The sequence below is a fragment of the Eubalaena glacialis genome, chromosome 8 (genome assembly GCF_028564815.1).
Source record: "Eubalaena glacialis isolate mEubGla1 chromosome 8, mEubGla1.1.hap2.+ XY, whole genome shotgun sequence".
Lineage (NCBI taxonomy): Eukaryota > Metazoa > Chordata > Mammalia > Artiodactyla > Balaenidae > Eubalaena > Eubalaena glacialis.
In genome coordinates, this window is record NC_083723.1 from 34,481,349 (window position 1) to 34,769,706 (window position 288,358).

A 288,358-nucleotide genomic window follows, 5' to 3' on the forward strand; every position below is an offset into this window, starting at 1 on the left:
GTATGGCTTAGGGTTAGGGTTAGGGTTAAGGGTAGGTTTAGGGTACGGTTTAGGATTAGGGTACGTGTTAGGGGTAGGTTATGGGTTAGGGTTAGGGTACGTGTTAGGGTTAAGTTATTTATTAAACCTATCCCACTCGCTACATACCACTTAGCACGTAAAGTAGTATTATTTGGAGTCTAGCCATGGAGAAGCTTTTAGACAGTAGGATAAGATTAAGAACTCCCACATTATAAAGAAATCACATTAGGATTTTCTTTTTAACCTGTTCCTTAAAACACTAGTGCTTAGGAAACTTACTGGAGGCAGAAGCAGTCAAGGGTTAGGCTTAGGGTTAGTGTTAGGGTTAGGGTTAGTGTTAGATTTAGGGTTAGGGTACGGCTGAGGTTACGGGTTAGGGTTAGTGTTAGGGTTGGGGTTAGGGTTAGGGTACGGCTTAGGGTACGGGCGAGGGTACGGTGTAGAGTATGGGTAGGTTTAGGGTTAGTTTTAGGTTTAGGGCTAGGGTTAGGGTACGTGTTAGGGTTAGGTTATGGGTTAGGGTTAGGGTACGTGTTAGGGTTAGGGTACTTATTAAACCTATCCCACTCGCTAGATACCACTTAGCACATAAAGGAATATTATTTGGGGTCCAGCCATGGAGAAGCTTTTAGACAGTAGGATAAGATTAAGAACTCACACATTATAAAGAAATCACATTAGGATTTTCTTTTTAACCTGTTCCTTAAAACACTAGTGCTTAGGAAATCTACTGGACGCAGAAGCAGTCAAGGGTAGTTTAGGGTTAGGGTTAAGGTTAGGGTTAGAGTATGGCTTAGCATACGGGTTAGGGTACAGTGTAGGGTATGGGTTAGGGTTAGTGTTAGGGTTAGGGTTAGTTTTAGAGTTAGGGATAGGTTTAGGGTACGGGTTAGGATTCAGTTACTGGTTACGGTTAGGGTACACGTTAGGGTTAGGGTATTTATTAAACCTATCCCACTCTCTAGATACCACCTAGAACGTAAAGGAATATTATTTGGGGTCCAGCGATGGAGAAGCTTTTAGACACTAGGATAAGATTAAGAACACAAACAGTATGAAGAAATCACATTAGGATTTTCTTTTTAACCTGTTCCTTAAAACACTAGTGCTTAGGAAATGTACTGGAGGCAGAAGCAGTCAAGAGTAGTTTAGGGTTAGGCTAGGGTTAGGTTTAGGGTGAGGGCACAGCGTAGGGTATGGGTTAGGGTTAGGGTTAGGGTTAGTTTTAGGGTTAGGGCTAGGTTCAGGGTACGAGTTAGGATTAGGGTGCATGTTAAGTTTAGGGTATGGGTTAGGGTTAGTGTTAGGGTTAGGGTTAGTGTTAGGTTTAGGGTTAGAGTACGGCTTAGGTTACGGGTTAGGGTTAGTGTTAGGGTTGGGGTTAGGGTTAGGGTACGGGTTAGGGTACGGCTTACGGTACGGGCGAGGTTACGGTGTAGAGTATGGGTAGGTTTAGGGTTAGTTTTAGGTTTAGGGCTAGGTTTGGGTTACGGTTTAGGGTTAGGGTACGTGTTAGGGTTAGGTTATGGGTTAGGGTTAGGGTACGTGTTAGGGTTAGGGTATTTATTAAACCTATCCCACTCGCTAGATACCACTTAGCACTTAAAGGAATATTATTTGGGGTCCAGCCATGGAGAAGCTTTTAGACACTAGGATAAGATTAAGAACTCACACATTATAAAGAAATCACATTAGGATTTTCTTTTTAACCTGTTCCTTAAAACACTAGTGCTTAGGAAATCTACTGGAGGCAGAAGCAGTCAAGGGTAGTTTAGGGTTAGTGTTAAGGTTAGGGTTAGAGTATGGCTTAGAGTACGGGTTGGGGTACGGGTGAGAGTACGGCATAGCGTATGCGTTAGGGTTAGGTTTACGTTTATGGTTAGGGCTAGGTGTATTGTACGGGTTAGTTTTAGGGTACATGTTAGGGTTAGGATATGGGTTAGGGTTAGGGTACGTGTTAGGGTTAGGGTATTTATTAAACGTATTTCACTCTCTAGATACCACTTAGCACGTAAAGGAATATTATTTGTGGTCCAGCCATGGAGAAGCATTTAGACTCTAGGATCAGATTAAGAACACACACATTATAAAGAAATCACATTAGGATTTTCTTTTTAACCTGTTCCTTAAAACACTAGTGCTTAGGAAACCTACTGGATGCAGAGGCAGTCAAGGGTTAGGGTTAGGGTTAGGGTTAGGTTTAGGGTTAGGTTACGGCCTAGGTTACGGGTTAGGCTTAGTGTTAGGTTTAGTGTTAGGGTTAGGGTACGGCTTAGGCTACGGCGAGGGTATGGTGTAGAATATGGGTTAGGGTTAGTTTTAGGGTTAGGGCTAGGTTTAGGGTATGGTTTAGGATTAGGGTACGTGTTAGGGTTAGGTTATGGGTTAAGGTTAGGGTACGTGTTAGGGTTAGGGTATTTATTAAACCTATCCCACTCGCTAGATACCACTTAGCATGTTAAGGAATATTATTTGGGGTCCAGCCATGGAGAAGCTTTTAGACACTAGGATAAGATTAAGAACACACACATTATAAAGAAATCACATTAGGATTTTCTTTTTAACCTGTTCCTTAAAACACTAGTGCTTAGGAAATCTACTGGAGGCAGAAGCAGTCAAGGGTTAGGGTTAGGGTTAGTGTTAGGGTTAGGGTTAGTGTTAGGTTTAGGGTTAGGGTACGGCTTAGGTTACGGGTTAGGGTTAGTGTTAAGGTTGGGGTTAGGGTTAGGGTACGGCTTAGGGTACGGGCGAGGGTACGGTGTAGAGTATGGGTAGGTTTAGGGTTAGTTTTAGGTTTAGGGCTAGGGTTAGGGTACGTGTTAGGGTTAGGTTATGGGTTAGGGTTAGGGTACGTGTTAGGGTTAGGGTACTTATTAAACCTATCCCACTCGCTAGATACCACTTAGCACTTAAAGGAATATTATTTGGGGTCCCGCCATGGAGAAGCTTTTAGACACTAGGATAAGATAAACAACACACACATTATAAAGAAATCACATTAGGATTTTCTTTTTAACCTGTTCCTTAAAACACTAGTGCTTAGGAAATGTACTGGAGGCAGAAACAGTCAAGGGTAGTTTAGGGTTAGGGTTAGGGTTAGGGTACGGCTTAGGGTACACGTGAGGGTATGGTGTAGGGTATGGGTTAGGGTTAGGTTTAGGGTTAGTTTTAGGGTTAGGGCTAGGTTTAGGGTACGGGTTAGGATTAGGGTACGTGTTAGGGTTAGGTGATGGGTTAGGGTTAGGGTACGCGTTAGGGTTAGGTTATTTATTATACCTATCCCACGCTCTAGATACCACTTAGCACGTAAAGGAATATTATTTGGGGTCCAGCCATGGAGAAGCTTTTAGACACTAGGATAAGATTAAGAACTCACACATTATAAAGAAATCACATTAGGATTTTCTTTTTAACATGTTCCTTAAAACACTAGTGCTTAGGAAACCTACTGGAGGCAGAAGCAGTCAAGGGTTAGGGTTAGGGTTAGGGTTAGGTTTAGGGTTAGGGTACGGCTTAGGTTACGGGTTAGGGTTAGTGTTAGGTTTAGTGTTAGGCTTAGGGTACGGCTTAGGCTACGGCGAGGGTATGGTGTAGAGTATGGGTTAGGGTTAGTTTTAGGGTTAGGGCTAGGTTTAGGGTATGGTTTAGGATTAGGGTACGTGTTAGGGTTAGGTTATTGGTTAAGGTTAGGGTACGTGTTAGGGTTAGGGTATTTATTAAACCTATCCCACTCGCTAGATACCACTTAGCATGTTAAGGAATATTATTTGGGGTCCAGCTATGGAGAAGCTTTTAGACACTAGGATAAGATTAAGAACACACACATTATAAAGAAATCACATTAGGATTTTCTTTTTAACCTGTTCCTTAAAACACTAGTGCTTAGGAAATCTACTGGAGGCAGAAGCAGTCAAGGGTTAGGCTTAGGGTTAGTGTTAGGTTTAGGGTTAGTGTTAGGTTTAGGGTTAGGGTACGGCTTAGGTTACGGGTTAGGGTTAGTGTTAGGGTTGGGGTTAGGGTTAGGGTACGGCTTAGGGTACGGGCGAGGGTACGGTGTAGAGTATGGGTAGGTTTAGGGTTAGTTTTAGGTTTAGGGCTAGGGTTAGGGTACGTGTTAGGGTTAGGTTATGGGTTAGGGTTAGGGTACGTGTTAGGGTTAGGGTACTTATTAAACCTATCCCACTCGCTAGATACCACTTAGCACATAAAGGAATATTATTTGGGGTCCAGCCATGGAGAAGCTTTTAGACAGTAGGATAAGATTAAGAACTCACACATTATAAAGAAATCACATTAGGATTTTCTTTTTAACCTGTTCCTTAAAACACTAGTGCTTAGGAAATCTACTGGAGGCAGAAGCAGTCAAGGGTAGTTTAGGGTTAGGGTTAGGGTAAGGGTTAGGTTTAGGTTACGGCTGAGGGTACGCGTGAGGGTATGGCGTAGGGTATGGGTTAGGGTTAGGGTTAGTTTTAGGGTTAGGGCTAGGTTTAGGGTACGGGTTAGGATTAGGGTACGTGTTAGGGTTAGGTGATGTGTTAGGGTTAGGGTACGCGTTAGGGTTAGGTTATTTATTAAACCTATCCCACTCTCTAGATACCACTTAGCACGTAAAGGAATATTATTTGGGGTCCAGCCATGGAGAAGCTTTTAGACACTAGGATAAGATTAAGAACACACACATTATAAAGAAATCACCTTACGATTTTCTTTTTAACCTGTTCCTTAAAACACTAGTGCTTAGGAAATCTACTGGAGGCAGAAGCAGTCAAGGGTAGTTTAGGGTTAGGGTTAGGGTTAGGGTTAGGGTTAGGTTACGGCTTAGGGTATGCGTGAGGGTATGGCGTAGGGTATGGGTTAGGATTAGGGTTAGTTTTAGGGTTAGGGCTAGGTTTAGGGTACGGGTTAGGATTAGGCTACGTGTTAGGGTTAGGTGATGGGTTAGGGTTAGGGTACGCGTTAGGGTTAGGGTACACGTTAGGGTTAGGGTATTTATTAAACCTATCCCACTCTCTAGATACCACTTAGTACGTAAAGGAATATTATTTGAGGTCCAGCCATGGAGAAGCTTTTAGACACTAGGATAAGATAAAGAACACACACATTATAAAGAAATCACATTAGGATTTTCTTTTTAACCTGTTCCTTAAAACACTAGTGCTTAGAAAATCTACTTGAGGCAGAAGCAGTCAAGGGTAGTTTAGGGTTAGGGTTAGGGTTAGGGTACGGCTTAGGGTAAGGGTTAGGGTACAGGTGAGGCTATGGCATAGGGTATGGCTTAGGGTTAGGGCTAGGGTTAAGGGTAGGTTTAGGTTACGGTTTAGGATTAGGGTACGTGTTAGGGGTAGGTTATGGGTTAGGGTTAGGGTACGTGTTAGGGTTAAGTTATTTATTAAACCTATCCCACTCGCTAGATACCACTTAGCACGTAAAGTAGTATTATTTGGAGTCTAGCCATGGAGAAGCTTTTAGACACTAGGATAAGATTAAGAACACACACATTATAAAGAAATCACATTAGGATTTTCTTTTTAACCTGTTCCTTAAAACACTAGTGCTTAGGATATCTACTGGAGGCAGAAGCAGTCAAGGGTTAGGGTTAGGGTTAGGGTTAGGGTTAGGGTTAGTGTTAGGTTTAGGGTTAGAGTACGGCTTAGGTTACGGGTTAGGGTTAGTGTTAAGGTTGGGGTTAGGGTTAGGGTACGGGTTAGGGTACGGCTTACGGTACGGGCGAGGTTACGGTGTAGAATATGGGTAGGTTTAGGGTTAGTTTTAGGTTTAGGGCTAGGTTTGGGTTACGGTTTAGGGTTAGGGTACGTGTTAGGGTTAGGTTATGGGTTAGGGTTAGGGTACGTGTTAGGGTTAGGGTATTTATTAAACCTATCCCACTCGCTAGATACCACTTAGCACTTAAAGGAATATTATTTGGGGTCCAGCCATGGAGAAGCTTTTAGACACTAGGATAAGATTAAGAACTCACACATTATAAAGAAATCACATTAGGATTTTCTTTTTAACCTGTTCCTTAAAACACTAGTGCTTAGGAAATCTACTGGAGGCAGAAGCAGTCAAGGGTAGTTTAGGGTTAGTGTTAAGGTTAGGGTTAGAGTATGGCTTGGAGTACGGGTTGGGGTACGGGTGAGAGTACGGCATAGCGTATGCGTTAGGGTTAGGTTTAAGTTTATGGTTAGGGCTAGGTTTATTGTACGGGTTAGTTTTAGGGTACATGTTAGGGTTAGGATATGGGTTAGGGTTAGGGTACGTGTTAGGGTTAGGGTATTTATTAAACGTATTTCACTCTCTAGATACCACTTAGCACGTAAAGGAATATTATTTGTGGTCCAGCCATGGAGAAGCATTTAGACTCTAGGATCAGATTAAGAACACACACATTATAAAGAAATCACATTAGGATTTTCTTTTTAACCTGTTCCTTAAAACACTAGTGCTTAGGAAACCTACTGGAGGCAGAAGCAGTCAAGGGTTAGGGTTAGGGTTAGGGTTAGGTTTAGGGTTAGGGTACGGCTTAGGTTACTGGTTAGGGTTAGTGTTAGGTTTAGTGTTAGGCTTAGGGTACGGCTTAGGCTACGGCGAGGGTATGGTGCAGAGTATGGGTTAGGGTTAGTTTTAGGGTTAGGGCTAGGTTTAGGGTATGGTTTAGGATTAGGGTACGTGTTAGGGTTAGGTTATTGGTTAAGGTTAGGGTACGTGTTAGGGTTAGGGTATTTATTAAACCTATCCCACTCGCTAGATACCACTTAGCATGTTAAGGAATATTATTTGGGGTCCAGCCATGGAGATGCTTTTAGACACTAGGATAAGATTAAGAACACACACATTATAAAGAAATCACATTAGGATTTTCTTTTTAACCTGTTCCTTAAAACACTAGTGCTTAGGAAACCTACTGGAGGCAGAAGCAGTCAAGGGTTAGGGTTAGGGTTAGTGTTAGGGTTAGGGTTAGTGTTAGGTTTAGGGTTAGGGTATGGCTTAGGTTACGGGTTAGGGTTAGTGTTAGGGTTGGGGTTAGGGTTAGGGTACGGCTTAGGGTACGGGCGAGGGTACGGTGTAGAGTATGGGTAGGTTTAGGGTTAGTTTTAGGTTTAGGGCTAGGGTTAGGGTACGTGTTAGGGTTAGGTTATGGGTTAGGGTTAGGGTACGTGTTAGGGTTAGGGTACTTATTAAACCTATCCCACTCGCTAGATACCACTTAGCACATAAAGGAATATTATTTGGGGTCCAGCCATGGAGAAGCTTTTAGACAGTAGGATAAGATTAAGAACTCACACATTATAAAGAAATCACATTAGGATTTTCTTTTTAACCTGTTCCTTAAAACACTAGTGCTTAGGAAATCTACTGGACGCAGAAGCAGTCAAGGGTAGTTTAGGGTTAGGGTTAAGGTTAGGGTTAGAGTATGGCTTAGCATACGGGTTAGGGTACAGTGTAGGGTATGGGTTAGGGTTAGTGTTAGGGTTAAGGTTAGTTTTAGGGTTAGGGATAGGTTTAGGGTACGGGTTAGGATTCAGTTACTGGTTACGGTTAGGGTACACGTTAGGGTTAGGGTATTTATTAAACCTATCCCACTCTCTAGATACCACCTAGAACGTAAAGGAATATTATTTGGGGTCCAGCGATGGAGAAGGTTTTAGACACTAGGATAAGATTAAGAACACAAACATTATGAAGAAATCACATTAGGATTTTCTTTTTAACCTATTCCTTAAAACACTAGTGCTTAGGAAATGTACTGGAGGCAGAAGCAGTCAAGAGTAGTTTAGGGTTAGGCTAGGGTTAGGTTTAGGGTGAGGGCACAGCGTAGGGTATGGGTTAGGGTTAGGGTTAGGGTTAGTTTTAGGGTTAGGGCTAGGTTCAGGGTACGAGTTAGGATTAGGGTGCGTGTTAAGTTTAGGGTATGGGTTAGGGTTAGGTAAGCGTTAGTGTTAGGGTATTTATTAAACCTATCCCACACTCTAGATACCACTTAGCACGTAAAGGAATATTATTTGGGGTCCAGCCATGGAGAAGCTTTTATACAGTAGGATAAGATTAAGAACTCACACATTATAAAGAAATCACATTAGGATTTTCTTTTTAACCTGTTCCTTAAAACACTAGTGCTTAGGAAATGTACTGGAGGCAGAAGCACTCAAGGGTAGTTTAGGGTTAGGGTTAGGGTTAGGGTACGGCTTAGGGTACGCGTGAGGGTATGGCGTAGGGTATGGGTTAGGGTTAGGGTTAGGGTTAGTTTTAGGGTTAGGGCTAGGTTTAGGGTACGGGTTAGGATTAGGGTACGTGTTAGGGTTAGGTGATGTGTTAGGGTTAGGGTACGCGTTAGGGTTAGGTTATTTATTAAACCTATCCCACTCTCTAGATACCACGTAGCACGTAAAGGAATATTATTTGGGGTCCAGCCATGGAGAAGCTTTTAGACACTAGGATAAGATTAAGAACACACACATTATAAAGAAATCACCTTACGATTTTCTTTTTAACCTGTTCCTTAAAACACTAGTGCTTAGGAAATCTACTGGAGGCAGAAGCAGTCAAGGGTAGTTTAGGTTTAGGGTTAGGGTTAGGGTTAGGGTTAGGTTACGGCTTAGGGTATGCGTGAGGGTATGGCGTAGGGTATGGGTTAGGATTAGGGTTAGTTTTAGGGTTAGGGCTAGGTTTAGGGTACGGGTTAGGATTAGGCTACGTGTTAGGGTTAGGTGATGGGTTAGGGTTAGGGTACGCGTTAGGGTTAGGGTACACGTTAGGGTTAGGGTATTTATTAAACCTATCCCACTCTCTAGATACCACTTAGTACGTAAAGGAATATTATTTGAGGTCCAGCCATGGAGAAGCTTTTAGACACTAGGATAAGATAAAGAACACACACATTATAAAGAAATCACATTAGGATTTTCTTTTTAACCTGTTCCTTAAAACACTAGTGCTTAGAAAATCTACTGGAGGCAGAAGCAGTCAAGGGTAGTTTAGGGTTAGGGTTAGGGTACAGGTTAGGGTACGGGTTAGGGTAGGGTACACTTTTAGGTAACTCCTAAAAGTGATATGATAGGATATGTGTGTTTTGCTTTCTCACTTACTACAAGTGGCGTGATTACGTCTAGACTCATCTATGGTGCTGCAAATGGCATTGTTTCATTGTTTCACCAGCTAATAATCCATCTGTACATGGAGGAGTTCTTCTTTGTCCACCCGTCTGTTGGTGGACTTTTTGGTTACTTCCATATCTTGGTTATTGTAATACTGTGCAATGCAGATTTGCCTGCCTGTGTCTTTCCAATTCTGTCTTCTTAGATTGTAGGTCCAGGAGTGGGCCTGCTGGATCATATGGTAGCTCAATGTTTACCTTTTAAAGGCACCTCCATTCTGTTCTCTTTAGTGGCTCTTTCCAGGTTACGTCCCACATAAAGGTGAGGGTATGCATTTCTCCACAGCACCTTCAGCATTTATTCTTTGTAGTTTTTTGCTGATGGTTATTCTGACTGGTGTGAGCTGATACCTCTTTGTGGATGAATTTGCATGTGTCTCATAATGCGTTGAAATTGAGCTTTAAGACATGTGCTTTTTATTTTTCCAGCTGTGATTAGAGCTTAGTTCTTCAAAGTGTTTACTTGAAGTATGTGTCACCTTTTGAAATATTTTGGCCATTACCTCCCTCAAGACATTTTGAGGGCAGGTTTCATTTACAGCCCTGCAGTACTAGTTCATATGAAGTGACCATTAGCTCAAGCTTTAAACCTGCTTTTGCAGGTAACGGCCAGGGGGCGGCAGCCTTTCTACGTTCCCCACGCTGGTACTAGGGAAACAGACCTACCAGCCAGTGGTGCTCTTCGGTTATAAATTAGAGTGGAATGTGCCCGGAGAAACCCACAGTTGCTGATGTCTCCTTACATTTGTTTGTTTTTTAAATTTAATTTATAATTTTTACTGGAGTACTATTCCGTTGTATACATGGACCACTTCTTCTTGGTGCATTCCTCTGTTGATGGACATTTTTGTTGCTTCCATGTGTTGACTATGGTCAGTATTGCTGGCGTACAGGTTTGCCAGCCTGTGACTTTTTGATTCTCATTTTCTCAGGTGATAGGCTCAGCAGATGGTATGCTTGATTCACTGGTAGCTCAATGTTTACCTTTTCAAAGCACCTCCATTGTGTTTACAGGAATGGTTCTTACCACGTCCCCCTTAGAGCTCAGGGTACACATTTCTCCACAATCCCTTCAGCATGTATTGTTTGCAGCATTTTTGCTGATGGCCATTCTGACTGCTGTGAGCTGATAGGTATTTGTAATTTCGGTTTGCGTATCTTTCAAAATTCCTAAATTTTATCATTTTCCCACGCCTTTTTCTTTTCACTTAAAAGAAAAAACCGTGTGTACAATATACCTCTTGAAATTGTCTTCTTCGAAGGTTGCCCTCTTTTGAATTTTTTGGTCGATTTTTGACCCCAGAAATTTTTTGGAGGGCAGGTGTCATTTACAGAACTGCACGTTGGTGAATACTTAGTGACCTTTCCCAGTGGGTTTAAAGCTGCTGTTGTGGGAAACGGCCACAAGGAGGCAGCATTTCTCCATTCCCCAATCTGGGTACTAGGGCAGCAGAGCCTTTCTGGAAGTCGTTGTCCTAGGTTGTAAATGAGAATGGAATTTGCCAGGAGAAATCCCCATAAGTTTATGTCTCATTACTTCTTCTTGGGTTTTTACATTTTTTTAATCAGAGTAAAGATTAGAATATTGTTTGTCCTAGGTGTACACAATCTGGTTCATTTGCACATTATGTATGTCTATTAATGTACAGATCCTCTTCCCATGTAAAATATTACAGTGTTCCATAGACCTCCCTTGCTATATGTTCGGTCTTTTTGATACATGTATATAATATGTATTTGTATACGTATAGTAACACTATTCTTTATTTATCAATTCCCCCCTCCTTTCCTTTTAGATGAGCATAGTTTGTTTTCTAAGCCCGTGAGTGTCTTTCTCTTTGGAAATATGTTCATTTGTGTCAGTTATTAGATAATGCCATAAGTGATATTATAGGATATAGGTCTTTTGCTTTCCGTCCTACTTCATGTTTTGTAATTATCTCCAGGCTCATGTATGGTGCCTCAAAGAGCAGTGCTTCAATGTTTTCCATGGTTAATATTCCATTGTGTACATGGACCACTTCTTCTTGGTGCATTCCTCTGTTGATGGACGTTTTCGTTGCTTCCAAGTGTTGCCTATGGTAACTATTGCTGGAGTGCAGGATTGCCAGCCTGTGAGTTTTGGATTTTCATTTTCTCAGGTGATACACCCAGCAGTGGGTATGATTGATTGACTGGTATGGTAGCTCAATGTTACCTTTTCAAGGCACCTCAATTGTGCTTTCATTAGTGGCTCTTACCACGTCCCCCTTAGAATCGAGGGTACTCATTTCTCCACAATCACGTCAGCATTTATTGTTTGCAGCATTTTTGTCGAGGGCCATTCTGACTGCTGTGAGCTGATAGGTTTTTGTAATTTGGGTTGACATGTCTTTAAAAATTCCTAAAATTCATCATTTTTCCACGCCTTTTTCTGTTGTGTTAAAAGAAAAAAAAAAAAAAAGTGTGAGTACAATCTACCTCTTCAAATTGTCTTTTTGGAAGGTTGCACTCTTGAATTTTTTGGTCGATTTTCGACCTCAGTATTTTTTGGAGGGCAGGTGACATTTACAGAACTGAATTGGTGAATATTTAGTGACCTTTTGCAGTGGGTTTAAAGCTGCTGTTGTGGGAAACGGCCACAAGGAGGCAGCATTTCTCCATTCCCCAATCTGGGTACTAGGGCAGCAGAGCCGTTCTGGAAGTCGTTTACCTGGGTTGTAAATTTGAATGGAATGTGCCAGGAAAACCACCCACAAGTTTATGTCTCATTACTTCTAGTTCGTTGTTTTAATTTTTTACATTGGGGTAATGGTTCGGATGTTGTTTGTCCAAGGTGTACACACTCTGGTTCATTTACACATTATATATATCTATTTATGTAGAGATCCTCTTCCCATGTAAATTATTACAGAGTGTTCCATCAACCTCCCTTGCTATATGGTCGGTCTTTTTGATATATGTATATAATATGAATTTGTATACAGATGGTAACGCTAATCTTCATTTATCCATTCCCCCCACCTTTCCTTTTAGGTAAGCATAGTTTTTTTTTATAAGTCTGTGATTGCCTTTCCCTGTGGAAATATGTTCATTTGTGTCAGTTATTAGATAACGCCTATAAGTGATTTCATAGGATATAGGACTTTTGCTTTCCGACTTCCCTCATGTTCTGTGATTATCTCCAAGATCATCTATGGTGCCTCAAAGAGCAGTGTTTCATGGTTTTCCATGGCTAGTATTCATTGTGTACATGGACCACTTCTTCTTTATCCCTTCATCTGTTGATGGACATTTTGGTTGCTTCACTGTCTTGTCTATTGTGAATAAGGCTGCAGTGCAGCTTTTGCAGCCCGGGTCTTCTTGATTCTGGTCTTCTCAGGTGAGAGGCCCATTGGTGCGCCTGCTGGATTGAATGGTACCTCACTTTTTCCTTTTAAACGCAGCTCCTTTCTGTTCTCATTATTGGCTGTTAACCACTTTACATCTCACCAGCAGCTAGAGGGTACACAGTTCTCTAAAACCTCTTCAGCATTGATTGTTTGTAGGCTTTTTGCTGATGGTCAGTCGACTGGTGTGAGTTGAAAACTTTTTGTAGATTAGATTGCATGAGTCTAATACTTCCTGAGGTTGAGCTTTTATCCATTTTCCTTTTTTTAAAAAGAGAGTGAGTAAAACTTACCTCTTCATACTATCTTCTTGAAAATGTTGCCTGTTTTGAATTGTTTTATCCATTCCCTACCTCAGCACAATTTTGAGGGCAGGTGTCCTTTACAAGCCTGAGTCCTTGTGAATATTAAGTGACCATGAGCTGTGGGTTAAAAGCTGCTCTTGCGGGAATGGGCCACAAGGCGGCAGCATTTCTCCTTTACCAAATATGGTTACTAGGGCAACAGAGCCTTACTGGAAGTGGTGTTCTAGGTTGTAAATTAGAATGGAATGTGCCAGGAAAAAGCCCTTTAAGTTTATGTCTCATTACTTCTTGTTCGTAGTTTTAAGTTAATTTTTATTTTTTATCACAGCAAACTTGATTACAATGTTTTGTTTGTTCTAGGTGTGCAAGACGTGCTTCTTTCACACATATACATATATCTATTCTTCTTCAGATCCTTTTCCCATGTAGGTTATGACACAATGTTGAGTAGTCTTCCCTTGGTATTCCGTAGATCTTTGGTGATTATATATTTCACATGTGTTTGTATCTCTCCGTTAACCTCAATATGGTAGTGTTTCCAATCCTCACACCTTTCCATTTGGCGAAGCATAAGTTTTTGTTCTGAATCTGTGATTGCCTTTCTCTGTGGAAATATCATCATTTGTTTCAATTTTTAGGTAACACCTGTATGTGATATGATAGGATATGTGTCTTTCGCTGTCTCACTTACTACAAGTTGCGTGATTACTTGTAGACTCATCTATGGTGCTGCAAATGGCATTGTTTCATTTTTTCGCTAGCTCATATTCCATGTGTACATGTAGCAGTTCTTCTTTGTCCACCCATCTGTCGGTGGACTTTTTGGTTACTTCCATATCTTGGCTATTGTAATACTATGCAATGCAGATTTGCCTGCCTGTGTCTTTCCAATTCTGTCTTCTTAGGTTATAGTTCCAGGAATGGGTCTGTTGGATCATATGGTAGCTCAATGTTTACCTTTCAAAGGCACCTCCATTCTGTTCTCTTTAGTGGCTCTTTCCAGGTTACGTCCCACGAAAAGTTGAGGGTATGCACTTCTCCACAGCACCTTCAGCATTTATTCTTTGTAGTTTTTTGCTGATGGTTATTCTGACTGGTGTGAGCTGATACCTCTTTGTGGTTGAATTTGCATGTGTCTCATAATGTGTTGAAATTGAGCTTTAAGACATGTGCTTTTTATTTTTCCAGCTGTGATTAGAGCTTAGTTCTTCAAAGTGTTTACTTGAAGTATGTGTCACCTTTTGAAATATTTTGGCCATTACCTCCCTCAAGACATTTTGAGGGCAGGTTTCATTTACAGCCCTGCAGTACTAGTTCATATGAAGTGACCATTAGCTCAAGCTTTAAACCTGCTTTTGCAGGTAACGGCCAGAGGGCGGCAGCCTTTCTACGTTCCCCACGCTGGTACTAGGTAAACAGACCTACCAGCCAGTGGTGATAGGGTACGGGTGAGTGTATGGCGTAGGGTATGTGTTAGGGTTAGCTTTAGGGTTAATGGTAGGTTTACGGTACGGTTTAGGATTAGGATACGTGTTAGGGTTAGGTTATGGGTTAGGGTTAAGGTACGCGTTAGGGTTAAGTTATTTATTAAACCTTTCCCACTCGCTATATACCAGTTAGCACGTAAAGGAATATTATTTGCGGTCCAGCCATGGAGAAGCATTTAGACACTAGGATAAGATAAAGAACACACACATTATAAAGAAATCACATTAGGATTTTCTTTTAAACCTGTTCCTTAAAACACTAGTGCTTAGAAAATCTACTGGAGGCAGAAGCAGTCAAGGGTAGTTTAGGGTTAGGGTTAGGGTTAGGGTACGGCTTAGGGTACGGGTTAGGGTGCAGGTGAGGCTATGGCGTAGGGTATGGCTTAGGGTTAGGGTTAGGGTTAAGGGTAGGTTTAGGGTACGGTTTAGGATTAGGGTACGTGTTAGGGGTAGGTTATGGGTTAGGGTTAGGGTACGTGTTAGGGTTAAGTTATTTATTAAACCTATCCCACTCGCTACATACCACTTAGCACGTAAAGTAGTAGTATTTGGAGTCTAGCCATGGAGAAGCTTTTAGACAGTAGGATAAGATTAAGAACTCCCACATTATAAAGAAATCACATTAGGATTTTCTTTTTAACCTGTTCCTTAAAACACTAGTGCTTAGGAAACCTACTGGAGGCAGAAGCAGTCAAGGGTTAGGGTTAGGGTTAGGGTTAGGTTTAGGGTTAGGGTACGGCTTAGGTTACGGGTTAGGGTTAGTGTTAGGTTTAGTGTTAGGCTTAGGGTACGGCTTAGGCTACGGCGAGGGTATGGTGTAGAGTATGGGTTAGGGTTAGTTTTAGGGTTAGGGCTAGGTTTAGGGTATGGTTTAGGATTAGGGTACGTGTTAGGGTTAGGTTATGGGTTAAGGTTAGGGTACGTGTTAGGGTTAGGGTATTTATTAAACCTATCCCACTCGCTAGATACCACTTAGCATGTTAAGGAATATTATTTGGGGTCCAGCCATGGAGAAGCTTTTAGACACTAGGATAAGATTAAGAACACACACATTATAAAGAAATCACATTAGGATTTTCTTTTTAACCTGTTCCTTAAAACACTAGTGCTTAGGAAATCTACTGGAGGCAGAAGCAGTCAAGGGTTAGGCTTAGGGTTAGTGTTAGGTTTAGGGTTAGGGTACGGCTTAGGTTACGGGTTAGGGTTAGTGTTAGGGTTGGGGTTAGGGGTAGGGTACGGCTTAGGGTACGGGCGAGGGTACGGTGTAGAGTATGGGTAGGTTTAGGGTTAGTTTTAGGTTTAGGGCTAGGGTTAGGGTACGTGTTAGGGTTAGGTTATGGGTTAGGGTTAGGGTACGTGTTAGGGTTAGGGTACTTATTAAACCTATCCCACTCGCTAGATACCACTTAGCACATAAAGGAATATTATTTGGGGTCCAGCCATGGAGAAGCTTTTAGACAGTAGGATAAGATTAAGAACTCACACATTATAAAGAAATCACATTAGGATTTTCTTTTTAACCTGTTCCTTAAAACACTAGTGCTTAGGAAATCTACTGGAGGCAGAAGCAGTCAAGGGTAGTTTAGGGTTAGGGTTAGGGTAAGGGTTAGGGTTAGGTTACGGCTTAGGGTACGCGTGAGGGTATGGCGTAGGGTATGGGTTAGGGTTAGGGTTAGTTTTAGGGTTAGGGCTAGGTTTAGGGTATGGGTTAGGATTAGGCTACGTGTTAGGGTTAGGTGATGGGTTAGGGTTAGGGTACGCGTTAGGGTTAGGGTACACGTTAGGGTTAGGGTATTTATTAAACCTATCCCACTCTCTAGATACCACTTAGTACGTAAAGGAATATTATTTGAGGTCCAGCCATGGAGAAGCTTTTAGACACTAGGATAAGATAAAGAACACACACATTATAAAGAAATCACATTAGGATTTTCTTTTTAACCTGTTCCTTAAAACACTAGTGCTTAGGAAATGTGCTGGAGAGAGAAGCAGTCAAGGGTAGTTTAGGGTTAGGGTTAGGGTTCGGGTTAGGGTACAGGTTAGGGTACGGGTTAGGGTAGGGTACACTTTTAGGTAACTCCTAAAAGTGATATGATAGGATATGTGTGTTTTGCTTTCTCACTTACTACAAGTGGCGTGATTACGTCTAGACTCATCTATGGTGCTGCAAATGGCATTGTTTCATTGTTTCACCAGCTAATAATCCATCTGTACATGGAGGAGTTCTTCTTTGTCCACCCATCTGTTGGTGGACTTTTTGGTTACTTCCATATCTTGGCTATTGTAATACTGTGCAATGCAGATTTGCCTGCCTGTGTCTTTCCAATTCTGTCTTCTTAGATTGTAGGTCCAGGAGTGGGCCTGCTGGATCATATGGTAGCTCAATGTTTACCTTTTAAAGGCACCTCCATTCTGTTCTCTTTAGTGTCTCTTTCCAGGTTACGTCCCACATAAAGGTGAGGGTATGCATTTCTCCACAGCACCTGCAGCATTTATTCTTTGTAGTTTTTTGCTGATGGTTATTCTGACTGGTGTGAGCTGATACCTCTTTGTGGTTGAATTTGCATGTGTCTCATAATGCGTTGAAATTGAGCTTTAAGACATGTGCTTTTTATTTTTCCAGCTGTGATTAGAGCTTAGTTCTTCAAAGTGTTTACTTGAAGTATGTGTCACCTTTTGAAATATTTTGGCCATTACCTCCCTCAAGACATTTTGAGGGCAGGTTTCATTTACAGCCCTGCAGTACTAGTTCATATGAAGTGACCATTAGCTCAAGCTTTAAACCTGCTTTTGCAGGTAACGGCCAGAGGGCGGCAGCCTTTCTACGTTCCCCACGCTGGTACTAGGGAAACAGACCTACCAGCCAGTGGTGCTCTTCGGTTATAAATTAGAGTGGAATGTGCCCGGAGAAACCCACAGATGCTGATGTCTCCTTACATTTGTTTGTTTTTTAAATTTAATTTATAATTTTTACTGGAGTACTATTCCGTTGTATACATGGACCACTTCTTCTTGGTGCATTCCTCTGTTGATGGACATTTTTGTTGCTTCCATGTGTTGACTATGGTAAGTAATGCTGGCGTACAGGTTTGCCAGCCTGTGACTTTTTGATTCTCATTTTCTCAGGTGATAGGCTCAGCAGATGGTATGCTTGATTCACTGGTAGCTCAATGTTTACCTTTTCAAAGCACCTCCATTGTGTTTACAGTAATGGTTCTTACCACGTCCCCCTTAGAGCTCAGGGTACACATTTCTCCACAATCCCTTCAGCATGTATTGTTTGCAGCATTTTTGCTGATGGCCATTCTGACTGCTGTGAGCTGATAGGTATTTGTAATTTCGGTTTGCGTATCTTTCAAAATTCCTAAATTTTATCATTTTCCCACGCCTTTTTCTTTTCACTTAAAAGAAAAAACCGTGTGTACAATATACCTCTTGAAATTGTCTTCTTCGAAGGTTGCCCTCTTTTGAATTTTTTGGTCGATTTTTGACCCCAGAAATTTTTTGGAGGGCAGGTGTCATTTACAGAACTGCACGTTGGTGAATACTTAGTGACCTTTCCCAGTGGGTTTAAAGCTGCTGTTGTGGGAAACGGCCACAAGGAGGCAGCATTTCTCCATTCCCCAATCTGGGTACTAGGGCAGCAGAGCCTTTCTGGAAGTCGTTGTCCTAGGTTGTAAATGAGAATGGAATTTGCCAGGAGAAAGCCGCATAAGTTTATGTCTCATTACTTCTTCTTGGTTTTTTAAATTTTTTTAATCAGAGTAAAGATTAGAATATTGTTTGTCCTAGGTGTACACAATCTGGTTCATTTGCACATTATGTATGTCTATTAATGTACAGATCCTCTTCCCATGTAAAATATTACAGTGTTCCATAGACCTCCCTTGCTATATGTTCGGTCTTTTTGATACATGTATATAATATGTATTTGTATACGTATAGTAACACTATTCTTTATTTATCAATTCCCCCCTCCTTTCCTTTTAAATGAGCATAGTTTGTTTTCTAAGCCCGTGAGTGTCTTTCTCTTTGGAAATATGTTCATTTGTGTCAGTTATTAGATAATGCCATAAGTGATATTATAGGATATAGGTCTTTTGCTTTCCGTCCTACTTCATGTTTTGTAATTATCTCCAGGCTCATGTATGGTGCCTCAAAGAGCAGTGCTTCAATGTTTTCCATGGCTAATATTCCATTGTGTGCATGGACCACTTCTTCTTGGTGCATTCCTCTGTTGATGGACGTTTTCGTTGCTTCCAAGTGTTGCCTATGGTAACTATTGCTGGAGTGCAGGATTGCCAGCCTGTGACTTTTGGATTTTCATTTTCTCAGGTGATACACCCAGCAGTGGGTATGATTGATTGACTGGTATGGTAGCTCAATGTGACCTTTTCAAGGCACCTCAATTGTGCTTTCATTAGTGGCTCTTACCACGTCCCCCTTAGAATCGAGGGTACTCATTTCTCCACAATCACGTCAGCATTTATTGTTTGCAGCATTTTTGTCGAGGGCCATTCTGACTGCTGTGAGCTGATAGGTTTTTGTAATTTGGGTTGACATGTCTTTAAAAATTCCTAAAATTCATCATTTTTCCACGCCTTTTTCTTTTGTATTAAAAGAAAAAAGAAAAAAAAAGTGTGAGTACAATCTACCTCTTCAAATTGTCTTTTTGGAAGGTTGCACTCTTGAATTTTTTGGTCGATTTTCGACCTCAGTATTTTCTGGAGGGCAGGTGTCATTTACAGAACTGAATTGGTGAATATTTAGTGACCTTTTGCAGTGGGTTTAAAGCTGCTGTTGTGGGAAACGGCCACAAGGAGGCAGCATTTCTCCATTCCCAAATCTGGGTACTAGGGCAGCAGAGCCGTTCTGGAAGTCGTTTACCTAGGTTGTAAATTTGAATGGAATGTGCCAGGAAAACCACCCATAAGTTTATGTCTCATTACTTCTAGTTCGTTGTTTTAATTTTTTACATTGGGGTAATGGTTCGGATGTTGTTTGTCCAAGGTGTACACACTCTGGTTCATTTACACATTATATATATCTATTTATGTAGAGATCCTCTTCCCATGTAAATTATTACAGAGTGTTCCGTCAACCTCCCTTGCTATATGGTCGGTCTTTTTGATATATGTATATAATATGAATTTGTATACAGATGGTAACGCTAATCTTCATTTATCCATTCCCCCCACCTTTCCTTTTAGGTAAGCATAGTTTTTTTTTTATAAGTCTGTGATTGCCTTTCCCTGTGGAAATATGTTCATTTGTGTCAGTTATTAGATAACGCCTATAAGTGATTTCATAGGATATAGGACTTTTGCTTTCCGACTTCCCTCATGTTCTGTGATTATCTCCAAGATCATCTATGGTGCCTCAAAGAGCAGTGTTTCATGGTTTTCCATGGCTAGTATTCATTGTGTACATGGACCACTTCTTCTTTATCCCTTCATCTGTTGATGGACATTTTGGTTGCTTCACTGTCTTGTCTATTGTGAATAAGGCTGCAGTGCAGCTTTTGCAGCCCGGGTCTTCTTGATTCTGGTCTTCTCAGGTGAGAGGCCCATTGGTGCGCCTGCTGGATTGAATGGTACCTCACTTTTTCCTTTTAAACGCAGCTCCTTTCTGTTCTCATTATTGGCTGTTAACCACTTTACATCTCACCAGCAGCTAGAGGGTACACAGTTCTCTAAAACCTCTTCAGCATTGATTGTTTGTAGGCTTTTTGCTGATGGTCAGTCGACTGGTGTGAGTTGAAAACTTTTTGTAGATTAGATTGCATGAGTCTAATACTTCCTGAGGTTGAGCTTTTATCCATTTTCCTTTTTTTAAAAAGAGAGTGAGTAAAACTTACCTCTTCATACTATCTTCTTGAAAATGTTGCCTGTTTTGAATTGTTTTATCCATTCCCTACCTCAGCACAATTTTGAGGGCAGGTGTCCTTTACAAGCCTGAGTCCTTGTGAATATTAAGTGACCATGAGCTGTGGGTTAAAAGCTGCTCTTGCGGGAATGGGCCACAAGGCGGCAGCATTTCTCCTTTACCAAATCTGGTTACTAGGGCAACAGAGCCTTACTGGAATTGGTGTTCTAGGTTGTAAATTAGAATGGAATGTGCCAGGAAAAAGCCCTTTAAGTTTATGTCTCATTACTTCTTGTTCGTAGTTTTAAGTTAATTTTTATTTTTTATCACAGCAAACTTGATTACAATGTTTTGTTTGTTCTAGGTGTGCAAGACGTGCTTCTTTCACACATATACATATATCTATTCTTCTTCAGATCCTTTTCCCATGTAGGTTATGACACAATGTTTAGTAGTCTTCCCTTGGTATTCCGTATATCTTTGGTGATTATATATTTCACATGTGTTTGTATCTCTCCGTTAACCTCAATATGGTAGTGTTTCCAATCCTCACACCTTTCCATTTGGCGAAGCATAAGTTTTTGTTCTGAATCTGTGATTGCCTTTCTGTGTGGAAATATCATCATTTGTTTCAATTTTTAGGTAACACCTGTATGTGATATGATAGGATATGTGTCTTTCGCTGTCTCACTTACTACAAGTTGCGTGATTACTTGTAGACTCATCTATGGTGCTGCAAATGGCATTGTTTCATTTTTTCGCTAGCTCATATTCCATGTGTACATGTAGCAGTTCTTCTTTGTCCACCCATCTGTCGGTGGACTTTTTGGTTACTTCCATATCTTGGCTATTGTAATACTATGCAATGCAGATTTGCCTGCCTGTGTCTTTCCAATTCTGTCTTCTTAGGTTATAGTTCCAGGAATGGGTCTGTTGGATCATATGGTAGCTCAATGTTTACCTTTCAAAGGCACCTCCATTCTGTTCTCTTTAGTGGCTCTTTCCAGGTTACGTCCCACGAAAAGTTGAGGGTATGCACTTCTCCACAGCACCTTCAGCATTTATTCTTTGTAGTTTTTGCTGATGGTTATTCTGACTGGTGTGAGCTGATACCTCTTTGTGGTTGAATTTGCATGTGTCTCATAATGTGTTGAAATTGAGCTTTAAGACATGTGCTTTTTATTTTTCCAGCTGTGATTAGAGCTTAGTTCTTCAAAGTGTTTACTTAAAGTATGTGTCACCTTTTGAAATATTTTGGCCATTACCTCCCTCAAGACATTTTGAGGGCAGGTTTCATTTACAGCCCTGCAGTACTAGTTCATATGAAGTGACCATTAGCTCAAGCTTTAAACCTGCTTTTGCAGGTAACGGCCAGAGGGCGGCAGCCTTTCTACGTTCCCCACGCTGGTACTAGGTAAACAGACCTACCAGCCAGTGGTGATAGGGTACGGGTGAGTGTATGGCGTAGGGTATGTGTTAGGGTTAGCTTTAGGGTTAATGGTAGGTTTACGGTACGGTTTAGGATTAGGATACGTGTTAGGGTTAGGTTATGGGTTAGGGTTAAGGTACGCGTTAGGGTTAAGTTATTTATTAAAACTTTCCCACTCGCTATATACCAGTTAGCACGTAAAGGAATATTATTTGCGGTCCAGCCATGGAGAAGCATTTAGACACTAGGATAAGATAAAGAACACACACATTATAAAGAAATCACATTAGGATTTTCTTTTAAACCTGTTCCTTAAAACACTAGTGCTTAGAAAATCTACTGGAGGCAGAAGCAGTCAAGGGTAGTTTAAGGTTAGGGTTAGGGTTAGGGTACGGCTTAGGGTACGGGTTAGGGTGCAGGTGAGGCTATGGCGTAGGGTATGGCTTAGGGTTAGGGTTAGGGTTAAGGGTAGGTTTAGGGTACGGTTTAGGATTAGGGTACGTGTTAGGGGTAGGTTATGGGTTAGGGTTAGGGTACGTGTTAGGGTTAAGTTATTTATTAAACCTATCCCACTCGCTACATACCACTTAGCACGTAAAGTAGTATTATTTGGAGTCTAGCCATGGAGAAGCTTTTAGACAGTAGGATAAGATTAAGAACTCCCACATTATAAAGAAATCACATTAGGATTTTCTTTTTAACCTGTTCCTTAAAACACTAGTGCTTAGGAAACCTACTGGAGGCAGAAGCAGTCAAGGGTTAGGGTTAGGGTTAGGGTTAGGTTTAGGGTTAGGGTACGGCTTAGGTTACGGGTTAGGGTTAGTGTTAGGTTTAGTGTTAGGCTTAGGGTACGGCTTAGGCTACGGCGAGGGTATGGTGTAGAGTATGGGTTAGGGTTAGTTTTAGGGTTAGGGCTAGGTTTAGGGTATGGTTTAGGATTAGGGTACGTGTTAGGGTTAGGTTATTGGTTAAGGTTAGGGTACGTGTTAGGGTTAGGGTATTTATTAAACCTATCCCACTCGCTAGATACCACTTAGCATGTTAAGGAATATTATTTGGGGTCCAGCCATGGAGAAGCTTTTAGACACTAGGATAAGATTAAGAACACACACATTATAAAGAAATCACATTAGGATTTTCTTTTTAACCTGTTCCTTAAAACACTAGTGCTTAGGAAATCTACTGGAGGCAGAAGCAGTCAAGGGTTAGGCTTAGGGTTAGTGTTAGGTTTAGGGTTAGGGTACGGCTTAGGTTACGGGTTAGGGTTAGTGTTAGGGTTGGGGTTAGGGGTAGGGTACGGCTTAGGGTACGGGCGAGGGTACGGTGTAGAGTATGGGTAGGTTTAGGGTTAGTTTTAGGTTTAGGGCTAGGGTTAGGGTACGTGTTAGGGTTAGGTTATGGGTTAGGGTTAGGGTACGTGTTAGGGTTAGGGTACTTATTAAACCTATCCCACTCGCTAGATACCACTTAGCACATAAAGGAATATTATTTGGGGTCCAGCCATGGAGAAGCTTTTAGACAGTAGGATAAGATTAAGAACTCACACATTATAAAGAAATCACATTAGGATTTTCTTTTTAACCTGTTCCTTAAAACACTAGTGCTTAGGAAATCTACTGGAGGCAGAAGCAGTCAAGGGTAGTTTAGGGTTAGGGTTAGGGTAAGGGTTAGGGTTAGGTTACGGCTTAGGGTACGCGTGAGGGTATGGCGTAGGGTATGGGTTAGGGTTAGGGTTAGTTTTAGGGTTAGGGCTAGGTTTAGGGTATGGGTTAGGATTAGGCTACGTGTTAGGGTTAGGTGATGGGTTAGGGTTAGGGTACGCGTTAGGGTTAGGGTACACGTTAGGGTTAGGGTATTTATTAAACCTATCCCACTCTCTAGATACCACTTAGTACGTAAAGGAATATTATTTGAGGTCCAGCCATGGAGAAGCTTTTAGACACTAGGATAAGATAAAGAACACACACATTATAAAGAAATCACATTAGGATTTTCTTTTTAACCTGTTCCTTAAAACACTAGTGCTTAGGAAATGTGCTGGAGAGAGAAGCAGTCAAGGGTAGTTTAGGGTTAGGGTTAGGGTTCGGGTTAGGGTACAGGTTAGGGTACGGGTTAGGGTAGGGTACACTTTTAGGTAACTCCTAAATGTGATATGATAGGATATGTGTGTTTTGCTTTCTCACTTACTACAAGTGGCGTGATTACGTCTAGACTCATCTATGGTGCTGCAAATGGCATTGTTTCATTGTTTCACCAGCTAATAATCCATCTGTACATGGAGGAGTTCTTCTTTGTCCACCCATCTGTTGGTGGACTTTTTGGTTACTTCCATATCTTGGCTATTGTAATACTGTGCAATGCAGATTTGCCTGCCTGTGTCTTTCCAATTCTGTCTTCTTAGATTGTAGGTCCAGGAGTGGGCCTGCTGGATCATATGGTAGCTCAATGTTTACCTTTTAAAGGCACCTCCATTCTGTTCTCTTTAGTGGCTCTTTCCAGGTTACGTCCCACATAAAGGTGAGGGTATGCATTTCTCCACAGCACCTACAGCATTTATTCTTTGTAGTTTTTTGCTGATGGTTATTCTGACTGGTGTGAGCTGATACCTCTTTGTGGTTGAATTTGCATGTGTCTCATAATGCGTTGAAATTGAGCTTTAAGACATGTGCTTTTTATTTTTTCAGCTGTGATTAGAGCTTAGTTCTTCAAAGTGTTTACTTGAAGTATGTGTCACCTTTTGAAATATTTTGGCCATTACCTCCCTCAAGACATTTTGAGGGCAGGTTTCATTTACAGCCCTGCAGTACTAGTTCATATGAAGTGACCATTAGCTCAAGCTTTCAACCTGCTTTTGCAGGTAACGGCCAGAGGGCGGCAGCCTTTCTACGTTCCCCACGCTGGTACTAGGGAAACAGACCTACCAGCCAGTGGTGCTCTTCGGTTATAAATTAGAGTGGAATGTGCCCGGAGAAACCCACAGATGCTGATGTCTCCTTACATTTGTTTGTTTTTTAAATTTAATTTATATTTTTTACTGGAGTACTATTCCGTTGTATACATGGACCACTTCTTCTTGGTGCATTCCTCTGTTGATGGACATTTTTGTTGCTTCCATGTGTTGACTATGGTAAGTAATGCTGGCGTACAGGTTTGCCAGCCTGTGACTTTTTGATTCTCATTTTCTCAGGTGATAGGCTCAGCAGATGGTATGCTTGATTCACTGGTAGCTCAATGTTTACCTTTTCAAAGCACCTCCATTGTGTTTACAGTAATGGTTCTTACCACGTCCCCCTTAGAGCTCAGGGTACACATTTCTCCACAATCCCTTCAGCATGTATTGTTTGCAGCATTTTTGCTGATGGCCATTCTGACTGCTGTGAGCTGATAGGTATTTGTAATTTCGGTTTGCGTATCTTTCAAAATTCCTAAATTTTATCATTTTCCCACGCCTTTTTCTTTTCACTTAAAAGAAAAAACCGTGTGTACAATATACCTCTTGAAATTGTCTTCTTCGAAGGTTGCCCTCTTTTGAATTTTTTGGTCGATTTTTGACCCCAGAAATTTTTTGGAGGGCAGGTGTCATTTACAGAACTGCACGTTGGTGAATACTTAGTGACCTTTCCCAGTGGGTTTAAAGCTGCTGTTGTGGGAAACGGCCACAAGGAGGTAGCATTTCTCCACTCCCCAATCTGGGTACTAGGGCAGCAGAGCCTTTCTGGAAGTCGTTGTCCTAGGTTGTAAATGAGAATGGAATTTTCCAGGAGAAAGCCGCATAAGTTTATGTCTCATTACTTCTTCTTGGTTTTTTAAATTTCTTTAATCAGAGTAAAGATTAGAATATTGTTTGTCCTAGGTGTACACAATCTGGTTCATTTGCACATTATGCATGTCTATTAATGTACAGATCCTCTTCCCATGTAAAATATTACAGTGTTCCATAGACCTCCCTTGCTATATGTTCGGTCTTTTTGATACATGTATATAATATGTATTTGTATACGTATAGTAACACTATTCTTCATTTATCAATTCCCCCCTCCTTTCCTTTTAGATGAGCATAGTTTGTTTTCTAAGCCCGTGAGTGTCTTTCTCTTTGGAAATATGTTCATTTGTGTCAGTTATTAGATAATGCCATAAGTGATATTATAGGATATAGGTCTTTTGCTTTCCGTCCTACTTCATGTTTTGTAATTATCTCCAGGCTCATGTATGGTGCCTCAAAGAGCAGTGCTTCAATGTTTTCCATGGCTAATATTCCATTGTGTGCATGGACCACTTCTTCTTGGTGCATTCCTCTGTTGATGGACGTTTTCGTTGCTTCCAAGTGTTGCCTATGGTAACTATTGCTGGAGTGCAGGATTGCCAGCCTGTGACTTTTGGATTTTCATTTTCTCAGGTGATACACCCAGCAGTGGGTATGATTGATTGACTGGTATGGTAGCTCAATGTTACCTTTTCAAGGCACCTCAATTGTGCTTTCATTAGTGGCTCTTACCACGTCCCCCTTAGAATCGAGGGTACTCATTTCTCCACAATCACGTCAGCATTTATTGTTTGCAGCATTTTTGTCGAGGGCCATTCTGACTGCTGTGAGCTGATAGGTTTTTGTAATTTGGGTTGACATGTCTTTAAAAATTCCTAAAATTCATCATTTTTCCACGCCTTTTTCTGTTGTGTTAAAAGAAAAAAGAAAAAAAAAGTGTGAGTACAATCTACCTCTTCAAATTGTCTTTTTGGAAGGTTGCACTCTTGAATTTTTTGGTCGATTTTCGACCTCAGTATTTTTTGGAGGGCAGGTGTCATTTACAGAACTGAATTGGTGAATATTTAGTGACCTTTTGCAGTGGGTTTAAAGCTGCTGTTGTGGGAAACGGCCACAAGGAGGCAGCATTTCTCCATTCCCGAATCTGGGTACTAGGGCAGCAGAGCCGTTCTGGAAGTCGTTTACCTGGGTTGTAAATTTGAATGGAATGTGCCAGGAAAACCACCCATAAGTTTATGTCTCATTACTTCTAGTTCGTTGTTTTAATTTTTTACATTGGGGTAATGGTTCGAATGTTGTTTGTCCAAGGTGTACACACTCTGGTTCATTTACACATTATATATATCTATTTATGTAGAGATCCTCTTCCCATATAAATTATTACAGAGTGTTCCGTCAACCTCCCTTGCTATATGGTCGGTCTTTTTGATATATGTATATAATATGAATTTGTATACAGATGGTAACGCTAATCTTCATTTATCCATTCCCCCCACCTTTCCTTTTAGGTAAGCATAGTTTTTTTTTATAAGTCTGTGATTGCCTTTCCCTGTGGAAATATGTTCATTTGTGTCAGTTATTAGATAACGCCTATAAGTGATTTCATAGGATATAGGACTTTTGCTTTCCGACTTCCCTCATGTTCTGTGATTATCTCCAAGATCATCTATGGTGCCTCAAAGAGCAGTGTTTCATGGTTTTCCATGGCTAGTATTCATTGTGTACATGGACCACTTCTTCTTTATCCCTTCATCTGTTGATGGACATTTTGGTTGCTTCACTGTCTTGTCTATTGTGAATAAGGCTGCAGTGCAGCTTTTGCAGCCCGGGTCTTCTTGATTCTGGTCTTCTCAGGTGAGAGGCCCATTGGTGCGCCTGCTGGACTGAATGGTACCTCACATTTTCCTTTTAAACGCAGCTCCTTTCTGTTCTCATTATTGGCTGTTAACCACTTTACATCTCACCAGCAGCTAGAGGGTACACAGTTCTCTAAAACCTCTTCAGCATTGATTGTTTGTAGGCTTTTTGCTGATGGTCAGTCGACTGGTGTGAGTTGAAAACTTTTTGTAGATTAGATTGCATGAGTCTAATACTTCCTGAGGTTGAGCTTTTATCCATTTTCCTTTTTTTAAAAAGAGAGTGAGTAAAACTTACCTCTTCATACTATGTTCTTGAAAATGTTGCCTGTTTTGAATTGTTTTATCCATTCCCTACCTCAGCACAATTTTGAGGGCAGGTGTCCTTTACAGGCCTGAGTCCTTGTGAATATTAAGTGACCATGAGCTGTGGGTTAAAAGCTGCTCTTGCGGGAATGGACCACAAGGCGGCAGCATTTCTCCTTTACCAAATCTGGTTACTAGGGCAACAGAGCCTTACTGGAAGTGGTGTTCTAGGTTGTAAATTAGAATGGAATGTGCCAGGAAAAAGCCCTTTAAGTTTATGTCTCATTACTTCTTGTTCGTATTTTTAAGTTAATTTTTATTTTTTATCACAGCAAACTTGATTACAATGTTTTGTTTGTTCTAGGTGTGCAAGATGTGCTTCTTTCACACATATACATATATCTATTCTTCTTCAGATCCTTTTCCCATGTAGGTTATGACACAATGTTGAGTAGTCTTCCCTTGGTATTCCGTAGATCTTTGGTGATTATATATTTCACATGTGTTTGTATCTCTCCGTTAACCTCAATATGGTAGTGTATCCAATCCTCACACCTTTCCATTTGGCGAAGCATAAGTTTTTGTACTGAATCTGTGATTGCCTTTCTCTGTGGAAATATCTTCGTTTGTTTCAATTTTTAGGTAACACCTGTATGTGATATGATAGGATATGTGTCTTTCGCTGTCTCACTTACTACAAGTTGCTTGATTACTTCTAGACTCATCTATGGTGCTGCAAATGGCATTGTTTCATTTTTTCGCTAGCTCATATTCCATGTGTACATGTAGCAGTTCTTCTTTGTCCACCCATCTGTCGGTGGACTTTTTGGTTACTTCCATATCTTGGCTATTGTAATACTATGCAATGCAGATTTGCCTGCCTGTGTCTTTCCAATTCTGTCTTCTTAGGTTATAGTTCCAGGAATGGGTCTGTTGGATCATATGGTAGCTCAATGTTTACCTTTCAAAGGCACCTTCATTCTGTTCTCTTTAGTGGCTCTTTCCAGGTTACGTCCCACGTAAAGTTGAGGGTATGCACTTCTCCACAGCACCTTCAGCATTTATTCTTTGTAGTTTTTTGCTGATGGTTATTCTGACTGGTGTGAGCTGATACCTCTTTGTGGTTGAATTTGCATGTGTCTCATAATGTGTTGAAATTGAGCTTTAAGACATGTGCTTTTTATTTTTCCAGCTGTGATTAGAGCTTAGTTCTTCAAAGTGTTTATTTGAAGTATGTGTCACCTTTTGAAATATTTTGGCCATTACCTCCCTCAAGACATTTTGAGGTCAGTTTTCATTTACAGCCCTGCTGTACTAGTTCATATGAAGTGACCATTAGCTCAAGCTTTAAACCTGCTTTTGCAGGTAACGGCCAGAGGGCGGCAGCCTTTGTACATTCCCCACGCTGGTACTAGGGAAACAGAGCTACCAGCCAGTGGTGATAGGGTACGGGTGAGTGTATGGCGTAGGGTATGTGTTAGGGTTAGCTTTAGGGTTAAGGGTAGGTTTAGGGTACGGTTTAGGATTAGGATACGTGTTAGGGTTAGGTTATGGGTTAGGGTTAATGTACGCGTTAGGGTTAAGTTATTTATTAAACCTTTCCCACTCGCTATATACCAGTTAGCACGTAAAGGAATATTATTTGCGGTCCAGCCATGGAGAAGCATTTAGACACTAGGATAAGATAAAGAACACACACATTATAAAGAAATCACATTAGGATTTTCTTTTTAACCTGTTCCTTAAAACACTAGTGCTTAGAAAATCTACTGGAGGCAGAAGCAGTCAAGGGTAGTTTAGGGTTAGGGTTAGGGTTAGGGTACGGCTTAAGGTACGGGTTAGGGTACAGGTGAGGCTATGGCGTAGGGTATGGCTTAGGGTTAGAGTTAGGGTTAAGGGTAGGTTTAGGGTACGGTTTAGGATTAGGGTACGTGTTAGGGGTAGGTTATGGGTTAGGGTTAGGGTACGTGTTAGGGTTAAGTTACTTATTAAACGTATCCCACTCGCTACATACCACTTAGCACGTAAAGTAGTATTATTTGGAGTCTAGCCATGGAGAAGCTTTTAGACAGTAGGATAAGATTAAGAACTCACACATTATAAAGAAATCACATTAGGATTTTCTTTTTAACATGTTCCTTAAAACACTAGTGCTTAGGAAACCTACTGGAGGCAGAAGCAGTCAAGGGTTAGGGTTAGGGTTAGGGTTAGGTTTAGGGTTAGGGTACGGCTTAGGTTACGGGTTAGGGTTAGTGTTAGGTTTAGTGTTAGGCTTAGGGTACGGCTTAGGCTACGGCGAGGGTATGGTGTAGAGTATGGGTTAGGGTTAGTTTTAGGGTTAGGGCTAGGTTTAGGGTATGGTTTAGGATTAGGGTACGTGTTAGGGTTAGGTTATTGGTTAAGGTTAGGGTACGTGTTAGGGTTAGGGTATTTATTAAACCTATCCCACTCGCTAGATACCACTTAGCATGTTAAGGAATATTATTTGGGGTCCAGCTATGGAGAAGCTTTTAGACACTAGGATAAGATTAAGAACACACACATTATAAAGAAATCACATTAGGATTTTCTTTTTAACCTGTTCCTTAAAACACTAGTGCTTAGGAAATCTACTGGAGGCAGAAGCAGTCAAGGGTTAGGCTTAGGGTTAGTGTTAGGGTTAGGGTTAGTGTTAGGTTTAGGGTTAGGGTACGGCTTAGGTTACGGGTTAGGGTTAGTGTTAGGGTTGGGGTTAGGGTTAGGGTACGGCTTAGGGTACGGGCGAGGGTACGGTGTAGAGTATGGGTAGGTTTAGGGTTAGTTTTAGGTTTAGGGCTAGGGTTAGGGTACGTGTTAGGGTTAGGTTATGGGTTAGGGTTAGGGTACGTGTTAGGGTTAGGGTACTTATTAAACCTATCCCACTCGCTAGATACCACTTAGCACATAAAGGAATATTATTTGGGGTCCAGCCATGGAGAAGCTTTTAGACAGTAGGATAAGATTAAGAACTCACACATTATAAAGAAATCACATTAGGATTTTCTTTTTAACCTGTTCCTTAAAACACTAGTGCTTAGGAAATCTACTGGAGGCAGAAGCAGTCAAGGGTAGTTTAGGGTTAGGGTTAGGGTAAGGGTTAGGTTTAGGTTACGGCTGAGGGTACGCGTGAGGGTATGGCGTAGGGTATGGGTTAGGGTTAGGGTTAGTTTTAGGGTTAGGGCTAGGTTTAGGGTACGGGTTAGGATTAGGGTACGTGTTAGGGTTAGGTGATGTGTTAGGGTTAGGGTACGCGTTAGGGTTAGGTTATTTATTAAACCTATCCCACTCTCTAGATACCACTTAGCACGTAAAGGAATATTATTTGGGGTCCAGCCATGGAGAAGCTTTTAGACACTAGGATAAGATTAAGAACACACACATTATAAAGAAATCACCTTACGATTTTCTTTTTAACCTGTTCCTTAAAACACTAGTGCTTAGGAAATCTACTGGAGGCAGAAGCAGTCAAGGGTAGTTTAGGGTTAGGGTTAGGGTTAGGGTTAGGGTTAGGTTACGGCTTAGGGTATGCGTGAGGGTATGGCGTAGGGTATGGGTTAGGATTAGGGTTAGTTTTAGGGTTAGGGCTAGGTTTAGGGTACGGGTTAGGATTAGGCTACGTGTTAGGGTTAGGTGATGGGTTAGGGTTAGGGTACGCGTTAGGGTTAGGGTACACGTTAGGGTTAGGGTATTTATTAAACCTATCCCACTCTCTAGATACCACTTAGTACGTAAAGGAATATTATTTGAGGTCCAGCCATGGAGAAGCTTTTAGACACTAGGATAAGATAAAGAACACACACATTATAAAGAAATCACATTAGGATTTTCTTTTTAACCTGTTCCTTAAAACACTAGTGCTTAGAAAATCTACTTGAGGCAGAAGCAGTCAAGGGTAGTTTAGGGTTAGGGTTAGGGTTAGGGTACGGCTTAGGGTAAGGGTTAGGGTACAGGTGAGGCTATGGCATAGGGTATGGCTTAGGGTTAGGGCTAGGGTTAAGGGTAGGTTTAGGTTACGGTTTAGGATTAGGGTACGTGTTAGGGGTAGGTTATGGGTTAGGGTTAGGGTACGTGTTAGGGTTAAGTTATTTATTAAACCTATCCCACTCGCTAGATACCACTTAGCACGTAAAGTAGTATTATTTGGAGTCTAGCCATGGAGAAGCTTTTAGACACTAGGATAAGATTAAGAACACACACATTATAAAGAAATCACATTAGGATTTTCTTTTTAACCTGTTCCTTAAAACACTAGTGCTTAGGATATCTACTGGAGGCAGAAGCAGTCAAGGGTTAGGGTTAGGGTTAGGGTTAGGGTTAGGGTTAGTGTTAGGTTTAGGGTTAGAGTACGGCTTAGGTTACGGGTTAGGGTTAGTGTTAAGGTTGGGGTTAGGGTTAGGGTACGGGTTAGGGTACGGCTTACGGTACGGGCGAGGTTACGGTGTAGAATATGGGTAGGTTTAGGGTTAGTTTTAGGTTTAGGGCTAGGTTTGGGTTACGGTTTAGGGTTAGGGTACGTGTTAGGGTTAGGTTATGGGTTAGGGTTAGGGTACGTGTTAGGGTTAGGGTATTTATTAAACCTATCCCACTCGCTAGATACCACTTAGCACTTAAAGGAATATTATTTGGGGTCCAGCCATGGAGAAGCTTTTAGACACTAGGATAAGATTAAGAACTCACACATTATAAAGAAATCACATTAGGATTTTCTTTTTAACCTGTTCCTTAAAACACTAGTGCTTAGGAAATCTACTGGAGGCAGAAGCAGTCAAGGGTAGTTTAGGGTTAGTGTTAAGGTTAGGGTTAGAGTATGGCTTGGAGTACGGGTTGGGGTACGGGTGAGAGTACGGCATAGCGTATGCGTTAGGGTTAGGTTTAAGTTTATGGTTAGGGCTAGGTTTATTGTACGGGTTAGTTTTAGGGTACATGTTAGGGTTAGGATATGGGTTAGGGTTAGGGTACGTGTTAGGGTTAGGGTATTTATTAAACGTATTTCACTCTCTAGATACCACTTAGCACGTAAAGGAATATTATTTGTGGTCCAGCCATGGAGAAGCATTTAGACTCTAGGATCAGATTAAGAACACACACATTATAAAGAAATCACATTAGGATTTTCTTTTTAACCTGTTCCTTAAAACACTAGTGCTTAGGAAACCTACTGGAGGCAGAAGCAGTCAAGGGTTAGGGTTAGGGTTAGGGTTAGGTTTAGGGTTAGGGTACGGCTTAGGTTACTGGTTAGGGTTAGTGTTAGGTTTAGTGTTAGGCTTAGGGTACGGCTTAGGCTACGGCGAGGGTATGGTGCAGAGTATGGGTTAGGGTTAGTTTTAGGGTTAGGGCTAGGTTTAGGGTATGGTTTAGGATTAGGGTACGTGTTAGGGTTAGGTTATTGGTTAAGGTTAGGGTACGTGTTAGGGTTAGGGTATTTATTAAACCTATCCCACTCGCTAGATACCACTTAGCATGTTAAGGAATATTATTTGGGGTCCAGCCATGGAGATGCTTTTAGACACTAGGATAAGATTAAGAACACACACATTATAAAGAAATCACATTAGGATTTTCTTTTTAACCTGTTCCTTAAAACACTAGTGCTTAGGAAACCTACTGGAGGCAGAAGCAGTCAAGGGTTAGGGTTAGGGTTAGTGTTAGGGTTAGGGTTAGTGTTAGGTTTAGGGTTAGGGTATGGCTTAGGTTACGGGTTAGGGTTAGTGTTAGGGTTGGGGTTAGGGTTAGGGTACGGCTTAGGGTACGGGCGAGGGTACGGTGTAGAGTATGGGTAGGTTTAGGGTTAGTTTTAGGTTTAGGGCTAGGGTTAGGGTACGTGTTAGGGTTAGGTTATGGGTTAGGGTTAGGGTACGTGTTAGGGTTAGGTTACTTATTAAACCTATCCCACTCGCTAGATACCACTTAGCACATAAAGGAATATTATTTGGGGTCCAGCCATGGAGAAGCTTTTAGACAGTAGGATAAGATTAAGAACTCACACATTATAAAGAAATCACATTAGGATTTTCTTTTTAACCTGTTCCTTAAAACACTAGTGCTTAGGAAATCTACTGGACGCAGAAGCAGTCAAGGGTAGTTTAGGGTTAGGGTTAAGGTTAGGGTTAGAGTATGGCTTAGCATACGGGTTAGGGTACAGTGTAGGGTATGGGTTAGGGTTAGTGTTAGGGTTAAGGTTAGTTTTAGGGTTAGGGATAGGTTTAGGGTACGGGTTAGGATTCAGTTACTGGTTACGGTTAGGGTACACGTTAGGGTTAGGGTATTTATTAAACCTATCCCACTCTCTAGATACCACCTAGAACGTAAAGGAATATTATTTGGGGTCCAGCGATGGAGAAGGTTTTAGACACTAGGATAAGATTAAGAACACAAACATTATGAAGAAATCACATTAGGATTTTCTTTTTAACCTATTCCTTAAAACACTAGTGCTTAGGAAATGTACTGGAGGCAGAAGCAGTCAAGAGTAGTTTAGGGTTAGGCTAGGGTTAGGTTTAGGGTGAGGGCACAGCGTAGGGTATGGGTTAGGGTTAGGGTTAGGGTTAGTTTTAGGGTTAGGGCTAGGTTCAGGGTACGAGTTAGGATTAGGGTGCGTGTTAAGTTTAGGGTATGGGTTAGGGTTAGGTAAGCGTTAGTGTTAGGGTATTTATTAAACCTATCCCACACTCTAGATACCACTTAGCACGTAAAGGAATATTATTTGGGGTCCAGCCATGGAGAAGCTTTTATACAGTAGGATAAGATTAAGAACTCACACATTATAAAGAAATCACATTAGGATTTTCTTTTTAACCTGTTCCTTAAAACACTAGTGCTTAGGAAATGTACTGGAGGCAGAAGCACTCAAGGGTAGTTTAGGGTTAGGGTTAGGGTTAGGGTACGGCTTAGGGTACGCGTGAGGGTATGGCGTAGGGTATGGGTTAGGGTTAGGGTTAGGGTTAGTTTTAGGGTTAGGGCTAGGTTTAGGGTACGGGTTAGGATTAGGGTACGTGTTAGGGTTAGGTGATGTGTTAGGGTTAGGGTACGCGTTAGGGTTAGGTTATTTATTAAACCTATCCCACTCTCTAGATACCACGTAGCACGTAAAGGAATATTATTTGGGGTCCAGCCATGGAGAAGCTTTTAGACACCAGGATAAGATTAAGAACACACACATTATAAAGAAATCACCTTACGATTTTCTTTTTAACCTGTTCCTTAAAACACTAGTGCTTAGGAAATCTACTGGAGGCAGAAGCAGTCAAGGGTAGTTTAGGTTTAGGGTTAGGGTTAGGGTTAGGGTTAGGTTACGGCTTAGGGTATGCGTGAGGGTATGGCGTAGGGTATGGGTTAGGATTAGGGTTAGTTTTAGGGTTAGGGCTAGGTTTAGGGTACGGGTTAGGATTAGGCTACGTGTTAGGGTTAGGTGATGGGTTAGGGTTAGGGTACGCGTTAGGGTTAGGGTACACGTTAGGGTTAGGGTATTTATTAAACCTATCCCACTCTCTAGATACCACTTAGTACGTAAAGGAATATTATTTGAGGTCCAGCCATGGAGAAGCTTTTAGACACTAGGATAAGATAAAGAACACACACATTATAAAGAAATCACATTAGGATTTTCTTTTTAACCTGTTCCTTAAAACACTAGTGCTTAGAAAATCTACTGGAGGCAGAAGCAGTCAAGGGTAGTTTAGGGTTAGGGTTAGGGTACAGGTTAGGGTACGGGTTAGGGTAGGGTACACTTTTAGGTAACTCCTAAAAGTGATATGATAGGATATGTGTGTTTTGCTTTCTCACTTACTACAAGTGGCGTGATTACGTCTAGACTCATCTATGGTGCTGCAAATGGCATTGTTTCATTGTTTCACCAGCTAATAATCCATCTGTACATGGAGGAGTTCTTCTTTGTCCACCCGTCTGTTGGTGGACTTTTTGGTTACTTCCATATCTTGGTTATTGTAATACTGTGCAATGCAGATTTGCCTGCCTGTGTCTTTCCAATTCTGTCTTCTTAGATTGTAGGTCCAGGAGTGGGCCTGCTGGATCATATGGTAGCTCAATGTTTACCTTTTAAAGGCACCTCCATTCTGTTCTCTTTAGTGGCTCTTTCCAGGTTACGTCCCACATAAAGGTGAGGGTATGCATTTCTCCACAGCACCTTCAGCATTTATTCTTTGTAGTTTTTTGCTGATGGTTATTCTGACTGGTGTGAGCTGATACCTCTTTGTGGATGAATTTGCATGTGTCTCATAATGCGTTGAAATTGAGCTTTAAGACATGTGCTTTTTATTTTTCCAGCTGTGATTAGAGCTTAGTTCTTCAAAGTGTTTACTTGAAGTATGTGTCACCTTTTGAAATATTTTGGCCATTACCTCCCTCAAGACATTTTGAGGGCAGGTTTCATTTACAGCCCTGCAGTACTAGTTCATATGAAGTGACCATTAGCTCAAGCTTTAAACCTGCTTTTGCAGGTAACGGCCAGGGGGCGGCAGCCTTTCTACGTTCCCCACGCTGGTACTAGGGAAACAGACCTACCAGCCAGTGGTGCTCTTCGGTTATAAATTAGAGTGGAATGTGCCCGGAGAAACCCACAGTTGCTGATGTCTCCTTACATTTGTTTGTTTTTTAAATTTAATTTATAATTTTTACTGGAGTACTATTCCGTTGTATACATGGACCACTTCTTCTTGGTGCATTCCTCTGTTGATGGACATTTTTGTTGCTTCCATGTGTTGACTATGGTCAGTATTGCTGGCGTACAGGTTTGCCAGCCTGTGACTTTTTGATTCTCATTTTCTCAGGTGATAGGCTCAGCAGATGGTATGCTTGATTCACTGGTAGCTCAATGTTTACCTTTTCAAAGCACCTCCATTGTGTTTACAGGAATGGTTCTTACCACGTCCCCCTTAGAGCTCAGGGTACACATTTCTCCACAATCCCTTCAGCATGTATTGTTTGCAGCATTTTTGCTGATGGCCATTCTGACTGCTGTGAGCTGATAGGTATTTGTAATTTCGGTTTGCGTATCTTTCAAAATTCCTAAATTTTATCATTTTCCCACGCCTTTTTCTTTTCACTTAAAAGAAAAAACCGTGTGTACAATATACCTCTTGAAATTGTCTTCTTCGAAGGTTGCCCTCTTTTGAATTTTTTGGTCGATTTTTGACCCCAGAAATTTTTTGGAGGGCAGGTGTCATTTACAGAACTGCACGTTGGTGAATACTTAGTGACCTTTCCCAGTGGGTTTAAAGCTGCTGTTGTGGGAAACGGCCACAAGGAGGCAGCATTTCTCCATTCCCCAATCTGGGTACTAGGGCAGCAGAGCCTTTCTGGAAGTCGTTGTCCTAGGTTGTAAATGAGAATGGAATTTGCCAGGAGAAATCCCCATAAGTTTATGTCTCATTACTTCTTCTTGGGTTTTTACATTTTTTTAATCAGAGTAAAGATTAGAATATTGTTTGTCCTAGGTGTACACAATCTGGTTCATTTGCACATTATGTATGTCTATTAATGTACAGATCCTCTTCCCATGTAAAATATTACAGTGTTCCATAGACCTCCCTTGCTATATGTTCGGTCTTTTTGATACATGTATATAATATGTATTTGTATACGTATAGTAACACTATTCTTTATTTATCAATTCCCCCCTCCTTTCCTTTTAGATGAGCATAGTTTGTTTTCTAAGCCCGTGAGTGTCTTTCTCTTTGGAAATATGTTCATTTGTGTCAGTTATTAGATAATGCCATAAGTGATATTATAGGATATAGGTCTTTTGCTTTCCGTCCTACTTCATGTTTTGTAATTATCTCCAGGCTCATGTATGGTGCCTCAAAGAGCAGTGCTTCAATGTTTTCCATGGTTAATATTCCATTGTGTACATGGACCACTTCTTCTTGGTGCATTCCTCTGTTGATGGACGTTTTCGTTGCTTCCAAGTGTTGCCTATGGTAACTATTGCTGGAGTGCAGGATTGCCAGCCTGTGAGTTTTGGATTTTCATTTTCTCAGGTGATACACCCAGCAGTGGGTATGATTGATTGACTGGTATGGTAGCTCAATGTTACCTTTTCAAGGCACCTCAATTGTGCTTTCATTAGTGGCTCTTACCACGTCCCCCTTAGAATCGAGGGTACTCATTTCTCCACAATCACGTCAGCATTTATTGTTTGCAGCATTTTTGTCGAGGGCCATTCTGACTGCTGTGAGCTGATAGGTTTTTGTAATTTGGGTTGACATGTCTTTAAAAATTCCTAAAATTCATCATTTTTCCACGCCTTTTTCTGTTGTGTTAAAAGAAAAAAAAAAAAAGTGTGAGTACAATCTACCTCTTCAAATTGTCTTTTTGGAAGGTTGCACTCTTGAATTTTTTGGTCGATTTTCGACCTCAGTATTTTTTGGAGGGCAGGTGACATTTACAGAACTGAATTGGTGAATATTTAGTGACCTTTTGCAGTGGGTTTAAAGCTGCTGTTGTGGGAAACGGCCACAAGGAGGCAGCATTTCTCCATTCCCCAATCTGGGTACTAGGGCAGCAGAGCCGTTCTGGAAGTCGTTTACCTGGGTTGTAAATTTGAATGGAATGTGCCAGGAAAACCACCCACAAGTTTATGTCTCATTACTTCTAGTTCGTTGTTTTAATTTTTTACATTGGGGTAATGGTTCGGATGTTGTTTGTCCAAGGTGTACACACTCTGGTTCATTTACACATTATATATATCTATTTATGTAGAGATCCTCTTCCCATGTAAATTATTACAGAGTGTTCCATCAACCTCCCTTGCTATATGGTCGGTCTTTTTGATATATGTATATAATATGAATTTGTATACAGATGGTAACGCTAATCTTCATTTATCCATTCCCCCCACCTTTCCTTTTAGGTAAGCATAGTTTTTTTTTATAAGTCTGTGATTGCCTTTCCCTGTGGAAATATGTTCATTTGTGTCAGTTATTAGATAACGCCTATAAGTGATTTCATAGGATATAGGACTTTTGCTTTCCGACTTCCCTCATGTTCTGTGATTATCTCCAAGATCATCTATGGTGCCTCAAAGAGCAGTGTTTCATGGTTTTCCATGGCTAGTATTCATTGTGTACATGGACCACTTCTTCTTTATCCCTTCATCTGTTGATGGACATTTTGGTTGCTTCACTGTCTTGTCTATTGTGAATAAGGCTGCAGTGCAGCTTTTGCAGCCCGGGTCTTCTTGATTCTGGTCTTCTCAGGTGAGAGGCCCATTGGTGCGCCTGCTGGATTGAATGGTACCTCACTTTTTCCTTTTAAACGCAGCTCCTTTCTGTTCTCATTATTGGCTGTTAACCACTTTACATCTCACCAGCAGCTAGAGGGTACACAGTTCTCTAAAACCTCTTCAGCATTGATTGTTTGTAGGCTTTTTGCTGATGGTCAGTCGACTGGTGTGAGTTGAAAACTTTTTGTAGATTAGATTGCATGAGTCTAATACTTCCTGAGGTTGAGCTTTTATCCATTTTCCTTTTTTTAAAAAGAGAGTGAGTAAAACTTACCTCTTCATACTATCTTCTTGAAAATGTTGCCTGTTTTGAATTGTTTTATCCATTCCCTACCTCAGCACAATTTTGAGGGCAGGTGTCCTTTACAAGCCTGAGTCCTTGTGAATATTAAGTGACCATGAGCTGTGGGTTAAAAGCTGCTCTTGCGGGAATGGGCCACAAGGCGGCAGCATTTCTCCTTTACCAAATATGGTTACTAGGGCAACAGAGCCTTACTGGAAGTGGTGTTCTAGGTTGTAAATTAGAATGGAATGTGCCAGGAAAAAGCCCTTTAAGTTTATGTCTCATTACTTCTTGTTCGTAGTTTTAAGTTAATTTTTATTTTTTATCACAGCAAACTTGATTACAATGTTTTGTTTGTTCTAGGTGTGCAAGACGTGCTTCTTTCACACATATACATATATCTATTCTTCTTCAGATCCTTTTCCCATGTAGGTTATGACACAATGTTGAGTAGTCTTCCCTTGGTATTCCGTAGATCTTTGGTGATTATATATTTCACATGTGTTTGTATCTCTCCGTTAACCTCAATATGGTAGTGTTTCCAATCCTCACACCTTTCCATTTGGCGAAGCATAAGTTTTTGTTCTGAATCTGTGATTGCCTTTCTCTGTGGAAATATCATCATTTGTTTCAATTTTTAGGTAACACCTGTATGTGATATGATAGGATATGTGTCTTTCGCTGTCTCACTTACTACAAGTTGCGTGATTACTTGTAGACTCATCTATGGTGCTGCAAATGGCATTGTTTCATTTTTTCGCTAGCTCATATTCCATGTGTACATGTAGCAGTTCTTCTTTGTCCACCCATCTGTCGGTGGACTTTTTGGTTACTTCCATATCTTGGCTATTGTAATACTATGCAATGCAGATTTGCCTGCCTGTGTCTTTCCAATTCTGTCTTCTTAGGTTATAGTTCCAGGAATGGGTCTGTTGGATCATATGGTAGCTCAATGTTTACCTTTCAAAGGCACCTCCATTCTGTTCTCTTTAGTGGCTCTTTCCAGGTTACGTCCCACGAAAAGTTGAGGGTATGCACTTCTCCACAGCACCTTCAGCATTTATTCTTTGTAGTTTTTTGCTGATGGTTATTCTGACTGGTGTGAGCTGATACCTCTTTGTGGTTGAATTTGCATGTGTCTCATAATGTGTTGAAATTGAGCTTTAAGACATGTGCTTTTTATTTTTCCAGCTGTGATTAGAGCTTAGTTCTTCAAAGTGTTTACTTGAAGTATGTGTCACCTTTTGAAATATTTTGGCCATTACCTCCCTCAAGACATTTTGAGGGCAGGTTTCATTTACAGCCCTGCAGTACTAGTTCATATGAAGTGACCATTAGCTCAAGCTTTAAACCTGCTTTTGCAGGTAACGGCCAGAGGGCGGCAGCCTTTCTACGTTCCCCACGCTGGTACTAGGTAAACAGACCTACCAGCCAGTGGTGATAGGGTACGGGTGAGTGTATGGCGTAGGGTATGTGTTAGGGTTAGCTTTAGGGTTAATGGTAGGTTTACGGTACGGTTTAGGATTAGGATACGTGTTAGGGTTAGGTTATGGGTTAGGGTTAAGGTACGCGTTAGGGTTAAGTTATTTATTAAACCTTTCCCACTCGCTATATACCAGTTAGCACGTAAAGGAATATTATTTGCGGTCCAGCCATGGAGAAGCATTTAGACACTAGGATAAGATAAAGAACACACACATTATAAAGAAATCACATTAGGATTTTCTTTTAAACCTGTTCCTTAAAACACTAGTGCTTAGAAAATCTACTGGAGGCAGAAGCAGTCAAGGGTAGTTTAGGGTTAGGGTTAGGGTTAGGGTACGGCTTAGGGTACGGGTTAGGGTGCAGGTGAGGCTATGGCGTAGGGTATGGCTTAGGGTTAGGGTTAGGGTTAAGGGTAGGTTTAGGGTACGGTTTAGGATTAGGGTACGTGTTAGGGGTAGGTTATGGGTTAGGGTTAGGGTACGTGTTAGGGTTAAGTTATTTATTAAACCTATCCCACTCGCTACATACCACTTAGCACGTAAAGTAGTAGTATTTGGAGTCTAGCCATGGAGAAGCTTTTAGACAGTAGGATAAGATTAAGAACTCCCACATTATAAAGAAATCACATTAGGATTTTCTTTTTAACCTGTTCCTTAAAACACTAGTGCTTAGGAAACCTACTGGAGGCAGAAGCAGTCAAGGGTTAGGGTTAGGGTTAGGGTTAGGTTTAGGGTTAGGGTACGGCTTAGGTTACGGGTTAGGGTTAGTGTTAGGTTTAGTGTTAGGCTTAGGGTACGGCTTAGGCTACGGCGAGGGTATGGTGTAGAGTATGGGTTAGGGTTAGTTTTAGGGTTAGGGCTAGGTTTAGGGTATGGTTTAGGATTAGGGTACGTGTTAGGGTTAGGTTATGGGTTAAGGTTAGGGTACGTGTTAGGGTTAGGGTATTTATTAAACCTATCCCACTCGCTAGATACCACTTAGCATGTTAAGGAATATTATTTGGGGTCCAGCCATGGAGAAGCTTTTAGACACTAGGATAAGATTAAGAACACACACATTATAAAGAAATCACATTAGGATTTTCTTTTTAACCTGTTCCTTAAAACACTAGTGCTTAGGAAATCTACTGGAGGCAGAAGCAGTCAAGGGTTAGGCTTAGGGTTAGTGTTAGGTTTAGGGTTAGGGTACGGCTTAGGTTACGGGTTAGGGTTAGTGTTAGGGTTGGGGTTAGGGGTAGGGTACGGCTTAGGGTACGGGCGAGGGTACGGTGTAGAGTATGGGTAGGTTTAGGGTTAGTTTTAGGTTTAGGGCTAGGGTTAGGGTACGTGTTAGGGTTAGGTTATGGGTTAGGGTTAGGGTACGTGTTAGGGTTAGGGTACTTATTAAACCTATCCCACTCGCTAGATACCACTTAGCACATAAAGGAATATTATTTGGGGTCCAGCCATGGAGAAGCTTTTAGACAGTAGGATAAGATTAAGAACTCACACATTATAAAGAAATCACATTAGGATTTTCTTTTTAACCTGTTCCTTAAAACACTAGTGCTTAGGAAATCTACTGGAGGCAGAAGCAGTCAAGGGTAGTTTAGGGTTAGGGTTAGGGTAAGGGTTAGGGTTAGGTTACGGCTTAGGGTACGCGTGAGGGTATGGCGTAGGGTATGGGTTAGGGTTAGGGTTAGTTTTAGGGTTAGGGCTAGGTTTAGGGTATGGGTTAGGATTAGGCTACGTGTTAGGGTTAGGTGATGGGTTAGGGTTAGGGTACGCGTTAGGGTTAGGGTACACGTTAGGGTTAGGGTATTTATTAAACCTATCCCACTCTCTAGATACCACTTAGTACGTAAAGGAATATTATTTGAGGTCCAGCCATGGAGAAGCTTTTAGACACTAGGATAAGATAAAGAACACACACATTATAAAGAAATCACATTAGGATTTTCTTTTTAACCTGTTCCTTAAAACACTAGTGCTTAGGAAATGTGCTGGAGAGAGAAGCAGTCAAGGGTAGTTTAGGGTTAGGGTTAGGGTTCGGGTTAGGGTACAGGTTAGGGTACGGGTTAGGGTAGGGTACACTTTTAGGTAACTCCTAAAAGTGATATGATAGGATATGTGTGTTTTGCTTTCTCACTTACTACAAGTGGCGTGATTACGTCTAGACTCATCTATGGTGCTGCAAATGGCATTGTTTCATTGTTTCACCAGCTAATAATCCATCTGTACATGGAGGAGTTCTTCTTTGTCCACCCATCTGTTGGTGGACTTTTTGGTTACTTCCATATCTTGGCTATTGTAATACTGTGCAATGCAGATTTGCCTGCCTGTGTCTTTCCAATTCTGTCTTCTTAGATTGTAGGTCCAGGAGTGGGCCTGCTGGATCATATGGTAGCTCAATGTTTACCTTTTAAAGGCACCTCCATTCTGTTCTCTTTAGTGTCTCTTTCCAGGTTACGTCCCACATAAAGGTGAGGGTATGCATTTCTCCACAGCACCTGCAGCATTTATTCTTTGTAGTTTTTTGCTGATGGTTATTCTGACTGGTGTGAGCTGATACCTCTTTGTGGTTGAATTTGCATGTGTCTCATAATGCGTTGAAATTGAGCTTTAAGACATGTGCTTTTTATTTTTCCAGCTGTGATTAGAGCTTAGTTCTTCAAAGTGTTTACTTGAAGTATGTGTCACCTTTTGAAATATTTTGGCCATTACCTCCCTCAAGACATTTTGAGGGCAGGTTTCATTTACAGCCCTGCAGTACTAGTTCATATGAAGTGACCATTAGCTCAAGCTTTAAACCTGCTTTTGCAGGTAACGGCCAGAGGGCGGCAGCCTTTCTACGTTCCCCACGCTGGTACTAGGGAAACAGACCTACCAGCCAGTGGTGCTCTTCGGTTATAAATTAGAGTGGAATGTGCCCGGAGAAACCCACAGATGCTGATGTCTCCTTACATTTGTTTGTTTTTTAAATTTAATTTATAATTTTTACTGGAGTACTATTCCGTTGTATACATGGACCACTTCTTCTTGGTGCATTCCTCTGTTGATGGACATTTTTGTTGCTTCCATGTGTTGACTATGGTAAGTAATGCTGGCGTACAGGTTTGCCAGCCTGTGACTTTTTGATTCTCATTTTCTCAGGTGATAGGCTCAGCAGATGGTATGCTTGATTCACTGGTAGCTCAATGTTTACCTTTTCAAAGCACCTCCATTGTGTTTACAGTAATGGTTCTTACCACGTCCCCCTTAGAGCTCAGGGTACACATTTCTCCACAATCCCTTCAGCATGTATTGTTTGCAGCATTTTTGCTGATGGCCATTCTGACTGCTGTGAGCTGATAGGTATTTGTAATTTCGGTTTGCGTATCTTTCAAAATTCCTAAATTTTATCATTTTCCCACGCCTTTTTCTTTTCACTTAAAAGAAAAAACCGTGTGTACAATATACCTCTTGAAATTGTCTTCTTCGAAGGTTGCCCTCTTTTGAATTTTTTGGTCGATTTTTGACCCCAGAAATTTTTTGGAGGGCAGGTGTCATTTACAGAACTGCACGTTGGTGAATACTTAGTGACCTTTCCCAGTGGGTTTAAAGCTGCTGTTGTGGGAAACGGCCACAAGGAGGCAGCATTTCTCCATTCCCCAATCTGGGTACTAGGGCAGCAGAGCCTTTCTGGAAGTCGTTGTCCTAGGTTGTAAATGAGAATGGAATTTGCCAGGAGAAAGCCGCATAAGTTTATGTCTCATTACTTCTTCTTGGTTTTTTAAATTTTTTTAATCAGAGTAAAGATTAGAATATTGTTTGTCCTAGGTGTACACAATCTGGTTCATTTGCACATTATGTATGTCTATTAATGTACAGATCCTCTTCCCATGTAAAATATTACAGTGTTCCATAGACCTCCCTTGCTATATGTTCGGTCTTTTTGATACATGTATATAATATGTATTTGTATACGTATAGTAACACTATTCTTTATTTATCAATTCCCCCCTCCTTTCCTTTTAAATGAGCATAGTTTGTTTTCTAAGCCCGTGAGTGTCTTTCTCTTTGGAAATATGTTCATTTGTGTCAGTTATTAGATAATGCCATAAGTGATATTATAGGATATAGGTCTTTTGCTTTCCGTCCTACTTCATGTTTTGTAATTATCTCCAGGCTCATGTATGGTGCCTCAAAGAGCAGTGCTTCAATGTTTTCCATGGCTAATATTCCATTGTGTGCATGGACCACTTCTTCTTGGTGCATTCCTCTGTTGATGGACGTTTTCGTTGCTTCCAAGTGTTGCCTATGGTAACTATTGCTGGAGTGCAGGATTGCCAGCCTGTGACTTTTGGATTTTCATTTTCTCAGGTGATACACCCAGCAGTGGGTATGATTGATTGACTGGTATGGTAGCTCAATGTGACCTTTTCAAGGCACCTCAATTGTGCTTTCATTAGTGGCTCTTACCACGTCCCCCTTAGAATCGAGGGTACTCATTTCTCCACAATCACGTCAGCATTTATTGTTTGCAGCATTTTTGTCGAGGGCCATTCTGACTGCTGTGAGCTGATAGGTTTTTGTAATTTGGGTTGACATGTCTTTAAAAATTCCTAAAATTCATCATTTTTCCACGCCTTTTTCTTTTGTATTAAAAGAAAAAAGAAAAAAAAAGTGTGAGTACAATCTACCTCTTCAAATTGTCTTTTTGGAAGGTTGCACTCTTGAATTTTTTGGTCGATTTTCGACCTCAGTATTTTCTGGAGGGCAGGTGTCATTTACAGAACTGAATTGGTGAATATTTAGTGACCTTTTGCAGTGGGTTTAAAGCTGCTGTTGTGGGAAACGGCCACAAGGAGGCAGCATTTCTCCATTCCCAAATCTGGGTACTAGGGCAGCAGAGCCGTTCTGGAAGTCGTTTACCTAGGTTGTAAATTTGAATGGAATGTGCCAGGAAAACCACCCATAAGTTTATGTCTCATTACTTCTAGTTCGTTGTTTTAATTTTTTACATTGGGGTAATGGTTCGGATGTTGTTTGTCCAAGGTGTACACACTCTGGTTCATTTACACATTATATATATCTATTTATGTAGAGATCCTCTTCCCATGTAAATTATTACAGAGTGTTCCGTCAACCTCCCTTGCTATATGGTCGGTCTTTTTGATATATGTATATAATATGAATTTGTATACAGATGGTAACGCTAATCTTCATTTATCCATTCCCCCCACCTTTCCTTTTAGGTAAGCATAGTTTTTTTTTTATAAGTCTGTGATTGCCTTTCCCTGTGGAAATATGTTCATTTGTGTCAGTTATTAGATAACGCCTATAAGTGATTTCATAGGATATAGGACTTTTGCTTTCCGACTTCCCTCATGTTCTGTGATTATCTCCAAGATCATCTATGGTGCCTCAAAGAGCAGTGTTTCATGGTTTTCCATGGCTAGTATTCATTGTGTACATGGACCACTTCTTCTTTATCCCTTCATCTGTTGATGGACATTTTGGTTGCTTCACTGTCTTGTCTATTGTGAATAAGGCTGCAGTGCAGCTTTTGCAGCCCGGGTCTTCTTGATTCTGGTCTTCTCAGGTGAGAGGCCCATTGGTGCGCCTGCTGGATTGAATGGTACCTCACTTTTTCCTTTTAAACGCAGCTCCTTTCTGTTCTCATTATTGGCTGTTAACCACTTTACATCTCACCAGCAGCTAGAGGGTACACAGTTCTCTAAAACCTCTTCAGCATTGATTGTTTGTAGGCTTTTTGCTGATGGTCAGTCGACTGGTGTGAGTTGAAAACTTTTTGTAGATTAGATTGCATGAGTCTAATACTTCCTGAGGTTGAGCTTTTATCCATTTTCCTTTTTCTAAAAAGAGAGTGAGTAAAACTTACCTCTTCATACTATCTTCTTGAAAATGTTGCCTGTTTTGAATTGTTTTATCCATTCCCTACCTCAGCACAATTTTGAGGGCAGGTGTCCTTTACAGGCCTGAGTCCTTGTGAATATTAAGTGACCATGAGCTGTGGGTTAAAAGCTGCTCTTGCGGGAATGGGCCACAAGGCGGCAGCATTTCTCCTTTACCAAATCTGGTTACTAGGGCAACAGAGCCTTACTGGAAGTGGTGTTCTAGGTTGTAAATTAGAATGGAATGTGCCAGGAAAAAGCCCTTTAAGTTTATGTCTCATTACTTCTTGTTCGTAGTTTTAAGTTAATTTTTATTTTTTATCACAGCAAACTTGATTACAATGTTTTGTTTGTTCTAGGTGTGCAAGATGTGCTTCTTTCACACATATACATATATCTATTCTTCTTCAGATCCTTTTCCCATGTAGGTTATGACACAATGTTGAGTAGTCTTCCCTTGGTATTCCGTAGATCTTTGGTGATTATATATTTCACACGTGTTTGTATCTCTCCGTTAACCTCAATATGGTAGTGTATCCAATCCTCACACCTTTCCATTTGGCGAAGCATAAGTTTTTGTACTGAATCTGTGATTGCCTTTCTCTGTGGAAATATCTTCGTTTGTTTCAATTTTTAGGTAACACCTGTATGTGATATGATAGGATATGTGTCTTTCGCTGTCTCACTTACTACAAGTTGCGTGATTACTTCTAGACTCATCTATGGTGCTGCAAATGGCATTGTTTCATTTTTTCGCTAGCTCATATTCCATGTGTACATGTAGCAGTTCTTCTTTGTCCACCCATCTGTCGGTGGACTTTTTGGTTACTTCCATATCTTGGCTATTGTAATACCATGCAATGCAGATTTGCCTGCCTGTGTCTTTCCAATTCTGTCTTCTTAGGTTATAGTTCCAGGAATGGGTCTGTTGGATCATACGGTAGCTCAATGTTTACCTTTCAAAGGCACCTCCATTCTGTTCTCTTTAGTGGCTCTTTCCAGGTTACGTCCCACGTAAAGTTGAGGGTATGCACTTCTCCACAGCACCTTCAGCATTTATTCTTTGTAGTTTTTTGCTGATGGTTATTCTGACTGGTGTGAGCTGATACCTCTTTGTGGTTGAATTTGCATGTGTCTCATAATGTGTTGAAATTGAGCTTTAAGACATGTGCTTTTTATTTTTCCAGCTGTGATTAGAGCTTAGTTCTTCAAAGTGTTTACTTAAAGTATGTGTCACCTTTTGAAATATTTTGGCCATTACCTCCCTCAAGACATTTTGAGGGCAGGTTTCATTTACAGCCCTGCAGTACTAGTTCATATGAAGTGACCATTAGCTCAAGCTTTAAACCTGCTTTTGCAGGTAACGGCCAGAGGGTGGCAGCCTTTCTACGTTCTCCACGCTGGTACTAGGTAAACAGACCTACCAGCCAGTGGTGATAGGGTACGGGTGAGTGTATGGCGTAGGGTATGTGTTAGGGTTAGCTTTAGGGTTAATGGTAGGTTTAGGGTACAGTTTAGGATTAGGATACGTGTTAGGGTTAGGTTATGGGTTAGGGTTAAGGTACGCGTTAGGGTTAAGTTATTTATTAAACCTTTCCCACTCGCTATATACCAGTTAGCACGTAAAGGAATATTATTTGCGGTCCAGCCATGGAGAAGCATTTAGACACTAGGATAAGATAAAGAACACACACATTATAAAGAAATCACTTTAGGATTTTCTTTTTAACCTGTTCCTTAAAACACTAGTGCTTAGAAAATCTACTGGAGGCAGAAGCAGTCAAGGGTAGTTTAGGGTTAGGGTTAGGGTTAGGGTACGGCTTAGGGTACGGGTTAGGGTGCAGGTGAGGCTATGGCGTAGGGTATGGCTTAGGGTTAGGGTTAGGGTTAAGGGTAGGTTTAGGGTACGGTTTAGGATTAGGGTACGTGTTAGGGGTAGGTTATGGGTTAGGGTTAGGGTACGTGTTAGGGTTAAGTTATTTATTAAACCTATCCCACTCGCTACATACCACTTAGCACGTAAAGTAGTATTATTTGGAGTCTAGCCATGGAGAAGCTTTTAGACAGTAGGATAAGATTAAGAACTCCCACATTATAAAGAAATCACATTAGGATTTTCTTTTTAACCTGTTCCTTAAAACACTAGTGCTTAGGAAACTTACTGGAGGCAGAAGCAGTCAAGGGTTAGGCTTAGGGTTAGTGTTAGGGTTAGGGTTAGTGTTAGATTTAGGGTTAGGGTACGGCTGAGGTTACGGGTTAGGGTTAGTGTTAGGGTTGGGGTTAGGGTTAGGGTACGGCTTAGGGTACGGGCGAGGGTACGGTGTAGAGTATGGGTAGGTTTAGGGTTAGTTTTAGGTTTAGGGCTAGGGTTAGGGTACGTGTTAGGGTTAGGTTATGGGTTAGGGTTAGGGTACGTATTAGGGTTAGGGTACTTATTAAACCTATCCCACTCGCTAGATACCACTTAGCACATAAAGGAATATTATTTGGGGTCCAGCCATGGAGAAGCTTTTAGACAGTAGGATAAGATTAAGAACTCACACATTATAAAGAAATCACATTAGGATTTTCTTTTTAACCTGTTCCTTAAAACACTAGTGCTTAGGAAATCTACTGGACGCAGAAGCAGTCAAGGGTAGTTTAGGGTTAGGGTTAAGGTTAGGGTTAGAGTATGGCTTAGCATACGGGTTAGGGTACAGTGTAGGGTATGGGTTAGGGTTAGTGTTAGGGTTAGGGTTAGTTTTAGAGTTAGGGATAGGTTTAGGGTACGGGTTAGGATTCAGTTACTGGTTACGGTTAGGGTACACGTTAGGGTTAGGGTATTTATTAAACCTATCCCACTCTCTAGATACCACCTAGAACGTAAAGGAATATTATTTGGGGTCCAGCGATGGAGAAGCTTTTAGACACTAGGATAAGATTAAGAACACAAACAGTATGAAGAAATCACATTAGGATTTTCTTTTTAACCTGTTCCTTAAAACACTAGTGCTTAGGAAATGTACTGGAGGCAGAAGCAGTCAAGAGTAGTTTAGGGTTAGGCTAGGGTTAGGTTTAGGGTGAGGGCACAGCGTAGGGTATGGGTTAGGGTTAGGGTTAGGGTTAGTTTTAGGGTTAGGGCTAGGTTCAGGGTACGAGTTAGGATTAGGGTGCATGTTAAGTTTAGGGTATGGGTTAGGGTTAGTGTTAGGGTTAGGGTTAGTGTTAGGTTTAGGGTTAGAGTACGGCTTAGGTTACGGGTTAGGGTTAGTGTTAGGGTTGGGGTTAGGGTTAGGGTACGGGTTAGGGTACGGCTTACGGTACGGGCGAGGTTACGGTGTAGAGTATGGGTAGGTTTAGGGTTAGTTTTAGGTTTAGGGCTAGGTTTGGGTTACGGTTTAGGGTTAGGGTACGTGTTAGGGTTAGGTTATGGGTTAGGGTTAGGGTACGTGTTAGGGTTAGGGTATTTATTAAACCTATCCCACTCGCTAGATACCACTTAGCACTTAAAGGAATATTATTTGGGGTCCAGCCATGGAGAAGCTTTTAGACACTAGGATAAGATTAAGAACTCACACATTATAAAGAAATCACATTAGGATTTTCTTTTTAACCTGTTCCTTAAAACACTAGTGCTTAGGAAATCTACTGGAGGCAGAAGCAGTCAAGGGTAGTTTAGGGTTAGTGTTAAGGTTAGGGTTAGAGTATGGCTTAGAGTACGGGTTGGGGTACGGGTGAGAGTACGGCATAGCGTATGCGTTAGGGTTAGGTTTACGTTTATGGTTAGGGCTAGGTGTATTGTACGGGTTAGTTTTAGGGTACATGTTAGGGTTAGGATATGGGTTAGGGTTAGGGTACGTGTTAGGGTTAGGGTATTTATTAAACGTATTTCACTCTCTAGATACCACTTAGCACGTAAAGGAATATTATTTGTGGTCCAGCCATGGAGAAGCATTTAGACTCTAGGATCAGATTAAGAACACACACATTATAAAGGAATCACATTAGGATTTTCTTTTTAACCTGTTCCTTAAAACACTAGTGCTTAGGAAACCTACTGGATGCAGAGGCAGTCAAGGGTTAGGGTTAGGGTTAGGGTTAGGTTTAGGGTTAGGTTACGGCCTAGGTTACGGGTTAGGCTTAGTGTTAGGTTTAGTGTTAGGGTTAGGGTACGGCTTAGGCTACGGCGAGGGTGTGGTGTAGAATATGGGTTAGGGTTAGTTTTAGGGTTAGGGCTAGGTTTAGGGTATGGTTTAGGATTAGGGTACGTGTTAGGGTTAGGTTATTGGTTAAGGTTAGGGTACGTGTTAGGGTTAGGGTATTTATTAAACCTATCCCACTCGCTAGATACCACTTAGCATGTTAAGGAATATTATTTGGGGTCCAGCCATGGAGAAGCTTTTAGACACTAGGATAAGATTAAGAACACACACATTATAAAGAAATCACATTAGGATTTTCTTTTTAACCTGTTCCTTAAAACACTAGTGCTTAGGAAATCTACTGGAGGCAGAAGCAGTCAAGGGTTAGGGTTAGGGTTAGTGTTAGGGTTAGGGTTAGTGTTAGGTTTAGGGTTAGGGTACGGCTTAGGTTACGGGTTAGGGTTAGTGTTAAGGTTGGGGTTAGGGTTAGGGTACGGCTTAGGGTACGGGCGAGGGTACGGTGTAGAGTATGGGTAGGTTTAGGGTTAGTTTTAGGTTTAGGGCTAGGGTTAGGGTACGTGTTAGGGTTAGGTTATGGGTTAGGGTTAGGGTACGTGTTAGGGTTAGGGTACTTATTAAACCTATCCCACTCGCTAGATACCACTTAGCACTTAAAGGAATATTATTTGGGGTCCCGCCATGGAGAAGCTTTTAGACACTAGGATAAGATAAACAACACACACATTATAAAGAAATCACATTAGGATTTTCTTTTTAACCTGTTCCTTAAAACACTAGTGCTTAGGAAATGTACTGGAGGCAGAAACAGTCAAGGGTAGTTTAGGGTTAGGGTTAGGGTTAGGGTACGGCTTAGGGTACACGTGAGGGTATGGTGTAGGGTATGGGTTAGGGTTAGGTTTAGGGTTAGTTTTAGGGTTAGGGCTAGGTTAAGGGTACGGGTTAGGATTAGGGTACGTGTTAGGGTTAGGTGATGGGTTAGGGTTAGGGTACGCGTTAGGGTTAGGTTATTTATTATACCTATCCCACGCTCTAGATACCACTTAGCACGTAAAGGAATATTATTTGGGGTCCAGCCATGGAGAAGCTTTTAGACACTAGGATAAGATTAAGAACACACACAATATAAAGAAATCACCTTACGATTTTCTTTTTAACCTGTTCCTTAAAACACTAGTGCTTAGGAAATCTACTGGAGGCAGAAGCAGTCAAGGCTAGATTAGGGTTATGGTTAGGGTTACGGTACAGGTTAGGGTACGGGTTAGGGTAGGGTACACTTTTAGGTAATTCCTAAAAGTGATATGATAGGATATGTGTGTTTTGCTTTCTCACTTACTACAAGTGGCGTGATTACGTCTAGACTCATCTATGGTGCTTCAAATGGCATTGTTTCATTGTTTCACCAGCTAATAATCCATCTGTACATGGAGGAGTTCTTCTTTGTCCACCCATCTGTTGGTGGACTTTTTGGTTACTTCCATATCTTGGCTATTGTAATACTGTGCAATGCAGATTTGCCTGCCTGTGCCTTTCCAATTCTGTCTTCTTAGATTGTAGGTCCAGGAGTGGGCCTGCTGGATCATATGGTAGCTCAATGTTTACCTTTTTTTTTTTTTTTTTTTTTTTTTTTTAATGTTTACCTTTTAAAGGCACCTCCATTCTGTTCTCTTTAGTGGCTCTTTCCAGGTTACGTCCCACATAAACTTGAGGGTATGCATTTCTCCACAGCACCTTCAGCCTTTATTCTTTGTAGTCTTTTGCTGATGGTTATTCTGACTGGTGTGAGCTGATACCTCTTTGTGGTTGAATTTGCATGTGTCTCATAATGCGTTGAAATTGAGCTTTAAGACATGTGCTTTTTATTTTTCCAGCTGTGATTAGAGCTTAGTTCTTCAAAGTGTTTACTTGAAGTATGTGTCACCTTTTGAAATATTTTGGCCATTACCTCCCTCAAGACATTTTGAGGTCAGGTTTCATTTACAGCCCTGCAGTAGTAGTTCATATGAAGTGACCATTAGCTCAAGCTTTAAACCTGCTTTTGCAGGTAACGGCCAGAGGGCGGCAGCCTTTCTACGTTACCCACGCTGGTACTAGGGAAACAGACCTACCAGCCAGTGGTGATAGGGTACGGGTGAGTGTATGGCGTAGGGTATGTGTTAGGGTTAGCTTTAGGGTTAAGGGTAGGTTTAGGGTACGGTTTAGGATTAGGATACGTGTTAGGGTTAGGTTATGGGTTAGGGTTAAGTTACGCGTTAGGGTTAAGTTATTTATTAAACCTTTCCCACTCGCTATATACCAGTTAGCACGTAAAGGAATATTATTTGCGGTCCAGCCATGGAGAAGCATTTAGACACTAGGATAAGATTAAGAACACACACATTATAAAGAAATCACATTAGGATTTTCTTTTTAACCTGTTCCTTAAAACACTAGTGCTGAGGAAACCTACTGGATGCAGAAGCAGTCAAGGGTTAGGGTTAGGGTTAGGGTTAGGTTTAGGGTTAGGGTACGGCTTAGGTTACGGGTTAGGGTTAGTGTTAGGTTTAGTGTTAGGCTTAGGGTACGGCTTAGGCTACGGCGAGGGTATGGTGCAGAGTATGGGTTAGGGTTAGTTTTAGGGTTAGGGCTAGGTTTAGGGTATGGTTTAGGATTAGGGTACGTGTTAGGGTTAGGTTATTGGTTAAGGTTAGGGTACGTGTTAGGGTTAGGGTATTTATTAAACCTATCCCACTCGCTAGATACCACTTAGCATGTTAAGGAATATTATTTGGGGTCCAGCCATGGAGAAGCTTTTAGACACTAGGATAAGATTAAGAACACACACATTATAAAGAAATCACATTAGGATTTTCTTTTTAACCTGTTCCTTAAAACACTAGTGCTTAGGAAATCTACTGGAGGCAGAAGCAGTCAAGGGTTAGGCTTAGGGTTAGTGTTAGGGTTAGGGTTAGTGTTAGGTTTAGGGTTAGGGTACGGCTTAGGTTACGGGTTAGGGTTAGTGTTAGGGTTGGGGTTAGGGTTAGGGTACGGCTTAGGGTACGGGCGAGGGTACGGTGTAGAGTATGGGTAGGTTTAGGGTTAGTTTTAGTTTTAGGGCTAGGGTTAGGGTACGTGTTAGGGTTAGGTTATGGGTTAGGGTTAGGGTACGTGTTAGGGCTAGGGTACTTATTAAACCTATCCCACTCGCTAGATACCACTTAGCACATAAAGGAATATTATTTGGGGTTCAGCCATGGAGAAGCTTTTAGACAGTAGGATAAGATTAAGAACTCACACATTATAAAGAAATCACATTAGGATTTTCTTTTTAACCTGTTCCTTAAAACACTAGTGCTTAGGAAATCTACTGGACGCAGAAGCAGTCAAGGGTAGTTTAGGGTTAGGGTTAAGGTTAGGGTTAGAGTATGGCTTAGCATACGGGTTAGGGTACAGTGTAGGGTATGGGTTAGGGTTAGTGTTAGGGTTAGGGTTAGTTTTAGGGTTAGGGATAGGTTTAGGGTACGGGTTAGGATTCAGTTACTGGTTACGGTTAGGGTACACGTTAGGGTTAGGGTATTTATTAAACCTATCCCACTCTCTAGATACCACCTAGAACGTAAAGGAATATTATTTGGGGTCCAGCGATGGAGAAGCTTTTAGACACTAGGATAAGATTAAGAACACAAACATTATGAAGAAATCACATTAGGATTTTCTTTTTAACCTGTTCCTTAAAACACTAGTGCTTAGGAAATGTACTGGAGGCAGAAGCAGTCAAGAGTAGTTTAGGGTTAGGCTAGGGTTAGGTTTAGGGTGAGGGCACAGCGTAGGGTATGGGTTAGGGTTAGGGTTAGGGTTAGTTTTAGGGTTAGGGCTAGGTTCAGGGTACGAGTTAGGATTAGCGTGCGTGTTGTTTAGGGTATGGGTTAGGGTTAGGTAAGCGTTAGTGTTAGGGTATTTATTAAACCTATCCCACACTCTAGATACCACTTAGCACGTAAAGGAATATTATTTGGGGTCCAGCCATGGAGAAGCTTTATACACTAGGATAAGATAAACAACACACACATTATAAAGAAATCACATTAGGATTTTCTTTTTAACCTGTTCCTTAAAACACTAGTGCTTAGGAAATGTACTGGAGGCAGAAGCAGTCAAGGGTAGTTTAGGGTTAGGGTTAGGGTTAGGGTACGGCTTAGGGTACGCGTGAGGGTATGGCGTAGGGTATGGGTTAGGGTTAGGGTTAGGGTTAGTTTTAGGGTTAGGGCTAGGTTTAGGGTACGGGTTAGGATTAGGGTACGTGTTATGGTTAGGTGATGTGTTAGGGTTAGGGTACGCGTTAGGGTTAGGTTATTTATTAAACCTATCCCACTCTCTAGATACCACTTAGCACGTAAAGGAATATTATTTGGGGTCCAGCCATGGAGAAGCTTTTAGACACTAGGATAAGATTAAGAACACACACATTATAAAGAAATCACCTTACGATTTTCTTTTTAACCTGTTCCTTAAAACACTAGTGCTTAGGAAATCTACTGGAGGCAGAAGCAGTCAAGGGTAGTTTAGGGTTAGGGTTAGGGTTAGGGTTAGGGTTAGGTTACGGCTTAGGGTATGCGTGAGGGTATGGCGTAGGGTATGGGTTAGGATTAGGGTTAGTTTTAGGGTTAAGGCTAGGTTTAGGGTACGGGTTAGGATTAGGCTACGGGTTAGGGTTAGGTGATGGGTTAGGGTTAGGGTACGCGTTAGGGTTAGGGTACACGTTAGGGTTAGGGTATTTATTAAACCTATCCCACTCTCTAGATACCACTTAGTACGTAAAGGAATATTATTTGAGGTCCAGCCATGGAGAAGCTTTTAGACACTAGGATAAGATAAAGAACACACACATTATAAAGAAATCACATTAGGATTTTCTTTTTAACCTGTTCCTTAAAACACTAGTGCTTAGAAAATCTACTGGAGGCAGAAGCAGTCAAGGGTAGTTTAGGGTTAGGGTTAGGGTACAGGTTAGGGTACGGGTTAGGGTAGGGTACACTTTTAGGTAACTCCTAAAAGTGATATGATAGGATATGTGTGTTTTGCTTTCTCACTTACTATAAGTGGCGTGATTACGTCTAGACTCATCTATGGTGCTGCAAATGGCATTGTTTCATTGTTTCACCAGCTAATAATCCATCTGTACATGGAGGAGTTCTTCTTTGTCCACCCATCTGTTGGTGGACTTTTTGGTTACTTCCATATCTTGGCTATTGTAATACTGTGCAATGCAGATTTGCCTGCCTGTGTCTTTCCAATTCTGTCTTCTTAGATTGTAGGTCCAGGAGTGGGCCTGCTGGATCATATGGTAGCTCAATGTTTACCTTTTAAAGGCACCTCCATTCTGTTCTCTTAAGTGGCTCTTTCCAGGTTACGTCCCACATAAAGGTGAGGGTATGCATTTCTCCACAGCACCTTCAGCATTTATTCTTTGTAGTTTTTTGCTGATGGTTATTCTGACTGGTGTGAGCTGATACCTCTTTGTGGATGAATTTGCATGTGTCTCATAATGCGTTGAAATTGAGCTTTAAGACATGTGCTTTTTATTTTTCCAGCTGTGATTAGAGCTTAGTTCTTCAAAGTGTTTACTTGAAGTATGTGTCACCTTTTGAAATATTTTGGCCATTACCTCCCTCAAGACATTTTGAGGGCAGGTTTCATTTACAGCCCTGCAGTACTAGTTCATATGAAGTGACCATTAGCTCAAGCTTTAAACCTGCTTTTGCAGGTAACGGCCAGAGGGCGGCAGCCTTTCTACGTTCCCCACGCTGGTACTAGGGAAACAGACCTACCAGCCAGTGGTGTTCTTCGGTTATAAATTAGAGTGGAATGTGCCCGGAGAAACCCACAGTTGCTGATGTCTCCTTACATTTGTTTGTTTTTTAAATTTAATTTACATTTTTTACTGGAGTACTATTCCGTTGTATACATGGACCACTTCTTCTTGGTGCATTCCTCTGTTGATGGACATTTTTGTTGCTTCCATGTGTTGACTATGGTAAGTATTGCTGGCGTACAGGTTTGCCAGCCTGTGACTTTTTGATTCTCATTTTCTCAGGTGATAGGCTCAGCAGATGGTATGCTTGATTCACTGGTAGCTCAATGTTTACCTTTTCAAAGCACCTCCATTGTGTTTACAGGAATGGTTCTTACCACGTCCCCCTTAGAGCTCAGGGTACACATTTCTCCACAATCCCTTCAGCATGTATTGTTTGCAGCATTTTTGCTGATGGCCATTCTGACTGCTGTGAGCTGATAGGTATTTGTAATTTCCGTTTGCCTATCTTTAAAAATTCCTAAACTTTATCATTTTCCCACGCCTTTTTCTTTTCACTTAAAAGAAAAAACCGTGTGTACAATATACCTCTTGAAATTGTCTTCTTCGAAGGTTGCCCTCTTTTCAATTTTTTCGTCGATTTTTGACCCCAGAAATTTATTGGAGGGCAGGTGTCATTTACAGAACTGCAAGTTGGTGAATATTTAGTGACCTTTCGCAGTGGGTTTAAAGCTGCTGTTGTGGGAAACGGCCACAAGGAGGCAGCATTTCTCCATTCCCCAATCTGGGTACTAGGGCAGCAGAGCCTTTCTGGAAGTCGTTGTCCTAGGTTGTAAATGAGAATGGAATTTGCCAGGAGAAATCCCCATAAGGTTATGTCTCATTACTTCTTCTTGGGTTTTTACATTTTTTTAATCAGAGTAAAGATTAGAATATTGTTTTTCCTAGGTGTACACAATCTGGTTCATTTGTACATTATCTACGTCTATTAATGTACAGATCCTCTTCCCATGTAAAATATTACAGTGTTCCATAGACCTCCCTTGCTATATGTTCGGTCTTTTTGATACATGTATATAATATGTATTTGTATACGTATAGTAACACTATTCTTCATTTATCAATTCCCCCCTCCTTTCCTTTTAGATGAGCATAGTTTGTTTTCTAAGCCCGTGAGTGTCTTTCTCTTTGGAAATATGTTCATTTGTGTCAGTTATTACATAATGCCATAAGTGATATTATAGGATATAGGTCTTTTGCTTTCTGTCCTACTTCATGTTTTGTGATTATCTCCAGGCTCATGTATGGTGCCTCAAAGAGCAGTGCTTCAATGTTTTCCATGGCTAATATTCCATTGTGGACATGGACCACTTCTTCTTGGTGCATTCCTCTGTTGATGGACGTTTTCGTTGCTTCCAAGTGTTGCCTATGGTAACTATTGCTGGAGTGCAGGATTGCCAGCCTGTGACTTTTGGATTTTCATTTTCTCAGGTGATACACCCAGCAGTGGGTATGATTGATTGACTGGTATGGTAGCTCAATGTTACCTTTTCAAGGCACCTCAATTGTGCTTTCATTAGTGGCTCTTACCACGTCCCGCTTAGAATCGAGGGTACTCATTTCTCCACAATCACGTCAGCATTTATTGTTTGCAGCATTTTTGTCGAGGGCCATTCTGACTGGTGTGAGCTGATAGGTTTTTGTAATTTGGGTTGACATGTCTTTAAAAATTCCTAAAATTCATCATTTTTCCACGCCTTTTTCTTTTGTGTTAAAAGAAAAAAGAAAAAAAAAAGTGTGAGTACAATCTACCTCTTCAAATTGTCTTTTTGGAAGGTTGCACTCTTGAATTTTTTGGTCGATTTTCGACCTCAGTATTTTTTGGAGGGCAGGTGACATTTACAGAACTGAATTGGTGAATATTTAGTGACCTTTTGCAGTGGGTTTAAAGCTGCTGTTGTGGGAAACGGCCACAAGGAGGCAGCATTTCTCCATTCCCGAATCTGGGTACTAGGGCAGCAGAGCCGTTCTGGAAGTCGTTTACCTGGGTTGTAAATTTGAATGGAATGTGCCAGGAAAACCACCCATAAGTTTATGTCTCATTACTTCTAGTTCGTTGTTTTAATTTTTTACATTGGGGTAATGGTTCGAATGTTGTTTGTCCAAGGTGTACACACTCTGGTTCATTTACACATTATATATATCTATTTATGTAGAGATCCTCTTCCCATGTAAATTATTACAGAGTGTTCCATCAACCTCCCTTGCTATATGGTCGGTCTTTTTGATATATGTATATAATATGAATTTGTATACAGATGGTAACGCTAATCTTCATTTATCCATTCCCCCCACCTTTCCTTTTAGGTAAGCATAGTTTTTTTTTATAAGTCTGTGATTGCCTTTCCCTGTGGAAATATGTTCATTTGTGTCAGTTATTAGATAACGCCTATAAGTGATTTCATAGGATATAGGACTTTTGCTTTCCGACTTCCCTCATGTTCTGTGATTATCTCCAAGATCATCTATGGTGCCTCAAAGAGCAGTGTTTCATGGTTTTCCATGGCTAGTATTCATTGTGTACATGGACCACTTCTTCTTTATCCCTTCATCTGTTGATGGACATTTTGGTTGCTTCACTGTCTTGTCTATTGTGAATAAGGCTGCAGTGCAGCTTTTGCAGCCCGGGTCTTCTTGATTCTGGTCTTCTCAGGTGAGAGGCCCATTGGTGCGCCTGCTGGATTGAATGGTACCTCACTTTTTCCTTTTAAACGCAGCTCCTTTCTGTTCTCATTATTGGCTGTTAACCACTTTACATCTCACCAGCAGCTAGAGGGTACACAGTTCTCTAAAACCTCTTCAGCATTGATTGTTTGTAGGCTTTTTGCTGATGGTCAGTCGACTGGTGTGAGTTGAAAACTTTTTGTAGATTAGATTGCATGAGTCTAATACTTCCTGAGGTTGAGCTTTTATCCATTTTCCTTTTTCTAAAAAGAGAGTGAGTAAAACTTACCTCTTCATACTATCTTCTTGAAAATGTTGCCTGTTTTGAATTGTTTTATCCATTCCCTACCTCAGCACAATTTTGAGGGCAGGTGTCCTTTACAAGCCTGAGTCCTTGTGAATATTAAGTGACCATGAGCTGTGGGTTAAAAGCTGCTCTTGCGGGAATGGGCCACAAGGCGGCAGCATTTCTCCTTTACCAAATCTGGTTACTAGGGCAACAGAGCCTTACTGGAATTGGTGTTCTAGGTTGTAAATTAGAATGGAATGTGCCAGGAAAAAGCCCTTTAAGTTTATGTCTCATTACTTCTTGTTCGTAGTTTTAAGTTAATTTTTATTTTTTATCACAGCAAACTTGATTACAATGTTTTGTTTGTTCTAGGTGTGCAAGACGTGCTTCTTTCACACATATACATATATCTATTCTTCTTCAGATCCTTTTCCCATGTAGGTTATGACACAATGTTTAGTAGTCTTCCCTTGGTATTCCGTATATCTTTGGTGATTATATATTTCACAAGTGTTTGTATCTCTCCGTTAACCTCAATATGGTAGTGTTTCCAATCCTCACACCTTTCCATTTGGCGAAGCATAAGTTTTTGTTCTGAATCTGTGATTGCCTTTCTCTGTGGAAATATCATCGTTTGTTTCAATTTTTAGGTAACACCTGTATGTGATATGATAGGATATGTGTCTTTCGCTGTCTCACTTACTACAAGTTGCGTGATTACTTGTAGACTCATCTATGGTGCTGCAAATGGCATTGTTGCATTTTTTCGCTAGCTCATATTCCATGTGTACATGTAGCAGTTCTTCTTTGTCCACCCATCTGTCGGTGGACTTTTTGGTTACTTCCATATCTTGGCTATTGTAATACTATGCAATGCAGATTTGCCTGCCTGTGTCTTTCCAATTCTGTCTTCTTAGGTTATAGTTCCAGGAATGGGTCTGTTGGATCATATGGTAGCTCAATGTTTACCTTTCAAAGGCACCTCCATTCTGTTCTCTTTAGTGGCTCTTTCCAGGTTACGTCCCACGAAATGTTGAGGGTATGCACTTCTCCACAGCACCTTCAGCATTTATTCTTTGTAGTTTTTTGCTGATGGTTATTCTGACTGGTGTGAGCTGATACCTCTTTGTGGTTGAATTTGCATGTGTCTCATAATGTGTTGAAATTGAGCTTTAAGACATGTGCTTTTTATTTTTCCAGCTGTGATTAGAGCTTAGTTCTTCAAAGTGTTTACTTAAAGTATGTGTCACCTTTTGAAATATTTTGGCCATTACCTCCCTCAAGACATTTTGAGGGCAGGTTTCATTTACAGCCCTGCAGTACTAGTTCATATGAAGTGACCATTAGCTCAAGCTTTAAACCTGCTTTTGCAGGTAACGGCCAGAGGGCGGCAGCCTTTCTACGTTCCCCACGCTGGTACTAGGTAAACAGACCTACCAGCCAGTGGTGATAGGGTACGGGTGAGTGTATGGCGTAGGGTATGTGTTAGGGTTAGCTTTAGGGTTAATGGTAGGTTTACGGTACGGTTTAGGATTAGGATACGTGTTAGGGTTAGGTTATGGGTTAGGGTTAAGGTACGCGTTAGGGTTAAGTTATTTATTAAAACTTTCCCACTCGCTATATACCAGTTAGCACGTAAAGGAATATTATTTGCGGTCCAGCCATGGAGAAGCATTTAGACACTAGGATAAGATAAAGAACACACACATTATAAAGAAATCACATTAGGATTTTCTTTTAAACCTGTTCCTTAAAACACTAGTGCTTAGAAAATCTACTGGAGGCAGAAGCAGTCAAGGGTAGTTTAAGGTTAGGGTTAGGGTTAGGGTACGGCTTAGGGTACGGGTTAGGGTGCAGGTGAGGCTATGGCGTAGGGTATGGCTTAGGGTTAGGGTTAGGGTTAAGGGTAGGTTTAGGGTACGGTTTAGGATTAGGGTACGTGTTAGGGGTAGGTTATGGGTTAGGGTTAGGGTACTTGTTAGGGTTAAGTTATTTATTAAACCTATCCCACTCGCTACATACCACTTAGCACGTAAAGTAGTATTATTTGGAGTCTAGCCATGGAGAAGCTTTTAGACAGTAGGATAAGATTAAGAACTCCCACATTATAAAGAAATCACATTAGGATTTTCTTTTTAACCTGTTCCTTAAAACACTAGTGCTTAGGAAACCTACTGGAGGCAGAAGCAGTCAAGGGTTAGGGTTAGGGTTAGGGTTAGGTTTAGGGTTAGGGTACGGCTTAGGTTACGGGTTAGGGTTAGTGTTAGGTTTAGTGTTAGGCTTAGGGTACGGCTTAGGCTACGGCGAGGGTATGGTGTAGAGTATGGGTTAGGGTTAGTTTTAGGGTTAGGGCTAGGTTTAGGGTATGGTTTAGGATTAGGGTACGTGTTAGGGTTAGGTTATTGGTTAAGGTTAGGGTACGTGTTAGGGTTAGGGTATTTATTAAACCTATCCCACTCGCTAGATACCACTTAGCATGTTAAGGAATATTATTTGGGGTCCAGCCATGGAGAAGCTTTTAGACACTAGGATAAGATTAAGAACACACACATTATAAAGAAATCACATTAGGATTTTCTTTTTAACCTGTTCCTTAAAACACTAGTGCTTAGGAAATCTACTGGAGGCAGAAGCAGTCAAGGGTTAGGCTTAGGGTTAGTGTTAGGTTTAGGGTTAGGGTACGGCTTAGGTTACGGGTTAGGGTTAGTGTTAGGGTTGGGGTTAGGGGTAGGGTACGGCTTAGGGTACGGGCGAGGGTACGGTGTAGAGTATGGGTAGGTTTAGGGTTAGTTTTAGGTTTAGGGCTAGGGTTAGGGTACGTGTTAGGGTTAGGTTATGGGTTAGGGTTAGGGTACGTGTTAGGGTTAGGGTACTTATTAAACCTATCCCACTCGCTAGATACCACTTAGCACATAAAGGAATATTATTTGGGGTCCAGCCATGGAGAAGCTTTTAGACAGTAGGATAAGATTAAGAACTCACACATTATAAAGAAATCACATTAGGATTTTCTTTTTAACCTGTTCCTTAAAACACTAGTGCTTAGGAAATCTACTGGAGTCAGAAGCAGTCAAGGGTAGTTTAGGGTTAGGGTTAGGGTAAGGGTTAGGGTTAGGTTACGGCTTAGGGTACGCGTGAGGGTATGGCGTAGGGTATGGGTTAGGGTTAGGGTTAGTTTTAGGGTTAGGGCTAGGTTTAGGGTATGGGTTAGGATTAGGCTACGTGTTAGGGTTAGGTGATGGGTTAGGGTTAGGGTACGCGTTAGGGTTAGGGTACACGTTAGGGTTAGGGTATTTATTAAACCTATCCCACTCTCTAGATACCACTTAGTACGTAAAGGAATATTATTTGAGGTCCAGCCATGGAGAAGCTTTTAGACACTAGGATAAGATAAAGAACACACACATTATAAAGAAATCACATTAGGATTTTCTTTTTAACCTGTTCCTTAAAACACTAGTGCTTAGGAAATGTGCTGGAGAGAGAAGCAGTCAAGGGTAGTTTAGGGTTAGGGTTAGGGTTCGGGTTAGGGTACAGGTTAGGGTACGGGTTAGGGTAGGGTACACTTTTAGGTAACTCCTAAAAGTGATATGATAGGATATGTGTGTTTTGCTTTCTCACTTACTACAAGTGGCGTGATTACGTCTAGACTCATCTATGGTGCTGCAAATGGCATTGTTTCATTGTTTCACCAGCTAATAATCCATCTGTACATGGAGGAGTTCTTCTTTGTCCACCCATCTGTTGGTGGACTTTTTGGTTACTTCCATATCTTGGCTATTGTAATACTGTGCAATGCAGATTTGCCTGCCTGTGTCTTTCCAATTCTGTCTTCTTAGATTGTAGGTCCAGGAGTGGGCCTGCTGGATCATATGGTAGCTCAATGTTTACCTTTTAAAGGCACCTCCATTCTGTTCTCTTTAGTGGCTCTTTCCAGGTTACGTCCCACATAAAGGTGAGGGTATGCATTTCTCCACAGCACCTACAGCATTTATTCTTTGTAGTTTTTTGCTGATGGTTATTCTGACTGGTGTGAGCTGATACCTCTTTGTGGTTGAATTTGCATGTGTCTCATAATGCGTTGAAATTGAGCTTTAAGACATGTGCTTTTTATTTTTTCAGCTGTGATTAGAGCTTAGTTCTTCAAAGTGTTTACTTGAAGTATGTGTCACCTTTTGAAATATTTTGGCCATTACCTCCCTCAAGACATTTTGAGGGCAGGTTTCATTTACAGCCCTGCAGTACTAGTTCATATGAAGTGACCATTAGCTCAAGCTTTCAACCTGCTTTTGCAGGTAACGGCCAGAGGGCGGCAGCCTTTCTACGTTCCCCACGCTGGTACTAGGGAAACAGACCTACCAGCCAGTGGTGCTCTTCGGTTATAAATTAGAGTGGAATGTGCCCGGAGAAACTCACAGATGCTGATGTCTCCTTACATTTGTTTGTTTTTTAAATTTAATTTATATTTTTTACTGGAGTACTATTCCGTTGTATACATGGACCACTTCTTCTTGGTGCATTCCTCTGTTGATGGACATTTTTGTTGCTTCCATGTGTTGACTATGGTAAGTAATGCTGGCGTACAGGTTTGCCAGCCTGTGACTTTTTGATTCTCATTTTCTCAGGTGATAGGCTCAGCAGATGGTATGCTTGATTCACTGGTAGCTCAATGTTTACCTTTTCAAAGCACCTCCATTGTGTTTACAGTAATGGTTCTTACCACGTCCCCCTTAGAGCTCAGGGTACACATTTCTCCACAATCCCTTCAGCATGTATTGTTTGCAGCATTTTTGCTGATGGCCATTCTGACTGCTGTGAGCTGATAGGTATTTGTAATTTCGGTTTGCGTATCTTTCAAAATTCCTAAATTTTATCATTTTCCCACGCCTTTTTCTTTTCACTTAAAAGAAAAAACCGTGTGTACAATATACCTCTTGAAATTGTCTTCTTCGAAGGTTGCCCTCTTTTGAATTTTTTGGTCGATTTTTGACCCCAGAAATTTTTTGGAGGGCAGGTGTCATTTACAGAACTGCACGTTGGTGAATACTTAGTGACCTTTCCCAGTGGGTTTAAAGCTGCTGTTGTGGGAAACGGCCACAAGGAGGTAGCATTTCTCCACTCCCCAATCTGGGTACTAGGGCAGCAGAGCCTTTCTGGAAGTCGTTGTCCTAGGTTGTAAATGAGAATGGAATTTTCCAGGAGAAAGCCGCATAAGTTTATGTCTCATTACTTCTTCTTGGTTTTTTAAATTTCTTTAATCAGAGTAAAGATTAGAATATTGTTTGTCCTAGGTGTACACAATCTGGTTCATTTGCACATTATGCATGTCTATTAATGTACAGATCCTCTTCCCATGTAAAATATTACAGTGTTCCATAGACCTCCCTTGCTATATGTTCGGTCTTTTTGATACATGTATATAATATGTATTTGTATACGTATAGTAACACTATTCTTCATTTATCAATTCCCCCCTCCTTTCCTTTTAGATGAGCATAGTTTGTTTTCTAAGCCCGTGAGTGTCTTTCTCTTTGGAAATATGTTCATTTGTGTCAGTTATTAGATAATGCCATAAGTGATATTATAGGATATAGGTCTTTTGCTTTCCGTCCTACTTCATGTTTTGTAATTATCTCCAGGCTCATGTATGGTGCCTCAAAGAGCAGTGCTTCAATGTTTTCCATGGCTAATATTCCATTGTGTGCATGGACCACTTCTTCTTGGTGCATTCCTCTGTTGATGGACGTTTTCGTTGCTTCCAAGTGTTGCCTATGGTAACTATTGCTGGAGTGCAGGATTGCCAGCCTGTGACTTTTGGATTTTCATTTTCTCAGGTGATACACCCAGCAGTGGGTATGATTGATTGACTGGTATGGTAGCTCAATGTGACCTTTTCAAGGCACCTCAATTGTGCTTTCATTAGTGGCTCTTACCACGTCCCCCTTAGAATCGAGGGTACTCATTTCTCCACAATCACGTCAGCATTTATTGTTTGCAGCATTTTTGTCGAGGGCCATTCTGACTGCTGTGAGCTGATAGGTTTTTGTAATTTGGGTTGACATGTCTTTAAAAATTCCTAAAATTCATCATTTTTCCACGCCTTTTTCTGTTGTGTTAAAAGAAAAAAGAAAAAAAAAGTGTGAGTACAATCTACCTCTTCAAATTGTCTTTTTGGAAGGTTGCACTCTTGAATTTTTTGGTCGATTTTCGACCTCAGTATTTTTTGGAGGGCAGGTGTCATTTACAGAACTGAATTGGTGAATATTTAGTGACCTTTTGCAGTGGGTTTAAAGCTGCTGTTGTGGGAAACGGCCACAAGGAGGCAGCATTTCTCCATTCCCGAATCTGGGTACTAGGGCAGCAGAGCCGTTCTGGAAGTCGTTTACCTGGGTTGTAAATTTGAATGGAATGTGCCAGGAAAACCACCCATAAGTTTATGTCTCATTACTTCTAGTTCGTTGTTTTAATTTTTTACATTGGGGTAATGGTTCGAATGTTGTTTGTCCAAGGTGTACACACTCTGGTTCATTTACACATTATATATATCTATTTATGTAGAGATCCTCTTCCCATATAAATTATTACAGAGTGTTCCGTCAACCTCCCTTGCTATATGGTCGGTCTTTTTGATATATGTATATAATATGAATTTGTATACAGATGGTAACGCTAATCTTCATTTATCCATTCCCCCCACCTTTCCTTTTAGGTAAGCATAGTTTTTTTTTATAAGTCTGTGATTGCCTTTCCCTGTGGAAATATGTTCATTTGTGTCAGTTATTAGATAACGCCTATAAGTGATTTCATAGGATATAGGACTTTTGCTTTCCGACTTCCCTCATGTTCTGTGATTATCTCCAAGATCATCTATGGTGCCTCAAAGAGCAGTGTTTCATGGTTTTCCATGGCTAGTATTCATTGTGTACATGGACCACTTCTTCTTTATCCCTTCATCTGTTGATGGACATTTTGGTTGCTTCACTGTCTTGTCTATTGTGAATAAGGCTGCAGTGCAGCTTTTGCAGCCCGGGTCTTCTTGATTCTGGTCTTCTCAGGTGAGAGGCCCATTGGTGCGCCTGCTGGACTGAATGGTACCTCACATTTTCCTTTTAAACGCAGCTCCTTTCTGTTCTCATTATTGGCTGTTAACCACTTTACATCTCACCAGCAGCTAGAGGGTACACAGTTCTCTAAAACCTCTTCAGCATTGATTGTTTGTAGGCTTTTTGCTGATGGTCAGTCGACTGGTGTGAGTTGAAAACTTTTTGTAGATTAGATTGCATGAGTCTAATACTTCCTGAGGTTGAGCTTTTATCCATTTTCCTTTTTTTAAAAAGAGAGTGAGTAAAACTTACCTCTTCATACTATGTTCTTGAAAATGTTGCCTGTTTTGAATTGTTTTATCCATTCCCTACCTCAGCACAATTTTGAGGGCAGGTGTCCTTTACAGGCCTGAGTCCTTGTGAATATTAAGTGACCATGAGCTGTGGGTTAAAAGCTGCTCTTGCGGGAATGGACCACAAGGCGGCAGCATTTCTCCTTTACCAAATCTGGTTACTAGGGCAACAGAGCCTTACTGGAAGTGGTGTTCTAGGTTGTAAATTAGAATGGAATGTGCCAGGAAAAAGCCCTTTAAGTTTATGTCTCATTACTTCTTGTTCGTATTTTTAAGTTAATTTTTATTTTTTATCACAGCAAACTTGATTACAATGTTTTGTTTGTTCTAGGTGTGCAAGATGTGCTTCTTTCACACATATACATATATCTATTCTTCTTCAGATCCTTTTCCCATGTAGGTTATGACACAATGTTGAGTAGTCTTCCCTTGGTATTCCGTAGATCTTTGGTGATTATATATTTCACATGTGTTTGTATCTCTCCGTTAACCTCAATATGGTAGTGTATCCAATCCTCACACCTTTCCATTTGGCGAAGCATAAGTTTTTGTACTGAATCTGTGATTGCCTTTCTCTGTGGAAATATCTTCGTTTGTTTCAATTTTTAGGTAACACCTGTATGTGATATGATAGGATATGTGTCTTTCGCTGTCTCACTTACTACAAGTTGCTTGATTACTTCTAGACTCATCTATGGTGCTGCAAATGGCATTGTTTCATTTTTTCGCTAGCTCATATTCCATGTGTACATGTAGCAGTTCTTCTTTGTCCACCCATTTGTCGGTGGACTTTTTGGTTACTTCCATATCTTGGCTATTGTAATACCATGCAATGCAGATTTGCCTGCCTGTGTCTTTCCAATTCTGTCTTCTTAGGTTATAGTTCCAGGAATGGGTCTGTTGGATCATATGGTAGCTCAATGTTTACCTTTCAAAGGCACCTCCATTCTGTTCTCTTTAGTGGCTCTTTCCAGGTTACGTCCCACGAAAAGTTGAGGGTATGCACTTCTCCACAGCACCTTCAGCATTTATTCTTTGTAGTTTTTTGCTGATGGTTATTCTGACTGGTGTGAGCTGATACCTCTTTGTGGTTGAATTTGCATGTGTCTCATAATGTGTTGAAATTGAGCTTTAAGACATGTGCTTTTTATTTTTCCAGCTGTGATTAGAGCTTAGTTCTTCAAAGTGTTTACTTGAAGTATGTGTCACCTTTTGAAATATTTTGGCCATTACCTCCCTCAAGACATTTTGAGGGCAGGTTTCATTTACAGCCCTGCAGTACTAGTTCATATGAAGTGACCATTAGCTCAAGCTTTAAACCTGCTTTTGCAGGTAACGGCCAGAGGGCGGCAGCCTTTCTACGTTCTCCACGCTGGTACTAGGGAAACAGACCTAATAGCCAGTGGTGACAGGGTACGGGTGAGTGTATGGCGTAGGGTATGTGTTAGGGTTAGCTTTAGGGTTAATGGTAGGTTTACGGTACGGTTTAGGATTAGAATACGTGTTAGGGTTAGGTTATGGGTTAGGGTTAAGGTACGCGTTAGGGTTAAGTTATTTATTAAACCTTTCCCACTCGCTATATACCAGTTAGCACGTAAAGGAATATTATTTGCGGTCCAGCCATGGAGAAGCATTTAGACACTAGGATAAGATAAAGAACACACACATTATAAAGAAATCACATTAGGATTTTCTTTTTAACCTGTTCCTTAAAACACTAGTGCTTAGAAAATCTACTGGAGGCAGAAGCAGTCAAGGGTAGTTTAGGGTTAGGGTTAGGGTTAGGGTACGGCTTAGAGTACGGGTTAGGGTACAGGTGAGGCTATGGCATAGGGTATGGCTTAGGGTTAGGGTTAGGGTTAAGGGTAGGTTTAGGGTACGGTTTAGGATTAGGGTACGTGTTAGGGGTAAGTTATGGGTTAGGGTTAGGGTACGTGTTAGGGTTAAGTTATTTATTAAACCTATCCCACTCGCTACATACCACTTAGCACGTAAAGTAGTATTATTTGGAGTCTAGCCATGGAGAAGCTTTTAGACAGTAGGATAAGATTAAGAACTCCCACATTATAAAGAAATCACATTAGGATTTTCTTTTTAACCTGTTCCTTAAAACACTAGTGCTTAGGAAACCTACTGGAGGCAGAAGCAGTCAAGGGTTAGGGTTAGGGTTAGGGTTAGGTTTAGGGTTAGGGTACGGCTTAGGTTACGGGTTAGGGTTAGTGTTAGGTTTAGTGTTAGGCTTAGGGTACGGCTTAGGCTACGGCTAGGGTATGGTGTAGAGTATGGGTTAGGGTTAGTTTTAGGGTTAGGGCTAGGTTTAGGGTATGGTTTAGTATTAGGGTACGTGTTAGGGTTAGGTTATTGGTTAAGGTTAGGGTACGTGTTAGGGTTAGGGTATTTATTAAACCTATCCCACTCGCTAGATACCACTTAGCATGTTAAGGAATATTATTTGGGGTCCAGCCATGGAGAAGCTTTTAGACACTAGGATAAGATTAAGAACACACACATTATAAAGAAATCACTTTAGGATTTTCTTTTTAACCTGTTCCTTAAAACACTAGTGCTTAGGAAATCTACTGGAGGCAGAAGCAGTCAAGGGTTAGGCTTAGGGTTAGTGTTAGGGTTAGGGTTAGTGTTAGGTTTAGGGTTAGGGTACGGCTTAGGTTACGGGTTAGGGTTAGTGTTAGGGTTGGGGTTAGGGTTAGGGTACGGCTTAGGGTACGGGCGAGGGTACGGTGTAGAGTATGGGTAGGTTTAGGGTTAGTTTTAGGTTTAGGGCTAGGGTTAGGGTACGTGTTAGGGTTAGGTTATGGGTTAGGGTTAGGGTACGTGTTAGGGTTAGGGTACTTATTAAACCTATCCCACTCGCTAGATACCACTTAGCACATAAAGGAATATTAATTGGGGTCCAGCCATGGAGAAGCTTTTAGACAGTAGGATAAGATTAAGAACTCACACATTATAAAGAAATCACATTAGGATTTTCTTTTTAACCTGTTCCTTAAAACACTAGTGCTTAGGAAATCTACTGGAGGCAGAAGCAGTCAAGGGTAGTTTAGGGTTAGGGTTAGGGTAAGGGTTAGGGTTAGGTTACGGCTTAGGGTACGCGTGAGGGTATGGCGTAGGGTATGGGTTAGGGTTAGGGTTAGTTTTAGGGTTAGGGCTAGGTTTAGGGTATGGGTTAGGATTAGGCTACGTGTTAGGGTTAGGTGATGGGTTAGGGTTAGGGTACGCGTTAGGGTTAGGGTACACGTTAGGGTTAGGGTATTTATTAAACCTATCCCACTCTCTAGATACCACTTAGTACGTAAAGGAATATTATTTGAGGTCCAGCCATGGAGAAGCTTTTAGACACTAGGATAAGATAAAGAACACACACATTATAAAGAAATCACATTAGGATTTTCTTTTTAACCTGTTCCTTAAAACACTAGTGCTTAGGAAATGTGCTGGAGAGAGAAGCAGTCAAGGGTAGTTTAGGGTTAGGGTTAGGGTTCGGGTTAGGGTACAGGTTAGGGTACGGGTTAGGGTAGGGTACACTTTTAGGTAACTCCTAAAAGTGATATGATAGGATATGTGTGTTTTGCTTTCTCACTTACTACAAGTGGCGTGATTACGTCTAGACTCATCTATGGTGCTGCAAATGGCATTGTTTCATTGTTTCACCAGCTAATAATCCATCTGTACATGGAGGAGTTCTTCTTTGTCCACCCATCTGTTGGTGGACTTTTTGGTTACTTCCATATCTTGGCTATTGTAATACTGTGCAATGCAGATTTGCCTGCCTGTGTCTTTCCAATTCTGTCTTCTTAGATTGTAGGTCCAGGAGTGGGCCTGCTGGATCATATGGTAGCTCAATGTTTACCTTTTAAAGGCACCTCCATTCTGTTCTCTTTAGTGGCTCTTTCCAGGTTACGTCCCACATAAAGGTGAGGGTATGCATTTCTCCACAGCACCTACAGCATTTATTCTTTGTAGTTTTTTGCTGATGGTTATTCTGACTGGTGTGAGCTGATACCTCTTTGTGGATGAATTTGCATGTGTCTCATAATGCGTTGAAATTGAGCTTTAAGACATGTGCTTTTTATTTTTCCAGCTGTGATTAGAGCTTAGTTCTTCAAAGTGTTTACTTGAAGTATGTGTCACCTTTTGAAATATTTTGGCCATTACCTCCCTCAAGACATTTTGAGGGCAGGTTTCATTTACAGCCCTGCAGTACTAGTTTATATGAAGTGACCATTAGCTCAAGCTTTAAACCTGCTTTTGCAGGTAACGGCCAGAGGGCGGCAGCCTTTCTACGTTCCCCACGCTGGTACTAGGGAAACAGACCTACCAGCCAGTGGTGCTCTTCGGTTATAAATTAGAGTGGAATGTGCCCGGAGAAACCCACAGATGCTGATGTCTCCTTACATTTGTTTGTTTTTTAAATTTAATTTATAATTTTTACTGGAGTACTATTCCGTTGTATACATGGACCACTTCTTCTTGGTGCATTCCTCTGTTGATGGACATTTTTGTTGCTTCCATGTGTTGACTATGGTAAGTAATGCTGGCGTACAGGTTTGCCAGCCTGTGACTTTTTGATTCTCATTTTCTCAGGTGATAGGCTCAGCAGATGGTATGCTTGATTCACTGGTAGCTCAATGTTTACCTTTTCAAAGCACCTCCATTGTGTTTACAGTAATGGTTCTTACCACGTCCCCCTTAGAGCTCAGGGTACACATTTCTCCACAATCCCTTCAGCATGTATTGTTTGCAGCATTTTTGCTGATGGCCATTCTGACTGCTGTGAGCTGATAGGTATTTGTAATTTCGGTTTGCGTATCTTTCAAAATTCCTAAATTTTATCATTTTCCCACGCCTTTTTCTTTTCACTTAAAAGAAAAAACCGTGTGTACAATATACCTCTTGAAATTGTCTTCTTCGAAGGTTGCCCTCTTTTGAATTTTTTGGTCGATTTTTGACCCCAGAAATTTTTTGGAGGGCAGGTGTCATTTACAGAACTGCACGTTGGTGAATACTTAGTGACCTTTCCCAGTGGGTTTAAAGCTGCTGTTGTGGGAAACGGCCACAAGGAGGCAGCATTTCTCCATTCCCAAATCTGGGTACTAGGGCAGCAGAGCCTTTCTGGAAGTCGTTGTCCTAGGTTGTAAATGAGAATGGAATTTTCCAGGAGAAAGCCGCATAAGTTTATGTCTCATTACTTCTTCTTGGTTTTTTAAATTTCTTTAATCAGAGTAAAGATTAGAATATTGTTTGTCCTAGGTGTACACAATCTGGTTCATTTGCACATTATGTATGTCTATTAATGTACAGATCCTCTTCCCATGTAAAATATTACAGTGTTCCATAGACCTCCCTTGCTATATGTTCGGTCTTTTTGATACATGTATATAATATGTATTTGTATACGTATAGTAACACTATTCTTTATTTATCAATTCCCCCCTCCTTTCCTTTTAGATGAGCATAGTTTGTTTTCTAAGCCCGTGAGTGTCTTTCTCTTTGGAAATATGTTCATTTGTGTCAGTTATTAGATAATGCCATAAGTGATATTATAGGATATAGGTCTTTTGCTTTCCGTCCTACTTCATGTTTTGTGATTATCTCCAGGCTCATGTATGGTGCCTCAAAGAGCAGTGCTTCAATGTTTTCCATGGCTAATATTCCATTGTGTACATGGACCACTTCTTCTTGGTGCATTCCTCTGTTGATGGACGTTTTCGTTGCTTCCAAGTGTTGCCTATGGTAACTATTGCTGGAGTGCAGGATTGCCAGCCTGTGACTTTTGGATTTTCATTTTCTCAGGTGATACACCCAGCAGTGGGTATGATTGATTGACTGGTATGGTAGCTCAATGTGACCTTTTCAAGGCACCTCAATTGTGCTTTCATTAGTGGCTCTTACCACGTCCCCCTTAGAATCGAGGGTACTCATTTCTCCACAATCACGTCAGCATTTATTGTTTGCAGCATTTTTGTCGAGGGCCATTCTGACTGCTGTGAGCTGATAGGTTTTTGTAATTTGGGTTGACATGTCTTTAAAAATTCCTAAAATTCATCATTTTTCCACGCCTTTTTCTTTTGTGTTAAAAGAAAAAAGAAAAAAAAAGTGTGAGTACAATCTACCTCTTCAAATTGTCTTTTTGGAAGGTTGCACTCTTGAATTTTTTGGTCGATTTTCGACCTCAGTATTTTTTGGAGGGCAGGTGTCATTTACAGAACTGAATTGGTGAATATTTAGTGACCTTTTGCAGTGGGTTTAAAGCTGCTGTTGTGGGAAATGGCCACAAGGAGGCAGCATTTCTCCATTCCCCAATCTGGGTACTAGGGCAGCAGAGCCGTTCTGGAAGTCGTTTACCTAGGTTGTAAATTTGAATGGAATGTGCCAGGAGAACCACCCATAAGTTTATGTCTCATTACTTCTAGTTCGTTGTTTTAATTTTTTACATTGGGGTAATGGTTCGAATGTTGTTTGTCCAAGGTGTACACACTCTGGTTCATTTACACATTATATATATCTATTTATGTAGAGATCCTCTTCCCATGTAAATTATTACAGAGTGTTCCGTCAACCTCCCTTGCTATATGGTCGGTCTTTTTGATATATGTATATAATATGAATTTGTATACAGATGGTAACGCTAATCTTCATTTATCCATTCCCCCCACCTTTCCTTTTAGGTAAGCATAGTTTTTTTTTATAAGTCTGTGATTGCCTTTCCCTGTGGAAATATGTTCATTTGTGTCAGTTATTAGATAACGCCTATAAGTGATTTCATAGGATATAGGACTTTTGCTTTCCGACTTCCCTCATGTTCTGTGATTATCTCCAAGATCATCTATGGTGCCTCAAAGAGCAGTGTTTCATGGTTTTCCATGGCTAGTATTCATTGTGTACATGGACCACTTCTTCTTTATCCCTTCATCTGTTGATGGACATTTTGGTTGCTTCACTGTCTTGTCTATTGTGAATAAGGCTGCAGTGCAGCTTTTGCAGCCCGGGTCTTCTTGATTCTGGTCTTCTCAGGTGAGAGGCCCATTGGTGCGCCTGCTGGATTGAATGGTACCTCACTTTTTCCTTTTAAACGCAGCTCCTTTCTGTTCTCATTATTGGCTGTTAACCACTTTACATCTCACCAGCAGCTAGAGGGTACACAGTTCTCTAAAACCTCTTCAGCATTGATTGTTTGTAGGCTTTTTGCTGATGGTCAGTCGACTGGTGTGAGTTGAAAACTTTTTGTAGATTAGATTGCATGAGTCTAATACTTCCTGAGGTTGAGCTTTTATCCATTTTCCTTTTTCTAAAAAGAGAGTGAGTAAAACTTACCTCTTCATACTATCTTCTTGAAAATGTTGCCTGTTTTGAATTGTTTTATCCATTCCCTACCTCAGCACAATTTTGAGGGCAGGTGTCCTTTACAGGCCTGAGTCCTTGTGAATATTAAGTGACCATGAGCTGTGGGTTAAAAGCTGCTCTTGCGGGAATGGGCCACAAGGCGGCAGCATTTCTCCTTTACCAAATCTGGTTACTAGGGCAACAGAGCCTTACTGGAAGTGGTGTTCTAGGTTGTAAATTAGAATGGAATGTGCCAGGAAAAAGCCCTTTAAGTTTATGTCTCATTACTTCTTGTTCGTAGTTTTAAGTTAATTTTTATTTTTTATCACAGCAAACTTGATTACAATGTTTTGTTTGTTCTAGGTGTGCAAGATGTGCTTCTTTCACACATATACATATATCTATTCTTCTTCAGATCCTTTTCCCATGTAGGTTATGACACAATGTTGAGTAGTCTTCCCTTGGTATTCCGTAGATCTTTGGTGATTATATATTTCACACGTGTTTGTATCTCTCCGTTAACCTCAATATGGTAGTGTATCCAATCCTCACACCTTTCCATTTGGCGAAGCATAAGTTTTTGTACTGAATCTGTGATTGCCTTTCTCTGTGGAAATATCATCGTTTGTTTCAATTTTTAGGTAACACCTGTATGTGATATGATAGGATATGTGTCTTTCGCTGTCTCACTTACTACAAGTTGCGTGATTACTTCTAGACTCATCTATGGTGCTGCAAATGGCATTGTTTCATTTTTTCGCTAGCTCATATTCCATGTGTACATGTAGCAGTTCTTCTTTGTCCACCCATCTGTCGGTGGACTTTTTGGTTACTTCCATATCTTGGCTATTGTAATACCATGCAATGCAGATTTGCCTGCCTGTGTCTTTCCAATTCTGTCTTCTTAGGTTATAGTTCCAGGAATGGGTCTGTTGGATCATACGGTAGCTCAATGTTTACCTTTCAAAGGCACCTCCATTCTGTTCTCTTTAGTGGCTCTTTCCAGGTTACGTCCCACGTAAAGTTGAGGGTATGCACTTCTCCACAGCACCTTCAGCATTTATTCTTTGTAGTTTTTTGCTGATGGTTATTCTGACTGGTGTGAGCTGATACCTCTTTGTGGTTGAATTTGCATGTGTCTCATAATGTGTTGAAATTGAGCTTTAAGACATGTGCTTTTTATTTTTCCAGCTGTGATTAGAGCTTAGTTCTTCAAAGTGTTTACTTAAAGTATGTGTCACCTTTTGAAATATTTTGGCCATTACCTCCCTCAAGACATTTTGAGGGCAGGTTTCATTTACAGCCCTGCAGTACTAGTTCATATGAAGTGACCATTAGCTCAAGCTTTAAACCTGCTTTTGCAGGTAACGGCCAGAGGGTGGCAGCCTTTCTACGTTCTCCACGCTGGTACTAGGTAAACAGACCTACCAGCCAGTGGTGATAGGGTACGGGTGAGTGTATGGCGTAGGGTATGTGTTAGGGTTAGCTTTAGGGTTAATGGTAGGTTTAGGGTACAGTTTAGGATTAGGATACGTGTTAGGGTTAGGTTATGGGTTAGGGTTAAGGTACGCGTTAGGGTTAAGTTATTTATTAAACCTTTCCCACTCGCTATATACCAGTTAGCACGTAAAGGAATATTATTTGCGGTCCAGCCATGGAGAAGCATTTAGACACTAGGATAAGATAAAGAACACACACATTATAAAGAAATCACTTTAGGATTTTCTTTTTAACCTGTTCCTTAAAACACTAGTGCTTAGAAAATCTACTGGAGGCAGAAGCAGTCAAGGGTAGTTTAGGGTTAGGGTTAGGGTTAGGGTACGGCTTAGGGTACGGGTTAGGGTGCAGGTGAGGCTATGGCGTAGGGTATGGCTTAGGGTTAGGGTTAGGGTTAAGGGTAGGTTTAGGGTACGGTTTAGGATTAGGGTACGTGTTAGGGGTAGGTTATGGGTTAGGGTTAGGGTACGTGTTAGGGTTAAGTTATTTATTAAACCTATCCCACTCGCTACATACCACTTAGCACGTAAAGTAGTATTATTTGGAGTCTAGCCATGGAGAAGCTTTTAGACAGTAGGATAAGATTAAGAACTCCCACATTATAAAGAAATCACATTAGGATTTTCTTTTTAACCTGTTCCTTAAAACACTAGTGCTTAGGAAACTTACTGGAGGCAGAAGCAGTCAAGGGTTAGGCTTAGGGTTAGTGTTAGGGTTAGGGTTAGTGTTAGATTTAGGGTTAGGGTACGGCTGAGGTTACGGGTTAGGGTTAGTGTTAGGGTTGGGGTTAGGGTTAGGGTACGGCTTAGGGTACGGGCGAGGGTACGGTGTAGAGTATGGGTAGGTTTAGGGTTAGTTTTAGGTTTAGGGCTAGGGTTAGGGTACGTGTTAGGGTTAGGTTATGGGTTAGGGTTAGGGTACGTGTTAGGGTTAGGGTACTTATTAAACCTATCCCACTCGCTAGATACCACTTAGCACATAAAGGAATATTATTTGGGGTCCAGCCATGGAGAAGCTTTTAGACAGTAGGATAAGATTAAGAACTCACACATTATAAAGAAATCACATTAGGATTTTCTTTTTAACCTGTTCCTTAAAACACTAGTGCTTAGGAAATCTACTGGACGCAGAAGCAGTCAAGGGTAGTTTAGGGTTAGGGTTAAGGTTAGGGTTAGAGTATGGCTTAGCATACGGGTTAGGGTACAGTGTAGGGTATGGGTTAGGGTTAGTGTTAGGGTTAGGGTTAGTTTTAGAGTTAGGGATAGGTTTAGGGTACGGGTTAGGATTCAGTTACTGGTTACGGTTAGGGTACACGTTAGGGTTAGGGTATTTATTAAACCTATCCCACTCTCTAGATACCACCTAGAACGTAAAGGAATATTATTTGGGGTCCAGCGATGGAGAAGCTTTTAGACACTAGGATAAGATTAAGAACACAAACATTATGAAGAAATCACATTAGGATTTTCTTTTTAACCTGTTCCTTAAAACACTAGTGCTTAGGAAATGTACTGGAGGCAGAAGCAGTCAAGAGTAGTTTAGGGTTAGGCTAGGGTTAGGTTTAGGGTGAGGGCACAGCGTAGGGTATGGGTTAGGGTTAGGGTTAGGGTTAGTTTTAGGGTTAGGGCTAGGTTCAGGGTACGAGTTAGGATTAGGGTGCATGTTAAGTTTAGGGTATGGGTTAGGGTTAGTGTTAGGGTTAGGGTTAGTGTTAGGTTTAGGGTTAGAGTACGGCTTAGGTTACGGGTTAGGGTTAGTGTTAGGGTTGGGGTTAGGGTTAGGGTACGGGTTAGGGTACGGCTTACGGTACGGGCGAGGTTACGGTGTAGAGTATGGGTAGGTTTAGGGTTAGTTTTAGGTTTAGGGCTAGGTTTGGGTTACGGTTTAGGGTTAGGGTACGTGTTAGGGTTAGGTTATGGGTTAGGGTTAGGGTACGTGTTAGGGTTAGGGTATTTATTAAACCTATCCCACTCGCTAGATACCACTTAGCACTTAAAGGAATATTATTTGGGGTCTAGCCATGGAGAAGCTTTTAGACACTAGGATAAGATTAAGAACTCACACATTATAAAGAAATCACATTAGGATTTTCTTTTTAACCTGTTCCTTAAAACACTAGTGCTTAGGAAATCTACTGGAGGCAGAAGCAGTCAAGGGTAGTTTAGGGTTAGTGTTAAGGTTAGGGTTAGAGTATGGCTTAGAGTACGGGTTGGGGTACGGGTGAGAGTACGGCATAGCGTATGCGTTAGGGTTAGGTTTACGTTTATGGTTAGGGCTAGGTGTATTGTACGGGTTAGTTTTAGGGTACATGTTAGGGTTAGGATATGGGTTAGGGTTAGGGTACGTGTTAGGGTTAGGGTATTTATTAAACGTATTTCACTCTCTAGATACCACTTAGCACGTAAAGGAATATTATTTGTGGTCCAGCCATGGAGAAGCATTTAGACTCTAGGATCAGATTAAGAACACACACATTATAAAGGAATCACATTAGGATTTTCTTTTTAACCTGTTCCTTAAAACACTAGTGCTTAGGAAACCTACTGGATGCAGAGGCAGTCAAGGGTTAGGGTTAGGGTTAGGGTTAGGTTTAGGGTTAGGTTACGGCCTAGGTTACGGGTTAGGCTTAGTGTTAGGTTTAGTGTTAGGGTTAGGGTACGGCTTAGGCTACGGCGAGGGTGTGGTGTAGAATATGGGTTAGGGTTAGTTTTAGGGTTAGGGCTAGGTTTAGGGTATGGTTTAGGATTAGGGTACGTGTTAGGGTTAGGTTATTGGTTAAGGTTAGGGTACGTGTTAGGGTTAGGGTATTTATTAAACCTATCCCACTCGCTAGATACCACTTAGCATGTTAAGGAATATTATTTGGGGTCCAGCCATGGAGAAGCTTTTAGACACTAGGATAAGATTAAGAACACACACATTATAAAGAAATCACATTAGGATTTTCTTTTTAACCTGTTCCTTAAAACACTAGTGCTTAGGAAATCTACTGGAGGCAGAAGCAGTCAAGGGTTAGGGTTAGGGTTAGTGTTAGGGTTAGGGTTAGTGTTAGGTTTAGGGTTAGGGTACGGCTTAGGTTACGGGTTAGGGTTAGTGTTAAGGTTGGGGTTAGGGTTAGGGTACGGCTTAGGGTACGGGCGAGGGTACGGTGTAGAGTATGGGTAGGTTTAGGGTTAGTTTTAGGTTTAGGGCTAGGGTTAGGGTACGTGTTAGGGTTAGGTTATGGGTTAGGGTTAGGGTACGTGTTAGGGTTAGGGTACTTATTAAACCTATCCCACTCGCTAGATACCACTTAGCACTTAAAGGAATATTATTTGGGGTCCCGCCATGGAGAAGCTTTTAGACACTAGGATAAGATAAACAACACACACATTATAAAGAAATCACATTAGGATTTTCTTTTTAACCTGTTCCTTAAAACACTAGTGCTTAGGAAATGTACTGGAGGCAGAAACAGTCAAGGGTAGTTTAGGGTTAGGGTTAGGGTTAGGGTACGGCTTAGGGTACACGTGAGGGTATGGTGTAGGGTATGGGTTAGGGTTAGGTTTAGGGTTAGTTTTAGGGTTAGGGCTAGGTTAAGGGTACGGGTTAGGATTAGGGTACGTGTTAGGGTTAGGTGATGGGTTAGGGTTAGGGTACGCGTTAGGGTTAGGTTATTTATTATACCTATCCCACGCTCTAGATACCACTTAGCACGTAAAGGAATATTATTTGGGGTCCAGCCATGGAGAAGCTTTTAGACACTAGGATAAGATTAAGAACACACACAATATAAAGAAATCACCTTACGATTTTCTTTTTAACCTGTTCCTTAAAACACTAGTGCTTAGGAAATCTACTGGAGGCAGAAGCAGTCAAGGCTAGATTAGGGTTATGGTTAGGGTTACGGTACAGGTTAGGGTACGGGTTAGGGTAGGGTACACTTTTAGGTAATTCCTAAAAGTGATATGATAGGATATGTGTGTTTTGCTTTCTCACTTACTACAAGTGGCGTGATTACGTCTAGACTCATCTATGGTGCTTCAAATGGCATTGTTTCATTGTTTCACCAGCTAATAATCCATCTGTACATGGAGGAGTTCTTCTTTGTCCACCCATCTGTTGGTGGACTTTTTGGTTACTTCCATATCTTGGCTATTGTAATACTGTGCAATGCAGATTTGCCTGCCTGTGCCTTTCCAATTCTGTCTTCTTAGATTGTAGGTCCAGGAGTGGGCCTGCTGGATCATATGGTAGCTCAATGTTTACCTTTTTTTTTTTTTTTTTTTTTTTTTTTAATGTTTACCTTTTAAAGGCACCTCCATTCTGTTCTCTTTAGTGGCTCTTTCCAGGTTACGTCCCACATAAACTTGAGGGTATGCATTTCTCCACAGCACCTTCAGCCTTTATTCTTTGTAGTCTTTTGCTGATGGTTATTCTGACTGGTGTGAGCTGATACCTCTTTGTGGTTGAATTTGCATGTGTCTCATAATGCGTTGAAATTGAGCTTTAAGACATGTGCTTTTTATTTTTCCAGCTGTGATTAGAGCTTAGTTCTTCAAAGTGTTTACTTGAAGTATGTGTCACCTTTTGAAATATTTTGGCCATTACCTCCCTCAAGACATTTTGAGGTCAGGTTTCATTTACAGCCCTGCAGTAGTAGTTCATATGAAGTGACCATTAGCTCAAGCTTTAAACCTGCTTTTGCAGGTAACGGCCAGAGGGCGGCAGCCTTTCTACGTTACCCACGCTGGTACTAGGGAAACAGACCTACCAGCCAGTGGTGATAGGGTACGGGTGAGTGTATGGCGTAGGGTATGTGTTAGGGTTAGCTTTAGGGTTAAGGGTAGGTTTAGGGTACGGTTTAGGATTAGGATACGTGTTAGGGTTAGGTTATGGGTTAGGGTTAAGTTACGCGTTAGGGTTAAGTTATTTATTAAACCTTTCCCACTCGCTATATACCAGTTAGCACGTAAAGGAATATTATTTGCGGTCCAGCCATGGAGAAGCATTTAGACACTAGGATAAGATTAAGAACACACACATTATAAAGAAATCACATTAGGATTTTCTTTTTAACCTGTTCCTTAAAACACTAGTGCTGAGGAAACCTACTGGATGCAGAAGCAGTCAAGGGTTAGGGTTAGGGTTAGGGTTAGGTTTAGGGTTAGGGTACGGCTTAGGTTACGGGTTAGGGTTAGTGTTAGGTTTAGTGTTAGGCTTAGGGTACGGCTTAGGCTACGGCGAGGGTATGGTGCAGAGTATGGGTTAGGGTTAGTTTTAGGGTTAGGGCTAGGTTTAGGGTATGGTTTAGGATTAGGGTACGTGTTAGGGTTAGGTTATTGGTTAAGGTTAGGGTACGTGTTAGGGTTAGGGTATTTATTAAACCTATCCCACTCGCTAGATACCACTTAGCATGTTAAGGAATATTATTTGGGGTCCAGCCATGGAGAAGCTTTTAGACACTAGGATAAGATTAAGAACACACACATTATAAAGAAATCACATTAGGATTTTCTTTTTAACCTGTTCCTTAAAACACTAGTGCTTAGGAAATCTACTGGAGGCAGAAGCAGTCAAGGGTTAGGCTTAGGGTTAGTGTTAGGGTTAGGGTTAGTGTTAGGTTTAGGGTTAGGGTACGGCTTAGGTTACGGGTTAGGGTTAGTGTTAGGGTTGGGGTTAGGGTTAGGGTACGGCTTAGGGTACGGGCGAGGGTACGGTGTAGAGTATGGGTAGGTTTAGGGTTAGTTTTAGTTTTAGGGCTAGGGTTAGGGTACGTGTTAGGGTTAGGTTATGGGTTAGGGTTAGGGTACGTGTTAGGGCTAGGGTACTTATTAAACCTATCCCACTCGCTAGATACCACTTAGCACATAAAGGAATATTATTTGGGGTTCAGCCATGGAGAAGCTTTTAGACAGTAGGATAAGATTAAGAACTCACACATTATAAAGAAATCACATTAGGATTTTCTTTTTAACCTGTTCCTTAAAACACTAGTGCTTAGGAAATCTACTGGACGCAGAAGCAGTCAAGGGTAGTTTAGGGTTAGGGTTAAGGTTAGGGTTAGAGTATGGCTTAGCATACGGGTTAGGGTACAGTGTAGGGTATGGGTTAGGGTTAGTGTTAGGGTTAGGGTTAGTTTTAGGGTTAGGGATAGGTTTAGGGTACGGGTTAGGATTCAGTTACTGGTTACGGTTAGGGTACACGTTAGGGTTAGGGTATTTATTAAACCTATCCCACTCTCTAGATACCACCTAGAACGTAAAGGAATATTATTTGGGGTCCAGCGATGGAGAAGCTTTTAGACACTAGGATAAGATTAAGAACACAAACATTATGAAGAAATCACATTAGGATTTTCTTTTTAACCTGTTCCTTAAAACACTAGTGCTTAGGAAATGTACTGGAGGCAGAAGCAGTCAAGAGTAGTTTAGGGTTAGGCTAGGGTTAGGTTTAGGGTGAGGGCACAGCGTAGGGTATGGGTTAGGGTTAGGGTTAGGGTTAGTTTTAGGGTTAGGGCTAGGTTCAGGGTACGAGTTAGGATTAGCGTGCGTGTTGTTTAGGGTATGGGTTAGGGTTAGGTAAGCGTTAGTGTTAGGGTATTTATTAAACCTATCCCACACTCTAGATACCACTTAGCACGTAAAGGAATATTATTTGGGGTCCAGCCATGGAGAAGCTTTATACACTAGGATAAGATAAACAACACACACATTATAAAGAAATCACATTAGGATTTTCTTTTTAACCTGTTCCTTAAAACACTAGTGCTTAGGAAATGTACTGGAGGCAGAAGCAGTCAAGGGTAGTTTAGGGTTAGGGTTAGGGTTAGGGTACGGCTTAGGGTACGCGTGAGGGTATGGCGTAGGGTATGGGTTAGGGTTAGGGTTAGGGTTAGTTTTAGGGTTAGGGCTAGGTTTAGGGTACGGGTTAGGATTAGGGTACGTGTTATGGTTAGGTGATGTGTTAGGGTTAGGGTACGCGTTAGGGTTAGGTTATTTATTAAACCTATCCCACTCTCTAGATACCACTTAGCACGTAAAGGAATATTATTTGGGGTCCAGCCATGGAGAAGCTTTTAGACACTAGGATAAGATTAAGAACACACACATTATAAAGAAATCACCTTACGATTTTCTTTTTAACCTGTTCCTTAAAACACTAGTGCTTAGGAAATCTACTGGAGGCAGAAGCAGTCAAGGGTAGTTTAGGGTTAGGGTTAGGGTTAGGGTTAGGGTTAGGTTACGGCTTAGGGTATGCGTGAGGGTATGGCGTAGGGTATGGGTTAGGATTAGGGTTAGTTTTAGGGTTAAGGCTAGGTTTAGGGTACGGGTTAGGATTAGGCTACGGGTTAGGGTTAGGTGATGGGTTAGGGTTAGGGTACGCGTTAGGGTTAGGGTACACGTTAGGGTTAGGGTATTTATTAAACCTATCCCACTCTCTAGATACCACTTAGTACGTAAAGGAATATTATTTGAGGTCCAGCCATGGAGAAGCTTTTAGACACTAGGATAAGATAAAGAACACACACATTATAAAGAAATCACATTAGGATTTTCTTTTTAACCTGTTCCTTAAAACACTAGTGCTTAGAAAATCTACTGGAGGCAGAAGCAGTCAAGGGTAGTTTAGGGTTAGGGTTAGGGTACAGGTTAGGGTACGGGTTAGGGTAGGGTACACTTTTAGGTAACTCCTAAAAGTGATATGATAGGATATGTGTGTTTTGCTTTCTCACTTACTATAAGTGGCGTGATTACGTCTAGACTCATCTATGGTGCTGCAAATGGCATTGTTTCATTGTTTCACCAGCTAATAATCCATCTGTACATGGAGGAGTTCTTCTTTGTCCACCCATCTGTTGGTGGACTTTTTGGTTACTTCCATATCTTGGCTATTGTAATACTGTGCAATGCAGATTTGCCTGCCTGTGTCTTTCCAATTCTGTCTTCTTAGATTGTAGGTCCAGGAGTGGGCCTGCTGGATCATATGGTAGCTCAATGTTTACCTTTTAAAGGCACCTCCATTCTGTTCTCTTAAGTGGCTCTTTCCAGGTTACGTCCCACATAAAGGTGAGGGTATGCATTTCTCCACAGCACCTTCAGCATTTATTCTTTGTAGTTTTTTGCTGATGGTTATTCTGACTGGTGTGAGCTGATACCTCTTTGTGGATGAATTTGCATGTGTCTCATAATGCGTTGAAATTGAGCTTTAAGACATGTGCTTTTTATTTTTCCAGCTGTGATTAGAGCTTAGTTCTTCAAAGTGTTTACTTGAAGTATGTGTCACCTTTTGAAATATTTTGGCCATTACCTCCCTCAAGACATTTTGAGGGCAGGTTTCATTTACAGCCCTGCAGTACTAGTTCATATGAAGTGACCATTAGCTCAAGCTTTAAACCTGCTTTTGCAGGTAACGGCCAGAGGGCGGCAGCCTTTCTACGTTCCCCACGCTGGTACTAGGGAAACAGACCTACCAGCCAGTGGTGTTCTTCGGTTATAAATTAGAGTGGAATGTGCCCGGAGAAACCCACAGTTGCTGATGTCTCCTTACATTTGTTTGTTTTTTAAATTTAATTTACATTTTTTACTGGAGTACTATTCCGTTGTATACATGGACCACTTCTTCTTGGTGCATTCCTCTGTTGATGGACATTTTTGTTGCTTCCATGTGTTGACTATGGTAAGTATTGCTGGCGTACAGGTTTGCCAGCCTGTGACTTTTTGATTCTCATTTTCTCAGGTGATAGGCTCAGCAGATGGTATGCTTGATTCACTGGTAGCTCAATGTTTACCTTTTCAAAGCACCTCCATTGTGTTTACAGGAATGGTTCTTACCACGTCCCCCTTAGAGCTCAGGGTACACATTTCTCCACAATCCCTTCAGCATGTATTGTTTGCAGCATTTTTGCTGATGGCCATTCTGACTGCTGTGAGCTGATAGGTATTTGTAATTTCCGTTTGCCTATCTTTAAAAATTCCTAAACTTTATCATTTTCCCACGCCTTTTTCTTTTCACTTAAAAGAAAAAACCGTGTGTACAATATACCTCTTGAAATTGTCTTCTTCGAAGGTTGCCCTCTTTTCAATTTTTTCGTCGATTTTTGACCCCAGAAATTTATTGGAGGGCAGGTGTCATTTACAGAACTGCAAGTTGGTGAATATTTAGTGACCTTTCGCAGTGGGTTTAAAGCTGCTGTTGTGGGAAACGGCCACAAGGAGGCAGCATTTCTCCATTCCCCAATCTGGGTACTAGGGCAGCAGAGCCTTTCTGGAAGTCGTTGTCCTAGGTTGTAAATGAGAATGGAATTTGCCAGGAGAAATCCCCATAAGGTTATGTCTCATTACTTCTTCTTGGGTTTTTACATTTTTTTAATCAGAGTAAAGATTAGAATATTGTTTTTCCTAGGTGTACACAATCTGGTTCATTTGTACATTATCTACGTCTATTAATGTACAGATCCTCTTCCCATGTAAAATATTACAGTGTTCCATAGACCTCCCTTGCTATATGTTCGGTCTTTTTGATACATGTATATAATATGTATTTGTATACGTATAGTAACACTATTCTTCATTTATCAATTCCCCCCTCCTTTCCTTTTAGATGAGCATAGTTTGTTTTCTAAGCCCGTGAGTGTCTTTCTCTTTGGAAATATGTTCATTTGTGTCAGTTATTACATAATGCCATAAGTGATATTATAGGATATAGGTCTTTTGCTTTCTGTCCTACTTCATGTTTTGTGATTATCTCCAGGCTCATGTATGGTGCCTCAAAGAGCAGTGCTTCAATGTTTTCCATGGCTAATATTCCATTGTGGACATGGACCACTTCTTCTTGGTGCATTCCTCTGTTGATGGACGTTTTCGTTGCTTCCAAGTGTTGCCTATGGTAACTATTGCTGGAGTGCAGGATTGCCAGCCTGTGACTTTTGGATTTTCATTTTCTCAGGTGATACACCCAGCAGTGGGTATGATTGATTGACTGGTATGGTAGCTCAATGTTACCTTTTCAAGGCACCTCAATTGTGCTTTCATTAGTGGCTCTTACCACGTCCCGCTTAGAATCGAGGGTACTCATTTCTCCACAATCACGTCAGCATTTATTGTTTGCAGCATTTTTGTCGAGGGCCATTCTGACTGGTGTGAGCTGATAGGTTTTTGTAATTTGGGTTGACATGTCTTTAAAAATTCCTAAAATTCATCATTTTTCCACGCCTTTTTCTTTTGTGTTAAAAGAAAAAAGAAAAAAAAAAGTGTGAGTACAATCTACCTCTTCAAATTGTCTTTTTGGAAGGTTGCACTCTTGAATTTTTTGGTCGATTTTCGACCTCAGTATTTTTTGGAGGGCAGGTGACATTTACAGAACTGAATTGGTGAATATTTAGTGACCTTTTGCAGTGGGTTTAAAGCTGCTGTTGTGGGAAACGGCCACAAGGAGGCAGCATTTCTCCATTCCCGAATCTGGGTACTAGGGCAGCAGAGCCGTTCTGGAAGTCGTTTACCTGGGTTGTAAATTTGAATGGAATGTGCCAGGAAAACCACCCATAAGTTTATGTCTCATTACTTCTAGTTCGTTGTTTTAATTTTTTACATTGGGGTAATGGTTCGAATGTTGTTTGTCCAAGGTGTACACACTCTGGTTCATTTACACATTATATATATCTATTTATGTAGAGATCCTCTTCCCATGTAAATTATTACAGAGTGTTCCGTCAACCTCCCTTGCTATATGGTCGGTCTTTTTGATATATGTATATAATATGAATTTGTATACAGATGGTAACGCTAATCTTCATTTATCCATTCCCCCCACCTTTCCTTTTAGGTAAGCATAGTTTTTTTTTATAAGTCTGTGATTGCCTTTCCCTGTGGAAATATGTTCATTTGTGTCAGTTATTAGATAACGCCTATAAGTGATTTCATAGGATATAGGACTTTTGCTTTCCGACTTCCCTCATGTTCTGTGATTATCTCCAAGATCATCTATGGTGCCTCAAAGAGCAGTGTTTCATGGTTTTCCATGGCTAGTATTCATTGTGTACATGGACCACTTCTTGTTTATCCCTTCATCCGTTGATGGACATTTTGGTTGCTTCACTGTCTTGTCTATTGTGAATAAGGCTGCAGTGCAGCTTTTGCAGCCCGGGTCTTCTTGATTCTGGTCTTCTCAGGTGAGAGGCCCATTGGTGCGCCTGCTGGATTGAATGGTACCTCAATTTCTCCTTTTAAACGCAGCTCCTTTCTGTTCTCATTATTGGCTGTTAACCACTTTACATCTCACCAGCAGCTAGAGGGTACAGAGTTCTCTAAAACCTCTTCAGCATTGATTGTTTGTAGGCTTTTTGCTGATGGTCAGTCGACTGGTGTGAGTTGAAAACTTTTTGTAGATTAGATTGCATGAGTCTAATACTTCCTGAGGTTGAGCTTTTATCCATTTTCCTTTTTCTAAAAAGAGAGTGAGTAAAACTTACCTCTTCATACTATCTTCTTGAAAATGTTGCCTGTTTTGAATTGTTTTATCCATTCCCTACCTCAGCACAATTTTGAGGGCAGGTGTCCTTTACAGCCCTGAGTCCTTGTGAATGTTAAGTGACCATTAGCTGTGGGTTAAAAGCTGCTCTTGCGGGAATGGGCCACAAGGCGGCAGCATTTCTCCTTTACCAAATCTGGTTACTAGGGCAACAGAGCCTTACTGGAAGTGGTGTTCTAGGTTGTAAATTAGAATGGAATGTGCCAGGAAAAAGCCCTTTAAGTATATGTCTCATTACTTCTTGTTCGTATTTTTAAGTTAATTTTTATTTTTTATCACAGCAAACTTGATTACAATGTTTTGTTTGTTCTAGGTGTGCAAGATGTGCTTCTTTCACACATATACATATATCTATTCTTCTTCAGATCCTTTTCCCATGTAGGTTATGACACAATGTTGAGTAGTCTTCCCTTGGTATTCCGTAGATCTTTGGTGATTATATATTTCACATGTGTTTGTATCTCTCCGTTAACCTCAATATGGTAGTGTATCCAATCCTCACACCTTTCCATTTGGCGAAGCATAAGTTTTTGTTCTGAATCTGTGATTGCCTTTCTCTGTGGAAATATCTTCGTTTGTTTCAATTTTTAGGTAACACCTGTATGTGATATGATAGGATATGTGTCTTTCGCTGTCTCACTTACTACAAGTTGCGTGATTATTTGTAGACTCATCTATGGTGCTGCAAATGGCATTGTTTCATTTTTTCGCTAGCTCATATTCCATGTGTACATGTAGCAGTTCTTTGTCCACCCATCTGTCGGTGGACTTTTTGGTTACTTCCATATCTTAGCTATTGTAATACTATGCAATGCAGATTTGCCTGCCTGTGTCTTTCCAATTCTGTCTTCTTAGGTTATAGTTCCAGGAATGGGTCTGTTGGATCATATGGTAGCTCAATGTTTACCTTTCAAAGGCACCTCCATTCTGTTCTCTTTAGTGGCTCTTTCCAGGTTACGTCCCACGTAAAGTTGAGGGTATGCACTTCTCCACAGCACCTTCAGCATTTATTCTTTGTAGTTTTTTGCTGATGGTTATTCTGACTGGTGTGAGCTGATACCTCTTTGTGGTTGAATTTGCATGTGTCTCATAATGTGTTGAAATTGAGCTTTAAGACATGTGCTTTTTATTTTTCCAACTGTGATTAGAGCTTAGATCTTCAAAGTGTTTATTTGAAGTATGTGTCACCTTTTGAAATATTTTGGCCATTACCTCCCTCAAGACATTGTGAGGTTAGTTTTCATTTACAGCCCTGCTGTACTAGTTCATATGAAGTGACCATTAGCTCAAGCTTTAAACCTGCTTTTGCAGGTAACGGCCAGAGGGCGGCAGCCTTTCTACATTCCCCACGCTGGTACTAGGGAAACAGACCTACCAGCCAGTGGTGATAGGGTACGGGTGAGTGTATGGCGTAGGGTATGTGTTAGGGTTAGCTTTAGGGTTAAGGGTAGGTTTAGGGTACGGTTTAGGATTAGGATACGTGTTAGGGTTAGGTTATGGGTTAGGGTTAAGGTACGCGTTAGGGTTAAGTTATTTATTAAACCTTTCCCACTCGCTATATACCAGTTAGCACGTAAAGGAATATTATTTGCGGTCCAGCCATGGAGAAGCATTTAGACACTAGGATAAGATAAAGAACACACACATTATAAAGAAATCACATTAGGATTTTCTTTTTAACCTGTTCCTTAAAACACTAGTGCTTAGAAAATCTACTGGAGGCAGAAGCAGTCAAGGGTAGTTTAGGGTTAGGGTTAGGGTTAGGGTACGGCTTAAGGTACGGGTTAGGGTACAGGTGAGGCTATGGCGTAGGGTATGGCTTAGGGTTAGGGTTAGGGTTAAGGGTAGGTTTAGGGTACGGTTTAGGATTAGGGTACGTGTTAGGGGTAGGTTATGGGTTAGGGTTAGGGTACGTGTTAGGGTTAAGTTATTTATTAAACATATCCCACTCGCTACATACCACTTAGCACGTAAAGTAGTATTATTTGGAGTCTAGCCATGGAGAAGCTTTTAGACAGTAGGATAAGATTAAGAACTCACACATTATAAAGAAATCACATTAGGATTTTCTTTTTAACCTGTTCCTTAAAACACTAGTGCTTAGGAAACCTACTGGAGGCAGAAGCAGTCAAAGGTTAGGGTTAGGGTTAGGGTTAGGTTTAGGGTTAGGGTACGGCTTAGGTTACGGGTTAGGGTTAGTGTTAGGTTTAGTGTTAGGCTTAGGGTACGGCTTAGGCTACGGCGAGGGTATGGTGTAGAGTATGGGTTAGGGTTAGTTTTAGGGTTAGGGCTAGGTTTAGGGTATGGTTTAGGATTAGGGTACGTGTTAGGGTTAGGTTATTGGTTAAGGTTAGGGTACGTGTTAGGGTTAGGGTATTTATTAAACCTATCCCACTCGCTAGATACCACTTAGCATGTTAAGGAATATTATTTGGGGTCCAGCTATGGAGAAGCTTTTAGACACTAGGATAAGATTAAGAACACACACATTATAAAGAAATCACATTAGGATTTTCTTTTTAACCTGTTCCTTAAAACACTAGTGCTTAGGAAATCTACTGGAGGCAGAAGCAGTCAAGGGTTAGGCTTAGGGTTAGTGTTAGGGTTAGGGTTAGTGTTAGGTTTAGGGTTAGGGTATGGCTTAGGTTACGGGTTAGGGTTAGTGTTAGGGTTGGGGTTAGGGTTAGGGTACGGCTTAGGGTACGGGCGACGGTACGGTGTAGAGTATGGGTAGGTTTAGGGTTAGTTTTAGGTTTAGGGCTAGGGTTAGGGTACGTGTTAGGGTTAGGTTATGGGTTAGGGTTAGGGTACGTGATAGGGTTAGGGTACTTATTAAACCTATCCCACTCGCTAGATACCACTTAGCACATAAAGGAATATTATTTGGGGTCCAGCCATGGAGAAGCTTTTAGACAGTAGGATAAGATTAAGAACTCACACATTATAAAGAAATCACATTAGGATTTTCTTTTTAACCTGTTCCTTAAAACACTAGTGCTTAGGAAATCTACTGGAGGCAGAAGCAGTCAAGGGTAGTTTAGGGTTAGGGTTAGGGTAAGGGTTAGGTTTAGGTTACGGCTTAGGGTACGCGTGAGGGTATGGCGTAGGGTATGGGTTAGGGTTAGGGTTAGTTTTAGGGTTAGGGCTAGGTTTAGGGTATGGGTTAGGATTAGGCTACGTGTTAGGGTTAGGTGATGGGTTAGGGTTAGGGTACGCGTTAGGGTTAGGGTACACGTTAGGGTTAGAGTATTTATTAAACCTATCCACTCTCTAGATACCACTTAGTACGTAAAGGAATATTATTTGAGGTCCAGCCATGGAGAAGCTTTTAGACACTAGGATAAGATAAAGAACACACACATTATAAAGAAATCACATTAGGATTTTCTTTTTAACCTGTTCCTTAAAACACTAGTGCTTAGGAAATGTGCTGGAGAGAGAAGCAGTCAAGGGTAGTTTAGGGTTAGGGTTAGGGTTCGAGTTAGGGTACAGGTTAGGGTACGGGTTAGGGTAGGGTACACTTTTAGGTAACTCCTAAAAGTGATATGATAGGATATGTGTGTTTTGCTTTCTCACTTACTACAAGTGGCGTGATTACGTCTAGACTCATCTATGGTGCTGCAAATGGCATTGTTTCATTGTTTCACCAGCTAATAATCCATCTGTACATGGAGGAGTTCTTCTTTGTCTACCCATCTGTTGGTGGACTTTTTGGTTACTTCCATATCTTGGCTATTGTAATACTGTGCAATGCAGATTTGCCTGCCTGTGTCTTTCCAATTCTGTCTTCTTAGATTGTAGGTCCAGGAGTGGGCCTGCTGGATCATATGGTAGCTCAATGTTTACCTTTTAAAGGCACCTCCATTCTGTTCTCTTTAGTGGCTCTTTCCAGGTTACGTCCCACATAAAGGTGAGGGTATGCATTTCTCCACAGCACCTACAGCATTTATTCTTTGTAGTTTTTTGCTGATGGTTATTCTGACTGGTGTGAGCTGATACCTCTTTGTGGTTGAATTTGCATGTGTCTCATAATGCGTTGAAATTGAGCTTTAAGACATGTGCTTTTTATTTTTCCAGCTGTGATTAGAGCTTAGTTCTTCAAAGTGTTTACTTGAAGTATGTGTCACCCTTTGAAATATTTTGGCCATTACCTCCCTCAAGACATTTTGAGGGCAGGTTTCATTTACAGCCCTGCAGTACTAGTTCATATGAAGTGACCATTAGCTCAAGCTTTAAACCTGCTTTTGCAGGTAACGGCCAGAGGGCGGCAGCCTTTCTACGTTCCCCACGCTGGTACTAGGGAAACAGACCTACCAGCCAGTGGTGCTCTTCGGTTATAAATTAGAGTGGAATGTGCCCGGAGAAACCCACAGATGCTGATGTCTCCTTACATTTGTTTGTTTTTTAAATTTAATTTATAATTTTTACTGGAGTACTATTCCGTTGTATACATGGACCACTTCTTCTTGGTGCATTCCTCTGTTGATGGACATTTTTGTTGCTTCCATGTGTTGACTATGGTAAGTAATGCTGGCGTACAGGTTTGCCAGCCTGTGACTTTTTGATTCTCATTTTCTCAGGTGATAGGCTCAGCAGATGGTATGCTTGATTCACTGGTAGCTCAATGTTTACCTTTTCAAAGCACCTCCATTGTGTTTACAGTAATGGTTCTTACCACGTCCCCCTTAGAGCTCAGGGTACACATTTCTCCACAATCCCTTCAGCATGTATTGTTTGCAGCATTTTTGCTGATGGCCATTCTGACTGCTGTGAGCTGATAGGTATTTGTAATTTCGGTTTGCGTATCTTTCAAAATTCCTAAATTTTATCATTTTCCCACGCCTTTTTCTTTTCACTTAAAAGAAAAAACCGTGTGTACAATATACCTCTTGAAATTGTCTTCTTCGAAGGTTGCCCTCTTTTGAATTTTTTGGTCGATTTTTGACCCCAGAAATTTTTTGGAGGGCAGGTGTCATTTACAGAACTGCACGTTGGTGAATACTTAGTGACCTTTTGCAGTGGGTTTAAAGCTGCTGTTGTGGGAAACGGCCACAAGGAGGCAGCATTTCTCCATTCCCAAATCTGGGTACTAGGGCAGCAGAGCCTTTCTGGAAGTCGTTGTCCTAGGTTGTAAATGAGAATGGAATTTGCCAGGAGAAATCCCCATAAGTTTATGTCTCATTACTTCTTCTTGGGTTTTTACATTTTTTTAATCAGAGTAAAGATTAGAATATTGTTTGTCCTAGGTGTACACAATCTGGTTCATTTGCACATTATGTATGTCTATTAATGTACAGATCCTCTTCCCATGTAAAATATTACAGTGTTCCATAGACCTCCCTTGCTATATGTTCGGTCTTTTTGATACATGTATATAATATGTATTTGTATACGTATAGTAACACTATTCTTTATTTATCAATTCCCCCTTCCTTTCCTTTTAGATGAGCATAGTTTGTTTTCTAAGCCCGTGAGTGTCTTTCTCTTTGGAAATATGTTCATTTGTGTCAGTTATTAGATAATGCCATAAGTGATATAATAGGATATAGGTCTTTTGCTTTCCGTCCTACTTCATGTTTTGTGATTATCTCCAGGCTCATGTATGGTGCCTCAAAGAGCAGTGCTTCAATGTTTTCCATGGCTAATATTCCATTGTGTACATGGACCACTTCTTCTTGGTGCATTCCTCTGTTGATGGACGTTTTCGTTGCTTCCAAGTGTTGCCTATGGTAACTATTGCTGGAGTGCAGGATTGCCAGCCTGTGACTTTTGGATTTTCATTTTCTCAGGTGATTAACCCAGCAGTGGGTATGATTGATTGACTGGTATGGTAGCTCAATGTGACCTTTTCAAGGCACCTCAATTGTGCTTTCATTAGTGGCTCGTACCACGTCCCCCTTAGAATCGAGGGTACTCATTTCTCCACAATCACGTCAGCATTTATTGTTTGCAGCATTTTTGTCGAGGGCCATTCTGACTGCTGTGAGCTGATAGGTTTTTGTAATTTGGGTTGACATGTCTTTAAAAATTCCTAAAATTCATCATTTTTCCACGCCTTTTTCTTTTGTGTTAAAAGAAAAAAGAAAAAAAAAGTGTGAGTACAATCTACCTCTTCAAATTGTCTTTTTGGAAGGTTGCACTCTTGAATTTTTTGGTCGATTTTCGACCTCAGTATTTTTTGGAGGGCAGGTGTCATTTACAGAACTGAATTGGTGAATATTTAGTGACCTTTTGCAGTGGGTTTAAAGCTGCTGTTGTGGGAAACGGCCACAAGGAGGCAGCATTTCTCCATTCCCCAATCTGGGTACTAGGGCAGCAGAGCCGTTCTGGAAGTCGTTTACCTAGGTTGTAAATTTGAATGGAATGTGCCAGGAAAACCACCCATAAGTTTATGTCTCATTACTTCTAGTTCGTTGTTTTAATTTTTTACATTGGGGTAATGGTTCGAATGTTGTTTGTCCAAGGTGTACACACTCTGGTTCATTTACACATTATATATATCTATTTATGTAGAGATCCTCTTCCCATGTAAATTATTACAGAGTGTTCCATCAACCTCCCTTGCTATATGGTCGGTCTTTTTGATATATGTATATAATATGAATTTGTACACAGATGGTAACGCTAATCTTCATTTATCCATTCCCCCCACCTTTCCTTTTAGGTAAGCATAGTTTTTTTTTATAAGTCTGTGATTGCCTTTCCCTGTGGAAATATGTTCATTTGTGTCAGTTATTAGATAACGCCTATAAGTGATTTCATGGGATATAGGACTTTTGCTTTCCGACTTCCCTCATGTTCTGTGATTATCTCCAAGATCATCTATGGTGCCTCAAAGAGCAGTGTTTCATGGTTTTCCATGGCTAGTATTCATTGTGTACATGGACCACTTCTTCTTTATCCCTTCATCTGTTGATGGACATTTTGGTTGCTTCACTGTCTTGTCTATTGTGAATAAGGCTGCAGTGCAGCTTTTGCAGCCCGGGTCTTCTTGATTCTGGTCTTCTCAGGTGAGAGGCCCATTGGTGCGCCTGCTGGATTGAATGGTACCTCACTTTTTCCTTTTAAACGCAGCTCCTTTCTGTTCTCATTATTGGCTGTTAACCACTTTACATCTCACCAGCAGCTAGAGGGTACAGAGTTCTCTAAAACCTCTTCAGCATTGATTGTTTGTAGGCTTTTTGCTGATGGTCAGTCGACTGGTGTGAGTTGAAAACTTTTTGTAGATTAGATTGCATGAGTCTAATACTTCCTGAGGTTGAGCTTTTATCCATTTTCCTTTTTTTAAAAAGAGAGTGAGTAAAACTTACCTCTTCATACTATCTTCTTGAAAATGTTGCCTGTTTTGAATTGTTTTATCCATTCCCTACCTCAGCACAATTTTGAGGGCAGGTGTCCTTTACAAGCCTGAGTCCTTGTGAATATTAAGTGACCATGAGCTGTGGGTTAAAAGCTGCTCTTGCGGGAATGGGCCACAAGGCGGCAGCATTTCTCCTTTACCAAATCTGGTTACTAGGGCAACAGAGCCTTACTGGAAGTGGTGTTCTAGGTTGTAAACTAGAATGGAATGTGCCAGGAAAAAGCCCTTTAAGTATATGTCTCATTACTTCTTGTTCGTACTTTTAAGTTAATTTTTATTTTTTATCACAGCAAACTTGATTACAATGTTTTGTTTGTTCTAGGTGTGCAAGACGTGCTTCTTTCACACATATACATATATCTATTCTTCTTCAGATCCTTTTCCCATGTAGGTTATGACACAATGTTGAGTAGTCTTCCCTTGGTATTCCGTAGATCTTTGGTGATTATATATTTCACATGTGTTTGTATCTCTCCGTTAACCTCAATATGGTAGTGTTTCCAATCCTCACAACTTTCCATTTGGCTAAGCATAAGTTTTTGTTCTGAATCTGTGATTGCCTTTCTCTGTGGAAATATCAACGTTTGTTTCAATTTTTAGGTAACACCTGTATGTGATATGATAGGATATGTGTCTTTCGCTGTCTCACTTACTACAAGTTGCGTGATTACTTGTAGGCTCATCTATGGTGCTGCAAATGGCATTGTTTCATTTTTTCGCTAGCTCATATTCCATGTGTACATGTAGCAGTTCTTCTTTGTCCACCCATCTGTCGGTGGACTTTTTGGTTACTTCCATATCTTGGCTATTGTAATACTATGCAATGCAGATTTGCCTGCCTGTGTCTTTCCAATTCTGTCTTCTTAGGTTATAGGTCCAGGAATGGGTCTGTTGGATCATATGGTAGCTCAATGTTTACCTTTCAAAGGCACCTCCATTCTGTTCTCTTTAGTGGCTCTTTCCAGGTTACGTCCCACGTAAAGTTGAGGGTATGCACTTCTCCACAGCACCTTCAGCATTTATTCTTTGTAGTTTTTTGCTGATGGTTATTCTGACTGGTGTGAGCTGATACCTCTTTGTGGTTGAATTTGCATGTGTCTCATAATGTGTTGAAATTGAGCTTTAAGACATGTGCTTTTTATTTTTCCAGCTGTGATTAGAGCTTAGTTCTTCAAAGTGTTTATTTGAAGTATGTGTCACCTTTTGAAATATTTTGGCCATTACCTCCCTCAAGACATTTTCAGGTCAGTTTTCATTTACAGCCCTGCTGTACTAGTTCATATGAAGTGACCATTAGCTCAAGCTTTAAACCTGCTTTTGCAGGTAACGGCCAGAGGGCGGCAGCCTTTCTACATTCCCCACGCTGGTACTAGGGAAACAGAGCTACCAGCCAGTGGTGATAGGGTACGGGTGAGTGTATGGCGTAGGGTATGTGTTAGGGTTAGCTTTAGGGTTAAGGGTAGGTTTAGGGTACGGTTTAGGATTAGGATACGTGTTAGGGTTAGGTTATGGGTTAGGGTTAATGTACGCGTTAGGGTTAAGTTATTTATTAAACCTTTCCCACTCGCTATATACCAGTTAGCACGTAAAGGAATATTATTTGCGGTCCAGCCATGGAGAAGCATTTAGACACTAGGATAAGATAAAGAACACACACATTATAAAGAAATCACATTAGGATTTTCTTTTTAACCTGTTCCTTAAAACACTAGTGCTTAGAAAATCTACTGGAGGCAGAAGCAGTCAAGGGTAGTTTAGGGTTAGGGTTAGGGTTAGGGTACGGCTTAAGGTACGGGTTAGGGTACAGGTGAGGCTATGGCGTAGGGTATGGCTTAGGGTTAGAGTTAGGGTTAAGGGTAGGTTTAGGGTACGGTTTAGGATTAGGGTACGTGTTAGGGGTAGGTTATGGGTTAGGGTTAGGGTACGTGTTAGGGTTAAGTTACTTATTAAACGTATCCCACTCGCTACATACCACTTAGCACGTAAAGTAGTATTATTTGGAGTCTAGCCATGGAGAAGCTTTTAGACAGTAGGATAAGATTAAGAACTCACACATTATAAAGAAATCACATTAGGATTTTCTTTTTAACATGTTCCTTAAAACACTAGTGCTTAGGAAACCTACTGGAGGCAGAAGCAGTCAAGGGTTAGGGTTAGGGTTAGGGTTAGGTTTAGGGTTAGGGTACGGCTTAGGTTACGGGTTAGGGTTAGTGTTAGGTTTAGTGTTAGGCTTAGGGTACGGCTTAGGCTACGGCGAGGGTATGGTGTAGAGTATGGGTTAGGGTTAGTTTTAGGGTTAGGGCTAGGTTTAGGGTATGGTTTAGGATTAGGGTACGTGTTAGGGTTAGGTTATTGGTTAAGGTTAGGGTACGTGTTAGGGTTAGGGTATTTATTAAACCTATCCCACTCGCTAGATACCACTTAGCATGTTAAGGAATATTATTTGGGGTCCAGCTATGGAGAAGCTTTTAGACACTAGGATAAGATTAAGAACACACACATTATAAAGAAATCACATTAGGATTTTCTTTTTAACCTGTTCCTTAAAACACTAGTGCTTAGGAAATCTACTGGAGGCAGAAGCAGTCAAGGGTTAGGCTTAGGGTTAGTGTTAGGTTTAGGGTTAGTGTTAGGTTTAGGGTTAGGGTACGGCTTAGGTTACGGGTTAGGGTTAGTGTTAGGGTTGGGGTTAGGGTTAGGGTACGGCTTAGGGTACGGGCGAGGGTACGGTGTAGAGTATGGGTAGGTTTAGGGTTAGTTTTAGGTTTAGGGCTAGGGTTAGGGTACGTGTTAGGGTTAGGTTATGGGTTAGGGTTAGGGTACGTGTTAGGGTTAGGGTACTTATTAAACCTATCCCACTCGCTAGATACCACTTAGCACATAAAGGAATATTATTTGGGGTCCAGCCATGGAGAAGCTTTTAGACAGTAGGATAAGATTAAGAACTCACACATTATAAAGAAATCACATTAGGATTTTCTTTTTAACCTGTTCCTTAAAACACTAGTGCTTAGGAAATCTACTGGAGTCAGAAGCAGTCAAGGGTAGTTTAGGGTTAGGGTTAGGGTAAGGGTTAGGTTTAGGTTACGGCTGAGGGTACGCGTGAGGGTATGGCGTAGGGTATGGGTTAGGGTTAGGGTTAGTTTTAGGGTTAGGGCTAGGTTTAGGGTACGGGTTAGGATTAGGGTACGTGTTAGGGTTAGGTGATGTGTTAGGGTTAGGGTACGCGTTAGGGTTAGGTTATTTATTAAACCTATCCCACTCTCTAGATACCACTTAGCACGTAAAGGAATATTATTTGGGGTCCAGCCATGGAGAAGCTTTTAGACACTAGGATAAGATTAAGAACACACACATTATAAAGAAATCACCTTACGATTTTCTTTTTAACCTGTTCCTTAAAACACTAGTGCTTAGGAAATCTACTGGAGGCAGAAGCAGTCAAGGGTAGTTTAGGGTTAGGGTTAGGGTTAGGGTTAGGGTTAGGTTACGGCTTAGGGTATGCGTGAGGGTATGGCGTAGGGTATGGGTTAGGATTAGGGTTAGTTTTAGGGTTAGGGCTAGGTTTAGGGTACGGGTTAGGATTAGGCTACGTGTTAGGGTTAGGTGATGGGTTAGGGTTAGGGTACGCGTTAGGGTTAGGGTACACGTTAGGGTTAGGGTATTTATTAAACCTATCCCACTCTCTAGATACCACTTAGTACGTAAAGGAATATTATTTGAGGTCCAGCCATGGAGAAGCTTTTAGACACTAGGATAAGATAAAGAACACACACATTATAAAGAAATCACATTAGGATTTTCTTTTTAACCTGTTCCTTAAAACACTAGTGCTTAGAAAATCTACTTGAGGCAGAAGCAGTCAAGGGTAGTTTAGGGTTAGGGTTAGGGTTAGGGTACGGCTTAGGGTAAGGGTTAGGGTACAGGTGAGGCTATGGCATAGGGTATGGCTTAGGGTTAGGGCTAGGGTTAAGGGTAGGTTTAGGTTACGGTTTAGGATTAGGGTACGTGTTAGGGGTAGGTTATGGGTTAGGGTTAGGGTACGTGTTAGGGTTAAGTTATTTATTAAACCTATCCCACTCGCTAGATACCACTTAGCACGTAAAGTAGTATTATTTGGAGTCTAGCCATGGAGAAGCTTTTAGACACTAGGATAAGATTAAGAACACACACATTATAAAGAAATCACATTAGGATTTTCTTTTTAACCTGTTCCTTAAAACACTAGTGCTTAGGAAATCTACTGGAGGCAGAAGCAGTCAAGGGTAGTTTAGGGTTAGGGTTAGGGTAAGGGTTAGGTTTAGGTTACGGCTGAGGGTACGCGTGAGGGTATGGCGTAGGGTATGGGTTAGGGTTAGGGTTAGTTTTAGGGTTAGGGCTAGGTTTAGGGTACGGGTTAGGATTAGGGTACGTGTTAGGGTTAGGTGATGTGTTAGGGTTAGGGTACGCGTTAGGGTTAGGTTATTTATTAAACCTATCCCACTCTCTAGATACCACTTAGCACGTAAAGGAATATTATTTGGGGTCCAGCCATGGAGAAGCTTTTAGACACTAGGATAAGATTAAGAACACACACATTATAAAGAAATCACCTTACGATTTTCTTTTTAACCTGTTCCTTAAAACACTAGTGCTTAGGAAATCTACTGGAGGCAGAAGCAGTCAAGGGTAGTTTAGGGTTAGGGTTAGGGTTAGGGTTAGGGTTAGGTTACGGCTTAGGGTATGCGTGAGGGTATGGCGTAGGGTATGGGTTAGGATTAGGGTTAGTTTTAGGGTTAGGGCTAGGTTTAGGGTACGGGTTAGGATTAGGCTACGTGTTAGGGTTAGGTGATGGGTTAGGGTTAGGGTACGCGTTAGGGTTAGGGTACACGTTAGGGTTAGGGTATTTATTAAACCTATCCCACTCTCTAGATACCACTTAGTACGTAAAGGAATATTATTTGAGGTCCAGCCATGGAGAAGCTTTTAGACACTAGGATAAGATAAAGAACACACACATTATAAAGAAATCACATTAGGATTTTCTTTTTAACCTGTTCCTTAAAACACTAGTGCTTAGAAAATCTACTTGAGGCAGAAGCAGTCAAGGGTAGTTTAGGGTTAGGGTTAGGGTTAGGGTACGGCTTAGGGTAAGGGTTAGGGTACAGGTGAGGCTATGGCATAGGGTATGGCTTAGGGTTAGGGCTAGGGTTAAGGGTAGGTTTAGGTTACGGTTTAGGATTAGGGTACGTGTTAGGGGTAGGTTATGGGTTAGGGTTAGGGTACGTGTTAGGGTTAAGTTATTTATTAAACCTATCCCACTCGCTAGATACCACTTAGCACGTAAAGTAGTATTATTTGGAGTCTAGCCATGGAGAAGCTTTTAGACACTAGGATAAGATTAAGAACACACACATTATAAAGAAATCACATTAGGATTTTCTTTTTAACCTGTTCCTTAAAACACTAGTGCTTAGGATATCTACTGGAGGCAGAAGCAGTCAAGGGTTAGGGTTAGGGTTAGGGTTAGGGTTAGGGTTAGTGTTAGGTTTAGGGTTAGAGTACGGCTTAGGTTACGGGTTAGGGTTAGTGTTAGGGTTGGGGTTAGGGTTAGGGTACGGGTTAGGGTACGGCTTACGGTACGGGCGAGGTTACGGTGTAGAATATGGGTAGGTTTAGGGTTAGTTTTAGGTTTAGGGCTAGGTTTGGGTTACGGTTTAGGGTTAGGGTACGTGTTAGGGTTAGGTTATGGGTTAGGGTTAGGGTACGTGTTAGGGTTAGGGTATTTATTAAACCTATCCCACTCGCTAGATACCACTTAGCACTTAAAGGAATATTATTTGGGGTCCAGCCATGGAGAAGCTTTTAGACACTAGGATAAGATTAAGAACTCACACATTATAAAGAAATCACATTAGGATTTTCTTTTTAACCTGTTCCTTAAAACACTAGTGCTTAGGAAATCTACTGGAGGCAGAAGCAGTCAAGGGTAGTTTAGGGTTAGTGTTAAGGTTAGGGTTAGAGTATGGCTTGGAGTACGGGTTGGGGTACGGGTGAGAGTACGGCATAGCGTATGCGTTAGGGTTAGGTTTAAGTTTATGGTTAGGGCTAGGTTTATTGTACGGGTTAGTTTTAGGGTACATGTTAGGGTTAGGATATGGGTTAGGGTTAGGGTACGTGTTAGGGTTAGGGTATTTATTAAACGTATTTCACTCTCTAGATACCACTTAGCACGTAAAGGAATATTATTTGTGGTCCAGCCATGGAGAAGCATTTAGACTCTAGGATCAGATTAAGAACACACACATTATAAAGAAATCACATTAGGATTTTCTTTTTAACCTGTTCCTTAAAACACTAGTGCTTAGGAAACCTACTGGAGGCAGAAGCAGTCAAGGGTTAGGGTTAGGGTTAGGGTTAGGTTTAGGGTTAGGGTACGGCTTAGGTTACTGGTTAGGGTTAGTGTTAGGTTTAGTGTTAGGCTTAGGGTACGGCTTAGGCTACGGCGAGGGTATGGTGCAGAGTATGGGTTAGGGTTAGTTTTAGGGTTAGGGCTAGGTTTAGGGTATGGTTTAGGATTAGGGTACGTGTTAGGGTTAGGTTATTGGTTAAGGTTAGGGTACGTGTTAGGGTTAGGGTATTTATTAAACCTATCCCACTCGCTAGATACCACTTAGCATGTTAAGGAATATTATTTGGGGTCCAGCCATGGAGATGCTTTTAGACACTAGGATAAGATTAAGAACACACACATTATAAAGAAATCACATTAGGATTTTCTTTTTAACCTGTTCCTTAAAACACTAGTGCTTAGGAAACCTACTGGAGGCAGAAGCAGTCAAGGGTTAGGGTTAGGGTTAGTGTTAGGGTTAGGGTTAGTGTTAGGTTTAGGGTTAGGGTATGGCTTAGGTTACGGGTTAGGGTTAGTGTTAGGGTTGGGGTTAGGGTTAGGGTACGGCTTAGGGTACGGGCGAGGGTACGGTGTAGAGTATGGGTAGGTTTAGGGTTAGTTTTAGGTTTAGGGCTAGGGTTAGGGTACGTGTTAGGGTTAGGTTATGGGTTAGGGTTAGGGTACGTGTTAGGGTTAGGTTACTTATTAAACCTATCCCACTCGCTAGATACCACTTAGCACATAAAGGAATATTATTTGGGGTCCAGCCATGGAGAAGCTTTTAGACAGTAGGATAAGATTAAGAACTCACACATTATAAAGAAATCACATTAGGATTTTCTTTTTAACCTGTTCCTTAAAACACTAGTGCTTAGGAAATCTACTGGACGCAGAAGCAGTCAAGGGTAGTTTAGGGTTAGGGTTAAGGTTAGGGTTAGAGTATGGCTTAGCATACGGGTTAGGGTACAGTGTAGGGTATGGGTTAGGGTTAGTGTTAGGGTTAAGGTTAGTTTTAGGGTTAGGGATAGGTTTAGGGTACGGGTTAGGATTCAGTTACTGGTTACGGTTAGGGTACACGTTAGGGTTAGGGTATTTATTAAACCTATCCCACTCTCTAGATACCACCTAGAACGTAAAGGAATATTATTTGGGGTCCAGCGATGGAGAAGGTTTTAGACACTAGGATAAGATTAAGAACACAAACATTATGAAGAAATCACATTAGGATTTTCTTTTTAACCTATTCCTTAAAACACTAGTGCTTAGGAAATGTACTGGAGGCAGAAGCAGTCAAGAGTAGTTTAGGGTTAGGCTAGGGTTAGGTTTAGGGTGAGGGCACAGCGTAGGGTATGGGTTAGGGTTAGGGTTAGGGTTAGTTTTAGGGTTAGGGCTAGGTTCAGGGTACGAGTTAGGATTAGGGTGCGTGTTAAGTTTAGGGTATGGGTTAGGGTTAGGTAAGCGTTAGTGTTAGGGTATTTATTAAACCTATCCCACACTCTAGATACCACTTAGCACGTAAAGGAATATTATTTGGGGTCCAGCCATGGAGAAGCTTTTATACAGTAGGATAAGATTAAGAACTCACACATTATAAAGAAATCACATTAGGATTTTCTTTTTAACCTGTTCCTTAAAACACTAGTGCTTAGGAAATGTACTGGAGGCAGAAGCACTCAAGGGTAGTTTAGGGTTAGGGTTAGGGTTAGGGTACGGCTTAGGGTACGCGTGAGGGTATGGCGTAGGGTATGGGTTAGGATTAGGGTTAGTTTTAGGGTTAGGGCTAGGTTTAGGGTACGGGTTAGGATTAGGCTACGTGTTAGGGTTAGGTGATGGGTTAGGGTTAGGGTACGCGTTAGGGTTAGGGTACACGTTAGGGTTAGGGTATTTATTAAACCTATCCCACTCTCTAGATACCACTTAGTACGTAAAGGAATATTATTTGAGGTCCAGCCATGGAGAAGCTTTTAGACACTAGGATAAGATAAAGAACACACACATTATAAAGAAATCACATTAGGATTTTCTTTTTAACCTGTTCCTTAAAACACTAGTGCTTAGAAAATCTACTGGAGGCAGAAGCAGTCAAGGGTAGTTTAGGGTTAGGGTTAGGGTACAGGTTAGGGTACGGGTTAGGGTAGGGTACACTTTTAGGTAACTCCTAAAAGTGATATGATAGGATATGTGTGTTTTGCTTTCTCACTTACTACAAGTGGCGTGATTACGTCTAGACTCATCTATGGTGCTGCAAATGGCATTGTTTCATTGTTTCACCAGCTAATAATCCATCTGTACATGGAGGAGTTCTTCTTTGTCCACCCATCTTTTGGTGGACTTTTTGGTTACTTCCATATCTTGGCTATTGTAATACTGTGCAATGCAGATTTGCCTGCCTGTGTCTTTCCAATTCTGTCTTCTTAGATTGTAGGTCCAGGAGTGGGCCTGCTGGATCATATGGTAGCTCAATGTTTACCTTTTAAAGGCACCTCCATTCTGTTCTCTTTAGTGGCTCTTTCCAGGTTACGTCCCACATAAAGGTGAGGGTATGCATTTCTCCACAGCACCTACAGCATTTATTCTTTGTAGTTTTTTGCTGATGGTTATTCTGACTGGTGTGAGCTGATACCTCTTTGTGGATGAATTTGCATGTGTCTCATAATGCGTTGAAATTGAGCTTTAAGACATGTGCTTTTTATTTTTCCAGCTGTGATTAGAGCTTAGTTCTTCAAAGTGTTTACTTGAAGTATGTGTCACCTTTTGAAATATTTTGGCCATTACCTCCCTCAAGACATTTTGAGGGCAGGTTTCATTTACAGCCCTGCAGTACTAGTTCATATGAAGTGACCATTAGCTCAAGCTTTAAACCTGCTTTTGCAGGTAACGGCCAGAGGGCGGCAGCCTTTCTACGTTCCCCACGCTGGTACTAGGGAAACAGACCTATCAGCCAGTGGTGATAGGGTACGGGTGAGTGTATGGCGTAGGGTATGTGTTAGGGTTAGGTTTAGAGTTAAGGGTAGATTTAGGGTACGGTTTAGGATTAGGATACGTGTTAGGGTTAGGTTATGGGTTAGGGTTAAGGTACGCGTTAGAGTTAAGTTATTTATTAAACCTTTCCCACTCGCTATATACCAGTTAGCACGTAAAGGAATATTATTTGCAGTCCAGCCATGGAGAAGCATTTAGACACTAGGATAAGATAAAGAACACACACATTATAAAGAAATCACATTAGGATTTTCTTTTTAACCTGTTCCTTAAAACACTAGTGCTTAGGAAATCTACTGGAGGCAGAAGCAGTCAAGGGTAGTTTAGGGTTAGGGTTAGGGTTAAGGTTAGGGTTAGAGTATGGCTTAGAGTACGGGTTGGGGTACGGGTGAGCATACGGCATAGCGTATTGGTTAGGGTTAGGTTTACGTTTATGGTTAGGGCTAGGTTTATTGTACGGGTTAGGTTTAGGGTACATGTTAGGGTTAGGATATGGGTTAGGCTTAGGGTACGTGTTAGGGTTAGGGTATTTATTAAACCTATTTCACTCTCTAGATACCACATAGCACGTAAAGGAATATTATTTGTGGTCCAGCCATGGAGAAGCATTTAGACTCTAGGATCAGGTTAAGAACACACACATTATAAAGAAATCACATTAGGATTTTCTTTTTAACCTGTTCCTTAAAACACTAGTGCTTAGGAAACCTACTGGAGGCAGAAGCATTCAAGGGTTAGGGTTAGGGTTAGGGTTAGGTTTAGGGTTAGGGTACGGCTTAGGTTACGGTTTAGGGTTAGTGTTAGGTTTAGTGTTAGGCTTAGGGTACGGCTTAGGCTACGGCGAGGGTATGGTGTAGAGTATGGGTTAGGGTTAGTTTTAGGGTTAGGGCTAGGTTTAGGGTATGGTTTAGGATTACGATACGTGTTAGGGTTAGGTTATTGGTTAAGGTTAGGGTACGTGTTAGGGTTAGGGTATTTATTAAACCTATCCCACTCGCTAGATACCACTTAGCATGGTTAGGAATATTATTTGGGGTCCAGCCATGGAGATGATTTTAGACACTAGGATAAGATTAAGAACACACACATTATAAAGAAATCACATTAGGATTTTCTTTTTAACCTGTTCCTTAAAACACTAGTGCTTAGGAAATCTACTGGAGGCAGAAGCAGTCAAGGGTTAGGGTTAGGGTTAGTGTTAGGGTTAGGGTTAGTGTTAGTTTTAGGGTTAGGGTACGGCTTAGGTTACGGGTTAGGGTTAGTGTTAGGGTTGGGGTTAGGGTTAGGGTACGGCTTAGGGTACGGGCGAGGGTACGGTGTAGAGTATGGGTAGGTTTAGGGTTAGTTTTAGGTTTAGGGCTAGGGTTAGGGTACGTGTTAGGGTTAGGTTATGGGTTAGGGTTAGGGTACGTGTTAGGGTTAGGTTACTTATTAAACCTATCCCACTCGCTAGATACCACTTAGCACATAAAGGAATATTATTTGGGGTCCAGCCATGGAGAAGCTTTTAGACAGTAGGATAAGATTAAGAACTCACACATTATAAAGAAATCACATTAGGATTTTCTTTTTAACCTGTTCCTTAAAACACTAGTGCTTAGGAAATCTACTGGAGGCAGAAGCAGTCAAGGGTAGTTTAGGGTTAGGGTTAGGGTAAGGGTTAGGGTTAGGTTACGGCTTAGGGTACGCCTGAGGGTATGGCGTAGGGTATGGGTTAGGGTTAGTGTTAATTTTAGGGTCAGGGCTAGGTTTAGGGTATGGGTTAGGATTAGGCTACGTGTTAGGGTTAGGTGATGGGTTAGGGTTAGGGTACGCGTTAGGGTTAGGGTACACGTTAGGGTTAGGGTATTTATTAAACCTATCCCACTCTCTAGATACCACTTAGTACGTAAAGGAATATTATTTGAGGTCCAGCCATGGAGAAGCTTTTAGACACTAGGATAAGATAAAGAACACACACATTATAAAGAAATCACATTAGGATTTTCTTTTTAACCTGTTCCTTAAAACACTAGTGCTTAGGAAATGTGCTGGAGAGAGAAGCAGTCAAGGGTAGTTTAGGGTTAGGGTTAGGGTTCGGGTTAGGGTACAGGTTAGGGTACGGGTTAGGGTAGGGTACACTTTTAGGTAACTCCTAAAAGTGATATGATAGGATATGTGTGTTTTGCTTTCTCACTTACTACAAGTGGCGTGATTACGTCTAGACTCATCTATGGTGCTGCAAATGGCATTGTTTCATTGTTTCACCAGCTAATAATCCATCTGTACATGGAGGAGTTCTTCTTTGTCCACCCATCTGTTGGTGGACTTTTTGGTTTTTTCCATATCTTGGCTATTGTAATACTGTGCAATGCAGATTTGCCTGCCTGTGTCTTTCCAATTCTGTCTTCTTAGATTGTAGGTCCAGGAGTGGGCCTGCTGGATCATATGGTAGCTCAATGTTTACCTTTTAAAGGCACCTCCATTCTGTTCTCTTTAGTGGCTCTTTCCAGGTTACGTCCCACATAAAGGTGAGGGTATGCATTTCTCCACAGCACCTACAGCATTTATTCTTTGTAGTTTTTTGCTGATGGTTATTCTGACTGGTGTGAGCTGATACCTCTTTGTGGTTGAATTTGCATGTGTCTCATAATGCGTTGAAATTGAGCTTTAAGACATGTGCTTTTTATTTTTCCAGCTGTGATTAGAGCTTAGTTCTTCAAAGTGTTTACTTGAAGTATGTGTCACCTTTTGAAATATTTTGGCCATTACCTCCCTCAAGACATTTTGAGGGCAGGTTTCATTTACAGCCCTGCAGTACTAGTTCATATGAAGTGACCATTAGCTCAAGCTTTAAACCTGCTTTTGCAGGTAACGGCCAGAGGGCGGCAGCCTTTCTACGTTCCCCACGCTGGTACTAGGGAAACAGACCTACCAGCCAGTGGTGCTCTTCGGTTATAAATTAGAGTGGAATGTGCCCGGAGAAACCCACAGATGCTGATGTCTCCTTACATTTGTTTGTTTTTTAAATTTAATTTATAATTTTTACTGGAGTACTATTCCGTTGTATACATGGACCACTTCTTCTTGGTGCATTCCTCTGTTGATGGACATTTTTGTTGCTTCCATGTGTTGACTATGGTAAGTAATGCTGGCGTACAGGTTTGCCAGCCTGTGACTTTTTGATTCTCATTTTCTCGGGTGATAGGTTCAGCAGATGGTATGCTTGATTCACTGGTAGCTCAATGTTTACCTTTTCAAAGCACCTCCATTGTGTTTACAGTAATGGTTCTTACCACGTCCCCCTTAGAGCTCAGGGTACACATTTCTCCACAATCCCTTCAGCATGTATTGTTTGCAGCATTTTTGCTGATGGCCATTCTGACTGCTGTGAGCTGATAGGTTTTTGTAATTTGGGTTGACATGTCTTTAAAAATTCCTAAAATTCATCATTTTTCCACGCCTTTTTCTTTTCTGTTAAAAGAAAAAAGAAAAAAAAAGTGTGAGTACAATCTACCTCTTCAAATTGTCTTTTTGGAAGGTTGCACTCTTGAATTTTTTGGTCGATTTTCGACCTCAGTATTTTTTGGAGGGCAGGTGTCATTTACAGAACTGAATTGGTGAATATTTAGTGACCTTTTGCAGTGGGTTTAAAGCTGCTGTTGTGGGAAACGGCCACAAGGAGGCAGCATTTCTCCATTCCCCAATCTGGGTACTAGGGCAGCAGAGCCGTTCTGGAAGTCGTTTACCTAGGTTGTAAATTTGAATGGAATGTGCCAGGAGAACCACCCATAAGTTTATGTCTCATTACTTCTAGTTTGTTGTTTTAATTTTTTACATTGGGGTAATGGTTCGAATGTTGTTTGTCCAAGGTGTACACACTCTGGTTCATTTACACATTATATATATCTATTTATGTAGAGATCCTCTTCCCATGTAAATTATTACAGAGTGTTCCGTCAACCTCCCTTGCTATATGGTCGGTCTTTTTGATATATGTATGTAATATGAATTTGTATACAGATGGTAACGCTAATCTTCATTTATCCATTCCCCCCACCTTTCCTTTTAGGTAAGCATAGTTTTTTTTTATAAGTCTGTGATTGCCTTTCCCTGTGGAAATATGTTCATTTGTGTCAGTTATTAGATAACGTCTTTAAGTGATTTCATAGGATATAGGACTTTTGCTTTCTGACTTCCCTCATGTTCTGTGATTATCTCCAAGATCATCTATGGTGCCTCAAAGAGCAGTATTTCATTGTTTTCCATGGCTAGTATTCATTGTGTACATGGACCACTTTTCTTTATCCCTTCATCTGTTGATGGACATTTTGGTTGCTTCACTGTCTTGTCTATTGTGAATAAGGCTGCAGTGCAGCTTTTGCAGCCAGGGTCTTCTTGATTCTGGTCTTCTCAGGTGAGAGGCCCATTGGTGCGCCTGCTGGATTGAATGGTACCTCAATTTTTCCTTTTAAACGCAGCTCCTTTCTGTTCTCATTATTGGCTGTTAACCACTTTACATCTCACCAGCAGCTAGAGGGTACACAGTTCTCTAAACCTCTTCAGCATTGATTGTTTGTAGGCTTTTTGCTGATGGTCAGTCGACTGGTGTGAGTTGAAAACTTTTTGTAGATTAGATTGCATGAGTCTAATACTTCCTGAGGTTGAGCTTTTATCCATTTTCCTTTTTTTAAAAAGAGAGTGAGTAAAACTTACCTCTTCATACTATGTTCTTGAAAATTTTGCCTGTTTTGAATTGTTTTATCCATTCCCTAACTCAGCACAATTTTGAGGGCAGGTGTCCTATACAGGCCTGAGTCCTTGTGAATGTTAAGTGACCATTAGCTGTGGGATAAAAGCTGCTCTTGCGGGAATGGGCCACAAGGCGGCAGCATTTCTCCTTTACCCAATCTGGTTACTAGGGCAACAGAGCCTTACTGGAAGTGGTGTTCTAGGTTGTAAATTAGAATGGAATGTGCCAGGAAAAAGCACTTTAAGTTTATGTCTCATTACTTCTTGTTCGTATTTTTAACTTAATTTTTATTTTTTATCACAGCAAACTTGATTGCAATGTTTTGTTTGTTCTCGGTGTGCAAGATGTGCTTCTTTCACACATATACATATATCTATTCTTCTTCAGATCCTTTTCCCATGTAGGTTATGACACAATGTTTAGTAGTCTTACCTTGGTATTCCATAGATCTTTGGTGATTATATATTTCACATGTGTTTGTATCTCTCCGTTAACCTCAGTATGGTAGTGTATCCAATCCTCACACCTTTCCATTTGGCGAAGCATAAGTTTTTGTACTGAATCTGTGATTGCCTTTCTCTGTGGAAATATCTTCGTTTGTTTCAATTTTTAGGTAACACCTGTATGTGATATGATAGGATATGTGTCATTCACTGTCTCACTTACTACAAGTTGCGTGATTATTTCTAGTCTCATCTATGGTGCTGCCAATGTCATTGTTTCATTTTTTCGCTAGCTCATATTCCATGTGTACATGTAGCAGTTCTTCTTTGTCCACCCATCTGTCGGTGGACTTTTTGGTTACTTCCATATCTTGGCTATTGTAATATTATGCAATGCAGATTTGCCTGCCTGTGTCTTTCCAATTCTGTCTTCTTAGGTTTTAGTTCCAGGAATGGGTTTGTTGGATCATATGGTAGCTCAATGTTTACCTTTCAAAGGCACCTCCATTCTGTTCTCCTTAGTGGCTCTTTCCAGGTTACGTCCCACGTAAAGTTGAGGGTATGCACTTCTCCACAGCACCTTCAGCATTTATTCTTTGTAGTTTTTTGCTGATGGTTATTCTGACTGGTGTGAGCTGATACCTCTTTGTGGTTGAATTTGCATGTGTCTCATAATGCGTTGAAATTGAGCTTTAAGACATGTGCTTTTTATTTTTCCAGCTGTGATTAGAGCTTAGTTCTTCAAAGTGTTTACTTGAAGTATGTGTCACCTTTTGAAATATTTTGGCCATTACCTCCCTCAAGACATTTTGAGGGCAGGTTTCATTTACAGCCCTGCAGTACTAGTTCATATGAAGTGACCATTAGCTCAAGCTTTAAACCTGCTTTTGCAGGTAACGGCCAGAGGGCGGCAGCCTTTCTACGTTCCCCACGCTGGTACTAGGGAAACAGACCTACCAGCCAGTGGTGATAGGGTACGGGTGAGTGTATGGCGTAGGGTATGGGTTAGGGTTAGGTTTAGGGTTAAGGGTAGGTTTAGGGTACGGTTTAGGATTAGGATACGTATTAGGGTTAGGTTATGAGTTAGGGTTAAGGTACGCGTTAGGGTTAAGTTATTTATTAAACCTTTCCCACTCGCTATATACCAGTTAGCACGTAAAGGAATATTATTTGAGGTCCAGCCATGGAAAAGCTTTTAGACACTAGGATAAGATAAAAAACACACACATTATAAAGAAATCACATTAGGATTTTCTTTTTAACCTGTTCCTTAAAACACTAGTGCTTAGAAAATGTGCTGGAGAGAGAAGCAGTCAAGGGTAGTTTAGGGTTAGGGTTAGGGTTAGGGTTAGGGTACAGGTTAGGGTACGGGTTAGGGTACGGGTTAGGGTACAGGTGAGGCTATGGCGTTGGTATGGCTTAGGGTTAGGGTTAGGGTTAAGGGTAGGTTTAGGGTACGGTTTAGGGTTAGGGTACGTGTTAGGGTTAAGTTATTTATTAAACCTATCCCACTCGCTGCATACCACTTAGCACGTAAAGTAGTATTATTTGGAGTCTAGCCATGGAGAAGCTTTTAGACAGTAGGATAAGATTACGAACTCACACATTATAAAGAAATCACATTAGGATTTTCTTTTTAACCTGTTCCTTAAAACACTAGTGCTTAGGAAACCTACTGGAGGCAGAAGCAGTCAAGGGTTAGGGTTAGGGTTAGGGTTAGGTTTAGGGTTAGGGTACGGCTTAGGTTACGGGTTAGGGTTAGTGTTAGGTTTAGTGTTAGGCTTAGGGTACGGCTTAGGCTACGGCGAGGGTATGGTGCAGAGTATGGGTTAGGGTTAGTTTTAGGGTTAGGGCTAGGTTTAGGGTATGGTTTAGGATTAGGGTACGTGTTAGGGTTAGGTTATTGGTTAAGGTTAGGGTACGTGTTAGGGTTAGGGTATTTATTAAACCTATCCCACTCGCTAGATACCACTTAGCATGTTAAGGAATATTATTTGGGGTCCAGCCATGGAGAAGCTTTTAGACACTAGGATAAGATTAAGAACACACACATTATAAAGAAATCACATTAGGATTTTCTTTTTAACCTGTTCCTTAAAACACTAGTGCTTAGGAAATCTACTGGAGGCAGAAGCAGTCAAGGGTTAGGGTTAGGGTTAGTGTTAGGGTTAGGGTTAGTGTTAGGTTTAGGGTTAGGGTACGGCTTAGGTTACGGGTTAGGGTTAGTGTTAAGGTTGGGGTTAGGGTTAGGGTACGGCTTAGGGTACGGGCGAGGGTACGGTGTAGAGTATGGGTAGGTTTAGGGTTAGTTTTACGTTTAGGGCTAGGGTTAGGGTACGTGTTAGGGTTAGGTTATGGGTTAGGGTTAGGGTACGTGTTAGGGTTAGGGTACTTATTAAACCTATCCCACTCGCTAGATACCACTTAGCACATAAAGGAATATTATTTGGGGTCCAGCCATGGAGAAGCTTTTAGACAGTAGGATAAGATTAAGAACTCACACATTATAAAGAAATCACATTAGGATTTTCTTTTTAACCTGTTCCTTAAAACACTAGTGCTTAGGAAATCTACTGGACGCAGAAGCAGTCAAGGGTAGTTTAGGGTTAGGGTTAAGGTTAGGGTTAGAGTATGGCTTAGCATACGGGTTAGGGTACAGTGTAGGGTATGGGTTAGGGTTAGTGTTAGGGTTAGGGTTAGTTTTAGGGTTAGGGATAGGTTTAGGGTACGGGTTAGGATTAAGTGTTAGGGTTAGGGTTAGTTTTAGGGTTAGGGATAGGTTTAGGGTACGGGTTAGGATTCAGTTACTGGTTACGGTTAGGGTACACGTTAGGGTTAGGGTATTTATTAAACCTATCCCACGCTCTAGATACCACATAGAACGTAAAGGAATATTATTTGGGGTCCAGCGATGGAGAAGCTTTTAGACACTAGGATAAGATTAAGAACACACACATTATAAAGAAATCACATTAGGATTTTCTTTTTACCCTGTTCCTTAAAACACTAGTGCTTAGGAAATGTACTGGAGGCAGAAGCAGTCAAGAGTAGTTTAGGGTTAGGCTAGGGTTAGGTTTAGGGTGAGGCCACAGCGTAGGGTATGGGTTAGGGTTAGGCTTAGGGTTAGTTTTAGGGTTAGGGCTAGGTTCAGGGTATGAGTTAGGATTAGGGTACGTGTTAAGTTTAGGGTATGGGTTAGGGTTAGGTAAGCGTTAGTGTTAGGGTATTTATTAAACCTATCCCACTCTCTAGATACCACTTAGCACTTAAAGGAATATTATTTGGGGTCCCGCCATGGAGAAGCTTTTAGACACTAGGATAAGATAAACAACACACACATTATAAAGAAATCACATTAGGATTTTCTTTTTAACCTTTTTCTTAAAACACTAGTGCTTAGGAAATGTACTGGAGGCAGAAGCAGTCAAGGGTAGTTTAGGGTTAGGGTTAGGGTTAGGGTACGGCTTAGGGTACACGTGAGGGTATGGTGTAGGGTATGGGTTAGGGTTAGGGTTAGGGTTAGTTTTAGGGTTAGGGCTAGGTTTAGGGTACGGGTTAGGATTAGGGTACGTGTTAGGGTTAGGTGATGGGTTAGGGTTAGGGTACGTGTTAGGGTTAGGTTATTTATTAAACCTATCCCACGCTCTAGATACCACTTAGCACGTAAAGGAATATTATTTGGGGTCCAGCCATGGAGAAGCTTTTAGACACTAGGATAAGATTAAGAACACACACAATATAAAGAAATCACCTTACGATTTTCTTTTTAACCTGTTCCTTAAAACACTAGTGCTTAGGAAATCTACTGGAGGAAGAAGCAGTCAAGGGTAGTTTAGGGTTAGGGTTAGGGTTAGGGTTAGGTTACGGCTTAGGGTACGCGTGAGGGTATGGCATAGGGTATGGGTTAGGGTTAGGTGTAGGGTTAGTTTTAGGGTTAGGGCTAGGTTTAGGGTACGTGTTAGATTTAGGGTATGGGTTAGGGTTAGGTAAGCATTAGTGTTAGGGTATTTATTAAACCTATCCCACTCTCTAGATACCAGTTAGCACGTAAAGGAATCTTAATTGGGGTCCAGCCATGGAGAAGCTTTTAGACACTAGGATAAGATAAACAACAAACACATTATAAAGAAATCACATTAGGATTTTCTTTTTAAACTGTTCCTTAAAACACTAGTGCTTAGGAAATCTACTGGAGGCAGAAGCAGTCAAGGGTAGTTTAGGGTTAGGGTTAGGGTTAGGGTAAGGGTTAGGTTTAGGTTACGCCTTAGGGTACGCGTGAGGGTATGGCGTAGGGTATGGGTTAGGGTTAGGGTTAGTTTTAGGGTTAGGGCTAGGTTTAGGGTACGGGTTAGGATTAGGCTACGTGTTAAGGTTAGGTGATGGGTTAGGGTTAGGGTACGCGTTAGGGTTAGGGTACACGTTAGGGTTAGGGTATTTATTAAACCTATCCCACTCTCTAGATACCACTTAGTACGTAAAGGAATATTATTTGAGGTCCAGCCATGGAGAAGCTTTTAGACACTAGGATAAGATAAAGAACACACACATTATAAAGAAATCACATTAGGATTTTCTTTTTAACCTGTTCCTTAAAACACTAGTGCTTAGGAAATGTGCTGGAGAGAGAAGCAGTCAAGGGTAGTTTAGGGTTAGGGTTATGGTTAGGGTTAGGGTACAGGTTAGGGTACGGGTTAGGGTAGGGTACACTTTTAGGTAATTCCTAAAAGTGATATGATAGGATATGTGTGTTTTGCTTTCTCACTTACTACAAGTGGCGTGATTACGTCTAGACTCATCTATGGTGCTGCAAATGGCATTGTTTCATTGTTTCACCAGCTAATAATCCATCTGTACATGGAGGAGTTCTTCTTTGTCCACCCACCTGTTGGTGGACTTTTTGGTTACTTCCATATCTTGGCTATTGTAATACTGTGCAATGCAGATTTGCCTGCCTGTGTCTTTCCAATTCTGTCTTCTTAGATTGTAGGTCCAGGAGTGGGCCTGCTGAATCATATGGTAGCTCAATGTTTACCTTTTAAAGGCGCCTCCATTCGGTTCTCTTTAGTGGCTCTTTCCAGGTTACGTCCCACAGAAACTTGAGGGTATGCATTTCTCCACAGCACCTTCAGCCTTTATTCTTTGTAGTCTTTTGCTGATGGTTATTCTGACTGGTGTGAGCTGATACCTCTTTGTGGTTGAATTTGCATGTGTCTCATAATGCGTTGAAATTGAGCTTTAAGACATGTGCTTTTTATTTTTCCAGCTGTGATTAGAGCTTAGTTCTTCAAAGTGTTTACTTGAAGTATGTGTCACCTTTTGAAATATTTTGGCCATTACCTCCCTCAAGACATTTTGAGGGCAGGTTTCATTTACAGCCCTGCAGTACTAGTTCATATGAAGTGACCACTAGCTCAAGCTTTAAACCTGCTTTTGCAGGTAACGGCCAGAGGACGGCAGCCTTTCTACGTTCCCCACGCTGGTACTAGGGAAACAGACCTACCAGCCAGTGGTGATAGGGTACGGGTGAGTGTATGGCGTAGGATATGTGTTAGGGTTAGGTTTAGGGTTAAGGGTAGGTTTAGGGTACGGTTTAGGATTAGGATACGTGTTAGGGTTAGGTTATGGGTTAGGGTTAAGGTACGCGTTAGGGTTAAGTTATTTATTAAAACTTTCCCACTCGCTACATACCAGTTAGCACGTAAAGGAATATTATTTGCGGTCCAGCCATGGAGAAGCATTTAGACACTAGGATAAGATTAAGAACACACACATTATAAAGAAATCACATTAGGATTTTCTTTTTAACCTGTTCCTTAAAACACTACTGCTTAGGAAACCTACTGGAGGCAGAAGCAGTCAAGGGTTAGGGTTAGGGTTAGGGTTAGGGTACGGCTTAGGTTACGGGTTAGGCATAGTGTTAGGTTTAGTGTTAGGGTTAGGGTACGGCTTAGGCTACGGCGAGGGTATGGTGTAGAGTATGGGTTAGGGTTAGTTTTAGGGTTAGGGCTAGGTTTAGGGTATGGTTTAGGATTAGGGTACGTGTTAGTGTTAGGTTATTGGTTAAGGTTAGGGTACGTGTTAGGGTTAGGGTATTTATTAAACCTATCCCACTCGCTAGATACCACTTAGCACGTTAAGGAATATTATTTGGGGTCCAGCCATGGAGAAGCTTTTAGACACTAGGATAAGATTAAGAACACACACATTATAAAGAAATCACATTAGGATTTTCTTTTTAACCTGTTCCTTAAAACACTAGTGCTTAGGAAATCTGCTGGAGGCCGAAGCAGTCAAGGGTAGTTTAGGGTTAGGGTTAGGGTTAAGGTTAGGGTTAGAGTATGGCTTAGAGTACTGGTTGGGGTACGGGTGAGCATACGGCATAGCGTATTGGTTAGGGTTAGGTTTACGTTTATGGTTAGGGCTAGGTTCATTGTACGGGTTAGGTTTAGGGTACATGTTAGGGTTAGGATATGGGTTAGGGTTAGGGTACGTGTTAGGGTTAGGGTATTTATTAAACCTATTTCACTCTCTAGATACCACTTAGCACGTAAAGGAATATTATTTGTGGTCCAGCCATGGAGAAGCATTTAGACTCTAGGATCAGATGAAGAACACACACATTATAAAGAAATCACATTAGGATTTTCTTTTTAACCTGTTCCTTAAAACACTAGTGCTTAGAAAATCTACTGGAGGCAGAAGCAGTCAAGGGTAGTTTAGGGTTAGGGTTAGGGTTAGGGTACGGCTTAGGGTACGGGTTAGGGTACAGGTGAGGCTATGGCATAGGGTATGGCTTAGGGTTAGGGCTAGGGTTAAGGGTAGGTTTAGGGTACGGTTTAGGATTAGGGTACGTGTTAGGGGTAGGTTATGGGTTAGGGTTAGGGTACGTGTTAGGGTTAAGTTATTTATTAAACCTATCCCACTCGCTAGATACCACTTAGCACGTAAAGTAGTATTATTTGGAGTCTAGCCATGGAGAAGCTTTTAGACACTAGGATAAGATTAAGAACACACATATTATAAAGAAATCACATTAGGATTTTCTTTTTAACCTGTTCCTTAAAACACTAGTGCTTAGGAAATCTACTGGAGGCAGAAGCAGTCACGGGTTAGGGTTAGGGTTAGTGTTAGGTTTAGGGTTAGGGTACGGCTTAGGTTATGGGTTAGGGTTAGAGTTAGGGTTGGGGTTAAGGTTAGGGTACGGGTTAGGGTACGGGCGAGGTTACGGTGTAGAGTATGGGTAGGGTTAGTGTTAGTTTTAGGTTTAGGGCTAGGTTTGGGTTACGGTTTAGGGTTAGGGTACGTGTTAGGGTTAGGGTATTTATTAAACCTATCCCACTCTCTAGGTACCACTTAGGACTTAAAGGAATGTTATTTGGGGTCCAGCCATGGAGAAGCTTTTAGACACTAGGATAAGATTAAGAACTCACACATTATAAAGAAATCACATTAGGATTTTCTTTTTAACCTGTTCCTTAAAACACTAGTGCGTAGGAAATCTACTGGAGGCAGAAGCAGTCAAGGGTAGTTTAGGGTTAGTGTTAAGGTTAGGGTTAGAGTATGGCTTAGAGTACGGATTGGGGTACGGGTGAGAGTACGGCATAGCGTATGCGTTAGGGTTAGGTTTACGTTTATGGTTAGGGCTAGGTGTATTGTACGGGTTAGTTTTAGGGTACATGTTAGGGTTAGGATATGGGTTAGGGTTAGGGTACGTGTTAGGGTTAGGGTATTTATTAAACCTATTTCACTCTCTAGATACCACTTAGCACGTAAAGGAATATTATTTGTGGTCCAGCCATGGAGAAGCATTTAGACTTTAGGATCAGATTAAGAACACACACATTATAAAGAAATCACATTAGGATTTTCTTTTTAACCTGTTCCTTAAAACACTAGTGCTTAGGAAACCTACTGGAGGCAGAAGCAGTTAAGGGTACGGTTTAGGGTACGGTTTAGGGTACGGTCGAGGGTACGGTGTAGAGTATGTGTTAGGGTTAGGGTTATTTTTAGGGTTAGGGCTAGGTTTAGGGTACGGTTTAGGATTAGGGTACGTGTTAGGGTTAGTTTATGGGTTAGGGCTAGGGCATGTGTTAGGGTTAGGGTATATATTAAACCTATTCCACTAGCTAGATAGCACTTTGCACATAAAAGAATATTATTTGGGGTCCAGCCATGGAGAAGCTTTTAGACAGTAGGATAAGATTAAGAACTCACACATTATAAAGAAATCACATTAGGATTTTCTTTTTAACCTGTTCCTTAAAACACTAGTGCTTAGGAAATGTACTGGAGGCAGAAGCAGTCAAGAGTAGTTTAGGGTTAGGCTAGGGTTACGTTTAGCGTGAGGGCACAGCGTAGAGTATGGGTTAGGGTTAGGGTTATTTTTAGGGTTAGGGCTAGGTTCAGGGTACGAGTTAGGATTAGGGTACGTGTTAAGTTTAGGGTATGGGTTAGGGTTAGGTAAGCGTTAGTGTTAGGGTATTTATTAAACCTATCCCACTCTCTAGATACCACTTAGCACGTAAAGGAATATTATTTGGGGTGCAGCCATGGAGAAGCTTTTAGACACTAGGAAAAGATAAAGAACACACACATTATAAAGAAATCACATTAGGATTTTCTTTTTAACCTGTTCCTTAAAACACTAGTGCTTAGAAAATCTACTGGAGGCAGAAGCAGTCAAGGGTAGTTTAGGGTTAGGGTTAGGGTACAGGTTAGGGTACGGGTTAGGGTAGGGTACACTTTTAGGTAGCTCCTAAAAGTGATATGATAGGATATGTGTGTTTTGCTTTCTAACTTACTACAAGTGGCGTGATTACGTCTAGACTCATCTATGGTGCTGCAAATGGCATTGTTTCATTGTTTCACCAGCTTATAATCCATCTGTACATGGAGGAGTTCTTCTTTGTCCACCCATCTGTTGGTGGACTTTTTGGTTACTTCCATATCTTGGCTATTGTAATACTGTGCAATGCAGATTTGCCTGACTGTGTCTTTCCAATTCTGTCTTCTTAGATTGTAGGTCCAGGAGTGGGCCTGCTGGATGATATGGTAGCTCAATGTTTACCTTTTAAAGGCACCTCCATTCTGTTCTCTTTAGTGGCTCTTTCCAGGTTACGTCCCACATAAACTTGAGGGTAAGCATTTCTCCACAGCACCTTCAGCCTTTATTCTTTGTAGTCTTTTGCTGATGGTTATTCTGACTGGTGTGAGCTGATACCTCTTTGTGGTTGAATTTGCATGTGTCTCATAATGCGTTGAAATTGAGCTTTAAGACATGTGCTTTTTATTTTTCCAGCTGTGATTAGAGCTTAGTTCTTCAAAGTGTTTACTTGAAGTATGTGTCACCTTTTGAAATGTTTTGGCCATTACCTCCCTCAAGACATTTTGAGGGCAGGTTTCATTTACAGCCCTGCAGTACTAGTTCATATGAAGTGACCACTAGCTCAAGCTTTAAACCTGCTTTTGCAGGTAACGGCCAGAGGGCAGCAGCCTTTCTACGTTTCCCACGCTGGTACTAGGGAAACAGACCTACCAGCCAGTGGTGATAGGGTACGGGTGAGTGTATGGCGTAGGGTATGGGTTAGGGTTAGGTTTAGGGTTAAGGGTAGGTTTAGGGTACGGTTTAGGATTAGGATACGTGTTAGGGTTAGGTTATGGGTTAGGGTTAAGGTACGCGTTAGGGTTAAGTTAGTTATTAAACCTTTCCCACTCACTATATACCAGTTAACACGTAAAGGAATATTATTTGCGGTCCAGCCATGGAGAACCATTTAGACACTAGGATAAGATTAAGAACACACACATTATAAAGAAATCACATTAGGATTTTCTTTTTAACCTGTTCCTTAAAACACTAGTGCTTAGGAAATCTACTGGAGGCAGAAGCAGTCAAGGGTAGTTTAGGGTTAGGGTAAGGGTTAGGGTTAGGTTATGGCTTAGGGTACGCGTGAGGGTATGGCGTAGGGTATGGGTTAGGGTTAGGGTTAGTTTTAGTGTTAGGGCTAGGTTTAGGGTACGGGTTAGGATTAGGCTACGTGTTAGGGTTAGGTGATGGGTTAGGGTTAGGGTACGCGTTAGGGTTAGGGTACACGTTAGGGTTAGGGTATTTATTAAACCTATCCCACTCTCTAGATACCACTTAGTACGTAAAGGAATATTATTTGAGGTCCAGCCATGGAGAAGCTTTTAGACACTAGGATAAGATAAAAACACACACATTATAAAGAAATCACATTAGGATTTTCTTTTTAACCTGTTCCTTAAAACACTAGTGCTTAGGAAATGTGCTGGAGAGAGAAGCAGTCAAGGGTAGTTCAGGGTTAGGGTTAGGGTTAGGGTTAGGATACAGGTTAGGGTACGGGTTAGGGTAGGTTACACTTTTAGGTAACTCCTGAAAGTGATATGATAGGATATGTGTGTTTTGCTTTCTCTCTTACTACAAGTGGCGTAATTACGTCTAGACTCATCTATGGTGCTGCAAATGGCATTGTTTCATTGTTTCACCAGCTAATAATCCATCTGTACATGGAGGAGTTCTTCTTTGTCCACCCATCTGTTGGTGGACTTTTTGGTTACTTCCATATCTTGGCTATTGTAATACTGTGCAATGCAGATTTGCCTGCCTGTGTCTTTCCAATTCTGTCTTCTTAGATTGTAGGTCCAGGAGTGGGCCTGCTGAATCATATGGTAGCTCAATGTTTACCTTTTAAAGGCACCTCCATTCTGTTCTCTTTAGTGGCTCTTTCCAGTTTACGTCCCACATAAAGTTGAGGGTATGCATTTCTCCACAGCACCTTCAGCATTTATTCTTTGTAGTTTTTTGCTGATGGTTATTCTCACTGGTGTGAGCTGATACCTCTTTGTGGTTGAATTTGCATGTGTCTCATAATGCGTTGAAATTTAGCTTTAAGGCATGTCCTTTTTATCTTTCCAGCTGTGATTACCCCTTAGTTCTTCAAAGTGTTTTCTTAAAGTATGTGTCACATTTTGAAATTTTTTGGCCATTACCTCCCTGAAGACATTTTGAGGGCAGGTTTCATTTACAGTCCTGCAGTACCTGTTCATATGAAATGACGATTAGCACAGGCTTTAAACCTGCTTTTGCAGGTAACTGCCAGAGGGCGCCAGCCTTTCTATTTTCCCCACCCTGGTAACTAAGGAAAAGCCCTTGCAGCCTCTTTTGTTTCTCGGTTATAAATTAGAGTGGAGTGTGCCTGGACTAACGCACAAAAGCTGATGTCTCCTTCCTTTTGTTGGATTTTTAAATTTAATTTTTATTTGAGTAATATTCCATTGTGTACATGGACCACTTCTACTTTGTGCATTCCTCGATTGATGGACATTTTCATTGCTTCCAAGTGTTGGGTATGGTAAATATTGTTGGAGTGCAGGATTGCCAGCCTGTGACATTTTGATTCTCACTTTCTCAGGTAATACGCCCAGCAGTGGGTGTGATTGATTGACTGGTAGCACAGTGTTTCCCTTTTTAAAACACCTTTGTTGTGTTTTCATTAGTGGCTCTTATCACGTCCCCCGCAGAATCGAAGGTACGCATTTCTCCAAAATCGCTTCAGCATTTATTGTTTGAAGCATTTATGCTAATGGCCCTTCTGGCTGCTGTGAGCGGATAGGTTTTTGTAATTTGGGTTTGCATGTCTTTGAAATTTGTAAAACTCATCATTTTTCTACGCCGTTTTCTTTTCTGTTAAAAAAAGGAAACAATTGTGAGTACAATATAACTCTTGAAATTGTCTTCTTGGAAGGTTGCCCTCTTTTGAATTTTTTGGTCGATTTTCCACCCCAGAATTTTTTTACAGGGCAGGTGTCATTTACCGAACTGCAAGTTTGGTGAATATTTAGTGACCTTTAGCAATGGGTTTAAAGCTGCTGTTGTGGGAAGTGGCCTCAAGGAGGCAGCATTTCTCCATTCCCCAATCTGGGTACTAGGGCAGTAGAGCCTTTCTGGAAGTCGTGTTCCTATGATGTAAATTTCATTGGAATGTGCATGGAGAAACACCCGTAAGTTTATGTCTCATTATTCCTTCTTGGTTTTTAAATTTTTTTTAATTGGGGTAAAGGTTAGAATTTTGTTTCTCCTAGGGGTACACAATCTGGTTCATTTGTACAGTATATATGTCTAATCTACAGATCCTCTTCCAATGTAAAATATTAAAGAGTGTTCCATAGACTTCCCTTGCTATATGGTCGGTCTTTTTAAAATATGTACATAATATGTATTTGGATATGTATAGTAAGAGTAACCTCATTTATCCATTCCCCCCACCTTTCCTTTTAGATGAGCATAGTTGGTTTTCTAAGTCTGTGAGTGTCTTCACCAACGTGCAGTTCTGTAAATGACACCTGCCCTCCAAAAAATTTCTGGGGTCAAAAATCGACCAAAAAATTCAAAAGAGGGCAACCTTCGAAGAAGACAATTTCAAGAGGTATATTGTACACACGGTTTTTTCTTTTAAGTGAAAAGAAAAAGGCGTGGGAAAATGATAAAATTTAGGAATTTTGAAAGATACGCAAACCGAAATTACAAATACCTATCAGCTCACAGCAGTCAGAATGGCCATCAGCAAAAATGCTGCAAACAATACATGCTGAAGGGATTGTGGAGAAATGTGTACCCTGAGCTCTAAGGGGGACGTGGTAAGAACCATTACTGTAAACACAATGGAGGTGCTTTGAAAAGGTAAACATTGAGCTACCAGTGAATCAAGCATACCATCTGCTGAACCTATCACCCGAGAAAATGAGAATCAAAAAGTCACAGGCTGGCAAACCTGTACGCCAGCAATACTTACCATAGTCAACACATGGAAGCAACAAAAATGTCCATCAACAGAGGAATGCACCAAGAAGAAGTGGTCCATGTATACAACGGAATAGTACTCCAGTAAAAATTATAAATTAAATTTAAAAAACAAACAAATGTAAGGAGACATCAGCATCTGTGGGTTTCTCCGGGCACATTCCACTCTAATTTATAACCGAAGAACACCACTGGCTGGTAGGTCTGTTTCCCTAGTACCAGCGTGGGGAACGTAGAAAGGCTGCCGCCCTCTGGCCGTTACCTGCAAAAGCAGGTTTAAAGCTTGAGTTAATGGTCACTTCATATGAACTAGTACTGCAGGGCTGTAAATGAAACCTGCCCTCAAAATGTCTTGAGGGAGGTAATGGCCAAAATATTTCAAAAGGTGACACATACTTCAAGTAAACACTTTGAAGAACTAAGCTCTAATCACAGCTGGAAAAATAAAAAGCACATGTCTTAAAGCTCAATTTCAACGCATTATGAGACACATGCAAATTCAACCACAAAGAGGTATCAGCTCACACCAGTCAGAATAACCATCAGCAAAAAAACTACAAAGAATAAATGCTGAAGGTCCTGTGGAGAAGTGCATACCCTCAACTTTACGTGGGACGTAACCTGGAAAGAGCCACTAAAGAGAACAGAATGGAGGTGCCTTTAAAAGGTAAATATTGAGCTACCATATGATCCAACAGACCCATTCCTGGAACTATAACCTAAGAAGACAGAATTGGAAAGACACAGGCAGGCAAATCTGCATTGCATAGTATTACAATAGCCAAGATATGGAAGTAACCAAAAAGTCCACCGACAGATGGGTGGACAAAGAAGAACTGCTACATGTACACATGGAATATGAGCTAGCGAAAAAATGAAACAATGCCATTTGCAGCACCATAGATGTGTCTAGAAGTAATCACGCAACTTGTAGTAAGTGAGACAGCGAAAGACACATATCCTATCATATCACATACAGGTGTTACCCAAAAATTGAAACAAACGAAGATATTTCCACAGAGAAAGGCAATCACAGATTCAGTACAAAAAATTATGCTTCGCCAAATGGAAAGTTGTGAGGATTGGATACACTACCATATTGAGGTTAACGGAGAGATACAAACACATGTGAAATATATAATCACCAAAGATCTACGGAATACCAAGGGAAGACTACTCAACATTGTGTCATAACCTACATGGGAAAAGGATCTGAAGAAGAATAGACATATGTATATGTGTGAAAGAAGCACATCTTGCACACCTAGAACAAACAAAACATTGTAATCAAGTTTGCTGTGATAAAAAATAAAAATTAAGTTAAAACTACGAACAAGAAGTAATGAGACATAAACTTAAAGGGCTTTTTCCTGGCACATTCCATTCTAATTTACAACCTAGAACACCACTTCCAGTAAGGCTCTGTTGCCCTAGTAACCAGATTTGGTAAAGGAGAAATGCTGCCGCCTTGTGGCCCATTCCCGCAAGAGCAGCTTTTAACCCACAGCTAATGGTCACTTAACATTCACAAGGACTCAGGGCTGTAAAGGACACCTGCCCTCAAAATTGTGCTGAGGTAGGGAATGGATAAAACAATTCAAAACAGGCAACATTTTCAAGAAGATAGTATGAAGAGGTAAGTTTTACTCACTCTCTTTTTAGAAAAAGGAAAATGGATAAAAGCTCAACCTCAGGAAGTATTAGACTCATGCAATCTAATCTACAAAAAGTTTTCAACTCACACCAGTCGACTGACCATCAGCAAAAAGCCTACAAACAATCAATGCTGAAGAGGTTTTAGAGAACTCTGTACCCTCTAGCTGCTGGTGAGATGTAAAGTGGTTAACAGCCAATAATGAGAACAGAAAGGAGCTGCGTTTAAAAGGAGAAATTGAGGTACCATTCAATCCAGCAGGCGCACCAATGGGCCTCTCACCTGAGAAGACCAGAATCAAGAAGACCCGGGCTGCAAAAGCTGCACTGCAGCCTTATTCACAATAGACAAGACAGTGAAGCAACCAAAATGTCCATCAACAGATGAAGGGATAAAGAAGAAGTGGTCCATGTACACAATGAATACTAGCCATGGAAAACCATGAAACACTGCTCTTTGAGGCACCATAGATGATCTTGGAGATAATCACAGAACATGAGGGAAGTCGGAAAGCAAAAGTCCTATATCCTATGAAATCACTTATAGGCGTTATCTAATAACTGACACAAATGAACATATTTCCACAGGGAAAGGCAATCACAGACTTATAAAAAAAAAACTATGCTTACCTAAAAGGAAAGGTGGGGGGAATGGATAAATGAAGATTAGCGTTACCATCTGTATACAAATTCATATTATATACATATATCAAAAAGACCGACCATATAGCAAGGGAGGTTGATGGAACACTCTGTAATAATTTACATGGGAAGAGGATCTCTACATAAATAGATATATATAATGTGTAAATGAACCAGAGTGTGTACACCTTGGACAAACAACATTAGAACCATTACCCCAATGTAAAAAATTAAAACAACGAACTAGAAGTAATGAGACATAAACTTATGGGTGGTTTTCCTGGCACATTCCATTCAAATTTACAACCCAGGTAAACGACTTCCAGAACGGCTCTGCTGCCCTAGTACCCAGATTGGGGAATGGAGAAATGCTGCCTCCTTGTGGCCGTTTCCCACAACAGCAGCTTTAAACCCACTGCAAAAGGTCACTAAATATTCACCAATTCAGTTCTGTAAATGTCACCTGCCCTCCAAAAAATACTGAGGTCGAAAACCGACCAAAAAATTCAAGAGTGCAACCTTCCAAAAAGACAATTTGAAGAGGTAGATTGTACTCACACTTTTTTTTTCTTTTTTCTTTTAACACAAAAGAAAAAGGCGTGGAAAAATGATGAATTTTAGGAATTTTTAAAGACATGTCAACCCAAATTACAAAAACCTATCAGCTCACAGCAGTCAGAATGGCCCTCGACAAAAATGCTGCAAACAATAAATGCTGACGTGATTGTGGAGAAATGAGTACCCTCGATTCTAAGGGGGACGTGGTAAGAGCCACTAATGAAAGCACAATTGAGGTGCCTTGAAAAGGTAACATTGAGCTACCATACCAGTCAATCAATCATACCCACTGCTGGGTGTATGAAGTGAGAAAATGAAAATCCAAAAGTCACAGGCTGGCAATCCTGCACTCCAGCAATAGTTACCATAGGCAACACTTGGAAGCAACGAAAACGTCCATCAACAGAGGAATGCACCAACAAGAAGTGGTCCATGTCCACAATGGAATATTAGCCATGGAAAACATTGAAGCACTGCTCTTTGAGGCACCATACATGAGCCTGGAGATAATCACAAAACATGAAGTAGGACGGAAAGCAAAAGACCTATATACTATAATATCACTTATGGCATTATCTAATAACTGACACAAATGAACATATTTCCAAAGAGAAAGACACTCACGGGCTTAGAAAACAAACTATGCTCATCTAAAAGGAAAGGAGGGGGGAATTGATAAATGAAGAATAGTGTTACTATATGTATACAAATACATATTATATACATGTATCAAAAAGACCAAACATATAGCAAGGGAGGTCTATGGAACACTGTAATATTTTACATGGGAAGAGGATCTGTACATTAATAGACGTAGGTAATGCACAAATGAACCAGATTGTGTACACCTAGGACAAACAAGATTCTTATCTTTACTCTGATTAAAAAAATGTAAAAACCCAAGAAGAAGTAATGAGACATAAACTTATGGGGATTTCTCCTGGCAAATTCCATTCTCATTTACAACCTAGGACAACGACTTCCAGAAAGGCTCTGCTGCCCTAGTACCCAGATTGGGGAATGGAGAAATGCTGCCTCCTTGTGGCCGTTTCCCACAACAGCAGCTTTAAACCCACTGCGAAAGGTCACTAAATATTCACCAACTTGCAGTTCTGTAAATGACACCTGCCCTCCAAAAAATTTCTGGGGTCAAAAATCGACCAAAAAATTCAAAAGAGGGCAACCTTCGAAGGAGACAATTTCAAGAGGTATATTGTACACACGGTTTTTTCTTTTAAGCGAAAAGAAAAAGGCGTGGGAAAATGATAAAGTTTAGGAACTTTTAAAGATATGCAAACCGAAATTACAAATACCTCTCATCACACAGCAGTCAGAATGGCCATCAGCAAAAATGCTGCAAACAATACATGCTGAAGGGATTGTGGAGAAATGTGTACCCTGAGCTCTAAGGGGGACGTGGTAAGAACCATTCCTGTAAACACAATGGAGGTGCTTTGAAAAGGTAAACATTGAGCTACCAGTGAATCAAGCATACCATCTGCTGAGCCTATCACCTGAGAAAATGAGAATCAAAAAGTCACAGGCTGGCAAACCTGTACGCCAGCAATACTTACCATAGTCAACACATGGAAGCAACAAAAATGTCCATCAACAGAGGAATGCACCAAGAAGAAGTGGTCCATGTATACAACGGAATAGTACTCCAGTAAAAAATATAAATTAAATTTAAAAAACAAACAAATGTAAGGAGACATCAGCAACTGTGGGTTTCTCCGGGCACATTCCACTGTAATTTATAACCGAAGAACACCACTGGCTGGTAGGTCGTTTCCCTAGTACCAGCATGGGGAACGTAGAAAGGCTGCCACCCTCTGGCCGTTACCTGCAAAAGCAGGTTTAAAGCTTGAGCTAATGGTCACTTCATATGAACTAGTACTGCAGGGCTGTAAATGAAACCTGCCCTCAAAATGTCTTGAGGGAGGTAATGGCCAAAATATTTCAAAAGGTGACACATACTTCAAGTAAACACTTTGAAGAACTAAGCTCTAATCACAGCTGGAAAAATAAAAAGCACATGTCTTAAAGCTCAATTTCAACGCATTATGAGACACATGCAAATTCAACCACAAAGAGGTATCAGCTCAAACCAGTCAGAATAACCATCAGCAAAAAACTAAATGCTGAAGGTGCTGTGGAGAAGTGCATACCCTCAACTTTACATGGGACGTAACCTGGAAAGAGCCACTAAAGAGAACAGAATGGAGGTGCCTTTAAAAGGTAAACATTGAGCTACCATATGATCCAACAGACCCATTCCTGGAACTATAACCTAAGAAGACAGAATTGGAAAGACACAGGCAGGCAAATCTGCATTGCATAGTATTACAATAGCCAAGATATGGAAGTAACCAAAAAGTCCACCGACAGATGGGTGGACAAAGAAGAACTGCTATATGTACAGATGGAATATAGCTAGCGAAAAAATGAAACAATGCCATTTGCAGCACCATAGATGTGTCTAGAAGTAATCACGCAACTTGTAGTAAATGAGACAGTGAAAGACACATATCCTATCATATCACATACAGGTGTTACCTAAAAATTGAAACAAACGAAGATATTTCCACAGAGAAAGGCAATCACAGATTCAGTACAAAAACTTATGGTTCGCCAAATGGAAAGGTGTGTGGATTGGATACACTACCATATTGAGGTTAACGGAGAGATACAAACACATGTGAAATATATAATCACCAAAGATCTACGGAATACCAAGGGAAGACTACTCAACATTGTGTCATAACCTACATGGGAAAAGGATCTGAAGAAGAATAGATATATGTATATGTGTGAAAGAAGCACATCTTGCACATCTAGAACAAACAAAACATTGTAATCAAGTTTGCTGTGATAAAAAATAAAAATTAACTTAAAACTACGAACAAGAAGTAATGAGACATAAACTTAAAGGGGTTTTTCCTGGCACATTCAATTCTAATTTACAACCTAGAACACCACTTCCAGTAAGGCTCTGTTGCCCTAGTAACCAGATTTGGTAAAGGAGAAATGCTGCCGCTTTGTGGCCCATTCCCGCAAGAGCAGCTTTTAACCCACAGCTAATGGTCACTTAACATTCACAAGGACTCAGGCCTGTAAAGGACACCTGCCCTAAAAATTGTGCTGAGGTAGGGAATGGATAAAACAATTCAAAACAGGCAACATTTTCAAGAAGATAGTATGAAGAGGTAAGTTTTACTCACTCTCTTTTTAAAAAAAGGAAAATGGGTAAAAGCTCAACCTCAGGAAGTATTAGACTCATGCAATCTAATCTACAAAAAGTTTTCAACTCACACCAGTTGACTGACCATCAGCAAAAAGCCTACAAACAATCAATGCTGAAGAGGGTTTAGAGAACTCTGTACCCTCTAGCTGCTGGTGAGATGTAAAGTGGTTAACAGCCAATAATGAGAACAGAAGGGAGCTGCGTTTAAAAGGAAAAACTGAGGTACCATTCAATCCAGCAGGCGCACCAATGGGCCTCTCACCTGAGAAGACCAGAATCAAGAAGACCCGGGCTGCAAAAGCTGCACTGCAGCCTTATTCACAATAGACAAGACAGTGAAGCAACCAAAATGTCCATCAACAGATGAAGGGATAAAGAAGAAGTGGTCCATGTACACAATGAATACTAGCCATGGAAAACCATGAAACAATGCTCTTTGAGGCACCATAGATGATCTTGGAGATAATCACAGAACATGAGGGAACTCGGAAAGCAAAAGTCCTATATCCTATGAAATCACTTATAGGCGTTATCTAATAACTGACACAAATGAACATATTTCCACAGGGAAAGGCAATCACAGACTTATAAAAAAAAAAACTATGCTTACCTAAAAGGAAAGGTGGGGGGAATGGATAAATGAAGATTAGCGTTACCATCTGTATACAAATTCATATTATATACATATATCAAAAAGACCGACCATATAGCAAGGGAGGTTGACGGAACACTCTGTAATAATTTACATGGGAAGAGGATCTCTACATAAATAGATATATATAATGTGTAAATGAACCAGAGTGTGTACACCTTGGACAAACAACATTTGAACCATTACCCCAATGTAAAAAATTAAAACAACGAACTAGAAGTAATGAGACATAAACTTGTGGGTGGTTTTCCTGGCACATTCCATTCAAATTTACAACCTAGGTAAACGACTTCCAGAACGGCTCTGCTGCCCTAGTACCCAGATTGGGGAATGGAGAAATGCTGCCTCCTTGTGGCCGTTTCCCACAACAGCAGCTTTAAACCCACTGCAAAAGGTCACTAAATATTCACCAATTCAGTTCTGTAAATGTCACCTGCCCTCCAAAAAATACTGAGGTCGAAAATCGACCAAAAAATTCAAGAGTGCAACCTTCCAAAAAGACAATTTGAAGAGGTAGATTGTACTCACACTTTTTTTTTCTTTTTTCTTTTAACACAAAAGAAAAAGGCGTGATGATGAAAAATGATGAATTTTAGGAATTTTTAAAGACATGTCAACCCAAATTACAAAAACCTATCAGCTCACAGCAGTCAGAATGGCCCTCGACAAAAATGCTGCAAACAATAAATGCTGACGTGATTGTGGAGAAATGAGTACCCTCGATTCTAAGGGGGACGTGGTAAGAGCCACTAATGAAAGCACAATTGAGGTGCCTTGAAAAGGTAACATTGAGCTACCATACCAGTCAATCAATCATACCCACTGCTGGGTGTATCACCTGAGAAAATGAAAATCCAAAAGTCACAGGCTGGCAATCCTGCACTCCAGCAATAGTTACCATAGGCAACATTTGGAAGCAACGAAAACGTCCATCAACAGAGGAATGCACCAAGAAGAAGTGGTCCATGTCCACAATGGAATATTAGCCATGGAAAACATTGAAGCACTGCTCTTTGAGGCACCATACATGAGCCTGGAGATAATCACAAATCATGAAGTAGGACAGAAAGCAAAAGACCTATATCCTATAATATCACTTATGGCATTATCTAATAACTGACACAAATGAACATATTTCCAAAGAAAAAGACACTCACGGGCTTAGAAAACAAACTATGCTCATCTAAAAGGAAAGGAGGGGGGAATTGATAAATGAAGAATAGTGTTACTATACGTATACAAATACATATTATATACATGTATCAAAAAGACCGAACATATAGCAAGGGAGGTCTATGGAACACTGTAATATTTTACATGGGAAGAGGATCTGTACATTAATAGACGTAGGTAATGTACAAATGAACCAGATTGTGTACACCTAGGACAAACAAGATTCTAATCTTTACTCTGATTAAAAAAATTTAAAAACCCAAGAAGAAGTAATGAGACATAAACTTATGGGGATTTCTCCTGGCAAATTCCATTCTCATTTACAACCTAGGACAACGACTTCCAGAAAGGCTCTGCTGCCCTAGTACCCAGATTGGGGAATGGAGAAATGCTGCCTCCTTGTGGCCGTTTCCCACAACAGCAGCTTTAAACCCACTGCAAAAGGTCACTAAATATTCACCAACTTGCAGTTCTGTAAATGACACCTGCCCTCCTAAAAATTTCTGGGGTCAAAAATCGACCAAAAAATTCAAAAGAGGGCAACCTTCGAAGAAGACAATTTCAAGAGGTATATTGTACACACGGTTTTTTCTTTTAAGTGAAAAGAAAAAGGCGTGGGAAAATGATAAAGTTTAGGAATATTTAAAGATATGCAAACGGAAATTACAAATACCTATCAGCTCACAGCAGTCAGAATGGCCATCAGCAAAAATGCTGCAAACAATACATGCTGAAGGGATTGTGGAGAAATGTGTACCCTGAGCTCTAAGGGGGACGTGGTAAGAACCATTACTGTAAACACAATGGAGGTGCTTTGAAAAGGTAAACATTGAGCTACCAGTGAATCAAGCATACCATCTGCTGAGCCTATCACCTGAGAAAATGAGAATCAAAAAGTCACAGGCTGGCAAACCTGTACGCCAGCAATACTTACCATAGTCAACACATGGAAGCAACAAAAATGTCCATCAACAGAGGAATGCACCAAGAAGAAGTGGTCCATGTATACAACGGAATAGTACTCCAGTAAGAAATATAAATTAAATTTAAAAAACAAACAAATGTAAGGAGACATCAGCAACTGTGGGTTTCTCCGGGCACATTCCACTCTAATTTATAACCGAAGAACACCACTGGCTGGTAGGTCTGTTTCCCTAGTACCAGCGTGGGGAACGTAGAAAGGCTGCCGCCCTCTGGCCGTTACCTGCAAAAGCAGGTTTAAAGCTTCAGCTAATGGTCACTTCATATGAACTAGTACTGCAGGGCTGTAAATGAAACCTGCCCTCAAAATGTCTTGAGGGAGGTAATGGCCAAAATATTTCAAAAGGTGACACATACTTCAAGTAAACACTTTGAAGAAATAAGCTCTAATCACAGCTGGAAAAATAAAAAGCACATGTCTTAAAGCTCAATTTCAACGCATTATGAGACACATGCAAATTCAACCACAAAGAGGTATCAGCTCAAACCAGTCAGAATAACCATCAGCAAAAAACTACAAAGAATAAATGCTGAAGGTGCTGTGGAGAAGTGCATACCCTCAACTTTACATGGGACGTAACCTGGAAAGAGCCACTAAAGAGAACAGAATGGAGGTGCCTTTAAAAGGTAAACATTGAGCTACCATATGATCCAACAGACCCATTACTGGAACTATAACCTAAGAAGACAGAATTGGAAAGACACAGGCAGGCAAATCTGCATTGCATAGTATTACAATAGCCAAGATATGGAAGTAACCAAAAAGTCCACCGACAGATGGGTGGACAAAGAAGAACTGCTATATGTACAGATGGAATATAGCTAGCGAAAAAATGAAACAATGCCATTTGCAGCACCATAGATGTGTCTAGAAGTAATCACGCAACTTGTAGTAAATGAGACAGTGAAAGACACATATCCTATCATATCACATACAGGTGTTACCTAAAAATTGAAACAAACGAAGATATTTCCACAGAGAAAGGCAATCACAGATTCAGTACAAAAACTTATGGTTCGCCAAATGGAAAGGTGTGTGGATTGGATACACTACCATATTGAGGTTAACGGAGAGATACAAACACATGTGAAATATATAATCACCAAAGATCTACGGAATACCAAGGGAAGACTACTCAACATTGTGTCATAACCTACATGGGAAAAGGATCTGAAGAAGAATAGATATATGTATATGTGTGAAAGAAGCACATCTTGCACATCTAGAACAAACAAAACATTGTAATCAAGTTTGCTGTGATAAAAAATAAAAATTAACTTAAAACTACGAACAAGAAGTAATGAGACATAAACTTAAAGGGCTTTTTCCTGGCACATTCCATTCTAATTTACAACCTAGAACACCACTTCCAGTAAGGCTCTGTTGCCCTAGTAACCAGATTTGGTAAAGGAGAAATGCTGCCGCTTTGTGGCCCATTCCCGCAAGAGCAGCTTTTAACCCACAGCTAATGGTCACTTAACATTCACAAGGACTCAGGCCTGTAAAGGACACCTGCCCTCAAAATTGTGCTGAGGTAGGGAATGGATAAAACAATTCAAAACAGGCAACATTTTCAAGAAGATAGTATGAAGAGGTAAGTTTTACTCACTCTCTTTTTAAAAAAAGGAAAATGGGTAAAAGCTCAACCTCAGGAAGTATTAGACTCATGCAATCTAATCTACAAAAAGTTTTCAACTCACACCAGTTGACTGACCATCAGCAAAAAGCCTACAAACAATCAATGCTGAAGAGGTTTTAGAGAACTCTGTACCCTCTAGCTGCTGGTGAGATGTAAAGTGGTTAACAGCCAATAATGAGAACAGAAGGGAGCTGCGTTTAAAAGGAAAAACTGAGGTACCATTCAATCCAGCAGGCGCACCAATGGGCCTCTCACCTGAGAAGACCAGAATCAAGAAGACCCGGGCTGCAAAAGCTGCACTGCAGCCTTATTCACAATAGACAAGACAGTGAAGCAACCAAAATGTCCATCAACAGATGAAGGGATAAAGAAGAAGTGGTCCATGTACACAATGAATACTAGCCATGGAAAACCATAAAACAATGCTCTTTGAGGCACCATAGATGATCTTGGAGATAATCACAGAACATGAGGGAAGTCGGAAAGCAAAAGTCCTATATCCTATGAAATCACTTATAGGCGTTATCTAATAACTGACACAAATGAACATATTTCCACAGGGAAAGGCAATCACAGACTTATAAAAAAAAAAACTATGCTTACCTAAAAGGAAAGGTGGGGGGAATGGATAAATGAAGATTAGCGTTACCATCTGTATACAAATTCATATTATATACATATATCAAAAAGACCGACCATATAGCAAGGGAGGTTGATGGAACACTCTGTAATAATTTACATGGGAAGAGGATCTCTACATAAATAGATATATATAATGTGTAAATGAACCAGAGTGTGTACACCTTGGACAAACAACATTTGAACCATTACCCCAATGTAAAAAATTAAAACAACGAACTAGAAGTAATGAGACATAAACTTGTGGGTGGTTTTCCTGGCACATTCCATTCAAATTTACAACCTAGGTAAACGACTTCCAGAACGGCTCTGCTGCCCTAGTACCCAGATTAGAGAATGGAGAAATGCTGCCTCCTTGTGGCCGTTTCCCACAACAGCAGCTTTAAACCCACTGCAAAAGGTCACTAAATATTCACCAATTCAGTTCTGTAAATGTCACCTGCCCTCCAAAAAATACTGAGGTCGAAAATCGACCAAAAAATTCAAGAGTGCAACCTTCCAAAAAGACAATTTGAAGAGGTAGATTGTACTCACACTTTTTTTTTCTTTTTTCTTTTAACACAAAAGAAAAAGGCGTGGAAAAATGATGAATTTTAGGAATTTTTAAAGACATGTCAACCCAAATTACAAAAACCTATCAGCTCACAGCAGTCAGAATGGCCCTCGACACAAATGCTGCAAACAATAAATGCTGACGTGATTGTGGAGAAATGAGTACCCTCGATTCTAAGGGGGACGTGGTAAGAGCCACTAATGAAAGCACAATTGAGGTGCCTTGAAAAGGTAACATTGAGCTACCATACCAGTCAATCAATCATACCCACTGCTGGGTGTATCACCTGAGAAAATGAAAATCCAAAAGTCACAGGCTGGCAATCCTGCACTCCAGCAATAGTTACCATAGGCAACATTTGGAAGCAACGAAAACGTCCATCAACAGAGGAATGCACCAACAAGAAGTGGTCCATGTCCACAATGGAATATTAGCCATGGAAAACATTGAAGCACTGCTCTTTGAGGCACCATACATGAGCCTGGAGATAATCACAAATCATGAAGTAGGACAGAAAGCAAAAGACCTATATCCTATAATATCACTTATGGCATTATCTAATAACTGACACAAATGAACATATTTCCAAAGAAAAAGACACTCACGGGCTTAGAAAACAAACTATGCTCATCTAAAAGGAAAGGAGGGGGCAATTGATAAATGAAGAATAGTGTTACTATACGTATACAAATACATATTATATACATGTATCAAAAAGACCGAACATATAGCAAGGGAGGTCTATGGAACACTGTAATATTTTACATGGGAAGAGGATCTGTACATTAATAGACGTAGGTAATGTACAAATGAACCAGATTGTGTACACCTAGGACAAACAAGATTCTAATGTTTACTCTGATTAAAAAAATTTAAAAACCAAAGAAGAAGTAATGAGACATAAACTTATGGGGATTTCTCCTGGCAAATTCCATTCTCATTTACAACCTAGGACAACGACTTCCAGAAAGGCTCTGCTGCCCTAGTACCCAGATTGGGGAATGGAGAAATGCTGCCTCCTTGTGGCCGTTTCCCACAACAGCAGCTTTAAACCCACTGCAAAAGGTCACTAAATATTCACCAACTTGCAGTTCTGTAAATGACACCTGCCCTCCAAAAAATTTCTGGGGTCAAAAATCGACCAAAAAATTCAAAAGAGGGCAACCTTCGAAGAAGACAATTTCAAGAGGTATATTGTACACACGGTTTTTTCTTTTAAGTGAAAAGAAAAAGTCATGGGAAAATGATAAAGTTTAGGAATATTTAAAGATATGCAAACGGAAATTACAAATACCTATCAGCTCACAGCAGTCAGAATGGCCATCAGCAAAAATGCTGCAAACAATACATGCTGAAGGGATTGTGGAGAAATGTGTACCCTGAGCTCTAAGGGGGACGTGGTAAGAACCATTACTGTAAACACAATGGAGGTGCTTTGAAAAGGTAAACATTGAGCTACCAGTGAATCAAGCATACCATCTGCTGAGCCTATCACCTGAGAAAATGAGAATCAAAAAGTCACAGGCTGGCAAACCTGTACGCCAGCAATACTTACCATAGTCAACACATGGAAGCAACAAAAATGTCCATCAACAGAGGAATGCACCAAGAAGAAGTGGTCCATGTATACAACGGAATAGTACTCCAGTAAGAAATATAAATTAAATTTAAAAAACAAACAAATGTAAGGAGACATCAGCAACTGTGGGTTTCTCCGGGCACATTCCACTCTAATTTATAACCGAAGAACACCACTGGCTGGTAGGTCTGTTTCCCTAGTACCAGCGTGGGGAACGTAGAAAGGCTGCCGCCCTCTGGCCGTTACCTGCAAAAGCAGGTTTAAAGCTTCAGCTAATGGTCACTTCATATGAACTAGTACTGCAGGGCTGTAAATGAAACCTGCCCTCAAAATGTCTTGAGGGAGGTAATGGCCAAAATATTTCAAAAGGTGACACATACTTCAAGTAAACACTTTGAAGAAATAAGCTCTAATCACAGCTGGAAAAATAAAAAGCACATGTCTTAAAGCTCAATTTCAACGCATTATGAGACACATGCAAATTCAACCACAAAGAGGTATCAGCTCAAACCAGTCAGAATAACCATCAGCAAAAAACTACAAAGAATAAATGCTGAAGGTGCTGTGGAGAAGTGCATACCCTCAACTTTACATGGGACGTAACCTGGAAAGAGCCACTAAAGAGAACAGAATGGAGGTGCCTTTAAAAGGTAAACATTGAGCTACCATATGATCCAACAGACCCATTCCTGGAACTATAACCTAAGAAGACAGAATTGGAAAGACACAGGCAGGCAAATCTGCATTGCATAGTATTACAATAGCCAAGATATGGAAGTAACCAAAAAGTCCACCGACAGATGGGTGGACAAAGAAGAACTGCTATATGTACAGATGGAATATAGCTAGCGAAAAAATGAAACAATGCCATTTGCAGCACCATAGATGTGTCTAGAAGTAATCACGCAACTTGTACTAAGTGAGACAGTGAAAGACACATATCCTATCATATCACATACAGGTGTTACCTAAAAATTGAAACAAACGAAGATATTTCCACAGAGAAAGGCAATCACAGATTCAGTACAAAAACTTATGCTTCGCCAAATGGAAAGGTGTGAGGATTGGATACACTACCATATTGAGGTTAGCGGAGAGATACAAACACATGTAAAATATATAATCACCAAAGATCTACGGACTACCAAGGGAAGACTACTCAACATTGTGTCATAACCTACATGGGAAAAGGATCTGAAAAAGAATAGATATATGTATATGTGTGAAAGAAGCACATCTTGCACACCTAGAACAAACAAAACATTGTAATCAAGTTTGCTGTGATAAAAAATAAAAATTAACTTAAAACTACGAACAAGAAGTAATGAGACATAAACTTAAAGGGCTTTTTCCTGGCACATTCCATTCTAATTTACAACCTAGAACACCACTTCCTGTAAGGCTCTGTTGCCCTAGTAAGCAGATTTGGTAAAGGAGAAATGCTGCCGCCTTGTGGCCCATTCCCGCAAGAGCAGCTTTTAACCCACAGCTCATGGTCACTTAACATTCACAAGGACTCAGGCCTGTAAAGGACACCTGCCCTCAAAATTGTGCTGAGGTAGGGAATGGATAAACAATTCAAAACAGGCAACATTTTCAAGAAGATAGTATGAGGAGGTAAGTTTTACTCACTCTCTTTTTAAAAAAAGGAAAATGGAAAAAAGCTCAACCTCAGGAAGTATTAGACTCATGCAATCTAATCTACAAAAAGTTTTCAACTCACACCAGTCGACTGACCATCAGCAAAAAGCCTACAAACAATCAATGCTGAAGAGGTTTTAGAGAACTGTGTACCCTCTAGCTGCTGGTGAGATGTAAAGTGGTTAACAGCCAATAATGAGAACAGAAAGGAGCTGTGTTTAAAAGGAAAAACTGAGGTACCATTCAATCCAGCAGGCGCACCAATGGGCCTCTCACCTGAGAAGACCAGAATCAAGAAGACCCGGGCTGCAAAAGCTGCACTGCAGCCTTATTCACAATAGACAAGACAGTGAAGCAACCAATATGTCCATCAACAGATGAAGGGATAAAGAAGAAGTGGTCCATGTACACAATGAATACTAGCCATGGAAAACCATGAAACAATGCTCTTTGAGGCACCATAGATGATCTTGGAGATAATCACAGAACATGAGGGAAGTCGGAAAGCAAAAGTCCTATATCCTATGAAATCATTTATAGGCGTTATCTAATAACTGACACAAATGAACATATTTCCACAGGGAAAGGCAATCACAGACTTATAAAAAAAAAAACTATGCTTACCTAAAAGGAAAGGTGGGGGGAATGGATAAATGAAGATTAGCGTTACCATATGTATACAAATTCATATTATATACATATATCAAAAAGACCGACCATATAGCAAGGGAGGTTGATGGAACACTCTGTAATAATTTACATGGGAAGAGGATCTCTACATAAATAGATATATATAATGTGTAAATGAACCAGAGTGTGTACACCTTGGACAAACAACATTCGAACCATTACCCCAATGTAAAAAATTAAAACAACGAACTAGAAGTAATGAGACATAAACTTATGGGTGGTTTTCCTGGCACATTCCATTCAAATTTACAACCTAGGTAAACGACTTCCAGAACGGCTCTGCTGCCCTAGTACCCAGATTGGGGAATGGAGAAATGCTGCCTCCTTGTGGCCGTTTCCCACAACAGCAGCTTTTAACCCACTGCAAAAGGTCACTAAATATTCACCAATTCAGTTCTGTAAATGTCACCTGCCCTCCAAAAAATACTGAGGTCGAAAATCGACCAAAAAATTCAAGAGTGCAACCTTCCAAAAAGACAATTTGAAGAGGTAGATTGTACTCACACTTTTTTTTTTCTTTTTTCCTTTAACACAAAAGAAAAAGGCGTGGAAAAATGATGAATTTTAGAAATTTTTAAAGACATGTCAACCCAAATTACAAAAACCTATCAGCTCACACCAGTCAGAATGGCCCTCGACCAAAATGCTGCAAACAATAAATGCTGACGTGATTGTGGAGAAATGAGTACCCTCGATTCTAAGGGGGACGAGGTAAGAGCCACTAATGAAAGCACAATTGAGGTGCCTTGAAAAGGTCACATTGAGCTACCATACCAGTCAATCAATCATACCCACTGCTGGGTGTATCACCTGAGAAAATGAAAATCCAAAAGTCACAGGCTGGCAATCCTGCACTCCAGCAATAGTTACCATAGGCAACACTTGGAAGCAACGAAAACGTCCATCAACAGAGGAATGCACCAAGAAGAAGTGGTCCATGTCCACAATGGAATATTAGCCATGGAAAACATTGAAGCACTGCTCTTTGAGGCACCAGACATGAGCCTGGAGATAATCATAAAACATGAAGTAGGACAGAAAGCAAAAGACCTATATCCTATAATATCACTTATGGCATTATCTAATAACTGACACAAATGATCATATTTCCAAAGAGAAAGACACTCACGGGCTTAGAAAACAAAGTATGCTCATCTAAAAGGAAAGGAGGGGGGAATTGATAAATGAAGAATAGTGTTACTATACGTATACAAATACATATTATATACATGTATCAAAAAGCCCGAAGATATAGCAAGGGAGGTCTATGGAACACTGTAATATTTTACATGGGAAGAGGATCTGTACATTAATAGACATACATAATGTGCAAATGAACCAGATTGTGTACACCTAGGACAAACAATATTCTAATCTTTACTCTGATTAAAGAAATGTAAAAACCCAAGAAGAAGTAATGAGACATAAACTTATGGGGATTTCTCCTGGCAAATTCCATTCTCATTTACAACCTAGGACAACGACTTCCAGAAAGGCTCTGCTGCCCTAGTACCCAGATTGGGGAATGGAGAAATGCTGCCTCCTTGTGGCCGTTTCCCACAACAGCAGCTTTAAACCCACTGCGAAAGGTCACTAAATATTCACCAACTTGCAGTTCTGTAAATGACACCTGCCCTCCAAAAAATTTCTGGGGTCAAAAATCGACCAAAAAATTCAAAAGAGGGCAACCTTCGAAGGAGACAATTTCAAGAGGTATATTGTACACACGGTTTTTTCTTTTAAGTGAAAAGAAAAAGGCGTGGGAAAATGATAAAGTTTAGGAACTTTTAAAGATATGCAAACCGAAATTACAAATACCTATCAGCTCACAGCAGTCAGAATGGCCATCAGCAAAAATGCTGCAAACAATACATGCTGAAGGGATTGTGGAGAAATGTGTACCCTGAGCTCTAAGGGGGACGTGGTAAGAACCATTACTGTAAACACAATGGAGGTGCTTTCAAAAAGTAAACATTGAGCTACCAGTGAATCAAGCATACCATCTGCTGAACCTATCACCTGAGAAAATGAGAATCAAAAAGTCACAGGCTGGCAAACCTGTACGCCAGCAATACTTACCATAGTCAACACATGGAAGCAACAAAAATGTCCGTCAACAGAGGAATGCACCAAGAAGAAGTGGTCCATGTATACAACGGAATAGTACTCCAGTAAAAAATGTAAATTAAATTTAAAAAACAAACAAATGTAAGGAGACATCAGCAACTGTGGGTTTCTCCGGGCACATTCCACTCTAATTTATAACCGAAGAACACCACTGGCTGGTAGGTCTGTTTCCCTAGTACCAGCGTGGGGAACGAAGAAAGGCTGCCGCCCTCTGGCCGTTACCTGCAAAAGCAGGTTTAAAGCTTGAGCTAATGGTCACTTCATATGAACTAGTACTGCAGGGCTGTAAATGAAACCTGCCCTCAAAATGTCTTGAGGGAGGTAATGGCCAAAATATTTCAAAAGGTGACACATACTTCAAGTAAACACTTTGAAGAACTAAGCTCTAATCACAGCTGGAAAAATAAAGAGCACATGTCTTAAAGCTCAATTTCAACGCATTATGAGACACATGCAAATTCAACCACAAAGAGGTATCAGCTCAAACCAGTCAGAATAACCATCAGCAAAAAAACTACAAAGAATAAATGCTGAAGGTGCTGTGGAGAAGTGCATACCCTCAACTTTACGTGGGACGTAACCTGGAAAGAGCCACTAAAGAGAACAGAATGGAGGTGCCTTTAAAAGGTAAATATTGAGCTACCATATGATCCAACAGACCCATTCCTGGAACTATAACCTAAGAAGACAGAATTGGAAAGACACAGGCAGGCAAATCTGCATTGCATAGTATTACAATAGCCAAGATATGGAAGTAACCAAAAAGTCCACCGACAGATGGGTGGACAAAGAAGAACTGCTACATGTACACATGGAATATGAGCTAGCGAAAAAATGAAACAATGCCATTTGCAGCACCACAGATGAGTCTAGAAGTAATCACGCAACTTGTAGTAAGTGAGACAGCGAAAGACACATATCCTATCATATCACATACAGGTGTTACCCAAAAATTGAAACAAACGAAGATATTTCCACAGAGAAAGGCAATCACAGATTCAGTACAAAAACTTATGCTTCGCCAAATGGAAAGGTGTGAGGATTGGATACACTACCATATTGAGGTTAACGGAGAGATACAAACACGTGAAATATATAATCACCAAAGATCTACGGAATACCAAGGGAAGACTACTCAACATTGTGTCATAACCTACATGGGAAAAGGATCTGAAGAAGAATAGATATATGTATATGTGTGAAAGAAGCACATCTTGCACACCCAGAACAAACAAAACATTGTAATCAAGTTTGCTGTGATAAAAAATAAAAATTAACTTAAAACTACGAACAAGAAGTAATGAGACATAAACTTAAAGGGCTTTTTCCTGGCACATTCCATTCTAATTTACAACCTAGAACACCACTTCCAGTAAGGCTCTGTTGCCCTAGTAACCAGATTTGGTAAAGGAGAAATGCTGCCGCCTTGTGGCCCATTCCCGCAAGAGCAGCTTTTAACCCACAGCTAATGGTCACTTAACATTCACAAGGACGCAGGGCTGTAAAGGACACCTGCCCTCAAAATTGTGCTGAGGTAGGGAATGGATAAAACAATTCAAAACAGGCAACATTTTCAAGAAGATAGTATGAAGAGGTAAGTTTTACTCACTCTCTTTTTAGAAAAAGGAAAATGGATAAAAGCTCAACCTCAGGAAGTATTAGACTCATGCAATCTAATCTACAAAAAGTTTTCAACTCACACCAGTCGACTGACCATCAGCAAAAAGCCTACAAACAATCAATGCTGAAGAGGTTTTAGAGAACTCTGTACCCTCTAGCTGCTGGTGAGATGTAAAGTGGTTAACAGCCAATAATGAGAACAGAAAGGAGCTGCGTTTAAAAGGAGAAATTGAGGTACCATTCAATCCAGCAGGCGCACCAATGGGCCTCTCACCTGAGAAGACCAGAATCAAGAAGACCCGGGCTGCAAAAGCTGCACTGCAGCCTTATTCACAATAGACAAGACAGTGAAGCAACCAAAATGTCCATCAACGGATGAAGGGATAAACAAGAAGTGGTCCATGTACACAATGAATACTAGCCATGGAAAACCATGAAACACTGCTCTTTGAGGCACCATAGATGATCTTGGAGATAATCACAGAACATGAGGGAAGTCGGAAAGCAAAAGTCCTATATCCTTTGAAATCACTTATAGGCGTTATCTAATAACTGACACAAATGAACATATTTCCACAGGGAAAGGCAATCACAGACTTATAAAAAAAAACTATGCTTACCTAAAAGGAAAGGTGGGGGGAATGGATAAATGAAGATTAGCGTTACCATCTGTATACAAATTCATATTATATACATATATCAAAAAACCGACCATATAGCAAGGGAGGTTGATGGAACACTCTGTAATAATTTACATGGGAAGAGGATCTCTACATAAATAGATATATATAATGTGTAAATGAACCAGAGTGTGTACACCTTGGACAAACAACATTCGAACCATTACCCCAATGTAAAAAATTAAAACAACGAACTAGAAGTAATGAGACATAAACTTATGGGTGGTTTTCCTGGCACATTCCATTCAAATTTACAACCTAGGTAAACGACTTCCAGAACGGCTCTGCTGCCCTAGTACCCAGATTGGGGAATGGAGAAATGCTGCCTCCTTGTGGCCGTTTCCCACAACAGCAGCTTTAAACCCACTGCAAAAGGTCACTAAATATTCACCAATTCAGTTCTGTAAATGTCACCTGCCCTCCAAAAAATACTGAGGTCGAAAATCGACCAAAAAATTCAAGAGTGCAACCTTCCAAAAAGACAATTTGAAGAGGTAGATTGTACTCACACTTTTTTTTTCTTTTTTCTTTTAACACAAAAGAAAAAGGCGTGGAAAAATGATGAATTTTAGGAATTTTTAAAGACATGTCAACCCAAATTACAAAAACCTATCAGCTCACACCAGTCAGAATGGCCCTCGACAAAAATGCTGCAAACAATAAATGCTGACGTGATTGTGGAGAAATGAGTACCCTCGATTCTAAGGGGGACGTGGTAAGAGCCACTAATGAAAGCACAATTGAGGTGCCTTGAAAAGGTAACATTGAGCTACCATACCAGTCAATCAATCATACCCACTGCTGGGTGTATGAAGTGAGAAAATGAAAATCCAAAAGTCACAGGCTGGCAATCCTGCACTCCAGCAATAGTTACCATAGGCAACACTTGGAAGCAACGAAAACGTCCATCAACAGAGGAATGCACCAACAAGAAGTGGTCCATGTCCACAATGGAATATTAGCCATGGAAAACATTGAAGCACTGTTCTTTGAGGCAGCATACATGAGCCTGGAGATAATCACAAAACATGAAGTAGGACAGAAAGCAAAAGACCTATATCCTATAATATCACTTATGGCATTATCTAATAACTGACGCAAATGAACATATTTCCAAAGAGAAAGACACTCACGGGCTTAGAAAACAAACTATGCTCATCTAAAAGGAAAGGAGGGGGGAATTGATAAATGAAGAATAGTGTTACTAGACGTATACAAATACATATTATATACATGTGTCAAAAAGACTGAACATATAGCAAGGGAGGTCTATGGAACACTGTAATATTTTACATGGGAAAAGGATCTGTACATTAATAGACGTAGATAATGTACAAATGAACCAGATTGTGTACACCTAGGAAAAACAATATTCTAATCTTTACTCTGATTAAAAAAATGTAAAAACCCAAGAAGAAGTAATGAGACATAAAGTTATGGGGATTTCTCCTGGCAAATTCCATTCTCATTTACAACCTAGGACAACGACTTCCAGAAAGGCTCTGCTGCCCTAGTACCCAGATTGGGGAATAGAGAAATGCTGCCTCCTTGTGGCCGTTTCCCACAATAGCAGCTTTAAACCCACTGCGAAAGGTCACTAAATATTCACCAACTTGCAGTTCTGTAAATGACACCTGCCCTCCAATAAATTTCTGCGGTTTGACATCGACGAAAAAATTGAAAAGAGGGCAACCTTCGAAGAAGACAATTTCAAGAGGTATATTGTACACACGGTTTTTTCTTTTAAGTGAAAAGAAAAAGGCGTGGGAAAATGATAAAGTTTAGGAATTTTTAAAGATAGGCAAACGGAAATTACAAATACCTATCAGCTCACAGCAGTCAGAATTGCCATCAGCAAAAATGCTGCAAACAATACATGCTGAAGGGATTGTGGAGAAATGTGTACCCTGAGCTCTAAGGGGGACGTGGTAAGAACCATTCCTGTAAACACAATGGAGGTGCTTTGAAAAGGTAAACATTGAGCTACCAGTGAATCAAGCATACCATCTGCTGAGCCTATCACCTGAGAAAATGAGAATCAAAAAGTCACAGGCTGGCAAACCTGTACGCCAGCAATACTTACCATAGTCAACACATGGAAGCAACAAAAATGTCCATCAACAGAGGAATGCACCAAGAAGAAGTGGTCCATGTATACAACGGAATAGTACTCCAGTAAAAATTATAAATTAAATTTAAAAAACAAACAAATGTAAGGAGACATCAGCAACTGTGGGTTTCTCCGGGCACATTCCACTCTAATTTATAACCGAAGAACACCACTGGCTGGTAGGTCTGTTTCCCTAGTACCAGCGTGGGGAACGTAGAAAGGCTGCCGCCCTCTGGCCGTTACCTGCAAAAGCAGGTTTAAAGCTTGAGCTAATGGTCACTTCATATGAACTAGTACTGCAGGGCTGTAAATGAAACCTGCCCTCAAAATGTCTTGAGGGAGGTAATGGCCAAAATATTTCAAAAGGTGACACATACTTCAAGTAAACACTTTGAAGAACTAAGCTCTAATCACAGCTGGAAAAATAAAAAGCACATGTCTTAAAGCTCAATTTCAACGCATTATGAGACACATGCAAATTCAACCACAAAGAGGTATCAGCTCACACCAGTCAGAATAACCATCAGCAAAAAAACTACAAAGAATAAATGCTGAAGGTCCTGTGGAGAAGTGCATACCCTCAACTTTACGTGGGACGTAACCTGGAAAGAGCCACTAAAGAGAACAGAATGGAGGTGCGTTTAAAAGGTAAACATTGAGCTACCATATGATCCAACAGACCCATTCCTGGAACTATAACCTAAGAAGACAGAATTGGAAAGACACAGGCAGGCAAATCTGCATTGCATAGTATTACAATAGCCAAGATATGGAAGTAACCAAAAAGTCCACCGACAGATGGGTGGACAAAGAAGAACTGCTACATGTACACATGGAATATGAGCTAGCGAAAAAATGAAACAATGCCATTTGCAGCACCATAGATGTGTCTAGAAGTAATCACGCAACTTGTAGTAAGTGAGACAGCAAAAGACACATATCCTATCATATCACATACAGGTGTTACCTAAAAATTGAAGCAAACGAAGATATTTCCACAGAGAAAGGCAATCACAGATTCAGTACAAAAACTTATGCTTCGCCAAAAGGAAAGGTGTGAGGATTGGATACACTACCATATTGAGGTTGACGGAGAGATACAAACACATGTGAAATATATAATCACCAAAGATCTACGGAATACCAAGGGAAGACTACTCAACATTGTGTCATAACCTACATGGGAAAAGGATCTGAAGAAGAATAGATATATGTATATGTGTGAAAGAAGCACATCTTGCACACCTAGAACAAACAAAACATTGTAATCAAGTTTGCTGTGATAAAAAATAAAAATTAACTTAAAACTACGAACAAGAAGTAATGAGACATAAACTTAAAGGGCTTTTTCCTGGCACATTCCATTCTAATTTACAACCTAGAACACCACTTCCAGTAAGGCTCTGTTGCCCTAGTAACCAGATTTGGTGAAGGAGAAATGCTGCCGCCTTGTGGCCCATTCCCGCAAGAGCAGCTTTTAACCCACAGCTAATGGTCACTTAACATTCACAAGGACTCAGGGCTGTAAAGGACACCTGCCCTCAAAATTGTGCTGAGGTAGGGAATGGATAAAACAATTCAAAACAGGCAACATTTTCAAGAAGATAGTATGAAGAGGTAAGTTTTACTCACTCTCTTTTTAGAAAAAGGAAAATGGATAAAAGCTCAACCTCAGGAAGTATTAGACTCATGCAATCTAATCTACAAAAAGTTTTCAACTCACACCAGTCGACTGACCATCAGCAAAAAGCCTACAAACAATCAATGCTGAAGAGGTTTTAGAGAACTCTGTACCCTCTAGCTGCTGGTGAGATGTAAAGTGGTTAACAGCCAATAATGAGAACAGAAAGGAGCTGCGTTTAAAAGGAGAAATTGAGGTACCATTCAATCCAGCAGGCGCACCAATGGGCCTCTCACCTGAGAAGACCAGAATCAAGAAGACCCGGGCTGCAAAAGCTGCACTGCAGTTTTATTCACAATAGACAAGACAGTGAAGCAACCAAAATGTCCATCAACAGATGAAGGGATAAAGAAGAAGTGGTCCATGTACACAATGAATACTAGCCATGGAAAACCATGAAACACTGCTCTTTGAGGCACCATAGATGATCTTGGAGATAATCACAGAACATGAGGGAAGTCGGAAAGCAAAAGTCCTATATCTTATGAAATCACTTATAGGCGTTATCTAATAACTGACACAAATGAACATATTTCCACAGGGAAAGGCAATCACAGACTTATAAAAAAAAAACTATGCTTACCTAAAAGGAAAGGTGGGGGGAATGGATAAATGAAGATTAGCGTTACCATCTGTATACAAATTCATATTATATACATATATCAAAAAGACCGACCATATAGCAAGGGAGGTTGATGGAACACTCTGTAATAATTTACATGGGAAGAGGATCTCTACATAAATAGATATATATAATGTGTAAATGAACCAGAGTGTGTACACCTTGGACAAACAACATTCGAACCATTACCCCAATGTAAAAAATTAAAACAACGAACTAGAAGTAATGAGACATAAACTTATGGGTGGTTTTCCTGGCACATTCCATTCAAATTTACAACCCAGGTAAACGACTTCCAGAACGGCTCTGCTGCCCTAGTACCCAGATTGGGGAATGGAGAAATGCTGCCTCCTTGTGGCCGTTTCCCACAACAGCAGCTTTAAACCCACTGGGAAAGGTCACTAAGTATTCACCAACGTGCAGTTCTGTAAATGACACCTGCCCTCCAAAAAATTTCTGGGGTCAAAAATCGACCAAAAAATTCAAAAGAGGGCAACCTTCGAAGAAGACAATTTCAAGAGGTATATTGTACACACGGTTTTTTCTTTTAAGTGAAAAGAAAAAGGCGTGGGAAAATGATAAAATTTAGGAATTTTGAAAGATACGCCAACCGAAATTACAAATACCTATCAGCTCACAGCAGTCAGAATGGCCATCAGCAAAAATGCTGCAAACAATACATGCTGAAGGGATTGTGGAGAAATGTGTACCCTGAGCTCTAAGGGGGACGTGGTAAGAACCATTACTGTAAACACAATGGAGGTGCTTTGAAAAGGTAAACATTGAGCTACCAGTGAATCAAGCATACCATCTGCTGAGCCTATCACCTGAGAAAATGAGAATCAAAAAGTCACAGGCTGGCAAACCTGTACGCCAGCAATACTTACCATAGTCAACACATGGAAGCAACAAAAATGTCCATCAACAGAGGAATGCACCAAGAAGAAGTGGTCCATGTATACAACGGAATAGTACTCCAGTAAAAAATATAAATTAAATTTAAAAAACAAACAAATGTAAGGAGACATCAGCAACTGTGGGTTTCTCCAGGCACATTCCACTCTAATTTATAACCGAAGAACACCACTGGCTGGTAGGTCTGTTTCCCTAGTACCAGCGTGGGGAACGTAGAAAGGCTGCCGCCCTCTGGCCGTTACCTGCAAAAGCAGGTTTAAAGCTTGAGTTAATGGTCACTTCATATGAACTAGTACTGCAGGGCTGTAAATGAAACCTGCCCTCAAAATGTCTTGAGGGAGGTAATGGCCAAAATATTTCAAAAGGTGACACATACTTCAAGTAAACACTTTGAAGAACTAAGCTCTAATCACAGCTGGAAAAATAAAAAGCACATGTCTTAAAGCTCAATTTCAACGCATTAAGAGACACATGCAAATTCAACCACAAAGAGGTATCAGCTCAAACCAGTCAGAATAACCATCAGCAAAAAACTACAAAGAATAAATGCTGAAGGTGCTGTGGAGAAGTGCATACCCTCAACTTTACATGGGACGTAACCTGGAAAGAGCCACTAAAGAGAACAGAATGGAGGTGCCTTTAAAAGGTAAACATTGAGCTACCATATGATCCAACAGACCCATTCCTGGAACTATAACCTAAGAAGACAGAATGGAAAGACACAGGCAGGCAAATCTGCATTGCATAGTATTACAATAGCCAAGATATGGAAGTAACCAAAAAGTCCACCGACAGATGGGTGGACAAAGAAGAACTGCTATATGTACAGATGGAATATAGCTAGCGAAAAAATGAAACAATGCCATTTGCAGCACCATAGATGTGTCTAGAAGTAATCACGCAACTTGTAGTAAGTGAGACAGTGAAAGACACATATCCTATCATATCACATACAGGTGTTACCTAAAAATTGAAACAAACGAAGACATTTCCACAGAGAAAGGCAATCACAGATTCAGTACAAAAACTTATGCTTCGCCAAATGGAAAGGTGTGAGGATTGGATACACTACCATATTGAGGTTAACGGAGAGATACAAACACATGTGAAATATATAATCACCAAAGATCTACGGAATACCAAGGGAAGACTACTCAACATTGTGTCATAACCTACATGGGAAAAGGATCTGAAGAAGAATAGACATATGTATATGTGTCAAAGAAGCACATCTTGCACACCTAGAACAAACAAACATTGTAATCAAGTTTGCTGGGATAAAAAATAAAAATTAACTTAAAACTACGAACAAGAAGTAATGAGACATAAATTTAAAGGGCTTTTTCCTTGCACATTCCATTCTAATTTAAAACCTAGAACACCACTTCCAGTAAGGCTCTGTTGCCCTAGTAACCAGATTTGGTAAAGGAGAAATGCTGCCGCCTTGTGGCCCATTCCCGCAAGAGCAGCTTTTAACCCACAGCTAATGGTCACTTAACATTCACAAGGACTCAGGGCTGTAAAGGACACCTGCCCTCAAAATTGTGCTGAGGTAGGGAATGGATAAAACAATTCAAAACAGGCAACATTTTCAAGAAGATAGTATGAAGAGGTAAGTTTTACTCACTCTCTTTTTAGAAAAAGGAAAATGGATAAAAGCTCAACCTCAGGAAGTATTAGACTCATGCAATCTAATCTACAAAAAGTTTTCAAATCACACCAGTCGACTGACCATAAGCAAAAAGCCTACAAACAATCAATGCTGAAGAGGTTTTAGAGAACTCTGTACCCTCTAGCTGCTGGTGAGATGTAAAGTGGTTAACAGCCAATAATGAGAACAGAAAGGAGCTGCGTTTAAAAGGAAAAACTGAGGTACCATTCAATCCAGCAGGCGCACCAATGGGCCTCTCACCTGAGAAGACCAGAATCAAGAAGACCCGGGCTGCAAAAGCTGCACTGCAGCCTTATTCACAATAGACAAGACAGTGAAGCAACCAAAATGTCCATCAACAGATGAAGGGATAAAGAAGAAGTGGTCCATGTACACAATGAATACTAGCCATGGAAAACCATGAAACACTGCTCTTTGAGGCACCATAGATGATCTTGGAGATAATCACAGAACATGAGGGAAGTCGGAAAGCAAAAGTCCTATATCCTATGAAATCACTTATAGGCGTTATCTAATAACTGACACAAATGAACATATTTCCACAGGGAAAGGCAATCACAGACTTATAAAAAAAAAACTATGCTTACCTAAAAGGAAAGGTGGGGGGAATGGATAAATGAAGATTAGCGTTACCATCTGTATACAAATTCATATTATATACATATATCAAAAAGACCGACCATATAGCAAGGGAGGTTGATGGAACACTCTGTAATAATTTACATGGGAAGAGGATCTCTACATAAATAGATATATATAATGTGTAAATGAACCAGAGTGTGTACACCTTGGACAAACAACATTCGAACCATTACCCCAATGTAAAAAATTAAAACAACGAACTAGAAGTAATGAGACATAAACTTAAAGGGCTTTTTCCTGGCACATTCCATTCTAATTTACAACCTAGAACACCACTTCCAGTAAGGCTCTGTTGCCCTAGTAACCAGATTTGGTAAAGGAGAAATGCTGCCGCCTTGTGGCCCATTCCCGCAAGAGCAGCTTTTAACCCACAGCTAATGGTCACTTAACATTCACAAGGACTCAGGGCTGTAAAGGACACCTGCCCTCAAAATTGTGCTGAGGTAGGGAATGGATAAAACAATTCAAAACAGGCAACATTTTCAAGAAGATAGTATGAAGAGGTAAGTTTTACTCACTCTCTTTTTAGAAAAAGGAAAATGGATAAAAGCTCAACCTCAGGAAGTATTAGACTCATGCAATCTAATCTACAAAAAGTTTTCAAATCACACCAGTCGACTGACCATAAGCAAAAAGCCTACAAACAATCAATGCTGAAGAGGTTTTAGAGAACTCTGTACCCTCTAGCTGCTGGTGAGATGTAAAGTGGTTAACAGCCAATAATGAGAACAGAAAGGAGCTGCGTTTAAAAGGAAAAACTGAGGTACCATTCAATCCAGCAGGCGCACCAATGGGCCTCTCACCTGAGAAGACCAGAATCAAGAAGACCCGGGCTGCAAAAGCTGCACTGCAGCCTTATTCACAATAGACAAGACAGTGAAGCAACCAAAATGTCCATCAACAGATGAAGGGATAAAGAAGAAGTGGTCCATGTACACAATGAATACTAGCCATGGAAAACCATGAAACACTGCTCTTTGAGGCACCATAGATGATCTTGGAGATAATCACAGAACATGAGGGAAGTCGGAAAGCAAAAGTCCTATATCCTATGAAATCACTTATAGGCGTTATCTAATAACTGACACAAATGAACATATTTCCACAGGGAAAGGCAATCACAGACTTATAAAAAAAAAACTATGCTTACCTAAAAGGAAAGGTGGGGGGAATGGATAAATGAAGATTAGCGTTACCATCTGTATACAAATTCATATTATATACATATATCAAAAAGACCGACCATATAGCAAGGGAGGTTGATGGAACACTCTGTAATAATTTACATGGGAAGAGGATCTCTACATAAATAGATATATATAATGTGTAAATGAACCAGAGTGTGTACACCTTGGACAAACAACATTCGAACCATTACCCCAATGTAAAAAATTAAAACAACGAACTAGAAGTAATGAGACATAAACTTAAAGGGCTTTTTCCTGGCACATTCCATTCTAATTTGCAACCTAGAACACCACTTCCAGTAAGGCTCTGTTGCCCTAGTAACCAGATTTGGTAAAGGAGAAATGCTGCCGCCTTGTGGCCCATTCCCACAAGAGCAGCTTTTAACCCACAGCTAATGGTCACTTAACATTCACAAGGACTCAAGCCTGTAAAGGACACCTGCCCTCAAAATTGTGCTGAGGTAGGGAATGGATAAAACAATCCAAAACAGGCAACATTTTCAAGAAGATAGTATGAAGAGGTAAGTTTTACTCACTCTCTTTTTAGAAAAAGGAAAATGGATAAAAGCTCAACCTCAGGAAGTATTAGACTCATGCAATCTAATCTACAAAAAGTTTTCAAATCACACCAGTCGACTGACCATCAGCAAAAAGCCTATAAACAATCAATGCTGAAGAGGTTTTAGAGAACTCTGTACCCTCTAGCTGCTGGTGAGATGTAAAGTGGTTAACAGCCAATAATGAGAACAGAAATGAGCTGCGTTTAAAAGGAAAAACTGAGGTACCATTCAATCCAGCAGGCGCACCAATGGGCCTCTCACCTGAGAAGGCCAGAATGAAGAAGACCCGGGCTGCAAAAGCTGCACTGCAGCCTTATTCACAATAGACAAGACAGTGAAGCAACCAAAATGTCCATCAACAGATGAAGGGATAAACAAGAAGTGGTCCATGTACACAATGAATACTAGCCATGGAAAACCATGAAACACTGCTCTTTGAGGCACCATAGATGATCTTGGAGATAATCACAGAACATGAGGGAAGTCGGAAAGCAAAAGGCCTATATCCTATGAAATCACTTATAGGCGTTATCTAATAACTGACACAAATGAACATATTTCCACAGGGAAAGGCAATCACAGACTTATAAAAAAAAACTATGCTTACCTAAAAGGAAAGGTGGGGGGAATGGATAAATGAAGATTAGCGTTACCATCTGTGTACAAATTCATATTATATACATATATCAAAAAGACCGACCATATAGCAAGGGAGGTTGATGGAACACTCTGTAATAATTTACATGGGAAGAGGATCTCTACATAAATAGATATATATAATGTGTAAATGAACCAGAGTGTGTACACCTTGGACAAACAACATTTGAACCATTACCCCAATGTAAAAAATTAAAACAACGAACTAGAAGTAATGAGACATAAACTTATGGGTGGTTTTCCTGGCACATTCCATTCAAATTTACAACCTAGGTAAACGACTTCCAGAACGGCTCTGCTGCCCTAGTACCCAGATTGGGGAATGGAGAAATGCTGCCTCCTTGTGGCCGTTTCCCACAACAGCAGCTTTAAACCCACTGCAAAAGGTCACTAAATATTCACCAATTCAGTTCTGTAAATGTCACCTGCCCTCCAAAAAATACTGAGGTCGAAAATCGACCAAAAAATTCAAGAGTGCAACCTTCCAAAAAGACAATTTGAAGAGGTAGATTGTACTCACACTTTTTTTTTCTTTTTTCTTTTAACACAAAAGAAAAAGGCGTGGAAAAATGATGAATTTTAGGAATTTTTAAAGACATGTCAACCCAAATTACAAAAACCTATCAGCTCACACCAGTCAGAATGGCCCTCGACAAAAATGCTGCAAACAATAAATGCTGACGTGATTGTGGAGAAATGAGTACCCTCGATTCTAAGGGGGACGTGGTAAGAGCCACTAATGAAAGCACAATTGAGGTGCCTTGAAAAGGTAACATTGAGCTACCATACCAGTCAATCAATCATACCCACTGCTGGGTGTATCACCTGAGAAAATGAAAATCCAAAAGTCACAGGCTGGCAATCCTGCACTCCAGCAATAGTTACCATAGGCAACACTTGGAAGCAACGAAAACGTCCATCAACAGAGGAATGCACCAACAAGAAGTGGTCCATGTCCACAATGGAATATTAGCCATGGAAAACATTGAAGCACTGTTCTTTGAGGCAGCATACATGAGCCTGGAGATAATCACAAAACATGAAGTAGGACAGAAAGCAAAAGACCTATATCCTATAATATCACTTATGGCATTATCTAATAACTGACGCAAATGAACATATTTCCAAAGAGAAAGACACTCACGGGCTTAGAAAACAAACTATGCTCATCTAAAAGGAAAGGAGGGGGGAATTGATAAATGAAGAATAGTGTTACTAGACGTATACAAATACATATTATATACATGTGTCAAAAAGACTGAACATATAGCAAGGGAGGTCTATGGAACACTGTAATATTTTACATGGGAAAAGGATCTGTACATTAATAGACGTAGATAATGTACAAATGAACCAGATTGTGTACACCTAGGAAAAACAATATTCTAATCTTTACTCTGATTAAAAAAATGTAAAAACCCAAGAAGAAGTAATGAGACATAAAGTTATGGGGATTTCTCCTGGCAAATTCCATTCTCATTTACAACCTAGGACAACGACTTCCAGAAAGGCTCTGCTGCCCTAGTACCCAGATTGGGGAATAGAGAAATGCTGCCTCCTTGTGGCCGTTTCCCACAATAGCAGCTTTAAACCCACTGCGAAAGGTCACTAAATATTCACCAACTTGCAGTTCTGTAAATGACACCTGCCCTCCAATAAATTTCTGCGGTTTGACATCGACGAAAAAATTGAAAAGAGGGCAACCTTCGAAGAAGACAATTTCAAGAGGTATATTGTACACACGGTTTTTTCTTTTAAGTGAAAAGAAAAAGGCGTGGGAAAATGATAAAGTTTAGGAATTTTTAAAGATAGGCAAACGGAAATTACAAATACCTATCAGCTCACAGCAGTCAGAATTGCCATCAGCAAAAATGCTGCAAACAATACATGCTGAAGGGATTGTGGAGAAATGTGTACCCTGAGCTCTAAGGGGGACGTGGTAAGAACCATTCCTGTAAACACAATGGAGGTGCTTTGAAAAGGTAAACATTGAGCTACCAGTGAATCAAGCATACCATCTGCTGAGCCTATCACCTGAGAAAATGAGAATCAAAAAGTCACAGGCTGGCAAACCTGTACGCCAGCAATACTTACCATAGTCAACACATGGAAGCAACAAAAATGTCCATCAACAGAGGAATGCACCAAGAAGAAGTGGTCCATGTATACAACGGAATAGTACTCCAGTAAAAAATATAAATTAAATTTAAAAAACAAACAAATGTAAGGAGACATCAGCAACTGTGGGTTTCTCCGGGCACATTCCACTCTAATTTATAACCGAAGAACACCACTGGCTGGTAGGTCTGTTTCCCTAGTACCAGCGTGGGGAACGTAGAAAGGCTGCCGCCCTCTGGCCGTTACCTGCAAAAGCAGGTTTAAAGCTTGAGTTAATGGTCACTTCATATGAACTAGTACTGCAGGGCTGTAAATGAAACCTGCCCTCAAAATGTCTTGAGGGAGGTAATGGCCAAAATATTTCAAAAGGTGACACATACTTCAAGTAAACACTTTGAAGAACTAAGCTCTAATCACAGCTGGAAAAATAAAAAGCACATGTCTTAAAGCTCAATTTCAACGCATTATGAGACACATGCAAATTCAACCACAAAGAGGTATCAGCTCAAACCAGTCAGAATAACCATCAGCAAAAAACTACAAAGAATAAATGCTGAAGGTGCTGTGGAGAAGTGCATACCCTCAACTTTACATGGGACGTAACCTGGAAAGAGCCACTAAAGAGAACAGAATGGAGGTGCCTTTAAAAGGTAAACATTGAGCTACCATATGATCCAACAGACCCATTCCTGGAACTATAACCTAAGAAGACAGAATGGAAAGACACAGGCAGGCAAATCTGCATTGCATAGTATTACAATAGCCAAGATATGGAAGTAACCAAAAAGTCCACCGACAGATGGGTGGACAAAGAAGAACTGCTATATGTACAGATGGAATATAGCTAGCGAAAAAATGAAACAATGCCATTTGCAGCACCATAGATGTGTCTAGAAGTAATCACGCAACTTGTAGTAAGTGAGACAGTGAAAGACACATATCCTATCATATCACATACAGGTGTTACCTAAAAATTGAAACAAACGAAGACATTTCCACAGAGAAAGGCAATCACAGATTCAGTACAAAAACTTATGCTTCGCCAAATGGAAAGGTGTGAGGATTGGATACACTACCATATTGAGGTTAACGGAGAGATACAAACACATGTGAAATATATAATCACCAAAGATCTACGGAATACCAAGGGAAGACTACTCAACATTGTGTCATAACCTACATGGGAAAAGGATCTGAAGAAGAATAGACATATGTATATGTGTCAAAGAAGCACATCTTGCACACCTAGAACAAACAAACATTGTAATCAAGTTTGCTGGGATAAAAAATAAAAATTAACTTAAAACTACGAACAAGAAGTAATGAGACATAAATTTAAAGGGCTTTTTCCTTGCACATTCCATTCTAATTTAAAACCTAGAACACCACTTCCAGTAAGGCTCTGTTGCCCTAGTAACCAGATTTGGTAAAGGAGAAATGCTGCCGCCTTGTGGCCCATTCCCGCAAGAGCAGCTTTTAACCCACAGCTAATGGTCACTTAACATTCACAAGGACTCAGGGCTGTAAAGGACACCTGCCCTCAAAATTGTGCTGAGGTAGGGAATGGATAAAACAATTCAAAACAGGCAACATTTTCAAGAAGATAGTATGAAGAGGTAAGTTTTACTCACTCTCTTTTTAGAAAAAGGAAAATGGATAAAAGCTCAACCTCAGGAAGTATTAGACTCATGCAATCTAATCTACAAAAAGTTTTCAAATCACACCAGTCGACTGACCATAAGCAAAAAGCCTACAAACAATCAATGCTGAAGAGGTTTTAGAGAACTCTGTACCCTCTAGCTGCTGGTGAGATGTAAAGTGGTTAACAGCCAATAATGAGAACAGAAAGGAGCTGCGTTTAAAAGGAAAAACTGAGGTACCATTCAATCCAGCAGGCGCACCAATGGGCCTCTCACCTGAGAAGACCAGAATCAAGAAGACCCGGGCTGCAAAAGCTGCACTGCAGCCTTATTCACAATAGACAAGACAGTGAAGCAACCAAAATGTCCATCAACAGATGAAGGGATAAAGAAGAAGTGGTCCATGTACACAATGAATACTAGCCATGGAAAACCATGAAACACTGCTCTTTGAGGCACCATAGATGATCTTGGAGATAATCACAGAACATGAGGGAAGTCGGAAAGCAAAAGTCCTATATCCTATGAAATCACTTATAGGCGTTATCTAATAACTGACACAAATGAACATATTTCCACAGGGAAAGGCAATCACAGACTTATAAAAAAAAAACTATGCTTACCTAAAAGGAAAGGTGGGGGGAATGGATAAATGAAGATTAGCGTTACCATCTGTATACAAATTCATATTATATACATATATCAAAAAGACCGACCATATAGCAAGGGAGGTTGATGGAACACTCTGTAATAATTTACATGGGAAGAGGATCTCTACATAAATAGATATATATAATGTGTAAATGAACCAGAGTGTGTACACCTTGGACAAACAACATTCGAACCATTACCCCAATGTAAAAAATTAAAACAACGAACTAGAAGTAATGAGACATAAACTTAAAGGGCTTTTTCCTGGCACATTCCATTCTAATTTACAACCTAGAACACCACTTCCAGTAAGGCTCTGTTGCCCTAGTAACCAGATTTGGTAAAGGAGAAATGCTGCCGCCTTGTGGCCCATTCCCGCAAGAGCAGCTTTTAACCCACAGCTAATGGTCACTTAACATTCACAAGGACTCAGGGCTGTAAAGGACACCTGCCCTCAAAATTGTGCTGAGGTAGGGAATGGATAAAACAATTCAAAACAGGCAACATTTTCAAGAAGATAGTATGAAGAGGTAAGTTTTACTCACTCTCTTTTTAGAAAAAGGAAAATGGATAAAAGCTCAACCTCAGGAAGTATTAGACTCATGCAATCTAATCTACAAAAAGTTTTCAAATCACACCAGTCGACTGACCATAAGCAAAAAGCCTACAAACAATCAATGCTGAAGAGGTTTTAGAGAACTCTGTACCCTCTAGCTGCTGGTGAGATGTAAAGTGGTTAACAGCCAATAATGAGAACAGAAAGGAGCTGCGTTTAAAAGGAAAAACTGAGGTACCATTCAATCCAGCAGGCGCACCAATGGGCCTCTCACCTGAGAAGACCAGAATCAAGAAGACCCGGGCTGCAAAAGCTGCACTGCAGCCTTATTCACAATAGACAAGACAGTGAAGCAACCAAAATGTCCATCAACAGATGAAGGGATAAAGAAGAAGTGGTCCATGTACACAATGAATACTAGCCATGGAAAACCATGAAACACTGCTCTTTGAGGCACCATAGATGATCTTGGAGATAATCACAGAACATGAGGGAAGTCGGAAAGCAAAAGTCCTATATCCTATGAAATCACTTATAGGCGTTATCTAATAACTGACACAAATGAACATATTTCCACAGGGAAAGGCAATCACAGACTTATAAAAAAAAAACTATGCTTACCTAAAAGGAAAGGTGGGGGGAATGGATAAATGAAGATTAGCGTTACCATCTGTATACAAATTCATATTATATACATATATCAAAAAGACCGACCATATAGCAAGGGAGGTTGATGGAACACTCTGTAATAATTTACATGGGAAGAGGATCTCTACATAAATAGATATATATAATGTGTAAATGAACCAGAGTGTGTACACCTTGGACAAACAACATTCGAACCATTACCCCAATGTAAAAAATTAAAACAACGAACTAGAAGTAATGAGACATAAACTTAAAGGGCTTTTTCCTGGCACATTCCATTCTAATTTGCAACCTAGAACACCACTTCCAGTAAGGCTCTGTTGCCCTAGTAACCAGATTTGGTAAAGGAGAAATGCTGCCGCCTTGTGGCCCATTCCCACAAGAGCAGCTTTTAACCCACAGCTAATGGTCACTTAACATTCACAAGGACTCAAGCCTGTAAAGGACACCTGCCCTCAAAATTGTGCTGAGGTAGGGAATGGATAAAACAATCCAAAACAGGCAACATTTTCAAGAAGATAGTATGAAGAGGTAAGTTTTACTCACTCTCTTTTTAGAAAAAGGAAAATGGATAAAAGCTCAACCTCAGGAAGTATTAGACTCATGCAATCTAATCTACAAAAAGTTTTCAAATCACACCAGTCGACTGACCATCAGCAAAAAGCCTATAAACAATCAATGCTGAAGAGGTTTTAGAGAACTCTGTACCCTCTAGCTGCTGGTGAGATGTAAAGTGGTTAACAGCCAATAATGAGAACAGAAATGAGCTGCGTTTAAAAGGAAAAACTGAGGTACCATTCAATCCAGCAGGCGCACCAATGGGCCTCTCACCTGAGAAGGCCAGAATGAAGAAGACCCGGGCTGCAAAAGCTGCACTGCAGCCTTATTCACAATAGACAAGACAGTGAAGCAACCAAAATGTCCATCAACAGATGAAGGGATAAACAAGAAGTGGTCCATGTACACAATGAATACTAGCCATGGAAAACCATGAAACACTGCTCTTTGAGGCACCATAGATGATCTTGGAGATAATCACAGAACATGAGGGAAGTCGGAAAGCAAAAGGCCTATATCCTATGAAATCACTTATAGGCGTTATCTAATAACTGACACAAATGAACATATTTCCACAGGGAAAGGCAATCACAGACTTATAAAAAAAAACTATGCTTACCTAAAAGGAAAGGTGGGGGGAATGGATAAATGAAGATTAGCGTTACCATCTGTGTACAAATTCATATTATATACATATATCAAAAAGACCGACCATATAGCAAGGGAGGTTGATGGAACACTCTGTAATAATTTACATGGGAAGAGGATCTCTACATAAATAGATATATATAATGTGTAAATGAACCAGAGTGTGTACACCTTGGACAAACAACATTTGAACCATTACCCCAATGTAAAAAATTAAAACAACGAACTAGAAGTAATGAGACATAAACTTATGGGTGGTTTTCCTGGCACATTCCATTCAAATTTACAACCTAGGTAAACGACTTCCAGAACGGCTCTGCTGCCCTAGTACCCAGATTGGGGAATGGAGAAATGCTGCCTCCTTGTGGCCGTTTCCCACAACAGCAGCTTTAAACCCACTGCAAAAGGTCACTAAATATTCACCAATTCAGTTCTGTAAATGTCACCTGCCCTCCAAAAAATACTGAGGTCGAAAATCGACCAAAAAATTCAAGAGTGCAACCTTCCAAAAAGACAATTTGAAGAGGTAGATTGTACTCACACTTTTTTTTTCTTTTTTCTTTTAACACAAAAGAAAAAGGCGTGGAAAAATGATGAATTTTAGGAATTTTTAAAGACATGTCAACCCAAATTACAAAAACCTATCAGCTCACACCAGTCAGAATGGCCCTCGACAAAAATGCTGCAAACAATAAATGCTGACGTGATTGTGGAGAAATGAGTACCCTCGATTCTAAGGGGGACGTGGTAAGAGCCACTAATGAAAGCACAATTGAGGTGCCTTGAAAAGGTAACATTGAGCTACCATACCAGTCAATCAATCATACCCACTGCTGGGTGTATCACCTGAGAAAATGAAAATCCAAAAGTCACAGGCTGGCAATCCTGCACTCCAGCAATAGTTACCATAGGCAACACTTGGAAGCAACGAAAACGTCCATCAACAGAGGAATGCACCAACAAGAAGTGGTCCATGTCCACAATGGAATATTAGCCATGGAAAACATTGAAGCACTGTTCTTTGAGGCAGCATACATGAGCCTGGAGATAATCACAAAACATGAAGTAGGACAGAAAGCAAAAGACCTATATCCTATAATATCACTTATGGCATTATCTAATAACTGACGCAAATGAACATATTTCCAAAGAGAAAGACACTCACGGGCTTAGAAAACAAACTATGCTCATCTAAAAGGAAAGGAGGGGGGAATTGATAAATGAAGAATAGTGTTACTAGACGTATACAAATACATATTATATACATGTGTCAAAAAGACTGAACATATAGCAAGGGAGGTCTATGGAACACTGTAATATTTTACATGGGAAAAGGATCTGTACATTAATAGACGTAGATAATGTACAAATGAACCAGATTGTGTACACCTAGGAAAAACAATATTCTAATCTTTACTCTGATTAAAAAAATGTAAAAACCCAAGAAGAAGTAATGAGACATAAAGTTATGGGGATTTCTCCTGGCAAATTCCATTCTCATTTACAACCTAGGACAACGACTTCCAGAAAGGCTCTGCTGCCCTAGTACCCAGATTGGGGAATAGAGAAATGCTGCCTCCTTGTGGCCGTTTCCCACAATAGCAGCTTTAAACCCACTGCGAAAGGTCACTAAATATTCACCAACTTGCAGTTCTGTAAATGACACCTGCCCTCCAATAAATTTCTGCGGTTTGACATCGACGAAAAAATTGAAAAGAGGGCAACCTTCGAAGAAGACAATTTCAAGAGGTATATTGTACACACGGTTTTTTCTTTTAAGTGAAAAGAAAAAGGCGTGGGAAAATGATAAAGTTTAGGAATTTTTAAAGATAGGCAAACGGAAATTACAAATACCTATCAGCTCACAGCAGTCAGAATTGCCATCAGCAAAAATGCTGCAAACAATACATGCTGAAGGGATTGTGGAGAAATGTGTACCCTGAGCTCTAAGGGGGACGTGGTAAGAACCATTCCTGTAAACACAATGGAGGTGCTTTGAAAAGGTAAACATTGAGCTACCAGTGAATCAAGCATACCATCTGCTGAGCCTATCACCTGAGAAAATGAGAATCAAAAAGTCACAGGCTGGCAAACCTGTACGCCAGCAATACTTACCATAGTCAACACATGGAAGCAACAAAAATGTCCATCAACAGAGGAATGCACCAAGAAGAAGTGGTCCATGTATACAACGGAATAGTACTCCAGTAAAAAATATAAATTAAATTTAAAAAACAAACAAATGTAAGGAGACATCAGCAACTGTGGGTTTCTCCGGGCACATTCCACTCTAATTTATAACCGAAGAACACCACTGGCTGGTAGGTCTGTTTCCCTAGTACCAGCGTGGGGAACGTAGAAAGGCTGCCGCCCTCTGGCCGTTACCTGCAAAAGCAGGTTTAAAGCTTGAGTTAATGGTCACTTCATATGAACTAGTACTGCAGGGCTGTAAATGAAACCTGCCCTCAAAATGTCTTGAGGGAGGTAATGGCCAAAATATTTCAAAAGGTGACACATACTTCAAGTAAACACTTTGAAGAACTAAGCTCTAATCACAGCTGGAAAAATAAAAAGCACATGTCTTAAAGCTCAATTTCAACGCATTATGAGACACATGCAAATTCAACCACAAAGAGGTATCAGCTCAAACCAGTCAGAATAACCATCAGCAAAAAACTACAAAGAATAAATGCTGAAGGTGCTGTGGAGAAGTGCATACCCTCAACTTTACATGGGACGTAACCTGGAAAGAGCCACTAAAGAGAACAGAATGGAGGTGCCTTTAAAAGGTAAACATTGAGCTACCATATGATCCAACAGACCCATTCCTGGAACTATAACCTAAGAAGACAGAATGGAAAGACACAGGCAGGCAAATCTGCATTGCATAGTATTACAATAGCCAAGATATGGAAGTAACCAAAAAGTCCACCGACAGATGGGTGGACAAAGAAGAACTGCTATATGTACAGATGGAATATAGCTAGCGAAAAAATGAAACAATGCCATTTGCAGCACCATAGATGTGTCTAGAAGTAATCACGCAACTTGTAGTAAGTGAGACAGTGAAAGACACATATCCTATCATATCACATACAGGTGTTACCTAAAAATTGAAACAAACGAAGACATTTCCACAGAGAAAGGCAATCACAGATTCAGTACAAAAACTTATGCTTCGCCAAATGGAAAGGTGTGAGGATTGGATACACTACCATATTGAGGTTAACGGAGAGATACAAACACATGTGAAATATATAATCACCAAAGATCTACGGAATACCAAGGGAAGACTACTCAACATTGTGTCATAACCTACATGGGAAAAGGATCTGAAGAAGAATAGACATATGTATATGTGTCAAAGAAGCACATCTTGCACACCTAGAACAAACAAACATTGTAATCAAGTTTGCTGGGATAAAAAATAAAAATTAACTTAAAACTACGAACAAGAAGTAATGAGACATAAATTTAAAGGGCTTTTTCCTTGCACATTCCATTCTAATTTAAAACCTAGAACACCACTTCCAGTAAGGCTCTGTTGCCCTAGTAACCAGATTTGGTAAAGGAGAAATGCTGCCGCCTTGTGGCCCATTCCCGCAAGAGCAGCTTTTAACCCACAGCTAATGGTCACTTAACATTCACAAGGACTCAGGGCTGTAAAGGACACCTGCCCTCAAAATTGTGCTGAGGTAGGGAATGGATAAAATAATTCAAAACAGGCAACATTTTCAAGAAGATAGTATGAAGAGGTAAGTTTTACTCACTCTCTTTTTAGAAAAAGGAAAATGGATAAAAGCTCAACCTCAGGAAGTATTAGACTCATGCAATCTAATCTACAAAAAGTTTTCAAATCACACCAGTCGACTGACCATCAGCAAAAAGCCTACAAACAATCAATGCTGAAGAGGTTTTAGAGAACTCTGTACCCTCTAGCTGCTGGTGAGATGTAAAGTGGTTAACAGCCAATAATGAGAACAGAAAGGAGCTGCGTTTAAAAGGAAAAACTGAGGTACCATTCAATCCAGCAGGCGCACCAATGGGCCTCTCACCTGAGAAGACCAGAATCAAGAAGACCCGGGCTGCAAAAGCTGCACTGCAGCCTTATTCACAATAGACAAGACAGTGAAGCAACCAAAATGTCCATCAACAGATGAAGGGATAAAGAAGAAGTGGTCCATGTACACAATGAATACTAGCCATGGAAAACCATGAAACACTGCTCTTTGAGGCACCATAGATGATCTTGGAGATAATCACAGAACATGAGGGAAGTCGGAAAGCAAAAGTCCTATATCCTATGAAATCACTTATAGGCGTTATCTAATAACTGACACAAATGAACATATTTCCACAGGGAAAGGCAATCACAGACTTATAAAAAAAAAACTATGCTTACCTAAAAGGAAAGGTGGGGGGAATGGATAAATGAAGATTAGCGTTACCATCTGTATACAAATTCATATTATATACATATATCAAAAAGACCGACCATATAGCAAGGGAGGTTGATGGAACACTCTGTAATAATTTACATGGGAAGAGGATCTCTACATAAATAGATATATATAATGTGTAAATGAACCAGAGTGTGTACACCTTGGACAAACAACATTCGAACCATTACCCCAATGTAAAAAATTAAAACAACGAACTAGAAGTAATGAGACATAAACTTAAAGGGCTTTTTCCTGGCACATTCCATTCTAATTTACAACCTAGAACACCACTTCCAGTAAGGCTCTGTTGCCCTAGTAACCAGATTTGGTAAAGGAGAAATGCTGCCGCCTTGTGGCCCATTCCCACAAGAGCAGCTTTTAACCCACAGCTAATGGTCACTTAACATTCACAAGGATTCAAGCCTGTAAAGGACACCTGCCCTCAAAATTGTGCTGAGGTAGGGAATGGATAAAACAATCCAAAACAGGCAACATTTTCAAGAAGATAGTATGAAGAGGTAAGTTTTACTCACTCTCTTTTTAGAAAAAGGAAAATGGATAAAAGCTCAACCTCAGGAAGTATTAGACTCATGCAATCTAATCTACAAAAAGTTTTCAAATCACACCAGTCGACTGACCATCAGCAAAAAGCCTATAAACAATCAATGCTGAAGAGGTTTTAGAGAACTCTGTACCCTCTAGCTGCTGGTGAGATGTAAAGTGGTTAACAGCCAATAATGAGAACAGAAATGAGCTGCGTTTAAAAGGAAAAACTGAGGTACCATTCAATCCAGCAGGCGCACCAATGGGCCTCTCACCTGAGAAGGCCAGAATGAAGAAGACCCGGGCTGCAAAAGCTGCACTGCAGCCTTATTCACAATAGACAAGACAGTGAAGCAACCAAAATGTCCATCAACAGATGAAGGGATAAACAAGAAGTGGTCCATGTACACAATGAATACTAGCCATGGAAAACCATGAAACACTGCTCTTTGAGGCACCATAGATGATCTTGGAGATAATCACAGAACATGAGGGAAGTCAGAAAGCAAAAGGCCTATATCCTATGAAATCACTTATAGGCGTTATCTAATAACTGACACAAATGAACATATTTCCACAGGGAAAGGCAATCACAGACTTATAAAAAAAAACTATGCTTACCTAAAAGGAAAGGTGGGGGGAATGGATAAATGAAGATTAGCGTTACCATCTGTGTACAAATTCATATTATATACATATATCAAAAAGACCGACCATATAGCAAGGGAGGTTGATGGAACACTCTGTAATAATTTACATGGGAAGAGGATCTCTACATAAATAGATATATATAATGTGTAAATGAACCAGAGTGTGTACACCTTGGACAAACAACATTTGAACCATTACCCCAATGTAAAAAATTAAAACAACGAACTAGAAGTAATGAGACATAAACTTATGGGTGGTTTTCCTGGCACATTCCATTCAAATTTACAACCTAGGTAAACGACTTCCAGAACGGCTCTGCTGCCCTAGTACCCAGATTGGGGAATGGAGAAATGCTGCCTCCTTGTGGCCGTTTCCCACAACAGCAGCTTTAAACCCACTGCAAAAGGTCACTAAATATTCACCAATTCAGTTCTGTAAATGTCACCTGCCCTCCAAAAAATACTGAGGTCGAAAATCGACCAAAAAATTCAAGAGTGCAACCTTCCAAAAAGACAATTTGAAGAGGTAGATTGTACTCACACTTTTTTTTTCTTTTTTCTTTTAACACAAAAGAAAAAGGCGTGGAAAAATGATGAATTTTAGGAATTTTTAAAGACATGTAAACCCAAATTACAAAAACCTATCAGCTCACACCAGTCAGAATGGCCCTCGACAAAAATGCTGCAAACAATAAATGCTGACGTGATTGTGGAGAAATGAGTACCCTCGATTCTAAGGGGGACGTGGTAAGAGCCACTAATGAAAGCACAATTGAGGTGCCTTGAAAAGGTAACATTGAGCTACCATACCAGTCAATCAATCATACCCACTGCTGGGTGTATCACCTGAGAAAATGAAAATCCAAAAGTCACAGGCTGGCAATCCTGCACTCCAGCAATAGTTACCATAGGCAACACTTGGAAGCAACGAAAACGTCCATCAACAGAGGAATGCACCAACAAGAAGTGGTCCATGTCCACAATGGAATATTAGCCATGGAAAACATTGAAGCACTGTTCTTTGAGGCAGCATACATGAGCCTGGAGATAATCACAAAACATGAAGTAGGACAGAAAGCAAAAGACCTATATCCTATAATATCACTTATGGCATTATCTAATAACTGACGCAAATGAACATATTTCCAAAGAGAAAGACACTCACGGGCTTAGAAAACAAACTATGCTCATCTAAAAGGAAAGGAGGGGGGAATTGATAAATGAAGAATAGTGTTACTAGACGTATACAAATACATATTATATACATGTGTCAAAAAGACTGAACATATAGCAAGGGAGGTCTATGGAACACTGTAATATTTTACATGGGAAAAGGATCTGTACATTAATAGACGTAGATAATGTACAAATGAACCAGATTGTGTACACCTAGGAAAAACAATATTCTAATCTTTACTCTGATTAAAAAAATGTAAAAACCCAAGAAGAAGTAATGAGACATAAAGTTATGGGGATTTCTCCTGGCAAATTCCATTCTCATTTACAACCTAGGACAATGACTTCCAGAAAGGCTCTGCTGCCCTAGTACCCAGATTGGGGAATAGAGAAATGCTGCCTCCTTGTGGCCGTTTCCCACAATAGCAGCTTTAAACCCACTGCGAAAGGTCACTAAATATTCACCAACTTGCAGTTCTGTAAATGACACCTGCCCTCCAATAAATTTCTGCGGTTTGACATCGACGAAAAAATTGAAAAGAGGGCAACCTTCGAAGAAGACAATTTCAAGAGGTATATTGTACACACGGTTTTTTCTTTTAAGTGAAAAGAAAAAGGCGTGGGAAAATGATAAAGTTTAGGAATTTTTAAAGATAGGCAAACGGAAATTACAAATACCTATCAGCTCACAGCAGTCAGAATTGCCATCAGCAAAAATGCTGCAAACAATACATGCTGAAGGGATTGTGGAGAAATGTGTACCCTGAGCTCTAAGGGGGACGTGGTAAGAACCATTCCTGTAAACACAATGGAGGTGCTTTGAAAAGGTAAACATTGAGCTACCAGTGAATCAAGCATACCATCTGCTGAGCCTATCACCTGAGAAAATGAGAATCAAAAAGTCACAGGCTGGCAAACCTGTACGCCAGCAATACTTACCATAGTCAACACATGGAAGCAACAAAAATGTCCATCAACAGAGGAATGCACCAAGAAGAAGTGGTCCATGTATACAACGGAATAGTACTCCAGTAAAAAATATAAATTAAATTTAAAAAACAAACAAATGTAAGGAGACATCAGCAACTGTGGGTTTCTCCGGGCACATTCCACTCTAATTTATAACCGAAGAACACCACTGGCTGGTAGGTCTGTTTCCCTAGTACCAGCGTGGGGAACGTAGAAAGGCTGCCGCCCTCTGGCCGTTACCTGCAAAAGCAGGTTTAAAGCTTGAGTTAATGGTCACTTCATATGAACTAGTACTGCAGGGCTGTAAATGAAACCTGCCCTCAAAATGTCTTGAGGGAGGTAATGGCCAAAATATTTCAAAAGGTGACACATACTGCAAGTAAACACTTTGAAGAACTAAGCTCTAATCACAGCTGGAAAAATAAAAAGCACATGTCTTAAAGCTCAATTTCAACGCATTATGAGACACATGCAAATTCAACCACAAAGAGGTATCAGCTCAAACCAGTCAGAATAACCATCAGCAAAAAACTACAAAGAATAAATGCTGAAGGTGCTGTGGAGAAGTGCATACCCTCAACTTTACGTGGGACGTAACCTGGAAAGAGCCACTAAAGAGAACAGAATGGAGGTGCCTTTAAAAGGTAAACATTGAGCTACCATATGATCCAACAGACCCATTCCTGGAACTATAACCTAAGAAGACAGAATTGGAAAGACACAGGCAGGCAAATCTGCATTGCATAGTATTACAATAGCCAAGATATGGAAGTAACCAAAAAGTCCACCGACAGATAGGTGGACAAAGAAGAACTGCTACATGTACACATGGAATATGAGCTAGCGAAAAAATGAAACAATGCCATTTGCAGCACCACAGATGAGTCTAGAAGTAATCACGCAACTTGTAGTAAGTGAGACAGCAAAAGACACATATCCTATCATATCACATACAGGTGTTACCTAAAAATTGAAACAAAGGAAGATATTTCCACAGAGAAAGGCAATCACAGATTCAGTACAAAAACTTATGCTTAGCCAAATGGAAAGGTGTGAGGATTGGATACACTACCATATTGAGGTTAATGGAGAGATAGCAACACATGTGAAATATATAATCACCAAAGATCTACGGAATACCAAGGGAAGACTACTCAACATTGTGCCATAACCTACATGGGAAAAGGATCTGAAGAAGAATAGATATATGTATATGTGTGAAAGAAGCATATCTTGCACACCTAGAACAAACAAAACATTGTAATCAAGTTTGCTGTGATAAAAAATAAAAATTAAGTTAAAACTACGAACAAGAAGTAATGAGACATAAACTTAAAGGGCTTTTTCCTGGCACATTCCATTCTAATTTACAACCTAGAACACCACTTCCAGTAAGGCTCTGTTGCCCTAGTAACCAGATTTGGTAAAGGAGAAATGCTGCCGCCTTGTGGCCCATTCCCGCAAGAGCAGCTTTTAACCCACAGCTAATGGTCACTTAACATTCACAAGGACTCAGGCCTGTAAAGGACACCTGCCCTCAAAATTGTGCTGAGGTAGGGAATGGATAAAACAATTCAAAACAGGCAACATTTTCAAGAAGATAGTATGAAGAGGTAAGTTTTACTCACTCTCTTTTTAGAAAAAGGAAAATGGATAAAAGCTCAACCTCAGGAAGTATTAGACTCATGCAATCTAATCTACAAAAAGTTTTCAACTCACACCAGTCGACTGACCATCAGCAAAAAGCCTACAAACAATCAATGCTGAAGAGGTTTTAGAGAACTCTGTACCCTCTAGCTGCTGGTGAGATGTAAAGTGGTTAACAGCCAATAATGAGAACAGAAGGGAGCTGCGTTTAAAAGGAGAAATTGAAGTACCATTCAATCCAGCAGGCGCACCAATGGGCCTCTCACCTGAGAAGACCAGAATCAAGAAGACCCAGGCTGCAAAAGCTGCACTGCAGCCTTATTCACAATAGACAAGACAGTGAAGCAACCAAAATGTCCATCAACAGATGAAGGGATAAACAAGAAGTGGTCCATGTACACAATGAATACTAGCCATGGAAAACCATGAAACACTGCTCTTTGAGGCACCATAGATGATCTTGGAGATAATCACAGAACATGAGGGAAGTCGGAAAGCAAAAGTCCTATATCCTATGAAATCACTTATAGGCGTTATCTAATAACTGACACAAATGAACTTATTTCCACAGGGAAAGGCAATCACAGACTTATAAAAAAAAAACTATGCTTACCTAAAAGGAAAGGTGGGGGGAATGGATAAATGAAGATTAGCGTTACCATCTGTATACAAATTCATATTATATACATATATCAAAAAGACCGACCATATAGCAAGGGAGGTTGATGGAACACTCTGTAATAATTTACATGGGAAGAGGATCTCTACATAAATAGATATATATAATGTGTAAATGAACCAGAGTGAGTACACCTTGGACAAACAATATTCGAACCATTACCCCAATGTAAAAAATTAAAACAACGAACTAGAAGTAATGAGACATAAACTTATGGGTGGTTTTCTTGGCACATTCCATTCAAATTTACAACCTAGGTAAACGACTTCCAGAACGGCTCTGCTGCCCTAGTACCCAGATTGGGGAATGGAGAAATGCTGCCTCCTTGTGGCCGTTTCCCACAACAGCAGCTTTAAACCCACTGCAAAAGGTCACTAAATATTCACCAATTCAGTTCTGTAAATGTCACCTGCCCTCCAAAAAATACTGAGGTCGAAAATCGACCAAAAAATTCAAGAGTGCAACCTTCCAAAAAGACAATTTGAAGAGGTAGATTGTACTCACACTTTTTTTTTTCTTTTTTCCTTTAACACAAAAGAAAAAGGCGTGGAAAAATGATGAATTTTAGGAATTTTTAAAGACATGTCAACCTAAATTACAAAAACCTATCAGCTCACAGCAGTCAGAATGGCCCTCGACAAAAATGCTGCAAACAATAAATGCTGACGTGATTGTGGAGAAATGAGTACCCTCGATTCTAAGGGGGACGAGGTAAGAGCCACGAATGAAAGCACAATTGAGGTGCCTTGAAAAGGTCACATTGAGCTACCATACCAGTCAATCAATCATACCCACTGCTGGGTGTATCACCTGAGAATATGAAAATCCAAAAGTCACAGGCTGGCAATCCTGCACTCCAGCAATAGTTACCATAGGCAACACTTGGAAGCAACGAAAACGTCCATCAACAGAGGAATGCACCAAGAAGAAGTGGTCCATGTCCACAATGGAATATTAGCCATGGAAAACATTGAAGCACTGCTCTTTGAGGCACCATACATGAGCCTGGAGTTAATTACAAAACATGAAGTAGGACGGAAAGCAAAAGACCTATATCCTATAACATCACTTATGGCATTATCTAATAACTGACACAAATGAACATATTTCCAAAGAGAAAGACACTCACGGGCTTAGAAAACAAACTATGCTCATCTAAAAGGAAAGGAGGGGGGAATTGATAAATGAAGAATAGTGTTACTATACGTATACAAATACATATTATATACATGTATCAAAAAGACCGAACATATAGCAAGGGAGGTCTATGGAACACTGTAATATTTAACATGGGAAGAGGATCTGTACATTAATAGACATACATAATGTACAAATGAACCAGATTGTGTACACCTAGGACAAACAAGATTCTAATTTTTACTCTGATTAAAAAAATGTAAAAACCCAAGAAGAAGTAATGAGACATAAACTTATGGGGATTTCTCCTGGCAAATTCCATTCTCATTTATAACCTAGGACAACGACTTCCAGAAAGGCTCTGCTGCCCTAGTACCCAGATTGGGGAATGGAGAAATGCTGCCTCCTTGTGGCCGTTTCCCACAACAGCAGCTTTAAACCCACTGCGAAAGGTCACTAAATATTCACCAACTTGCAGTTCTGTAAATGACACCTGCCCTCCAAAAAATGTCTGGGGTCAAAAATCGACCAAAAAATTCAAAAGAGGGCAACCTTCGAAGAAGACAATTTCAAGAGGTATATTGTACACACGGTTTTATCTTTTAAGTGAAAAGAAAAAGGCGTGGGAAAATGATAAAGTTTAGGAATTTTTAAAGATATGCAATCGGAAATTACAAATACCTATCAGCTCACAACAGTCAGAATGGCCATCAGCAAAAATGCTGCAAACAATACATGCTGAAGGGATTGTGGAGAAATGTGTACCCTGAGCTCTAAGGGGGACGTGCTAAGAACCATTACTGTAAACACAATGGAGGTGCTTTGAAAAGGTAAACATTGAGCTACCAGTGAATCAAGCATACAATCTGCTGAGCCTATCACCTGAGAAAATGAGAATCAAAAAGTCACAGGCTGGCAAACCTGTACGCCAGCAATACTTACCATAGTCAACACATGGAAGCAACAAAAATGTCCATCAACAGAGGAATGCACCAAGAAGAAGTGGTCCATGTATACAACGGAATAGTACTCCAGTAAAAATTATAAATTAAATTTAAAAAACAAACAAATGTAAGGAGACATCAGCAACTGTGGGTTTCTCCGGGCACATTCCACTCTAATTTATAACCGAAGAACACCACTGGCTGGTAGGTCTGTTTCCCTAGTACCAGCGTGGGGAACGTAGAAAGGCTGCCGCCCTCTGGCCGTTACCTGCAAAAGCAAGTTTAAAGCTTGAGCTAATGGTCACTTCATATGAACTAGTACTGCAGGGCTGTAAATGAAACCTGCCCTCAAAATGTCTTGAGGGAGGTAATGGCCAAAATATTTCAAAAGGTGACACATACTTCAAGTAAACACTTTGAAGAACTAAGCTCTAATCACAGCTGGAAAAATAAAAAGCACATGTCTTAAAGCTCAATTTCAACGCATTATGAGACACATGCAAATTCAACCACAAAGAGGTATCAGCTCACACCAGTCAGAATAACCATCAGCAAAAAAACTACAAAGAATAAATGCTGAAGGTCCTGTGGAGAAGTGCATACCCTCAACTTTACGTGGGACGTAACCTGGAAAGAGCCACTAAAGAGAACAGAATGGAGGTGCCTTTAAAAGGTAAACATTGAGCTACCATATGATCCAACAGACCCATTCCTGGAACTATAACCTAAGAAGACAGAATTGGAAAGACACAGGCAGGCAAATCTGCATTGCATAGTATTACAATAGCCAAGATATGGAAGTAACCAAAAAGTCCACCGACAGATGGGTGGACAAAGAAGAACTGCTACATGTACACATGGAATATGAGCTAGCGAAAAAATGAAACAATGCCATTTGCAGCACCATAGCTGTGTCTAGAAGTAATCACGCAACTTGTAGTAAGTGAGACAGCAAAAGACACATATCCTATCATATCACATACAGGTGTTACCTAAAAATTGAAGCAAACGAAGATATTTCCACACAGAAAGGCAATCACAGATTCAGTACAAAAACTTATGCTTCGCCAAAAGGAAAGGTGTGAGGATTGGATACACTACCATATTGAGGTTGACGGAGAGATACAAACACATGTGAAATATATAATCACCAAAGATCTACGGAATACCAAGGGAAGACTACTCAACATTGTGTCATAACCTACATGGGAAAAGGATCTGAAGAAGAATAGATATATGTATATGTGTGAAAGAAGCACATCTTGCACACCTAGAACAAACAAAACATTGTAATCAAGTTTGCTGTGATAAAAAATAAAAATTAACTTAAAACTACGAACAAGAAGTAATGAGACATAAACTTAAAGGGCTTTTTCCTGGCACATTCCATTCTAATTTACAACCTAGAACACCACTTCCAGTAAGGCTCTGTTGCCCTAGTAACCAGATTTGGTAAAGGAGAAATGCTGCCGCCTTGTGGCCCATTCCCGCAAGAGCAGCTTTTAACCCACAGCTAATGGTCACTTAACATTCACAAGGACTCAGGGCTGTAAAGGACACCTGCCCTCAAAATTGTGCTGAGGTAGGGAATGGATAAAACAATTCAAAACAGGCAACATTTTCAAGAAGATAGTATGAAGAGGTAAGTTTTACTCACTCTCTTTTTAGAAAAAGGAAAATGGATAAAAGCTCAACCTCAGGAAGTATTAGACTCATGCAATCTAATCTACAAAAAGTTTTCAACTCACACCAGTCGACTGACCATCAGCAAAAAGCCTACAAACAATCAATGCTGAAGAGGTTTTAGAGGACTCTGTACCCTCTAGCTGCTGGTGAGATGTAAAGTGGTTAACAGCCAATAATGAGAACAGAAGGGAGCTGCGTTTAAAAGGAGAAATTGAGGTACCATTCAATCCAGCAGGCGCACCAATGGGCCTCTCACCTGAGAAGACCAGAATCAAGAAGACCCGGGCTGCAAAAGCTGCACTGCAGTTTTATTCACAATAGACAAGACAGTGAAGCAACCAAAATGTCCATCAACAGATGAAGGGATAAACAAGAAGTGCTCCATGTACACAATGAATACTAGCCATGGAAAACCATGAAACACTGCTCTTTGAGGCACCATAGATGATCTTGGAGATAATCACAGAACATGAGGGAAGTCGGAAAGCAAAAGTCCTATATCTTATGAAATCACTTATAGGCGTTATCTAATAACTGACACAAATGAACATATTTCCACAGGGAAAGGCAATCACAGACTTATAAAAAAAAAACTTAGCTTACCTAAAAGGAAAGGTGGGGGGAATGGATAAATGAAGATTAGCGTTACCATCTGTATACAAATTCATATTATATACATATATCAAAAAGACCGACCATATAGCAAGGGAGGTTGATGGAACACTCTGTAATAATTTACATGGGAAGAGGATCTCTACATAAATAGATATATATAATGTGTAAATGAACCAGAGTGTGTACACCTTGGACAAACAACATTCGAACCATTACCCCAATGTAAAAAATTAAAACAACGAACTAGAAGTAATGAGACATAAACTTATGGGTGGTTTTCCTGGCACATTCCATTCAAATTTACAACCCAGGTAAACGACTTCCAGAACGGCTCTGCTGCCCTAGTACCCAGATTGGGGAATGGAGAAATGCTGCCTCCTTGTGGCCGTTTCCCACAACAGCAGCTTTAAACCCACTGCAAAAGGTCACTAAATATTCACCAATTCAGTTCTGTAAATGACACCTGCCCTCCAAAAAATACTGAGGTCGAAAATCGACCAAAAAATTCAAGAGTGCAACCTTCCAAAAAGACAATTTGAAGAGGTAGATTGTACTCACACTTTTTTTTTCTTTTTTCTTTTAACACAAAAGAAAAAGGCGTGGAAAAATGATGAATTTTAGGAATTTTTAGAGACATGTCAACCCAAATTACAAAAACCTATCAGCTCACAGCAGTCAGAATGGCCCTCGACAAAAATGCTGCAAACAATAAATGCTGACGTGATTGTGGAGAAATGAGTACCCTCGATTCTAAGGGGGACGTGGTAAGAGCCACTAATGAAAGCACAATTGAGGTGCCTTGAAAAGGTAACATTGAGCTACCATACCAGTCAATCAATCATACCCACTGCTGGGTGTATCACCTGAGAAAATGAAAATCCAAAAGTCACAGGCTGGCAATCCTGCACTCCAGCAATAGTTACCATAGGCAACACTTGGAAGCAACGAAAACGTCCATCAACAGAGGAATGCACCAAGAAGAAGTGGTCCATGTACACAATGGAATATTAGCCATGGAAAACATTGAAGCACTGCTCTTTGAGGCACCATACATGAGCCTGGAGATAATCACAAAACATGAAGTAGGACGGAAAGCAAAAGACCTATATCCTATAATATCACTTATGGCATTATCTAATAACTGACACAAATGAACATATTTCCAAAGAGAAAGACACTCACGGGCTTAGAAAACAAACTATGTTCATCTAAAAGGAAAGGAGGGGGCAATTGATAAATGAAGAATAGTGTTACTATACGTATACAAATACATATTATATACATGTATCAAAAAGACCGAACATATAGCAAGGGAGGTCTATGGAACACTGTAATATTTTACATGGGAAGAGGATCTGTACATTAATAGACGTAGGTAATGTACAAATGAACCAGATTGTGTACACCTAGGACAAACAATATTCTAATCTTTACTCTGATTAAAAAAATGTAAAAACCCAAGAAGAAGTAATGAGACATAAACTTATGGGGATTTATCCTGGCAAATTCCATTCTCATTTACAACCTAGGACAACGACTTCCAGAAAGGCTCTGCTGCCCTAGTATCCAGATTGGGGAATGGAGAAATGCTGCCTCCTTGTGGCCGTTTCCCACAACAGCAGCTTTAAACCCACTGGGAAAGGTCACTAAGTATTCACCAACGTGCAGTTCTGTAAATGACACCTGCCCTCCAAAAAATTTCTGGGGTCAAAAATCGACCAAAAAATTCAAAAGAGGGCAACCTTCGAAGAAGACAATTTCAAGAGGTATATTGTACACACGGTTTTTTCTTTTAAGTGAAAAGAAAAAGGCGTGGGAAAATGATAAAATTTAGGAATTTTGAAAGATACGCCAACCGAAATTACAAATACCTATCAGCTCACAGCAGTCAGAATGGCCATCAGCAAAAATGCTGCAATCAATACATGCTGAAGGGATTGTGGAGAAATGTGTACCCTGAGCTCTAAGGGGGACGTGGTAAGAACCATTACTGTAAACACAATGGAGGTGCTTTGAAAAGGTAAACATTGAGCTACCAGTGAATCAAGCATACCATCTGCTGAGCCTATCACCTGAGAAAATGAGAATCAAAAAGTCACAGGCTGGCAAACCTGTACGCCAGCAATACTTACCATAGTCAACACATGGAAGCAACAAAAATGTCCATCAACAGAGGAATGCACCAAGAAGAAGTGGTCCATGTATACAACGGAATAGTACTCCAGTAAAAAATATAAATTAAATTTAAAAAACAAACAAATGTAAGGAGACATCAGCAACTGTGGGTTTCTCCGGGCACATTCCACTCTAATTTATAACCGAAGAGCACCACTGGCTGGTAGGTCTGTTTCCCTAGTACCAGCGTGGGGAACGTAGAAAGGCTGCCGCCCCCTGGCCGTTACCTGCAAAAGCAGGTTTAAAGCTTGAGCTAATGGTCACTTCATATGAACTAGTACTGCAGGGCTGTAAATGAAACCTGCCCTCAAAATGTCTTGAGGGAGGTAATGGCCAAAATATTTCAAAAGGTGACACATACTTCAAGTAAACACTTTGAAGAACTAAGCTCTAATCACAGCTGGAAAAATAAAATGCACATGTCTTAAAGCTCAATTTCAACGCATTATGAGACACATGCAAATTCAACCACAAAGAGGTATCAGCTCAAACCAGTCAGAATAACCATCAGCAAAAAACTACAAAGAATAAATGCTGAAGGTGCTGTGGAGAAGTGCATACCCTCAACTTTACATGGGACATAACCTGGAAAGAGCCACTAAAGAGAACAGAATGGAGGTGCCTTTAAAAGGTAAACATTGAGCTACCATATGATCCAACAGACCCATTCCTGGAACTATAACCTAAGAAGACAGAATGGAAAGACACAGGCAGGCAAATCTGCATTGCATAGTATTACAATAGCCAAGATATGGAAGTAACCAAAAAGTCCACCGACAGATGGGTGGACAAAGAAGAACTGCTATATGTACAGATGGAATATAGCTAGCGAAAAAATGAAACAATGCCATTTGCAGCACCATAGATGTGTCTAGAAGTAATCACGCAACTTGTAGTAAGTGAGACAGTGAAAGACACATATCCTATCATATCACATACAGGTGTTACCTAAAAATTGAAACAAACGAAGACATTTCCACAGAGAAAGGCAATCACAGATTCAGTACAAAAACTTATGCTTCGCCAAATGGAAAGGTGTGAGGATTGGATACACTACCATATTGAGGTTAACGGAGAGATACAAACACATGTGAAATATATAATCACCAAAGATCTACGGAATACCAAGGGAAGACTACTCAACATTGTGTCATAACCTACATGGGAAAAGGATCTGAAGAAGAATAGACATATGTATATGTGTCAAAGAAGCACATCTTGCACACCTAGAACAAACAAACATTGTAATCAAGTTTGCTGGGATAAAAAATAAAAATTAACTTAAAACTACGAACAAGAAGTAATGAGACATAAATTTAAAGGGCTTTTTCCTTGCACATTCCATTCTAATTTAAAACCTAGAACACCACTTCCAGTAAGGCTCTGTTGCCCTAGTAACCAGATTTGGTAAAGGAGAAATGCTGCCGCCTTGTGGCCCATTCCCGCAAGAGCAGCTTTTAACCCACAGCTAATGGTCACTTAACATTCACAAGGACGCAGGGCTGTAAAGGACACCTGCCCTCAAAATTGTGCTGAGGTAGGGAATGGATAAAACAATCCAAAACAGGCAACATTTTCAAGAAGATAGTATGAAGAGGTAAGTTTTACTCACTCTCTTTTTAGAAAAAGGAAAATGGATAAAAGCTCAACCTCAGGAAGTATTAGACTCATGCAATCTAATCTACAAAAAGTTTTCAAATCACACCAGTCGACTGACCATCAGCAAAAAGCCTATAAACAATCAATGCTGAAGAGGTTTTAGAGAACTCTGTACCCTCTAGCTGCTGGTGAGATGTAAAGTGGTTAACAGCCAATAATGAGAACAGAAATGAGCTGCGTTTAAAAGGAAAAACTGAGGTACCATTCAATCCAGCAGGCGCACCAATGGGCCTCTCACCTGAGAAGGCCAGAATCAAGAAGACCCGGGCTGCAAAAGCTGCACTGCAGCCTTATTCACAATAGACAAGACAGTGAAGCAACCAAAATGTCCATCAACAGATGAAGGGATAAACAAGAAGTGGTCCATGTACACAATGAATACTAGCCATGGAAAACCATGAAACACTGCTCTTTGAGGCACCATAGATGATCTTGGAGATAATCACAGAACATGAGGGAAGTCGGAAAGCAAAAGTCCTATATCCTATGAAATCACTTATAGGCGTTATCTAATAACTGACACAAATGAACATATTTCCACAGGGAAAGGCAATCACAGACTTATAAAAAAAAACTATGCTTACCTAAAAGGAAAGGTGGGGGGAATGGATAAATGAAGATTAGCGTTACCATCTGTATACAAATTCATATTATATACATATATCAAAAAGACCGACCATATAGCAAGGGAGGTTGATGGAACACTCTGTAATAATTTACATGGGAAGAGGATCTCTACATAAATAGATATATATAATGTGTAAATGAACCAGAGTGTGTACACCTTGGACAAACAACATTTGAACCATTACCCCAATGTAAAAAATTAAAACAACGAACTAGAAGTAATGAGACATAAACTTATGGGTGGTTTTCCTGGCACATTCCATTCAAATTTACAACCTAGGTAAACGACTTCCAGAACGGCTCTGCTGCCCTAGTACCCAGATTGGGGAATGGAGAAATGCTGCCTCCTTGTGGCCGTTTCCCACAACAGCAGCTTTAAACCCACTGCAAAAGGTCACTAAATATTCACCAATTCAGTTCTGTAAATGTCACCTGCCCTCCAAAAAATACTGAGGTCGAAAATCGACCAAAAAATTCAAGAGTGCAACCTTCCAAAAAGACAATTTGAAGAGGTAGATTGTACTCACACTTTTTTTTTCTTTTTTCTTTTAACACAAAAGAAAAAGGCGTGGAAAAATGATGAATTTTAGGAATTTTTAAAGACATGTAAACCCAAATTACAAAAACCTATCAGCTCACACCAGTCAGAATGGCCCTCGACAAAAATGCTGCAAACAATAAATGCTGACGTGATTGTGGAGAAATGAGTACCCTCGATTCTAAGGGGGACGTGGTAAGAGCCACTAATGAAAGCACAATTGAGGTGCCTTGAAAAGGTAACATTGAGCTACCATACCAGTCAATCAATCATACCCACTGCTGGGTGTATCACCTGAGAAAATGAAAATCCAAAAGTCACAGGCTGGCAATCCTGCACTCCAGCAATAGTTACCATAGGCAACACTTGGAAGCAACGAAAACGTCCATCAACAGAGGAATGCACCAACAAGAAGTGGTCCATGTCCACAATGGAATATTAGCCATGGAAAACATTGAAGCACTGTTCTTTGAGGCAGCATACATGAGCCTGGAGATAATCACAAAACATGAAGTAGGACAGAAAGCAAAAGACCTATATCCTATAATATCACTTATGGCATTATCTAATAACTGACGCAAATGAACATATTTCCAAAGAGAAAGACACTCACGGGCTTAGAAAACAAACTATGCTCATCTACAAGGAAAGGAGGGGGGAATTGATAAATGAAGAATAGTGTTACTAGACGTATACAAATACATATTATATACATGTGTCAAAAAGACTGAACATATAGCAAGGGAGGTCTATGGAACACTGTAATATTTTACATGGGAAAAGGATCTGTACATTAATAGACGTAGATAATGTACAAATGAACCAGATTGTGTACGCCTAGGAAAAACAGTATTCTAATCTTTACTCTGATTAAAAAAATGTAAAAACCCAAGAAGAAGTAATGAGACATAAAGTTATGGGGATTTCTCCTGGCAAATTCCATTCTCATTTACAACCTAGGACAACGACTTCCAGAAAGGCTCTGCTGCCCTAGTACCCAGATTGGGGAATAGAGAAATGCTGCCTCCTTGTGGCCGTTTCCCACAATAGCAGCTTTAAACCCACTGCGAAAGGTCACTAAATATTCACCAACTTGCAGTTCTGTAAATGACACCTGCCCTCCAATAAATTTCTGCGGTTTGACATCGACGAAAAAATTGAAAAGAGGGCAACCTTCGAAGAAGACAATTTCAAGAGGTATATTGTACACACGGTTTTTTCTTTTAAGTGAAAAGAAAAAGGCGTGGGAAAATGATAAAGTTTAGGAATTTTTAAAGATAGGCAAACGGAAATTACAAATACCTATCAGCTCACAGCAGTCAGAATTGCCATCAGCAAAAATGCTGCAAACAATACATGCTGAAGGGATTGTGGAGAAATGTGTACCCTGAGCTCTAAGGGGGACGTGGTAAGAACCATTCCTGTAAACACAATGGAGGTGCTTTGAAAAGGTAAACATTGAGCTACCAGTGAATCAAGCATACCATCTGCTGAGCCTATCACCTGAGAAAATGAGAATCAAAAAGTCACAGGCTGGCAAACCTGTACGCCAGCAATACTTACCATAGTCAACACATGGAAGCAACAAAAATGTCCATCAACAGAGGAATGCACCAAGAAGAAGTGGTCCATGTATACAACGGAATAGTACTCCAGTAAAAAATATAAATTAAATTTAAAAAACAAACAAATGTAAGGAGACATCAGCAACTGTGGGTTTCTCCGGGCACATTCCACTCTAATTTATAACCGAAGAACACCACTGGCTGGTAGGTCTGTTTCCCTAGTACCAGCGTGGGGAACGTAGAAAGGCTGCCGCCCTCTGGCCGTTACCTGCAAAAGCAGGTTTAAAGCTTGAGTTAATGGTCACTTCAATATGAACTAGTACTGCAGGGCTGTAAATGAAACCTGCCCTCAAAATGTCTTGAGGGAGGTAATGGCCAAAATATTTCAAAAGGTGACACATACTTCAAGTAAACACTTTGAAGAACTAAGCTCTAATCACAGCTGGAAAAATAAAAAGCACATGTCTTAAAGCTCAATTTCAACGCATTATGAGACACATGCAAATTCAACCACAAAGAGGTATCAGCTCAAACCAGTCAGAATAACCATCAGCAAAAAACTACAAAGAATAAATGCTGAAGGTGCTGTGGAGAAGTGCATACCCTCAACTTTACGTGGGACGTAACCTGGAAAGAGCCACTAAAGAGAACAGAATGGAGGTGCCTTTAAAAGGTAAATATTGAGCTACCATATGATCCAACAGACCCATTCCTGGAACTATAACCTAAGAAGACAGAATTGGAAAGACACAGGCAGGCAAATCTGCATTGCATAGTATTACAATAGCCAAGATATGGAAGTAACCAAAAAGTCCACCGACAGATAGGTGGACAAAGAAGAACTGCTACATGTACACATGGAATATGAGCTAGCGAAAAAATGAAACAATGCCATGTGCAGCACCACAGATGAGTCTAGAAGTAATCACGCAACTTGTAGTAAGTGAGACAGCAAAAGACACATATCCTATCATATCACATACAGGTGTTACCTAAAAATTGAAACAAAGGAAGATATTTCCACAGAGAAAGGCAATCACAGATTCAGTACAAAAACTTATGCTTCGCCAAATGGAAAGGTGTGAGGATTGGATACACTACCATATTGAGGTTAATGGAGAGATAGCAACACATGTGAAATATATAATCACCAAAGATCTACGGAATACCAAGGGAAGACTACTCAACATTGTGCCATAACCTACATGGGAAAAGGATCTGAAGAAGAACAGATATATGTATATGTGTGAAAGAAGCATATCTTGCACACCTAGAACAAACAAAACATTGTAATCAAGTTTGCTGTGATAAAAAATAAAAATTAAGTTAAAACTACGAACAAGAAGTAATGAGACATAAACTTAAAGGGCTTTTTCCTGGCACATTCCATTCTAATTTACAACCTAGAACACCACTTCCAGTAAGGCTCTGTTGCCCTAGTAACCAGATTTGGTAAAGGAGAAATGCTGCCGCCTTGTGGCCCATTCCCGCAAGAGCAGCTTTTAACCCACAGCTAATGGTCACTTAACATTCACAAGGACTCAGGCCTGTAAAGGACACCTGCCCTCAAAATTGTGCTGAGGTAGGGAATGGATAAAACAATTCAAAACAGGCAACATTTTCAAGAAGATAGTATGAAGAGGTAAGTTTTACTCACTCTCTTTTTAGAAAAAGGAAAATGGATAAAAGCTCAACCTCAGGAAGTATTAGACTCATGCAATCTAATCTACAAAAAGTTTTCAACTCACACCAGTCGACTGACCATCAGCAAAAAGCCTACAAACAATCAATGCTGAAGAGGTTTTAGAGAACTCTGTACCCTCTAGTTGCTGGTGAGATGTAAAGTGGTTAACAGCCAATAATGAGAACAGAAGGGAGCTGCGTTTAAAAGGAGAAATTGAAGTACCATTCAATCCAGCAGGCGCACCAATGGGCCTCTCACCTGAGAAGACCAGAATCAAGAAGACCCAGGCTGCAAAAGCTGCACTGCAGCCTTATTCACAATAGACAAGACAGTGAAGCAACCAAAATGTCCATCAACAGATGAAGGGATAAACAAGAAGTGGTCCATGTACACAATGAATACTAGCCATGGAAAACCATGAAACACTGCTCTTTGAGGCACCATAGATGATCTTGGAGATAATCACAGAACATGAGGGAAGTCGGAAAGCAAAAGTCCTATATCCTATGAAATCACTTATAGGCGTTATCTAATAACTGACACAAATGAACTTATTTCCACAGGGAAAGGCAATCACAGACTTATAAAAAAAAAACTATGCTTACCTAAAAGGAAAGGTGGGGGGAATGGATAAATGAAGATTAGCGTTACCATCTGTATACAAATTCATATTATATACATATATCAAAAAGACCGACCATATAGCAAGGGAGGTTGATGGAACACTCTGTAATAATTTACATGGGAAGAGGATCTCTACATAAATAGATATATATAATGTGTAAATGAACCAGAGTGAGTACACCTTGGACAAACAATATTCGAACCATTACCCCAATGTAAAAAATTAAAACAACGAACTAGAAGTAATGAGACATAAACTTATGGGTGGTTTTCTTGGCACATTCCATTCAAATTTACAACCTAGGTAAACGACTTCCAGAACGGCTCTGCTGCCCTAGTACCCAGATTGGGGAATGGAGAAATGCTGCCTCCTTGTGGCCGTTTCCCACAACAGCAGCTTTAAACCCACTGCAAAAGGTCACTAAATATTCACCAATTCAGTTCTGTAAATGTCACCTGCCCTCCAAAAAATACTGAGGTCGAAAATCGACCAAAAAATTCAAGAGTGCAACCTTCCAAAAAGACAATTTGAAGAGGTAGATTGTACTCACACTTTTTTTTTTCTTTTTTCCTTTAACACAAAAGAAAAAGGCGTGGAAAAATGATGAATTTTAGGAATTTTTAAAGACATGTCAACCCAAATTACAAAAACCTATCAGCTCACAGCAGTCAGAATGGCCCTCGACAAAAATGCTGCAAACAATAAATGCTGACGTGATTGTGGAGAAATGAGTACCCTCGATTCTAAGGGGGACGTGGTAAGAGCCACTAATGAAAGCACAATTGAGGTGCCTTGAAAAGGTCACATTGAGCTACCATACCAGTCAATCAATCATACCCACTGCTGGGTGTATCACCTGAGAATATGAAAATCCAAAAGTCACAGGCTGGCAATCCTGCACTCCAGCAATAGTTACCATAGGCAACACTTGGAAGCAACGAAAACGTCCATCAACAGAGGAATGCACCAAGAAGAAGTGGTCCATGTCCACAATGGAATATTAGCCATGGAAAACATTGAAGCACTGCTCTTTGAGGCACCATACATGAGCCTGGAGATAATTACAAAACATGAAGTAGGACGGAAAGCAAAAGACCTATATCCTATAACATCACTTATGGCATTATCTAATAACTGACACAAATGAACATATTTCCAAAGAGAAAGACACTCACGGGCTTAGAAAACAAACTATGCTCATCTAAAAGGAAAGGAGGGGGGAATTGATAAATGAAGAATAGTGTTACTATACGTATACAAATACATATTATATACATGTATCAAAAAGACCGAACATATAGCAAGGGAGGTCTATGGAACACTGTAATATTTAACATGGGAAGAGGATCTGTACATTAATAGACATACATAATGTACAAATGAACCAGATTGTGTACACCTAGGACAAACAAGATTCTAATTTTTACTCTGATTAAAAAAATTTAAAAACCCAAGAAGAAGTAATGAGACATAAACTTATGGGGATTTCTCCTGGCAAATTCCATTGTCATTTACAACCTAGGACAACGACTTCCAGAAAGGCTCTGCTGCCCTAGTACCCAGATTGGGGAATGGAGAAATGCTGCCTCCTTGTGGCCGTTTCCCACAACAGCAGCTTTAAACCCACTGCGAAAGGTCACTAAATATTCACCAACTTGCAGTTCTGTAAATGACACCTGCCCTCCAAAAAATTTCTGGGGTCAAAAATCGACCAAAAAATTCAAAAGAGGGCAACCTTCGAAGAAGACAATTTCAAGAGGTATATTGTACACACGGTTTTATCTTTTAAGTGAAAAGAAAAAGGCGTGGGAAAATGATAAAGTTTAGGAATTTTTAAAGATATGCAATCGGAAATTACAAATACCTATCAGCTCACAGCAGTCAGAATGGCCATCAGCAAAAATGCTGCAAACAATACATGCTGAAGGGATTGTGGAGAAATGTGTACCCTGAGCTCTAAGGGGGACGTGGTAAGAACCATTCCTGTAAACACAATGGAGGTGCTTTGAAAAGGTAAACATTGAGCTACCAGTGAATCAAGCATACCATCTGCTGAGCCTATCACCTGAGAAAATGAGAATCAAAAAGTCACAGGCTGGCAAACCTGTACGCCAGCAATACTTACCATAGTCAACACATGGAAGCAACAAAAATGTCCATCAACAGAGGAATGCACCAAGAAGAAGTGGTCCATGTATACAACGGAATAGTACTCCAGTAAAAAATATAAATTAAATTTAAAAAACAAACAAATGTAAGGAGACATCAGCAACTGTGGGTTTCTCCGGGCACATTCCACTCTAATTTATAACCGAAGAACACCACTGGCTGGTAGGTCTGTTTCCCTAGTACCAGCGTGGGGAAGATAGAAAGGCTGCCGCCCTCTGGCCGTTACCTGCAAAAGCAGGTTTAAAGCTTCAGCTAATGGTCACTTCATATGAACTAGTACTGCAGGGCTGTAAATGAAACCTGCCCTCAAAATGTCTTGAGGGAGGTAATGGCCAAAATATTTCAAAAGGTGACACATACTTCAAGTAAACACTTTGAAGAACTAAGCTCTAATCACAGCTGGAAAAATAAAAAGCACATGTCTTAAAGCTCAATTTCAACGCATTATGAGACACATGCAAATTCAACCACAAAGAGGTATCAGCTCAAACCAGTCAGAATAACCATCAGCAAAAAACTACAAAGAATAAATGCTGAAGGTGCTGTGGAGAAGTGCATACCCTCAACTTTACATGGGACGTAACCTGGAAAGAGCCACTAAAGAGAACAGAATGGAGGTGCCTTTAAAAGGTAAACATTGAGCTACCATATGATCCAACAGACCCATTCCTGGAACTATAACCTAAGAAGACAGAATTGGAAAGACACAGGCAGGCAAATCTGCATTGCATGGTATTACAATAGCCAAGATATGGAAGTAACCAAAAAGTCCACCGACAGATGGGTGGACAAAGAAGAACTGCTATATGTACAGATGGAATATAGCTAGCGAAAAAATGAAACAATGCCATTTGCAGCACCATAGATGTGTCTAGAATTAATCACGCAACTTGTAGTAAGTGAGACAGCGAAAGACACATATCCTATCATATCACATACAGGTGTTACCTAAAAATTGAAACAAAGGAAGATATTTCCACAGAGAAAGGCAATCACAGATTCAGTACAAAAACTTATGCTTCGCCAAATGGAAAGGTGTGAGGATTGGATACACTACCATATTGAGGTTAATGGAGAGATAGCAACACATGTGAAATATATAATCACCAAAGATCTACGGAATACCAAGGGAAGACTACTCAACATTGTGTCATAACCTACATGGGAAAAGGATCTGAAGAAGAATAGATATATGTATATGTGTGAAAGAAGCACATCTTGCACACCTAGAACAAACAAAACATTGTAATCAAGTTTGCTGTGATAAAAAATAAAACTTAAGTTAAAACTACGAACAAGAAGTAATGAGACATAAACTTAAAGGGCTTTTTCCTGGCACATTCCATTCTAATTTACAACCTAGAACACCACTTCCAGTAAGGCTCTGTTGCCCTAGTAACCAGATTTGGTAAAGGAGAAATGCTGCCGCCTTGTGGCCCATTCCCGCAAGAGCAGCTTTTAACCCACAGCTAATGGTCACTTAACATTCACAAGGACGCAGGGCTGTAAAGGACACCTGCCCTCAAAATTGTGCTGAGGTAGGGAATGGATAAAACAATTCAAAACAGGCAACATTTTCAAGAAGATAGTATGAAGAGGTAAGTTTTACTCACTCTCTTTTTAAAAAAAGGAAAATGGGTAAAAGCTCAACCTCAGGAAGTATTAGACTCATGCAATCTAATCTACAAAAAGTTTTCAACTCACACCAGACGACTGACCATCAGCAAAAAGCCTACAAACAATCAATGCTGAAGAGGTTTTAGAGAACTCTGTACACTCTAGCTGCTGGTGAGATGTAAAGTGGTTAACAGCCAATAATGAGAACAGAAAGGAGCTGCGTTTAAAAGGAAAAACTGAGGTACCATTCAATCCAGCAGGCGCACCAATGGGCCTCTCACCTGAGAAGACCAGAATCAAGAAGACCCGGGCTGCAAAAGCTGCACTGCAGCCTTATTCACAATAGACAAGACAGTGAAGCAACCAAAATGTCCATCAACGGATGAAGGGATAAACAAGAAGTGGTCCATGTACACAATGAATACTAGCCATGGAAAACCATGAAACACTGCTCTTTGAGGCACCATAGATGATCTTGGAGATAATCACAGAACATGAGGGAAGTCGGAAAGCAAAAGTCCTATATCCTATGAAATCACTTATAGGCGTTATCTAATAACTGACACAAATGAACATATTTCCACAGGGAAAGGCAATCACAGACTTATAAAAAAAAAACTATGCTTACCTAAAAGGAAAGGTGGGGGGAATGGATAAATGAAGATTAGCGTTACCATCTGTGTACAAATTCATATTATATACATATATCAAAAAGACCGACCATATAGCAAGGGAGGTTGATGGAACACTCTGTAATAATTTACATGGGAAGAGGATCTCTACATAAATAGATATATATAATGTGTAAATGAACCAGAGTGTGTACACCTTGGACAAACAACATTCGAACCATTACCCCAATGTAAAAAATTAAAACAACGAACTAGAAGTAATGAGACATAAACTTATGGGTGGTTTTCCTGGCACATTCCATTCAAATTTACAACCCAGGTAAACGACTTCCAGAACGGCTCTGCTGCCCTAGTACCCAGATTCGGGAATGGAGAAATGCTGCCTCCTTGTGGCCGTTTCCCACAACAGCAGCTTTAAACCCACTGCAAAAGGTCACTAAATATTCACCAATTCAGTTCTGTAAATGTCACCTGCCCTCCAAAAAATACTGAGGTCGAAAATCGACCAAAAAATTCAAGAGTGCAACCTTCCAAAAAGACAATTTGAAGAGGTAGATTGTACTCACACTTTTTTTTTCTTTTTTCTTTTAACACAAAAGAAAAAGGCGTGGAAAAATGATGAATTTTAGGAATTTTTAGAGACATGTCAACCCAAATTACAAAAACCTATCAGCTCACACCAGTCAGAATGGCCCTCGACAAAAATGCTGCAAACAATAAATGCTGACGTGATTGTGGAGAAATGAGTACCCTCGATTCTAAGGGGGACGTGGTAAGAGCCACTAATGAAAGCACAACTGAGGTGCCTTGAAAAGGTAACATTGAGCTACCATACCAGTCAATCAATCATACCCACTGCTGGGTGTATCACCTGAGAAAATGAAAATCCAAAAGTCACAGGCTGGCAAACCTGCACTCCAGCAATAGTTACCATAGGCAACACTTGGAAGCAACGAAAACGTCCATCAACAGAGGAATGCACCAAGAAGAAGTGGTCCATGTCCACAATGGAATATTAGCCATGGAAAACATTGAAGCACTGCTCTTTGAGGCACCATACATAAGCCTGGAGATAATCACAAAACATGAAGTAGGACAGAAAGCAAAAGACCTATATCCTATAATATCACTTATGGCATTATCTAATAACTGACACAAATGAACATATTTCCAAAGAGAAAGACACTCACGGGTTTAGAAAACAAACTATGCTCATCTAAAAGGAAAGGAGGGGGGAATTGATAAATGAAGAATAGTGTTACTATACGTATACAAATACATATTATATACATGTATCAAAAAGACCGAACATATAGCAAGGGAGGTCTATGAAACACTGTAATATTTTACATGGGAAGAGGATCTGTACATTAATAGACGTAGGTAATGTACAAATGAACCAGATTGTGTACACCTAGGACTAACAAGATTGTAATCTTTACTCTGATTAAAAAAATTTAAAAACCCAAGAAGAAGTAATGAGACATAAACTTATGGGGATTTCTCCTGGCAAATTCCATTCTCATTTACAACCTAGGACAACGACTTCCAGAAAGGCTCTGCTGCCCTAGTACCCAGATTGGGGAATGGAGAAATGCTGCCTCCTTGTGGCCGTTTCCCACAACAGCAGCTTTAAACCCACTGCGAAAGGTCACTAAATATTCACCAACTTGCAGTTCTGTAAATGACACCTGCCCTCCAATAAATTTCTGGGGTCAAAAATCGACGAAAAAATTGAAAAGAGGGCAACCTTCGAAGAAGACAATTTCAAGAGGTATATTGTACACACGGTTTTTTCTTTTAAGTGAAAAGAAAAAGGCGTGGGAAAATGATAAAGTTTAGGAATTTTTAAAGATAGGCAAACGGAAATTACAAATACCTATCAGCTCACAGCAGTCAGAATGGCCATCAGCAAAAATGCTGCAAACAATACATGCTGAAGGGATTGTGGAGAAATGTGTACCCTGAGCTCTAAGGGGGACGTGGTAAGAACCATTCCTGTAAACACAATGGAGGTGCTTTGAAAAGGTAAACATTGAGCTACCAGTGAATCAAGCATACCATCTGCTGAGCCTATCACCTGAGAAAATGAGAATCAAAAAGTCACAGGCTGGCAAACCTGTACGCCAGCAATACTTACCATAGTCAACACATGGAAGCAACAAAAATGTCCATCAACAGAGGAATGCACCAAGAAGAAGTGGTCCATGTATACAACGGAATAGTACTCCAGTAAAAAATGTAAATTAAATTTAAAAAACAAACAAATGTAAGGAGACATCAGCAACTGTGGGTTTCTCCGGGCACATTCCACTCTAATTTATAACCGAAGAACACCACTGGCTGGTAGGTCTGTTTCCCTAGTACCAGCGTGGGGAACGTAGAAAGGCTGCCGCCCTCTGGCCGTTACCTGCAAAAGCAGGTTTAAAGCTTGAGCTAATGGTCACTTCATATGAACTAGTACTGCAGGGCTGTAAATGAAACCTGCCCTCAAAATGTCTTGAGGGAGGTAATGGCCAAAATATTTCAAAAGGTGACACATACTTCAAGTAAACACTTTGAAGAACTAAGCTCTAATCACAGCTGGAAAAATAAAAAGCACATGTCTTAAAGCTCAATTTCAACGCATTATGAGACACATGCAAATTCAACCACAAAGAGGTATCAGCTCACACCAGTCAGAATAACCATCAGCAAAAAACTACAAAGAATAAATGCTGTAGGTGCTGTGGAGAAATGCATACCCTCACCTTTATGTGGGACGTAACCTGGAAAGAGCCACTAAAGAGAACAGAATGGAGGTGCCTTTAAAAGGTAAACATTGAGCTACCATATGATCCAGCAGGCCCACTCCTGGACCTACAATCTAAGAAGACAGAATTGGAAAGACACAGGCAGGCAAATCTGCATTGCACAGTATTACAATAGCCAAGATATGGAAGTAACCAAAAAGTCCACCAAAAGGTGGGTGGACAAAGAAGAACTCCTCCATGTACAGATGGATTATTAGCTGGTGAAACAATGAAACAATGCCATTTGCAGCACCATAGATGAGTCTAGACGTAATCACGCCACTTGTAGTAAGTGAGAAAGCAAAACACACATATCCTATCATATCACTTTTAGGAGTTACCTAAAAGTGTACCCTACCCTAACCCGTACCCTAACCTGTACCCTAACCCGAACCCTAACCCTAACCCTAAACTACCCTTGACTGCTTCTCTCTCCAGCACATTTCCTAAGCACTAGTGTTTTAAGGAACAGGTTAAAAAGAAAATCCTAATGTGATTTCTTTATAATGTGTGAGTTCTTAATCTTATCCTACTGTCTAAAAGCTTCTCCATGGCTGGACCCCAATTAATATTCCTTTATGTGCTAAGTGGTATCTAGCGAGTGGGATAGGTTTAATAAGTACCCTAACCCTAACACGTACCCTAACCCTAACCCATAACCTAACCCTAACACGTACCCTAACCCTAGCCCTAAACCTAAAACTAACCCTAAACCTACCCATACTCTACACCGTACCCTCGCCCGTACCCTAAGCCGTACCCTAACCCTAACCCCAACCCTAACACTAACCCTAACCCGTAACCTAAGCCGTACCCTAACCCTAAACCTAACACTAACCCTAACCCTAACACTAACCCTAACCCTAACCCTTGAATGCTTCTGCCTCCAGTAGATTTCCTAAGCACTAGTGTTTTAAGGAACAGGTTAAAAAGAAAATCCTAATGTGATTTCTTTATAATGTGTGTGTTCTTAATCTTATCCTAGTGTCTAAAAGCATCTCCATGGCTGGACCCCAAATAATATTCCTTAACATGCTAAGTGGTATCTAGCGAGTGGGATAGGTTTAATAAATACCCTAACCCTAACACGTACCCTAACCTTAACCAATAACCTAACCCTAACACGTACCCTAATCCTAAACCATACCCTAAACCTAGCCCTAACCCTAAAACTAACCCTAACCCATACTCTACACCATACCCTCGCCGTAGCCTAAGCCGTACCCTAAGTCTAACACTAAACCTAACACTAACCCTAACCCGTAACCTAAGCCGTACCCTAACCCTAAACCTAACCCTAACCCTAACCCTAACCATTGACTGCTTCTGCCTCCAGTAGGTTTCCTAAGCACTAGTGTTTTAAGGAACAGGTTAAAAAGAAAATCCTAATGTGATTTCTTTATAATGTGTGTGTTCTTAACCTGATCCTAGAGTCTAAATGCTTCTCCATGGCTGGACCACAAATAATATTCCTTTACGTGCTAAGTGGTATCTAGAGAGTGAAATAGGTTTAATAAATACCCTAACCCTAACACGTACCCTAACCCTAACCCATATCCTAACCCTAACATGTACCCTAAACCTAACCCGTACAATAAACCTAGCCCTAAACATAAACGTAAACCTAACCCTAACCAATACGCTATGCCGTATGCTCACCCGTACCCCAACCCGTACTCTAAGCCATACTCTAACCCTAACCTTAACACTAACCCTAAACTACCCTTGACTGCTTCTGCCTCCAGTAGATTTCTTAAGCACTAGTGTTTTAAGGAACAGGTTAAAAAGAAAATCCTAATGTGATTTCTTTATAATATGTGTGTTCTTAATCTTATCCTAGTGTCTAAAAGCTTCTCAATGGCTGGACCCCAAATAATATTCCTTAACGTGCTAAGTGGTATCTAGCGAGTGGGATAGGTTTAATAAATACCCTAACCCTAACACGTACCCTAACCTTAACCCATAACCTAACACTAACACGTACCCTAATCCTAAACCATACCCTAAACCTAGCCCTAACCCTAAAACTAACCCTAACCCATACTCTACACCATACCCTCGCCGTAGCCTAAGCCGTACCCTAACCCTAACACTAAACCTAACAGTAAGCCTAACCCGTAACCTAAGCCGTACCCTAACCCTAAACCTAACCCTAACCCTAACCCTAACCCTTGACTGCTTCTGCATCCAGTAGGTTTCCTAAGCACTAGTGTTTTAAGGAACAGGTTAAAAAGAAAATCCTAATGTGATTTCTTTATAATGTGTGTGTTCTTTATCTTATCCTAGTGTCTAAATGCTTCTCCTTGGCTGGACTGCAAATAATATTCCTTTACGTGCTAACTGGTATATAGCGAGTGGGAAAGGTTTAATAAATAACTTAACCCTAACGCGTACCTTAACCCTAACCCATAACCTAACCCTAACACGTATCCTAATCCTAAACCGTACCCTAAATCTACCCTTAACTCTAAACCTAACCCTAACACATACCCTACGCCATACACTCACCCGTACCCTATCACCACTGGCTGGTAGGTCTGTTTCCCTAGTACCAGCATGGGGAACGTAGAAAGGCTGCCGCCCTCTGGCCGTTACCTGCAAAAGCAGGTTTAAAGCTTGAGCTAATGGTCACTTCATATGAACTAGTACTGCAGGGCTGTAAATGAAACCTGCCCTCAAAATGTCTTGAGGGAGGTAATGGCCAAAATATTTCAAAAGGTGACACATACTTCAAGTAAACACTTTGAAGAACTAAGCTCTAATCACAGCTGGAAAAATAAAAAGCACATGTCTTAAAGCTCAATTTCAACGCATTATGAGACACATGCAAATTCATCCACAAAGAGGTATCAGCTCACACCAGTCAGAATAACCATCAGCAAAAAACTACAAAGAATAAATGCTGAAGGTGCTGTGGAGAAATGCATACCCTCACCTTTATGTGGGACGTAACCTGGAAAGAGCCACTAAAGAGAACAGAATGGAGGTGCCTTTAAAAGGTAAACATTGAGCTACCATATGATCCAGCAGGCCCACTCCTGGACCTACAATCTAAGAAGACAGAATTGGAAAGACACAGGCAGGCAAATCTGCATTGCACAGTATTACAATAGCCAAGATATGGAAGTAACCAAAAAGTCCACCAACAGATGGGTGGACAAAGAAGAACTCCTCCATGTACAGATGGATTATTAGCTGGTGAAACAATGAAACAATGCCATTTGCAGCACCATAGATGAGTCTAGACGTAATCACGCCACTTATAGTAAGTGAGAAAGCAAAACACACATATCCTATCATATCACTTTTAGGAGTTACCTAAAAGTGTACCCTACCCTAACCCGTACCCTAACCTGTACCCTAACCCTAACCCTAAACTACCCTTGACTGCTTCTGCCTCCAGTAGATTTTCTAAGCACTAGTGTTTTAAGGAACAGGTTAAAAAGAAAATCCTAATGTGATTTCTTTATAATGTGTGTGTTCTTTATCTTATCCTAGTGTCTAAAAGCTTCTCCATGGCTGGACCTCAAATAATATTCCTTTACGTACTAAGTGGTATCTAGAGAGTGGGATAGGTTTAATAAATACCCTAACCCTAACGTGTACCCTAACCCTAACGCGTACCCTAACCCTAACCCATCACCTAACCCTAACCCGTAGCCTAATCCTAACCCGTACCCTAAACCTAGCCTTAACCGTAAAACTAACCCTAATCCTAACCCATACCCTACGCCATACCCTCACGCATACCCTAAGCCGTAACCTAACCCTAACCCTAACCCTAACCCTAACCCTAAACTACCCTTGACTGCTTCTGCCTCCAGTAGATTTCCTAAGCACTAGTGTTTTAAGGAACAGGTTAAAAAGAAAATCGTAAGGTGATTTCTTTATAATGTGTGTGTTCTTAATCTTATCCTAGTGTCTAAAAGCTTCTCCATGGCTGGACCCCAAATAATATTCCTTTACGTGCTAAGTGGTATCTAGAGAGTGGGATAGGTTTAATAAATAACCTAACCCTAACGCGTACCCTAACCCTAACACATCACCTAACCATAACACGTACCCTAATCCTAACCCGTACCCTAAACCTAGCCCTAACCCTAAAACTAACCCTAACCCTAACCCTAACCCATACCCTACGCCATACCCTCACGCGTACCCTAAGCCGTACCCTAACCCTAACCCTAACCCTAAACTACCCTTGACTGCTTCTGCCTCCAGTACATTTCCTAAGCACTAGTGTTTTAAGGAACAGGTTAAAAAGAAAATCCTAATGTGATTTCTTTATAATGTTTGTGTTGTTTATCTTATCCTAGTGTATAAAGCTTCTCCATGGCTGGACCCCAAATAATATTCCTTTACGTGCTAAGTGGTATCTAGAGTGTGGGATAGGTTTAATAAATACCCTAACACTAACGCTTACCTAACCCTAACCCATACCCTAAACAACACGCACGCTAATCCTAACTCGTACCCTGAACCTAGCCCTAACCCTAAAACTAACCCTAACCCTAACCCTAACCCATACCCTACGCTGTGCCCTCACCCTAAACCTAACCCTAGCCTAACCCTAAACTACTCTTGACTGCTTCTGCCTCCAGTACATTTCCTAAGCACTAGTGTTTTAAGGAACAGGTTAAAAAGAAAATCCTAATGTGATTTCTTCATAATGTTTGTGTTCTTAATCTTATCCTAGTGTCTAAAAGCTTCTCCATCGCTGGACCCCAAATAATATTCCTTTACGTTCTAGGTGGTATCTAGAGAGTGGGATAGGTTTAATAAATACCCTAACCCTAACGTGTACCCTAACCGTAACCAGTAACTGAATCCTAACCCGTACCCTAAACCTATCCCTAACCCTAAAACTAACCCTAACCCTAACACTAACCCTAACCCATACCCTACACTGTACCCTAACCCGTATGCTAAGCCATACTCTAACCCTAACCTTAACCCTAACCCTAAACTACCCTTGACTGCTTCTGCGTCCAGTAGATTTCCTAAGCACTAGTGTTTTAAGGAACAGGTTAAAAAGAAAATCCTAATGTGATTTCTTTATAATGTGTGAGTTCTTAATCTTATCCTACTGTCTAAAAGCTTCTCCATGGCTGGACCCCAAATAATATTCCTTTATGTGCTAAGTGGTATCTAGCGAGTGGGATAGGTTTAATAAGTACCCTAGCCCTAACACGTACCCTAACCCTAACCCATAACCTAACCCTAACACGTACCCTAACCCTAGCCCTAAAACTAAAACTAACCCTAAACCTACCCATACTCTACACCGTACCCTCGCCCGTACCCTAAGCCGTACCCTAACCCTAACCCCAACCCTAACACTAACCCTAACCCGTAACCTAAGCCGTACCCTAACCCTAAACCTAACACTAACCCTAACCCTAACACTAACCCTAAGCCTAACCCTTGACTGCTTCTGCCTCCAGTAGATTTCCTAAGCACTAGTGTTTTAAGGAACAGGTTAAAAAGAAAATCCTAATGTGATTTCTTTATAATGTGTGTGTTCTTAATCTTATCCTAGTGTCTAAAAGCTTCTCCATGGCTGGACCCCAAATAATATTCCTTAACATGCTAAGTGGTATCTAGCGAGTGGGATAGGTTTAATAAATACCCTAACCCTAACACGTACCCTAACCTTAACCAATAACCTAACCCTAACACGTACCCTAATCCTAAACCATACCCTAAACCTAGCCCTAACCCTAAAACTAACCCTAACCCATACTCTGCACCATACCCTCGCCGTAGCCTAAGCCGTACCCTAAGCCTAACACTAAACCTAACACTAACCCTAACCCGTAACCTAAGCCGTACCCTAACCCTAAACCTAACCCTAACCCTAACCCTAACCCTTGACTGCTTCTGCATCCAGTAGGTTTCCTCAGCACTAGTGTTTTAAGGAACAGGTTAAAAAGAAAATCCTAATGTGATTTCTTTATAATGTGTGTGTTCTTAATCTTATCCTAGTGTCTAAATGCTTCTCCATGGCTGGACCGCAAATAATATTCCTTTACGTGCTAACTGGTATATAGCGAGTGGGAAAGGTTTAATAAATAACTTAACCCTAATGCGTAACTTAACCCTAACCCATAACCTAACCCTAACACGTATCCTAATCCTAAACCGTACCCTAAACCTACCCTTAACCCTAAAGCTAACCCTAACACATACCCTACGCCATACACTCACCCGTACCCTATCACCACTGGCTGGTAGGTCTGTTTCCCTAGTACCAGCGTGGGTAACGTAGAAAGGCTGCCGCCCTCTGGCCGTTACCTGCAAAAGCAGGTTTAAAGCTTGAGCTAATGGTCACTTCATATGAACTACTACTGCAGGGCTGTAAATGAAACCTGACCTCAAAATGTCTTGAGGGAGGTAATGGCCAAAATATTTCAAAAGGTGACACATACTTCAAGTAAACACTTTGAAGAACTAAGCTCTAATCACAGCTGGAAAAATAAAAAGCACATGTCTTAAAGCTCAATTTCAACGCATTATGAGACACATGCAAATTCAACCACAAAGAGGTATCAGCTCACACCAGTCAGAATAACCATCAGCAAAAGACTACAAAGAATAAAGGCTGAAGGTGCTGTGGAGAAATGCATACCCTCAAGTTTATGTGGGACGTAACCTGGAAAGAGCCACTAAAGAGAACAGAATGGAGGTGCCTTTAAAAGGTAAACATTAAAAAAAAAAAAAAAAAAAAAAAAAAAAAGGTAAACATTGAGCTACCATATGATCCAGCAGGCCCACTCCTGGACCTACAATCTAAGAAGACAGAATTGGAAAGGCACAGGCAGGCAAATCTGCATTGCACAGTATTACAATAGCCAAGATATGGAAGTAACCAAAAAGTCCACCAACAGATGGGTGGACAAAGAAGAACTCCTCCATGTACAGATGGATTATTAGCTGGTGAAACAATGAAACAATGCCATTTGAAGCACCATAGATGAGTCTAGACGTAATCACGCCACTTGTAGTAAGTGAGAAAGCAAAACACACATATCCTATCATATCACTTTTAGGAATTACCTAAAAGTGTACCCTACCCTAACCCGTACCCTAACCTGTACCGTAACCCTAACCATAACCCTAATCTAGCCTTGACTGCTTCTGCCTCCAGTAGATTTCCTAAGCACTAGTGTTTTAAGGAACAGGTTAAAAAGAAAATCGTAAGGTGATTTCTTTATATTGTGTGTGTTCTTAATCTTATCCTAGTGTCTAAAAGCTTCTCCATGGCTGGACCCCAAATAATATTCCTTTACGTGCTAAGTGGTATCTAGAGCGTGGGATAGGTATAATAAATAACCTAACCCTAACGCGTACCCTAACCCTAACCCATCACCTAACCCTAACACGTACCCTAATCCTAACCCGTACCCTAAACCTAGCCCTAACCCTAAAACTAACCCTAAACCTAACCCTAACCCATACCCTACACCATACCCTCACGTGTACCCTAAGCCGTACCCTAACCCTAACCCTAACCCTAAACTACCCTTGACTGTTTCTGCCTCCAGTACATTTCCTAAGCACTAGTGTTTTAAGGAACAGGTTAAAAAGAAAATCCTAATGTGATTTCTTTATAATGTGTGTGTTGTTTATCTTATCCTAGTGTCTAAAAGCTTCTCCATGGCGGGACCCCAAATAATATTCCTTTAAGTGCTAAGTGGTATCTAGCGAGTGGGATAGGTTTAATAAGTACCCTAACCCTAACACGTACCCTAACCCTAACCCATAACCTAACCCTAACACGTACCCTAACCCTAGCCCTAAACCTAAAACTAACCCTAAACCTACCCATACTCTACACCGTACCCTCGCCCGTACCCTAAGCCGTACCCTAACCCTAACCCCAACCTTAACACTAACCCTAACCCGTAACCTAAGCCGTACCCTAACCCTAAACCTAACACTAACCCTAACCCTAACACTAACCCTAACCCTAACCCTTGACTGCTTCTGCCTCCAGTAGATTTCCTAAGCACTAGTGTTTTAAGGAACAGGTTAAAAAGAAAATCCTAATGTGATTTCTTTATAATGTGTGTGTTCTTAATCTTATCCTAGTGTCTAAAAGCTTCTCCATGGCTGGACCCCAAATAATATTCCTTAACATGCTAAGTGGTATCTAGCGAGTGGGATAGGTTTAATAAATACCCTAACCCTAACACGTACCCTAACCTTAACCAATAACCTAACCCTAACACGTACCCTAATCCTAAACCATACCCTAAACCTAGCCCTAACCCTAAAACTAACCCTAACCCATATTCTACACCATACCCTCGCCGTAGCCTAAGCCGTACCCTAACCCTAACACTAAACCTAACACTAAGCCTAACCCGTAACCTAGGCCGTAACCTAACCCTAAACCTAACCCTAACCCTAACCCTAACCCTTGACTGCCTCTGCATCCAGTAGGTTTCCTAAGCACTAGTGTTTTAAGGAACAGGTTAAAAAGAAAATCCTAATGTGATTTCTTTATAATGTGTGTGTTCTTAATCTGATCCTAGAGTCTAAATGCTTCTCCATGGCTGGACCACAAATAATATTCCTTTACGTGCTAAGTGGTATCTAGAGAGTGAAATACGTTTAATAAATACCCTAACCCTAACACGTACCCTAACCCTAACCCATATCCTAACCCTAACATGTACCCTAAAACTAACCCGTACAATACACCTAGCCCTAACCATAAACGTAAACCTAACCCTAACGCATACGCTATGCCGTACTCTCACCCGTACCCCAACCCGTACTCTAAGCCATACTCTAACCCTAACCTTAACACTAACCCTAAACTACCCTTGACTGCTTCTGCCTCCAGTAGATTTCCTAAGCACTAGTGTTTTAAGGAACAGGTTAAAAAGAAAATCCTAATGTGATTTCTTTATAATGTGTGAGTTCTTAATCTTATCCTAGTGTCTAAAAGCTTCTCCATGGCTGGACCCCAAATAATATTCCTTTAAGTGCTAAGTGGTATCTAGCGAGTGGGATAGGTTTAATAAATACCCTAACCCTAACACGTACCCTAACCCTAACCCATAACCTAACCCTAACACGTACCCTAACCCTAAACCGTAACCCAAACCTAGCCCTAAACCTAAAACTAACCCTAAACCTACCCATACTCTACACCGTAACCTCGCCCGTACCGTAAGCCGTACCCTAACCCGTACCCTAACCCTAACCCCAACCCTAACACTAACCCTAACCCGTAACCTAAGCCGTACTCTAACCCTAAACCTAACACTAACCCTAACCCTAACACTAACCCTAACCCATACCCTAAACTTAACATGCACCCTAATCCTAACTCGTACCCTGAACCTAGCCCTAACCCTAAAACTAACCCTAACCCTAACCCTAACCCATACCCTACGCTGTGCCCTCACCCTAAACCTAACCCTAGCCTAACCCTAAACTACTCTTGACTGCTTCTGCCTCCAGTACATTTCCTAAGCACTAGTGTTTTAAGGAACAGGTTAAAAAGAAAATCCTAATGTGATTTCTTCATAATGTTTGTGTTCTTAATCTTATCCTAGTGTCTAAAAGCTTCTCCATCGCTGGACCCCAAATAATATTCCTTTACGTTCTAGGTGGTATCTAGAGAGTGGGATAGGTTTAATAAATACCCTAACCCTAACGTGTACCCTAACCGTAACCAGTAACTGAATCCTAACCCGTACCCTAAACCTATCCCTAACTCTAAAACTAACCCTAACCCTAACACTAACCCTAACCCATACCCTACACTGTACCCTAACCCGTATGCTAAGCCATACTCTAACCCTAACCTTAACCCTAACCCTAAACTACCCTTGACTGCTTCTGCGTCCAGTAGATTTCCTAAGCACTAGTGTTTTAAGGAACAGGTTAAAAAGAAAATCCTAATGTGATTTCTTTATAATGTGTGAGTTCTTAATCTTATCCTACTGTCTAAAAGCTTCTCCATGGCTGGACCCCAAATAATATTCCTTTATGTGCTAAGTGGTATCTAGCGAGTGGGATAGGTTTAATAAGTACCCTAACCCTAACACGTACCCTAACCCTAACCCATAACCTAACCCTAACACGTACCCTAACCCTAGCCCTAAACCTAAAACTAACCCTAAACCTACCCATACTCTACACCGTACCCTCGCCCGTACCCTAAGCCATACCCTAACCCTAACCCCAACCCTAACACTAACCCTAACCCGTAACCTCAGCCGTACCCTAACCCTAAATCTAACACTAACCCTAACCCTAACACTAACCCTAAGCCTAACCCTTGACTGCTTCTGCCTCCAGTAAGTTTCCTAAGCACTAGTGTTTTAAGGAACAGGTTAAAAAGAAAATCCTAATGTGATTTCTTTATAATGTGGGAGTTCTTAATCTTATCCTACTGTCTAAAAGCTTCTCCATGGCTAGACTCCAAATAATACTACTTTACGTGCTAAGTGGTATGTAGCGAGTGGGATAGGTTTAATAAATAACTTAACCCTAACACGTACCCTAACCCTAACCCATAACCTACCCCTAACACGTACCCTAATCCTAAACCATACCCTAAACCTACCCTTAACCCTAACCCTAACCCTAAGCCATACCCTACGCCATAGCCTCACCTGCACCCTAACCCGTACCCTAAGCCGTACCCTAACCCTAACCCTAACCCTAAACTACCCTTGACTGCTTCTGCCTCCAGTAGATTTTCTAAGCACTAGTGTTTTAAGGAACAGGTTAAAAAGAAAATCCTAAAGTGATTTCTTTATAATGTGTGTGTTCTTTATCTTATCCTAGTGTCTAAATGCTTCTCCATGGCTGGACCGCAAATAATATTCCTTTACGTGCTAACTGGTATATAGCGAGTGGGAAAGGTTTAATAAATAACTTAACCCTAACGCGTACCTTAACCCTAACCCATAACCTAACCCTAACACGTATCCTAATCCTAAACTGTACCCTAAACCTACCATTAACCCTAAAGCTAACCCTAACACATACCCTACGCCATACACTCACCCGTACCCTATCACCACTGGCTGGTAGGTCTGTTTACCTAGTACCAGCGTGGAGAACGTAGAAAGGCTGCCACCCTCTGGCCGTTACCTGCAAAAGCAGGTTTAAAGCTTGAGCTAATGGTCACTTCATATGAACTAGTACTGCAGGGCTGTAAATGAAACCTGCCCTCAAAATGTCTTGAGGGAGGTAATGGCCAAAATATTTCAAAAGGTGACACATACTTTAAGTAAACACTTTGAAGAACTAAGCTCTAATCACAGCTGGAAAAATAAAAAGCACATGTCTTAAAGCTCAATTTCAACACATTATGAGACACATGCAAATTCAACCACAAAGAGGTATCAGCTCACACCAGTCAGAATAACCATCAGCAAAAAACTACAAAGAATAAATGCTGAAGGTGCTGTGGAGAAGTGCATACCCTCAACTTTACGTGGGACGTAACCTGGAAAGAGCCACTAAAGAGAACAGAATGGAGGTGCCTTTGAAAGGTAAACATTGAGCTACCGTATGATCCAACAGACCCATTCCTGGAACTATAACCTAAGAAGACAGAATTGGAAAGACACAGGCAGGCAAATCTGCATTGCATGGTATTACAATAGCCAAGATATGGAAGTAACCAAAAAGTCCACCGACAGATGGGTGGACAAAGAAGAACTGCTACATGTACACATGGAATATGAGCTAGCGAAAAAATGAAACAATGCCATTTGCAGCACCATAGATGAGTCTAGAAGTAATCACGCAACTTGTAGTAAGTGAGACAGCGAAAGACACATATCCTATCATATCACATACAGGTGTTACCTAAAAATTGAAACAAACGAAGATATTTCCACAGAGAAAGGCAATCACAGATTCAGTACAAAAACTTATGCTTCGCCAAATGGAAAGGTGTGAGGATTGGATACACTACCATATTGAGGTTAACGGAGAGATACAAACACGTGTGAAATATATAATCACCAAAGATCTACGGAATACCAAGGGAAGACTACTCAACATTGTGTCATAACCTACATGGGAAAAGGATCTGAAGAAGAATAGATATATGTATATGTGTGAAAGAAGCACATCTTGCACACCTAGAACAAACAAAACATTGTAATCAAGTTTGCTGTGATAAAAAATAAAAATTAACTTAAAACTACGAACAAGAAGTAATGAGACATAAACTTAAAGGGCTTTTTCCTGGCACATTCCATTCTAATTTACAACCTAGAACACCACTTCCAGTAAGGCTCTGTTGCCCTAGTAACCAGATTTGGTAAAGGAGAAATGCTGCCGCCTTGTGGCCCATTCCCGCAAGAGCAGCTTTTAACCCACAGCTCATGGTCACTTAATATTCACAAGGACTCAGGCCTGTAAAGGACACCTGCCCTCAAAATTGTGCTGAGGTAGGGAATGGATAAAACAATTCAAAACAGGCAACATTTTCAAGAAGATAGTATGAAGAGGTAAGTTTTACTCACTCTCTTTTTAGAAAAAGGAAAATGGATAAAAGCTCAACCTCAGGAAGTATTAGACTCATGCAATCTAATCTACAAAAAGTTTTCAACTCACACCAGTCGACTGACCATCAGCAAAAAGCCTACAAACAATCAATGCTGAAGAGGTTTTAGAGAACTGTGTACCCTCTAGCTGCTGGTGAGATGTAAAGTGGTTAACAGCCAATAATGAGAACAGAAAGGAGCTGCGTTTAAAAGGAAAAAGTGAGGTACCATTCAATCCAGCAGGCGCACCAATGGGCCTCTCACCTGAGAAGACCAGAATCAAGAAGACCCGGGCTGCAAAAGCTGCACTGCAGCCTTATTCACAATAGACAAGACAGTGAAGCAACCAAAATGTCCATCAACAGATGAAGGGATAAAGAAGAAGTGGTCCATGTACACAATGAATACTAGCCATGGAAAACCATGAAACACTGCTCTTTGAGGCACCATAGATGATCTTGGAGATAATCACAGAACATGAGGGAAGTCGGAAAGCAAAAGTCCTATATCCTATGAAATCACTTATAGGCGTTATCTAATAACTGACACAAATGAACATATTTCCACAGGGAAAGGCAATCACAGACTTATAAAAAAAAACTATGCTTACCTAAAAGGAAAGGTGGGGGGAATGGATAAATGAAGATTAGCGTTACCATCTGTATACAAATTCATATTATATACATATATCAAAAAGACCGACCATATAGCAAGGGAGGTTGACGGAACACTCTGTAATAATTTACATGGGAAGAGGATCTCTACATAAATAGATATATATAATGTGTAAATGAACCAGAGTGTGTACACCTTGGACAAACAACATTCGAACCATTACCCCAATGTAAAAAATTAAAACAACGAACTAGAAGTAATGAGACATAAACTTATGGGTGGTTCTCCTGGCACATTCCATTCAAATTTACAACCTAGGTAAACGACTTCCAGAACGGCTCTGCTGCCCTAGTACCCAGATTGGGGAATGGAGAAATGCTGCCTCCTTGTGGCCATTTCCCACAACAGCAGCTTTAAACCCACTGCAAAAGGTCACTAAATATTCACCAATTCAGTTCTGTAAATGACACCTGCCCTCCAAAAAATACTGAGGTCGAAAATCGACCAAAAAATTCAAGAGTGCAACCTTCCAAAAAGACAATTTGAAGAGGTAGATTGTACTCACACTTTTTTTTTCTTTTTTCTTTTAACACAAAAGAAAAAGGCGTGGAAAATGATGAATTTTAGGAATTTTTAAAGACATGTCAACCCAAATTACAAAAACCTATCAGCTCACAGCAGTCAGAATGGCCCTCGACAAAAATGCTGCAAACAATAAATGCTGACGTGATTGTGGAGAAATGAGTACCCTCGATTCTAAGGGGGACGTGGTAAGAGCCACTAATGAAAGCACAATTGAGGTGCCTTGAAAAGGTCACATTGAGCTACCATACCAGTCAATCAATCATACCCACTGCTGGGTGTATCACCTGAGAAAATGAAAATCCAAAAGTCACAGGCTGGCAATCCTGCACTCCAGCAATAGTTACCATAGGCAACACTTGGAAGCAACGAAAACGTCCATCAACAGAGGAATGCACCAAGAAGAAGTGGTCCATGTACACAATGGAATATTAGCCATGGAAAACATTGAAGCACTGCTCTTTGAGGCACCATACATGAGCCTGGAGATAATCACAAAACATGAAGTAGGACGGAAAGCAAAAGACCTATATCCTATAATATCACTTATGGCATTATCTAATAACTGACACAAATGAACATATTTCCAAAGAGAAAGACACTCACGGGCTTAGAAAACAAACTATGCTCATCTAAAAGGAAAGGGGGGGGAATTGATAAATAAAGAATAGTGTTACTATACGTATACAAATACATATTATATACATGTATCAAAAAGACCGAACATATAGCAAGGGAGGTCTATGGAACACTGTAATATTTTACATGGGAAGAGGATCTGTACATTAATAGACATACATAATGTGCAAATGAACCAGATTGTGTACACCTAGGACAAACAATATTCTAATCTTTACTCTGATTAAAGAAATTTAAAAAACCAAGAAGAAGTAATGAGACATAAACTTATGGGGATTTCTCCTGGAAAATTCCATTCTCATTTACAACCTAGGACAACGACTTCCAGAAAGGCTCTGCTGCCCTAGTACCCAGATTGGGGAATGGAGAAATGCTGCCTCCTTGTGGCCGTTTCCCACAACAGCAGCTTTAAACCCACTGGGAAAGGTCACTAAGTATTCACCAACGTGCAGTTCTGTAAATGACACCTGCCCTCCAAAAAATTTCTGGGGTCAAAAATCGACCAAAAAATTCAAAAGAGGGCAACCTTCGAAGAAGACAATTTCAAGAGGTATATTGTACACACGGTTTTTTCTTTTAAGTGAAAAGAAAAAGGCGTGGGAAAATGATAAAATTTAGGAATTTTGAAAGATACGCAAACCGAAATTACAAATACCTATCAGCTCACAGCAGTCAGAATGGCCATCAGCAAAAATGCTGCAAACAATACATGCTGAAGGGATTGTGGAGAAATGTGTACCCTGAGCTCTAAGGGGGACGTGGTAAGAACCATTACTGTAAACACAATGGAGGTGCTTTGAAAAGGTAAACATTGAGCTACCAGTGAATCAAGCATACCATCTGCTGAGCCTATCACCTGAGAAAATGAGAATCAAAAAGTCACAGGCTGGCAAACCTGTACGCCAGCATTACTTACCATAGTCAACACATGGAAGCAACAAAAATGTCCATCAACAGAGGAATGCACCAAGAAGAAGTGGTCCATGTATACAACGGAATAGTACTCCAGTAAAAATTATAAATTAAATTTAAAAAACAAACAAATGTAAGGAGACATCAGCATCTGTGGGTTTCTCCGGGCACATTCCACTCTAATTTATAACCGAAGAGCACCACTGGCTGGTAGGTCTGTTTCCCTAGTACCAGCGTGGGGAACGTAGAAAGGCTGCCGCCCTCTGGCCGTTACCTGCAAAAGCAGGTTTAAAGCTTGAGCTAATGGTCACTTCATATAAACTAGTACTGCAGGGCTGTAAATGAAACCTGCCCTCAAAATGTCTTGAGGGAGGTAATGGCCAAAATATTTCAAAAGGTGACACATACTTCAAGTAAACACTTTGAAGAACTAAGCTCTAATCACAGCTGGAAAAATAAAAAGCACATGTCTTAAAGCTCAATTTCAACGCATTATGAGACACATGCAAATTCAACCACAAAGAGGTATCAGCTCACACCAGTCAGAATAACCATCAGCAAAAGACTACAAAGAATAAAGGCTGAAGGTGCTGTGGAGAAATGCATACCCTCAAGTTTATGTGGGACGTAACCTGGAAAGAGCCACTAAAGAGAACAGAATGGAGGTGCCTTTAAAAGGTAAACATTAAAAAAAAAAAAAAAAAAAAAAAAAAAAAGGTAAACATTGAGCTACCATATGATCCAGCAGGCCCACTCCTGGACCTACAATCTAAGAAGACAGAATTGGAAAGGCACAGGCAGGCAAATCTGCATTGCACAGTATTACAATAGCCAAGATATGGAAGTAACCAAAAAGTCCACCAACAGATGGGTGGACAAAGAAGAACTCCTCCATGTACAGATGGATTATTAGCTGGTGAAACAATGAAACAATGCCATTTGAAGCACCATAGATGAGTCTAGACGTAATCACGCCACTTGTAGTAAGTGAGAAAGCAAAACACACATATCCTATCATATCACTTTTAGGAATTACCTAAAAGTGTACCCTACCCTAACCCGTACCCTAACCTGTACCGTAACCCTAACCATAACCCTAATCTAGCCTTGACTGCTTCTGCCTCCAGTAGATTTCCTAAGCACTAGTGTTTTAAGGAACAGGTTAAAAAGAAAATCGTAAGGTGATTTCTTTATATTGTGTGTGTTCTTAATCTTATCCTAGTGTCTAAAAGCTTCTCCATGGCTGGACCCCAAATAATATTCCTTTACGTGCTAAGTGGTATCTAGAGCGTGGGATAGGTATAATAAATAACCTAACCCTAACGCGTACCCTAACCCTAACCCATCACCTAACCCTAACACGTACCCTAATCCTAACCCGTACCCTAAACCTAGCCCTAACCCTAAAACTAACCCTAAACCTAACCCTAACCCATACCCTACACCATACCCTCACGTGTACCCTAAGCCGTACCCTAACCCTAACCCTAACCCTAAACTACCCTTGACTGTTTCTGCCTCCAGTACATTTCCTAAGCACTAGTGTTTTAAGGAACAGGTTAAAAAGAAAATCCTAATGTGATTTCTTTATAATGTGTGTGTTGTTTATCTTATCCTAGTGTCTAAAAGCTTCTCCATGGCGGGACCCCAAATAATATTCCTTTAAGTGCTAAGTGGTATCTAGCGAGTGGGATAGGTTTAATAAGTACCCTAACCCTAACACGTACCCTAACCCTAACCCATAACCTAACCCTAACACGTACCCTAACCCTAGCCCTAAACCTAAAACTAACCCTAAACCTACCCATACTCTACACCGTACCCTCGCCCGTACCCTAAGCCGTACCCTAACCCTAACCCCAACCTTAACACTAACCCTAACCCGTAACCTAAGCCGTACCCTAACCCTAAACCTAACACTAACCCTAACCCTAACACTAACCCTAACCCTAACCCTTGACTGCTTCTGCCTCCAGTAGATTTCCTAAGCACTAGTGTTTTAAGGAACAGGTTAAAAAGAAAATCCTAATGTGATTTCTTTATAATGTGTGTGTTCTTAATCTTATCCTAGTGTCTAAAAGCTTCTCCATGGCTGGACCCCAAATAATATTCCTTAACATGCTAAGTGGTATCTAGCGAGTGGGATAGGTTTAATAAATACCCTAACCCTAACACGTACCCTAACCTTAACCAATAACCTAACCCTAACACGTACCCTAATCCTAAACCATACCCTAAACCTAGCCCTAACCCTAAAACTAACCCTAACCCATATTCTACACCATACCCTCGCCGTAGCCTAAGCCGTACCCTAACCCTAACACTAAACCTAACACTAAGCCTAACCCGTAACCTAGGCCGTAACCTAACCCTAAACCTAACCCTAACCCTAACCCTAACCCTTGACTGCCTCTGCATCCAGTAGGTTTCCTAAGCACTAGTGTTTTAAGGAACAGGTTAAAAAGAAAATCCTAATGTGATTTCTTTATAATGTGTGTGTTCTTAATCTGATCCTAGAGTCTAAATGCTTCTCCATGGCTGGACCACAAATAATATTCCTTTACGTGCTAAGTGGTATCTAGAGAGTGAAATACGTTTAATAAATACCCTAACCCTAACACGTACCCTAACCCTAACCCATATCCTAACCCTAACATGTACCCTAAAACTAACCCGTACAATACACCTAGCCCTAACCATAAACGTAAACCTAACCCTAACGCATACGCTATGCCGTACTCTCACCCGTACCCCAACCCGTACTCTAAGCCATACTCTAACCCTAACCTTAACACTAACCCTAAACTACCCTTGACTGCTTCTGCCTCCAGTAGATTTCCTAAGCACTAGTGTTTTAAGGAACAGGTTAAAAAGAAAATCCTAATGTGATTTCTTTATAATGTGTGAGTTCTTAATCTTATCCTAGTGTCTAAAAGCTTCTCCATGGCTGGACCCCAAATAATATTCCTTTAAGTGCTAAGTGGTATCTAGCGAGTGGGATAGGTTTAATAAATACCCTAACCCTAACACGTACCCTAACCCTAACCCATAACCTAACCCTAACACGTACCCTAACCCTAAACCGTAACCCAAACCTAGCCCTAAACCTAAAACTAACCCTAAACCTACCCATACTCTACACCGTAACCTCGCCCGTACCGTAAGCCGTACCCTAACCCGTACCCTAACCCTAACCCCAACCCTAACACTAACCCTAACCCGTAACCTAAGCCGTACTCTAACCCTAAACCTAACACTAACCCTAACCCTAACACTAACCCTAACCCATACCCTAAACTTAACATGCACCCTAATCCTAACTCGTACCCTGAACCTAGCCCTAACCCTAAAACTAACCCTAACCCTAACCCTAACCCATACCCTACGCTGTGCCCTCACCCTAAACCTAACCCTAGCCTAACCCTAAACTACTCTTGACTGCTTCTGCCTCCAGTACATTTCCTAAGCACTAGTGTTTTAAGGAACAGGTTAAAAAGAAAATCCTAATGTGATTTCTTCATAATGTTTGTGTTCTTAATCTTATCCTAGTGTCTAAAAGCTTCTCCATCGCTGGACCCCAAATAATATTCCTTTACGTTCTAGGTGGTATCTAGAGAGTGGGATAGGTTTAATAAATACCCTAACCCTAACGTGTACCCTAACCGTAACCAGTAACTGAATCCTAACCCGTACCCTAAACCTATCCCTAACTCTAAAACTAACCCTAACCCTAACACTAACCCTAACCCATACCCTACACTGTACCCTAACCCGTATGCTAAGCCATACTCTAACCCTAACCTTAACCCTAACCCTAAACTACCCTTGACTGCTTCTGCGTCCAGTAGATTTCCTAAGCACTAGTGTTTTAAGGAACAGGTTAAAAAGAAAATCCTAATGTGATTTCTTTATAATGTGTGAGTTCTTAATCTTATCCTACTGTCTAAAAGCTTCTCCATGGCTGGACCCCAAATAATATTCCTTTATGTGCTAAGTGGTATCTAGCGAGTGGGATAGGTTTAATAAGTACCCTAACCCTAACACGTACCCTAACCCTAACCCATAACCTAACCCTAACACGTACCCTAACCCTAGCCCTAAACCTAAAACTAACCCTAAACCTACCCATACTCTACACCGTACCCTCGCCCGTACCCTAAGCCATACCCTAACCCTAACCCCAACCCTAACACTAACCCTAACCCGTAACCTCAGCCGTACCCTAACCCTAAATCTAACACTAACCCTAACCCTAACACTAACCCTAAGCCTAACCCTTGACTGCTTCTGCCTCCAGTAAGTTTCCTAAGCACTAGTGTTTTAAGGAACAGGTTAAAAAGAAAATCCTAATGTGATTTCTTTATAATGTGGGAGTTCTTAATCTTATCCTACTGTCTAAAAGCTTCTCCATGGCTAGACTCCAAATAATACTACTTTACGTGCTAAGTGGTATGTAGCGAGTGGGATAGGTTTAATAAATAACTTAACCCTAACACGTACCCTAACCCTAACCCATAACCTACCCCTAACACGTACCCTAATCCTAAACCGTACCCTAAACCTACCCTTAACCCTAACCCTAACCCTAAGCCATACCCTACGCCATAGCCTCACCTGCACCCTAACCCGTACCCTAAGCCGTACCCTAACCCTAACCCTAACCCTAAACTACCCTTGACTGCTTCTGCCTCCAGTAGATTTTCTAAGCACTAGTGTTTTAAGGAACAGGTTAAAAAGAAAATCCTAAAGTGATTTCTTTATAATGTGTGTGTTCTTTATCTTATCCTAGTGTCTAAATGCTTCTCCATGGCTGGACCGCAAATAATATTCCTTTACGTGCTAACTGGTATATAGCGAGTGGGAAAGGTTTAATAAATAACTTAACCCTAACGCGTACCTTAACCCTAACCCATAACCTAACCCTAACACGTATCCTAATCCTAAACTGTACCCTAAACCTACCATTAACCCTAAAGCTAACCCTAACACATACCCTACGCCATACACTCACCCGTACCCTATCACCACTGGCTGGTAGGTCTGTTTACCTAGTACCAGCGTGGAGAACGTAGAAAGGCTGCCACCCTCTGGCCGTTACCTGCAAAAGCAGGTTTAAAGCTTGAGCTAATGGTCACTTCATATGAACTAGTACTGCAGGGCTGTAAATGAAACCTGCCCTCAAAATGTCTTGAGGGAGGTAATGGCCAAAATATTTCAAAAGGTGACACATACTTTAAGTAAACACTTTGAAGAACTAAGCTCTAATCACAGCTGGAAAAATAAAAAGCACATGTCTTAAAGCTCAATTTCAACACATTATGAGACACATGCAAATTCAACCACAAAGAGGTATCAGCTCACACCAGTCAGAATAACCATCAGCAAAAAACTACAAAGAATAAATGCTGAAGGTGCTGTGGAGAAGTGCATACCCTCAACTTTACGTGGGACGTAACCTGGAAAGAGCCACTAAAGAGAACAGAATGGAGGTGCCTTTGAAAGGTAAACATTGAGCTACCGTATGATCCAACAGACCCATTCCTGGAACTATAACCTAAGAAGACAGAATTGGAAAGACACAGGCAGGCAAATCTGCATTGCATGGTATTACAATAGCCAAGATATGGAAGTAACCAAAAAGTCCACCGACAGATGGGTGGACAAAGAAGAACTGCTACATGTACACATGGAATATGAGCTAGCGAAAAAATGAAACAATGCCATTTGCAGCACCATAGATGAGTCTAGAAGTAATCACGCAACTTGTAGTAAGTGAGACAGCGAAAGACACATATCCTATCATATCACATACAGGTGTTACCTAAAAATTGAAACAAACGAAGATATTTCCACAGAGAAAGGCAATCACAGATTCAGTACAAAAACTTATGCTTCGCCAAATGGAAAGGTGTGAGGATTGGATACACTACCATATTGAGGTTAACGGAGAGATACAAACACGTGTGAAATATATAATCACCAAAGATCTACGGAATACCAAGGGAAGACTACTCAACATTGTGTCATAACCTACATGGGAAAAGGATCTGAAGAAGAATAGATATATGTATATGTGTGAAAGAAGCACATCTTGCACACCTAGAACAAACAAAACATTGTAATCAAGTTTGCTGTGATAAAAAATAAAAATTAACTTAAAACTACGAACAAGAAGTAATGAGACATAAACTTAAAGGGCTTTTTCCTGGCACATTCCATTCTAATTTACAACCTAGAACACCACTTCCAGTAAGGCTCTGTTGCCCTAGTAACCAGATTTGGTAAAGGAGAAATGCTGCCGCCTTGTGGCCCATTCCCGCAAGAGCAGCTTTTAACCCACAGCTCATGGTCACTTAATATTCACAAGGACTCAGGCCTGTAAAGGACACCTGCCCTCAAAATTGTGCTGAGGTAGGGAATGGATAAAACAATTCAAAACAGGCAACATTTTCAAGAAGATAGTATGAAGAGGTAAGTTTTACTCACTCTCTTTTTAGAAAAAGGAAAATGGATAAAAGCTCAACCTCAGGAAGTATTAGACTCATGCAATCTAATCTACAAAAAGTTTTCAACTCACACCAGTCGACTGACCATCAGCAAAAAGCCTACAAACAATCAATGCTGAAGAGGTTTTAGAGAACTGTGTACCCTCTAGCTGCTGGTGAGATGTAAAGTGGTTAACAGCCAATAATGAGAACAGAAAGGAGCTGCGTTTAAAAGGAAAAAGTGAGGTACCATTCAATCCAGCAGGCGCACCAATGGGCCTCTCACCTGAGAAGACCAGAATCAAGAAGACCCGGGCTGCAAAAGCTGCACTGCAGCCTTATTCACAATAGACAAGACAGTGAAGCAACCAAAATGTCCATCAACAGATGAAGGGATAAAGAAGAAGTGGTCCATGTACACAATGAATACTAGCCATGGAAAACCATGAAACACTGCTCTTTGAGGCACCATAGATGATCTTGGAGATAATCACAGAACATGAGGGAAGTCGGAAAGCAAAAGTCCTATATCCTATGAAATCACTTATAGGCGTTATCTAATAACTGACACAAATGAACATATTTCCACAGGGAAAGGCAATCACAGACTTATAAAAAAAAACTATGCTTACCTAAAAGGAAAGGTGGGGGGAATGGATAAATGAAGATTAGCGTTACCATCTGTATACAAATTCATATTATATACATATATCAAAAAGACCGACCATATAGCAAGGGAGGTTGACGGAACACTCTGTAATAATTTACATGGGAAGAGGATCTCTACATAAATAGATATATATAATGTGTAAATGAACCAGAGTGTGTACACCTTGGACAAACAACATTCGAACCATTACCCCAATGTAAAAAATTAAAACAACGAACTAGAAGTAATGAGACATAAACTTATGGGTGGTTCTCCTGGCACATTCCATTCAAATTTACAACCTAGGTAAACGACTTCCAGAACGGCTCTGCTGCCCTAGTACCCAGATTGGGGAATGGAGAAATGCTGCCTCCTTGTGGCCATTTCCCACAACAGCAGCTTTAAACCCACTGCAAAAGGTCACTAAATATTCACCAATTCAGTTCTGTAAATGACACCTGCCCTCCAAAAAATACTGAGGTCGAAAATCGACCAAAAAATTCAAGAGTGCAACCTTCCAAAAAGACAATTTGAAGAGGTAGATTGTACTCACACTTTTTTTTTCTTTTTTCTTTTAACACAAAAGAAAAAGGCGTGGAAAAATGATGAATTTTAGGAATTTTTAAAGACATGTCAACCCAAATTACAAAAACCTATCAGCTCACAGCAGTCAGAATGGCCCTCGACAAAAATGCTGCAAACAATAAATGCTGACGTGATTGTGGAGAAATGAGTACCCTCGATTCTAAGGGGGACGTGGTAAGAGCCACTAATGAAAGCACAATTGAGGTGCCTTGAAAAGGTCACATTGAGCTACCATACCAGTCAATCAATCATACCCACTGCTGGGTGTATCACCTGAGAAAATGAAAATCCAAAAGTCACAGGCTGGCAATCCTGCACTCCAGCAATAGTTACCATAGGCAACACTTGGAAGCAACGAAAACGTCCATCAACAGAGGAATGCACCAAGAAGAAGTGGTCCATGTACACAATGGAATATTAGCCATGGAAAACATTGAAGCACTGCTCTTTGAGGCACCATACATGAGCCTGGAGATAATCACAAAACATGAAGTAGGACGGAAAGCAAAAGACCTATATCCTATAATATCACTTATGGCATTATCTAATAACTGACACAAATGAACATATTTCCAAAGAGAAAGACACTCACGGGCTTAGAAAACAAACTATGCTCATCTAAAAGGAAAGGGGGGGGAATTGATAAATAAAGAATAGTGTTACTATACGTATACAAATACATATTATATACATGTATCAAAAAGACCGAACATATAGCAAGGGAGGTCTATGGAACACTGTAATATTTTACATGGGAAGAGGATCTGTACATTAATAGACATACATAATGTGCAAATGAACCAGATTGTGTACACCTAGGACAAACAATATTCTAATCTTTACTCTGATTAAAGAAATTTAAAAAACCAAGAAGAAGTAATGAGACATAAACTTATGCGGCTTTCTCCTGGAAAATTCCATTCTCATTTACAACCTAGGACAACGACTTCCAGAAAGGCTCTGCTGCCCTAGTACCCAGATTGGGGAATGGAGAAATGCTGCCTCCTTGTGGCCGTTTCCCACAACAGCAGCTTTAAACCCACTGGGAAAGGTCACTAAGTATTCACCAACGTGCAGTTCTGTAAATGACACCTGCCCTCCAAAAAATTTCTGGGGTCAAAAATCGACCAAAAAATTCAAAAGAGGGCAACCTTCGAAGAAGACAATTTCAAGAGGTATATTGTACACACGGTTTTTTCTTTTAAGTGAAAAGAAAAAGGCGTGGGAAAATGATAAAATTTAGGAATTTTGAAAGATACGCAAACCGAAATTACAAATACCTATCAGCTCACAGCAGTCAGAATGGCCATCAGCAAAAATGCTGCAAACAATACATGCTGAAGGGATTGTGGAGAAATGTGTACCCTGAGCTCTAAGGGGGACGTGGTAAGAACCATTACTGTAAACACAATGGAGGTGCTTTGAAAAGGTAAACATTGAGCTACCAGTGAATCAAGCATACCATCTGCTGAGCCTATCACCTGAGAAAATGAGAATCAAAAAGTCACAGGCTGGCAAACCTGTACGCCAGCATTACTTACCATAGTCAACACATGGAAGCAACAAAAATGTCCATCAACAGAGGAATGCACCAAGAAGAAGTGGTCCATGTATACAACGGAATAGTACTCCAGTAAAAATTATAAATTAAATTTAAAAAACAAACAAATGTAAGGAGACATCAGCATCTGTGGGTTTCTCCGGGCACATTCCACTCTAATTTATAACCGAAGAGCACCACTGGCTGGTAGGTCTGTTTCCCTAGTACCAGCGTGGGGAACGTAGAAAGGCTGCCGCCCTCTGGCCGTTACCTGCAAAAGCAGGTTTAAAGCTTGAGCTAATGGTCACTTCATATAAACTAGTACTGCAGGGCTGTAAATGAAACCTGCCCTCAAAATGTCTTGAGGGAGGTAATGGCCAAAATATTTCAAAAGGTGACACATACTTCAAGTAAACACTTTGAAGAACTAAGCTCTAATCACAGCTGGAAAAATAAAAAGCACATGTCTTAAAGCTCAATTTCAACGCATTATGAGACACATGCAAATTCATCCACAAAGAGGTATCAGCTCACACCAGTCAGAATAACCATCAGCAAAAAACTACAAAGAATAAATGCTGTAGGTGCTGTGGAGAAATGCATACCCTCACCTTTATGTGGGACGTAACCTGGAAAGAGCCACTAAAGAGAACAGAATGGAGGTGCCTTTAAAAGGTAAACATTGAGCTACCATATGATCCAGCAGGCCCACTCCTGGACCTACAATCTAAGAAGACAGGATTGGAAAGACACAGGCAGGCAAATCTGCATTGCACAGTATTACAATAGCCAAGATATGGAAGTAACCAAAAAGTCCACCAACAGATGGGTGGACAAAGAAGAACTCCTCCATGTACAGATGGATTATTAGCTGGTGAAACAATGAAACAATGCCATTTGAAGCACCATAGATGAGTCTAGACGTAATCACGCCACTTGTAGTAAGTGAGAAAGCAAAACACACATATCCTATCATATCACTTTTAGGAGTTACCTAAAAGTGTACCCTACCCTAACCCGTACCCTAACCTGTACCCTAACCCGAACCCTAACCCTAACCCTAAACTACCCTTGACTGCTTCTCTCTCCAGCACATTTCCTAAGCACTAGTGTTTTAAGGAACAGGTTAAAAAGAAAATCCTAATGTGATTTCTTTATAATGTGTGTGTTCTTTATCTTATCCTAGTGTCTAAAAGCTTCTCCATGGCTGGACCTCAAATAATATTCCTTTACGTACTAAGTGGTATCTAGAGAGTGGGATAGGTTTAATAAATACCCTAACCCTAACGTGTACCCTAACCCTAACGCGTACCCTAACCCTAACCCATCACCTAACCCTAACACGTAGCCTAATCCTAACCCATACCCTAAACCTAGCCCTAACCCTAAAACTAACCCTAACCCTAACCCATACCCTACGCCATACCCTCACGCGTACCCTAAGCCGTAACCTAACCCTAACCCTTACCCTAACCCTAACCCTAAACTACCCTTGACTGCTTCTGCCTCCAGTAGATTTCCTAAGCACTAGTGTTTTAAGGAACAGGTTAAAAAGAAAATCCTAATGTGATTTCTTTATAATGTGTGTGTTCTTAATCTTATCCTAGTGTCTAAAAGCTTCTCCATGGCTGGACCCCAAATAATATTCCTTAACATGCTAAGTGGTATCTAGCGAGTGGGATAGGTTTAATAAATACCCTAACCCTAACACGTACCCTAACCTTAACCCATAACCTAACCCTAACACGTACCCTAATCCTAAACCATACCCTAAACCTAGCCCTAACCCTAAAACTAACCCTAACCCATACTCTACACCATACCCTCGCCGTAGCCTAAGCCGTACCCTAAGCCTAACACTAAACCTAACACTAACCCTAACCCGTAACCTAAGCCGTACCCTAACCCTAAACCTAACCCTAACCCTAACCCTAACCCTTGACTGCTTCTGCCTCCAGTAAGTTTCCTAAGCACTAGTGTTTTAAGGAACAGGTTAAAAAGAAAATCCTAATGTGATTTCTTTATAATGTGGGAGTTCTTAATCTTATCCTACTGTCTAAAAGCTTCTCCATGGCTAGACTCCAAATAATACTACTTTACGTGCTAAGTGGTATGTAGCGAGTGGGATAGGTTTAATAAATAACTTAACCCTAACACGTACCCTAACCCTAACCTATAACCTACCCCTAACACGTACCCTAATCCTAAACCGTACCCTAAACCTACCCTTAACCCTAACCCTAACCCTAAGCCATACCCTACGCCATAGCCTCACCTGCACCCTAACCCGTACCCTAAGCCGTACCCTAACCCTAACCCTAACCCTAAACTACCCTTGACTGCTTCTGCCTCCAGTAGATTTTCTAAGCACTAGTGTTTTAAGGAACAGGTTAAAAAGAAAATCCTAAAGTGATTTCTTTATAATGTGTGTGTTCTTTATCATATCCTAGTGTCTAAATGCTTCTCCATGGTTTGACCGCAAATAATATTCCTTTACGTGCTAACTGGTATATAGCGAGTGGGAAAGGTTTAATAAATAACTTAACCCTAACGCGTACCTTAACCCTAACCCATAACCTAACCCTAACACGTATCCTAATCCTAAACCGTACCCTAAACCTACCATTAACCCTAAAGCTAACCCTAACACATACCCTACGCCGTACACTCACCCGTACCCTATCACCACTGGCTGGTAGATCTGTTTACCTAGTACCAGCGTGGAGAACGTAGAAAGGCTGCCACCCTCTGGCCGTTACCTGCAAAAGCAGGTTTAAAGCTTGAGCTAATGGTCACTTCATATGAACTAGTACTGCAGGGCTGTAAATGAAACCTGCCCTCAAAATGTCTTGAGGGAGGTAATGGCCAAAATATTTCAAAAGGTGACACATACTTTAAGTAAACACTTTGAAGAACTAAGCTCTAATCACAGCTGGAAAAATAAAAAGCACATGTCTTAAAGCTCAATTTCAACACATTATGAGACACATGCAAATTCAACCACAAAGAGGTATCAGCTCACACCAGTCAGAATAACCATCAGCAAAAAACTACAAAGAATAAATGCTGAAGGTGCTGTGGAGAAGTGCATACCCTCAACTTTACGTGGGACGTAACCTGGAAAGAGCCACTAAAGAGAACAGAATGGAGGTGCCTTTGAAAGGTAAACATTGAGCTACCGTATGATCCAACAGACCCATTCCTGGAACTATAACCTAAGAAGACAGAATTGGAAAGACACAGGCAGGCAAATCTGCATTGCATGGTATTACAATAGCCAAGATATGGAAGTAACCAAAAAGTCCACCGACAGATGGGTGGACAAAGAAGAACTGCTACATGTACACATGGAATATGAGCTAGCGAAAAAATGAAACAATGCCATTTGCAGCACCATAGATGAGTCTAGAAGTAATCACGCAACTTGTAGTAAGTGAGACAGCGAAAGACACATATCCTATCATATCACATACAGGTGTTACCTAAAAATTGAAACAAACGAAGATATTTCCACAGAGAAAGGCAATCACAGATTCAGTACAAAAACTTATGCTTCGCCAAATGGAAAGGTGTGAGGATTGGATACACTACCATATTGAGGTTAACGGAGAGATACAAACACGTGTGAAATATATAATCACCAAAGATCTACGGAATACCAAGGGAAGACTACTCAACATTGTGTCATAACCTACATGGGAAAAGGATCTGAAGAAGAATAGATATATGTATATGTGTGAAAGAAGCACATCTTGCACACCTAGAACAAACAAAACATTGTAATCAAGTTTGCTGTGATAAAAAATAAAAATTAACTTAAAACTACGAACAAGAAGTAATGAGACATAAACTTAAAGGGCTTTTTCCTGGCACATTCCATTCTAATTTACAACCTAGAACACCACTTCCAGTAAGGCTCTGTTGCCCTAGTAACCAGATTTGGTAAAGGAGAAATGCTGCCGCCTTGTGGCCCATTCCCGCAAGAGCAGCTTTTAACCCACAGCTCATGGTCACTTAATATTCACAAGGACTCAGGCCTGTAAAGGACACCTGCCCTCAAAATTGTGCTGAGGTAGGGAATGGATAAAACAATTCAAAACAGGCAACATTTTCAAGAAGATAGTATGAAGAGGTAAGTTTTACTCACTCTCTTTTTAGAAAAAGGAAAATGGATAAAAGCTCAACCTCAGGAAGTATTAGACTCATGCAATCTAATCTACAAAAAGTTTTCAACTCACACCAGTCGACTGACCATCAGCAAAAAGCCTACAAACAATCAATGCTGAAGAGGTTTTAGAGAACTGTGTACCCTCTAGCTGCTGGTGAGATGTAAAGTGGTTAACAGCCAATAATGAGAACAGAAAGGAGCTGCGTTTAAAAGGAAAAAGTGAGGTACCATTCAATCCAGCAGGCGCACCAATGGGCCTCTCACCTGAGAAGACCAGAATCAAGAAGACCCGGGCTGCAAAAGCTGCACTGCAGCCTTATTCACAATAGACAAGACAGTGAAGCAACCAAAATGTCCATCAACAGATGAAGGGATAAAGAAGAAGTGGTCCATGTACACAATGAATACTAGCCATGGAAAACCATGAAACACTGCTCTTTGAGGCACCATAGATGATCTTGGAGATAATCACAGAACATGAGGGAAGTCGGAAAGCAAAAGTCCTATATCCTATGAAATCACTTATAGGCGTTATCTAATAACTGACACAAATGAACATATTTCCACAGGGAAAGGCAATCACAGACTTATAAAAAAAAAAACTATGCTTACCTAAAAGGAAAGGTGGGGGGAATGGATAAATGAAGATTAGCGTTACCATCTGTATACAAATTCATATTATATACATATATCAAAAAGACCGACCATATAGCAAGGGAGGTTGATGGAACACTCTGTAATAATTTACATGGGAAGAGGATCTCTACATAAATAGATATATATAATGTGTAAATGAACCAGAGTGTGTACACCTTGGACAAACAACATTCGAACCATTACCCCAATGTAAAAAATTAAAACAACGAACTAGAAGTAATGAGACATAAACTTATGGGTGGTTTTCCTGGCACATTCCATTCAAATTTACAACCCAGGTAAACGACTTCCAGAACGGCTCTGCTGCCCTAGTACCCAGATTGGGGAATGGAGAAATGCTGCCTCCTTGTGGCCGTTTCCCACAACAGCAGCTTTAAACCCACTGCAAAAGGTCACTAAATATTCACCAATTCATTTCTGTAAATGTCACCTGCCCTCCAAAAAATACTGAGGTCGAAAATCGACCAAAAAATTCAAGAGTGCAACCTTCCAAAAAGACAATTTGAAGAGGTAGATTGTACTCACACTTTTTTTTTCTTTTTTCTTTTAACACAAAAGAAAAAGGCGTGGAAAAATGATGAATTTTAGGAATTTTTAAAGACATGTCAACCCAAATTACAAAAACCTATCAGCTCACAGCAGTCAGAATGGCCCTCGACAAAAATGCTGCAAACAATAAATGCTGACGTGATTGTGGAGACATGAGTACCCTCGATTCTAAGGGGGACGTGGTAAGAGCCACTAATGAAAGCACAATTGAGGTGCCTTGAAAAGGTCACATTGAGCTACCATACCAGTCAATCAATCATACCCACTGCTGGGTGTATCACCTGAGAATATGAAAATCCAAAAGTCACAGGCTGGCAATCCTGCACTCCAGCAATAGTTACAGTTACCATAGGCAACACTTGGAAGCAACGAAAACGTCCATCAACAGAGGAATGCACCAAGAAGAAGTGGTCCATGTACACAATGGAATATTAGCCATGGAAAACATTGAAGCACTGCTCTTTGAGGCACCATACATGAGCCTGGAGATAATCACAAAACATGAAGTAGGACGGAAAGCAAAAGACCTATATCCTATTATATCACTTATGGCATTATCTAATAACTGACACAAATGAACATATTTCCAAAGAGAAAGACACTCACGGGCTTAGAAAACAAACTATGTTCATCTAAAAGGAAAGGAGGGGGCAATTGATAAATGAAAAATTGTGTTACTATACGTATACAAATACATATTATATACATGTATCAAAAAGACCGAACATATAGCAAGGCAGGTCTATGGAACACTGTAATATTTTACATGGGAAGAGGATCTGTACATTAATAGACATACATAATGTGCAAATGAACCAGATTGTGTACACCTAGGACAAACAATATTCTAATGTTTACTCTGATTAAAGAAATTTAAAAACCCAAGAAGAAGTAATGAGACATAAACTTATGGGGATTTCTCCTGGCAAATTCCATTCTCATTTACAACCTAGGACAACGACTTCCAGAAAGGCTCTGCTGCCCTAGTACCCAGATTGGGGAATGGAGAAATGCTGCCTCCTTGTGGCCGTTTCCCACAACAGCAGCTTTAAACCCACTGCAAAAGGTCACTAAGTATTCACCAACGTGCAGTTCTGTAAATGACACCTGCCTCCAAAAAATTTCTGGGGTCAAAAATCGACCAAAAAATTCAAAAGAGGGCAACCTTCGAAGAAGACAATTTCAAGAGGTATATTGTACACACGGTTTTTTCTTTTAACTGAAAAGAAAAAGGCGTGGGAAAATGATAAAATTTAGGAATTTTGAAAGATACGCCAACCGAAATTACAAATACCTATCAGCTCACAGTAGTCAGAATGGCCATCAGCAAAAATGCTGCAATCAATACATGCTGAAGGGATTGTGGAGAAATGTGTACCCTGAGCTCTAAGGGGGACGTGGTAAGAACCATTACTGTAAACACAATGGAGGTGCTTTGAAAAGGTAAACATTGAGCTACCAGTGAATCAAGCATACCATCTGCTGAGCCTATCACCTGAGAAAATGAGAATCAAAAAGTCACAGGCTGGCAAACCTGTACGCCAGCAATACTTACCATAGTCAACACATGGAAGCAACAAAAATGTCCATCAACAGAGGAATGCACCAAGAAGAAGTGGTCCATGTATACAACGGAATAGTACTCCAGTAAAAATTATAAATTAAATTTAAAAAACAAACAAATGTAAGGAGATATCAGCAACTGTGGGTTTCTCCGGGCACATTCCACTCTAATTTATAACCGAAGAGCACCACTGGCTGGTAGGTCTGTTTCCCTAGTACCAGCGTGGGGAACGTAGAAAGGCTGCCGCCCCCTGGCCGTTACCTGCAAAAGCAGGTTTAAAGCTTGAGCTAATGGTCACTTCATATGAACTAGTACTGCAGGGCTGTAAATGAAACCTGCCCTCAAAATGTCTTGAGAGAGGTAATGGCCAAAATATTTCAAAAGGTGACACATACTTCAAGTAAACACTTTGAAGAACTAAGCTCTAATCACAGCTGGAAAAATAAAAAGCACATGTCTTAAAGCTCAATTTCAACGCATTATGAGACACATGCAAATTCAACCACAAAGAGGTATCAGCTCAAACCAGTCAGAATAACCATCAGCAAAAAACTACAAAGAATAAATGCTGAAGGTGCTGTGGAGAAGTGCATACCCTCAACTTTACATGGGACGTAACCTGGAAAGAGCCACTAAAGAGAACAGAATGGAGGTGCCTTTAAAAGGTAAACATTGAGCTACCATATGATCCAACAGACCCATTCCTGGAACTATAACCTAAGAAGACAGAATGGAAAGACACAGGCAGGCAAATCTGCATTGCATAGTATTACAATAGCCAAGATATGGAAGTAACCAAAAAGTCCACCGACAGATGGGTGGACAAAGAAGAACTGCTATATGTACAGATGGAATATAGCTAGCGAAAAAATGAAACAATGCCATTTGCAGCACCATAGATGTGTCTAGAAGTAATCACGCAACTTGTAGTAAGTGAGACAGTGAAAGACACATATCCTATCACATCACATACAGGTGTTACCTAAAAATTGAAACAAACGAAGACATTTCCACAGAGAAAGGCAATCACAGATTCAGTACAAAAACTTATGCTTCGCCAAATGGAAAGGTGTGAGGATTGGATACACTACCATATTGAGGTTAACGGAGAGATACAAACACATGTGAAATATATAATCACCAAAGATCTACGGAATACCAAGGGAAGACTACTCAACATTGTGTCATAACCTACATGGGAAAAGGATCTGAAGAAGAATAGACATATGTATATGTGTCAAAGAAGCACATCTTGCACACCTAGAACAAACAAACATTGTAATCAAGTTTGCTGGGATAAAAAATAAAAATTAACTTAAAACTACGAACAAGAAGTAATGAGACATAAATTTAAAGGGCTTTTTCCTTGCACATTCCATTCTAATTTAAAACCTAGAACACCACTTCCAGTAAGGCTCTGTTGCCCTAGTAACCAGATTTGGTAAAGGAGAAATGCTGCCGCCTTGTGGCCCATTCCCGCAAGAGCAGCTTTTAACCCACAGCTAATGGTCACTTAACATTCACAAGGACGCAGGGCTGTAAAGGACACCTGCCCTCAAAATTGTGCTGAGGTAGGGAATGGATAAAACAATTCAAAACAGGCAACATTTTCAAGAAGATAGTATGAAGAGGTAAGTTTTACTCACTCTCTTTTTAGAAAAAGGAAAATGGATAAAAGCTCAACCTCAGGAAGTATTAGACTCATGCAATCTAATCTACAAAAAGTTTTCAACTCACACCAGTCGACTGACCATCAGCAAAAAGCCTACAAACAATCAATGCTGAAGAGGTTTTAGAGAACTGTGTACCCTCTAGCTGCTGGTGAGATGTAAAGTGGTTAACAGCCAATAATGAGAACAGAAAGGAGCTGCGTTTAAAAGGAAAAAGTGAGGTACCATTCAATCCAGCAGGCGCACCAATGGGCCTCTCACCTGAGAAGACCAGAATCAAGAAGACCCGGGCTGCAAAAGCTGCACTGCAGCCTTATTCACAATAGACAAGACAGTGAAGCAACCAAAATGTCCATCAACAGATGAAGGGATAAAGAAGAAGTGGTCCATGTACACAATGAATACTAGCCATGGAAAACCATGAAACACTGCTCTTTGAGGCACCATAGATGATCTTGGAGATAATCACAGAACATGAGGGAAGTCGGAAAGCAAAAGTCCTATATCCTATGAAATCACTTATAGGCGTTATCTAATAACTGACACAAATGAACATATTTCCACAGGGAAAGGCAATCACAGACTTATAAAAAAAAAACTATGCTTACCTAAAAGGAAAGGTGGGGGGAATGGATAAATGAAGATTAGCGTTACCATCTGTATACAAATTCATATTATATACATATATCAAAAAGACCGACCATATAGCAAGGGAGGTTGATGGAACACTCTGTAATAATTTACATGGGAAGAGGATCTCTACATAAATAGATATATATAATGTGTAAATGAACCAGAGTGTGTACACCTTGGACAAACAACATTCGAACCATTACCCCAATGTAAAAAATTAAAACAACGAACTAGAAGTAATGAGACATAAACTTGTGGGTGGTTTTCCTGGCACATTCCATTCAAATTTACAACCCAGGTAAACGACTTCCAGAACGGCTCTGCTGCCCTAGTACCCAGATTGGGGAATGGAGAAATGCTGCCTCCTTGTGGCCGTTTCCCACAACAGCAGCTTTAAACCCACTGCAAAAGGTCACTAAATATTCACCAATTCATTTCTGTAAATGTCACCTGCCCTCCAAAAAATACTGAGGTCGAAAATCGACCAAAAAATTCAAGAGTGCAACCTTCCAAAAAGACAATTTGAAGAGGTAGATTGTACTCACACTTTTTTTTTCTTTTTTCTTTTAACACAAAAGAAAAAGGCGTGGAAAAATGATGAATTTTAGGAATTTTTAAAGACATGTCAACCCAAATTACAAAAACCTATCAGCTCACAGCAGTCAGAATGGCCCTCGACAAAAATGCTGCAAACAATAAATGCTGACGTGATTGTGGAGAAATGAGTACCCTCGATTCTAAGGGGGACGTGGTAAGAGCCACTAATGAAAGCACAATTGAGGTGCCTTGAAAAGGTAACATTGAGCTACCATACCAGTCAATCAATCATACCCACTGCTGGGTGTATGAAGTGAGAAAATGAAAATCCAAAAGTCACAGGCTGGCAATCCTGCACTCCAGCAATAGTTACCATAGGCAACACTTGGAAGCAACGAAAACGTCCATCAACAGAGGAATGCACCAACAAGAAGTGGTCCATGTCCACAATGGAATATTAGCCATGGAAAACATTGAAGCACTGCTCTTTGAGGCACCATACATGAGCCTGGAGATAATCACAAAACATGAAGTAGGACGGAAAGCAAAAGACCTATATACTATAATATCACTTATGGCATTATCTAATAACTGACACAAATGAACATATTTCCAAAGAGAAAGACACTCACGGGCTTAGAAAACAAACTATGCTCATCTAAAAGGAAAGGAGGGGGGAATTGATAAATGAAGAATAGTGTTACTATATGTATACAAATACATATTATATACATGTATCAAAAAGACCAAACATATAGCAAGGGAGGTCTATGGAACACTGTAATATTTTACATGGGAAGAGGATCTGTACATTAATAGACGTAGGTAATGCACAAATGAACCAGATTGTGTACACCTAGGACAAACAAGATTCTTATCTTTACTCTGATTAAAAAAATGTAAAAACCCAAGAAGAAGTAATGAGACATAAACTTATGGGGATTTCTCCTGGCAAATTCCATTCTCATTTACAACCTAGGACAACGACTTCCAGAAAGGCTCTGCTGCCCTAGTACCCAGATTGGGGAATGGAGAAATGCTGCCTCCTTGTGGCCGTTTCCCACAACAGCAGCTTTAAACCCACTGCGAAAGGTCACTAAATATTCACCAACTTGCAGTTCTGTAAATGACACCTGCCCTCCAAAAAATTTCTGGGGTCAAAAATCGACCAAAAAATTCAAAAGAGGGCAACTTCCGAATAAGACAATTTCAAGAGGTATATTGTACACACGGTTTTTTCTTTTAAGTGAAAAGAAAAAGGCGTGGGAAAATGATAAAGTTTAGGAACTTTTAAAGATATGCAAACCGAAATTACAAATACCTCTCAGCACACAGCAGTCAGAATGGCCATCAGCAAAAATGCTGTAAACAATACATGCTGAAGGGATTGTGGAGAAATGTGTACCCTGAGCTCTAAGGGGGACGTGGTAAGAACCATTACTGTAAACACAATGGAGGTGCTTTGAAAAGGTAAACATTGAGCTACCAGTGAATCAAGCATACCATCTGCTGAGCCTATCACCTGAGAAAATGAGAATCAAAAAGTCACAGGCTGGCAAACCTGTACGCCAGCAATACTTACCATTGTCAACACATGGAAGCAACAAAAATGTCCATCAACAGAGGAATGCACCAAGAAGAAGTGGTCCATGTATACAACGGAATAGTACTCCAGTAAAAAATATAAATTAAATTTAAAAAACAAACAAATGTAAGGAGACATCAGCAACTGTGGGTTTCTCCGGGCACATTCCACTGTAATTTATAACCGAAGAACACCACTGGCTGGTAGGTCGTTTCCCTAGTACCAGCGTGGGGAACGTAGAAAGGCTGCCACCCTCTGGCCGTTACCTGCAAAAGCAGGTTTAAAGCTTGAGCTAATGGTCACTTCATATGAACTAGTACTGCAGGGCTGTAAATGAAACCTGCCCTCAAAATGTCTTGAGGGAGGTAATGGCCAAAATATTTCAAAAGGTGACACATACTTCAAGTAAACACTTTGAAGAACTAAGCTCTAATCACAGCTGGAAAAATAAAAAGCACATGTCTTAAAGCTCAATTTCAACGCATTATGAGACACATGCAAATTCAACCAAAAAGAGGTATCAGCTCAAACCAGTCAGAATAACCATCAGCAAAAAACTACAAAGAATAAATGCTGTAGGTGCTGTGGAGAAATGCATACCCTCACCTTTATGTGGGACGTAACCTGGAAAGAGCCACTAAAGAGAACAGAATGGAGGTGCCTTTAAAAGGTAAACATTGAGCTACCATATGATCCAGCAGGCCCACTCCTGGACCTACAATCTAAGAAGACAGAATTGGAAAGACACAGGCAGGCAAATCTGCATTGCATAGTATTACAATAGCCAAGATATGGAAGTAACCAAAAAGTCCACCGACAGATGGGTGGACAAAGAAGAACTGCTATATGTACAGATGGAATATAGCTAGCGAAAAAATGAAACAATGCCATTTGCAGCACCATAGATGTGTCTAGAAGTAATCACGCAACTTGTAGTAAATGAGACAGTGAAAGACACATATCCTATCATATCACATACAGGTGTTACCTAAAAATTGAAACAAACGAAGATATTTCCACAGAGAAAGGCAATCACAGATTCAGTACAAAAACTTATGGTTCGCCAAATGGAAAGGTGTGTGGATTGGATACACTACCATATTGAGGTTAACGGAGAGATACAAACACATGTGAAATATATAATCACCAAAGATCTACGGAATACCAAGGGAAGACTACTCAACATTGTGTCATAACCTACATGGGAAAAGGATCTGAAGAAGAATAGATATATGTATATGTGTGAAAGAAGCACATCTTGCACATCTAGAACAAACAAAACATTGTAATCAAGTTTGCTGTGATAAAAAATAAAAATTAACTTAAAACTACGAACAAGAAGTAATGAGACATAAACTTAAAGGGCTTTTTCCTGGCACATTCCATTCTAATTTACAACCTAGAACACCACTTCCAGTAAGGCTCTGTTGCCCTAGTAACCAGATTTGGTAAAGGAGAAATGCTGCCGCTTTTTGGCCCATTCCCGCAAGAGCAGCTTTTAACCCACAGCTAATGGTCACTTAACATTCACAAGGACTCAGGCCTGTAAAGGACACCTGCCCTCAAAATTGTGCTGAGGTAGGGAATGGATAAAACAATTCAAAACAGGCAACATTTTCAAGAAGATAGTATGAAGTGGTAAGTTTTACTCACTCTCTTTTTAAAAAAAGGAAAATGGGTAAAAGCTCAACCTCAGGAAGTATTAGACTCATGCAATCTAATCTACAAAAAGTTTTCAACTCACACCAGTTGACTGACCATCAGCAAAAAGCCTACAAACAATCAATGCTGAAGAGGTTTTAGAGAACTCTGTACCCTCTAGCTGCTGGTGAGATGTAAAGTGGTTAACAGCCAATAATGAGAACAGAAGGGAGCTGCGTTTAAAAGGAAAAACTGAGGTACCATTCAATCCAGCAGGCGCACCAATGGGCCTCTCACCTGAGAAGACCAGAATCAAGAAGACCCGGGCTGCAAAAGCTGCACTGCAGCCTTATTCACAATAGACAAGACAGTGAAGCAACCAAAATGTCCATCAACAGATGAAGGGATAAACAAGAAGTGGTCCATGTACACAATGAATACTAGCCATGGAAAACCATGAAACAATGCTCTTTGAGGCACCATAGATGATCTTGGAGATAATCACAGAACATGAGGGAACTCGGAAAGCAAAAGTCCTATATCCTATGAAATCACTTATAGGCGTTATCTAATAACTGACACAAATGAACATATTTCCACAGGGAAAGGCAATCACAGACTTATAAAAAAAAAAACTATGCTTACCTAAAAGGAAAGGTGGGGGGAATGGATAAATGAAGATTAGCGTTACCATCTGTATACAAATTCATATTATATACATATATCAAAAAGACCGACCATATAGCAAGGGAGGTTGATGGAACACTCTGTAATAATTTACATGGGAAGAGGATCTCTACATAAATAGATATATATAATGTGTAAATGAACCAGAGTGTGTACACCTTGGACAAACAACATTTGAACCATTACCCCAATGTAAAAAATTAAAACAACGAACTAGAAGTAATGAGACATAAACTTGTGGGTGGTTTTCCTGGCACATTCCATTCAAATTTACAACCTAGGTAAACGACTTCCAGAACGGCTCTGCTGCCCTAGTACCCAGATTAGGGAATGGAGAAATGCTGCCTCCTTGTGGCCGTTTCCCACAACAGCAGCTTTAAACCCACTGCAAAAGGTCACTAAATATTCACCAATTCAGTTCTGTAAATGTCACCTGCCCTCCAAAAAATACTGAGGTCGAAAATCGACCAAAAAATTCAAGAGTGCAACCTTCCAAAAAGACAATTTGAAGAGGTAGATTGTACTCACACTTTTTTTTTCTTTTTTCTTTTAACACAAAAGAAAAAGGCGTGGAAAAATGATGAATTTTAGGAATTTTTAAAGACATGTCAACCCAAATTACAAAAACCTATCAGCTCACACCAGTCAGAATGGCCCTCGACAAAAATGCTGCAAACAATAAATGCTGACGTGATTGTGGAGAAATGAGTACCCTCGATTCTAAGGGGGACGTGGTAAGAGCCACTAATGAAAGCACAATTGAGGTGCCTTGAAAAGGTCACATTGAGCTACCATACCAGTCAATCAATCATACCCACTGCTGGGTGTATCACCTGAGAAAATGAAAATCCAAAAGTCACAGGCTGGCAATCCTGCACTCCAGCAATAGTTACCATAGGCAACATTTGGAAGCAACGAAAACGTCCATCAACAGAGGAATGCACCAACAAGAAGTGGTCCATGTCCACAATGGAATATTAGCCATGGAAAACATTGAAGCACTGCTCTTTGAGGCACCATACATGAGCCTGGAGATAATCACAAATCATGAAGTAGGACAGAAAGCAAAAGACCTATATCCTATAATATCACTTATGGCATTATCTAATAACTGACACAAATGAACATATTTCCAAAGAAAAAGACACTCACGGGCTTAGAAAACAAACTATGCTCATCTAAAAGGAAAGGAGGGGGCAATTGATAAATGAAGAATAGTGTTACTATACGTATACAAATACATATTATATACATGTATCAAAAAGACCGAACATATAGCAAGGGAGGTCTATGGAACACTGTAATATTTTACATGGGAAGAGGATCTGTACATTAATAGACGTAGGTAATGTACAAATGAACCAGATTGTGTACACCTAGGACAAACAAGATTCTAATGTTTACTCTGATTAAAAAAATTTAAAAACCAAAGAAGAAGTAATGAGACATAAACTTATGGGGATTTCTCCTGGCAAATTCCATTCTCATTTACAACCTAGGACAACGACTTCCAGAAAGGCTCTGCTGCCCTAGTACCCAGATTGGGGAATGGAGAAATGCTGCCTCCTTGTGGCCGTTTCCCACAACAGCAGCTTTAAACCCACTGCAAAAGGTCACTAAATATTCACCAACTTGCAGTTCTGTAAATGACACCTGCCCTCCAAAAAATTTCTGGGGTCAAAAATAGACCAAAAAATTCAAAAGAGGGCAACCTTCGAAGAAGACAATTTCAAGAGGTATATTGTACACACGGTTTTTTCTTTTAAGTGAAAAGAAAAAGGCATGGGAAAATGATAAAGTTTAGGAATATTTAAAGATATGCAAACGGAAATTACAAATACCTATCAGCTCACAGCAGTCAGAATGGCCATCAGCAAAAATGCTGCAAACAATACATGCTGAAGGGATTGTGGAGAAATGTGTACCCTTAGCTCTAAGGGGGACGTGGTAAGAACCATTACTGTAAACACAATGGAGGTGCTTTGAAAAGGTAAACATTGAGCTACCAGTGAATCAAGCATACCATCTGCTGAGCCTATCACCTGAGAAAATGAGAATCAAAAAGTCACAGGCTGGCAAACCTGTACGCCAGCAATACTTACCATAGTCAACACATGGAAGCAACAAAAATGTCCATCAACAGAGGAATGCACCAAGAAGAAGTGGTCCATGTATACAACGGAATAGTACTCCAGTAAGAAATATAAATTAAATTTAAAAAACAAACAAATGTAAGGAGACATCAGCAACTGTGGGTTTCTCCGGGCACATTCCACTCTAATTTATAACCGAAGAACACCACTGGCTGGTAGGTCTGTTTCCCTAGTACCAGCGTGGGGAACGTAGAAAGGCTGCCGCCCTCTGGCCGTTACCTGCAAAAGCAGGTTTAAAGCTTCAGCTAATGGTCACTTCATATGAACTAGTACTGCAGGGCTGTAAATGAAACCTGCCCTCAAAATGTCTTGAGGGAGGTAATGGCCAAAATATTTCAAAAGGTGACACATACTTCAAGTAAACACTTTGAAGAAATAAGCTCTAATCACAGCTGGAAAAATAAAAAGCACATGTCTTAAAGCTCAATTTCAACGCATTATGAGACACATGCAAATTCAACCAAAAAGAGGTATCAGCTCAAACCAGTCAGAATAACCATCAGCAAAAAACTACAAAGAATAAATGCTGTAGGTGCTGTGGAGAAATGCATACCCTCACCTTTATGTGGGACGTAACCTGGAAAGAGCCACTAAAGAGAACAGAATGGAGGTGCCTTTAAAAGGTAAACATTGAGCTACCATATGATCCAGCAGGCCCACTCCTGGACCTACAATCTAAGAAGACAGAATTGGAAAGACACAGGCAGGCAAATCTGCATTGCATAGTATTACAATAGCCAAGATATGGAAGTAACCAAAAAGTCCACCGACAGATGGGTGGACAAAGAAGAACTGCTATATGTACAGATGGAATATAGCTAGCGAAAAAATGAAACAATGCCATTTGCAGCACCATAGATGTGTCTGGAAGTAATCACGCAACTTGTAGTAAATGAGACAGTGAAAGACACATATCCTATCATATCACATACAGGTGTTACCTAAAAATTGAAACAAACGAAGATATTTCCACAGAGAAAGGCAATCACAGATTCAGTACAAAAACTTATGGTTCGCCAAATGGAAAGGTGTGTGGATTGGATACACTACCATATTGAGGTTAACGGAGAGATACAAACACATGTGAAATATATAATCACCAAAGATCTACGGAATACCAAGGGAAGACTACTCAACATTGTGTCATAACCTACATGGGAAAAGGATCTGAAGAAGAATAGATATATGTATATGTGTGAAAGAAGCACATCTTGCACATCTAGAACAAACAAAACATTGTAATCAAGTTTGCTGTGATAAAAAATAAAAATTAACTTAAAACTACGAACAAGAAGTAATGAGACATAAACTTAAAGGGCTTTTTCCTGGCACATTCCATTCTAATTTACAACCTAGAACACCACTTCCAGTAAGGCTCTGTTGCCCTACTAACCAGATTTGGTAAAGGAGAAATGCTGCCGCTTTTTGGCCCATTCCCGCAAGAGCAGCTTTTAACCCACAGCTAATGGTCACTTAACATTCACAAGGACTCAGGCCTGTAAAGGACACCTGCCCTCAAAATTGTGCTGAGGTAGGGAATGGATAAAACAATTCAAAACAGGCAACATTTTCAAGAAGATAGTATGAAGTGGTAAGTTTTACTCACTCTCTTTTTAAAAAAAGGAAAATGGGTAAAAGCTCAACCTCAGGAAGTATTAGACTCATGCAATCTAATCTACAAAAAGTTTTCAACTCACACCAGTTGACTGACCATCAGCAAAAAGCCTACAAACAATCAATGCTGAAGAGGTTTTAGAGAACTCTGTACCCTCTAGCTGCTGGTGAGATGTAAAGTGGTTAACAGCCAATAATGAGAACAGAAGGGAGCTGCGTTTAAAAGGAAAAACTGAGGTACCATTCAATCCAGCAGGCGCACCAATGGGCCTCTCACCTGAGAAGACCAGAATCAAGAAGACCCGGGCTGCAAAAGCTGCACTGCAGCCTTATTCACAATAGACAAGACAGTGAAGCAACCAAAATGTCCATCAACAGATGAAGGGATAAACAAGAAGTGGTCCATGTACACAATGAATACTAGCCATGGAAAACCATGAAACAATGCTCTTTGAGGCACCATAGATGATCTTGGAGATAATCACAGAACATGAGGGAACTCGGAAAGCAAAAGTCCTATATCCTATGAAATCACTTATAGGCGTTATCTAATAACTGACACAAATGAACATATTTCCACAGGGAAAGGCAATCACAGACTTATAAAAAAAAAAACTATGCTTACCTAAAAGGAAAGGTGGGGGGAATGGATAAATGAAGATTAGCGTTACCATCTGTATACAAATTCATATTATATACATATATCAAAAAGACCGACCATATAGCAAGGGAGGTTGATGGAACACTCTGTAATAATTTACATGGGAAGAGGATCTCTACATAAATAGATATATATAATGTGTAAATGAACCAGAGTGTGTACACCTTGGACAAACAACATTTGAACCATTACCCCAATGTAAAAAATTAAAACAACGAACTAGAAGTAATGAGACATAAACTTGTGGGTGGTTTTCCTGGCACATTCCATTCAAATTTACAACCTAGGTAAACGACTTCCAGAACGGCTCTGCTGCCCTAGTACCCAGATTAGGGAATGGAGAAATGCTGCCTCCTTGTGGCCGTTTCCCACAACAGCAGCTTTAAACCCACTGCAAAAGGTCACTAAATATTCACCAATTCAGTTCTGTAAATGTCACCTGCCCTCCAAAAAATACTGAGGTCGAAAATCGACCAAAAAATTCAAGAGTGCAACCTTCCAAAAAGACAATTTGAAGAGGTAGATTGTACTCACACTTTTTTTTTCTTTTTTCTTTTAACACAAAAGAAAAAGGCGTGGAAAAATGATGAATTTTAGGAATTTTTAAAGACATGTCAACCCAAATTACAAAAACCTATCAGCTCACAGCAGTCAGAATGGCCCTCGACAAAAATGCTGCAAACAATAAATGCTGACGTGATTGTGGAGAAATGAGTACCCTCGATTCTAAGGGGGACGTGGTAAGAGCCACTAATGAAAGCACAATTGAGGTGCCTTGAAAAGGTAACATTGAGCTACCATACCAGTCAATCAATCATACCCACTGCTGGGTGTATCACCTGAGAAAATGAAAATCCAAAAGTCACAGGCTGGCAATCCTGCACTCCAGCAATAGTTACCATAGGCAACATTTGGAAGCAACGAAAACGTCCATCAACAGAGGAATGCACCAACAATAAGTGGTCCATGTCCACAATGGAATATTAGCCATGGAAAACATTGAAGCACTGCTCTTTGAGGCACCATACATGAGCCTGGAGATAATCACAAATCATGAAGTAGGACAGAAAGCAAAAGACCTATATCCTATAATATCACTTATGGCATTATCTAATAACTGACACAAATGAACATATTTCCAAAGAAAAAGACACTCACGGGCTTAGAAAACAAACTATGCTCATCTAAAAGGAAAGGAGGGGGCAATTGATAAATGAAGAATAGTGTTACTATACGTATACAAATACATATTATATACATGTATCAAAAAGACCGAACATATAGCAAGGGAGGTCTATGGAACACTGTAATATTTTACATGGGAAGAGGATCTGTACATTAATAGACGTAGGTAATGTACAAATGAACCAGATTGTGTACACCTAGGACAAACAAGATTCTAATGTTTACTCTGATTAAAAAAATTTAAAAACCAAAGAAGAAGTAATGAGACATAAACTTATGGGGATTTCTCCTGGCAAATTCCATTCTCATTTACAACCTAGGACAACGACTTCCAGAAAGGCTCTGCTGCCCTAGTACCCAGATTGGGGAATGGAGAAATGCTGCCTCCTTGTGGCCGTTTCCCACAACAGCAGCTTTAAACCCACTGCAAAAGGTCACTAAATATTCACCAACTTGCAGTTCTGTAAATGACACCTGCCCTCCAAAAAATTTCTGGGGTCAAAAATCGACCAAAAAATTCAAAAGAGGGCAACCTTCGAAGAAGACAATTTCAAGAGGTATATTGTACACACGGTTTTTTCTTTTAAGTGAAAAGAAAAAGGCATGGGAAAATGATAAAGTTTAGGAATATTTAAAGATATGCAAACGGAAATTACAAATACCTATCAGCTCACAGCAGTCAGAATGGCCATCAGCAAAAATGCTGCAAACAATACATGCTGAAGGGATTGTGGAGAAATGTGTACCCTTAGCTCTAAGGGGGACGTGGTAAGAACCATTACTGTAAACACAATGGAGGTGCTTTGAAAAGGTAAACATTGAGCTACCAGTGAATCAAGCATACCATCTGCTGAGCCTATCACCTGAGAAAATGAGAATCAAAAAGTCACAGGCTGGCAAACCTGTACGCCAGCAATACTTACCATAGTCAACACATGGAAGCAACAAAAATGTCCATCAACAGAGGAATGCACCAAGAAGAAGTGGTCCATGTATACAACGGAATAGTACTCCAGTAAGAAATATAAATTAAATTTAAAAAACAAACAAATGTAAGGAGACATCAGCAACTGTGGGTTTCTCCGGGCACATTCCACTCTAATTTATAACCGAAGAACACCACTGGCTGGTAGGTCTGTTTCCCTAGTACCAGCGTGGGGAACGTAGAAAGGCTGCCGCCCTCTGGCCGTTACCTGCAAAAGCAGGTTTAAAGCTTCAGCTAATGGTCACTTCATATGAACTAGTACTGCAGGGCTGTAAATGAAACCTGCCCTCAAAATGTCTTGAGGGAGGTAATGGCCAAAATATTTCAAAAGGTGACACATACTTCAAGTAAACACTTTGAAGAAATAAGCTCTAATCACAGCTGGAAAAATAAAAAGCACATGTCTTAAAGCTCAATTTCAACGCATTATGAGACACATGCAAATTCAACCAAAAAGAGGTATCAGCTCAAACCAGTCAGAATAACCATCAGCAAAAAACTACAAAGAATAAATGCTGAAGGTGCTGTGGAGAAGTGCATACCCTCAACTTTACATGGGACGTAACCTGGAAAGAGCCACTAAAGAGAACAGAATGGAGGTGCCTTTAAAAGGTAAACATTGAGCTACCATATGATCCAACAGACCCATTCCTGGAACTATAACCTAAGAAGACAGAATTGGAAAGACACAGGCAGGCAAATCTGCATTGCATAGTATTACAATAGCCAAGATATGGAAGTAACCAAAAAGTCCACCGACAGATGGGTGGACAAAGAAGAACTGTTATATGTACAGATGGAATATAGCTAGCGAAAAAATGAAACAATGCCATTTGCAGCACCATAGATGTGTCTAGAAGTAATCACGCAACTTGTACTAAGTGAGACAGTGAAAGACACATATCCTATCATATCACATACAGGTGTTACCTAAAAATTGAAACAAACGAAGATATTTCCACAGAGAAAGGCAATCACAGATTCAGTACAAAAACTTATGCTTCGCCAAATGGAAAGGTGTGAGGATTGGATACACTACCATATTGAGGTTAGCGGAGAGATACAAACACATGTAAAATATATAATCACCAAAGATCTACGGAATACCAAGGGAAGACTACTCAACATTGTGTCATAACCTACATGGGAAAAGGATCTGAAAAAGAATAGATATATGTATATGTGTGAAAGAAGCACATCTTGCACACCTAGAACAAACAAAACATTGTAATCAAGTTTGCTGTGATAAAAAATAAAAATTAACTTAAAACTACGAACAAGAAGTAATGAGACATAAACTTAAAGGGCTTTTTCCTGGCACATTCCATTCTAATTTACAACCTAGAACACCACTTCCTGTAAGGCTCTGTTGCCCTAGTAAGCAGATTTGGTAAAGGAGAAATGCTGCCGCCTTGTGGCCCATTCCCGCAAGAGCAGCTTTTAACCCACAGCTCATGGTCACTTAACATTCACAAGGACTCAGGCCTGTAAAGGACACCTGCCCTCAAAATTGTGCTGAGGTAGGGAATGGATAAAACAATTCAAAACAGGCAACATTTTCAAGAAGATAGTATGAGGAGGTAAGTTTTACTCACTCTCTTTTTAAAAAAAGGAAAATGGAAAAAAGCTCAACCTCAGGAAGTATTAGACTCATGCAATCTAATCTACAAAAAGTTTTCAACTCACACCAGTCGACTGACCATCAGCAAAAAGCCTACAAACAATCAATGCTGAAGAGGTTTTAGAGAACTCTGTACCCTCTAGCTGCTGGTGAGATGTAAAGTGGTTAACAGCCAATAATGAGAACAGAAAGGAGCTGCGTTTAAAAGGAAAAACTGAGGTACCATTCAATCCAGCAGGCGCACCAATGGGCCTCTCACCTGAGAAGACCAGAATCAAGAAGACCCGGGCTGCAAAAGCTGCACTGCAGCCTTATTCACAATAGACAAGACAGTGAAGCAACCAATATGTCCATCAACAGATGAAGGGATAAAGAAGAAGTGGTCCATGTACACAATGAATACTAGCCATGGAAAACCATGAAACAATGCTCTTTGAGGCACCATAGATGATCTTGGAGATAATCACAGAACATGAGGGAAGTCGGAAAGCAAAAGTCCTATATCCTATGAAATCATTTATAGGCGTTATCTAATAACTGACACAAATGAACATATTTCCACAGGGAAAGGCAATCACAGACTTATAAAAAAAAAAACTATGCTTACCTAAAAGGAAAGGTGGGGGGAATGGATAAATGAAGATTAGCGTTACCATATGTATACAAATTCATATTATATACATATATCAAAAAGACCGACCATATAGCAAGGGAGGTTGATGGAACACTCTGTAATAATTTACATGGGAAGAGGATCTCTACATAAATAGATATATATAATGTGTAAATGAACCAGAGTGTGTACACCTTGGACAAACAACATTCGAACCATTACCCCAATGTAAAAAATTAAAACAACGAACTAGAAGTAATGAGACATAAACTTATGGGTGGTTTTCCTGGCACATTCCATTCAAATTTACAACCTAGGTAAACGACTTCCAGAACGGCTCTGCTGCCCTAGTACCCAGATTGGGGAATGGAGAAATGCTGCCTCCTTGTGGCCGTTTCCCACAACAGCAGCTTTTAACCCACTGCAAAAGGTCACTAAATATTCACCAATTCAGTTCTGTAAATGTCACCTGCCCTCCAAAAAATACTGAGGTCGAAAATCGACCAAAAAATTCAAGAGTGCAACCTTCCAAAAAGACAATTTGAAGAGGTAGATTGTACTCACACTTTTTTTTTTCTTTTTTCCTTTAACACAAAAGAAAAAGGCGTGGAAAAATGATGAATTTTAGAAATTTTTAAAGACATGTCAACCCAAATTACAAAAACCTATCAGCTCACACCAGTCAGAATGGCCCTCGACCAAAATGCTGCAAACAATAAATGCTGACGTGATTGTGGAGAAATGAGTACCCTCGATTCTAAGGGGGACGAGGTAAGAGCCACTAATGAAAGCACAATTGAGGTGCCTTGAAAAGGTCACATTGAGCTACCATACCAGTCAATCAATCATACCCACTGCTGGGTGTATCACCTGAGAAAATGAAAATCCAAAAGTCACAGGCTGGCAATCCTGCACTCCAGCAATAGTTACCATAGGCAACACTTGGAAGCAACGAAAACGTCCATCAACAGAGGAATGCACCAAGAAGAAGTGGTCCATGTCCACAATGGAATATTAGCCATGGAAAACATTGAAGCACTGCTCTTTGAGGCACCATACATGAGCCTGGAGATAATCATAAAACATGAAGTAGGACAGAAAGCAAAAGACCTATATCCTATAATATCACTTATGGCATTATCTAATAACTGACACAAATGATCATATTTCCAAAGAGAAAGACACTCACGGGCTTAGAAAACAAAGTATGCTCATCTAAAAGGAAAGGAGGGGGGAATTGATAAATGAAGAATAGTGTTACTATACGTATACAAATACATATTATATACATGTATCAAAAAGACCGAACATATAGCAAGGCAGGTCTATGGAACACTGTAATATTTTACATGGGAAGAGGATCTGTACATTAATAGACATACATAATGTGCAAATGAACCAGATTGTGTACACCTAGGACAAACAATATTCTAATCTTTACTCTGATTAAAGAAATGTAAAAACCCAAGAAGAAGTAATGAGACATAAACTTATGGGGATTTCTCCTGGCAAATTCCATTCTCATTTACAACCTAGGACAACGACTTCCAGAAAGGCTCTGCTGCCCTAGTACCCAGATTGGGGAATGGAGAAATGCTGCCTCCTTGTGGCCGTTTCCCACAACAGCAGCTTTAAACCCACTGCGAAAGGTCACTAAATATTCACCAACTTGCAGTTCTGTAAATGACACCTGCCCTCCAAAACATTTCTCGGGTCAAAAATCGACCAAAAAATTCAAAAGAGGGCAACCTTCGAAGGAGACAATTTCAAGAGGTATATTGTACACACGGTTTTTTCTTTTAAGTGAAAAGAAAAAGGCGTGGGAAAATGATAAAGTTTAGGAACTTTTAAAGATATGCAAACCGAAATTACAAATACCTATCAGCTCACAGCAGTCAGAATGGCCATCAGCAAAAATGCTGCAAACAATACATGCTGAAGGGATTGTGGAGAAATGTGTACCCTGAGCTCTAAGGGGGACGTGGTAAGAACCATTACTGTAAACACAATGGAGGTGCTTTCAAAAAGTAAACATTGAGCTACCAGTGAATCAAGCATACCATCTGCTGAACCTATCACCTGAGAAAATGAGAATCAAAAAGTCACAGGCTGGCAAACCTGTACGCCAGCAATACTTACCATAGTCAACACATGGAAGCAACAAAAATGTCCGTCAACAGAGGAATGCACCAAGAAGAAGTGGTCCATGTATACAACGGAATAGTACTCCAGTAAAAAATGTAAATTAAATTTAAAAAACAAACAAATGTAAGGAGACATCAGCAACTGTGGGTTTCTCCGGGCACATTCCACTCTAATTTATAACCGAAGAACACCACTGGCTGGTAGGTCTGTTTCCCTAGTACCAGCGTGGGGAACGAAGAAAGGCTGCCGCCCTCTGGCCGTTACCTGCAAAAGCAGGTTTAAAGCTTGAGCTAATGGTCACTTCATATGAACTAGTACTGCAGGGCTGTAAATGAAACCTGCCCTCAAAATGTCTTGAGGGAGGTAATGGCCAAAATATTTCAAAAGGTGACACATACTTCAAGTAAACACTTTGAAGACTAAGCTCTAATCACAGCTGGAAAAATAAAGAGCACATGTCTTAAAGCTCAATTTCAACGCATTATGAGACACATGCAAATTCAACCACAAAGAGGTATCAGCTCAAACCAGTCAGAATAACCATAAGCAAAAAAACTACAAAGAATAAATGCTGAAGGTGCTGTGGAGAAGTGCATACCCTCAACTTTACGTGGGACGTAACCTGGAAAGAGCCACTAAAGAGAACAGAATGGAGGTGCCTTTAAAAGGTAAATATTGAGCTACCATATGATCCAACAGACCCATTCCTGGAACTATAACCTAAGAAGACAGAATTGGAAAGACACAGGCAGGCAAATCTGCATTGCATAGTATTACAATAGCCAAGATATGGAAGTAACCAAAAAGTCCACCGACAGATGGGTGGACAAAGAAGAACTGCTACATGTACACATGGAATATGAGCTAGTGAAAAAATGAAACAATGCCATTTGCAGCACCACAGATGAGTCTAGAAGTAATCACGCAACTTGTAGTAAGTGAGACAGCGAAAGACACATATCCTATCATATCACATACAGGTGTTACCCAAAAATTGAAACAAACGAAGATATTTCCACAGAGAAAGGCAATCACAGATTCAGTACAAAAACTTATGCTTCGCCAAATGGAAAGGTGTGAGGATTGGATACACTACCATATTGAGGTTAACGGAGAGATACAAACACATGTGAAATATATAATCACCAAAGATCTACGGAATACCAAGGGAAGACTACTCAACATTGTGTCATAACCTACATGGGAAAAGGATCTGAAGAAGAATAGATATATGTATATGTGTGAAAGAAGCACATCTTGCACACCCAGAACAAACAAAACATTGTAATCAAGTTTGCTGTGATAAAAAATAAAAATTAACTTAAAACTACGAACAAGAAGTAATGAGACATAAACTTAAAGGGCTTTTTCCTGGCACATTCCATTCTAATTTACAACCTAGAACACCACTTCCAGTAAGGCTCTGTTGCCCTAGTAACCAGATTTGGTAAAGGAGAAATGCTGCCGCCTTGTGGCCCATTCCCGCAAGAGCAGCTTTTAACCCACAGCTAATGGTCACTTAACATTCACAAGGACGCAGGGCTGTAAAGGACACCTGCCCTCAAAATTGTGCTGAGGTAGGGAATGGATAAAGCAATTCAAAACAGGCAACATTTTCAAGAAGATAGTATGAAGAGGTAAGTTTTACTCACTCTCTTTTTAGAAAAAGGAAAATGGATAAAAGCTCAACCTCAGGAAGTATTAGACTCATGCAATCTAATCTACAAAAAGTTTTCAACTCACACCAGTCGACTGACCATCAGCAAAAAGCCTACAAACAATCAATGCTGAAGAGGTTTTAGAGAACTCTGTACCCTCTAGCTGCTGGTGAGATGTAAAGTGGTTAACAGCCAATAATGAGAACAGAAAGGAGCTGCGTTTAAAAGGAGAAATTGAGGTACCATTCAATCCAGCAGGCGCACCAATGGGCCTCTCACCTGAGAAGACCAGAATCAAGAAGACCCGGGCTGCAAAAGCTGCACTGCAGCCTTATTCACAATAGACAAGACAGTGAAGCAACCAAAATGTCCATCAACGGATGAAGGGATAAACAAGAAGTGGTCCATGTACACAATGAATACTAGCCATGGAAAACAATGAAACACTGCTCTTTGAGGCACCATAGATGATCTTGGAGATAATCACAGAACATGAGGGAAGTCGGAAAGCAAAAGTCCTATATCCTATGAAATCACTTATAGGCGTTATCTAATAACTGACACAAATGAACATATTTCGACAGCGAAAGGCAATCACAGACTTATAAAAAAAAACTATGCTTACCTAAAAGGAAAGGTGGGGGGAATGGATAAATGAAGATTAGCGTTACCATCTGTATACAAATTCATATTATATACATATATCAAAAAGACCGACCATATAGCAAGGGAGGTTGATGGAACACTCTGTAATAATTTACATGGGAAGAGGATCTCTACATAAATAGATATATATAATGTGTAAATGAACCAGAGTGTGTACACCTTGGACAAACAACATTCGAACCATTACCCCAATGTAAAAAATTAAAACAACGAACTAGAAGTAATGAGACATAAACTTATGGGTGGTTTTCCTGGCACATTCCATTCAAATTTAAAACCCAGGTAAACGACTTCCAGAACGGCTCTGCTGCCCTAGTACCCAGATTTGGGAATGGAGAAATGCTGCCTCCTTGTGGCCGTTTCCCACAACAGCAGCTTTAAACCCACTGCAAAAGGTCACTAAATATTCACCAATTCAGTTCTGTAAATGTCACCTGCCCTCCAAAAAATACTGAGGTCGAAAATCGACCAAAAAATTCAAGAGTGCAACCTTCCAAAAAGACAATTTGAAGAGGTAGATTGTACTCACACTTTTTTTTTCTTTTTTCTTTTAACACAAAAGAAAAAGGCGTGGAAAAATGATGAATTTTAGGAATTTTTAGAGACATGTCAACCCAAATTACAAAAACCTATCAGCTCACAGCAGTCAGAATGGCCCTCGACAAAAATGCTGCAAACAATAAATGCTGACGTGATTGTGGAGAAATGAGTACCCTCGATTCTAAGGGGGACGTGGTAAGAGCCACTAATGAAAGCACAATTGAGGTGCCTTGAAAAGGTAACATTGAGCTACCATACCAGTCAATCAATCATACCCACTGCTGGGTGTATCACCTGAGAAAATGAAAATCCAAAAGTCACAGGCTGGCAATCGTGCACTCCAGCAATAGTTACCATAGGCAACACTTGGAAGCAACGAAAACGTCCATCAACAGAGGAATGCACCAACAAGAAGTGGTCCATGTCCACAATGGAATATTAGCCATGGAAAACATTGAAGCACTGCTCTTTGAGGCACCATACATGAGCCTGGAGATAATCACACAACATGAAGTAGGACGGAAAGCAAAAGACCTATATCCTATAATATCACTTATGGCATTATCTAATAACTGACACAAATGAACATATTTCCGAAGAGAAAGACACTCACGGGCTTAGAAAACAAACTATGCTCATCTAAAAGGAAAGGAGGGGGGAATTGATAAATGAAGAATAGTGTTACTATACGTATACAAATACGTATTATATACATGTATCAAAAAGACCGAACATATAGCAAGGGCGGTCTATGGAACACTGTAATATTTTACATGGGAAGAGGATCTGTACACTAATAGACGTAGATAATGTACAAATGAACCAGACTGTGTACACCTAGGACAAACAAAATTCTAATCTTTACTCTGATTATAAAAAACTAAAAACACAAGAAGAAGTAATGAGACATAAACTTATGGGGATTTCTCCTGGCAAATTCCATTCTCATTTACAACCTAGGACAACGACTTCCAGAAAGGCTCTGCTGTCCTAGTACCCAGATTGGGGAATGGAGAAATGCTGCCTCCTTGTGGCCGTTTCCCACAACAGCAGCTTTAAACCCACTGCGAAAGGTCACTAAATATTCACCAACTTGCAGTTCTGTAAATGACACCTGCCCTCCAAAAAATTTCTGGGGTCAAAAATCGACCAAAAAATTCAAAAGAGGGCAACCTTCGAAGGAGACAATTTCAAGAGGTATATTGTACACACGGTTTTTTCTTTTAAGTGAAAAGAAAAAGGCGTGGGAAAATGATAAAGTTTAGGAACTTTTAAAGATATGCAACCGAAATTACAAATACCTATCAGCTCACAGCAGTCAGAATGGCCATCAGCAAAAATGCTGCAAACAATACATGCTGAAGGGATTGTGGAGAAATGTGTACCCTGAGCTCTAAGGGGGACGTGGTAAGAACCATTACTGTAAACACAATGGAGGTGCTTTGAAAAGGTAAACATTGAGCTACCAGTGAATAAAGCATACCATCTGCTGAGCCTATCACCTGAGAAAATGAGAATCAAAAAGTCACAGGCTGGCAAACCTGTACGCCAGCAATACTTACCATAGTCAACACATGGAAGCAACAAAAATGTCCGTCAACAGAGGAATACACCAAGAAGAAGTGGTCCATGTATACAACGGAATAGTACTCCAGTAAAAAATGTAAATTAAATTTAAAAAACAAACAAATGTAAGGAGACATCAGCAACTGTGGGTTTCTCCGGGCACATTCCACTCTAATTTATAACCGAAGAACACCACTGGCTGGTAGGTCTGTTTCCCTAGTACCAGCGTGGGGAACGTAGAAAGGCTGCCGCCCTCTGGCCGTTACCTGCAAAAGCAGGTTTAAAGCTTGAGCTAATGGTCACTTCATATGAACTAGTACTGCAGGGCTGTAAATGAAACCTGCCCTCAAAATGTCTTGAGGGAGGTAATGGCCAAAATATTTCAAAAGGTGACACATACTTCAAGTAAACACTTTGAAGAACTAAGCTCTAATCACAGCTGGAAAAATAAAGAGCACATGTCTTAAAGCTCAATTTCAACGCATTATGAGACACATGCAAATTCAACCACAAAGAGGTATCAGCTCAAACCAGTCAGAATAACCATCAGCAAAAAAACTACAAAGAATAAATGCTGAAGGTGCTGTGGAGAAGTGCATACCCTCAACTTTACGTGGGACGTAACCTGGAAAGAGCCACTAAAGAGAACAGAATGGAGGTGCCTTTAAAAGGTAAATATTGAGCTACCATATGATCCAACAGACCCATTCCTGGAACTATAACCTAAGAAGACAGAATTGGAAAGACACAGGCAGGCAAATCTGCATTGCATAGTATTACAATAGCCAAGATATGGAAGTAACCAAAAAGTCCACCGACAGATGGGTGGACAAAGAAGAACTGCTACATGTACACATGGAATATGAGCTAGCGAAAAAATGAAACAATGCCATTTGCAGCACCACAGATGAGTCTAGAAGTAATCACGCAACTTGTAGTAAGTGAGACAGCGAAAGACACATATCCTATCATATCACATACAGGTGTTACCCAAAAATTGAAACAAACGAAGATATTTCCACAGAGAAAGGTAATCACAGATTCAGTACAAAAACTTATGCTTCGCCAAATGGAAAGGTGTGAGGATTGGATACACTACCATATTGAGGTTAACGGAGAGATACAAACACATGTGAAATATATAATCACCAAAGATCTACGGAATACCAAGGGAAGACTACTCAACATTGTGTCATAACCTACATGGGAAAAGGATCTGAAGAAGAATAGATATATGTATATGTGTGAAAGAAGCACATCTTGCACACCTAGAACAAACAAAACATTGTAATCAAGTTTGCTGTGATAAAAAATAAAAATTAACTTAAAACTACGAACAAGAAGTAATGAGACATAAACTTAAAGGGCTTTTTCCTGGCACATTCCATTCTAATTTACAACCTAGAACACCACTTCCAGTAAGGCTCTGTTGCCCTAGTAACCAGATTTGGTAAAGGAGAAATGCTGCCGCCTTGTGGCCCATTCCCGCAAGAGCAGCTTTTAACCCACAGCTAATGGTCACTTAACATTCACAAGGACTCAGGGCTGTAAAGGACACCTGCCCTCAAAATTGTGCTGAGGTAGGGAATGGATAAAACAATTCAAAACAGGCAACATTTTCAAGAAGATAGTATGAAGAGGTAAGTTTTACTCACTCTCTTTTTAGAAAAAGGATAATGGATAAAAGCTCAACCTCAGGAAGTATTAGACTCATGCAATCTAATCTACAAAAAGTTTTCAACTCACACCAGTCGACTGACCATCAGCAAAAAGCCTACAAACAATCAATGCTGAAGAGGTTTTAGAGAACTCTGTACCCTCTAGCTGCTGGTGAGATGTAAAGTGGTTAACAGCCAATAATGAGAACAGAAAGGAGCTGCGTTTAAAAGGAGAAATTGAGGTACCATTCAATCCAGCAGGCGCACCAATGGGCCTCTCACCTGAGAAGACCAGAATCAAGAAGACCCGGGCTGCAAAAGCTGCACTGCAGCCTTATTCACAATAGACAAGACAGTGAAGCAACCAAAATGTCCATCAACGGATGAAGGGATAAACAAGAAGTGCTCCATGTACACAATGAATACTTGCCATGGAAAACCATGAAACACTGCTCTTTGAGGCACCATAGATGATCTTGGAGATAATCACAGAACATGAGGGAAGTCGGAAAGCAAAAGTCCTATATCCTTTGAAATCACTTATAGGCGTTATCTAATAACTGACACAAATGAACATATTTCCACAGGGAAAGGCAATCACAGACTTATAAAAAAAAACTATGCTTACCTAAAAGGAAAGGTGGGGGGAATGGATAAATGAAGATTAGCGTTACCATCTGTATACAAATTCATATTATATACATATATCAAAAAACCGACCATATAGCAAGGGAGGTTGATGGAACACTCTGTAATAATTTACATGGGAAGAGGATCTCTACATAAATAGATATATATAATGTGTAAATGAACCAGAGTGTGTACACCTTGGACAAACAACATTCGAACCATTACCCCAATGTAAAAAATTAAAACAACGAACTAGAAGTAATGAGACATAAACTTATGGGTGGTTTTCCTGGCACATTCCATTCAAATTTACAACCTAGGTAAACGACTTCCAGAACGGCTCTGCTGCCCTAGTACCCAGATTGGGGAATGGAGAAATGCTGCCTCCTTGTGGCCGTTTCCCACAACAGCAGCTTTAAACCCACGGCAAAAGGTCACTAAATATTCACCAATTCAGTTCTGTAAATGTCACCTGCCCTCCAAAAAATACTGAGGTCGAAAATCGACCAAAAAATTCAAGAGTGCAACCTTCCAAAAAGACAATTTGAAGAGGTAGATTGTACTCACACTTTTTTTTTCTTTTTTCTTTTAACACAAAAGAAAAAGGCGTGGAAAAATGATGAATTTTAGGAATTTTTAGAGACATGTCAACCCAAATTACAAAAACCTATCAGCTCACAGCAGTCAGAATGGCCCTCGACAAAAATGCTGCAAACAATAAATGCTGACGTGATTGTGGAGAAATGAGTACCCTCGATTCTAAGGGGGACGTGGTAAGAGCCACTAATGAAAGCACAATTGAGGTGCCTTGAAAAGGTAACATTGAGCTACCATACCAGTCAATCAATCATACCCACTGCTGGGTGTATCACCTGAGAAAATGAAAATCCAAAAGTCACAGGCTGGCGATCCTGCACTCCAGCAATAGTTACCATAGGCAACACTTGGAAGCAACGAAAACGTCCATCAACAGAGGAATGCACCAAGAAGAAGTGGTCCATGTACACAATGGAATATTAGCCATGGAAAACATTGAAGCACTGCTCTTTGAGGCACCATACATGAGCCTGGAGATAATCACAAAACATGAAGTAGGACGGAAAGCAAAAGACCTATATCCTATAATATCACTTATGGCATTATCTAATAACTGACACAAATGAACATATTTCCAAAGAGAAAGACACTCACGGGCTTAGAAAACAAACTATGCTCATCTAAAAGGAAAGGAGGGGGGAATTCATAAATGAAGAATAGTGTTACTATACGTATACAAATACATATTATATACATGTATCAAAAAGACCGAACATATAGCAAGGGAGGTCTATGGAACACTGTAATATTTTACATGGGAAGAGGATCTGTACATTAATAGACATACATAATGTGCAAATGAACCAGATTGTGTACACCTAGGACAAACAATATTCTAATGTTTACTCTGATTAAAGAAATTTAAAAAACCAAGAAGTAATGAGACATAAACTTATGGGGATTTCTCCTGGCAAATTCCATTCTCATTTACAACCTAGGACAACGACTTCCAGAAAGGCTCTGCTGCCCTAGTACCCAGATTGGGGAATGGAGAAATGCTGCCTCCTTGTGGCCGTTTCCCACAAGAGCAGCTTTAAACCCACTGCAAAAGGTCACTAAATATTCAGCAACTTGCAGTTCTGTAAATGACACCTGCCCTCCAAAAAATTTCTGGGGTCAAAAATCGACCAAAAATTTCAAAAGAGGGCAACCTTCGAAGAAGACAATTTCAAGAGGTATATTGTACACACGGTTTTTTCTTTTAAGTGAAAAGAAAAAGGCATGGGAAAATGATAAAGTTTAGGAATTTTTAAAGATATGCAAACCGAAATTACAAATACCTATCAGCTCACAGCAGTCAGAAGGGCCATGAGCAAAAATGCTGCAAACAATACATGCTGAAGGGATTGTGGAGAAATGTGTACCCTGAGCTCTAAGGGGGACGTGGTAAGAACCATTACTGTAAACACAATGGAGGTGCTTTGAAAAGGTAAACATTGAGCTACCAGTGAATAAAGCATACCATCTGCTGAGCCTATCACCTGAGAAAATGAGAATCAAAAAGTCACAGGCTGGCAAACCTGTACGCCAGCAATACTTACCATAGTCAACACATGGAAGCAACAAAAATGTCCATCAACAGAGGAATGCACGAAGAAGAAGTGGTCCATGTATACAACGGAATAGTACTCCAGTAAAAAATATAAATTAAATTTAAAAAACAAACAAATGTAAGGAGACATCAGCAACTGTGGGTTTCTCCGGGCACATTCCACTCTAATTTATAACCGAAGAACACCACTGGCTGGTAGGTCTGTTTCCCTAGTACCAGCGTGGGGAACGTAGAAAGGCTGCCGCCCTCTGGCCGTTACCTGCAAAAGCAGGTTTAAAGCTTGAGCTAATGGTCACTTCATATGAACTAGTACTGCAGGGCTGTAAATGAAACCTGCCCTCAAAATGTCTTGAGGGAGGTAATGGCCAAAATATTTCAAAAGGTGACACATACTTCAAGTAAACACTTTGAAGAACTAAGCTCTAATCACAGCTGGAAAAATAAAAAGCACATGTCTTAAAGCTCAATTTCAACGCATTATGAGACACATGCAAATTCAACCACAAAGAGGTATCAGCTCACACCAGTCAGAATAACCATCAGCAAAAAAACTACAAAGAATAAATGCTGAAGGTGCTGTGGAGAAGTGCATACCCTCAACTTTACATGGGACGTAACCTGGAAAGAGCCACTAAAGAGAACAGAATGGAGGTGCCTTTAAAAGGTAAACATTGAGCTACGATATGATCCAACAGACCCATTCCTGGAACTATAACCTAAGAAGACAGAATTGGAAAGACACAGGCAGGCAAATCTGCATTGCATAGTATTACAATAGCCAAGATATGGAAGTAACCAAAAAGTCCACCGACAGATGGGTGGACAAAGAAGAACTGCTACATGTACACATGGAATATGAGCTAGCGAAAAAATGAAACAATGCCATTTGCAGCACCATAGATGTGTCTAGAAGTAATCACGCAACTTGTAGTAAGTGAGACAGCGAAAGACACATATCCTATCATATCACATACAGGTGTTACCTAAAAATTGAAGCAAACGAAGATATTTCCACAGAGAAAGGCAATCACAGATTCAGTACAAAAACTTATGCTTCGCCAAAAGGAAAGGTGTGAGGATTGGATACACTACCATATTGAGGTTGACGGAGAGATACAAACACATGTGAAATATATAATCACCAAAGATCTACGGAATACCAAGGGAAGACTACTCAACATTGTGTCATAACCTACATGGGAAAAGGATCTGAGGAAGAATAGATATATGTATATGTGTGAAAGAAGCACATCTTGCACACCTAGAACAAACAAAACATTGTAATCAAGTTTGCTGTGATAAAAAATAAAAATTAACTTAAAACTACGAACAAGAAGTAATGAGACATAAACTTAAAGGGCTTTTTCCTGGCACATTCCATTCTAATTTACAACCTAGAACACCACTTCCAGTAAGGCTCTGTTGCCCTAGTAACCAGATTTGGTAAAGGAGAAATGCTGCCGCCTTGTGGCCCATTCCCGCAAGAGCAGCTTTTAACCCACAGCTAATGGTCACTTAACATTCACAAGGACTCAGGGCTGTAAAGGACACCTGCCCTCAAAATTGTGCTGAGGTAGGGAATGGATAAAACAATTCAAAACAGGCAACATTTTCAAGAAGATAGTATGAAGAGGTAAGTTTTACTCACTCTCTTTTTAGAAAAAGGAAAATGGATAAAAGCTCAACCTCAGGAAGTATTAGACTCATGCAATCTAATCTACAAAAAGTTTTCAACTCACACCAGTCGACTGACCATCAGCAAAAAGCCTACAAACAATCAATGCTGAAGAGGTTTTAGAGAACTCTGTACCCTCTAGCTGCTGGTGAGATGTAAAGTGGTTAACAGCCAATAATGAGAACAGAAAGGAGCTGCGTTTAAAAGGAGAAATTGAGGTACCATTCAATCCAGCAGGCGCACCAATGGGCCTCTCACCTGAGAAGACCAGAATCAAGAAGACCCGGGCTGCAAAAGCTGCACTGCAGCCTTATTCACAATAGAGAAGACAGTGAAGCAACCAAAATGTCCATCAACAGATGAAGGGATAAACAAGAAGTGCTCCATGTACACAATGAATACTAGCCATGGAAAACCATGAAACACTGCTCTTTGAGGCACCATAGATGATCTTGGAGATAATCACAGAACATGAGGGAAGTCGGAAAGCAAAAGTCCTATATCTTATGAAATCACTTATAGGCGTTATCTAATAACTGACACAAATGAACATATTTCCACAGGGAAAGGCAATCACAGACTTATAAAAAAAAAACTATGCTTACCTAAAAGGAAAGGTGGGGGGAATGGATAAATGAAGATTAGCGTTACCATCTGTATACAAATTCATATTATATACATATATCAAAAAGACCGACCATATAGCAAGGGAGGTTGATGGAACACTCTGTAATAATTTACATGGGAAGAGGATCTCTACATAAATAGATATATATAATGTGTAAATGAACCAGAGTGTGTACACCTTGGACAAACAACATTCGAACCATTACCCCAATGTAAAAAATTAAAACAACGAACTAGAAGTAATGAGACATAAACTTATGGGTGGTTTTCCTGGCACATTCCATTCAAATTTACAACCCAGGTAAACGACTTCCAGAACGGCTCTGCTGCCCTAGTACCCAGATTGGGGAATGGAGAAATGCTGCCTCCTTGTGGCCGTTTCCCACAACAGCAGCTTTAAACCCACTGCAAAAGGTCACTAAATATTCACCAATTCAGTTCTGTAAATGACACCTGCCCTCCAAAAAATACTGAGGTCGAAAATCGACCAAAAAATTCAAGAGTGCAACCTTCCAAAAAGACAATTTGAAGAGGTAGATTGTACTCACACTTTTTTTTTCTTTTTTCTTTTAACACTAAAGAAAAAGGCGTGGAAAAATGATGAATTTTAGGAATTTTTAAAGACATGTCAACCCAAATTACAAAAACCTATCAGCTCACACCAGTCAGAATGGCCCTCGACAAAAATGCTGCAAACAATAAATGCTGACGTGATTGTGGAGAAATGAGTACCCTCGATTCTAAGGGGGACGTGGTAAGAGCCACTAATGAAAGCACAATTGAGGTGCCTTGAAAAGGTAACATTGAGCTACCATACCAGTCAATCAATCATACCCACTGCTGGGTGTATCACCTGAGAAAATGAAAATCCAAAAGTCACAGGCTGGCAATCCTGCACTCCAGCAATAGTTACCATAGGCAACACTTGGAAGCAACGAAAACGTCCATCAACAGAGGAATGCACCAAGAAGAAGTGGTCCATGTACACAATGGAATATTAGCCATGAAAAACATTGAAGCACTGCTCTTTGAGGCACCATACATGAGCCTGGAGATAATCACAAAACATGAAGTAGGACGGAAAGCAAAAGACCTATATCCTATAATATCACTTATGGCATTATCTAATAACTGACACAAATGAACATATTTCCAAAGAGAAAGACACTCACGGGCTTAGAAAACAAACTATGTTCATCTAAAAGGAAAGGAGGGGGCAATTGATAAATGAAGAATAGTGTTACTATACGTATACAAATACATATTATATACATATATCAAAAAGACCGAACATATAGCAAGGGAGGTCTATGGAACACTGTAATATTTTACATGGGAAGAGGATCTGTACATTAATAGACATACATAATGTGCAAATGAACCAGATTGTGTACACCTAGGACAAACAATATTCTAATCTTTACTCTGATTTAAAAAATGTAAAAACCCAAGAAGAAGTAATGAGACATAAACTTATGGGGATTTCTCCTGGCAAATTCCATTCTCATTTACAACCTAGGACAACGACTTCCAGAAAGGCTCTGCTGCCCTAGTACCCAGATTGGGGAATGGAGAAATGCTGCCTCCTTGTGGCCGTTTCCCACAACAGCAGCTTTAAACCCACTGGGAAAGGTCACTAAGTATTCACCAACGTGCAGTTCTGTAAATGACACCTGCCCTCCAAAAAATTTCTGGGGTCAAAAATCGACCAAAAAATTCAAAAGAGGGCAACCTTCGAAGAAGACAATTTCAAGAGGTATATTGTACACACGGTTTTTTCTTTTAAGTGAAAAGAAAAAGGCGTGGGAAAATGATAAAATTTAGGAATTTTGAAAGATACGCCAACCGAAATTACAAATACCTATCAGCTCACAGCAGTCAGAATGGCCATCAGCAAAAATGCTGCAATCAATACATGCTGAAGGGATTGTGGAGAAATGTGTACCCTGAGCTCTAAGGGGGACGTGGTAAGAACCATTACTGTAAACACAATGGAGGTGCTTTAAAAAGGTAAACATTGAGCTACCAGTGAATCAAGCATACCATCTGCTGAGCCTATCACCTGAGAAAATGAGAATCAAAAAGTCACAGGCTGGCAAACCTGTACGCCAGCAATACTTACCATAGTCAACACATGGAAGCAACAAAAATGTCCATCAACAGAGGAATGCACCAAGAAGAAGTGGTCCATGTATACAACGGAATAGTACTCCAGTAAAAAATATAAATTAAATTTTAAAAACAAACAAATGTAAGGAGACATCAGCAACTGTGGGTTTCTCCGGGCACATTCCACTCTAATTTATAACCGAAGAGCACCACTGGCTGGTAGGTCTGTTTCCCTAGTACCAGCGTGGGGAACGTAGAAAGGCTGCCGCCCCCTGGCCGTTACCTGCAAAAGCAGGTTTAAAGCTTGAGCTAATGGTCACTTCATATGAACTAGTACTGCAGGGCTGTAAATGAAACCTGCCCTCAAAATGTCTTGAGGGAGGTAATGGCCAAAATATTTCAAAAGGTGACACATACTTCAAGTAAACACTTTGAAGAACTAAGCTCTAATCACAGCTGGAAAAATAAAATGCACATGTCTTAATGCTCAATTTCAACGCATTATGAGACACATGCAAATTCAACCACAAAGAGGTATCAGCTCAAACCAGTCAGAATAACCATCAGCAAAAAACTACAAAGAATAAATGCTGAAGGTGCTGTGGAGAAGTGCATACCCTCAACTTTACATGGGACGTAACCTGGAAAGAGCCACTAAAGAGAACAGAATGGAGGTGCCTTTAAAAGGTAAACATTGAGCTACCATATGATCCAACAGACCCATTCCTGGAACTATAACCTAAGAAGACAGAATGGAAAGACACAGGCAGGCAAATCTGCATTGCATAGTATTACAATAGCCAAGATATGGAAGTAACCAAAAAGTCCACCGACAGATGGGTGGACAAAGAAGAACTGCTATATGTACAGATGGAATATAGCTAGCGAAAAAATGAAACAATGCCATTTGCAGCACCATAGATGTGTCTAGAAGTAATCACGAAACTTGTAGTAAGTGAGACAGTGAAAGACACATATCCTATCATATCACATACAGGTGTTACCTGAAAATTGAAACAAACGAAGACATTTCCACAGAGAAAGGCAATCACAGATTCAGTACAAAAACTTATGCTTCGCCAAATGGAAAGGTGTGAGGATTGGATACACTACCATATTGAGGTTAACGGAGAGATACAAACACATGTGAAATATATAATCACCAAAGATCTACGGAATACCAAGGGAAGACTACTCAACATTGTGTCATAACCTACATGGGAAAAGGATCTGAAGAAGAATAGACATATGTATATGTGTCAAAGAAGCACATCTTGCACACCTAGAACAAACAAACATTGTAATCAAGTTTGCTGGGATAAAAAATAAAAATTAACTTAAAACTACGAACAAGAAGTAATGAGACATAAATTTAAAGGGCTTTTTCCTTGCACATTCCATTCTAATTTAAAACCTAGAACACCACTTCCAGTAAGGCTCTGTTGCCCTAGTAACCAGATTTGGTAAAGGAGAAATGCTGCCACCTTGTGGCCCATTCCCGCAAGAGCAGCTTTTAACCCACAGCTAATGGTCACTTAACATTCACAAGGACGCAGGGCTGTAAAGGACACCTGCCCTCAAAATTGTGCTGAGGTAGGGAATGGATAAAACAATTCAAAACAGGCAACATTTTCAAGAAGATAGTATGAAGAGGTAAGTTTTACTCACTCTCTTTTTAGAAAAAGGAAAGTGGATAAAAGCTCAACCTCAGGAAGTATTAGACTCATGCAATCTAATCTACAAAAAGTTTTCAAATCACACCAGTCGACTGACCATAAGCAAAAAGCCTACAAACAATCAATGCTGAAGAGGTTTTAGAGAACTCTGTACCCTCTAGCTGCTGGTGAGATGTAAAGTGGTTAACAGCCAATAATGAGAACAGAAAGGAGCTGCGTTTAAAAGGAAAAACTGAGGTACCATTCAATCCAGCAGGCGCACCAATGGGCCTCTCACCTGAGAAGACCAGAATCAAGAAGACCCGGGCTGCAAAAGCTGCACTGCAACCTTATTCACAATAGACAAGACAGTGAAGCAACCAAAATGTCCATCAACAGATGAAGGGATAAAGAAGTGGTCCATGTACACAATGAATACTAGCCATGGAAAACCATGAAACACTGCTCTTTGAGGCACCATAGATGATCTTGGAGATAATCACAGAACATGAGGGAAGTCGGAAAGCAAAAGTCCTATATCCTATGAAATCACTTATAGGCGTTATCTAATAACTGACACAAATGAACATATTTCCACAGGGAAAGGCAATCACAGACTTATAAAAAAAAAAACTATGCTTACCTAAAAGGAAAGGTGGGGGGAATGGATAAATGAAGATTAGCGTTACCATCTGTATACAAATTCATATTATATACATATATCAAAAAGACCGACCATATAGCAAGGGAGGTTGATGGAACACTCTGTAATAATTTACATGGGAAGAGGATCTCTACATAAATAGATATATATAATGTGTAAATGAACCAGAGTGTGTACACCTTGGACAAACAACATTCGAACCATTACCCCAATGTAAAAAATTAAAACAACGAACTAGAAGTAATGAGACATAAACTTAAAGGGCTTTTTCCTGGCACATTCCATTCTAATTTACAACCTAGAACACCACTTCCAGTAAGGCTCTGTTGCCCTAGTAACCAGATTTGGTAAAGGAGAAATGCTGCCGCCTTGTGGCCCATTCCCACAAGAGCAGCTTTTAACCCACAGCTAATGGTCACTTAACATTCACAAGGACTCAAGCCTGTAAAGGACACCTGCCCTCAAAATTGTGCTGAGGTAGGGAATGGATAAAACAATCCAAAACAGGCAACATTTTCAAGAAGATAGTATGAAGAGGTAAGTTTTACTCACTCTCTTTTTAGAAAAAGGAAAATGGATAAAAGCTCAACCTCAGGAAGTATTAGACTCATGCAATCTAATCTACAAAAAGTTTTCAAATCACACCAGTCGACTGACCATCAGCAAAAAGCCTATAAACAATCAATGCTGAAGAGGTTTTAGAGAACTCTGTACCCTCTACCTGCTGGTGAGATGTAAAGTGGTTAACAGCCAATAATGAGAACAGAAATGAGCTGCGTTTAAAAGGAAAAACTGAGGTACCATTCAATCCAGCAGGCGCACCAATGGGCCTCTCACCTGAGAAGGCCAGAATGAAGAAACCCGGGCTGCAAAAGCTGCACTGCAGCCTTATTCACAATAGACAAGACAGTGAAGCAACCAAAATGTCCATCAACAGATGAAGGGATAAACAAGAAGTGGTCCATGTACACAATGAATACTAGCCGTGGAATACCATGAAACACTGCTCTTTGAGGCACCATAGATGATCTTGGAGATAATCACAGAACATGAGGGAAGTCGGAAAGCAAAAGTCCTATATCCTATGAAATCACTTATAGGCGTTATCTAATAACTGACACAAATGAACATATTTCCACAGGGAAAGGCAATCACAGACTTATAAAAAAAAAACTATGCTTACCTAAAAGGAAAGGTGGGGGGAATGGATAAATGAAGATTAGCGTTACCATCTGTATACAAATTCATATTATATACATATATCAAAAAGACCGACCATATAGCAAGGGAGGTTGATGGAACACTCTGTAATAATTTACATGGGAAGAGGATCTCTACATAAATAGATATATATAATGTGTAAATGAACCAGAGTGTGTACACCTTGGACAAACAACATTTGAACCATTACCCCAATGTAAAAAATTAAAACAACGAACTAGAAGTAATGAGACATAAACTTATGGGTGGTTTTCCTGGCACATTCCATTCAAATTTACAACCTAGGTAAACGACTTCCAGAACGGCTCTGCTGCCCTAGTACCCAGATTGGGGAATGGAGAAATGCTGCCTCCTTGTGGCCGTTTCCCACAACAGCAGCTTTAAACCCACTGCAAAAGGTCACTAAATATTCACCAATTCAGTTCTGTAAATGTCACCTGCCCTCCAAAAAATACTGAGGTCGAAAATCGACCAAAAAATTCAAGAGTGCAACCTTCCAAAAAGACAATTTGAAGAGGTAGATTGTACTCACACTTTTTTTTTCTTTTTTCTTTTAACACAAAAGAAAAAGGCGTGGAAAAATGATGAATTTTAGGAATTTTTAAAGACATGTCAACCCAAATTACAAAAACCTATCAGCTCACACCAGTCAGAATGGCCCTCGACAAAAATGCTGCAAACAATAAATGCTGACGTGATTGTGGAGAAATGAGTACCCTCGATTCTAAGGGGGACGTGGTAAGAGCCACTAATGAAAGCACAATTGAGGTGCCTTGAAAAGGTAACATTGAGCTACCATACCAGTCAATCAATCATACCCACTGCTGGGTGTATCACCTGAGAAAATGAAAATCCAAAAGTCACAGGCTGGCAATCCTGCACTCCAGCAATAGTTACCATAGGCAACACTTGGAAGCAACGAAAACGTCCATCAACAGAGGAATGCACCAAGAAGAAGTGGTCCATGTCCACAATGGAATATTAGCCATGGAAAACATTGAAGCACTGTTCTTTGAGGCAGCATACATGAGCCTGGAGATAATCACAAAACATGAAGTAGGACAGAAAGCAAAACACCTATATCCTATAATATCACTTATGGCATTATCTAATAACTGACGCAAATGAACATATTTCCAAAGAGAAAGACACTCACGGGCTTAGAAAACAAACTATGCTCATCTAAAAGGAAAGGAGGGGGGAATTGATAAATGAAGAATAGTGTTACTAGACGTATACAAATACATATTATATACATGTGTCAAAAAGACTGAACATATAGCAAGGGAGGTCTATGGAACACTGTAATATTTTACATGGGAAAAGGATCTGTACATTAATAGACGTAGATAATGTACAAATGAACCAGATTGTGTACACCTAGGAAAAACAATATTCTAATCTTTACTCTGATTAAAAAAATGTAAAAACCCAAGAAGAAGTAATGAGACATAAAGTTATGGGGATTTCTCCTGGCAAATTCCATTCTCATTTACAACCTAGGACAACGACTTCCAGAAAGGCTCTGCTGCCCTAGTACCCAGATTGGGGAATAGAGAAATGCTGCCTCCTTGTGGCCGTTTCCCACAATAGCAGCTTTAAACCCACTGCGAAAGGTCACTAAATTTTCACCAACTTGCAGTTCTGTAAATGACACCTGCCCTCCAATAAATTTCTGCGGTTTGACATCGACGAAAAAATTGAAAAGAGGGCAACCTTCGAAGAAGACAATTTCAAGAGGTATATTGTACACACGGTTTTTTCTTTTAAGTGAAAAGAAAAAGGCGTGGGAAAATGATAAAGTTTAGGAATTTTTAAAGATAGGCAAACGGAAATTACAAATACCTATCAGCTCACAGCAGTCAGAATTGCCATCAGCAAAAATGCTGCAAACAATACATGCTGAAGGGATTGTGGAGAAATGTGTACCCTGAGCTCTAAGGGGGACGTGGTAAGAACCATTCCTGTAAACACAATGGAGGTGCTTTGAAAAGGTAAACATTGAGCTACCAGTGAATCAAGCATACCATCTGCTGAGCCTATCACCTGAGAAAATGAGAATCAAAAAGTCACAGGCTGGCAAACCTGTACGCCAGCAATACTTACCATAGTCAACACATGGAAGCAACAAAAATGTCCATCAACAGAGGAATGCACCAAGAAGAAGTGGTCCATGTATACAACGGAATAGTACTCCAGTAAAAATTATAAATTAAATTTAAAAAACAAACAAATGTAAGGAGACATCAGCAACTGTGGGTTTCTCCGGGCACATTCCACTCTAATTTATAACCGAAGAACACCACTGGCTGGTAGGTCTGTTTCCCTAGTACCAGCGTGGGGAACGTAGAAAGGCTGCCGCCCTCTGGCCGTTACCTGCAAAAGCAGGTTTAAAGCTTGAGCTAATGGTCACTTCATATGAACTAGTACTGCAGGGCTGTAAATGAAACCTGCCCTCAAAATGTCTTGAGGGAGGTAATGGCCAAAATATTTCAAAAGGTGACACATACTTCAAGTAAACACTTTGAAGAACTAAGCTCTAATCACAGCTGGAAAAATAAAAAGCACATGTCTTAAAGCTCAATTTCAACGCATTATGAGACACATGCAAATTCAACCACAAAGAGGTATCAGCTCACACCAGTCAGAATAACCATCAGCAAAAAAACTACAAAGAATAAATGCTGAAGGTCCTGTGGAGAAGTGCATACCCTCAACTTTACGTGGGACGTAACCTGGAAAGAGCCACTAAAGAGAACAGAATGGAGGTGCCTTTAAAAGGTAAACATTGAGCTACGATATGATCCAACAGACCCATTCCTGGAACTATAACCTAAGAAGACAGAATTGGAAAGACACAGGCAGGCAAATCTGCATTGCATAGTATTACAATAGCCAAGATATGGAAGTAACCAAAAAGTCCACCGACAGATGGGTGGACAAAGAAGAACTGCTACATGTACACATGGAATATGAGCTAGCGAAAAAATGAAACAATGCCATTTGCAGCACCATAGATGTGTCTAGAAGTAATCACGCAACTTGTAGTAAGTGAGACAGCAAAAGACACATATCCTATCATATCACATACAGGTGTTACCTAAAAATTGAAGCAAACGAAGATATTTCCACAGAGAAAGGCAATCACAGATTCAGTACAAAAACTTATGCTTCGCCAAAAGGAAAGGTGTGAGGATTGGATACACTACCATATTGAGGTTGACGGAGAGATACAAACACATGTGAAATATATAATCACCAAAGATCTACGGAATACCAAGGGAAGACTACTCAACATTGTGTCATAACCTACATGGGAAAAGGATCTGAAGAAGAATAGATATATGTATATGTGTGAAAGAAGCACATCTTGCACACCTAGAACAAACAAAACATTGTAATCAAGTTTGCTGTGATAAAAAATAAAAATTAACTTAAAACTACGAACAAGAAGTAATGAGACATAAACTTAAAGGGCTTTTTCCTGGCACATTCCATTCTAATTTACAACCTAGAACACCACTTCCAGTAAGGCTCTGTTGCCCTAGTAACCAGATTTGGTGAAGGAGAAATGCTGCCGCCTTGTGGCCCATTCCCGCAAGAGCAGCTTTTAACCCACAGCTAATGGTCACTTAACATTCACAAGGACTCAGGGCTGTAAAGGACACCTGCCCTCAAAATTGTGCTGAGGTAGGGAATGGATAAAACAATTCAAAACAGGCAACATTTTCAAGAAGATAGTATGAAGAGGTAAGTTTTACTCACTCTCTTTTTAGAAAAAGGAAAATGGATAAAAGCTCAACCTCAGGAAGTATTAGACTCATGCAATCTAATCTACAAAAAGTTTTCAACTCACACCAGTCGACTGACCATCAGCAAAAAGCCTACAAAGAATCAATGCTGAAGAGGTTTTAGAGAACTCTGTACCCTCTAGCTGCTGGTGAGATGTAAAGTGGTTAACAGCCAATAATGAGAACAGAAAGGAGCTGCGTTTAAAAGGAGAAATTGAGGTACCATTCAATCCAGCAGGCGCACCAATGGGCCTCTCACCTGAGAAGACCAGAATCAAGAAGACCCGGGCTGCAAAAGCTGCACTGCAGTTTTATTCACAATAGACAAGACAGTGAAGCAACCAAAATGTCCATCAACAGATGAAGGGATAAACAAGAAGTGCTCCATGTACACAATGAATACTAGCCATGTTAAACCATGAAACACTGCTCTTTGAGGCACCATAGATGATCTTGGAGATAATCACAGAACATGAGGGAAGTCGGAAAGCAAAAGTCCTATATCTTATGAAATCACTTATAGGCGTTATCTAATAACTGACACAAATGAACATATTTCCACAGGGAAAGGCAATCACAGACTTATAAAAAAAAAACTATGCTTACCTAAAAGGAAAGGTGGGGGGAATGGATAAATGAAGATTAGCGTTACCATCTGTATACAAATTCATATTATATACATATATCAAAAAGACCGACCATATAGCAAGGGAGGTTGATGGAACACTCTGTAATAATTTACATGGGAAGAGGATCTCTACATAAATAGATATATATAATGTGTAAATGAACCAGAGTGTGTACACCTTGGACAAACAACATTCGAACCATTACCCCAATGTAAAAAATTAAAACAACGAACTAGAAGTAATGAGACATAAACTTATGGGTGGTTTTCCTGGCACATTCCATTCAAATTTACAACCCAGGTAAACGACTTCCAGAACGGCTCTGCTGCCCTAGTACCCAGATTGGGGAATGGAGAAATGCTGCCTCCTTGTGGCCGTTTCCCACAACAGCAGCTTTAAACCCACTGCAAAAGGTCACTAAATATTCACCAATTCAGTTCTGTAAATGACACCTGCCCTCCAAAAAATACTGAGGTCGAAAATCGACCAAAAAATTCAAGAGTGCAACCTTCCAAAAAGACAATTTGAAGAGGTAGATTGTACTCACACTTTTTTTTTCTTTTTTCTTTTAACACAAAAGAAAAAGTCTTGGAAAAATGATGAATTTTTAGGAATTTTTAGAGACATGTCAACCCAAATTACAAAAACCTATCAGCTCACAGCAGTCAGAATGGCCCTCGACAAAAATGCTGCAAACAATAAATGCTGACGTGATTGTGGAGAAATGAGTACCCTCGATTCTAAGGGGAACGTGGTAAGAGCCACTAATGAAAGCACAATTGAGGTGCCTTGAAAAGGTAACATTGAGCTACCATACCAGTCAATCAATCATACCCACTGCTGGGTGTATCACCTGAGAAAATGAAAATCCAAAAGTCACAGGCTGGCAATCCTGCACTCCAGCAATAGTTACCATAGGCAACACTTGGAAGCAACGAAAACGTCCATCAACAGAGGAATGCACCAAGAAGAAGTGGTCCATGTACACAATGGAATATTAGCCATGGAAAACATTGAAGCACTGCTCTTTGAGGCACCATACATGAGCCTGGAGATAATCACAAAACATGAAGTAGGACGGAAAGCAAAAGACCTATATCCTATAATATCACTTATGGCATTATCTAATAACTGACACAAATGAACATATTTCCAAAGAGAAAGACACTCACGGGCTTAGAAAACAAACTATGTTCATCTAAAAGGAAAGGAGGGGGCAATTGATAAATGAAGAATAGTGTTACTATACGTATACAAATACATATTATATACATGTATCAAAAAGACTGAACATATAGCAAGGGAGGTCTATGGAACACTGTAATATTTTACATGGGAAGAGGATCTGTACATTAATAGACGTAGGTAATGTACAAATGAACCAGATTGTGTACACCTAGGACAAACAATATTCTAATCTTTACTCTGATTTAAAAAATGTAAAAACCCAAGAAGAAGTAATGAGACATAAAGTTATGGGGATTTCTCCTGGCAAATTCCATTCTCATTTACAACCTAGGACAACGACTTCCAGAAAGGCTCTGCTGCCCTAGTACCCAGATTGGGGAATGGAGAAATGCTGCCTCCTTGTGGCCGTTTCCCACAACAGCAGCTTTAAACCCACTGGGAAAGGTCACTAAGTATTCACCAACGTGCAGTTCTGTAAATGACACCTGCCCTCCAAAAAATTTCTGGGGTCAAAAATCGACCAAAAAATTCAAAAGAGGGCAACCTTCGAAGAAGACAATTTCAAGAGGTATATTGTACACACGGTTTTTTCTTTTAAGTGAAAAGAAAAAGGCGTGGGAAAATGATAAAATTTAGGAATTTTGAAAGATAGGCAAACGGAAATTACAAATACCTATCAGCTCACAGCAGTCAGAATGGCCATCAGCAAAAATGCTGCAAACAATACATGCTGAAGGGATTGTGGAGAAATGTGTACCCTGAGCTCTAAGGGGGACGTGGTAAGAACCATTACTGTAAACACAATGGAGGTGCTTTGAAAAGGTAAACATTGAGCTACCAGTGAATCAAGCATACCATCTGCTGAGCCTATCACCTGAGAAAATGAGAATCAAAAAGTCACAGGCTGGCAAACCTGTACGCCAGCAATACTTACCATAGTCAACACATGGAAGCAACAAAAATGTCCATCAACAGAGGAATGCACCAAGAAGAAGTGGTCCATGTATACAACGGAATAGTACTCCAGTAAAAAATATAAATTAAATTTAAAAAACAAACAAATGTAAGGAGACATCAGCAACTGTGGGTTTCTCCGGGCACATTCCACTCTAATTTATAACCGAAGAGCACCACTGGCTGGTAGGTCTGTTTCCCTAGTACCAGCGTGGGGAACGTAGAAAGGCTGCCGCCCCCTGGCCGTTACCTGCAAAAGCAGGTTTAAAGCTTGAGCTAATGGTCACTTCATATGAACTAGTACTGCAGGGCTGTAAATGAAACCTGCCCTCAAAATGTCTTGAGGGAGGTAATGGCCAAAATATTTCAAAAGGTGACACATACTTCAAGTAAACACTTTGAAGAACTAAGCTCTAATCACAGCTGGAAAAATAAAATGCACATGTCTTAAAGCTCAATTTCAACGCATTATGAGACACATGCAAATTCAACCACAAAGAGGTATCAGCTCAAACCAGTCAGAATAACCATCAGCAAAAAACTACAAAGAATAAATGCTGAAGGTGCTGTGGAGAAGTGCATACCCTCAACTTTACATGGGACGTAACCTGGAAAGAGCCACTAAAGAGAACAGAATGGAGGTGCCTTTAAAAGGTAAACATTGAGCTACCATATGATCCAACAGACCCATTCCTGGAACTATAACCTAAGAAGACAGAATGGAAAGACACAGGCAGGCAAATCTGCATTGCATAGTATTACAATAGCCAAGATATGGAAGTAACCAAAAAGTCCACCGACAGATGGGTGGACAAAGAAGAACTGCTATATGTACAGATGGAATATAGCTAGCGAAAAAATGAAACAATGCCATTTGCAGCACCATAGATGTGTCTAGAAGTAATCACGCAACTTGTAGTAAGTGAGACAGTGAAAGACACATATCCTATCATATCACATACAGGTGTTACCTAAAAATTTAAACAAACGAAGACATTTCCACAGAGAAAGGCAATCACAGATTCAGTACAAAAACTTATGCTTCGCCAAATGGAAAGGTGTGAGGATTGGATACACTACCATATTGAGGTTAACGGAGAGATACAAACACATGTGAAATATATAATCACCAAAGATCTACGGAATACCAAGGGAAGACTACTCAACATTGTGTCATAACCTACATGGGAAAAGGATCTGAAGAAGAATAGACATATGTATATGTGTCAAAGAAGCACATCTTGCACACCTAGAACAAACAAACATTGTAATCAAGTTTGCTGGGATAAAAAATAAAAATTAACTTAAAACTACGAACAAGAAGTAATGAGACATAAACTTAAAGGGCTTTTTCCTGGCACATTCCATTCTAATTTACAACCTAGAACACCACTTCCAGTAAGGCTCTGTTGCCCTAGTAACCAGATTTGGTAAAGGAGAAATGCTGCCGCCTTGTGGCCCATTCCCGCAAGAGCAGCTTTTAACCCACAGCTAATGGTCACTTAACATTCACAAGGACGCAGGGCTGTAAAGGACACCTGCCCTCAAAATTGTGCTGAGGTAGGGAATGGATAAAACAATTCAAAACAGGCAACATTTTCAAGAAGATAGTATGAAGAGGTAAGTTTTACTCACTCTCTTTTTAGAAAAAGGAAAATGGATAAAAGCTCAACCTCAGGAAGTATTAGACTCATGCAATCTAATCTACAAAAAGTTTTCAAATCACACCAGTCGACTGACCATAAGCAAAAAGCCTACAAACAATCAATGCTGAAGAGGTTTTAGAGAACTCTGTACCCTCTAGCTGCTGGTGAGATGTAAAGTGGTTAACAGCCAATAATGAGAACAGAAAGGAGCTGCGTTTAAAAGGAAAAACTGAGGTACCATTCAATCCAGCAGGCGCACCAATGGGCCTCTCACCTGAGAAGACCAGAATCAAGAAGACCCGGGCTGCAAAAGCTGCACTGCAGCCTTATTCACAATAGACAAGACAGTGAAGCAACCAAAATGTCCATCAACAGATGAAGGGATAAAGAAGAAGTGGTCCATGTACACAATGAATACTAGCCATGGAAAACCATGAAACACTGCTCTTTGAGGCACCATAGATGATCTTGGAGATAATCACAGAACATGAGGGAAGTCGGAAAGCAAAAGTCCTATATCCTATGAAATCACTTATAGGCGTTATCTAATAACTGACACAAATGAACATATTTCCACAGGGAAAGGCAATCACAGACTTATAAAAAAAAAACTATGCTTACCTAAAAGGAAAGGTGGGGGGAATGGATAAATGAAGATTAGCGTTACCATCTGTATACAAATTCATATTATATACATATATCAAAAAGACCGACCATATAGCAAGGGAGGTTGATGGAACACTCTGTAATAATTTACATGGGAAGAGGATCTCTACATAAATAGATATATATAATGTGTAAATGAACCAGAGTGTGTACACCTTGGACAAACAACATTCGAACCATTACCCCAATGTAAAAAATTAAAACAACGATCTAGAAGTAATGAGACATAAACTTAAAGGGCTTTTTCCTGGCACATTCCATTCTAATTTACAACCTAGAACACCACTTCCAGTAAGGCTCTGTTGCCCTAGTAACCAGATTTGGTAAAGGAGAAATGCTGCCGCCTTGTGGCCCATTCCCACAAGAGCAGCTTTTAACCCACAGCTAATGGTCACTTAACATTCACAAGGACTCAAGCCTGTAAAGGACACCTGCCCTCAAAATTGTGCTGAGGTAGGGAATGGATAAAACAATCCAAAACAGGCAACATTTTCAAGAAGATAGTATGAAGAGGTAAGTTTTACTCACTCTCTTTTTAGAAAAAGGAAAATGGATAAAAGCTCAACCTCAGGAAGTATTAGACTCATGCAATCTAATCTACAAAAAGTTTTCAAATCACACCAGTCGACTGACCATCAGCAAAAAGCCTATAAACAATCAATGCTGAAGAGGTTTTAGAGAACTCTGTACCCTCTAGCTGCTGGTGAGATGTAAAGTGGTTAACAGCCAATAATGAGAACAGAAATGAGCTGCGTTTAAAAGGAAAAACTGAGGTACCATTCAATCCAGCAGGCGCACCAATGGGCCTCTCACCTGAGAAGGCCAGAATGAAGAAGACCCGGGCTGCAAAAGCTGCACTGCAGCCTTATTCACAATAGACAAGACAGTGAAGCAACCAAAATGTCCATCAACAGATGAAGGGATAAAGAAGAAGTGGTCCATGTACACAATGAATACTAGCCATGGAAAACCATGAAACACTGCTCTTTGAGGCACCATAGATGATCTTGGAGATAATCACAGAACATGAGGGAAGTCAGAAAGCAAAAGGCCTATATCCTATGAAATCACTTATAGGCGTTATCTAATAACTGACACAAATGAACATATTTCCACAGGGAAAGGCAATCACAGACTTATAAAAAAAAACTATGCTTACCTAAAAGGAAAGGTGGGGGGAATGGATAAATGAAGATTAGCGTTACCATCTGTGTACAAATTCATATTATATACATATATCAAAAAGACCGACCATATAGCAAGGGAGGTTGATGGAACACTCTGTAATAATTTACATGGGAAGAGGATCTCTACATAAATAGATATATATAATGTGTAAATGAACCAGAGTGTGTACACCTTGGACAAACAACATTTGAACCATTACCCCAATGTAAAAAATTAAAACAACGAACTAGAAGTAATGAGACATAAACTTATGGGTGGTTTTCCTGGCACATTCCATTCAAATTTACAACCTAGGTAAACGACTTCCAGAACGGCTCTGCTGCCCTAGTACCCAGATTGGGGAATGGAGAAATGCTGCCTCCTTGTGGCCGTTTCCCACAACAGCAGCTTTAAACCCACTGCAAAAGGTCACTAAATATTCACCAATTCAGTTCTGTAAATGTCACCTGCCCTCCAAAAAATACTGAGGTCGAAAATCGACCAAAAAATTCAAGAGTGCAACCTTCCAAAAAGACAATTTGAAGAGGTAGATTGTACTCACACTTTTTTTTTCTTTTTTCTTTTAACACAAAAGAAAAAGGCGTGGAAAAATGATGAATTTTAGGAATTTTTAAAGACATGTCAACCCAAATTACAAAAACCTATCAGCTCACACCAGTCAGAATGGCCCTCGACAAAAATGCTGCAAACAATAAATGCTGACGTGATTGTGGAGAAATGAGTACCCTCGATTCTAAGGGGGACGTGGTAAGAGCCACTAATGAAAGCACAATTGAGGTGCCTTGAAAAGGTAACATTGAGCTACCATACCAGTCAATCAATCATACCCACTGCTGGGTGTATCACCTGAGAAAATGAAAATCCAAAAGTCACAGGCTGGCAATCCTGCACTCCAGCAATAGTTACCATAGGCAACACTTGGAAGCAACGAAAACGTCCATCAACAGAGGAATGCACCAAGAAGAAGTGGTCCATGTCCACAATGGAATATTAGCCATGGAAAACATTGAAGCACTGTTCTTTGAGGCAGCATACATGAGCCTGGAGATAATCACAAAACATGAAGTAGGACAGAAAGCAAAACACCTATATCCTATAATATCACTTATGGCATTATCTAATAACTGACGCAAATGAACATATTTCCAAAGAGAAAGACACTCACGGGCTTAGAAAACAAACTATGCTCATCTAAAAGGAAAGGAGGGGGGAATTGATAAATGAAGAATAGTGTTACTAGACGTATACAAATACATATTATATACATGTGTCAAAAAGACTGAACATATAGCAAGGGAGGTCTATGGAACACTGTAATATTTTACATGGGAAAAGGATCTGTACATTAATAGACGTAGATAATGTACAAATGAACCAGATTGTGTACACCTAGGAAAAACAATATTCTAATCTTTACTCTGATTAAAAAAATGTAAAAACCCAAGAAGAAGTAATGAGACATAAAGTTATGGGGATTTCTCCTGGCAAATTCCATTCTCATTTACAACCTAGGACAACGACTTCCAGAAAGGCTCTGCTGCCCTAGTACCCAGATTGGGGAATGGAGAAATGCTGCCTCCTTGTGGCCGTTTCCCACAACAGCAGCTTTAAACCCACTGCGAAAGGTCACTAAATATTCACCAACTTGCAGTCCTGTAAATGACACCTGCCCTCCAAAAAATTTCTGGGGTCAAAAATCGACCAAAAAATTCAAAAGAGGGCAACCTTCGAAGAAGACAATTTCAAGAGGTATATTGTACACACGGTTTTATCTTTTAAGTGAAAAGAAAAAGGCGTGGGAAAATGATAAAGTTTAGGAATTTTTAAAGATATGCAATCGGAAATTACAAATACCTATCAGCTCACAACAGTCAGAATGGCCATCAGCAAAAATGCTGCAAACAATACATGCTGAAGGGATTGTGGAGAAATGTGTACCCTGAGCTCTAAGGGGGACGTGCTAAGAACCATTACTGTAAACACAATGGAGGTGCTTTGAAAAGGTAAACATTGAGCTACCAGTGAATCAAGCATACAATCTGCTGAGCCTATCACCTGAGAAAATGAGAATCAAAAAGTCACAGGCTGGCAAACCTGTACGCCAGCAATACTTACCATAGTCAACACATGGAAGCAACAAAAATGTCCATCAACAGAGGAATGCACCAAGAAGAAGTGGTCCATGTATACAACGGAATAGTACTCCAGTAAAAATTATAAATTAAATTTAAAAAACAAACAAATGTAAGGAGACATCAGCAACTGTGGGTTTCTCCGGGCACATTCCACTCTAATTTATAACCGAAGAACACCACTGGCTGGTAGGTCTGTTTCCCTAGTACCAGCGTGGGGAACGTAGAAAGGCTGCCGCCCTCTGGCCGTTACCTGCAAAAGCAGGTTTAAAGCTTGAGCTAATGGTCACTTCATATGAACTAGTACTGCAGGGCTGTAAATGAAACCTGCCCTCAAAATGTCTTGAGGGAGGTAATGGCCAAAATATTTCAAAAGGTGACACATACTTCAAGTAAACACTTTGAAGAACTAAGCTCTAATCACAGCTGGAAAAATAAAAAGCACATGTCTTAAAGCTCAATTTCAACGCATTATGAGACACATGCAAATTCAACCACAAAGAGGTATCAGCTCACACCAGTCAGAATAACCATCAGCAAAAAAACTACAAAGAATAAATGCTGAAGGTCCTGTGGAGAAGTGCATACCCTCAACTTTACGTGGGACGTAACCTGGAAAGAGCCACTAAAGAGAACAGAATGGAGGTGCCTTTAAAAGGTAAACATTGAGCTACCATATGATCCAACAGACCCATTCCTGGAACTATAACCTAAGAAGACAGAATTGGAAAGACACAGGCAGGCAAATCTGCATTGCATAGTATTACAATAGCCAAGATATGCAAGTAACCAAAAAGTCCACCGACAGATGGGTGGACAAAGAAGAACTGCTACATGTACACATGGAATATGAGCTAGCGAAAAAATGAAACAATGCCATTTGCAGCACCATAGCTGTGTCTAGAAGTAATCACGCAACTTGTAGTAAGTGAGACAGCAAAAGACACATATCCTATCATATCACATACAGGTGTTACCTAAAAATTGAAGCAAACGAAGATATTTCCACAGAGAAAGGCAATCACAGATTCAGTACAAAAACTTATGCTTCGCCAAAAGGAAAGGTGTGAGGATTGGATACACTACCATATTGAGGTTGACGGAGAGATACAAACACATGTGAAATATATAATCACCAAAGATCTACGGAATACCAAGGGAAGACTACTCAACATTGTGTCATAACCTACATGGGAAAAGGATCTGAAGAAGAATAGATATATGTATATGTGTGAAAGAAGCACATCTTGCACACCTAGAACAAACAAAACATTGTAATCAAGTTTGCTGTGATAAAAAATAAAAATTAACTTAAAACTACGAACAAGAAGTAATGAGACATAAACTTAAAGGGCTTTTTCCTGGCACATTCCATTCTAATTTACAACCTAGAACACCACTTCCAGTAAGGCTCTGTTGCCCTAGTAACCAGATTTGGTAAAGGAGAAATGCTGCCGCCTTGTGGCCCATTCCCACAAGAGCAGCTTTTAACCCACAGCTAATGGTCACTTAACATTCACAAGGACTCAAGCCTGTAAAGGACACCTGCCCTCAAAATTGTGCTGAGGTAGGGAATGGATAAAACAATCCAAAACAGGCAACATTTTCAAGAAGATAGTATGAAGAGGTAAGTTTTACTCACTCTCTTTTTAGAAAAAGGAAAATGGATAAAAGCTCAACCTCAGGAAGTATTAGACTCATGCAATCTAATCTACAAAAAGTTTTCAAATCACACCAGTCGACTGACCATCAGCAAAAAGCCTATAAACAATCAATGCTGAAGAGGTTTTAGAGAACTCTGTACCCTCTAGCTGCTGGTGAGATGTAAAGTGGTTAACAGCCAATAATGAGAACAGAAATGAGCTGCGTTTAAAAGGAAAAACTGAGGTACCATTCAATCCAGCAGGCGCACCAATGGGCCTCTCACCTGAGAAGGCCAGAATGAAGAAGACCCGGGCTGCAAAAGCTGCACTGCAGCCTTATTCACAATAGACAAGACAGTGAAGCAACCAAAATGTCCATCAACAGATGAAGGGATAAACAAGAAGTGGTCCATGTACACAATGAATACTAGCCATGGAAAACCATGAAACACTGCTCTTTGAGGCACCATAGATGATCTTGGAGATAATCACAGAACATGAGGGAAGTCGGAAAGCAAAAGTCCTATATCCTATGAAATCACTTATAGGCGTTATCTAATAACTGACACAAATGAACATATTTCCACAGGGAAAGGCAATCACAGACTTATAAAAAAAAACTATGCTTACCTAAAAGGAAAGGTGGGGGGAATGGATAAATGAAGATTAGCGTTACCATCTGTATACAAATTCATATTATATACATATATCAAAAAGACCGACCATATAGCAAGGGAGGTTGATGGAACACTCTGTAATAAATTACATGGGAAGAGGATCTCTACATAAATAGATATATATAATGTGTAAATGAACCAGAGTGTGTACACCTTGGACAAACAACATTTGAACCATTACCCCAATGTAAAAAATTAAAACAACGAACTAGAAGTAATGAGACATAAACTTATGGGTGGTTTTCCTGGCACATTCCATTCAAATTTACAACCCAGGTAAACGACTTCCAGAACGGCTCTGCTGCCCTAGTACCCAGATTCGGGAATGGAGAAATGCTGCCTCCTTGTGGCCGTTTCCCACAACAGCAGCTTTAAACCCACTGCAAAAGGTCACTAAATATTCACCAATTCAGTTCTGTAAATGTCACCTGCCCTCCAAAAAATACTGAGGTCGAAAATCGACCAAAAAATTCAAGAGTGCAACCTTCCAAAAAGACAATTTGAAGAGGTAGATTGTACTCACACTTTTTTTTTCTTTTTTCTTTTAACACAAAAGAAAAAGGCGTGGAAAAATGATGAATTTTAGGAATATTTAAAGACATGTAAACCCAAATTACAAAAACCTATCAGCTCACACCAGTCAGAATGGCCCTCGACAAAAATGCTGCAAACAATAAATGCTGACGTGATTGTGGAGAAATGAGTACCCTCGATTCTAAGGGGGACGTGGTAAGAGCCACTAATGAAAGCACAATTGAGGTGCCTTGAAAAGGTAACATTGAGCTACCATACCAGTCAATCAATCATACCCACTGCTGGGTGTATCACCTGAGAAAATGAAAATCCAAAAGTCACAGGCTGGCAATCCTGCACTCCAGCAATAGTTACCATAGGCAACACTTGGAAGCAACGAAAACGTCCATCAACAGAGGAATGCACCAAGAAGAAGTGGTCCATGTCCACAATGGAATATTAGCCATGGAAAACATTGAAGCACTGTTCTTTGAGGCAGCATACATGAGCCTGGAGATAATCACAAAACATGAAGTAGGACAGAAAGCAAAAGACCTATATCCTATAATATCACTTATGGCATTATCTAATAACTGACGCAAATGAACATATTTCCAAAGAGAAAGACACTCACGGGCTTAGAAAACAAACTATGCTCATCTAAAAGGAAAGGAGGGGGGAATTGATAAATGAAGAATAGTGTTACTAGACGTATACAAATACATATTATATACATGTGTCAAAAAGGCTGAACATATAGCAAGGGAGGTCTATGGAACACTGTAATATTTTACATGGGAAAAGGATCTGTACATTAATAGACGTAGATAATGTACAAATGAACCAGATTGTGTACACCTAGGAAAAACAATATTCTAATCTTTACTCTGATTAAAAAAATGTAAAAACCCAAGAAGAAGTAATGAGACATAAAGTTATGGGGATTTCTCCTGGCAAATTCCATTCTCATTTACAACCTAGGACAACGACTTCCAGAAAGGCTCTGCTGCCCTAGTACCCAGATTGGGGAATAGAGAAATGCTGCCTCCTTGTGGCCGTTTCCCACAATAGCAGCTTTAAACCCACTGCGAAAGGTCACTAAATATTCACCAACTTGCAGTTCTGTAAATGACACCTGCCCTCCAATAAATTTCTGCGGTTTGACATCGACGAAAAAATTGAAAAGAGGGCAACCTTCGAAGAAGACAATTTCAAGAGGTATATTGTACACACGGTTTTTTCTTTTAAGTGAAAAGAAAAAGGCGTGGGAAAATGATAAAGTTTAGGAATTTTTAAAGATAGGCAAACGGAAATTACAAATACCTATCAGCTCACAGCAGTCAGAATTGCCATCAGCAAAAATGCTGCAAACAATACATGCTGAAGGGATTGTGGAGAAATGTGTACCCTGAGCTCTAAGGGGGACGTGGTAAGAACCATTCCTGTAAACACAATGGAGGTGCTTTGAAAAGGTAAACATTGAGCTACCAGTGAATCAAGCATACCATCTGCTGAGCCTATCACCTGAGAAAATGAGAATCAAAAAGTCACAGGCTGGCAAACCTGTACGCCAGCAATACTTACCATAGTCAACACATGGAAGCAACAAAAATGTCCATCAACAGAGGAATGCACCAAGAAGAAGTGGTCCATGTATACAACGGAATAGTACTCCAGTAAAAAATATAAATTAAATTTAAAAAACAAACAAATGTAAGGAGACATCAGCAACTGTGGGTTTCTCCGGGCACATTCCACTCTAATTTATAACCGAAGAACACCACTGGCTGGTAGGTCTGTTTCCCTAGTACCAGCGTGGGGAACGTAGAAAGGCTGCCGCCCTCTGGCCGTTAACTGCAAAAGCAGGTTTAAAGCTTGAGTTAATGGTCACTTCATATGAACTAGTACTGCAGGGCTGTAAATGAAACCTGCCCTCAAAATGTCTTGAGGGAGGTAATGGCCAAAATATTTCAAAAGGTGACACATACTTCAAGTAAACACTTTGAAGAACTAAGCTCTAATCACAGCTGGAAAAATAAAAAGCACATGTTTTAAAGCTCAATTTCAACGCATTATGAGACACATGCAAATTCAACCACAAAGAGGTATCAGCTCAAACCAGTCAGAATAACCATCAGCAAAAAACTACAAAGAATAAATTCTGAAGGTGCTGTGGAGAAGTGCATACCCTCAACTTTACGTGGGACGTAACCTGGAAAGAGCCACTAAAGAGAACAGAATGGAGGTGCCTTTAAAAGGTAAACATTGAGCTACCATATGATCCAACAGACCCATTCCTGGAACTATAACCTAAGAAGACAGAATTGGAAAGACACAGGCAGGCAAATCTGCATTGCATAGTATTACAATAGCCAAGATATGGAAGTAACCAAAAAGTCCACCGACAGATAGGTGGACAAAGAAGAACTGCTACATGTACACATGGAATATGAGCTAGCGAAAAAATGAAACAATGCCATTTGCAGCACCACAGATGAGTCTAGAAGTAATCACGCAACTTGTAGTAAGTGAGACAGCAAAAGACACATATCCTATCATATCACATACAGGTGTTACCTAAAAATTGAAACAAAGGAAGATATTTCCACAGAGAAAGGCAATCACAGATTCAGTACAAAAACTTATGCTTAGCCAAATGGAAAGGTGTGAGGATTGGATACACTACCATATTGAGGTTAATGGAGAGATAGCAACACATGTGAAATATATAATCACCAAAGATCTACGGAATACCAAGGGAAGACTACTCAACATTGTGCCATAACCTACATGGGAAAAGGATCTGAAGAAGAATAGATATATGTATATGTGTGAAAGAAGCATATCTTGCACACCTAGAACAAACAAAACATTGTAATCAAGTTTGCTGTGATAAAAAATAAAAATTAAGTTAAAACTACGAACAAGAAGTAATGAGACATAAACTTAAATGGCTTTTTCCTGGCACATTCCATTCTAATTTACAACCTAGAACACCACTTCCAGTAAGGCTCTGTTGCCCTAGTAACCAGATTTGGTAAAGGAGAAATGCTGCCGCCTTGTGGCCCATTCCCGCAAGAGCAGCTTTTAACCCACAGCTAATGGTCACTTAACATTCACAAGGACTCAGGCCTGTAAAGGACACCTGCCCTCAAAATTGTGCTGAGGTAGGGAATGGATAAAACAATTCAAAACAGGCAACATTTTCAAGAAGATAGTATGAAGAGGTAAGTTTTACTCACTCTCTTTTTAGAAAAAGGAAAATGGATAAAAGCTCAACCTCAGGAAGTATTAGACTCATGCAATCTAATCTACAAAAAGTTTTCAACTCACACCAGTCGACTGACCATCAGCAAAAAGCCTACAAACAATCAATGCTGAAGAGGTTTTAGAGAACTCTGTACCCTCTAGCTGCTGGTGAGATGTAAAGTGGTTAACAGCCAATAATGAGAACAGAAGGGAGCTGCGTTTAAAAGGAGAAATTGAAGTACCATTCAATCCAGCAGGCGCACCAATGGGCCTCTCACCTGAGAAGACCAGAATCAAGAAGACCCAGGCTGCAAAAGCTGCACTGCAGCCTTATTCACAATAGACAAGACAGTGAAGCAACCAAAATGTCCATCAACAGATGAAGGGATAAACAAGAAGTGGTCCATGTACACAATGAATACTAGCCATGGAAAACCATGAAACACTGCTCTTTGAGGCACCATAGATGATCTTGGAGATAATCACAGAACATGAGGGAAGTCGGAAAGCAAAAGTCCTATATCCTATGAAATCACTTATAGGCGTTATCTAATAACTGACACAAATGAACTTATTTCCACAGGGAAAGGCAATCACAGACTTATAAAAAAAAAACTATGCTTACCTAAAAGGAAAGGTGGGGGGAATGGATAAATGAAGATTAGCGTTACCATCTGTATACAAATTCATATTATATACATATATCAAAAAGACCGACCATATAGCAAGGGAGGTTGATGGAACACTCTGTAATAATTTACATGGGAAGAGGATCTCTACATAAATAGATATATATAATGTGTAAATGAACCAGAGTGAGTACACCTTGGACAAACAATATTCGAACCATTACCCCAATGTAAAAAATTAAAACAACGAACTAGAAGTAATGAGACATAAACTTATGGGTGGTTTTCTTGGCACATTCCATTCAAATTTACAACCTAGGTAAACGACTTCCAGAACGGCTCTGCTGCCCTAGTACCCAGATTGGGGAATGGAGAAATGCTGCCTCCTTGTGGCCGTTTCCCACAACAGCAGCTTTAAACCCACTGCAAAAGGTCACTAAATATTCACCAATTCAGTTCTGTAAATGTCACCTGCCCTCCAAAAAATACTGAGGTCGAAAATCGACCAAAAAATTCAAGAGTGCAACCTTCCAAAAAGACAATTTGAAGAGGTAGATTGTACTCACACTTTTTTTTTTCTTTTTTCCTTTAACACAAAAGAAAAAGGCGTGGAAAAATGATGAATTTTAGGAATTTTTAAAGACATGTCAACCTAAATTACAAAAACCTATCAGCTCACAGCAGTCAGAATGGCCCTCGACAAAAATGCTGCAAACAATAAATGCTGACGTGATTGTGGAGAAATGAGTACCCTCGATTCTAAGGGGGACGAGGTAAGAGCCACTAATGAAAGCACAATTGAGGTGCCTTGAAAAGGTCACATTGAGCTACCATACCAGTCAATCAATCATACCCACTGCTGGGTGTATCACCTGAGAATATGAAAATCCAAAAGTCACAGGCTGGCAATCCTGCACTCCAGCAATAGTTACCATAGGCAACACTTGGAAGCAACGAAAACGTCCATCAACAGAGGAATGCACCAAGAAGAAGTGGTCCATGTCCACAATGGAATATTAGCCATGGAAAACATTGAAGCACTGCTCTTTGAGGCACCATACATGAGCCTGGAGTTAATTACAAAACATGAAGTAGGACGGAAAGCAAAAGACCTATATCCTATAACATCACTTATGGCATTATCTAATAACTGACACAAATGAACATATTTCCAAAGAGAAAGACACTCACGGGCTTAGAAAACAAACTATGCTCATCTAAAAGGAAAGGAGGGGGGAATTGATAAATGAAGAATAGTGTTACTATACGTATACAAATACATATTATATACATGTATCAAAAAGACCGAACATATAGCAAGGGAGGTCTATGGAACACTGTAATATTTAACATGGGAAGAGGATCTGTACATTAATAGACATACATAATGTACAAATGAACCAGATTGTGTACACCTAGGACAAACAAGATTCTAATTTTTACTCTGATTAAAAAAATTTAAAAACCCAAGAAGAAGTAATGAGACATAAACTTATGGGGATTTCTCCTGGCAAATTCCATTCTCATTTACAACCTAGGACAACGACTTCCAGAAAGGCTCTGCTGCCCTAGTACCCAGATTGGGGAATGGAGAAATGCTGCCTCCTTGTGGCCGTTTCCCACAACAGCAGCTTTAAACCCACTGCGAAAGGTCACTAAATATTCACCAACTTGCAGTTCTGTAAATGACACCTGCCCTCCAAAAAATTTCTGGGGTCAAAAATCGACCAAAAAATTCAAAAGAGGGCAACCTTCGAAGAAGACAATTTCAAGAGGTATATTGTACACACGGTTTTATCTTTTAAGTGAAAAGAAAAAGGCGTGGGAAAATGATAAAGTTTAGGAATTTTTAAAGATATGCAATCGGAAATTACAAATACCTATCAGCTCACAACAGTCAGAATGGCCATCAGCAAAAATGCTGCAAACAATACATGCTGAAGGGATTGTGGAGAAATGTGTACCCTGAGCTCTAAGGGGGACGTGCTAAGAACCATTACTGTAAACACAATGGAGGTGCTTTGAAAAGGTAAACATTGAGCTACCAGTGAATCAAGCATACAATCTGCTGAGCCTATCACCTGAGAAAATGAGAATCAAAAAGTCACAGGCTGGCAAACCTGTACGCCAGCAATACTTACCATAGTCAACACATGGAAGCAACAAAAATGTCCATCAACAGAGGAATGCACCAAGAAGAAGTGGTCCATGTATACAACGGAATAGTACTCCAGTAAAAATTATAAATTAAATTTAAAAAACAAACAAATGTAAGGAGACATCAGCAACTGTGGGTTTCTCCGGGCACATTCCACTCTAATTTATAACCGAAGAACACCACTGGCTGGTAGGTCTGTTTCCCTAGTACCAGCGTGGGGAACGTAGAAAGGCTGCCGCCCTCTGGCCGTTACCTGCAAAAGCAGGTTTAAAGCTTGAGCTAATGGTCACTTCATATGAACTAGTACTGCAGGGCTGTAAATGAAACCTGCCCTCAAAATGTCTTGAGGGAGGTAATGGCCAAAATATTTCAAAAGGTGACACATACTTCAAGTAAACACTTTGAAGAACTAAGCTCTAATCACAGCTGGAAAAATAAAAAGCACATGTCTTAAAGCTCAATTTCAACGCATTATGAGACACATGCAAATTCAACCACAAAGAGGTATCAGCTCACACCAGTCAGAATAACCATCAGCAAAAAAACTACAAAGAATAAATGCTGAAGGTCCTGTGGAGAAGTGCATACCCTCAACTTTACGTGGGACGTAACCTGGAAAGAGCCACTAAAGAGAACAGAATGGAGGTGCCTTTAAAAGGTAAACATTGAGCTACCATATGATCCAACAGACCCATTCCTGGAACTATAACCTAAGAAGACAGAATTGGAAAGACACAGGCAGGCAAATCTGCATTGCATAGTATTACAATAGCCAAGATATGGAAGTAACCAAAAAGTCCACCGACAGATGGGTGGACAAAGAAGAACTGCTACATGTACACATGGAATATGAGCTAGCGAAAAAATGAAACAATGCCATTTGCAGCACCATAGCTGTGTCTAGAAGTAATCACGCAACTTGTAGTAAGTGAGACAGCAAAAGACACATATCCTATCATATCACATACAGGTGTTACCTAAAAATTGAAGCAAACGAAGATATTTCCACAGAGAAAGGCAATCACAGATTCAGTACAAAAACTTATGCTTCGCCAAAAGGAAAGGTGTGAGGATTGGATACACTACCATATTGAGGTTGACGGAGAGATACAAACACATGTGAAATATATAATCACCAAAGATCTACGGAATACCAAGGGAAGACTACTCAACATTGTGTCATAACCTACATGGGAAAAGGATCTGAAGAAGAATAGATATATGTATATGTGTGAAAGAAGCACATCTTGCACACCTAGAACAAACAAAACATTGTAATCAAGTTTGCTGTGATAAAAAATAAAAATTAACTTAAAACTACGAACAAGAAGTAATGAGACATAAACTTAAAGGGCTTTTTCCTGGCACATTCCATTCTAATTTACAACCTAGAACACCACTTCCAGTAAGGCTCTGTTGCCCTAGTAACCAGATTTGGTAAAGGAGAAATGCTGCCGCCTTGTGGCCCATTCCCGCAAGAGCAGCTTTTAACCCACAGCTAATGGTCACTTAACATTCACAAGGACTCAGGGCTGTAAAGGACACCTGCCCTCAAAATTGTGCTGAGGTAGGGAATGGATAAAACAATTCAAAACAGGCAACATTTTCAAGAAGATAGTATGAAGAGGTAAGTTTTACTCACTCTCTTTTTAGAAAAAGGAAAATGGATAAAAGCTCAACCTCAGGAAGTATTAGACTCATGCAATCTAATCTACAAAAAGTTTTCAACTCACACCAGTCGACTGACCATCAGCAAAAAGCCTACAAACAATCAATGCTGAAGAGGTTTTAGAGAACTCTGTACCCTCTACCTGCTGGTGAGATGTAAAGTGGTTAACAGCCAATAATGAGAACAGAAGGGAGCTGCGTTTAAAAGGAGTAATTGAGGTACCATTCAATCCAGCAGGCGCACCAATGGGCCTCTCACCTGAGAAGACCAGAATCAAGAAGACCCGGGCTGCAAAAGCTGCACTGCAGTTTTATTCACAATAGACAAGACAGTGAAGCAACCAAAATGTCCATCAACAGATGAAGGGATAAACAAGAAGTGCTCCATGTACACAATGAATACTAGCCATGGAAAACCATGAAACACTGCTCTTTGAGGCACCATAGATGATCTTGGAGATAATCACAGAACATGAGGGAAGTCGGAAAGCAAAAGTCCTATATCTTATGAAATCACTTATAGGCGTTATCTAATAACTGACACAAATGAACATATTTCCACAGGGAAAGGCAATCACAGACTTATAAAAAAAAAACTATGCTTACCTAAAAGGAAAGGTGGGGGGAATGGATAAATGAAGATTAGCGTTACCATCTGTATACAAATTCATATTATATACATATATCAAAAAGACCGACCATATAGCAAGGGAGGTTGATGGAACACTCTGTAATAATTTACATGGGAAGAGGATCTCTACATAAATAGATATATATAATGTGTAAATGAACCAGAGTGTGTACACCTTGGACAAACAACATTCGAACCATTACCCCAATGTAAAAAATTAAAACAACGAACTAGAAGTAATGAGACATAAACTTATGGGTGGTTTTCCTGGCACATTCCATTCAAATTTACAACCCAGGTAAACGACTTCCAGAACGGCTCTGCTGCCCTAGTACCCAGATTGGGGAATGGAGAAATGCTGCCTCCTTGTGGCCGTTTCCCACAACAGCAGCTTTAAACCCACTGCAAAAGGTCACTAAATATTCACCAATTCAGTTCTGTAAATGACACCTGCCCTCCAAAAAATACTGAGGTCGAAAATCGACCAAAAAATTCAAGAGTGCAACCTTCCAAAAAGACAATTTGAAGAGGTAGATTGTACTCACACTTTTTTTTTCTTTTTTCTTTTAACACAAAAGAAAAAGGCGTGGAAAAATGATGAATTTTAGGAATTTTTAGAGACATGTCAACCCAAATTACAAAAACCTATCAGCTCACAGCAGTCAGAATGGCCCTCGACAAAAATGCTGCAAACAATAAATGCTGACGTGATTGTGGAGAAATGAGTACCCTCGATTCTAAGGGGGACGTGGTAAGAGCCACTAATGAAAGCACAATTGAGGTGCCTTGAAAAGGTAACATTGAGCTACCATACCAGTCAATCAATCATACCCACTGCTGGGTGTATCACCTGAGAAAATGAAAATCCAAAACTCACAGGCTGGCAATCCTGCACTCCAGCAATAGTTACCATAGGCAACACTTGGAAGCAACGAAAACGTCCATCAACAGAGGAATGCACCAAGAAGAAGTGGTCCATGTACACAATGGAATATTAGCCATGGAAAACATTGAAGCACTGCTCTTTGAGGCACCATACATGAGCCTGGAGATAATCACAAAACATGAAGTAGGACGGAAAGCAAAAGACCTATATCCTATAATATCACTTATGGCATTATCTAATAACTGACACAAATGAACATATTTCCAAAGAGAAAGACACTCACGGGCTTAGAAAACAAACTATGTTCATCTAAAAGGAAAGGAGGGGGCAATTGATAAATGAAGAATAGTGTTACTATACGTATACAAATACATATTATATACATGTATCAAAAAGACCGAACATATAGCAAGGGAGGTCTATGGAACACTGTAATATTTTACATGGGAAGAGGATCTGTACATTAATAGACGTAGGTAATGTACAAATGAACCAGATTGTGTACACCTAGGACAAACAATATTCTAATCTTTACTCTGATTTAAAAAATGTAAAAACCCAAGAAGAAGTAATGAGACATAAACTTATGGGGATTTATCCTGGCAAATTCCATTCTCATTTACAACCTAGGACAACGACTTCCAGAAAGGCTCTGCTGCCCTAGTATCCAGATTGGGGAATGGAGAAATGCTGCCTCCTTGTGGCCGTTTCCCACAACAGCAGCTTTAAACCCACTGGGAAAGGTCACTAAGTATTCACCAACGTGCAGTTCTGTAAATGACACCTGCCCTCCAAAAAATTTCTGGGGTCAAAAATCGACCAAAAAATTCAAAAGAGGGCAACCTTCGAAGAAGACAATTTCAAGAGGTATATTGTACACACGGTTTTTTCTTTTAAGTGAAAAGAAAAAGGCGTGGGAAAATGATAAAATTTAGGAATTTTGAAAGATACGCCAACCGAAATTACAAATACCTATCAGCTCACAGCAGTCAGAATGGCCATCAGCAAAAATGCTGCAATCAATACATGCTGAAGGGATTGTGGAGAAATGTGTACCCTGAGCTCTAAGGGGGACGTGGTAAGAACCATTACTGTAAACACAATGGAGGTGCTTTGAAAAGGTAAACATTGAGCTACCAGTGAATCAAGCATACCATCTGCTGAGCCTATCACCTGAGAAAATGAGAATCAAAAAGTCACAGGCTGGCAAACCTGTACGCCAGCAATACTTACCATAGTCAACACATGGAAGCAACAAAAATGTCCATCAACAGAGGAATGCACCAAGAAGAAGTGGTCCATGTATACAACGGAATAGTACTCCAGTAAAAAATATAAATTAAATTTAAAAAACAAACAAATGTAAGGAGACATCAGCAACTGTGGGTTTCTCCGGGCACATTCCACTCTAATTTATAACCGAAGAGCACCACTGGCTGGTAGGTCTGTTTCCCTAGTACCAGCGTGGGGAACGTAGAAAGGCTGCCGCCCCCTGGCCGTTACCTGCAAAAGCAGGTTTAAAGCTTGAGCTAATGGTCACTTCATATGAACTAGTACTGCAGGGCTGTAAATGAAACCTGCCCTCAAAATGTCTTGAGGGAGGTAATGGCCAAAATATTTCAAAAGGTGACACATACTTCAAGTAAACACTTTGAAGAACTAAGCTCTAATCACAGCTGGAAAAATAAAATGCACATGTCTTAAAGCTCAATTTCAACGCATTATGAGACACATGCAAATTCAACCACAAAGAGGTATCAGCTCAAACCAGTCAGAATAACCATCAGCAAAAAACTACAAAGAATAAATGCTGAAGGTGCTGTGGAGAAGTGCATACCCTCAACTTTACATGGGACATAACCTGGAAAGAGCCACTAAAGAGAACAGAATGGAGGTGCCTTTAAAAGGTAAACATTGAGCTACCATATGATCCAACAGACCCATTCCTGGAACTATAACCTAAGAAGACAGAATGGAAAGACACAGGCAGGCAAATCTGCATTGCATAGTATTACAATAGCCAAGATATGGAAGTAACCAAAAAGTCCACCGACAGATGGGTGGACAAAGAAGAACTGCTATATGTACAGATGGAATATAGCTAGCGAAAAAATGAAACAATGCCATTTGCAGCACCATAGATGTGTCTAGAAGTAATCACGCAACTTGTAGTAAGTGAGACAGTGAAAGACACATATCCTATCATATCACATACAGGTGTTACCTAAAAATTGAAACAAACGAAGACATTTCCACAGAGAAAGGCAATCACAGATTCAGTACAAAAACTTATGCTTCGCCAAATGGAAAGGTGTGAGGATTGGATACACTACCATATTGAGGTTAACGGAGAGATACAAACACATGTGAAATATATAATCACCAAAGATCTACGGAATACCAAGGGAAGACTACTCAACATTGTGTCATAACCTACATGGGAAAAGGATCTGAAGAAGAATAGACATATGTATATGTGTCAAAGAAGCACATCTTGCACACCTAGAACAAACAAACATTGTAATCAAGTTTGCTGGGATAAAAAATAAAAATTAACTTAAAACTACGAACAAGAAGTAATGAGACATAAATTTAAAGGGCTTTTTCCTTGCACATTCCATTCTAATTTAAAACCTAGAACACCACTTCCAGTAAGGCTCTGTTGCCCTAGTAACCAGATTTGGTAAAGGAGAAATGCTGCCGCCTTGTGGCCCATTCCCGCAAGAGCAGCTTTTAACCCACAGCTAATGGTCACTTAACATTCACAAGGACGCAGGGCTGTAAAGGACACCTGCCCTCAAAATTGTGCTGAGGTAGGGAATGGATAAAACAATTCAAAACAGGCAACATTTTCAAGAAGATAGTATGAAGAGGTAAGTTTTACTCACTCTCTTTTTAGAAAAAGGAAAATGGATAAAAGCTCAACCTCAGGAAGTATTAGACTCATGCAATCTAATCTACAAAAAGTTTTCAAATCACACCAGTCGACTGACCATCAGCAAAAAGCCTACAAACAATCAATGCTGAAGAGGTTTTAGAGAACTCTGTACCCTCTAGCTGCTGGTGAGATGTAAAGTGGTTAACAGCCAATAATGAGAACAGAAAGGAGCTGCGTTTAAAAGGAAAAACTGAGGTACCATTCAATCCAGCAGGCGCACCAATGGGCCTCTCACCTGAGAAGACCAGAATCAAGAAGACCCGGGCTGCAAAAGCTGCACTGCAGCCTTATTCACAATAGACAAGACAGTGAAGCAACCAAAATGTCCATCAACAGATGAAGGGATAAAGAAGAAGTGGTCCATGTACACAATGAATACTAGCCATGGAAAACCATGAAACACTGCTCTTTGAGGCACCATAGATGATCTTGGAGATAATCACAGAACATGAGGGAAGTCGGAAAGCAAAAGTCCTATATCCTATGAAATCACTTATAGGCGTTATCTAATAACTGACACAAATGAACATATTTCCACAGGGAAAGGCAATCACAGACTTATAAAAAAAAAACTATGCTTACCTAAAAGGAAAGGTGGGGGGAATGGATAAATGAAGATTAGCGTTACCATCTGTATACAAATTCATATTATATACATATATCAAAAAGACCGACCATATAGCAAGGGAGGTTGATGGAACACTCTGTAATAATTTACATGGGAAGAGGATCTCTACATAAATAGATATATATAATGTGTAAATGAACCAGAGTGTGTACACCTTGGACAAACAACATTCGAACCATTACCCCAATGTAAAAAATTAAAACAACGAACTAGAAGTAATGAGACATAAACTTAAAGGGCTTTTTCCTGGCACATTCCATTCTAATTTACAACCTAGAACACCACTTCCAGTAAGGCTCTGTTGCCCTAGTAACCAGATTTGGTAAAGGAGAAATGCTGCCGCCTTGTGGCCCATTCCCACAAGAGCAGCTTTTAACCCACAGCTAATGGTCACTTAACATTCACAAGGACTCAAGCCTGTAAAGGACACCTGCCCTCAAAATTGTGCTGAGGTAGGGAATGGATAAAACAATCCAAAACAGGCAACATTTTCAAGAAGATAGTATGAAGAGGTAAGTTTTACTCACTCTCTTTTTAGAAAAAGGAAAATGGATAAAAGCTCAACCTCAGGAAGTATTAGACTCATGCAATCTAATCTACAAAAAGTTTTCAAATCACACCAGTCGACTGACCATCAGCAAAAAGCCTATAAACAATCAATGCTGAAGAGGTTTTAGAGAACTCTGTACCCTCTAGCTGCTGGTGAGATGTAAAGTGGTTAACAGCCAATAATGAGAACAGAAATGAGCTGCGTTTAAAAGGAAAAACTGAGGTACCATTCAATCCAGCAGGCGCACCAATGGGCCTCTCACCTGAGAAGGCCAGAATGAAGAAGACCCGGGCTGCAAAAGCTGCACTGCAGCCTTATTCACAATAGACAAGACAGTGAAGCAACCAAAATGTCCATCAACAGATGAAGGGATAAACAAGAAGTGGTCCATGTACACAATGAATACTAGCCATGGAAAACCATGAAACACTGCTCTTTGAGGCACCATAGATGATCTTGGAGATAATCACAGAACATGAGGGAAGTCGGAAAGCAAAAGTCCTATATCCTATGAAATCACTTATAGGCGTTATCTAATAACTGACACAAATGAACATATTTCCACAGGGAAAGGCAATCACAGACTTATAAAAAAAAACTATGCTTACCTAAAAGGAAAGGTGGGGGGAATGGATAAATGAAGATTAGCGTTACCATCTGTATACAAATTCATATTATATACATATATCAAAAAGACCGACCATATAGCAAGGGAGGTTGATGGAACACTCTGTAATAATTTACATGGGAAGAGGATCTCTACATAAATAGATATATATAATGTGTAAATGAACCAGAGTGTGTACACCTTGGACAAACAACATTTGAACCATTACCCCAATGTAAAAAATTAAAACAACGAACTAGAAGTAATGAGACATAAACTTATGGGTGGTTTTCCTGGCACATTCCATTCAAATTTACAACCCAGGTAAACGACTTCCAGAACGGCTCTGCTGCCCTAGTACCCAGATTCGGGAATGGAGAAATGCTGCCTCCTTGTGGCCGTTTCCCACAACAGCAGCTTTAAACCCACTGCAAAAGGTCACTAAATATTCACCAATTCAGTTCTGTAAATGTCACCTGCCCTCCAAAAAATACTTAGGTCGAAAATCGACCAAAAAATTCAAGAGTGCAACCTTCCAAAAAGACAATTTGAAGAGGTAGATTGTACTCACACTTTTTTTTTCTTTTTTCTTTTAACACAAAAGAAAAAGGCGTGGAAAAATGATGAATTTTAGGAATTTTTAAAGACATGTAAACCCAAATTACAAAAACCTATCAGCTCACAGCAGTCAGAATGGCCCTCGACAAAAATGCTGCAAACAATAAATGCTGACGTGATTGTGGAGAAATGAGTACCCTCGATTCTAAGGGGGACGTGGTAAGAGCCACTAATGAAAGCACAATTGAGGTGCCTTGAAAAGGTAACATTGAGCTACCATACCAGTCAATCAATCATACCCACTGCTGGGTGTATCACCTGAGAAAATGAAAATCCAAAAGTCACAGGCTGGCAATCCTGCACTCCAGCAATAGTTACCATAGGCAACACTTGGAAGCAACGAAAACGTCCATCAACAGAGGAATGCACCAACAAGAAGTGGTCCATGTCCACAATGGAATATTAGCCATGGAAAACATTGAAGCACTGTTCTTTGAGGCAGCATACATGAGCCTGGAGATAATCACAAAACATGAAGTAGGACAGAAAGCAAAAGACCTATATCCTATAATATCACTTATGGCATTATCTAATAACTGACGCAAATGAACATATTTCCAAAGAGAAAGACACTCACGGGCTTAGAAAACAAACTATGCTCATCTAAAAGGAAAGGAGGGGGGAATTGATAAATGAAGAATAGTGTTACTAGACGTATACAAATACATATTATATACATGTGTCAAAAAGACTGAACATATAGCAAGGGAGGTCTATGGAACACTGTAATATTTTACATGGGAAAAGGATCTGTACATTAATAGACGTAGATAATGTACAAATGAACCAGATTGTGTACGCCTAGGAAAAACAGTATTCTAATCTTTACTCTGATTAAAAAAATGTAAAAACCCAAGAAGAAGTAATGAGACATAAAGTTATGGGGATTTCTCCTGGCAAATTCCATTCTCATTTACAACCTAGGACAACGACTTCCAGAAAGGCTCTGCTGCCCTAGTACCCAGATTGGGGAATAGAGAAATGCTGCCTCCTTGTGGCCGTTTCCCACAATAGCAGCTTTAAACCCACTGCGAAAGGTCACTAAATTTTCACCAACTTGCAGTTCTGTAAATGACACCTGCCCTCCAATAAATTTCTGCGGTTTGACATCGACGAAAAAATTGAAAAGAGGGCAACCTTCGAAGAAGACAATTTCAAGAGGTATATTGTACACACGGTTTTTTCTTTTAAGTGAAAAGAAAAAGGCGTGGGAAAATGATAAAGTTTAGGAATTTTTAAAGATAGGCAAACGGAAATTACAAATACCTATCAGCTCACAGCAGTCAGAATTGCCATCAGCAAAAATGCTGCAAACAATACATGCTGAAGGGATTGTGGAGAAATGTGTACCCTGAGCTCTAAGGGGGACGTGGTAAGAACCATTCCTGTAAACACAATGGAGGTGCTTTGAAAAGGTAAACATTGAGCTACCAGTGAATCAAGCATACCATCTGCTGAGCCTATCACCTGAGAAAATGAGAATCAAAAAGTCACAGGCTGGCAAACCTGTACGCCAGCAATACTTACCATAGTCAACACATGGAAGCAACAAAAATGTCCATCAACAGAGGAATGCACCAAGAAGAAGTGGTCCATGTATACAACGGAATAGTACTCCAGTAAAAAATATAAATTAAATTTAAAAAACAAACAAATGTAAGGAGACATCAGCAACTGTGGGTTTCTCCGGGCACATTCCACTCTAATTTATAACCGAAGAACACCACTGGCTGGTAGGTCTGTTTCCCTAGTACCAGCGTGGGGAACGTAGAAAGGCTGCCGCCCTCTGGCCGTTACCTGCAAAAGCAGGTTTAAAGCTTGAGTTAATGGTCACTTCAATATGAACTAGTACTGCAGGGCTGTAAATGAAACCTGCCCTCAAAATGTCTTGAGGGAGGTAATGGCCAAAATATTTCAAAAGGTGACACATACTTCAAGTAAACACTTTGAAGAACTAAGCTCTAATCACAGCTGGAAAAATAAAAAGCACATGTCTTAAAGCTCAATTTCAACGCATTATGAGACACATGCAAATTCAACCACAAAGAGGTATCAGCTCAAACCAGTCAGAATAACCATCAGCAAAAAACTACAAAGAATAAATGCTGAAGGTGCTGTGGAGAAGTGCATACCCTCAACTTTACGTGGGACGTAACCTGGAAAGAGCCACTAAAGAGAACAGAATGGAGGTGCCTTTAAAAGGTAAATATTGAGCTACCATATGATCCAACAGACCCATTCCTGGAACTATAACCTAAGAAGACAGAATTGGAAAGACACAGGCAGGCAAATCTGCATTGCATAGTATTACAATAGCCAAGATATGGAAGTAACCAAAAAGTCCACCGACAGATAGGTGGACAAAGAAGAACTGCTACATGTACACATGGAATATGAGCTAGCGAAAAAATGAAACAATGCCATTTGCAGCACCACAGATGAGTCTAGAAGTAATCACGCAACTTGTAGTAAGTGAGACAGCAAAAGACACATATCCTATCATATCACATACAGGTGTTACCTAAAAATTGAAACAAAGGAAGATATTTCCACAGAGAAAGGCAATCACAGATTCAGTACAAAAACTTATGCTTCGCCAAATGGAAAGGTGTGAGGATTGGATACACTACCATATTGAGGTTAATGGAGAGATAGCAACACATGTGAAATATATAATCACCAAAGATCTACGGAATACCAAGGGAAGACTACTCAACATTGTGCCATAACCTACATGGGAAAAGGATCTGAAGAAGAATAGATATATGTATATGTGTGAAAGAAGCATATCTTGCACACCTAGAACAAACAAAACATTGTAATCAAGTTTGCTGTGATAAAAAATAAAAATTAAGTTAAAACTACGAACAAGAAGTAATGAGACATAAACTTAAAGGGCTTTTTCCTGGCACATTCCATTCTAATTTACAACCTAGAACACCACTTCCAGTAAGGCTCTGTTGCCCTAGTAACCAGATTTGGTAAAGGAGAAATGCTGCCGCCTTGTGGCCCATTCCCGCAAGAGCAGCTTTTAACCCACAGCTAATGGTCACTTAACATTCACAAGGACTCAGGGCTGTAAAGGACACCTGCCCTCAAAATTGTGCTGAGGTAGGGAATGGATAAAACAATTCAAAACAGGCAACATTTTCAAGAAGATAGTATGAAGAGGTAAGTTTTACTCACTCTCTTTTTAGAAAAAGGAAAATGGATAAAAGCTCAACCTCAGGAAGTATTAGACTCATGCAATCTAATCTACAAAAAGTTTTCAACTCACACCAGTCGACTGACCATCAGCAAAAAGCCTACAAACAATCAATGCTGAAGAGGTTTTAGAGAACTCTGTACCCTCTAGTTGCTGGTGAGATGTAAAGTGGTTAACAGCCAATAATGAG